Source organism: Suncus etruscus, chromosome 2 (assembly GCF_024139225.1).
Source record: "Suncus etruscus isolate mSunEtr1 chromosome 2, mSunEtr1.pri.cur, whole genome shotgun sequence".
Taxonomy (NCBI): Eukaryota; Metazoa; Chordata; class Mammalia; order Eulipotyphla; family Soricidae; genus Suncus; species Suncus etruscus.
The window spans coordinates 102,064,018-102,300,036 of NC_064849.1; the positions used below are offsets into that span (position 1 = coordinate 102,064,018).

At 37.9% G+C, this 236,019-nt stretch overlaps 2 protein-coding genes, 2 non-coding genes and 1 pseudogene across 4 annotated transcripts; 2 read left to right on the plus strand and 3 right to left on the minus strand.

The window, feature by feature from the left end:
• The first annotated feature begins 17,027 nt into the window (after positions 1-17,027).
• On the plus strand, positions 17,028-83,266 carry OSMR (oncostatin M receptor). The gene is made up of 21 exons (XM_049769047.1): positions 17,028-17,130; positions 35,785-35,870; positions 36,232-36,407; positions 47,825-47,984; positions 50,531-50,809; positions 50,971-51,120; positions 51,800-51,920; positions 53,656-53,807; positions 56,699-56,844; positions 57,772-57,922; positions 59,479-59,555; positions 62,347-62,566; positions 67,089-67,265; positions 68,069-68,173; positions 70,643-70,819; positions 73,750-73,814; positions 74,708-74,960; positions 77,224-77,385; positions 81,931-82,012; positions 82,299-82,371; positions 82,638-83,266. Exons 2-21 carry the CDS (start codon positions 35,798-35,800, stop codon positions 83,190-83,192), a joined length of 3,354 nt encoding a protein of 1,117 aa, XP_049625004.1. The 5' UTR covers positions 17,028-17,130; positions 35,785-35,797; the 3' UTR covers positions 83,193-83,266.
• Positions 83,267-93,012: 9,746 nt separating this feature from the next.
• On the minus strand, positions 93,013-224,407 carry RICTOR (RPTOR independent companion of MTOR complex 2). Its single transcript, XM_049767670.1, has 39 exons — positions 224,350-224,407; positions 224,071-224,118; positions 173,264-173,361; positions 162,896-162,960; positions 162,283-162,414; positions 154,140-154,203; positions 152,218-152,344; positions 147,998-148,167; positions 143,292-143,359; positions 139,298-139,365; positions 135,915-135,997; positions 134,253-134,340; positions 132,640-132,730; positions 132,458-132,524; positions 132,255-132,335; positions 128,078-128,178; positions 125,876-126,041; positions 125,495-125,596; positions 125,336-125,382; positions 123,913-124,048; positions 123,312-123,511; positions 122,965-123,091; positions 122,294-122,458; positions 122,078-122,154; positions 121,166-121,244; positions 117,465-117,574; positions 116,799-116,886; positions 115,398-115,490; positions 114,802-114,908; positions 113,534-113,763; positions 110,384-111,359; positions 110,032-110,103; positions 107,062-107,239; positions 105,003-105,087; positions 103,826-104,059; positions 97,053-97,208; positions 96,697-96,820; positions 94,534-94,672; positions 93,013-94,417 (listed from the first exon to the last, which is right to left on the minus strand). The coding sequence occupies exons 1-39, from the start codon at positions 224,396-224,398 to the stop codon at positions 94,343-94,345; spliced, it is 5,166 nt and encodes a 1,721-aa protein (XP_049623627.1). The 5' UTR covers positions 224,399-224,407; the 3' UTR covers positions 93,013-94,342.
• Positions 118,684-118,790, plus strand: LOC126003232 (U6 spliceosomal RNA). Its single transcript, XR_007493765.1, has one exon. It is a non-coding gene; the product is annotated as a U6 spliceosomal RNA (small nuclear RNA).
• Positions 157,588-157,766, minus strand: LOC126002848 (uncharacterized; annotated as a pseudogene).
• On the minus strand, positions 220,291-220,473 carry LOC126002941 (U2 spliceosomal RNA). The gene has a single exon (XR_007493521.1). It is a non-coding gene; the product is annotated as a U2 spliceosomal RNA (small nuclear RNA).
• Positions 224,408-236,019: the final 11,612 nt, after the last annotated feature.

A 236,019-nucleotide genomic window follows, 5' to 3' on the forward strand; every position in this document is an offset into this window, starting at 1 on the left:
TAAATTAGAGAAGAAAAGCTTGGAACCAAATGGTTTCTTTAGAACTCTACCAAGTTTCAAGAAGACATAAACCTATTCTTCTTGAAGTCTTTCTAAAAATAAAAGTCAAAAAATGAAAATGGGAGAAGATACTTCCAAACACATTTTATGAGTCAAACACTATCTTAATTTCAAAATCATACCAGAACTGTACACTAAAAGAACTCTAGATGTTTATTTCCAATGAGCATAGATGTAAATGTCTTCAACTTCCTGGCAAATTAAAGAAATATATTTAGAGAATCATTTGTTATCACCACATATAATTCATTCCAAGAATTAAGAGAAAGGTTTAATAGATGCAAATTAATTACTTTAATATATCATATCAAATAAAGCAAAAACAAAATCAGACAATCATACCAATAATGCTCTTAAAATCATTTGACAGGCCAGTGGGATAATACAGGCCTTGCACATACCAAGCCGGATTCTATTTCCTGTACCCTAATATAATCTACTAAACATTACCAGAAGAGATCCCTGAGTAAAAAGCCAGAAGTAATCTCTGATTTCTACAGAGTGTGGTTCACAAATAATAACAAAAACATTTGACAAACATAATACTCCATGGTAAGAACCTGTAAACTGCTCTTCAAACATGGGGATAAGACATGGATGTTCACTTTCAGCATGGCTGTTTAATATAGTTTGAAGTTTCTAGTCAAAGCAATTAAATAATAAAAAAAATTAAACCAAATTGAAAAATAAAAGTGATAAGCCTTTGGATGAAAAGATGAAAAGATAGCTCAAAGGACTGGAAACTAGGCATTTCAAAAGGAAGACTCAGGATTAATTCCCAGCACCACATGGTCCTTTAAGGAATGAGTTGGGAGCAACCCCCAAGCACGACCAGTAGTGTCCACACTGAAAAAAGAAAGTATTTTTAAAAAAATTACTATTTGTGGGTGACATGATTATATTAATATAAAACTACAAAAACTCCAAGAAAATTAACTGCTAGAAATAATATATGAATATAGAAAAGAAGGAAGACACAAAATCAAAAGAAAAAGTCAAGTACATTTTTATTAGAAAATGATTAAATAGAGAAAAGAAGGGAAAAAAGCAATTCAACTTACAACTACATCTAAAAAAAAATAAATTGCCAGGGACCAGAGCAATAGCACAGTGTGGAGGGCATTTGCCTTGCATGCATCCAACCCAGGTTCAATCTCCAGCATAATAAGGTTTTTGAACATTGCCAAGAGTGATTCCTGAATGCAGAACCAGGAGAATTCTGAACACTACCAATTATGACCCAAACAAAACAAAACAAAAAGAATAAATTGCCATGTCATACATTTAACAATGAAGAAGAAAGATCTATAAGCTGAAAACTAAAATACACCATTAAAATAAATAGAAGACATGCTCAGAGTTGACTCCTGGGGCTACACAAAGGGCTCAGAGGGGCATATTGGATGCCGGGAATCAAATCTGGGTTGGATGCATGTAAAGAAAATGCTTTTCCCACTGTACTATCTCTGGTTCCCAAGAAATATTATTTAAAACACTAGAAGACTATAAAGATAAAAAGAATACTTATTGGCAGAGGAAAATGATAAACAGCAGGAAGACTCTGGACTGTAGCCCACATCTTAAAAGAAGGGAAAGAGCATGGAAAAGGTTTTCCTTAAAACTAAACAAGTAATAAATCTAAAGATATATATATATATATATATATGATGAATATAAGTACTAAAATCCTCAACAAAATACTGGAATATTAAATACTATCAAGAAAAATCATTCACCATGACCAAGTAGGAATCATTTTAGGGATACATATTGCTCAACAAACACAAATTAATAAATGTAATACAGCATATAAAAAGGAAAAATAAAATCAGATAATCATTTATTCTAGAAAAGCATTTGAATTAAGTAATTAAACAATCATTATTTAAAAAGAAGACTCAAAGAAATGGAAAGATATCTCAAGTTCATGGATGCTTATATGTGAAGTGAAGATGTGAATGTGCTAGCAACTCCCGGACTAATTCCTCCAGGACTTATTCCTAAGTGCAAAGTATAGTCAGGTATGCACCCACCTCCAAAAGTAACCAAGTTAAAATGCAGAGACTTAAAAAAAGAAAGTGGATGGTACCAGGGGCCAACAGTCTCATGAACATTGAGTGGAAATAAAAAATGATCAGACATAAATACCAAATCCAAAGCCAACAACAATAGAATCAAGATACCCAATCTACAAAACCTATATACAAAGGGGACCTGTTACACTAGCAGTCCAGGAGACAAAGGGTGGAGGCATGAGATGCATGCTGGGAACACGGGTGGAAGGAGGACAGCACTGGTGGTGGGAATGGCCCTAATTATCTGTCACTATGTACCTTAAATATAATGGTGAAAGACTTGTAATTCGCATTGGTCACATTAAAATTCATTTTTAAATAAATGCATACTTTTAAAATAGCATTTTTTGTTTGGTTGGTTTGGGTGCCACATCTAGCAGTGATCAAGGCTTACTCTTGGTGAGGCTCAGGTTGGGGGAGCCATAGCAGAGATCAAACCTTAGGTTGTGTATGAGCAAGTAATTCATCTGCTATAATAAATCTGGGAGAACAGCAGTTTTTAAAAGTACTAACTACATACTATCTATGAGGTGTTATTTAATACAAATAAATGCAATAGCTTTATAGCAATAACAACTGTGACCATGTTATCTAAACAGTAATTAATTTAATGAATAAAATAGGATTTTGGGCTTATTTATTCAAGTTTAGACAACAGTTTTCAAAAGTCCCAAAATTTTCCATCTAACTTTCCCCAAGGTACTTTCCTTTTCACTATATTTATGTTCTATCCTTTGATTAGTTAATAAGACATCACTGATATTTATTAATTTTCTAAACAACAGTCCAAGGAAATAAAAACAAAAACATATTCAACATTCTTCCTAAAGTCTCTGGGGAAAAAAGTAAAAATTAGTCCTGTTATCTGATTTTTGGAATACAGCTAATCAAAATAACAATATTCAAAAGATAGAATGTGCAATATAATCGTTTATTAGCTGATTTTCAAATAATACAAAATGAATTCTTAGATATGTTAAGGTTAACGTTATCCTTCACTTAAATTCACTAAATAGGTAATGAGAAGAAAGTAATTACAGGGAATTCTATGAAATTATAAAATATGAAAGTGCCATCTGATTATATAATGCTCAGGATCTTCCTTCATTATCGCTGGCTTCTTTTAAGAGTATTTAAAAATGTTTAGTTAGAAGTGATAGTTCTGATTTGGGGGCGGGGGGAGGAAACAAAGCCACATCTATCAGTGCTCAGGGCTTACTCCTGGCTTTTCACTCAAGAATCACTCCCAGTGGGTTCCAGGAACCCTATGGAGGACCAAGGTCAGCCACAAGCAAGACAAGAGCCCCCCCCCCCAACACACACACACACACACACACACACACACACACACACACTATACTATCACTCCAATGCTTTTTTTTAAAATGTAAATTTCAAATTTTATTTAGGCTGAAATAAACTATACAAAATTGATTTTCTTCACCAAAAATAATAGCAATATTTTCATATTATCTCTGGAAACCCATCAAACAATCATTCTTATAGATTTTCCAAGTTTTGCTTATAAATCATGATGAGGCAGTAGATATAGTCATGGAAAATAGTCAAAAACAAATCAGCTGTTCGTATCCATGGCATCTAATCGTATCTTGACCATGAAACAGAGGTGTTAAATATATAACTGCTAAGAGCTTATGAAGGCTCAATAGAGAAATGTTAACAGCAACAGATATAGAACAACAATGCCAGATGTGTCCACTTAAACTGAAGTTTGTTCCTTTCAATTTCTTTGATAAAGAAAAATACACGCTGAAATCTTCCTTTGGCAAGCTCACCTTTCTCTGTCTGGTCATTTTCTTAACTATCCATTACAGATTTTTAACAGCAATATTTAGAACTTCTACCAGCAAATTTCACACAAAGTGTGATGTGACATTTTCAATGTTACTTTTTGGAAGAAAGTTAGGTCTTAAAGCACGAGCTTAAACGGAAACCATTTAAATAGGCAAATTCTTCTTTTTATTTATTTATTTTTTGCTTCTTGGGCCACACCCTGTGACACTCAGGGGTTACTCCTGGCTATGCACTCAGAAATATTTCCTGGTTCAAGGGACGCTGGGGATCAAACCAAGGTCCGTCCTGTCTCAGTCGTGTGCAAGGCAAATGCTGTGCTATTGCTCCGGCCCCTAAATAGGCAAATTTTTAATGAATATACTCAATGGAAGGTCTACTAGTTACGCTAGTCAGCAATAACATGGTCTACATATATCATAGCTTTTCTGTAATATTTTCAAACTTATTTAATTTTCAAATGGAAGAGAAAAAACCTACTTTTAGAAACCTACTCTTAAGTATTTTCAAAGGTTTCTGAACTATCTGTAGAAAGCTTGGACTTAATTGTATAAAGTTTAATAATACGTGTTCACAATTATATCCAAATCACGTTTTATATCAAAATTTTATATTAAACAAAGCCAAGTTACTCGACCTTTAGTCTGTCAAATGTTCCTCAGGGAAGCTTTGAGATCCTTCTGCCCATTTTCATAGTATTCATTTTCAACTTTCTTTTTTTCTGTTTTCTTTTGTTTTATGTTTTGGGCCACACCCTGTGATACTCAGTGGTTACTCCTGGCTATGCACTCAGAAATCACGCCTTAGCTTGGGGACCATATGGGACACTAGGGATCGAATCCAGGTTCATTCTGGGTCAGCTGAGTGCAAGGCAAATACCCTACCGCTGTGCTATGGCTCTAGACCCTCATTTTCAACTTTCATCAAAGGAAAAATACACAGGACCTTAAGTATTGCATAAACATTTGGAAAATTTGGGTTGTTGTTTTTTTTTTTTTTTTTTTTTTTTTTTTTTTTTTTTTTTTTTAAATTTTTATTTTTAATTATGAGAACAAGGGTGCAAAGTAAGAGGACAAGGTAAAGTTACAGTGGAAGGACAATCACCCATAACATAATTCTCAGAAGTCCCCTTGCTGATATATTAACTTTGAAATTTCAGCCAAAGAACATTAAGATAAATAAGACAGAATCCATGTACAATTACTTTGTCCCTCAAGTCCCCAGATTGTAACACATTATAATATTTCTTAACAGTACACAAGGCAATCTAAAGCCATAAAACTTACGTAACTCCTTAAACATTACAGGCATAGTATTTTCTTACATTTCCATATACATGCATATTAGCTTAAGTTAACCTCAAATTTTAAGTGAGTTCTTTTTAAGGATTAGAGTCAAAGGAGCACAGTAAGAATGGTGTTAGAGTGGCAATTGTTGTTTGCATAGGCCCATCAAAATATGAGGAACATGGAAAGAAATAACCTTGGCCTAAGTACAAAGAGACCAGACCCCTGAAGTTTCCTGGCACAAGACCAAGTCTAGGCTCCAAGCAAGCTAGATCGTCCAATCCAATACATTGTCTGTAGTGCCAACACACTTTTATTTTTCACACAGTCTCTGTTGTTGGTATCATGTTTCTGTATTAAAGATCCTGGAATCTGCATATCTTACATTGAAGTCAGGACGTGGAGCATCCTCTCCTTTCACCTCACAATCAAAGGGCAATGCAGGGAGCCCTGTCCTGTAAGCCGGTCGTTGTTGTTGTTAAGTCTTCTCAGTGTTAAGGGAAGTCTCTTTTGAGCAGGTCGAAGTCTGAGCAGTGTAGGTCTTCCATGTTAGAGGATTGCTTCCAGGTGATGTTATAGACCAGCCTGGATGTTTCGTGGATGGCTTTCCTGGTTCAGGGGAGAATGGAATATGCCCTTTCTTCTGAGGTCTGTGCCAGGTCGTTATGTCAATGTTCAGGGTGTAAGGTCCCTCTGCACTACAAGGTTTGTGTGTTCTAATCTCTATTAGATAGGATCTTATTTGTATTTATACTATTTTCCCATTTTAATGTGCCTATGCAAATAAGAAGCAATGCCACATGGTGTTATTGGCGCATATGGGAGCCATAAGAACAATTACAATGATTCCATTGACATGACTCAATCATAAGCATTAAACTGGGGGACTCTTCCACCAAAATTACTTGTTAAACAGCTTAAAAAGAGAAGATAAAAAGTGGTTAGAATCATCACTGTATAAGACAACATTTAGTAAGAATTATAGCTGTCAGAGAAGAAACACAAAATATTCTAAAGAAATACGTGTCCATTTTATGTATCTTGAAACAGTTTGGGGTTGTCATACACAATGCACAGCTTTGGACTGTGATTACGATTCTACACTACTGAAGTTAAAAAGAGAAAACTAGATTAGTGATGTTTGAGAAGGGGTTAGAGAGTTAAGGAGTGAAAAAGAGCTTTGTAGGGGTGTGGGAAAGGGGAGAATACAAAATAAACATTCTGTATACGGAAAACATAACATAAGAATAAGGGATATTCTGAATACATGAAATACATGAAGTACGCGCGGGGGCGTAAGCCCCCGCGCGGTTCTGTAGTTTTTGGATGCCTAGGGAGGAATCTCTCACCCCCTCCCCCCAAGGCCCGATTAACCAGGCGTGGCCCTGAAGACCCGCCTGGTGTGGGGGGAATCATGCTCTCCTGGACAAAGTGGTCAGCCCAGGGTCCTATGGCTAGCTGTCCTGCCCAGAGCCCCCATCATACCAGTCAAAAGCCCACGAAATCCTGGCATGTGGAGTGTTCTGGTCCCAGCCGAGCCTCTGTGGTTTTTGGATGCCTAGGAAGGATTTCTCACCCCCTCCCCCCAGGGCCCGATTAACCAGGCGTGGCCCTGAAGACCCGCCTGGTGTGGGGGAATCTTGTTCCCCTGGACTAAGTGGTCAGCCCAGGGGTCCTATGGCCAGCTGTCCTGCCCAGAGCCCCCAACATACCAGGCAAACACACCAAGAAATCCTGGCATTCGGAGTGTTCTGGGCCCAGCCAAGCCCCTGCAGTTTTTGGATGCCTAGGGAGGAATCTCTCACCCCCTCCCCCCAAGGCCCGATTAACCAGGCGTGGCCCTGAAGACCCGCCTGGTGTGGGGGGGAATCATGCTCTCCTGGGACAAAGTGGTCAGCCCAGGGTCCTATGGCTAGCTGTCCTGCCCAGAGCCCCCATCATACCAGTCAAAAGCCCACGAAATCCTGGCATGTGGAGTGTTCTGGTCCCAGCCGAGCCTCTGTGGTTTTTGGATGCCTAGGAAGGATTTCTCACCCCCTCCCCCCAGGGCCCGATTAACCAGGCGTGGCCCTGAAGACCCGCCTGGTGTGGGGGAATCTTGTTCCCCTGGACTAAGTGGTCAGCCCAGGGGTCCTATGGCCAGCTGTCCTGCCCAGAGCCCCCAACATACCAGGCAAACACACCAAGAAATCCTGGCATTCGGAGTGTTCTGGGCCCAGCCAAGCCCCTGCAGTTTTTGGATGCCTAGGGAGGAATCTCTCACCCCCTCCCCCCAAGGCCCGATTAACCAGGCGTGGCCCTGAAGACCCGCCTGGTGTGGGGGGAATCATGCTCTCCTGGACAAAGTGGTCAGCCCAGGGTCCTATGGCTAGCTGTCCTGCCCAGAGCCCCCATCATACCAGTCAAAAGCCCACGAAATCCTGGCATGTGGAGTGTTCTGGTCCCAGCCGAGCCTCTGTGGTTTTTGGATGCCTAGGAAGGATTTCTCACCCCCCTCCCCCCAGGGCCCGATTAACCAGGCGTGGCCCTGAAGACCCGCCTGGTGTGGGGGAATCTTGTTCCCCTGGACTAAGTGGTCAGCCCAGGGGTCCTATGGCCAGCTGTCCTGCCCAGAGCCCCCAACATACCAGGCAAACACACCAAGAAATCCTGGCATTCGGAGTGTTCTGGGCCCAGCCAAGCCCCTGCAGTTTTTGGATGCCTAGGGAGGAATCTCTCACCCCCTCCCCCCAAGGCCCGATTAACCAGGCATGGCCCTGAAGACCCGCCTGGTGTGGGGGGAATCATGCTCTCCTGGACAAAGTGGTCAGCCCAGGGTCCTATGGCTAGCTGTCCTGCCCAGAGCCCCCATCATACCAGTCAAAAGCCCACGAAATCCTGGCATGTGGAGTGTTCTGGTCCCAGCCGAGCCTCTGTGGTTTTTGGATGCCTAGGAAGGATTTCTCACCCCCTCCCCCCAGGGCCCGATTAACCAGGCGTGGCCCTGAAGACCCGCCTGGTGTGGGGGAATCTTGTTCCCCTGGACTAAGTGGTCAGCCCAGGGGTCCTATGGCCAGCTGTCCTGCCCAGAGCCCCCAACATACCAGGCAAACACACCAAGAAATCCTGGCATTCGGAGTGTTCTGGGCCCAGCCAAGCCCCTGCAGTTTTTGGATGCCTAGGGAGGAATCTCTCACCCCCTCCCCCCAAGGCCCGATTAACCAGGCGTGGCCCTGAAGACCCGCCTGGTGTGGGGGGAATCATGCTCTCCTGGACAAAGTGGTCAGCCCAGGGTCCTATGGCTAGCTGTCCTGCCCAGAGCCCCCATCATACCAGTCAAAAGCCCACGAAATCCTGGCATGTGGAGTGTTCTGGTCCCAGCCGAGCCTCTGTGGTTTTTGGATGCCTAGGAAGGATTTCTCACCCCCCTCCCCCCAGGGCCCGATTAACCAGGCGTGGCCCTGAAGACCCGCCTGGTGTGGGGGAATCTTGTTCCCCTGGACTAAGTGGTCAGCCCAGGGGTCCTATGGCCAGCTGTCCTGCCCAGAGCCCCCAACATACCAGGCAAACACACCAAGAAATCCTGGCATTCGGAGTGTTCTGGGCCCAGCCAAGCCCCTGCAGTTTTTGGATGCCTAGGGAGGAATCTCTCACCCCCTCCCCCCAAGGCCCGATTAACCAGGCATGGCCCTGAAGACCCGCCTGGTGTGGGGGGGAATCATGCTCTCCTGGACAAAGTGGTCAGCCCAGGGTCCTATGGCTAGCTGTCCTGCCCAGAGCCCCCATCATACCAGTCAAAAGCCCACGAAATCCTGGCATGTGGAGTGTTCTGGTCCCAGCCGAGCCTCTGTGGTTTTTGGATGCCTAGGAAGGATTTCTCACCCCCTCCCCCCAGGGCCCGATTAACCAGGCGTGGCCCTGAAGACCCGCCTGGTGTGGGGGAATCTTGTTCCCCTGGACTAAGTGGTCAGCCCAGGGGTCCTATGGCCAGCTGTCCTGCCCAGAGCCCCCAACATACCAGGCAAACACACCAAGAAATCCTGGCATTCGGAGTGTTCTGGGCCCAGCCAAGCCCCTGCAGTTTTTGGATGCCTAGGGAGGAATCTCTCACCCCCTCCCCCCAAGGCCCGATTAACCAGGCATGGCCCTGAAGACCCGCCTGGTGTGGGGGGAATCATGCTCTCCTGGACAAAGTGGTCAGCCCAGGGTCCTATGGCTAGCTGTCCTGCCCAGAGCCCCCATCATACCAGTCAAAAGCCCACGAAATCCTGGCATGTGGAGTGTTCTGGTCCCAGCCGAGCCTCTGTGGTTTTTGGATGCCTAGGAAGGATTTCTCACCCCCTCCCCCCAGGGCCCGATTAACCAGGCGTGGCCCTGAAGACCCGCCTGGTGTGGGGGAATCTTGTTCCCCTGGACTAAGTGGTCAGCCCAGGGGTCCTATGGCCAGCTGTCCTGCCCAGAGCCCCCAACATACCAGGCAAACACACCAAGAAATCCTGGCATTCGGAGTGTTCTGGGCCCAGCCAAGCCCCTGCAGTTTTTGGATGCCTAGGGAGGAATCTCTCTCCCCCTCCCCCCAAGGCCCGATTAACCAGGCGTGGCCCTGAAGACCCGCCTGGTGTGGGGGGAATCATGCTCTCCTGGACAAAGTGGTCAGCCCAGGGTCCTATGGCTAGCTGTCCTGCCCAGAGCCCCCATCATACCAGTCAAAAGCCCACGAAATCCTGGCATGTGGAGTGTTCTGGTCCCAGCCGAGCCTCTGTGGTTTTTGGATGCCTAGGAAGGATTTCTCACCCCCTCCCCCCAGGGCCCGATTAACCAGGCGTGGCCCTGAAGACCCGCCTGGTGTGGGGGAATCTTGTTCCCCTGGACTAAGTGGTCAGCCCAGGGGTCCTATGGCCAGCTGTCCTGCCCAGAGCCCCCAACATACCAGGCAAACACACCAAGAAATCCTGGCATTCGGAGTGTTCTGGGCCCAGCCAAGCCCCTGCAGTTTTTGGATGCCTAGGGAGGAATCTCTCACCCCCTCCCCCCAAGGCCCGATTAACCAGGCGTGGCCCTGAAGACCCGCCTGGTGTGGGGGGAATCATGCTCTCCTGGACAAAGTGGTCAGCCCAGGGTCCTATGGCTAGCTGTCCTGCCCAGAGCCCCCATCATACCAGTCAAAAGCCCACGAAATCCTGGCATGTGGAGTGTTCTGGTCCCAGCCGAGCCTCTGTGGTTTTTGGATGCCTAGGAAGGATTTCTCACCCCCTCCCCCCAGGGCCCGATTAACCAGGCGTGGCCCTGAAGACCCGCCTGGTGTGGGGGAATCTTGTTCCCCTGGACTAAGTGGTCAGCCCAGGGGTCCTATGGCCAGCTGTCCTGCCCAGAGCCCCCAACATACCAGGCAAACACACCAAGAAATCCTGGCATTCGGAGTGTTCTGGGCCCAGCCAAGCCCCTGCAGTTTTTGGATGCCTAGGGAGGAATCTCTCACCCCCTCCCCCCAAGGCCCGATTAACCAGGCGTGGCCCTGAAGACCCGCCTGGTGTGGGGGGAATCATGCTCTCCTGGACAAAGTGGTCAGCCCAGGGTCCTATGGCTAGCTGTCCTGCCCAGAGCCCCCCATCATACCAGTCAAAAGCCCACGAAATCCTGGCATGTGGAGTGTTCTGGTCCCAGCCGAGCCTCTGTGGTTTTTGGATGCCTAGGAAGGATTTCTCACCCCCTCCCCCCAGGGCCCGATTAACCAGGCGTGGCCCTGAAGACCCGCCTGGTGTGGGGGAATCTTGTTCCCCTGGACTAAGTGGTCAGCCCAGGGGTCCTATGGCCAGCTGTCCTGCCCAGAGCCCCCAACATACCAGGCAAACACACCAAGAAATCCTGGCATTCGGAGTGTTCTGGGCCCAGCCAAGCCCCTGCAGTTTTTGGATGCCTAGGGAGGAATCTCTCACCCCCTCCCCCCAAGGCCCGATTAACCAGGCGTGGCCCTGAAGACCCGCCTGGTGTGGGGGGAATCATGCTCTCCTGGACAAAGTGGTCAGCCCAGGGTCCTATGGCTAGCTGTCCTGCCCAGAGCCCCCATCATACCAGTCAAAAGCCCACGAAATCCTGGCATGTGGAGTGTTCTGGTCCCAGCCGAGCCTCTGTGGTTTTTGGATGCCTAGGAAGGATTTCTCACCCCCTCCCCCCAGGGCCCGATTAACCAGTCGTGGCCCTGAAGACCCGCCTGGTGTGGGGGAATCTTGTTCCCCTGGACTAAGTGGTCAGCCCAGGGGTCCTATGGCCAGCTGTCCTGCCCAGAGCCCCCAACATACCAGGCAAACACACCAAGAAATCCTGGCATTCGGAGTGTTCTGGGCCCAGCCAAGCCCCTGCAGTTTTTGGATGCCTAGGGAGGAATCTCTCACCCCCTCCCCCCAAGGCCCGATTAACCAGGCATGGCCCTGAAGACCCGCCTGGTGTGGGGGGAATCATGCTCTCCTGGACAAAGTGGTCAGCCCAGGGTCCTATGGCTAGCTGTCCTGCCCAGAGCCCCCATCATACCAGTCAAAAGCCCACGAAATCCTGGCATGTGGAGTGTTCTGGTCCCAGCCGAGCCTCTGTGGTTTTTGGATGCCTAGGAAGGATTTCTCACCCCCTCCCCCCAGGGCCCGATTAACCAGGCGTGGCCCTGAAGACCCGCCTGGTGTGGGGGAATCTTGTTCCCCTGGACTAAGTGGTCAGCCCAGGGGTCCTATGGCCAGCTGTCCTGCCCAGAGCCCCCAACATACCAGGCAAACACACCAAGAAATCCTGGCATTCGGAGTGTTCTGGGCCCAGCCAAGCCCCTGCAGTTTTTGGATGCCTAGGGAGGAATCTCTCACCCCCTCCCCCCAAGGCCCGATTAACCAGGCGTGGCCCTGAAGACCCGCCTGGTGTGGGGGGAATCATGCTCTCCTGGACAAAGTGGTCAGCCCAGGGTCCTATGGCTAGCTGTCCTGCCCAGAGCCCCCATCATACCAGTCAAAAGCCCACGAAATCCTGGCATGTGGAGTGTTCTGGTCCCAGCCGAGCCTCTCGGGTTGTTGTTTTTTATGTTTGTAGTTTGGATCATACCAAGAGGCACTCAAGGGTTACTCCTGACTCTGTGCTCAGAAATTGATCCTGGCAGTGTCGGGGGACCATATGGGATGCTGGGGATCCAACCCAGGTTGACAGCATGCAAGGCAAATGCCCTAGAAATGTGCTATCACTCCGACCTGTAGCACTTGGAAAAAAGTTTATGTCTGGTAAATGGAGGGCTTCATGGATGGTAGAAGGAAGTTCAAGGAAGTTCTCTGCCTTTCCTTCTGTGTTTCTACTTGATCACTCTAGTGCTTTATGATAAATTTTATATTAAAAATATTAAAGTCCTATTCGATTTTTCTAACACAAAATGCAATCACAAAATAACATTTTAATTTCCATTATTTTTTTCTGATACATAAGTATCATCACTGGTACTAAATACAGCAGCATGCCTTAAGACTTAAAAGTGAATTATTACGATGTCAAGTGTGACTGACAACAAAAAGTTCTGCAAGAGTATCTACAAGATGCTACAAGAGTATTTGTAAGTATCTACAAGAGATTTGTAAATCATTATCCACTACTTGTCTGATAAACCAATTCCTTCCCACAACTACCAATTTCTTCAATCTCCATCATTTTGGCTACCTAATTCTGCCCAACATATAGGTAGAGGTATTTACAATAGTTATGTCAAATCACAATTGGATTTTACAATGTACATAGCTTATCTCATGTATCAACCTCTATACTCATATTCATTCAGTCATCTCTAATATTTCTGACTATTCTGGAAATATTTTTCCTCTAACAATTTGGATGAGATGGGGTATTTGATAATTCATTTCCATTTTTAACTGGTATTTATTTTATGGATAGTATATTCCTGGGCTATAAATTCTTGCTTCTTCAATTTCTTCTGTGATATCTTTGTCTTCCATGCAATCTCCTCTTCAGGGTTAGGAACACTTTTTCTTTTGCAGAAAAGATCCTTTCCATGTGTCAGAGAGAACTCATGTCAGGGTGATTCAAACCATGATCCCTTTGGGTTCTAAGAACATTGTGGATGCTTTGTTCTCTGGATGTGCTCAGTGACCAAAGACTATATCCAGACTTATGTTCAGCATTATTCTCTGCATTTTGAAACATGTGCATGAAAAATGCAGCACTCTTTGTAGGCCACTGGCCAACTCGAGCCCCTCTGGGACCACCTACAGTCTCCACTACATTAACATGGAATGGCTTACAGTGCTTCTGGAGAGTGACAGCATCCAGATGTCTGTGGTTTTCAAGTTATGCATGTCTTTAATGACCTATAAAGTTTCCCATATGTTTTTCAGAGCCAAGTGAGGCTTGAACTTTATTTGCATAATTTTGTAGGGCTTTTCAGGTCAAGCAAATTGCAAACCAGTTTGAGAACACTTAGGGTAGATTATAGAGAAGAAAAAGTGTATTTCCGATGGAAAATGGAGGGAAAGTAGGATGAATTAGGGATCATTCCCTTTATCTCAAATTTAATAGCCAAATTAAAGATTGAGTCTTTAGGAGAAAGGCAGAGGAAAGTAGAGTTTGAAATTAAACATATTGATTTTGATGTACAGGTAAGTTGGTCTGGAGTGTACATGAATCAGATCAAGGAGTAGGAAGATTTGATGGCCACCTTTGCACAGATGACAACTGAATGTGACTTGGAACACTTGGGCCACAATGTGGATTCCAAGACTGTCACGCATAGAGCTTTAGGACCAAACCAGTATTTAGAATAAGCAGAGAGAAAGGACCCTGGAAGGTGATGGAAAAGAAAGTCAGGAAATGGTTTGGGGGAGGTAGATATGGAGAGAGCAATGCTACTAAAATCAAATGATGAGAACAAGGTAGGGGAGGTGTCAAACAAAGCAGAATAAATATGTGTCTTTAGATTGGGATTTTATCGATGCTAAACAAGGGAAGACATTTTAGTTCATTGTTAAATATGCTGTCATCATTTCAGCTATTTTCTGGACAAATATTAAAACTAATCTTTGGAATATAACTTTTATATCACTCTGTGAGGGCTTCCATAACATATCATACCAAATTGGGTGCCTTCAAACATGAAATCAAAATATTGGCAACTGAGTTCCTTCTGTGGAGCTCAGGGGAAGGATGTGCTCAGTCCTTTCACCCAGCATCAGCAGGTTGCCAGTAATCCTTGTCATTCCTTGTTATAAGGAATCATATCTGCCTCCATTAGCACTGGAATTCTCACTGAGTCTGTCCAAATTCTCTTCTCTTACAAGGACAACAGTTATTGGGTCAATTCAATATGCTCTTACTTTACCACAATAAAATTTTCAAGAATGTTTCCATGTAGGATCATTTTTCCGGGCCCTAACATCCTATGATAAGTGTATGATCACAAATTTACAGGCGCTCTAGCAAATGACCCTGGAAAAGGGGCTAATCCTAAGAAACTATAATAGAAACAAAATAGGTTAATTGTATGTTTACACCAATATTTTTATGCCTGTTTTCTTCCATAGTATAAAGTAAGTTAATCCTCAATCTGTAAAAATTCTTCATATTATAAGAGACACTCCTCTGAAGATTTTTTATAAAGAAAATAACTGGATTTTTTTTTTTTTTTGCTCATACACTGATATGCTTAGATCAGAAAGCCCTTCCAATCCTTTGGGACCCCACATGACTGGGTTTCCTTATATCTGAGAAAGGCTAAGTTAATGGACTCTGCAACTCTTAATGAGAGGTGAGGCGAAGGACCATAATTTACTTAGGCATAAATACCTTTTCCTAATAATCATAAAATATTTAGATGCATCATGAATCTGTGCTACCATCAGGTACTTAAATGTATTTGTCTTTTAAAAAGTTACTCTCCTGGAAAGACACTGAAAAGGAGAAAAATACAAAATAATAAAAATAAACAAACGTTACATGCCATTGTTTTGACAGCGAGTTATTTAATAGACTAAGAAGAGGTTGTGAAGACACCCTGCATGGGCAACACTCCCCTCCCCTCATTTTTGCTTCTGTTCCCCCACACTCCTTAGTCTGACCAGACCATCGACTATAGGAGTGTTTCCCCAGGTACCTAGACCTGAGCCAGTCTTGAACTCACGTCAACTCACCCAAGAATCCCAGAGACCATCTTAGCCTGAAGATAGCTTTGCAAGCATTCAGGATGTTTTTCATTGGGCTGAAAACTATAAAGATGGAGTAGCTATGTGTTGCAAAAGCCCCTATATTTGAAACACCTATTTCAAACACTGGGTGGCAATTTTGTTTGTTGGTTTTTGGACCACACCTATCTGAGCTCAGTGAGCAACCTTATAAACCTGGGTCCTCTTGCCTGCAAGGGAAGTTACTTAACCTCTAAACTATCTGTGCATCCTCTGGAAGGCATTTTTAAGGGGAAAGGTAAGTCAGAGAGTGGAGAAGCAGATCTTATGAGAAACACATGCTTTGGACACAGAGCTACAAAACTCCTAATGGGGACATTTCTAGGAAATAAGAACTGGGATCCAATGATTATGTTTACACAGGGTTTGTTTGTTTTAATTTGTAAAGCAAACGTTTTATTAATCAGAAACATAAAACTTTTCTTATTCCACTATCTCCACAGTCAGGCTTTAAGTAGATTTTTGCCTATTTCTATCAGACTTGTCACCAATTTATTGGGTTTCAGGAAATAAATTAAAATTTTTTATTTTGTTACACTGGTGATGGGGAGGTGTCATCTGATATGACTGAAACTCAACCACAATCATGTTGGTAACCAAGGTGTTTAAATAAAAAATATTAATTAAAAACTTTTTAATTTTAATTTAAATAATTTTAATTTCTGGCCCAGACCACAGAGCCAGAAGTAAACCCTGAGTACATCAGAGTATTAAAAAAAAAAAGTGGGAGGTTTGGATCAATAGAATAACAATAGTATAGGTTGCTTGCCTTGCATGCGGCTGACCCAGTTCAATCCACTGCACCATGAGAATTTTTCAGTACAGAGCCAGTAAAAAAGCCCTGAGCATTGCTGGGTGTGACACTAAACACCCCCCCCCCCAAAAAAAAAAACCCAAAACCAAAGCTTTATTATATGAAAACTATTTCTTGGGGGTTTTGTTTATATTTTTCATAGGGGGAGGATGCCATGGAACATTGTTCTTGGAGCGTGGAGTCAAGCAGCTCAATGGCCATTGGGCCAGCAGGGCCACAGGGATGATGCTCTGGGGGGTGGGGGGGGGGGCTCCAGGGCTGCAAAGTTATTGTTGGGGTGGAAGGGGCAGGCAGTTCTGCTGGGGATCCAACTCGGAGCCTTGCATCTATCTGCAAGACAGACGCACCACCGACGTCGGAGTTACAGCGTCAGGTTCAAGACTGATCGCTCGTCCCTTGCCAGGAGCTTTTCTGCCGGGGAGCCCCAGGCCGCAGCGTCGGGTGGGCACCCCCGTAGGTCCCGGCCTGAGACCCGGGACGCGCCAGAGTTTTCCGCTTCCACTTGGGCTCCCCCAGGCCGCTCCCACTTCCTCCCGGTCTTCGCCCAGCTGGATCCGGGGCCGCACCTTCCACCGCGGGGTCCCGTCCTCTTCCTGGGGGACCCCAAGGAGGCGGATTCCAGCGGGTCCCCCAAGGACCAAGAGTACACAGCCGGACGGGAAATTGCAAAAGTCTTCGCTCAGCCCCTGTGCCCTCCCCGGGATCTTCCCGGCAGCTCCCTTCCCCGCCCTCGCCCACAGCTGATTCATAGCCCGGGAGCGCGGGGGCCGCCTCGGCACGTCCAGCCGGGCCCTCTACTCGCGCGCGGGGCAGCCACGGCGCGTCCAGCCCGGCGGCCGTCTGCACCCGCTTGTGGCCTCCTTGTCGCCCAAGGATCGGCTCTGCCGCCCCGCGTGAGTATCCCCGGACCCCGCTCCCCTCAATGTCCCATCCGCGCCATCCGTCCCTCCTTCCTCGGGCGCTTTTCCGACGGACCCACTCGGGAAACGCCATCGCCCTTGGGCGCTTCCCGCGCAGATGGCCTCTCGTCCCCTCTAAGGCACCGTCCTGGGCCCCTAGATTCCTGGGGCTCCAGGCCCGATAGTCGGGGCCGGGTTAAGCAATGCGGGTCAGTTTTTCCTACCTGGCAAGGCAGAGATTGAAGCGTCCAGAGCAGATGCACCCCGCTTCTCCCTCTTCCCGCTTCTCCCCCCCCAGGAATAAATTAGGGGGTCCCTTCCCAGCACCCGCTGCGGGATTTTCTTGCACTTTTGTTTGGGACCGCATTCAGCATTGCTCACAGCACTTTCTCCCAACTCTGCACTCTGGCGAGCTCTATGGACCATATGGGATGCTGAGGGTCGAACTCAGGTCCGCCACATGCAAGACAAATGCCTTGCCCACTATACTATCACTTTGGCCCCGCAATCCTATATCTTAGTTCCCACCACGTTGGCTCTTGCTTTGGATTCGTCTCCCTTTAATCTTCCCTCTGCACCCTGTTGCAGGAGTGGAGTGGGGAGAGGGTCTTACAGGCCCTGCAAGGGATGGAGGACCTTGAAGGGAACCTTGCCTGCACCCACATTTACCCATTGCCCCGCGCGAGCTGGGTCTGGTATCGCTGTAGTGGAGCAGCCCAAGGAATCCTGTTTTGAGAGCCCCTTGACCTGTCCTTGATCCAGGAGTGTATCTGTCCATCCCCGGGCTTGAAGTTGGGGGTGGGTGGGTGGGTGGGGATTTAGGGAGAAAGGATAGAGGGCTTCTGAGAAAAGTCCACAGCAAGCAGGAAGACACTTGGGGACTGACTTATCTCCAACCCAGAAGGAGAGAATGAGGGTTAAAGGGAAAGAAAGCAGGGTATATAGATGAAGGCATCGTTATAGACTCAAATGTATTCTTTATTTTGAGCTGGGAAGAAAGAAGTTCTGGATCTTATTCCCACCTCAACAGACTGTGGAATTAGCTGTCATTAATTAAACTTATCTTGGCCAAGTGCTGTGTTGCCTCTTCGCCTCAGTTATCTCGACTGCAAAATAATAAGGCTTCTTTCTCACCATGGCCCCAGTACCATTCTAAATCACATGTCCTAGTTCTCTTAGCACAGGCGCTGCGGTTTGTGTACATTAAACCACATACCAGTGGTGATATGTACTGGACACTGATGTGTTAAATCTCAAAGAAGTGCTAGTTTTACTCATTCTCGTCTTATCAGTGAAGAAACTCAGGCCCAGAAAGGAAAAGTAAATTTTCAAGGTCACACAGTGAGGAAATGGGAGAGGGAGGTTTTGGAGTCCAGCTATAATCACTACACTGGGCCTCAAGCTCTTGGTCCTTTTTGAATGGCCCTGAGGGTGGGGCTAACTAATGTCCCTGCTTTGTCTCTCCTAGGCTGCTTAAAGCAGACCCTGGAAACTGAAGCCCCCCCCCCCATCATGTGACTAGAAGTTCCCATGTATAGCTGTGTTTTGAGTCATTCCTGAATTGCAGAGGAGTGCATTCTACCTCCAGCTACCTATCTGAATGGTTTAACTGTGTCCAGTTTGGCATCTCCCCTGGTGACCCTAATGTCCCCAGTGGCTGGGAGCTCACATCTGTCTGATCAGCCCCAGTTTGTGGTTGAAACGTGCGTCCTTGAGACTTACATATTGGTTTGCTACTGCTGCCCCAGCAAATCAATCTAAGCCTCTGGTCTCAGCGACCACCGAAAGGAAAGGGATCGTTTTAGGTGTCCAGTAGGACAGGAGCTGCAGAGGGGAGCACAGGTAACACTCCTCTTTTTTTTTTTTATCCTTTTTTTAATCCCTTTTTTACCCTCTTCTTGAGCTGAATGACCCATCAGGAATACCCACAGAGACTAGCTTGAGGGGTTCCAAAATATCTAACTTTTTTTTTTCATCTTTTTTGTTCTGAAACAAAGGAACCAAGTCCAGTTTTGTTGTATGTGTTTCATTTGGTTATTTTGTTGTGGTGGTTTGGTTTGGGGACCACTCCCAACCATACTTAGGACTTACTCTTGACTCTGTGCTCAGGGAAAAACTCCGGGTGGGATTCAGAGGACCATATAGGGTGCTAGGGATTGAACCGGGGTCAGCCTAATGTCGGTGCCCTACCCACTCACTGCACTGTTGATCTGGCCTCTGATTTCAGGTTTGAAAGAAGACCCAGGCAAGGTAGTAAGGTGATTTGACAAGGGGAAGGAGTCTTTTTCTTATGGGAGATTGACTGGGCATTGCTGGCCAGGGAGAAGGAAGTTTTTGTGAATGTTATTTTTTTTCACAGGATAAACCCTGGCACTCCTTTTCTTGAAATAAGTGGAACTTTCTCTGATTTTATGTGTGAAATGGGGGAGGCAGACAAGGGATGAAATAAATAAGAGATCCCGGGTTTATCAGACAAAATCTGTCCCTCTTGCAGACTTCCTTGAAGCTACATGAAGCAGGAATTTTTCTTCCAGTTATTGTCTTTGGCTTCAAAGAATTCCTTTCCCTATCTTAGAGTTCTTTCCAAATTGGTCCTTATCTCCTTTGCTAATGGCCGTCTGTGACTCCACAGTAGAAATGTAATGTATTCATCCATTTTAGAGGTATTGCTGGCAGGAAGGGCCACACCCCTAAAAGTACTCCCAGTTACTGTGCTCAGGGCTCATTTCTGGTGGGCCTCAGAGGACCATATATGGCACCAGAGATTAAACTTGGGTCCCATGTGCAAGGTAAGTGTTTTACCTGCTGTACTATCACTCCAGTCCGTATTCTTCTTTGGTGATAAACATTAGGTTGTTTGCAGTTATTCAGCATTAGCAATGATGCTTTAATGCATTTATCTGAGTATTTTGGTGGAATAGCTTGCTAAGAAAGGTCTCTTTGCATCCAAGTGCTTTTCCATTTCTCAGCTCCATCAATACAATTCTTCAAATTGTCCCCACCCCATGTACTAATATAAACTCAGAGCATGATAATCTTTTCCTCATTCTCCCTAACACCCACTGGTACCTTTTATTATTAAAATATTAAGTGTCTAAAATTCCAATCTGATATTGGTGAGATTCTGTCTAGAATTTTCATTTTCATTTTGCCAATTGCTACTGTGCTTCAATCTCTAAATATTTATGGATCATTTGTGTGGATCTCTGCATTATCTTCTCATATCCTTTGCTCCTTTTTCTGTTAAATTGCATTTTCTTATGTCTTTTGATTACAAAAGAGCTATATCTTTGTAGAATCTTAATCCTTTGTGATAGATGATGCATATATTTTTTTCTAGTGAGCTGCTTTTCCTCCCCACTCCTGTACCGTTTTGTGAAATTTATAAAAGGACATTTTATGAATATAAACTATTTTTAAGCTTACAGGCCAGCACTGTTAAGTCCATGTACATATGCCCAGTAGTCATCATTGCCACCCTCTTCCAGGACTCCTTGCACTTTTCAGTACTAGAATTTTGTACTCATTCAAAATAAATTCTCCATACTAGAGAGGTGGGGTTAAGGCACTTATCTGCTTTGCATATAGTCAATCCTGGTTCCAGCCCCCAATACACATGAGCACTGCCTGAAACAGGAAACAGGAGTAACTCTTGAACATCTCAGGGTGTGGACCAAATCTTTTTTCATTCAATAAAACTCCACAAATTCCTTCTTTCCCTAGATATCTCTATGCAATGAGGTATTTCTGATAATCTGACTATGCAAAAATTATAGTGCATAAAGTAAATAGAGGATCATTTAGTACCTGTCATTTTGTAACTAGCTTTGATTTAGTTTAGCATATTATAGCAAGTATCAGAATATCCTTTCATTTTTAGGCTAAATAATATTCCACTCTTTGTATGTAACACATTTTCCTTACCTAGTCATAATGCTAGTGACTTTAATATCTTCTGACTCAAAAAATTTTAGAATTGGGGCCAGAAACATAGCACAGTGGAGAGGGCATTTGCCTTGCATGGGACCAACCCTGGTTCTAACCTCAGCATCCCATATGGTCCCCCAAACCTGCTAGGAATAATTTCTGAATGTGGAGCCAGGGGCAACTCCTGAGCACCACTGGGTGTGGCCCAAAAATAAAAAAAAAATTTAGATTCATAATTTACTCTAAATTTTGTTTTTATAATTAAATAATTATTTTTGGCATATCTCATGCTGGTACTTTATACTTTAGCTTTAATAATACATATTTTCTTATCTAGTAATATACATTCATACTTAAAATATTTGGAGCCAGAGCAATAGTACAACAGTACTTGCCTTCATGTGGCCAACCCAGATTTAAGCCCCAGCACCCAGTCTGGTCTCCCAAGCCTGCAAGGGAGTGATCCCTGAACATAGAGCCGGAAGTAAGTTCTGAGCACCACCAGATGTGACCCCCCCAAAACAAAAACATTAATTTAAGAGTATACACTTGGGGGCCAGAGTGTCAGTGCAAGCGGTAGAGCATTTGCCTTGCATGTGCTAACCTAGGACAGACCACAGTTCAATGCTCTGATGCCCCATATGGTCCCCCAAGCCAGGAGCGATTTCTGAGCACATGACAGGAGTAACCTCTGAGCATCACCGAGTATGGGCACAAAAAAAAAAAAAAAAAAAGAAAGGAAGAAAGAAAGAAAGAAAAGAAAAGGAAAAAAAGAGTATATACTTGTATTTAATTTTTTTTGTTTGTTTGTTTTTGGGTCACACCTGGCAGCACTCAGGGGTTACTCCTGGCTCTATGCTCAGAAATAGCCCCTGGCAAGCACAGGGGACCATATGGGATGCCGGGATTCGAACCACCGTTCTTCTGCATGAAAGGCAGATGACCTACCTCCATGCTATCTCTCTGGCCCCATGCTTGTACTTAATTTTTAGTGGACATTTTAATTATTTAATTTTACAGTGTCAAAAATAAAACTCAGGGCCCCACTCATATAAGACAAGTGCTCTGCACCTGAGCTATATCCCTCACCTATATATATATATATAGGTATATATATACACATACATATATGTGTATATATACATATTGTGTACATATATATGTATATATGCATATATATGTATATTTGGTTTGGGGGCTGCACCCAGCAGTGCTCAGGGGTTACTCCTGGCTTTGCACTCAGAAATTGCTCCTGGCAGGCTTGGTAGAGCTATAGAATATGGAATGCTAGAATCGAACCCAAGTCCATCCCTGGGTTGATCATGTAGCTACAGCCTTACTGCTGTGCTATCTCTCCGGCTTCCAAAAAATATTTTTAAATAAATAATTCTGATTCATTTTCTCTTTCATAAAAACTTTGCAGAGTGCCTTTTTAGTTCAAGAAATCCTGTTGGATTTTTTTCTTAACATTTTCCTGGATTTGCCACTATTGGTAAATTTCTTTATGCCTCATGTCCATTCTGCAATGCAGACATACAGGAAACATGCTAGTTTGGAAAGGCCTGTTCTGGGGAGTGAGTGACTCATCTAGTTTCAAATTCTGGATTAACTTTATCAAACGTGAACAAGTTCTTTTTAACCTTTCTTCACCTTAATTTCCTCACTACAGATTAGGACCTATTTAAGGACCTCTTTCATAGGTTATTGTGAGGATTCAGTAAATAAATGAGTGAAAGTCAGTTGGCAAAGTCCAAGGTAGAGAATTTGTCTCTAAAAAGGGTTGCTTGTACCATGTCCGTTTTGACCACTATATTCCACTGGGAGCACTGCAAAATGCCTTCTTAGGAAAGGAGCTGGTGCCTCTTTCCCTTTCTGTGTGGAGAGTATATTTAGAATCATATAATCCATATTGAAATAGTAGTATCTCTCCAAACTGCTGTTCTTCTCAAAATAGTGTTTCTCAAGAAAATGTCTCTGAATCTCCCATTCTTATATATATGACAATTCCTATCCAATAGGCTTAAGATGCAACCTGAGATTTCATCAAATCAGTAGTACTGGTCCTTCATCCATACTCTGAGTCTAGAGGCCAGAGAGATAGCATGGAGGAAAGGCATTTGCCTTTCATGCAGAAGGTCATTGCCTCAAATCCCGGCATCCCATATGATCCACCGTGCCTGCCAGGAGCGATTTCTGAGCATGGAGCCAGGAATAACCCCTGAGCACTGCTTGGTGTGACCACCACCCCCCCCCCAAATACTCTGAGTCTAGATATTTTATTTATTTTTTTTTGAGTCTAGATATTTTAAGTCTACTGGTAGTGACAGTGTTTCCCATGGGAAAGGAGGTGACTGGCAGGACATATAAACTGTTTTGTTTTCAAATATGCTAAAGAAGTAAAGTATAGCTGTGTTGTTTTTTATTTCCTTTTTCTCTGTCTGTAAAATGATAGAGGATTAGTAAACACACTAACTATATTGTCAAATTCTATTTTAAGATATGAAATCACTAAAGCCATTAACTCCCTGAGTTATTTAAAACTGTTGACTTAGGAGGAAGATCATATCCATCCAGCCCAAGAATAAAATCTAAAGTCAGCTCAAAAAGTCACAATTGCAAGAGTCCTAGCAAAGAGGAAAATGTTAAAACACAAGAAACATTGGGGAAATGTAGGAGTACTCGGGTAGGCTGCTTGCCTAGTGCACAACCAGTGAATGCAGGTTCAGTCTGCAACACCCTATACAGTTCCCTGATTACTGAGTATAGAGCTGGGGTAAACTCTGCCTCCACAGTGAAAGAAAAACAAATGAAAAGAACTCTTCGTGCTCCTGTATGTGTTTCTGCAAAAAGCACCAGCCCTTGAGGAGAGGGTAATCATCAGTTAAGTCTACCCACTGAGTCATTTTTCTCGAACTCTGACTCCATGAGGCTGAGCTAGTGAACCTCATTAAACTAGTATCTGACATGATTGATATCTGAATCAACCAATAGTGTCAGCTTTTTTAGCCCTCTTGGGGCATAAGGTTCAAGTGTGGAAATAATGGAATCCCTGTGACCTGTACAGAACTGAATTAGGGGTGTGAGCACATCCAGACTAGAGGAAGCATTTCTCTCATCTCCCTCCTTCACCAGATCCAGGCCTATCTTTCTGTGTTAGAAGCTGATGTGTCTGATTGTCTGCACAATACAGCCAAGAAGACGCCATCGAACACAATCTCCAGGGCCCAAATCCGGTAAGGGCCCCACCCAATAAGGCAAGAGCCAGAGGAGCCAGAGGAGCATGGCTTTGTACATCTTCTAACCCATGAACCTCCTCACAGCACATAGTAAAAACCATTATACAAGTGTTGCAATGGGGAAACAATGCATGACAACACCTCACATAGAAAATGAAGATGACCTGAAAAGCCTCTCAGATAATGAGTTTAGAGTATTAATATGGAGGATGCTCAAAGAACTCAAAGCAAGCATAGATTCAACTGAACATACCACAGTGATAGAACTCAGAAAACTCTAAACTCAACAATAAATGTGCAAAACTCAGTAGATGAAATGAAAACCTCAGTGGAAAGCCTTTCCAAGGGAGTAACAGCAGCTGAGAATGAGGTCAGTGAACCAGAGGATGAGATGCAGAACAACTTCATACAGCAGAGGAGATTAGAAAAGAACCTTAAAAAGCAATTGATCAGACAATGAATAAACTACTCAAAAAATGTGAACAGATGAAAATAGAAATCTTTGATAAACTCAATAAAAAGAACATAGGAATCATTTGAGTCCCAGAGACTCAGGAAGAGAATATTAAGAAGAGTTGGAAGACATGTGAGAAGAGGAAGAGGAGGAAGAAGAAGAAGAAGAAGAGGAAGAAGAAGGGGAAGAAGAAGGGGAAGAAGAATAAAAAGAAAAAAGGAAGAAGAGGAATAAAAGAGGAGGAGGAAGAAGGAAAAGAAGAGAAGAAAAAGAAGACAAGAAAATTGAAAGAAGGGGAAGAAAGAAAATAAAGGAGAGGAGAAAGAAAAAAGAGAGGCAGAAATAGAAGAGGAGGAGGAAGAAAAGAAGGAAAAGAGGAAGAAGGGGAGAAGAGAAAAGAAAATGAAGGAGGAGAAAGAAAAATAAGAGGAAGAAGTAGAAAAGGAGGAGGAAGAAGAGGAGGAAGAAGAACAAGAGAAAGAAGAAAAAGACGAATAAAAAGGGGAAATGGACTGAAGATTTATTGATAAGCATCGTGATGATGAACATGCCTGTGGTTGGGTTAGTTAAAAAATAAAAAAAATTAAGGAAGGAAGGAAGGAAGGAAGGAAGGAAGGAAGGAAGGAAGGAAGGAAGGAAGGAAGGAAGGAAGGAAAAGAAAGAAGTTGATGTGTCTTTTATCCTTTCCTTCCTCTCCCTCCCCCTTTCTTTGTTGTCACAGCAGGGACTTTCGTGGCAGCACTCCCACAAAACTGTCCTCCCTGTCTCAGAGCTGGCCTTTTCTACTTGTGGAGTGGAGATCACCCTTGCTCTCCCTGGGACTGCACTAATGGGGGAAAATGTCAGAATTCAAAATCACAACCTCACACACTGCCAGGCAAGAGCTGTACTAAGCCCCTCCCAAGCCCTGGCTTAGTTTTAGGGGTCAATTTTGGATTCTGGAAGAAATCAACAATGCAGAAATACAAACAGGTTTCATTTGGGGACTGGAGAGGAAGCACAGAGGAATATCAGGGAAAGGGAGCTGAAGAGGCAGAGGGGGCCCATGAACACAGGATACAAGGAGAAAGGAAAGCTGGACACTGGGGTGCCCGCTGCCAAACAGTTCTAAGAACATTTTAGCACCTTATGTAACAGAAATGGCTCAGCTTGTTCTTCCAGTCAGAAACAACAACTGCACCATGAGCTTAGGTGTAAAGGGGCTGCAGATTCAATGGGCAACAGTGGGATTTGCCTGGGTACTTGTTCCCACATTGGTACACGTCACATTGTACCACACTCCTCCCCTGAGATGGTTTTATGCATACAAGATTTCTGGAACATTGTTCACTACTTTTTGGACATCAGCTCATTTTTGCAGTTGGCTCTGTTTTTATTCTTTTCAACTCTTTTCTTGGTAATTCTGTATAGAAATGTGCCCTGCTTGGGCCAGAGTGGGTAGGCACATAGCACAGTGGGTAGGGCATTTGCCTTGCACGCTTTCAACCTGAGTTTGATCTCTGGATTCAGATATGGTCTCTCGAGTCTGCCAGGAGTGATAAATTGCTGAGCACAGAGCCAGGAGAACAGCGGGGTGTGAGTCCCCCCCAAAAAAAATACAAAAAAAAAAAAGAAAGTGAAAGAAAGGAAGGAGGGAAGGCAAAAAAAAAAAGAAAGAAATGTGCCCTGCTTGACTTTCCTCATTTCTTTTGATGGATAGGCTGGGTTTTTTTTTCTTCTCTATAAACAATGCCATAATGAATATGACAAATTTCCTAGTATTATTGAATTCACAGTATGCATTTTGATATTTTAATAACTACTACTCTGCTCATTGACATGGACAAACTCCACCTTTTGATCACCAGTAATAATCCCTGTTTTTCCAACTGGTTATGAATTGATGTTACAGCCTTGCTAGGCATTTAGATTCATACAGAGGTAGATATACAGAGGCACACTGGGCATACACAGACGCTGTTTTCTTTAGAAGTGGTCACAACCAGTTTTTCTTCATTCTCTTTTGGTTAGTGTTATTTTCTTTCTGGCAAATGACACAGTTGTGTCTTCTGCCAGGTTTTCTGGAGCACTCCACTCCTTGTCTTTATCATTTTATTTTTGTTTTTGTTTTTGAACCACACCCAATAACCAAGGGTTACTCCTGGCTATTTGCTCAGAAATTGCTCTTGGATTGGGGGTCTATATGTGATGCCGGGGGGATTGAACCCTGGTCCGTCCTAGGCTAGTTCGGGCAAGGCAGACGCCTTAACACTAGCACCTCCACTCCAGCCCCTATCTTTTTTTTTCTGGTTTTTGTTGTTGTTATTGTTGTTGTTTTGTTGTTGTTGTTTTTTGGGGGGGTCACATCCAGAAGTTTCTCCTGGCTTGGCACTTAGAAATTACTCCTGGCTTTTGAGAAATATTCACATAGTTTTCCCAAAAGGCTGGGAAAATAGAAATTATTTTGTTGAGTGAAATGAGTCAGAGGAAGTGGAATAGATATAGAATAATCTCAGTCATCTGTGGGATATAAGAAAAATAAAAGATAATATCTTGTGTGTTTGTATCATTACCATTAGGATGGCAGTAATATCCAGAGAAAATAGAGATGAGGGACAGGAGGACCAGTCCATGGTAGGAAGCTTGCCACAAAGATAGTAAAGTGTAGTTAGATTTAAGAAGGGTCCACTATGACCATGATAGTTGAAACTGATTATAACTGGGACAATAACTGGGTGTTGAATGAAGACAAAGTCTTATGTATGGAACCCCTTCATTAACAATAGTGTAACCACAGTGTCTAAAATGGAAAAAAGGGAGAGGGGAGAGAGAGAGAGAGAGAGAGAGAGAGAGAGAGAGAGAGAGAGAGAGAGAGAGAGAGAGAGAGATAAAATACCTGTCTGAGAGACTGGGGGGGGGATAGAATGAAAACTGGGGCCATTGGTGGCAGGAAAAGTGCACTGATGAAGGTTAGTGTATATTCTATGATAAACTCAATGAACAAATTTTTAAATTAAGACAATTCTGTAGGACCGGAGAGAGATAGCATAGCAGTAGGGTGTTTCCCTTGCACGTGGTGGACGCAGGACAGACCTGAGTTCAATTCCCAGCATCTCATATGGTTCCCTGAGCCTTCCAGTAGCAATTTCTGAGCACAGGGCCAGGAGTAATCCCTGAGCACTGCCAGTGTGGCCCAAAAACCAATATATACTATTTTGTGCCTAAATAAAGTAATTTAAAAAAAAAAGAAATTACTCCTGATAGGCTCAAGGACTATATGAATATGCTGGGGATCAAACTCAAGTCAGTCATGTGCAAGGCAAATACCCTACCCGCTGTGCTATAACTCTGGTCCCTTGTCTTTTTCTTATTGGTTCCTAACAGCTCTTAACATGTGAGAAATAATAGTCTTTTGCTGTTGTATGTAGAAACAAATGATTCCACTTTGGTGGAATTTTAGTATTGTTTGTTTATTTGCTTTGGAGCCATACCTGGTGGTTTTCAGGGCTTACTCCTGGCTCTATACACAGGTGGGCTCAGGGGCCATATGGGATACTAAAGATTGAATCCAGTTCGGCCAAATGCAAGACAAGTGTCCTACCTATACCATTGCTCCAGATGGCAATTATAGTACTAAACCTCTTAGTAGAAAATGTAACCAGTGTATCAGTCTATCTTTGTTGCTTCTGGGTTTTATATTGGGTTCATCAAAAAGTATTTGAATGCATTTCAGTCTAGTAATTGTACTGGTCTTGTTTCATACAGTTTTGTCTTTATTTACCTGGAATTAATTTCACTGAAGGGAATGAAGCAAGAGCAACAGAGATGTAATCACTATGGCTTGGTATGACTTTGTGCATATTCTGATGATCTCATTTAGTCCTTGTGCCAGTACTTCTAGGATAGGCTCTTTATTATCACTTTACAGAAATGGATGAAAAAACTTGTCTGCTGCACTTCAGAGGTGATGAGGTGTAGCTGAGTACATTAAAATCATAAGCATTAATAATCACATGATCTTGTTTACCTAAACTAAATAATAAATAAAAGCACATTATCCAGGCTCACATCATTATGGTAGAGATTTGGTCCTAAGTGGGCTATCTCAGAGCTCATGTACTATTATCTCTGGGCTATTGTTCCAGGTCCACTTTGGAAAAGAATATAGTTTGTCAAGTGAATCAAAATGTTACCTTCAGTAATTATAAATTACATTTTTATATTATAATAATATAATTGTATCTATACTAATATTGAATTACTGTAAGTCTATAATATTATTGCATACAGGCCTCTCTTTTCTTTCTTTGGCTTCACTTATGATTTATGAGACAACTTTATTTCTTTCCTTTATTCTCTTATTTTTTGGCAAGAGAGGGCATTGCTGGGAATTAAACAAAAGGCCTCACATATGCCAAGCTGCCAAGCAAGGACTCTCCCTCTGTGCCACTTCCCTGCTTCAAGAGACTTGGTTTTAATTCTGTCATCACAAATTCCAGGACTCTTGTTGAACTTTGTTGTTGTTGTTGTTGTTTTTAAGGAAATGAATTATATGAGTGCCCATTTAGAACTTTAAAACAGGTCTGACCTTTAAAATATATATATACACACATACACACACATGTATATATATATATATATAAACTCTTGGCTTGCTCTTCACACCATTATCTCCCTTAAAGATACAGATCTCACTAGCTTATTTCTACATATCTTGGTTTGCTGTCTTCTCCACTTCAGAGAAGCCTATGTCCTCACTTCAACACGTACATCTTCTCTTTCTCCTTACATACTCGCTAAGTAAGTTTTCATAAAAACTATCTTGCTTCAGGGGTGCGGAGCAATAGCACAGTCGTAGGGCATTTGCCTTGCATGTGGCTGACCCAGGACGGACCTGGGTTCATTCCCTGGTGTCCCATATGGTCCCCCAAGCCAGGAGCATTTTTCTGAGCACATGGCCAGGAGTAACCTCTGAGCATCACCAGGTGTGGCCCCAAAACAAAACATAAAACCTATCTTGCTTCAAATAAATAAAAAGAATAAATATGTAGAAACTCTTTATCAGGAGGATTTAGGATCAGGGTAGAAGAACTGCACGTTGGGTAGCATGTTTCCAAGGCCTGAACATGCAACAACCCTATTTGCTATCTGGGTTTGAACCATAGCCCTGCATGGTTTCCCAGGTGGTAAGGTGCAACACTCCCCAAATAAAAACAACAACCTATGTATGCCCTAGTCATGTGACCCCTTTCAAAGGGGGCCTCAAGGACAACCAGAAATGCTCTTTTTATTACAGTATTATTATTATTATTTTGCTTTTGGGCCATGCCCAGTGGTGCTCAGGGGTTACTCCTGGCTCTATGCTCAGAAATCACACCCGACAGGCTTGGGGGACCATATGGGATACAGGGAATCGAACCTGGATTGACCACATCCAAGGCAAATGCCCTATCCGCTGTTCTATGGCTCCAGCCCCTCTTTTATTATTTTTCAGTACAAGAATTTTACTCAGGAAATAAAGGGGGAGAGAGAGAGACAGAGAGAGACAGAGACAGAGAGAGAGAGAGAGAGAGAGAGAGAGAGAGAGAGAGAGAGAAATGGGCTTGAGAGAAAAACAAATACATGGACTTCTGCAAAACGGAAAGTGCAAAGTCCCAACCATGTCTTGGCATTTCCTCATGAAATAAAGAAAAAAGTCAAATCTTGAGAGATGTAGGAAAGTGCTAGCAATGCTCTTAGCAAAGTAGAAAGGAGAGCCAAGGAGTTAGCATGATCTGGAGCCCATGACCAATATGCTCAAGGCCTCAATTTCAATCCTTGGGACCACTTCCTTCCTTCCCCCACAAAAGCCAGATGGGCTTTTGGAAGTCCCCAGCAACACTGCATGACTATTGGGCTGAGCCCTAAACCATCAAAGCTGCAGAGCAGGGCTAAATATTCATGAGAGTGAGTACGAAGCATTCTGGGAATTGGGGTAATTGGAATTAGATTGGGGGTCCCTCCCCACAGAAAGCTAGCTGAGAAAACTGAGTGTGAGGAGTGTGAGGCACCTCCAAGGAAATAGCACTGCCCCAGATAACTCTGCCAGATGCTCGCCCATGATGCTCCCTGGATGAGCAGCTTCTTCCTTTCAAAGGATATTTGCATATGACACACCCAGTGAGGGCTTAAAAGTGTTTGGCAACACACCCACTTTCTTGGGAAGCAAGTGACTGGTCATGGTGCTTTTCAAGGGATTATTTACCAGAAACTTCCTAAGAATAAATACTCTAGTTATGATAGGACAAGAAGTGCTGGCAAAGAAGGGCAGATGGACACGGTGCTTTGAGAGATTTGTTTTATGAGCACATGGTATTCATCCAGGGGAAAGGTCAAAGACATCTTGGTTTTGCAAAGAGCTAAGATTGAAATGGAGGGGGTTAGGTTTCCTTCCCTTCCCAACTTCCAAAGAAAAGCCAAGGAATTAGGCAATATTTTGGGTAATAGGAAAAGTTAAAAAGGCCTGGGGAAGAATCTATGTTAGTTAAACTTGAAAGCACTGAGGAACAAACACGAGACAGTTGATGCCTATATGTATGCACTATAACTCACAGGCAGCAGCTGGGTGCTGGGCTGTGATGGGCCTAGTAGCTCAAGTAGCTTGGAGTCTGGTTATGCTGGAAGAGGATCTGAAAAACTGAGAGAAAGGTTCTGGGGCAGGGCCCAGTAGTGTGGGGCAGGCGGTGAAGTGAGCTTTCCCATCAGAGTTCTGCTCCACCCTGGCTTCCTCCTGCTGCTGAGTTTGGCTTAGCAAAAAGGAAAGTCTGCTGAGGGGACAGGAAAGCCCTGTGACTTTTCCTGCTTCAGAGGCAGTGCTTAGAGGGAAATTCAGCCAGGAATTCTGCAGTCTGCAGAGCAGCTGGCTGTGCTAAAAGGCACCCTCAAGTCCATGGCCGAAACCCAGGCCCCTTCTCGCAGAGACTATGCAGCACAGCCTGCCCGGATCCTGAATCTGAAAGTGTTCTTCACACAGTGCTCAGACCGCTCTGTTCTTTCTATTTCTTCAAGCAATCACCGTCCGAGCCTCTGCCTGGACATTCCACACTAATGATGTCCCCAGGAGATTCAGGTTAACATTGGGAAATTTAAGGCATGTCTCTACCAGCTATGTGCTGCCTCCTCTTTGCTATCACATTAGCAGCATCTAAACTTTACACATTGCCTGGTGAGCCCTAGATACTGTTCACCACATCTGCTCTGCTTCTCCCTAGTCAATCCATTCTTTCCAATGCTCTGGCCCAAATTATTGGACTCATCCAGGATGTCCTCATGCCATTGCCCAACTTGCTGCCAGAACCATCTGAACCATCTCTGATGTTTCTCCTAAATTGCACTTCTCCTGTCAACTCCTGGGGCAAAGCTAGTGTTATTCCCTCAAATGACAATTACTCAGTGCTTTCTCCTCAGCTTCAGCCCTCATCTCTTCTCATCATGCTTCCTTCCTACTCTGCTTCCTTCCTATTCACACCACGTCCCTCCCAGTCTCCAGTGTCCAGAGGCTCCCATCTCACCGCAAGCAAGAACCGAAGGTGAAGAAAACTATGTACCTGCCTCTTTTCTCTCTTGCATACCCTTTCACTCCAGCTCTCAGCCTCACCTCCCAGTAGTGCCTCCTGATTATCTGGGAACAGGCCAATTGGGGGTGCTCACCATTTTGGGCAAGGTCCCACAGAGAAACAGCAGGACTGGAAATCTCAAGGAGAAGTTGCATGCAAAGCAGAGGCCAGGGGACTATTAGTGCCCACAGATTCCTGCCTCTTGGAGCAAGAGATGAAAATGGAAATGGCCAGACCCAAGCAGATTTACTAGGAACTAAAAAGAAAGCATCTACAATGGGGGGAGGTGATGGAGAGAGAGAGAGAGAGAGAGAGAGAGAGAGAGAGAGAGAGAGAGAGAGAGAGAGAGAGAGAGAGAGAGAGAGAGAGAGAGAGAGAGAGAGAGAGGGAGAGGGAGAGGGAGAGGGAGAGGGAGAGAGGGAGGAAGGGAGGGGAGGGGAGGGGAGGGGAGAGGAGAGGAGAGTCAGTCTTTCTGGAGAAAAAGAGCAGTTTTCAGAAATCTCATTAGACCTAAGGCCCCTCCAACCTGGGCATCAAGAGGAAGACAGGCAGAAGGGATGATGGCTCCTGTCTGGCGGTTTGTGACATTCCACACAGGGGATGGCACCAACTTCACATGCAGCCTTCAAATACCTGCCCTGGGCAGCCAGTATTCTTGTCTGTCCCACAGCCATCAGACCAGGTGTCTCTGGGGGGCAAATTTATTGCCTTGACCAGAATACTTTAAGATAGAAGTTATGACCTACCCTGCATCTGTAAACAGGCATGGGGGACTCTCAGGCCTGGAACAGAGGGACAGAGAGGGCCCAGCCCCACAAGAAAATCACTGCTTGGGTCACGCAGACAGGAACCTTACACAGTGCTCAGCTGAACAGTCTGCCTCCAATAGCAGCACAGATGGAAGAAAGGAACGGTCTATCTGTGGGATTCACCTCATATTCCCCACCTACGAGGGCTGAGAAAGTGAGGTGGGCAATGCTCTTAGCAGGACAGTTCTGAGATCAAACCATCCAATCACGTCTGTTCTAAATACTCTTATTTTTCACTCTGGTTATATGGTAGCTTTTCAGTCTTTAACTTTTGGCTTTCCTTCCTTAGTAAGTGGCTTCCAAGTTTCTTTGTAACTTTTTCTGGCCCCTCCCTTATTTACTTAATTTTTATAAATATTGGGTAAAATAGCACAGATAAAATATTTTACTTACTAGAAATTTAACTTTTAAAGAACTATTTAAATAACTCTTTTGTACAGAGAACAGAAGCAACACACCTTCCCCATTCCCATTTGTTAGGATTCAGGGTCTGAGTGTCTGGGGCTGATGGCACTGCCTTCCCTCTGTGATGAGTTCTCTGGAGGAGGAGGGCAGCACCTGCAGAAAGAAATCAGCTGTTCAGTATTGGGCACTTGCCATTTCCTTTTGCTACCTCTGGTTCTGACAGAGGCTAATTTCTCTTAAATTTGTTTTCTCAAATTATAAACTTCTCTGTGACTTGGCTATTCCTCTGTAAGAGGAGCATCTTCAGAGTTTTAAGTAGAGATTTTGAGGAGCTTTTGGCCAAAAACAGAAGGAAGAGCATGAAGCACCAAGAAGAATGCCCAGGCTGAGTTAGTGGGCTTTTATTGGCAGTTATCCTGGAATTAGTGTGTTCTACTTGCAGTTGTCCTTTCTAAGGAAGCAGATTAGATACCCTCGTGTTGTGTAATAGTAGGTTTTACCTTCTTCTTTTTTCACTGTTATTCTAATTTATTTACCAATTATATTTTAAAAAGTAAATACAGGATAGTGAGAACAGGGAGTGAGCATAGATAGTGTGATTCACTGAATGTCCAGTCTTGAGGGAACCCAAGTAGGCGAAACAGAATAGGATGGTTTCATTTTCTTTCTGGGATGAATCAAAGTAGAAAAGTGAAACTCATTGCTTCCTGTCATTTACATATTTATTGTTCAGTTAAGAACTTTGCCTTCTTGGGGACCAGAGAGATAGTACAGAGGTAGGGTGTTTACCTTGCACATAGCGATCCAGGCCAGACAATGCTTCGAATCCTGACATCCCATATAGTCCCTGAGCCTGCGGGGGCAATTTCTGAGCACAGAGCCAGGAGTAACCCCCAAGCACCTCCAGGTGTGACCCAAAAACCAAAATTTTTGATCTGTAGTTTATAATGCTATCCTAAGAAAAATACTGGAAATTAGTTTGGACAATGGAAAACAGTTTTCTAAGGTGGAATGGCCTTTTTTTTTCCTTCAGTACAATGTCTTAAATGTATTAATAATATTACGTTGGTTTCAGGTGTCCAGACTTAAAGTGAACATCTGTACTTCTATTTTGCTCACAATCAGGGTGTGGTTTCCATCCAGCACCAAGATGGGGATTATTTTCCCTTCAATTTTTATTTAGGCACTGGTGATTTATAATGCTGTTAATAATAAATTTTCTGGGAGACAGTGTGCTAACTCCCACCTATCACAAGTGTCAATGTCTCGAAGTCCCATACCACCCCCAGCTTCGCTCTCTTAGCAAGCTCAGTTCTGTAGTCTCTCAGGATGTGACCATTGGTTGTCTGGTTTCCTTCCTGTGATCCTTTATATTTCATATAAGATATTCTGTATTTTCCCCTTCCTTCTGAGTGACTTCACAAGATATTCTTTAGTCTTATCTGTGCATTGCATGAATTACATGAGTCATCTTTTTGTATAGCTGAGTAGTAGTCCATTGTGTGTGTCTTTCTGTGTGTATATACACTAATACCATCCAGCACGTAGGTAAAATTTTAACAAGAGGCAGGAAACAATGGAGAAGACTCTCTTTTGTAAATTCATGCGGGCATTGTTCTCCTCCCAAGCAGATTCTGTTTGTTTTTTTTTTGTATTTCACCTTAATTTCTCAGCTTAACCAGTTTTTCTTTACCAATTTTTACTTGTTGTGAAGAAATTCTGAATCAGTTGTCTGTAGTCTCAAAGCCTCAGTGATGCATGGCAGTAACCTTCTGGCTCCCATATCTGAGATCAATCCTTCTTGGTGAAGGCACAACCCAGCTGCTGGCTATTCTTGGCCAATTGGCTCCAGCTGCAGCAGCAGAGCTAGTGCTGTTTTCTCTCAGAGGGTTCATCAGAACATCCCAGGTACATCCATTCTTTCACACCAAAGGTGAAAACACTGAACAATAAACCGAAATGTATGCCACCCTGTTAAGCTCAGGCTGCACATTGGCATGCAGGCATCCTTGCCTCATTTTTGGCTAACATGAGACTTGCAGAAAGGCGAGTCAGACTTTTCTTTTTTTTGGTAACATGGAAGGAGGATTCTGAAATCATACAAGAAGGGGCATTGATACAGGGAAGAAAGAAGAATGGGGACCTTTAATGTCAATTTTCTATGAAAATTGGCTGAAAGAAATCTGTCAGAATGAAATTGAGAGTAAATTAAAACTTTGTTTCTGATTTTTTTTTTATTTCAGGAAACCAGAATCTATGGCTACCCTTGCCCTCTTTCATCCAACATTCCTCTTGGTATTTCTGTCCTTGAGACTTTATCAAAGTGAAGGTAAGAAATGGAAAGAGCTTTTAAATTTAATGCCAGAAATTCAGAATTTATAGCAAAATAGTACTTATTCTTGATTCAGACTTGTTATAAATTTCAAAACCAGTGAAATTGTCTAGTAGTTTAATAGTTTATTCATTTATTAACTTGCATTACATTATTGAACAAAGCTTTTCATTTATCCAGGTCTTTATTTTTTCACCTGCCAAATAATTTTCAAATTCCCTTTCAGCTTTTCATTCTAAGATTGTACAATGAACAAGTGAACCATATTTTCCAAAACTAAACAACAATGATATTTAATAGTGTAATTACAGTCATGTGTTTATTAAATGTCATCTCATATCTTGTTTTGGCCTTTCAGTCTTGTCTGAGCCTTTGTCACTGATTCCTGGATCCCTGCAAGTAACCACTAGTTCTCTCGAGCAGTCTTTGCATTTACAATGGAAAGTCCACGGTCTATCTAGTGATCAGGGAAATCAATCAATGACTTTTCAGATTGAGATCAGTAGATCTAATATATCCAATGTCATCAGGATGGTAAGTATTTTCTAATAAGTATTTTAAAATACTGTTCTGATGCAGTAATCTGTCTTTTATAACAAGAAAATTCCAATATGGAAAAAAATAGCAGCTTACTTTTCCCAAACAATTGTATTTCTATTTCAAAGCTAAGAGAAAAGATACAAGACAAAATAATGAGACATCTTTAGTTTGTAGATTGGATAGGATGTGTTAAGAAAATGTCCTGGTTCTGCTTTATCCACAAGAATACTATTGGGTTTATTCTTACTGGATTCCAAAAGGTGGTTGATCCATAAAGATCCATGAAATTCAGTTACTCATTCCTCTTCTTTCCCTTCCCAGTAGATATTTTCATAACTATTATAGATTGACATCATTTGGCACAGTTTCTTGACACTGAAACTTTCTAGTCAGTTTCTTTGCTTATACATATATTGAACTGAAATGCAGAAAACAAATGAATGCTATATGTTGTATGTCCTAGTCAACAGAAATACTTCATGGGCCAGCCATGTTGAAAAGTAGCTTCTGGTGCCTTTTATCTTGTCTTTTTTTTTTTTTTTTTTTGGTTTTTGGGCCACACCCCTTTGACGCTCAGGGGTTACTCCTGGCTATGTGCTCAGAAATCGCCCCTGGCTTGGGGGGACCATATGGGACGCCGGGGGATCGAACCGTGATCTGTTCCTTGGTAGAGCTTACAAGGCAGTCACCTTATCTCTAGCGCCATCTGGTGCCTTTTGTTAGCTTACATGTGACTCTTTCTACAGCAAATTCAATGAAGAATATTCTTAATGTCTTAATATCATTCTGTCTTTGCCTTTGAATTTTTGGGATCAGTTTTCTTGGTTCAAATTATAATTGTGTCCATTTTGCATAATACTTTCTCAACTAAAGCATTGAGACACTTTTCTGTTTTCTTTCAATTTTCATGTATGCCCTGAGCAACCTTAATAATAGACATAGACCCACATGTTCATTCACTATTTTAAGATGTTGAGAGGCAACATGTTTTCTCATTGAAGGAGGCTCTGCCTGGAGAAAAGGGAGTTCCAGAATGTGTCCTTGCCAGGGATGTCTCTCTTCCCAATGAGTAGTTCCTCTTTTCTCAAGTAGTGAAGGCCTGAGTGCAGGGATCCTAATAGATTCTGGATAAAAGCATAAAATCCATTAATTTGAAAGACTCCAATTATGTTTGTCTCCATTATTATATTTGAGATCTATGTGAGTGTCCCAACTATTTAGGATTGACAGCAGGTCTAAGTTCTACAAAGACTCATAATTCTGTCCATTTCCCACAAGGAGTGTCATTTAGTGTTATGACAGCAAACAGTGGCAAGAACCATGTGTGGTCTTCACTTCCATTATCAGTACCTTGTTCCACCAACCCATCTATTACTGTTTTGTTTTTTTTTTCAGGCATGCAATATTTTATTTTATTTTTTTAATAAAATTTTATTGTGATTGAAGTATATTACAAGTCTTTCACAGAATTATTTACGGTACAGTTTTTTGTTTTGTTTTGTTTTTGTTTTTGTTTTTTTTTTGTTTTGGGGCCACACCCATTTGACGCTCAGGGGTTACTCCTGGCTATGCACTCAGAAATTGCTCCTGGTTTGGGGGACCCATATGGGACGCCAGGGGATCGAACCGCGGTCCGTCCTACGCTAGCACTTGCAAGGCACTAGTGCCACCTCTCCGGCCCCTGTTTTGTATTTTTTTAAATGTGATTTTTTATTGTTGCTTTCTTAAAAAAAATGATTTTTATTGTGACCAATATGAATCACAAGTCTTTCACAGTAATATTTGAGGTACATAGTGATATTGAATCAGGGGTATTTCAACTACAAATGTTGTCCTCCCTCCATCCCAGTTCCCAGAATTCCTTTCCTTTGCCCCTTGGACTGCTAATATAACTGGTCCCCTCTGTGTATAGCTTGTTAAAGATTGGCTATTGATTCTTTAGTCATTGACTTTGGGTTTGGTGTTTAAGTCTGATTCTTTTTTATGTCTACTCGGTGTTCATATGACTGTTTGGTTGTGGTACCATCCATTTTTCCCCCTGAATTTATGAGGCAGAAAAGGTTGATTCAAGTTATGTGGTTCTGTTTGAAAAAAAAAAAGAAAAGAAATAAAAAAAAGAAGAAAAACAACAAACAAACAAACCTGGGAGGAGTCCATCTACAGGTTATAAATATCATTTTAAAAAGAAGAAAGGCAAAAAAGAAGAAAAATAACAAAATAAACAATAAAAATACAAAAACAGAAAAACCTACAACAAAAACAAAATAAACAAAACAAAAAAAGAAACAAAAATTAAACAAGGGGCCTGAGAAATAGCACGGAGGTAGGGCATTTGCCTTGCATGCAGAAGGACAGTGGTTCGAATTGCGGCATCCCATATGGTCCCCCAAGCCTGCCAAGAACAATTTCTGAGTGTAGAGCCAGGAGTAACCCCTGAGCGCTGCTGGATGTGACCCAAAAACCAAAAAAAAAAAAAAAAAAAAAAAAAACAAGAGACCAAAACCAGCAACTACAGTAAAAGCACCACAGCAACAGCAACAAATACAAAACCAAACAATAACCACAAAAACAAAAGAAAAAAGAAAAAGGAAAAGAAAAGAAAAAAGGAAGGAGGGCTGGTGTGGCAAAGTGTTTTTTTTTTAAGGTTTGTTTTTGTTTTTGTTTTTGCATAGGCACAGTAAATATTGGGAAAAATTAGAAAAGGAATTCTCTTAGGCCTAAAAGATACAGGGTTTCTTTGCCCTTGAAACATACTGTCATGGGAATAACTACAGGCTCCATACATGCTCCTTTTCACACTCCCAGGACTTTTTATGGTGCCAGGAAACTTTTTGCTCATTTGTGCATGATATAATCAAGCTTCTAACTAGAGATCTTGGTATTTGCACAAGCCATAGGATGAAGCCTAGGATAGCATCTTTCTTTACATTTCTATCAGTTCTGTTCCATCACTGTTGTTGTAATCAGTCTTCTGTAATTGGTCTTGGTTTTTGCAAAGATCCTAGGAAGAAGCCTAGGATAATCTTTTATTATGTTTCCAGAAGATCTGCTCTGTCGCAGTTGTCAAAGTGAGACCTCCGGAATTAGAGATCTTGGGTTATTGTACAAATCCTAGGGCAAAGCCTAGGTTAGGGTCTTTCTTTTTGGTCCCAGAATAAGTTCTGCCCAGTCATGGTTGTCAAAGTCAGTCTTCTGTAGTTAGCGATCGTGATTTTTGCACAGATTAAAGAATGATGTGTCTTCTGATTTCATCTTATCATTAGGTAATTAGGTAGAACAACCTGCTCTTAGATCAAGTTGTTGCCACTTCCTCATTATCAGGATGTCATATCAAAACTGGTTCAAGTTGGTACTAGAATGGTACTAGGAATTTCCCAGGGGTAGTTTGGTTCCTGGTGCTGTTGCAGGGAACTGTGTCTGTTCTATGTCTGGGCTCTAGGGCTCGGTATTGGATGATCACTGTCTGATCTCATGGAGTCTAAGTTGGGTCCACATGACACATGTTCAGAGTGGAGGCACCCCTGTATTATAAAATGTATGGGCCCTTATCCCTAGGAGATAAGAACTTGTTTCTGTACATAAAATTTCCCCTTTTTTAGTATGCCTTTGCAAAAAGGAATGGTGCCATGTTACATTGCTGGTGCATTTGGGGGTAAGAATATTAGGCTACACAATCTCTGTGTCCTGGTTTTGATCTGAGCTTTTATTCCAGGCAAGACTTTTTCTTGTAGGTTTTTAGTACCAAGCAGAACCCAAACAGGTGAAGTTAAAGAGAAAAAGCAATATATATACACATATATGTATATTTACTAGAAGAAATATATAAAAATAAAGTTTAAAAGAGTAATTGAAAAAATAAAGTGATGTAAGAAGCTGCCTTACATTTGGGTATAGACAGACTCAGATATATTATTGTAGAGGTATTAAACATATAAAGGAAATATAGGCTTCCCCATTGTCTTTTGAGATATTCTTCTGGGGAGTGAAATCCAGGGCACATTTTCATCACACACCCTGGTCTTGTTGAGTTTGATAAATGATTTGCAGCAGAAAGGGATCAGGTAGAGTCCTTGTGCTGAGGGTCCTTCTGGGGCTGAATCTGTTATCATGCAATAGTCCAAATTTGGGGGTGGGGTGAGAAAAAGGGCCACACAGAATGTCAGCAGAAATGTCGGTTGTAATTTCTTGATGGGGCATGATATGTGGGGCTGAGAGGGTATCCTTTCGCTTTGGGAGCTGGATGATGGCTTATTGGGGCAGGAGATAAGTTTCGGTACCTAAAGAGTTAAGAACTGAGGGTAAAGAAAGAGTTAAATAAGGAGGGATATCGGGTCATGATTGGGGGGGTTGAAAGGATAGATGGATTTATGAAGGGGGAGGATGGATAGTATATAGGAAGGACTACATACACTTTAGGCCTAGATGGTTTACAATTTAAATTTGGTACTCAGAGGGGAGTCCACTGTCTATAAACTCATACCCATATAAATACAGACATAGTATCTGTAGTGATACTATGCTTAAGAATTCTTAAGTTGTTGTTAGAAGCCTGACCCTCATAGGATGGGTCTGAGCTCTTAAGAAATAATTGAATTAAGTAAAGTTAAATAATTAGCTTAGATATAAATTAGAAGAAAGAGAAAGAAAGAACAAAAGATAAGAAGAATAGAAAAAATTAAGTAAATACAGTAGAAATAAGTTAAAAAAAATTGGCTGGTGCTTTGGAGTTGGAAGATTTTTCAATATCTAAGTCTTTCATCACTGATGAGAGTGGGCCTTGCTATATGAAGGTTTCAGGGTTAAATAGTGTCTGGAGCATTTTAGGATACACATAGTTTTCACATCTAGACTACTAAGCAATGTGGTATTGAGTGCTATAAGAGTAGTAGTATGTAGTAATGTCCACTGCATCTTAGGTATTATGGCTCCTTTCTTATAGAGAAACTGACATCGTGAGTTTTATTTAACCTAGATTGAGTTGATGAAGAATAAGAAGAAATGGGAGAAGGAAAGGAAAAAAAGAGAGAGGGAGAGAGTGAAAGGAAATGGTAATTTGCAAAATGTATTTGATAAGTAGGACCCAGTAACATAGTGGCAACCAAGCCAGTCAGAAATCTGTCCACAGGGCTCCTCCCTTCCATTACCTGGGCAAGGTGCAGGTCCCCTCTCTGTGCCTCAGCCCTTACACACAGGTAATCTGTTTTGTATTTTATTTATATTTTTGATTGTTCTGCTGGCTGTTATTATGGGTCCAGTAACACTGAACACAGGTTCTATTTAGACTGGAAAAAAAAATAACCTGAGAGAAGTGCTGAGGAATTTTTGGGACACTAGCACCATGCTAACTATAGACTAGGTGGCTAAGATTCTTCATTTTCCCACAAGACAGATTTTTGTTTACTATGAGAGGAAAATCATGGCAGTGTCAGACCGTGCAGGTCCCTGTTTGTTGTCTTCCTCATAGCAGTGTGTCCATAGCTGTTTTATCTGTTATCTTACTAGTTCTCTTTTCAAGATCAGAGAATATGTGGAAGCATCTTGTCTAACCCACAGAAGTTGGAGATCTTTAATAGTTTTGCCTTGGCTATTGTATGGTCCCAATGAATCTAGCTCACCAAGGCCTCAACGGAACAGAAAAGAAAATAAAGATCTAAGAACCTGATTGTGTTAGAGCTAGGGTAAATCCTTGCCTTTTCCCTCCCTGCTCAGACAGCAGTGACATTTTCTGGCCATACCATCAGGGCCATGTAACCCACACAGAGAATGCCTGAGTCTTTCTAGTGTGAAAACATCTTAGGCAGAAGTCAGGAGGAACATGAGATTCCCCAGTTCAGAAGCTGAGAGCCAGAGAGCAGAAAGAATGCCTCTTCTGTGGCCTCTAACTACCTTTTTGATAGTTTTCTGGAGTCCCTTCATTCATGGAGAAAGGCAGCTTCAAAGCTCCATGGCTCAGACTATTGTGCCTCTGGACAAAACCATAGGCATCTCATATCCCTGTGCTGCTGGCTGGACCCAGAATACAGAGCTGCCTTCTGTTAGTACTGGCCATCCAGCAGGGGCATGTTCTGCCTTTCCCTTCAGTGGACTAGTTTCTGAGTCCGTCAATGGTGGGAGGAGGAATCAGCATCAGTGCTCAAAACTTGGGCAGACGCCTGGCATGTGAGTCAGTAGCAGAGAAGCACATGCCTCAGGCACACATATGACCTCAGCTGGATCTGTGCATTATGTCCATGCCAGATTCTTCTGACTGATTCCCATCTTCTCTGGGAAAAATTAAACTCACTACCTGAATTATAGAAAATAGCCCCCAAACCAAATCAGCATTCAAAAAAATTACTGAATCAACACATTCAAGAAAAGTTCAGCTTCCTCATGACAAGGCTGTGAAAACCACAAAGCACAAATTGTGGTTACACAGAATGCTCACAGAACAGGGTCTGGGAAGAATAAAGCTGAATAATCCTGCCTATCCAGGAGCTTGTAGAATTATTCAGGAGGTCCAGGCATTATTCAAACCTGGGACTGTTAGCGCTGAGCAAGATGATAAACCTGCAAGGTAAATTTGCAGATAAATCTGCAAGGGTGGTTTCAAATTGCTGTTGAGGCATTGCAGGTGATGATGGTGGGGAGATGGGGTTAGGTCTGTTCTCCCAACAGTTTGGAGGAAGGTCTATTAGAGCCAAAATATGGAAGAGTATTAGAAGCTACAAGAGCAAGGGGAGTGGAAAGGAATGTTCCAAGAAGGTACAGCAGTTATGAGGCACACTGTAGAGGTGCTCTGGGAATCAGGCTTGAAAGGCTCATGCCATTGAGAGCAGGTGGGACACAGGGTCACCAGGGAAAGACCACAGGGGCTATGCTCAGATTCTGCTTTTTTATCCTGAGAGAAAGAATTGGGGTGATAAGATCTGATCAGAACATTTCCTGATTCAGCTCAGTTGCAAAGTGGAGAGAATTGGGGAGGAACAAGACGAGTCAGATTCACCGTGTCCAGAATGAAGTGGCTGTGCAGGCCAGGCCACAAGGGGTAAGACCAGTCTGTGACTTGTTGACATTATAGTAAGATCATTCATTATTGATGTTGTTCCTTTCTTTTTAATTTCCTTTTTTGACATATACTTTTTAAAATTCATTTTGGTCAATATGATTACAAAATCATTCATACACGAATTTCAACAGCATTTCCTTCACCAGTATCCATTTTCATCCACCAGTGTCCTCAGTTTCCCTCCCACATACCAGTCTGCCCCAATTACAGTCTCTTTTAATTTTTAATTTTGGGGGAGTTTGGGGACACATCTGGTAGAGCTCAAAGCTTACTACCGACTTTTGGGCTTAGGGGATAACTCCTGGAACAACTCAGGAATAGGAAATGTCAGGAATCAAATTTATGTTGGCTTCATGAAAGGCAAGCACCTGGCCCACTGCAATAGCTCTTTAGCACTTTCTATAAATAAATTTTGGCACTATTACACTATGGTTACTGTAGGGGTTCATGATACTGACTTCTAAAGAAAGTCTAAGTAAAATGTCCTTGAGATCACTCTCATTAAATAATGAAAGGTACATGGATCAGACCTTAAAGCTCATACTTACAGAATGTTGTTCTATAGTAGTAAAATAATGCAACAAAATGAAACACATCTTCATAAATTGGAGTTACCATATAGAGTGAAAAAGCACCTTGCAAGAATAGATGCTGCCCAGGCTTTGATATTCTCAAGTGAGAACTTGTATTGTCTGTCCAACACACTAGCTTTTTGTATCTGTCCTTTATCTGGGATGGGGGCTCCCCAAGTGTTTTATTTAAAATATAAAGTATAAGATCCACGTGATGGGTGAGGCTGCCTCCGGCATGGGTATGGAGCCTCTAGCCCCTTCAGATGATGGGTTCTGAAGATGTAGGGAAAATAGTGGAGAAATAATTCACAAGCAGTCAGCTAAAGGTTATTGGAGTAAGCGTGCTTTTTATCCCAAGGCCTTGTCTATGATATGCTTTGAACACATGACTTTTTGCTAAGCTTTCTGCTCCATTTTGCTCTCTGGCTCTTTACTATTCCCAAGCTGCTTCTACACACCACACACAACACACACACACACACACACACACACACACACACACACACACACACACACACACACACACACCCAGCACCTTTAACTAATTATTCAAAATTGCCACCCAGTCCCAGATGTGGGTGGATCTGACCATATCAAGTAGGATTAACATCTCAAGAGGAAAGCTTTAGGTAAAGAGGCTTTAGGGGGAGATATTACCTTACATCCCAGCAGTGCTTAGGTGGGCCACAAGGAGTATTATACCCAGTGGTACTGGGAGGATAGAGGGTGCTGGAAGATGGAGGGAAGTGAGCAGGGAAGTAAAGTGGAGGGATGCTCACAGGTTTTGCAGATTCTGAATGAAGTGAGGTGTATGTTGGCCCCATCCTTTGCCTGTAAGACTTGCCATTGAGCTTAAAAACACAAGGGTGGACCCAATTTTCCCAGGGAAATCAAAGCATTTGTTGTTTTCATCTTCCTTTTAGTAGGACTATTAGCATTTGTCCTGGGGGAGGGGGCACTAAAAGGCTGAGTGCTGGAGCTGGGGCTATATGAAAAAGAAGGAAGTACCTGCTTGCTCTCCTGGAGCCCCACTCAAGTCAGGGAAATGATCCCAGATGAAATGGCAGTAATTGAAGCCAGTGTACATGAGGCCCTCAGTAAAGGAGGAGATAGAGGGCATTAGAAGTAAGAGCAAGAGGGGCCACAGTAGTGCACAATGGTGGGCGCTTATCTTTGCATGCGATTGACCTAGGACAGACCTCAGTTCAATCCCCCAGCACCCCCATATGGTCCCCGAATCCAGGAATAATTTCTGAGCACATAGCCAGAAATAACCCAAGAGCATCACCGGGTGTGGCCCAAAAGCCAAATAAATAAATAAATAAATAAATAAATAAATAAATAAATAAATAAATAAATAAATAAATAAATAAAATAAAAAGAGCAAGAAAGAACATGAAGCCTCATCACTAATCATCAGGGAGATGCAAATCAAAACAACAATGGAGTACCATCTCACACCACAGAGACTGGCACACATCACAAAGAACAAGAACAATCAGTGCTGGCAGGAATGTGGAGAGAAAGGAGACTCTTAAATTCACTGCTGTAGGAATGCCATTTAGTCCAGCCTTTATGAAAACCAACATGGAGGATTCCTCAAAACACTGAAATTGAGCTCCCATATGATCCAGCTATACCGCTCTTAAGGATATACCTTAGGAAAACAAAAATACAATTCAAAAATTTCTTCCTTACACCTATATTCATTGCAGAGCTATTTACAATAGCCAGAATCTGGAAACAACCAAGATGCCCTTCAACAGAAAAAAAATAGCTAAAGAAACTGTGGTGTGTGTGTGTGTGTATATATATATATATATATATATATATATATATATATATATATATATATATACACCATGGAATATTATACAGCCATCAGAAGAAATGAAGTAAAGAAATTTTCCTATATGTGGATGTACATGGAATCTATTATGCTGAGTGAAATAAGTAAGAGGGAGAGAGCTAGACACAGAATAGTCTCATTCATTTATGGGTTTTAAGAAAAATTAAGGACATTATTGTAATAATGCCCAGATACAATAGAGATGAGGGCCGGAAGGGCCAGCTCACAATATGAAGCTCACCACAAAGAATGGTGAGTGAATGCAGTTAGGGAAATAACTACACTAAAAACTATCATGACAATCTTAATGAGTGAGATAAGTAAAATGCCTGTCTTGAATACAGGCAGGAGTTAGGAAGGGGGGCCATTGATCATGGGAATGTTGCACTGGTGAAGGGGGGTGGGTTCTGTTTATGACTGAAACCCAACTACAATCATGCTTGTAATCATAGTCTTAAAATAAAAAAAAAAAGACTATGAAGGAGATGGGGAACCGATTACCAGCCTTGAAGCACTGCATACATTCTCAAATAAGAAACTAGAAGAGTTAGGACTAATGAATGTAGACAGGACCTTTTATCCTCAAAAAGTGGAATACACATTCTTCTCAAGTGCACATGGAACTTTATCCAGGAAAGATCACACTTTAGGACATAAGTATAATCTACATAAAGTCACAAATATAAGAATTATACCAACCACCCTATCAGAACACAATGCCACAGAGATCAAAATTGACTAAAAAGGTATAGAGATAATCTACAATTAAACAATATGCTGCACAACAACAGCTGGATCAAAGAAAAGATAAAAGAAGAAATAAAGAGATTCCTTGAAACTAAATGATAATGAAGAAAAAAGTTGCCAAAGTCTATGGGACACAACAAAGAAGTAATTAGAAGGAAACTGAAGCAATACAGGCATTGTTAGAGGAAAGATGAGAAAGATAAAATCAACAACCTAAAGGGACACCTTAAAAATCTGGAAAGCCAACAACAACAAAAAAACCATACACAAGCAGAAGAAAAGAGATAATAAAAACCAGAGCAGAAATCAACAATATAGAAAGAAAGAAAACAATGCAAAGAATCAATGAGACCAAGAGTTGGTTTTTTGAAAAATTAAACAAGATGACAAACCACTGGCAAGACTCATAAGGAAAAAAAAGAGAAAGTACTCAAATAAATCAGACAAGATTGGGTGCGTTCAGGGTGGTATGGCTGTAGAAAATACTCAAATAAATCAGATAAGAAATGAAAGGGGAGAAATTACAACAGAGCCCCAAGAAGTCCAAGACTTCATGAGAGCTTATTATGAACAACTCTACTCAGTTAAGCTAGAGAACCTAAAATAAATGGACAGATTTCTAGAAAAATATCATTTCCCAACACTTTATGAGGAGGAAGTGGGAAGCCTAAACAGGCCAACTACAAGTAAGGAAATTGAAACAGTAATTAAGAAACTTCACAAGAATAAAAGTCGAGGACCAGATGGGTTTACAGCTGAATTTTATCAAGCATTCAGAGTCAGTTACTACCATTGATCAGCACATATACTACCATTGATCCTTAGACTCTTCCAAAACATCGAAAAGATGGCAACTGTCCATAATACCTTCCATGAAACTAATATCAAGCTCATTCCCAAAGCTGACAAAGATACCACCAAGAAAAAACACTACAGACCAATGTCATTAATGAACACAGATGCAAAAATCCTTAACAAATCTTAGCAAACTGAATCAACAACTCATAAAAAAGATTATAACTTGTTCTTGAGAAAATTTCTGTACATGGGGAGCTGACTGGTTAAGAGTGGACTTCACTTATGTACACTGTGGCATTGCAAGGGAATCTTAAGTGTGTATATTGGGATGAATCTAGTCAAGTCATTTTCCAGGAAAACATGGCTCTATTTTTCCCCAAACTCTCACTATTTCTAGGAGAATTATACCACTACTGTGAAACAGAATCAAACTTTGAAGTGGAGCTGGGTATCTGAGCTTCCATTGGAATGTACCTCACACTTTGTAAGAATAAGAAGTCTGATGGATGATGCCAAGTTGGTCTGGAATGAATGGAGTTCCTGGAAGGAAGGTAAGGGTAAGAAAGAAGAGATCAGAACAACGGAAGATGTTACATCTAGTATTTTTTGGGATCCACTGTCAAAATAGTGAAAATCTCCTCATGAGGAAGTTAGAGTAGATAGAGCTAGTATTTTCCTTTGGTTTATATTGGGATGAAAAAGCCTGGTTTAGAAACTTGCCAGAGAGATAGACATGAGGGTTTCATAATTTGTTCATTGAGATAATTATGCAGATTCAGATCATTTTGAGTTCATTTTCCAGATAAAGTGTATTATTAAGAATGCTGAAAGAGGGGCTGGTGAGGTGGCGCTAGAGGTAAGGTGTCTGCCTTGCAAGCACTAGCCAAGGAAGGACCGCGGTTCGATCCCCCGACGTCCCATATGGTCCCCCCCAAGCCAGGGGCGATTTCTGAGCGCTTAGCCAGGAGTAACCCCTGAGCATCGAACGGGTGTGGGCCCCCCCAAAAAAAAAACAAAGAAGCTGAAAGAGGGTTGGAGAGATAGCAGAGTGGGGATGGTGTTTTCCTTGCATGTGGCCAACCCAAGTTCCATCCCTGGCATCCCATATGGCCCCTTAAGCCTGCCAGGAGTGATTTCTGAGAACAGCCAGGAGTAACTGCTAAGGGCTATCAGGTGTGACCTTCCAAAAATGAATGCTAAGAGAGTCTTAAAATATGCAGACAATACAAAATGTACATGTATCTAGAGCAAAGGTAGGGAGCTTTTTCTGTAAAGAGTAAATGGGTACTATTTTAGACTAGGAGATTTGCTTTCCACTGAACTTGAGGGTTCATGCTGTGCCAGCAAGTGGACCCAGGCTTCCAACATGCAAGGCAGGTACTTAGCATTCTGATCATTCTTGCCAGCCCCAAAGCTTTTAGCTTAACATCCTTCTGCTGGCAGAGCAATGGCCTGAGAGAAAATGTAAAGGTCAAGGAAATGGTGAAAGGAAATTGGCCAGAGAGACAGTCAAATGGTAGAGGAAGACCAACAGATGGCCAACAGACACAGGAAAAAATAATCATCATTACTTATCATTAGGGAAATCCAAATCAAGACAATAATGACATATCATCTTACACCAGTGAGGATGGCACATTTCAAAATATATGACCAAGCTTGAGGGGGACTTTGACTGAGCACCATAGAGCTTACCCGTGGGTCCCCACACACTGAGCACAACCAAGAGTTTACTGAATATCATATTCTGTGAGCTTCAGAGAAAGTGGCTATGAGCCCCCTGAGCACTTCTAGTGTTCTTTTTTGTTTGTTTGTTTGTTTTGTTTTGTTTTTTGGCCACACCCGGTGATGCTCAGGGGTTACTCCTAGCTATGTGCTCAGAAATCGCTCCTGGTTTGGGGGTCCTGGTGGATCGAACCTTGGTCCGTCCTAAGCTAGTACGGCAAGGCCTTACTGCTTATGCCACCGCTCCGGCCCCTCTAGTGTTCTTTTTTATAAAAGGAGGAGAAGAAAGAGAAAGAAAGTTAAGAACAACATTATAAGCAACATGGCTAAAATGGACTTGAATTCTCAAAACTCTGATCTCCAAACTCTGATCTAAAAACAGAGAGAGAAATGGATTGATTTGAACCCAATGCACTGATACTCAGCCATGGTTGCATGCTGGGATTTTCTGGGGGTACACAATAAAATCCCACATTTAGGCTGTTCCATAACATGACATCAGTGACACTAGTTGTGACTAGGTCACAGCTTGCTGGGGTCTCAGGAGGGGGAGGAATCTACTGTGGGTCTGGGCAGCTCTCTCAGCAGGCCATAGTGGGGAACAAGTGCAGGGCAGGCAGGCGGTAGCTCAGGGAAGATGATGAGTTCGCTGAAAATGGGAGAAAGCTGAGCAGTTTCCTATCCTGGAGGGCCATGCAGAGGGGGAAACTGCCAAAGATGATATTTGAGATATTTTTGACAAGGTAGGAATTGCTGTTGTTTACAGCACCAGTTAGTGATTGTGAGGGAAACATGACTTTGGAATGGAACAGACCTAGTGCCTACAAATATGGCTTTGCCATTTTTGAATGAGCAAACCTGGATTCTAATTCCTGCCTAATTCCTTTATTGTTAGATGATAAAGTGACAACGGACAGTGTTCAGAGCCATTATACATAGTTTCCCCAGGACTGGAATCAAATACAACAGTCCCTCTGTCATAATAACCCAAGAAGCAAAATATCATTGGAGTGGCAATTACAATGACTTTTTTTTTTTTTGTAAAAATAGCAGAGGTTTTGGGGTTTGAGTTTTAGAGCCATAATTCAATGGGTAAGACATAGCCTTGCATGCAGTCAGTCTGCATGCAATCCCCAGCAGGCCATATAGTCCATCAAACACCTCCAGGAATATCTCCTGAGTGTAGAGCCAGGACTAACCTTTGAGTATTTAGACCAGGAGTAATGTCTGAGCCTTTGGGCTAGTTGTGGCTCAAAACCAACCATCCAAATAAAAAACAGCAGAGGTTTTGTATAATAAAGTTGAGATTGAGATTGAGATAGGAGGGAGCTGGTATGAGTTTGGAGATTCTAACTTCATGTCTCTTTTGTTTTTGCAGTGTTGCCTTCATCTGCACATAAACCATATTCTTTTTACCCTGAAGACAAGGTGGTGGAAGAAGGATCGAATGTCACCCTGTGCTACTTTGCTAGGAGGAATCAAGAGAGAAAATGTTATTTAAATAATGAGAAGCAGATCTATGGAGAACAGCTTGAGTTAAATGTTATTGTGTTTCGTTTGAATCATATTCCCTTTCATAGACAAACAGGGTCCAATGTCAATTGTAGAAGTCGTGATAAAGAAGAGTCATACCCTGGCACAGTTGTTTTTGTTGTTAGTAAGTATGTTCCTTCCTCTACTCCTGCTTTCCATTACTTATGGAATGAATGAAATCTCCTTTATCAAACGACACTAAATATTTCTGCACATGAACTCAGTTTTCCTTTGTTTCTATCCCTTCTAGTATAGATTTTGACAAAGTCTATTCTGTATGTACAGGATTTCCTGTTGCATTCTTGAGCTTCTTGACAGTTTTATTCCTAAAAGTCAAGACTATTGAAGGGGAGAAAGTTGAAGGCATGATCCGGGAAATAGCTTGCCTGGCCTTAGATTCATTGGAATTAGCACAAGACCCCAAAAGATGCCAAGGTTGAGCAAAGGAGATATGAATGGAAATCTTCCTGTAGCTAGCCAGGTGTGCTCAATTGGCCACAGGTCCTCAGAGTCTGTGAACCAGAGATAATGATTGTGGGGAATAATGAGCATAGACTCGGCCTGTCCCCAGCACAGTAGCTGCACACAGTGAGTCTTCAGATAATGAAACTCTTACTGTTCTTCATGGGGGTGAGAATTCCCAGGACTACTGTTGGTGGCCTGGGGGAGAAGGAGCATTTTTGTTTTTTTGTGAGTGCAATTCCAGGGGGCCAATGGGCTCCTGTGTATTTAGGCCTCCTCTCCCTTACTGATTTCATCCATTCATTCTTTTGCTGTCTTGATGTTCCAGTTAGCATTAAGTATCAGTGTTCTACAGCAGGCTTTAGATATGCAGCCTCCATCCTGCGGACACAGTGTCCACCATATGCAAAATACCCACTACCCAATCCTTACAGCATTGCAGAATAGCACAGGGAAAGATGGAGAAGGGCCAAGATAATGAGAGGTTGAAATGTGACTTTCTGGAGCTGTTAATATGTGGGATTCCATTTAAATGATCCTTTCTTTGCACAGAGTAACTGTGACCTCAGATCCCCAAGAGTGCTCTCCATTTATTTGTCTTTCCATTAAGGTTTTCACTAGCTCTTTCATCTGTTTTTCTTTGTATGGACAGAAAAAATTAAGGACTTTTCTTGTGAAACCCAGGACTTCAAGACTTTGACCTGTACTTGGGACGCAGGGCCTGAACCTGGTTTATTTGATTCAGAAACTGAAAGTTATTCTTTACTTGAATCGTAAGTTACCTCTGCTTGTATTCTTGAAAGATGTTTTTTTGTGATAGTGATATCACAAAACCATACGTAGTTGTTGTAGAAAACTTGAACATATATATATATATATATATATATATATATATATATATATATATATATATATATATATATATATTTGGTTTTTGGGCCACACCCGGCGGTGCTCAGGGGTTACTCCTGGCTGTCTGCTCAGAAATAGCTCCTGGCAGGCACGGGGGACCATATGGGACACCGGGATTCGAACCAACCACCTTTGGTCCAGGATTGGCTGTTTGCAAGGCAAACGCCGCTGTGCTATCTCTCCGGGCCCTTGAACATATATTTTATTTTTTATTTTTATTATTTATTTTGTTTTTTTGGGGCCACACCTTGTGATGCTCAGGGGTTACTCCTGGTTATGCTCAGAAATCGCTCCTGACTTGAGGGATCATATGGGACACCGAGGATTGAACCAAGGTCCACCCTGGGTCAGCTGCGTGCAAGGCAAAATGCCCTACCATTGTGCTATCGCTCTGGCCCTGAAACTTGGACATATTTTTTTGTTTTTTGGGCCACACCCGGTGGTGCTCAGGGGTTACTCCTGGCTGTCTGCTCAGAAATAGCTCCTGGCAGGCAGGGGGAACCATATGGGACACCAGGATTCGAACCAACCACCTTAGGTCCTGGATCAACTGCTTGCAAGGCAAACACTGCTGTGCTATCTCTCCGGGCCCTGAACATATATTTTAAAGCTACCCTGTCCAGGTCAGAAAGATGTAAAGGGATCACTGTATCTAATACTTTATATGTTAAATATAATACCATATTTATATAGTATATGTGTTATTATATATTCATGATATATTATATAAAGTTTCTATATAACACAATTACATTATATTAGATATTTATATTAAATATAATTTACTTATATGATTATATAAATCATATAAATTTAATAAACAATATAAATAAATATATTTATGATTATATATAATTTATATAATATGCATAATGTACTATAGAGCAATATATAACATATAAGAATATATTATATAATGAATACATAATATTATATATTACACAACAACATTATATAATATAATCATATGTTGTGATATATTACATTATTATATTATAAATAATATAGTATGACGTGTTAAATATAAATATAAACATACAATACTTTATATGTTAAAATGTAATCTAAAACTGATATGACAATTCATGGTATAAAAATACCTTCCAGCTGGTGATCTGAGCCTATCTAATTTCTCATGTTTTAAGACTATTATAAAGTGGTTCAGAAAGATAGTATAGGATGATGGTGTTTCAATCGCCAGCACCACATATGGTCCTCCAACACAGCAAGCACGATCCCTAAACAAAGCCAGGAAGTAACCTGTGAGCACAGCTAAGTGAGTTATTGATTGCTTTATTTTGAGGGACTCTCAAGTGGTACCCTGGAAGCCTGAGTGCCCCTCCCAGCAATTCTCAGCTATCTATGAACCAGGGCTGGTTACATGAGTGACAAGGATCTTAAGTTCTGTACTATCCCCCTGGCACATTGCCCAGTGCACCATTTTCATCAAATATGTTGAGGCAGCCTTTTTGTTATTGGTGTTTCTTGGTGACTTGTGGATTTGTACTGAGTATGCTCTGAAGAAAGCAGAATTGCACGTGTATATTGACTAAAGTATAAAACCTGATATTTCTGTGTTGTTGTTGTTGTTTTAAGAATTTCTGGGAATAAGATCCTTTGTCAACACAACCACTATTGCAATTGGCCAATAACTCAAGACTCACAAGAAATGTATAACTTCACACTTTTGGTGAAATACAGGAATGGCAAGAGAAGTGTCAATCTTGGTTTTAACCTGACGCATCGAGGTAGGTGGGACAGGAATGTGGTACTCCACTCTGGTTACTACCACCCCTTCTTCTGATACACTGTGTGCTCAAGTAAATGGGATGGAGAGTTTGCCAATATATATCCAAAGTATCGCCTTACTCCACACTTATCTTCATGGAAGGATCCATGGACCATGGTCCCTTATTTGCAGGTTTCATATCAACACACAAAGTACCAAAGATTCTATGGCTCAACTTCAAAACTAGAAGTCTGTTAATAATTTATTTCACCTTTGATTCTACTCTCACCCTGCTCCCTCCACCAAGATAATTGCCTATGTCTATGTAAACACTGTGTATTTTTCTATCCTAAAAAAGTCTGCTTTTCTTGTGTTTGCTTTTGATCAGACAGCAAGCTATCTGATAATAGAGTAACTTTTTTAATATAATAATGACTAAGACTTGTCCCTATTATTGAGTGCTGCTATTGTTCACTAGCAATGCACTAGACTATTTCATTGCATAAATATCTTACTATCCTTTGAATTTTTAGGTTGTCAAAGATTTTTACTCATTGCTACAATGTGAATATAAACATTTTTATGGATGCATGAATGAATATACATCTAACATGACTTTTTTGAATATAGACCTCAAGTACAATTGGTCCTCACATAGAAAGTGTGAATGATCAATTTGTTTTTTGTTTGTTTTGGTTTTGGTTTGGTTTGGGGCCATACCCGGTGATGCTCAGGAGTTATTCCTGGCTCTGCACTCAGAAATCGCTCCTGGCTTGGGGACCATATGGGATAAAAAAAAGTTCTAATCTAGGAACAAGATAGCCTCCCCCAAAAAAGTTCTAATCTAGGAACAAGATAGATAGTACAGGCTTGCACAGGGCCAATAGAGTTCAATCCCTAGTACCCTAAAAAGTCTCGCAAGCCCCATCAGGAGTGATCCCTGAGTACAAAGAGAAGAGTAAGCCCCGCCACCAACAAAAATCTTCTGACCTCCCTATCTTCTGCTGTAAAATGTTTAGGATTTGACACATGCCTATCTCTTTAATGTTTGACTTTCATCTGAGATAGTGTTTTTCTCTTCTTTGCTTTTCAAAATGTTTGCAGGGACACACCCGGCAGCAGCGTCTCTCAAGGGTTACTCCTGGTTCTGCACTCAGAAATCTCTCCTGGCAGGCTCGGTACACCATATGAGATGCCGGAATCTAACCAGGGTCCGTCCTGGGTTGGCCACCGTGCAAGGCAAACATCCTCCCACTGTGCTATCGCTCTGGGCCAATTTTCTTTCCTTTTTTTTTTTTTTTTTTTTTTTTTTGGTTTTTGGGCCACACCCGGTGACGCTCAGGGGTTACTCCTGGCTATGCGCTCAGAAATCGCTCCTGGCTTGAGGGACCATATGGGAAGCCGGGGGATCGAACCGCGGTCCGTCCTAGGCTAGCGCAGGCAAGGCAGGCACCTTACCTCTAGCGCCACCGCTCGGCCCCAAGGGCCAATTTTCAATTTTTTTATAATGATATACTGGAGGTGGTTTTCTTGGAGTTCATCATTCTCTATACTTCCTAAGTATGTAACAACTTCCTAAGTATGTAGCCAATGTAGGGAATTTCTATTGCTTACTCACCTGTTTCTTCGTACTTACCTCTTCTTTTCTTTTGTTACTTTACATTTTATCTAAGGATTTTTATTGTTTATTGCTTTAAGAGCTCCTAAAGCCCCCTTCATCCTTGCATACATATTTTACCCTCTCTGCTCTTCAGATTGGATAATTAATTTTCATTAATGTGATCTTATTTATTAATCATCTGGGAAATATTTTGTTTTCATTGAATTTCAGGTTTTGTCTTGAAATTCTTGAAACATTTGGGAACATTTTAGCTGTTAGTTCTTAATATATCAATTTTTCTCCTTTTATTTTTTCATTTAGAATGTTAGAGCTCATCTCCCTGACATTTTTCTGTTTCTTTGCTGCAGTTTTGCATTTTTCATTTGTTTTGACAAAATTCATGTTTGTGTGTTGAAACACTTCTATAATTATTGTTTAATAGCCTTTGACAGATAATTTCAACAGTTGTGTTATCTTGGCATTTTAACTGATTTTTTCCCTTTTAAGTAGAGATTTTCCCGGTTCTTTTTTTATTTTGTGTCTATTTTTCCCCTGCATATTTTTGATATGCAACTCTAAATGTTTAGAGAGACTGAATATTAATTGTTTTCATAGACAGTTGATCTTGTTTGGTTTAAGCTCTAAGTTCAATCAGTCTTTCATGAATTATGGTTTCAGTGTCATTTGTAAGACTTTCTAAGATTTCTAAGATTTGGCTATGCTTTTCAACTCTATTCCATCTGAGGCTTCCTAGTAGCTAGTCTGGGAGCTGGGCAGTGGTCTTTTATTTTGTTCCTACAATTTTGGTATGCTAATAAAGGTTGCTTCCATGTACATACAACCGGGAGGTGAGCAAAAGAACCCATAAAGAATTTTATATGGTTACTTTCCTATGCCCCGTTTCAACAGATTCTCTCAGATAACTTTTAGTTTTCTGAAATTCTCTTGTTTTTCTGTTTTCCATCCTGCAAACTGGAAACTTTGATACCCACTCCACATTCATTCTTCTACTCTGCCAGAGTTAAGGGATAGAATTAGTCGGGGAGTAGTAGATTTTAGGACCATATCTGGGATGCTCAGGAGATAGTCCTATCCTGGGTATTTTATTTTTATAATTTTTTACAGCTTCTAATAAAATGTATGTGCATGGATGGAGGGACTTAATGTTAACTTACTGATGCAAGTCTGGTTTATGTGCCATTTTCTAAAGACAAAATACTGTATTAAGTAAATGAAGAAGTGAACTATTTATTTACCAAGATATTTTGATTTGTGCTCAATTTTTCACTCTTTTTTTCTTTCCTTGGCAGTCCACCCAAAGGCTCCCTATGATTTATACCCTAAAAATGTCACGGCCAGAAGTGCCACCATAACTTGGAAGGTATACTCCCTTGGGAAAGGGCATTCACTTTTGTGCCAGCTTGAACTTCTAGAAAATGGAAGCCTACTGATGCTAGTAAGAACACTATTTAATTTTCTTTGCCATGATTTACAAATTTATTCATACGAGAGTTTCAGGAGTACAGTGTTCAATACCTGACCCTCCACCAATGTAACCTTCCCTCCACCAATGTTCCCAGGTTGTTTCTTTATTGTAGTTTGGGGCCTCATGCTTACAGTGTTGTTGGCTCTATATTTTAGATGGAAACAGATACCACATCTCTTCACTTACCAGTGTGCCTGAGGCCTGTTACCTGTTGTCTGCTTTCTAGCTCAATTTCTTTCCTTTCCTGCTCTTTTCATCTCTATAATCTGGGGTTAAAGATAATCCAGGTATCTTTCATGATACCTTGCATTCCTTTGTTCCATTATTCAACATACCACAGAGAAGTAAGACCACTTGGATTTTTTCTTCTGACATTTCATTTAACATGTTACTCTCCAGTTTCATTCAAGTTACAGTGGATTGCATGATTTCATAATTTCTTGTAGCTGCATAGTGTGTGTATGTGTATGTGTGTGTGTCTATTACCTGCACACCACACCTTCATTATCACTCTCATCTGTTGTTGGTCACTTGGGTTGATTCCACAACCTAGCTATTGTGCTTAAGCACTGCAATGAACAATGGTGTGTGTGTGTCCTTTTGACTAAATATTTTTGTGTTTTGAAAGAATTTTCTATTTTAAAAAAAGTCCTTGTTGCTGAACAGAGAGACTCTTTAATTCTTATTTTCATGTGAGTTTCAATGATGTATGTCACCTGTGAAGTTTATACTACATGAAGTTAGTCATAGACTTTAAGATTTGAAAAAAATGCCTTAACTATTTTTCCCAAATAACTCTTCAGAATACAAATCATTATTTACAATATGTATGCACTCCAATATTTCTTTATTTTTCCCCTCCTAATCTTTTTCTTTTTTTTTTTTAAATTCACAAAGCACAATGTTTCTGTTGAAGAGAATGGTTATTACTTCTGGCAAGATCTAAAACCTGACACATATTATGTGTTCACGGTAAAATGTGCTTATTTAAACCACTTCTGGAAATGGAGTCGACCAGTTACAACGGCTTTCAACACACTTGAAGATGGTAAGTTTGTTCTCTCACATTTAACCCAAGGACTTAAACTGACTTCTAGGAGAAGATGATTTTGGTTTTATCTATAATTAAGAAGAAAATAATTTGTCCAGGTGAACTCTATAGGGGTTATCAGGCTTTCCCCTAATGGGAATATGCTTTGGGAGGAGGGCAGGCCGTTGCAGTACTGGTTTATGTTGGGACAGTCACTGAAAATTGTTTCTCCTTGGTCTCCATTTCAAAAACTACGCGGGGGCTAGTGCCCCCACATGTACAATATATATTGATAGTATTATATGCATATAGTTTATATATACATAATATCCATCTTCTATTGTGACCTTGATGCTGCCCTACAAAGCTCATTTTTAATCTTGTACTGCCTCAGTCCCAACCATTATTTCCCACTATTTACCCATGTAGGTGCAGTTCATGACATGAAGCTCACCACATAGAGTGATGAGTGCAGTTAGAGATATAACTACACTGAAAACTAGCATAACATTCTGAATGAATGAGGCAAATAGAAAGCCTGTCTTGAGTACAGGTGTGGGTTGGGTGGGAAAGAGGGAGATCTGGGAAATTGGTGTTGGGAATCTTGCACTGGTGAAGGGGGGTGTTCTTTACATGACTGTAATCATACAACTACAATCATATTTGTAATCACAGTGTTTAAATAAAGATAATTTAAAAAAAGGGAAGAAAATAATTCTACCAGTGGCTGGACACCATCTTTTAAAACCACTGGATTAAATGCGCAATGATATGTGAGTGGGAAACAGTCAGCCCAAACAATTGCCTTCGGTATTATTTTTGTTGTATATTTTTCTCTGATCTTTGATATTGCCAAAATGGTTTATTAGCTATTGTTATTGCTGAATTTATGTTGGGCCTGGCACTCAGACTCTTAATTCAGAACTGAGGAAAATAGTAGTGTTTGTGCCAAGTAAAGCACTGATCTCATCACAATCAGTTCAGGTTATTTAGAAATTTGACAGTATTTGACTCCTTTATTTTGCCCTTTATAGTGGACTGCTGCTCCTAGAACTTCAAACACTGAAAACTGACTCAACTACTCTCCTAGCATCAGACTAACAAATGATTCCAAAATTCTCCAGAGGCCTCTAGAAACTTTGAGTCTTAGCATTCATAAGGGTTTTCATTTTCTATCCTGATCAAATGCTTTTTATAAAGCATCTAGCATATGTGTCTGGTGAAGTGTGTAGAGTGGTATTGATCAAGGGGGTAGAAGTTAGAGAGTAGGGGCCAGCGAGAAAGCATGGAGGTAGGGTGTTTGCCTTGAATGCAGAAGGATGGTGATTCAAATTCCGGCATCCCATATGGTCCCCCAAACCTGCCAGGAGTGATATCTGAGTGTAGAGTCAGGAGTAACCCCTGAGAGCTATCAGATGTGACCCAAAAACCAAACAAACAAAAAAAAGGAGTTAGAGAGTAAAAATAAAAATATGAAGAAAAGTTGTACAGGACAATGGCACTTTGTAGACTGAGCTACAAACGGATCAGTGCACCTCTTCTTGTGACTCAAGGTCTTCTCTTTGTTTTTGAAGTACCCTCAAAGGCCCTTGATGTCTGGAGAATGGTTGAATCCACACAGGGACAATATAATGTGACTTTATTCTGGAAGGTAAGATGCACAGATGCAAAACGAGACACTTACTTATCATCATGTGGGATAATGTGGGTCTAGACTTTATTGCAGTCACCAGCTGGAAGGCCAACTTTCACTAGGGGTGGAATCCCAGCTCCATGTGCCTGGATCGGGATTCCCACATTTTGGCAATCCATGGCATGGATGACCATGACCCTTTGTGATTGCTGGAATCTATATCTCACTCACCTCTCTTTCAAATGTTTGCCACTGTAGAGAATTACATACTATCTTTACAAGTCATGCATAGTTGACTTTTTCTTTATTTCAAAAAGTTATGCCCGACTAAAAAAAAAATATGGTACTGTTTTTCTGTTCTTCTACTTTAACTGCCATGTCTTCATCACAAGCTGCAAGGCCAAGTTTAGATTAAGAAATCTGAATCCTAAATGAAGTCAGATTTTCTTTTCCCTGATTAAAAAATCAATCTGAGTCCTGGGCATTTCATACTCACACCTGGCTATAGTAGGAGGCTTCCTTTTCTTTCCACATCTGCATAAGCCCTGTGCCCACATATAAGTGCTTGCCAGTCTTCATGCATCTCCACCAGGCAAGCAGCCACATACATATCCTGCTGTCAGATCTTGGTCTGGCATGCAAGGGCACCCACTGTCCTTGGAGAAGAGGACTAGGGACATGTCCTAAAGTGGGTTGGAGACTCAGGGGCAGGAAATTACCTGCAGCTGGGAGGTTGGCAAGGGTGGATTGTGAAATTGTGGAAGATTTCCCCTCATGCTGTGAAGAAGTATTTATTTGAAAATACCTCCCCAAGTTTATTTGTGTTGATTTTGTTATTTTACATTATAGGATGTAAGAGGGATAGCACTGCCTCTTTATACGTCTATCAGATTCACTCTACCTGCTACCAAAGTTCCAGGTGACAGTGCTACCCAACTACCATACTTTTGTTTGTGCCAGTTTACTAGTTTGCTTCTGCTGTTTATAGTTCACATCTGAGTTGAAAGCCGTTCAGTGACTGTCTTCCACTTCCTTATTTCACTGGCAGAATCACCTCAAGGTCCATCCTTGAAATATTTCATCGTTTGAGTGACAGTATAATGTTCCTTCAAGCAGACCACAGTTTCTTTATTCAGTCTCCTGAAATGAGCATTTAAATTTAGTCCATGCTTTGGCCAGTGTAAATAATTACGTGGTAATTCATCTCTAAACAAGAGGATTCAAATTTTGAATTATTATTATTTTGTCTTGCAGAAAAATGCCTTTGAGTTGTATAGCTGGGTCACAGAGTATTCCCCACCTTTTCCCAAAGGAATTGCCATACCATTTTCTACAGCATCTTCAGCAATTTATATTCCCACCAACAATATATATTAAAATCCCCTTCTTTACTACATCCCTGCCAACACTTATAGATTCTGATCTTTATCTTTCTATTCTCACTTGTGTGAAATGATCTCTTTGCGGTTTTGATTTGAATTTCCCTGATGCTGAGCTTTTTTTTTTTTCACATGTTTTTGGAGAATTGTGTGTTTAGAGCTTTTGTCCATTTTTAAAAATTTGTATTTCTTTTTAGTTGTGAAGTTTGTATGTGGCTTGTATGTGGGTTCTTTATCTATTTTGGATAGCAACACCTTATCAGACATTTGATGTGCAGATAGCTTCTTCCAATTGCTAATCTATCTTTTGATCTCTCTAGGTGTTGATTTCACTATAGAATCTTTTTATTCACTGTAATCCCATTTGTTTGGATTCTCCAAATACATCCTTAAAAGTTGAAGTCAGAGGCTGTAGCACCTACAGTTACTTCTATGGCATTTATCATTTGAGGTCTAATTTATTTTTTCTTAGTTTAGGTTATGATATTAAGTAGTATTTGATTCTTTTTGTTTGATCATTTTGCTTTCTGCATATGACAGTTCAGTTTCTCCATCACCAACTACTGAAACAGGCTTTCTTTTCTTCAATGTATAGCCTCAGTTTCTTTGTGATAAATTAGATGTGCACATAAGTGTAAATTAATTTCTGGACTCTGTGCTAATAACAGGTCTGTACACTTTCTTTTGTGCCAGTAATGTTTTAATTGCTATTACTTTGTAATATTTTTCAAATTCAATGAGTGTGTTGTTATTTTAAAATGGAGCTAGAGAGGGCCGGAATGCTAGCACAGTGGCAGGGCATTTGTTTCGCAAGCAGACGACCTGGAAAGGACCCAGATTTGGTTCCCAGCATCCCATATGGTCCCCAAGCCTGCCAGAAGCCATTTCTAAGTGCAGAGCCAGGAGCAACCCCTGAGTGCCACCAGGTGTAGTCCAAAAACCAAAACAAGATTTTTTTTTTTTTAGCTAAAGAGGGTCCAGAGCAATGGCACAATGAGTAGGGCATTTGCCTTGCACACTGCTGATCCAGATTTAATCACCAGCATCCCATAGGGTCTCCTGAGCATGTTAGGAGTAACTTCTGAGCTCAAAGCCAGGAGTAACCTCTGAGCACCACCAGGTGTGGCCCCAAAACAAAACACACAAAAACTGAGCTAAAGAGTTCCTCCCTTTCAATTCTTCAGTTATCTGCTCTGAACACGTGGTCTTAAGGAAATTATTCTTAAATAATACTCTACTCTTGCTAGAGTGCCTGCGTGGAAGAGCTGGGTTAGAGGGTTATTTTATTAAACTATCTTGATTTGCTGCTACTCTCTCTCTTTCATATGTGTAGCAAGAAGGATTGAAAACTTATACAAATTATTCTAAGAAAAGCTTATACAAATTATTCAAGAACATTTTTTCTTGAAACAAATTTCTTTTTTTTCCAGCCTCTATCAAGATTACATGCCAATGGGAACATTTTCTCTTATAACCTAACTGTACAAAATCTAGACAAACCTTCCATGTCATACTCTGAGCGTATTTTTACGACCCATAGCAAGGAATTAACCCTCAACCACTCTTCTTACAAAATCCTCATCACAGCAGTTAATGGTGCCGGCTCTTCTCCTGCTTCAGTCATTGGCATCTCTGCAGAGCCTGAAAACAGTGAGTCTTGTTTGTTTGCTTTTGATCTCAAGGTGAACGTGGATGGCGTCATTGAGTTGTGTGGTTAGCGAGATGGTTACCTGGGGAAAAAATGCATATTGTTGTCAAACTCCACTACTCTGTTTCCCTTTAATCCAGGAATGACAACAGGTGTCCTAGAATGGTGCTCCTCAGTGTGGGAAGAATGAAATTTCAACCTTAGCTCATGAAGTTGCTTCAACCATCTTGGAAATTACTTACTATTTACTCAAGTTAATGCAGTACCATGAGTTTGGGTCGGTAGTTATGTTCTCTGTGGCTCATGCAATGAGTTGCATTTATGACATAGTATAGTGTCAGTTCTCACCCAACTTTAAGAGGCCATACATGATTCCAGAGGTCATAAGGAGAAATGACATCATCTTTCAAGTCACACTTTGCTTACATTGTAAAATCAAACATGACACCAGGCTCACCTGGGAAGACCCAGAGGATGGTATGACCTTCTGGTCAAAATCACTCAGGGTATTAATTTTCTATTTGCAAAACATTGAAAGAAGGTTGCAGGCACAACCCTATCCCACCCTGTCCCATGCAATGAGCTACGTACATATGGACATAATGAATTTGACATTCTAAGATCAATCATGCCATTGCAGACTGTGAGTTTATGCATGCATGAAATATGGGTTTGATTCCCAGTACTAAAAAGCTAAATAGACAAATGAATGTAAGAATTTCAGACATTGCTCATGTGTTTATTATAACAGGTTTATTACACCTAGCATTTAGGTTAAATTAAATTTGGCTTAAATTTTGGCTAAATGGGTTAGATTAAAGGCTGTTATTTTTCCATATATATATACTTATATACATATAAGTATATATTATACATATAATTTAAAGAACCCTCTATAGTGTCAACTTAGAAAAAAAGAAGTTAAAATTGTGAAACAGAAGAAAACTAAAGAGTTATTTAACATAATATTTGCTAGTCAAAAACTTATAAACTATGAGCTGCAGTATAGTAAAGCAGGTAGTGTGTTTGTCTTGCACTTGGTCTACCCAGGTTTGATCCCTAGCATCTCATATAGTCCCCTGAGCCTGCCAGGATTGATTCCTAAGTGCAGAGCCAAGACTAATTCCTGAGCTCTGCCAAGTATGCCCCCAAACCAAAAATATAAATAACCAAACTTGAGAAATATTCATGGCATAGAAGAAAATGAATAGTCATATTTTTTCTCCACTAGGACCAAAACAAAATAAGGACAATTCTTTCACCCTGGAGGAGATGGTCTCAAAGAAATACAGCCTCACATAAGCTCCTCCAAAAATGTTGCTGAATACTGTTATCTATTTGGGGGTCTTCCCTATCTGACCAGATCATACTTCTCTGTGCTCTGCCCTAACTCATTCCCCTTTTAAGGAATGGTTCTAGAGATCATTTCTTACGGGTTCACATTCTTAAATCACTAGACAGTGATCAGATTATGGATGTACTATGAGACAAACTAATAAGTATGAGCCAATTCGTACTAAAGTGTGAAAGGATTCCCTGTGGGCTGGAGAGATAGTAGAGAGATTAAAGTGCTTGCCATATAAGCAACTGGCCCCAGTTTGAATCTGGCACCATATATGTATCCCTGAGAATATAAAGCGTTAGTCCTAAGCACAAAGCTAGGAGTAGACCCTAAGCATTACCAAAAGTTAATTTTTTTCTTTCCTCCACTCTTCTCCATTCATCATAATATATATGTTATTGTAAAGAAGCAGCTTGATAGGAGTTATGACTTCAATGTGGGGTGACATTTTAGTCTGTATGAAATAAAAAAACGTTAATCTTTAATGTAGAAAAGGTGTGATTCTGGCCTGGAAATCCAGGGAAGTCATGCAGAGAGGAGATACCATGGACTTCTGGGGGAATCCTCTGTCTTACACATAGCATTATGCATTCCTTTGGGTGCTCCCAGGCTCGGGAATACTTTGGAACCCTAGAAAATGCGATAGCACTGTGTTTTCATATTAGTGCTCATCTATTATGGGTTGTCATTTAAAATACAGGATACCCATTTCAATTAGATTTTTCTTACAAACACAAGTGCTTTGTTAGTTAAAGCACGATCCCTGAAATATTCGTGCTACACAGATCATTGTTTTTCAGAAAAGCAGACCTACTCCTTGATCAGGGTTACTGTCACTGTAGTTTAAGACCATCAAGTTAGCCCCCAGAAATAGAAGAAGAAATTCTCCTTTTTCAGGTGGAATTATTTTTTGGCCTCTCTTGAACTTAGTGAATTGAGACAGTGAAGCCATTTTTCCAATGTTTCAAACTCTCCTTTTTTCTCTTTCTGGTAGGCACTGTGATTTGCAATACTTTTAATCAGGGGTGGCAAACAAGTTCGACACAAAGAGCCAAAATTTTAAACTGTGAGAGTCAGAGAGCCACACCACTGCAGTGACCTGCCAAAACAGACAAACACACAAAAGCATCTAATTTTAACAATAATATATGAAACACATATTGACTTTTGCCATTTTGAGTGAGGGTCAAAATCCTGCAGTGATGGTGAGGGTGTGCTGCGTCCTCCACACTAAGAACTAACGTTAGGCAAGATGTGACCCAATATGTGCCACACCGGTCCCCTGGCTCGCTGGCCTGTGCTGTTGTTTCCGAGGGATGGGAGACAGGAGGACGCAGCCTGGGGGCGGGACTCTGCGCTCGGAGATCTCTCCTCAGAGGTCCCTCCTCAGAAGCAGCAGAACAAAATCCAAACTTGGCAAAGAGCCGCAGTATACAAAATAATGATAAGAAGCCTAGAGCCGCATTCATTTTGACTGGGAGCCGCATGCGGCTCGAGAGCCGCGTGTTCGCCACCCCTGCTTTTAATGATAAGGTTTCATGCATATACCTGGTAAACACCAGGGCCAGAGCCATAGCACAGCGGTAGGGTGTTTGCCTTGCACGCAGCTGACCTAGGACGAACCTGGGTTTGATCCCCAGCATCCCATATGGTCCCCCCACCCAGGAGTGATTTCTAAGCACATAACCAGAACTGCTGAGTGTCAACATGTGTGGCCCAAAACCAAAACAAACAAACAAACACAAACCCTCCACCAGAGTGTATGCTTCCCTCTGCCACTGTCTTACATGATAACCTCTAGGTCCCAACTACATTCTATCCCCTTCCTTGCTAAGCTTATCTTAGTCTTTGACTATTTATTAGTCCCTTTCTGTTTCCAAGTATGAGGGGATCATTATGTTTCTATCCCTCTCCTTTGGATTCATTTCACTCTGCATGATACTCTCTAGATCCATCCATGTAGCAACACACTATATGAGTTTCTCATTTCTTACAACCAAGTTGTATTTCACTGTGTATGGAACTGTCCTTGGGATACTTGGGTTGTTTCCATATCTTGGCTATTGTAACTAGTGCTGCAACAAACATAGGAGCATCAATATCTTTTTGGAACAGAGTTTTTGGGCCATTTGAGTCAAATCCAAAGAAAACTATCTTGCTGTATAAAGTAAAATATGAGTTGGCGGGGCCGGGGAGATAGCATGGAGGTAGGGCGTTTGCCTTTTGTGCAGAGGGACGGTGGTTCAAGTCCCGGGGTCCCATGTGGTTCCCTGTGCCTGCAAGGGACGATTTCTGAGTGTGAAGCCAAGAGTGACCCTGAGCGCTGCTAGGTGTGACCCCAAAAAAATAAAATAAAAATAAAAAATAATTTAAAAAAATGAGATGGCAGTCCTGGTCATAAGTCACCACAAAGACTGGGCACATCCTGGTGTCACTGGAGAATACATCTGAAAATCATTATTTTCTCTTTCGTCCTCAGTTCCTACCTGATATCTCAGGTGCCATAATTAGTTCAGGGGTGGCTAGTAATATGTGATGGGAACAAAGCTGAATTATTGATCCATTCTGCAGTTATTTCTTGAAAGACCATCAACTAGACATGGTTCTAATCCACAGATTAGCAACATTTAACCATGATAGTAAATAGTTTAGGCTTAACAGTTCTGTATTTTTTATTGCTTTCTTTTCTGTTTTTACAACTCTTTAGATATCTTAACACCCAATCTTAACACCTTAAAAGTCTTACAAATAAAATTCTTAGAGACTGGATCTGTCTGCTAGTGATAGTTGGCTAGGTTCTGTTTTAGGTGCTGAAGTTTGTTTGGGTGTGAGATAGTCCAGATAAGAGCATCAGACTGCTATAAAGTTAGAGGCAGGAAACACTATGAAATACTGACTGGAGCTCTGGGAGCCAATGAAGTGGTACAACTCTGCCCTATTATATATACTCCAGACTCAAGCACTTCTTTAGACACTTTTTAAAACTGCACTGTTAGGAACAAAGAGATAGCACAGCCAGTAAGGCACTTGCCTTAAACCACAGCCCCAAGACCCAAGAGGAGGACAGATAATCAGGCAGGAGTTTTCCCTGAGCACTGCCAGGAATGGTCCCACAATCAAGTAAATAAATTTAAATGCACAGTGAATTAAATCTAAACCATTACTCTGTCTATAATGTACAGATGTTAAAGAAGAAAGAGTTAATGCCACAAAGGGGGGAGTCTTTTTGTCTTGGAAACCCCAGTCAGAAGATGTCGTCAGCTATGTGGTGGATTGGTGTGGCAATCCCCAAAGCCAGACCTGTGATCTCCAGTGGAAGAAGTTGGATCGCAATACTACAAGTACGGTCATCAGCTCAGGTAAGACACATCATCCTTAAAACCATCTTCCTTGAGAGCAAGAGAAACAGTAGAGAGATTACAGAGCTTCCCCTGCACATGCCTGGCACTGTGTGTGGCCCCCAGGGTACTGAGAGGAGTAAGAACTGAGTACCACTAGGTATAACCCCAAAACAAACAAACAAAAACAAAAGTGCAGGTTTCTGGACTGACGCATCAATATCTGGTGCCAAAGCAAAGTTTGGAAATTACAAACCTAGCATGCTTTCTAGGAGCTCACACTTTACAATGATGTGACCTAAGATTTGACCTATATCTATAAAGAATAGATGGAACTCAGCCTGGGTTTTCATTATTGTTTATTTCCCCTCCAAATTGTGGTCTTAAAGATAAGGCATAAAGCTATTGTAGCAGCAGTCTTGGAGTTCTCAAAAATTGGGAGATATTTAGGGCGTAGAGTTGATATGAGTCAATCAATACATCAATAGAACATCTAGAACTTGAACAGTTTCCTTAAACACTGGATCTGTCGTGTCAAGATTGCTGGAAATAAATCTGGTTTGAGCATAAATGTTCGTGGCGCCATCTGCTGGGTATTTGTGTGAATTGCAGAAATTCAAGTGGGGAAAGAGGCAGCAGAGTGATTTGTGTTTCCTGGACAGAGAAGTGGGTGCGTGTTGGAGTCCAGAGGGAAGAAAGTGGAGATACAGGACATAAACTCTTGCAGATTTATGAAGGGGAACCCAGTTTCTTCTGTTTTTTTCATGTTCACAAATAAAGACAATTTCACTATTATTTAAAAATATCTTTGACTTCTTCTCCAGATGTTTTGAAAAGTGGGATCCGATATAACTTCAGAATTTATGGAATTTCTACCCAAAATTTTGCGTATTTATTAGCGAAAAAAATAGGCTACAGTGAGGAATTGGGTAAGTCTGAAATATTTCATGTGTCTGTAGGCAGAGTTGGTTCAGAAGAATCTGAAGATTATTTTAATTTTTTAATTTTCAGTGTCCCATTGATTCTGGTGTTTGAAAGATTGAGTTAAAATAGTTTTGTTTCTGGGGTCGGAGTGATAGCGCAGCAGTAGGGCATTTGCCTTGCATGCAGCTGACCCAGGACAGACCTTGGTTCAATCCCCGGCATCCCATGTGGTCCCCCAAGGCAGGATTTCTGAATACATAGCCAGGAGTAACCCCTGAGCATCACCGGTGTGACCCAAAAAAAATAAATAAATAAAAATTTAAAAAAAGTCTTGTTTCTGTTTTTAATCCATACCTGGCTATTTAGGGTCTGCAGATGGGTCTGGGTCAGCTGTATGCAAGGAAAGAGCCAGCCCTTAAATTATATACAAACATAAAGAATTTTCATTAAAGACAATAAATCCTTGCCTGAGAAGACAAAAATCATTGCTGTTTTACCACCTCAAACAAATATCCAGATTGCACATTTTATGTATTTCATTTTCTGTATACTCTACATTTAAATAAAACCAGATATGCTCTTAGTTAATGGATCAATTGGCACTGTTTTACTTATGCCACTAAGTATCCTTTAAGTACATCATTTTTATTATTTCAAAGTTCCTTGTTGTTTGCATGTCAGATCATTGGACATTTAGGCTGATTACAATGTTTTTCAACAATATATAAATTCTCCCTTCAGGTATCTTCCAGTCTCTTCCCTATTCCCTTCCCTATAATTTTTTTTTCTCTCAATCTCACCCTTTTCTTTGATCCTCTCTTGCACTCTATCTAAATCTCATTTTAGCTAAGTACTTTTTTCCGTGGTGCTTTTATTTTATTGCAGCAATTTTAGATTCCAAGACCAATATTTTAGGAGTGCAATGTCAGCACATACACTAAGCACCAAGGGCCAGTATTCTACCAGATTCTAGAGCACCGTGTTCCTTTTCAACAGCTTCCTCTCCTTTGGTAATCTCAGTTCTATAATTAAAGCCTAAGGGCTTCTTTCATTTGGTGTATTTACTTCCTGTTTTTTTCTTTATATTCCACATATGTGTGAAATCAACCCATATTTGCTTTTCTCCTTCTAACTTCTCCTAGCATGACCCTTTCCAGTTTCATCTGTGTTGTAACAAAAGGCAAGACTTCATCTTTTTTCTATCAATGACTAAGAACCTGTTGTATGTATGTGTGGATGATTTTTATCTACTCTTCTCTGATTGGACACGGGATATTTCCAGATCTTAGCTATTGTATAGTGCACCTCAACGAACATAGGTCTACACATATTTCTTCATTTCGTTTTGTGTTCTTTGCAGGAATGGATTGCTAGATCATACACTAGATCAAATTTTAATATTTTGAGAAGCATCCTTATTATTTACTATTGCAACAGACAAGTCTACATCCTCACCAACAGTGAAGGAGGATTCTTTTTACTCTACACCACCAACACTTTGTTTCTTATCTATTTAAGTGTATACCTTGATACTGGTTTTTAAATAAATCCTAATGGTAGTTAACTCTAGCCAACACATTATAACTTCTTTTCTTTTCTTTTTTTTTTTTTTTTCGCTTTTTTGTCTTTTGGGGGCCATGCCCCATGACACTCATGGGTTACTCCTGGCTATGCACTCAGAAACCGCTCCTGGCTTGGGGACCATATGAAATGCGGGGGATAGAACCACGGTCTGCCCTAGGCTAGCACCAGCAAGGCAGACACCTTACTGCTCCTGGCACCGCTCTGGCCCCATATTATAACTTTTTTTAATATTTTTTATTTTCCTTTATGGTTCTTAAGATATTTCATACATACTATGATCCTAGCTCCCAGGGATATCACCAGAACTTCACTAGCCATATCAAGGAATTTTAAATCTCATGTGTGGTGATTAATTCACCTTCTTTGGCTTCCAGTCTCACACTCACTTTAAATGGGTAGCTGGGCCTTTGTACTAATCAGAGGGTGGGAGTGGGGGGGTCTTCACTGAGTGGGAGCTGCCCAAACAGGCAGGGTGTGTGTATTGTTGAGTGTGTGGTGGTAAGCAGAGATGGGGGGAAGGGTCAGAGTATATGGACAAATAGGCTCAGGAAAACCCTTGAGATAAACACCTCTGGATTTTCCTTGGGTACTTGGATAAGTTTGTATCATCAAACCTGGAAACTCATTCATTTACCTTAAATACTTCCTTCTGCTCCCCATTTTCCCCACTTCAGCCCTTCTATTTTTAATTGGGATCATCTCTCAAACACTGTTTAGAATTCATGAACAGAATTAGATCTAAGGAAGTATGTGCAAGGTCCGGAGACTCCTTGAGGAAAAGAGAAAATGCCTTGCTTTCCCACAGCTCTCGAAGTTGGCTGGTGGTTCTCCTTAATATTCTGAGATAGTTCCAACTTGAGGCTCTTGTCTTATCCAACTTCCTTTTCCAGCTCCCACAACCGAACCTCAAGTGCTCGTGACTGAATTGACACACCACTACTTCACTCTGAACTGGTCAAAATATTCTCATGATGATGCTTCCCAGAAGGGCTTCATCCAAGGGTACAATGTCTATCTGAAATCCAAGGAGAACTGCCCCAGAGAATTTAAAAAGGTGGTTTGTAAAGGTAATATTTTTTTTATTTGCTTGTTCCAGATCTCATTTGAAAATCAAAAAGGTTTCCATCTCTGAGTCTTTTTACATGCTTAAATGATCAGAGTTTAGTTTGGTTTGGAAGGGGGTAGAAGTAGGGAGCAGATCACACTCAATGGTTCTCAGGAGTTACTCTTGGCCTTTGCATTCAGGGATCAGTCTTGACAGTTTCCATTTTACCCTTTGTGGTGCTAGGGATGGCTATGGGCAAGGCAAGCATCCTACCTGCTGTACTCTTTCTCCAGCTCAGGGCCTTGAAACAAATTAATTGAGGGCAAGAAGGTGGAAGAAAGTATTTCAACTAACTGTTGCAAGAATGTGGCTTGAGGGCCCGGAGAGATAGCACAGCGGCATTTGTCTTGCAAGCAGCTGATCCAGGACCAAAGGTGGTTGGTTCGAATCCCAGTGTCCCATATGGTCCCCCGTGCCTGCCAGGAGCTATTTCTGAGCAGACAGCCAGGAGTAACCCCTGAGCACCGCTGGGTGTGGCCCAAAAACCAAAAAAAGAAAAAAAGAATGTGGCTTGATAGTTTTAGAAGCACTCTCGATATCATGCCTCAAAAAGGCATGCCAGACTAAAATTAAAAACAAAAACAAAAAATATATACAAAACAAGTAGCATTTCTATGTGCACATAATTAACTAGAAGACTAAGAAACTAAGAAAATAGTCCTATTTATAACTGTCCCCCAAGAAAATCAAGTACGTAGCAATCAACTTAACAAATGAGATAAAGGCTTATCCATTACAAAACTGTACATTATTGCTGAACAACATAAAAGACAAATGGAAAGTATTCCAAGTTCATTGTACTGGGAAAATTAATGTTGTTAAAGTTATCATTCTCAGCTGGGGAGATGGCTTATGTGTAGAGCACATGCTTACCATATGTAGGATTCTGGGTTTGAGTCCTGGCAACACACACTTCCCCCATGCAGCATCCGCTTGGGGGTGTAGCCTTGGTAGTCCCAGAACCACCAGCCTGAGTAGCATAGGACAAGCTCTGTTAGGAAAGGCCACTATAAATAATAAAAATCTTTTCAAATGACCACCCATCCTGAAGCATTACAGAGAGTCAATCTAATGCAGTCTCTATCAAAATTCCAGTGGCATTTGTCAAAATCATAGAACAAGAACTACTAAAATGTGTGTATGGCAAAAATAAAATAAAATAAAATAAAATAAAACAAAATACCTGCCAAATAGCTAAAGAAATCCTGGCTTTATTAGATTTTGAGGGACTCAGCTTTCTGAGTGCTTTGTATATTCTAGATATCAGCCCTTTATCTGACATGTTGAGTGCAAAAATTTTTTCCCATTCCATTAACTGTCTTCTAGTATTAAGTAGGGTTTCTTTCGCCATGCAAAAACTTTTTAGTTTGATATAGTCCCATTTTGTTTGGGTTTGATGCTAAAGTTCTTGCCATTGGCGTTCTATCCTCAAAGATTTTTTTGATATAAAGGTCTTTGAGTGTTCTGCCTATTTTTTCCTCAATAAACTTTATAGATTTGGGTCCGATTTCAAGGTCTTTAATCCATTTTGAGTTGGCTTTTGTATAAGGTACAGATCAATTTTCAACTTCTTACAGGTGGTTTTCCAGTTGTACCAACACCATTTGCTGAAGAGACTTTCTTCGTTCCATTTCAAGTTCTTGGCTCTTTTGTCAAATATTAGTTGACTGTATATTTGGGGGTTTATCTCTGGAAATTCTGTTCTAACTCACTGGTCTGAGGCTCTGTCTTTATTCCAGTACTATGCTGTTTTGTAGTATGGCTTTATAGTATAGCTTCAGGTTAGGTAAAGAGGTGCCACCCAGCTTCTTGTTTTTCAGTATGTATATGGCTATCCTGGGTCTTTTGTGGTTCCAGATGAATTTTATGATTGATTGTTCTAAGTCTTTAAAAATGATGTCTGAATTTGGATAGGGATTGCATTAAATCTATATAGAAGTTAAGGTAAGGGCCCAAAGAGACAGCACAGCAGCATTTGCCTTGCAAGCAGCTGATCCAGGACCAAAGGTGGTTGGTTCGAATCCCAGTATCCCATATGGTCCACCTTGCCTGCCAGGAGCTATTTCTGAGCAGACAGCCAGGAGTAACCCCTGAGCACCACCAGGTGTGGCCCAAAATTAAAAAAAAAAAAAAAAAGAAGTAGTTTAGGTAAGATAGTCATTTTGACTATATTGATTCTACCTACCCATGAGCATGGGATGTTCTTCTATTTCCTTAGATCTTCTTCATTTTCTTTCTGAAGTATTTTGAAGTTTTCATGGTATAGGTCCTTCACTTCCCTTGTAAGGTTGATTCCTAGGTACTTGATTTTTTTGATACTATTTTAAATGGGATTGTCTCCTTAATCTCTTTCTCCTCTATTTTATTACCATATTTATTTGAGTATAACGTAACCCATGTATAATGTGCACCCCTAATTTTTGATTAAAAATAGGTATAAAATTTTGTTTCACACCAAGCATTGTAATTGACAAAAAAAAAATAAAAAACATTGTTGAACATGTGCAGCCATGATAAAAATCATTTATTGACAACATAAACTGGTATAAACACAGTACCGAAATAAGATTACCGGTAACAATATTTATTTACATGCTTATAAGTCAGATTCATCTTCAGATACACTACAGAGTTGTTCCCATTCTTCTCGAGTTAATTTTTCATCAGTGTCCCAGTTAGCAGGAACATCAGTTTCTCCAGTTCCTTCGCTTTCTTCTGAGTCTGAATTCCACAGTCTTCTGTGCCGTCCATTTGATTGCTGTTGCCTGTCTTCAAAAAACTCTTGATGATCATTTCTTTTGGTATGTCTTCCCATGATGTTTGAACCCAGGATGTCACTAGAGATAGGCCAGGTTTCTTGATTTTTTTTTTTTCCTTCGCCCTCGCTTACAGTGTGCGGCAGCAGCCCGGAAAAGGCGCAGTGTGAACTCACAGCTCGCCTGCGCCCTCATTGGACCGTCTGCCACTGCCACCCCACCCCAGCCCTCGTTTATAACGCGCACCCAAACTTTGATTTCTTTTTTTTGGTAGAGAATTTTGTGCGTTATACTCGAAAAAATACAGTATTTGTATAGAGGAACGCTACTGTCTTTTGTGTATTGACTTTGTAACCGGCCACTTTGCTGTATTGGTTAATTGTTTCTAGTAGTTTTACTGTATACTCTTTAGGGTTTTTGATGTATATCATCATATCATCTGCAAAAAGAGATAGTTTGAGTTCCTCTTTCCCTATTTGGATTCCTTTGATTTCCTTCTATTGTCTGATTGCTATTGCAAGGACTTCTAAGATTATATTGAATAAGAGTGGAGAGAGTGGACAACCTTGCCTAGTTCCTGACCTTAGTGGAAATGCTTTTAGTTTTTCGCCATTAAGGTTAATGTTGGCTGTGGGCTCTTCATAGATAGCTGTAACTATCTTGAGGAAGGTTCCTTCCAGTCCTATTTAGCTTAGTGTTTTCAGCATGAATGGGTGTTGGATTTTGTCAAATGCCTTCTCTGCATCGATTGATATAATGTGGTTTGTCTTTTTTATTGTTGATGTGGTGTATGATGTTGATTGATTTGCATATGTTGAACCATCCTTGCATCCCTGAGATGAAACCCACTTGGCCATGTTGTATAATCTTTTTGATGTAGTGCTGTATTCAGTTTGCTAAGATTTTGTTGAGTATTTTTGCATCTATGTTCATTAGTGAGATTGGTCTGTAGTTTTCTTTCTTGGCGGTGTCTTTGCCATCTTTGGGAATGAGAGTGATATTAGCTCATAAAAGGAATTGGTCGCTGGAGGTCAGAGTGGAAGTTTACAATCACTCCTTCAACCACTCAAGTGGTTGGCATCTTGAAAATTCAGGTTCATTATTATGAAGATGGTAATGTTCAACTAGTGAGTCATAAAGATATACAAGATTCTCTAACAGTGCCTAATGAAGTGCAAACAGCGAAAGAATTTATAAAGATTGTAGAAGCTGCAGAAAATGAATATCAGACTGCCATCAGTGAGAATTACCAGACCATATTGGACACTACATTCAAAGCCTTACGTCGACAGTTGCCAGTAACATGCACCAAGATTGATTGGAACAAGATTCTTAGCTACAAGATTGGCAAAGAGATGCAGAATGCATAAGAGGAACATTGCATGATCAGATCATTTTATTGTTTTTGCGTTTAAAAAAAATCATTGCAAAAGTATTCAGAACTGTCAAGCTACCCAGTCAGATGGGCTGTTGCCATTTTTAAAAAATCACTGTAATTAGTTTGGTTAGAGCACAAAGCTTAGCTAATCAACCTTTTTTTTCTCATTTTTTTTGTTCAGAAAATTGAAATAATTTTACTTTATATTTTACTTTCTTTTATGCCTTTCTTACAATGAAAAGATGATTTCTCTAGTTTAATGTTTAAAGTTTTGAAGTATTTCCAAAACATTTTACTTACTGTAACCCTAAAATTACTTCTTTTGGCTTATGAAGTGGGCAACTTTTGATACTTGCTCGGCTTTTTTTTTTTTATGGACTTGATAATGGACATTGTACTTCTAGGTGGTTGATGAATTTAGCCATATATGCTGCTAAAGAAATTGTCTACCTTTCCCCCCCACACACACCTCTTTTATTCATGTAGGATTGAGATTAGAGGGAAAGCATTTTATATCAATTATGTTTAAGCCTTTCAAGAAGGTTATTTAGATAGCTTAGTGTTTAACTAAACTTTTTTTTTTAAACAAGACCAAGGTCTAATGCTATTTTTGGTTCTGAAATTAAATGAAATACTTATTTCAGAAATGCATTAATGCTTTTTTTTCTCTTGTGACAGTTGCGCAAATTAGCTTGGATTTCATATGTCCCTGAGTTATTTTTATCATAAAGCCACAAATGTATTATAACAAGGCAAATTGTAATATATATAATCCTGAACTCATGACCATGTCTCGGTTTACTTTTTTTTTCTTGAATTAAAAAATACTGAAATGAAAAAAAAAAAAAAAGGAATTGGGAAGGATTCCTGTCTTTTCAATGGTTTGGGAGAGTCTAGGGATCAGTGGTAGTAATTCTTTTCGGAATATTTGATCAAATTCACCTGTAAAACCATCTGTACCTGGACTTTTGTTCTTGGGGAGTTTCTTAGTTACTGCTTCAATTTCCTCCAAACTGATTGGCCTGTTTAGGTTTTCTACATCCTCCTTTTCCAGTCTTGGAAGATGGTATTTTTCCAAGAATCTGTTGATTTCTTCTGGATTCTCTAGCCTAACTGAGTATAGTTGTTCATAAGAAGTCCTCATGATGTGTTGAATTTCTTGGATTTCTGTTGTAATCTTTCCCCTTTCATTTGTGATCCTACTTATTTGGCGGTTTTCCCTCCTTTTTTTTTTTTTCTTCTTCTTTTTTTTTTTTTTTGGTGAGTCTTGCCAGTGGTTTGTCTATCTTGTTTATTCTTTCAAAAAAACCAACTCCTGGTCTCATTGATTTTCTGTATTATTTTCTTAGTTTCTATATTGTTTATTTCTGCTCTGGTTTTTATTATTTCTTGTCTTCTTGTTGTGGTTGGGTTTCTATGCTGCTGTTCCAGCTCCTTAAGATGTCCCTTTAAACTGCTAATTTTTGTCATTTTTCCTCTTTCTTGATATAGGCCTGTATTGCTGAGTTTCCTTCTAATTACTGCTTTTGCTGTGTCCCACAGATTTTGACAAGTTGAAATGTTGACATTTTGCTACAAACATGAATGGAAGTGGTGCGTGGAGATCAGTTTATACAAAATAAGTTTGAAGATAAGACCAAATACCAGACAAACTCATAAATGGCAAATAAAGAAATAGAGCAAGGAAAGAGTGATCAGAACCAATCCTTCCCATGACCCCTAGGATTGAGGTTACGTAGAAGCAGGGGAGATTGTCTGAAAGTGTTGATAAACTGTGACAGGGATCTCAGCACTTTGACTCTTGGCATGGTATGGTAATCTGATAGCCTGAACTTTAGCAGTGTTCACATCTCTGTTAACAAATGTCACCTCGCTTAAAAAAATAATTTAAAAACATCTTTCATTTATGAAACTTCGTTGCTAACCCCCTTTAATTTTTGCTTTGGCTTTTTTAAAGATCACTAGAATAGATTTTAAAGTTTCTCACAAACTATCTCAGATTTGTCATCAATATTCCTTATTGTTTCTTTTTCCTTTTCTTGCCTTATCCTGAAAACTGGATGAAAGTAATAGAATTATGATTCCTTCTGGTTGTTTACAAATGTGTCCTATGCCAAATCAACATAGTTGATACCCAAACTCTCTTATAAAACCCCTGTTGTACTCCTTTTTATTTTCTAACATATCTTTTTAGCTCAATATAGAATATATATATACATTTTTTAACCACAGGTGATTCAGCATGTTGCAAGTACAAAATTGACAATCCACAAAAAAAGATATTTACACTGGAAAACCTTCAGCCAGGCTACTATGAATACACCGTCACTTCATACAACAGTGTCGGCGAAAGCATCCCTTCCTTCAAAGAGGTCGAAATCCCAAAGGAAAACTGTAAGTTTTTTCCCCATGGCATTCCTGATTCTCCCTATCCATCCCTTTTCCTCTCCCCACCCTCCCCTAAACTTTTCTTCTCTACCTGATTCTGACTCTACAGCAAACTGTTTCACACACCAAAAAAGTTACCTGAAAGAGATAAGCAAAGAGTTTTCCTGACAGGTCCTGGAAACTTCCTCCTGTCTCGACTCAGCAGCTCATGAGATAATTCTCAAATCACAGGACCAGAGTATTTTGAAAATTATTGATAGTATATCTCAGTGTTGACTTTGAGAAAAGTAACCTAACTGTTCTCAGCAGCACCAATCTTCTGTGAGGAAGAGGACGGGGGAGAGACTGTATAAGTGCTCTTTTGGGAGGGGATCCTTACTGAGAGTCAGATGTAGGGGCTGGATCAGAAGTGTACCGGGGAGGGGAATGGGGGGAGGGAAGAGGTGATTTGTGTTTGGCTTAGTGATGGAGGAAGACTAGGAAAGAAGAAAAGGACAGGGAATTGTTTAGTGGTAAATTGAGATTGTCATGGTAAACTCTGACCCCACAGAGGGAGATAAAAAGAAACTTTTTTTTTTTAAAAAGATTTTTCATGAAGATAGTATAGACAGTTCATAATGGCAAGGAATTCTGAAGAGTTCCTCAAGCCAACACAGAACTTAGAATCCAATTAAAATTTCTGTCAACCAACCATGTGACTTAAGCTCTCTTGCCATTAGGGAGATAATTTTAATTTCAAGCTACTTTTCTTCCAGCTTTGGCATTTACTTAACTGATGAAGACAAGTCAAGTCAAAAACTACACTGCATGCACATGTAATTTACCTTTACCTCAAGTACATTTACTAGGCTACATTTTTTGTTGTTGTTTTTGTGTTGTGGGGCCACTCCTGTGGCACTCAGGGATCACTCTGGTGGTGCCAAGATCAAACGGATTGATCATGTGCTTGAGGCAAGTGCTTTAGGTTCTATAGCATCTCTCTGGCCACTGGTTCCTTTATTCATGTTCAACCTTATTATCTTGGCTATGATTATATAAATCTATTAAAATTACCATAAAGATTTTGTCTGGTGATGATTACAATATCTTACTCCTCTAAAAATGTAAAGATATTCAGTGATCAGTATCTAATTTACTATACCTCAGAACTTGTGAAATAGTAATAGGAACAAGTAATAAAAGCATTTGCCAAAAAAGTTAAGATTATGAAACAATAAAAATGCAATTGCTGTAGAAGTGAAGCTTCAAGTCGTCCATAAATATTAATTCTATTTAAAACAGCTTCTTATTGGGGCTGGAGTGATGGTACAGTGGTAGGGTGTTTGTCTTGAATGTGGCTGATCCAGGACGAACCTGGGTTCGATCCCCGGTGTCCCATATGGTCTTCCAAGCCAGGAGCAATTTCTGAGTATATAGCCAGGAGTAACCCCTGAACGTCACCAGGTGTGGCCCAAAATCAAATCAAATCAAATCAATAAATAAATAAAATAGCTCCTTCTCTTTATATATTGGCAGGTTCTAGATTTTTCTCTGAATTTCAATCTCTGGGAGAATGAAAACAGATGAGGCAGGGTCAGAGTGGTAGCACAAGTGGTAAGGCATCTGTCTTGCCCGTATTAGCCAAGAATGGACCAAGGTTCGATCCCCCGGTGTCCCCAAGCCAGGAGCAATATCTGAGCACATAGCCAGGAGTATGAGCGTCACCGGGTATGGCCGAAAACAACAACAACAACAACAACAAAAATACCAAAAAACAAAACAAAAAAAAACAACAAACGAAACAAAACCACGGATGAGACAGAGACAGAGGAAAATCAAAAATCTTTAAAAGCCAGGTATATACTTAACTCTAAAGTAGGGATGAGGAACCTTCCGATGTTTAGAACATCATTTAGGGATTGGAGTGATAGCACAACGGGTAGGGCATTTGCCTTGAATGTGATTGTCATAAGTTCTATCCCTGGCATCCCATATAGTCTCTTCAAGCCTGCCAGGAGTAATTTCTGAGCACAGAGCTGGGAGTAACACTTGGCACAGCCGGGTGTGGTCCAAAAACCTAAATAAAAAAAGAGAACATATTTCACACAGTACAGCAGATGCACTATGGGCAGCTGACAAGACACACAGGTGTCTGTCAAGTACCAAAGCCAGACCACAGGATTTTACAGGTCATATAGGGATGTTTCCCACTCCTGCCCTAAAGAAATGCCAATAAAGACATGCTAGAATGGCAACAGCAACCCAGTAACAAGTAGAAAGTTTCAACTGATATGATGTACTCACAGAGCTGTAGGTGACTGGAATAGTTCACCCAAATGATGCACATCTCCTGAGATTCCCCAAATGATTACAAATGGGAGACTGAGAAAGAAAGAGCAAGAGATACAGGGAGTGCCATTGCTGTTCTTTGCTTTGCTGTTCTTCCTGGACATTAGAACTTGTCAAATTTGTCTTAAGCATCTGAATAACATGGATACCAGGGTCCCACCAATGGATGGCCAACAGTCTGTACCTGAGATTCACTTCATCTTCTTGGCACAGGAACTGGTCCCACCAGAGTTCTCTGCAAAGTGTATCTTCAAATTGGAGTGAGGAATTGCTCTTTGCAGTAAAGTTAATCATGACCTCTGCCTGGGTTCCCATTGCTTTCTATTATCTACCCTTAAAGAAAAAAAAACTCGCAAGCAAGCAATGAAGTAATATAGTCTTACTTAAGGAAACTAAGGACAGGTTGGAAAGAAGAGACACAGAGAATGAGAATAAACATATGTGAGAGAAAATGCAGACTTCTTTAGAGGGGAACTGAGGATGTAGAGTAGAGATGTAGGATGTAGAGTAGAGTAGAGATTAAGTTGACCCCAGGATGGGTATGTAACCCTTTACCTTCATAACATTGTTTTTATAGGTTTTTTCCAAACTGTTCTGCTTGGGTTGAGGAAACTGCTTAGGGTATTGTCAAGGGGAAAAGCTTAGAAACTTTGATGATCTTACAGTTCTTATTACAGCCATTTGTTTCTGTCCAAGTTTCTCCTCCCACCTTCTCCTGTTGACCCTGGCAACTGTTATGAGTCTTATTGGCGTTGGGTCTTGGTTCCTGTCCCCACAAAGGGGGACCAGCCTTCATGTTTTTTAAGCTTGTTTAGGGCAGGTAATAGGGTAACTTTAATTCACTTGCTGATCTTATTACTTCTCAAGAAACTTATTGCCAGCTTCACTCACCCCAGCCAAATCTGCTTGCATATTTCAGAGTGCAATAAAATACAGCAAGAATGATATTCTACTGTGGAATTATATTTAAGGATGAATATCACAAATGCAATTCTGAGTGAAAGAGCCAAACTGACTCCTTTGTAATTCTGGGTATAAAGAGGCAAATGCCATTTATGTTGTTGAAAGGCAAGATATTGGTTATCTTGAGCAAAAATCTGGATTGGGTAGGGACTGAAAAGAAAAAAAGCTGGTAACATTCTTTTACTTCATCTGGGTACATGTTACATTCAGTTTGGTTACTAGAAACATTCAATTTGCATAAATTCATTGACATTTTCACTTGGTGGTACAAAGATGTTTCAGAAGTTTCCCTTTATCTATGCACTTGATTTCCATGGTTTCAATCGCTCCACTAACTGCTGTCCTATACAATATATTAAGATCAGACACCACATTCGTCTTTGATTGTCAAACTGTTCTATTTATTACTGTTAATCTTTTGCATTGCTTAATTTATAAATTAAACTATCATAGGCATGTACAAAAGTACTCTGCATTTGCAGACAGGCATCCTGTAGAATACCTGTTAGAACTTATTTCCCAGGGTTAAGAAGAGAAAATGACTGCAAACCAGTAAAATGTCTATTCAGCAAAGCTCTTTGAAAATATGGTTAGGCCCATGTATTTGTTCTTAAATACATTTCAAATCCATAATTTGATGAAATTGTAACATTGGCCATCATAATCAATGAAATCCCTGAAATCCTCAAGAATATAAGAACAAAGTTTTGGGGTAATTTTTTATTTTTGCTTTTGAGTTGTCTGATTTAGGTGGGACTTGGCTAGACACCTATATATTTCAGTCAAGTTTAATTTGTTCCACATCATTTCTCATAAGGCAAAGGCTAAGGAGGAGTGTAATTGGGATAAATGTTCCTCGGAATGGGTCACAGCAGCACCATCAGGAAGCCAACTGTGGAAGGTCATTTTACATAGCTGGTAATATTACAACTACTAACATGCCATTGGCAAAACCAAACTTTTAAGCTGAGATCTATAGGGCAAAGAAGGACCCCTCCAGCTATCATGAGGATTTGACAAGTTAAAGAGTACAATCCGACTACAGGGAGGAATGAGGAACTAGGAATAATGATCAGTAAGTCATAAGAGGCACACTGGAATCCTAGTATGTGGGTTGGCTTGTTGATTGGGCTGGCAGAACTTTTCCTGATGCTTGCTCTCACATAAACATTTGCAGCATTAAAGAGAGTAAAATTACTCACAATCTTGTCTTTGAGAGAGTGCTCATTAAAAAAAATCCCTTTCTTTTTTCTTCTACAGCCCATTTGCTGATATCTATATTAATCCCCATGATTTTCATTGTTCTAATCATGATGATTGTCTGCTGCTTTAAAAGTGATTGGTAAGTATGTGAGGAATATTTTAATCAATGAGTCAGAAAAATGCAGAAAGGAACAAAATGATTTAAAAAAACATACTGAAAAATATGAAAAATGTGCTGGAAAGAGAAAGGAAGCCTAGAATATGAAATTCCACTATTTTTCTTTCTTACAAAACAATAATTTAAAATAAAAATACTGAAAAACGTATAAGAATAGCTAAGATTAACACTCTTTTTATTTTAATTCCTGTTTTTAACTTTTCTGTTAGCACTGCAAAAGTCAGTCTAATTTCCATTGTTTTTCTAGGATGAAAGAAAAATGTTTTCCTGATATTCCTGATCCTTACAAGAGCAGTGTCCTCTCATTAATAAAATACAAGGTAAACTCTAGTTCACTGAAAGTCTACCCCAGGACTACAGCTAGAATTGTCCTTCCTTAGCCATTTCTCCATAGCCACAAGGTGATAAAAGCAGTTTCAAATTCTCGTTGTTCTATCAAGGGAAAGCATTTGGTTTACACATCGCCTCCAGGTAACTTGTGACCATGATGCAATATGAACAGAAAGTATTCGGAGTGCATTTAAGTATTTTATATGCTCAATATATACATCCTCAGACATCATAATTACATTTGTTTCTATTCCAGAATCCTCACCCAACAATAATGAATGTCAAGGACTGTATACCAGATGCTATTGAAGTCATAAAAAAGCCAGAAGGGAATAAGATACAGTGCTTAAGCAGTAGAAAGTCACTCATAGAAACTGAACCTCAGCCTGCCTATCTTCATATCCTCCCAACAGAGAACTGTTCCAACCCTGGATCTTGCATCTGTTTTGAGAATTTGACCTATACTCAGACAGCTTCTGGTTCTAGTTGTTGTGACCATGTTCTAGTACCTCCTAAAGTCCCACCAAATCACCTGGAATTACTGACTTCACCTGAAAAGTTACAAACGGCACTAAAAAAAGATTATGTGAATTCCCTGGGAGAAACCCAAGCTGGAGAAACTACTTTGAATTATGTGTCCCAGTTGGCCTCACCCATTTCTAGAGATAAGGATAGTGTACCAACAAATTGTCCACTTCCAGAACTTTGTTCTGAGTATAAAATGCAAGTAGCTATATCTGCCTCCACCCAGAGTGAGAATAACAGTGCCCCCTCCAATATCCTTCTAGACCTAGGTGAACACTTCTGCTAACACATCCAGCGTTATTATTTCATACCTTTATGCTATGAAGAAAGGCAGAACTAGCACCATTCCATCACCAGATGCTTAAGTGCATGATCCTAGTAAACTATCAGTATTAAGGTCTGGTTTATGGACAACCTCTACAATCTTGCCAGATTTTCAAAGGTCAAACAATAAGACAGTCAACATTTCTTGTATGGAAGCTTGCTGTAGAAGTGGCGGATGCATGGGAACAGACTTACCTTGCTGTTATCGTTCCAAGTTCACCTCTGTAACAGTAGACCTGCGCTTTGACTATGGCAAACAATTCTGTCTACTCAGTTCTGGACACAGTGGCTGTCATCCTAGAAGTTTGGATTTTAATAAACTTTTAATTTTAAGATCATGTTTAATACAGTCAGGGTACAGCAAGTAAATTTAAGCTTAACGGAGGCACAGTTCTATCACTAAAACATCACCTATCTATGTTAATTTATCACTATTTATTCTAATTTTCATGAACAAGACACAAATATTTGAGAATGAAACAGATTTTAACTTTGCCTGGGAGTGACTAGAACTTAATTGTTCATTTGTAGAACGAAATGAATTCTCCTGAAGCACAGGTTTCTTCCGATAGGTCAGACATATGAATAAATACAGAAGATTAATGCCACTCTAACATCCCACTCTAACTTCTAACATAGGAGAGGAGGATCAGCCAGAAAATCCAGACTTAATATCAAGATAACAAACCTCCTCCTTAGTATATATACAGTCTTGTACCATACTTTTTGATGACTAGTTCAGAATAAAGGACAATATATCACTAAATAATTCATTCACATTTAGTTTATTTTCCCCAAAACAATAAGGTCTTCATTTATCATCCTTTATACTCCACAAGCTTGTCTGGTCAATATAATACTTATAGTCCTATTATGATAATATCCTATTATGATAATATAATAAATGAAACTATACACTATTAAATACAACTTAGGCAGAACTGTAAAAGCCATAAACAGTGAGAATTTTTTTATTGACTTAACACTGTCTCCTTGAATGAATATACACAAAGTACCTGCTACATACCATTTTTTCTTAGTTTTAAAAAAAAGTGTCAAATCACTGTGATTACAAAACTCATTGTATGAGTTTTAGACACGCAATGTTACAGAACCAGTCCCATCACCAGTGTCAAACTCCCTCCATTAATGTTCCCAGAATCCTTCCCTTTACCATCATCATCCCCAGCCTGCTGTTTCAAGAGGCACAATTTTAAGATCAGTTGTTAACTCTGTTATTTGAATATTTAGTTCTATCATTACACACCACCACTGATGTACCTGAATCCTCTTAACCCCTGACTCCGTTGCTTCTAGTTTGTCTTTTCTTCCCCACCCCTTCACTTTATTTCCTTTTCCTTCCTATACTCTGGACCAGTGGTGATCTTGGCATCTCCCCTTTAAACCATGCATTCCCTCATCCAATTATTTTAAATACTATATAAGTGATATTCTGCATCTTTCCTTCATTTAACATATCTTCCAGTTCCATTTATTTTGCAGTGAATTGCATGGTTTCATCATTTCTTATAGTCATGTTGTATTTAATTTTGTATACTATAATACATCTTCATGATCTGTCATTGAACATCTAAGTTGATTACAAATCCTAGCTATTGGATTGAATGCTGCAATGAATAATAGTGTGTGTACAACACTGTGAGTGAATGTTGTTTTGTTTTGTCTTGGGGATGGATACCCAAAAGTGGAATTTCTGGATCATACAGTAGCTCAATTCTGTGTTTACTGAAAACCCTCATTACTGCTTTCCACAGAAGTAGGACCAGATAACATTCCTATTAGTATATGAGAGTTCCTTCTTCATCACATCCCCATCACCAACACATATTTCCCCAGTATTACTGATATTGTCATTTTCACTGGTATAAGAGGGTATTTCATTGTCATCTTGATTTGTATTTCCCTAATAAAAAGTCATGACAAGCATTTTTTTATGTGCCCACGTTATCTGTTGGTCTTCCTCAGAAAAGTGTTCATATAGTCTCCCCAATTTTTTGATGGGCTTTTAGTTCTTTTTTGTTATTGATCTTTGTGAGTACTTATAAAGTACTGGATAGCAAATCATTGATGTGTTAAATACAAATATTTTCTCCCACTCAGTTATCTTTTAGTTTTATCCAGTGTTTCTTTTGCCATGCAGAAACTTATTTTGATATAGTTCCACTTGTTTAGTTTTGATTCTTGTAGCTTGTGCCAATGGTATCATATCATTGAAGACACTTTTGAGGTCTAGGTCTTGAAGTTTTTGGCCTATTCTTTCCTTAATAAACTTTATAAAGATTCAGGTCTGATCTTAAGGTCTTTGATCTGTTTTGAATTTGTGTAAAATGTGAGATATAGATCCAGTTTTAATTTCTTACATGTAGTTAACCAATTCTCCTAACACCATTGTTGAAGAGGGATCATTATTCCATTTCATGCTTTTAGCTCCTTGTTAAAATAAACTAACCAGTCAGGGTCTGTTTATTCCACTAGCATGCTGTTTGGATAGCTTTGTAATTTAGCTTCAAGTTAGGTCATGTGATTTCTCCCGGTTTCTTGTTTTTCAGTATGTTTTTGTCTATCTGGGGCCTTTTATTCCCACACCTTTATAACTAACTGCTCTACATCCCTGAAGAATGTTGTCTGAATTTGGGTTTGCAGTGAGTCTATATTGTAGTTTAGATAGAATGGTCATTTTGACATTGATTCTTTCAATCCAAGATCATAGAATGTTTTTCTTAATGTGTTTTGAAGTTTTAGTGGTACAAGTTTCTCACCCCTTTTGCTGATTCCTTTAGCTGATTTTGATGTTTTGGGGTACTATTTTAAATGGGCTAATTTACATTTGAAGACAGTTTTGAATTAAGAGTAGAGACAAGGGGCCGGGAAGGTGGCGCTAGGGTAGGGTGTCTGCCTTGCAAGTGCTAGCTTAGGACGAACCGCGTTTCGATCCCCCGGTGTCCCATATGGTCCCCCCAAGCCAGGGGCGATTTCTGAGCGCATAGCCAGGAGTAACCCCTGAGCATCAAACGAGTGTAACCCAAAAACCAAAAAAAAAAAAAAAAAAAAAAAAAAAGAGTAGAGACAAGCCTTTTTTGTACCTAATTTGAGGATGCTTTAGTTTTTCACCAGAGTAATATCAGCTATAAGCTTTTTTTTAATTGATAATTACTATTTTGAAGGTTTCTTCCACCGCTATTTTATTGAGGGTTGTTTTTTTTTTTTTTTTAAATCATGAATGGGTGTTGGATTTTGTCAAATGTTTCCTCTGCATCATTTGGTCATATTATTTTTATCTTTCCTTTTACTGATGTACATTCTATTAATTTGCAAATAGTGGGCTATCTTTGCATCCCGGGAATGAATCCCACTTGATAATACTGTGTGATTCTTTTGATGTGCTATTGGATTTGATTAGCTAAGATTTTGTTGAGGACTTTATTATCAATGAGACTTGTCTAAAATTGGGGGGGTGGTTAGTATCTATCAGCTTTGGTTATCAGTGCAATGTTAGCTTTGCAAAAGGCGTTGGGACATTGGTGATGGGAATGCTGTACTGGCAAAGGAGGGTGTTTTTTACATAACTGAATCCCAATCACAATCATGTTTGTAATCAAGGTGTTTAAATTAAAAAATATACATATATAAAGAAAAAAATCCTTTTCAATATTTTGGAAGAGCTCAAGGATCAATAATAGTAACTCTTCTCTAAAGATTTGATAAAATTCAGCCATAAATCCATCTGGACCAGGACTAATACTTAGGGATAATGTGACTGGTCTATTCAGATGTTTTTTACTTCCTCCTCTTTGTTTTGAGAGATTACACATTTCTAGGAAGCTTTCCATTTCTTCTAGGTTCTCCAGTTTAACAGAGCAGTTGTTTGTAATGAGCTCTCATTCCTTGGATTTCTGGAAGTGCTGTTTTAATTTTTCCCTTTTAATTTTTGATCCAATTTAAGTATGTGTGCTTGTGTGTGTGTGTGTGTGTGTGTGTGTGTGTGTGTATAAATGGTTTGTCTACCTTTATTTCAAAGAACCAGCTGTTCTAATTTTTCCCTTTTAATTTGGGGGGGGTCACACCCATCAGTGCTCAGGGCTCACTCCTGACTCTACACTCCTGGCAGGCAAAGGGGACCATATGGGATGTCGGGATTCGAACCACCAACCTCCTGTGTGTAAGACAAACACCCTACCTCCATGCTATCTCTCTGGCCCCACCCCTTTTCATTTCTAATCCAATTCATTTTGAGTACGCATGCACGTGCACAGGTGGTTTGTCTACCTTTATTTCAAAGAAGCAGCTCCTAGATTCATGTATTCTTTGTTATTTTCTTGGCTTTTATGTCACTGATTTCTGATTTTTACTATTTTCTTCAAGTATTTGGATTCGTTTTTGGTTCTTCATTAAGTGTATGTGCCGCCAAAGTGAACACAAGCTCTCAGACATTTCAGGTGTGCATTTAGGTTGTTGATTTTTTTTTTTTTTTACTTAGATAGGAATGTATTGCCAAGTTTCCCCATAAGTACTGCTTTGTCATGTCCTAGAGATTTTTGGAGACATCAGAGCTCTCTTCATCTGTCTACCTGTGATTCTGAACACAGGCAAAGCCCTTTGATTCCCCTGCTTTCCAATGCCACTTTCTGTCTGGGCCCCAGAGATTTTGGTAACTTGTTTCTTCATTATCATTAGTGTCAAGTATCATTGTTTCTTCCTTGATTTCCTCTTTGATCCAGCTGTTATTTAACAGCATCTTGTTCAGTCTCCAGATAATTTATCTACATTTTTTTTTAGTAGTTAATTTCTGTCTCTCTGGCATTGTGGTCGCTTAGTAAGATTCTTTTGTGGATTTGCTAGCCTTGTGTCCTAAAATGTGATTTACCTTGGAGAATGCTTTGTGTACATTAGACAATGTGCATTCAGCTGTTTGAGGACGGAAGACTGTATAAATCCATTAGTTCTAACTTTTCTAGTATCTTATTTAATACACATGTCTGTCAGTAGTGACAGTGGCATATTGAATTCTCCCACTATTCTTTTTATCCATGTGTTTCTCTGCACGAAAGGGTATTGAGCAAAAGCCTTATAAACTATGCTGACCCAACATCTGATATGTATGTGTTGATGAGTTCTATCCCTGTCTCTAATTACTTTTAGATTGAATGCACTTGGTCTAATAGAAGTATGGCTGTTTCAGCCCTTTTATTATTGTTTTCCATTATCTTGCATAATAGTTTTACATCCCGAGCCTGTATTATTCTGTGATTTTAGATGTTTGCTGTTAGCAACAAATGACCTAGAGTCCGTTTCTTCCGCCAATTTCTCAACAGGATCTGGAAAGGGGTCCTCACTAGACTATGCACTAGTTCAGCACGAAACATTTAGAAATAAACTTTTGTTGTCCCTAACATGTCTGGGGTATTTTTTAAAAGCAGTTCAAATGGATTAAAGCAGCACTCTTGGGAGGGAGGGAGGCACACCCAGGTGGTACTCAGGATACTCTTGGTTTTGTGCTCAGGGATCACTGCTGGCAGTGTTCTGGGGACATGTGGTGCTGAGGATAGCAAGCTGTGTACAAGGCAAGCTTATTACCTTAGCTTCTATATTTTCTCTGGCCACTTTATTACAATTTTTATTACGCTAATTTTTAATGAAACAAAGTTGCTTAAGTTCTTCAAGTACCGATTGTGCCAAGTATCATCTGTGTGATGACTATGCTTTTTAATTTTGAGGTTAACTGTATATTTACCGAAACATCCTACTTATAGTAAAAGGAAATGGGAAAATGTTATACAGAAATGTACTGTGAAAGTGGAACTCCAAATAAACATATATCTTGTGATACATGACTTTGCTAAATTTAATCAATTATACTCCACTGAATTTTACTGTCCACACTTGGCAATTTCCCTTACAACATTTTCTCTAAGAAATGATGAGCTAGCCTATTTAGTTAACTGGGCCAGTTTCTATTGGATAAAGTGAATACTTTCTACAGAAAAAGCATATTACGTATAGGCTCCTCGAAATATTTTTTTTTTTGGGGCCACACCTGATGACATTCAGGAGTTTCTCCTGGCTGTGCTCAGAAATCGCTCCTGGCAGGGTCAGGGGACAATATGGAATGGCAGAATTGATTGCTCTAGCTCCCTTCCAAATATTATTTAAGAACAGTCTATCCCCCATCCAAGTATACTGTATGACTGAAACTCATTCATAAACAACTTTGTAACTGTATCTCAGTGATTTAATTAGATAATTTAAAAAGAGATTAAATATATAGTATAGCAGTAGGGCACATGCAGCTAACCCAGGTTTGATCCCCTGACATTTTGGTTCCCTGAGCCTGCAGGAGTGATCCTGAGTGCAGAGCCAGGAGTAACCACTGAGTATTGCCAGGTATGGCCCCAAATAAGTAAACATTTTAAATACAATTTGTATTTGTTAGCTGTGTAAAACAGCACATTGTTCAGTCTGCTGATTCTATTATTTGTAAATTTAGGTCTATTAAAAAATTGTTCTAAGATATATGCAATTTTCCAAGTACCTTATAGTGACTTGAGATTAAGAAATAAAAACATCTGATTATGAAGAATATTTAATAAAGTACAAGTTATTTTAAATCACTAATGTTTAGCTAGGTTGTTATCCTTGGAACCTAAAAGCCATAGTCCTGGGAGTCGGACCATCAGTCTCAATGGTACATTATTCACACCAACAGACTGTTTCAAATACCACAACACAAGTTTAAGAATTTTAAGTACATTTTATTAACAATGTATCCCTTTGATAAGATTATGTTTCAGGAGGCTTTTTAATGCCCTTGACATAAACTGCACACATTATACAAAAACAAGAAAACCACAAAAAAAAAATAATGGTGAGCAAAACATTTACAATAAACCTTATTTAAATTATACACAACTCAATGAAATATTCTTACGGAAAATATATAAATATTTTTTCTTTCTATGTTACAGTATACAATATAAATCAGATTTCAATGTTTGTTCAGTGACCTACAAACACCAGAACCTCCAAATATGTAGCAGCGTATTACTAAAAAAACAAACAAACAAACAAACAAAAAACTCATGTGGTTAGGGAGAATTAAGTCACTTTTTTTTCACGATCCCTTACCACTTTCAAAACTAATTTACATTTTCTTTTACAATGCAGCTTTAGGGTTTCTGACAGGTCATAAATGGAATATTTTTCAACTATTAGCTATGAATTTTTGTCCCCCTCCCCCAAGACTTTGCATTTTGTGCTAAATCAATGTATTTAGTGGCAAAAGTACAAGATATACTTTTTGGCATAAATTATATTTTTCAAATTAAACATTTTACAAAGAAATTCAAACAAAATGTGCAATTTATGCATGCTGTGGCATAACTGTCCACCTACATTACAAAAATACTCCAGGGGGGCACATTTTGCATGAGTCTTTTAAACTTAATATTAATGAAAAATACCCTGGAAACCTGGAACTAAACGAAAAAGAGTGCCTTTAGAAAGACCCCCACAGATTTCAGTATTTTTTACAGCACTGATGTTAACTCCACCAGTATGCTTTTATAATGAAAATCTCACTGTAGTGATAATAACTCTGAAAATGAAGTTGAAAAATAAGGTATTTTCTAAATGTAAAAACAAAGATGCTTTCCCAACTTCTATTTTAGAAAATCGGAAATGTTCTTTTATTTCAGCAGTTGTTCTCATCAAACTCGATTAATTCTAGCCTTATTTTATATCCATGTTTAAATGGACTGTGAATATGTGACTAAACTGGAAGTATATGACAAAGAAAGGGGGGAGAAGCCTTATTTCCAAAGGACATTTCCCCCAGGTAGTTACAAATGTCATCTCACACAAAATTGGCACCTCATTCTTACCATGCAAAAATAATTATTGTTATAATTTGGATGAGATAATTTTACTAGTTTTTATTGCTTAATGATCTGTGCTTTAATGTAGAGATAAAAGGCATCCTCTGAATGGAATGAAAACATTTTGAAAATATAAATAGCAGTAGACAAATCTATAAAGAAGCATCGGCATCTGTTGAACACGATGGCATTGTAACATGCACTGACGGACTCAGCTGTAATGATCTCAACTCTGAGTAAGAGCTAGATACCACTCAAGTCATCATTTCAAGACAACTTGTACATATTACAATGTTAGAGAAATGACGATGTGTGTGTTTCTCTAGACTAGAGATTTAAAGTCACTGTCTTACAGAATGTCTTTATGATATCAATCTTCATTATAAATTTTTTGATTAGGGATAACAGACTACTCACTGCAAATCTATATAAGCCTAAACAGAAAATTGAAATATGAGAAATTTGAGATACAAATACTACTTAACTTCCTAATTTATCAGTATTGACTTAGTATGTGAAGCTGAAATGTGATCTTAAAAATTTTTCCATTAAAAATGACAATTCACTTTACAATTAGAAATTCACAGTTTACAACCAGCACAACTGCCCAAATTCCTCCAAATTATTCAATAATTACTAATAATATAAATTTCAACTGTCTAGGAGTAATTCTAAAATCTTGGAAAAGAGCTACACCATATTGAATTTTTGGTGTTCTATAGTGTGGTAATAGCTACTACTTATATTATTTTCTCAATCATTTCTATTACCACTGACACGATTCCTAACCTTTCTGCTATAATTTAATGTCCTTAAACACATAAGTTAGTCACTTGGCACTGCATGTGAGCTTTTTTCATCATAAAAGTCTACTTTTATATAAACAAGTACTTAAACAAAAAAGCATTAAACCTGTCAGTGAGACATGAATATACCAAATAGCAGTACAAATTTAAGTTTTGATTTTTTTTTCTTAGTTTACTAGTCTCCCCAATGTAAGTGCTATAGGCAAGAATTATGATGTACATACATATGTCTTGTCTTTTTAAGTAATAATGACTGAAAAAACTGGTTCATTTCAGAATGGATAAGTGAGGTGGGGGGATGGGATTGCAGTGGGAAACCCCCTGCCCCTATTAACTTTTGAGAGGTTAAACCACAGATTTTATATTCTACATAAACTGAGGTAGTATTTAAAACAAATGTCTAAAATATGTTAACCCCATTATGCTTATGATCATTAATAACCTCCTTTGGAGTTTTTAACCACTATTTGATCTAGTATCTCTGACATTTGGTTCTCTGGAAGGCATATTAAACATCCAAAACCAAAGACCAAGGCGACAGGCAATGCTCTTAAAAGTACTGTTGACATTTAAATAAACGCATTCAATAATAAATTAAAAGTTTAAAAAGAACGTCTTATCAATTGGATTTTATGAGAGAAAATCTGAAGAACTACTTTTTAACACAGCAGCAGCTTATAGCCCTTATCTGCTTTGTTAGAAATTGCTACACAGTGCACATAAGAACAATTCACTGAAGTGCAGTCAAGAGGTGTTATGAAGTGAGATGAAAGGCTTCATCCCAATTGGAACTTTCAGTGCCAGCAAATTAAAAACAGAAACAGGAAAAAAAAAACCAAAAACAAAAACAAAAACAAGTATCTCTGAGTTTTGTTTTCTAGTTCACAGGGTTCTTTACAGAGATCTCAAAGAACAAGCCCATTATTCAAAGAATCTGTAGCATGGGAAAATATGAATCAATGCATCCTCACTGTGTCAAAGCTGATGTATAATTATAAAAATGGTCTACATAAATCAATTAAAAAGGGTCCTACTCAGTCCAGCTGGATTTTTTTTTTCATATCTACTTAGACCTCAGAAAAGATCATTCATCTACACGCATTCTAGTGATGGCCATGCTGTTTTTATATACAATTTGCATACGTTTAATTCCTATAAAGATTTCCAAAAACTGAACAAAACCTTGCCCTACCGATTAACTTCACAATATGATGAAGGCAATTACTGTACTCATAACCTACCAAGGCATTTAGTCTGTGCAAAACAAGAACACTGATATGAAAATTAAATTACTGCTGCTTTAAAATTGGTACTTAAGGCTTTTCACTACAATTTCCAGTTGTAATATCAATTTATAGTAATTTTTTAAAGGAAATATGGCTCTTCTTTTCCCATGGAATGTAAATATCATAGAAAGACTTATCTTTTCAGGAGAGTCAAAGTATTACTTAATGCTTCTTTTGCTTAGGGTAAAGATTGCTTATTCAAGTGTTTGCATTTCCTTCTTGTTTTGTTTGTGGTGCCAGGGATCAAACCAAGTGCCTTACACATGCAGGGTAAATGTGCTATGTCAAACTACATCCTTTAGTTATTGTTTAAACACTGATGTGGGAAGTTGATGAAAACAGGTTCACTGAAAATACATGTGCTCTATCAATGAGAAATACTTTTGAGTTATAAAAGATTTTTAATTTTAATCAGGAACTGTAGTGAAAAACCTTAAGCAATTCAAAGAGACTATAACAACACTTTGCAACAAAACTGAAGAGATGGAAAACAAACATTATGCAAATCTAGCAACATAAAATAATTTTTAAGTCCCGGGCTGTTGAGGCTCTTCTTTCGCTTTGAGGTTACAAACCTCTGAAGTAGTGTTTCAAATATTTAAAAAAAAAGTGGAAGGGCTTAAGTTCCCCCTCTTAATACCAGCAGCTATAGCACACCCCACTGTGGTTGGTACAGGATGCACCTCAGAGACACTGACTCCTGGTTTCCATGAATTAGTTAACAAACAAGGCATCTTTATATCACCCTAAATTTTTTTCAGAACTTTGTAAAGGGTGCTTCTGCATATTCTATTATTGTCCCACTGTTATTATGCTCTTAAAATAAAAAAATCAGAAAATCTGTTCAGGTATTCAGTACTTGGCTCCTGCATACAATGGTAACTAGAACTCTTTAAACTGGTAATGAACACTGAACCCCACCAAGAGTTCAATGAATGTGAGAGGAAGTTGTTTTGGTTAGAGAATTCTGCAGCTCCAGCTGTGTTCATGTACCAGAAACTACTGGAACAGTGTACAGAACCTACTCCTGTTTTTGATGTTCAGTCTGTCAGCACTTTCTGAAGCTTTTATGAAACCCACAATAATTAATATATATAGCATGTATCTATCAACTTTAGAAATACGTGGTCAGGATTCAGCAGATGTATCAATGATAGGTTGCTTTGGTAGTGTTGCCAACACAGCCTCTGCTTCTTCATGCATCTAAAGAGTAAATGGTAACCATTAATGAGTTTCAGTGCAGAAATAAGTTTTCTCCCTTAATTAAAACACAGAATTACTTTAAAAGATGAAATTTCAAAACTAAAAATCCTACTTACTTGTAAAAACTGTACATCTTGAAATAATTCTTGTATGAACCTCCGACATGGAAGTCTAAATGTGCAGTGTGACAGCAAATGAGAAACCTCAGAGTAAAGGCAAATGTCATCAAATGTCTGAGGATACTTTTCCTTAATTCTAAAATGAAAGAAAAACCTGTGTATACTAAAAATGTAATAACTTAGCTATTTTTCCTCCAATATGTCAGGTTTTAAGTAATTTCCCCCACTCTGGGTTAAACATATTTAGGGTGATGGTTTAAGAATACAAAGTATTAAATATTTCTACCTCATACAGACTATGTGTTTTCAATTTTGAATTATCCTTAATATGATCAAAATTATTTTTTCTTGAAAAATAAGATGCCCTTTCCCTTAGTATAATTGAAAAATTTATCAGTCTAGAAATGATTCAAACATTTTCAAAATGAATACATTTAAAAATTTTAAATACATATTTTTCAAAATGTGTGCTACAGTGATCAAATACCCAGGATTGGGCTCTTTGTCTTTAAACCTTTATATGGTAGCTTTTATTTATTTTTTTTATAATTTATGGAATCACTGCAAATGATAAAGTGACAAAATTATTCATGATTGAGTTCCTACGGAAGGTACAATGTTTCATCACCACTCTCTTCACCAGTGCCCACTTCCCTACACTAATGTCCCCAGTTTCTATCCTGCACCCAGAAAGCACTTCAACCCCTGCTTTTTAAGTGCCTTAGTTTACAATACTGTTACTGATAGGGTATTATGCATATGACTATACCTCCTTTCAAATCCCAGTCTTTGTCCAGAGTATTCACGTCCCTGTATCACTGTCTTGGTGGTTCTTTTCATGATCTATCCGTCATCCTCCTCATAGTGGCAAACTTCCTACTAAGGACCCATTCTCCTGCTCCAGTTTTCTATTATCTCTGTACATTAACTACTCCTCTACTATGCTTTTAGCATATATACTAAAGACTTTTTCCCAGTGCTCTAGCAAAGGCATACAATGAGATCCTGACATCTATGTTAAGGTCCTATTTAATTAACCTGGTAAGATAACCTGAGGTATATTTCTTTTGGTATCACTGCTTTAGTGCAAATGAAAGATATTTGAGGTTCATCTGAAACTTCTTCGATCATGATGCCATAATTTAGGGGGGTAAAAAAAACCCTAAACCTTACACTCAAAGAAGGAAAAATAGGAAAAAATTAAATGAATAAAACATTAGTTGTTTTATGGTATCAAGATCCTCTCAAAAAGGACCTCAAAAAAAATTTTTTAAAAAAAAGGACCTCAAGAATTATACGGGGTGGGCTGTAGGCATCAATAACTATTAAAAATTAACATTTCAAAATCCTTATTGATACATTAAAAATAAAATTAATTTTACTTTTAAATCCTGGAAGTTGGCCCTTATCTCCCTCCACCTGAAGCATATTCCTTTCTTTTTCTTTATGGTACATTCTCCACGTTGGAGACAGGAACCATACTAATCTGAGATTGTATTCTAGGGTTTCTTTCCTTCTGAAAAAGTATTTTTTTCTAAGCATGTAACTCTCTCTCCCCTCATATTTCTCCAAATTAATTTTCAAATAAAATTTTTACTTCATTAAATTTATTCTATTTTACTGAAAATTATTCCTAAAATTAAAAAAGTAGGAAGAGTGATGCTGTGTTACAATACCACTCTCACAGTTTTGCAGGTCACTTTAAAGTCTACCTTTATAAAAGACAGCTAGAATCATGTAACTGCTTTTATGTTTAATCTGTTACCACACTACTTTAGCTGAAATATTATAAAAAAACATCTAGCCATCTAACATCTAAATGTGCTATATTTATACTATTATAATATATAATATATACTACATGTTATACTTTATGTATTTTGGAGAGGGTCACACCCGACTGTGCTAAGGGGTTACTCCTGGCTCTGTATTCAGAAATCGCTCCTGGCAGGCTTGGGGGACCATATGGGATGCCAAATTTGAAACGGTGTCTGTCCTGGGCAACCACATGCAAGGCAAATTCCCTGCCACTGTGCTATCGCTCCCGTCCCTACACTTTATATTTTTATAATAATAAATATATAATTTAACTATATAATTAATTGAATGTTCTAAGTATTTCAATATGAAAAATAGAATAAATAATATTAGTTTACTTACGTTAAAAGCCCAGTTTCATGACATTTAGTTGAAACGGAACTACTCAAGTTAACGACTAGTCTTAGAACTTCTTTGCGAAGGAGTATACGGCACATTGGCGTATCATCAGGAATTGTTTTAACACCTGCAAAGCAGATCAAAATATCTACGTAACAATAGAAAATGATGAAACCTGTGGAATCTTTTCTTAAACTTTACTAAAAGATCTAAAACTGAGATAAAGTGTATACATAAGCTAACATTGTGGGAGCAAAACTTGAATAAGAAGCAGAGATTTAAGTGATTGTGTATCATCTACAATAGAATTAAAACTAGTTTTATCAACAGCTTGGATTTATTTCAATGTGAAAACTTACCTAATAATAATTCTGTGCTTTTTGTACTACTGGCTGAGCCTTCTTGAGATACTCCATCACTGCATCCTGAAATCCCCGAAAACTTAGAGGGAACCACTTCTAAAGGATTATGGATAGTCTGCTCACACCAATCAGAATATGGAATGTCTTGAAGGTCTAAAGAAAACATTTAATTACAGTGCCATAATGACCATTTTAAATATCAGCATTTATAGTATAGTGGAGATAATCCCTGGAGTACCATATGGCCCCCGGAGTCCACCCGGAGTAATTCCTGAGTGCAGAGCCAGGAGTAATTACTAAGCACAGCTGGGTGTGCAACCCCCCTCCCCCCCAAATCTAACAGAGGGGCTGAAGATACAGTACGGAAGTTAAAACCAAAGCAACATAACCCAGGTAAAAGTAGGAAAGGCAGCAGATAAGGGAACTTGGGGGTTAATTCTGAATCTAGATTCTACCTTTCTTTCAAGGTTAATCTTCTGTCCCCTTTCCTCTCCTTTCTAAGACATAGTCACACAGGTTGCTTCTATATTCCACTTCACACTCACTGCTGTCACAGGACTTCTTTATGCTGTTCCATGTTAACACTTTCTATATAGTTAACTTATTACTTTTTTTCATTCTGTTTTGTTTTTGTTTTTTGGGGGGCCACATGCTGTGACACTCCGGGGTTATTCCTGGCTATGTGCTCAGAAATCACTCCTGGCTTGGGGGACCATATGGGACGCTGGGGGATCGATCCATCCTAGGTCAGCCGCGTGCAAGGCAAACGTTCTACCACTGTGCCACCACTCCGGCCCCAACTTCAATTGATTTCTTATACCATAAATCAGTAAGAACTACTTCACATCTCTTTCACTTGTTTAGTTCTTTTATTCCTTAGCTAATACCATATACCTACCCTGATAGTACTCACTACACATAGTTTGTATAATCAATTTTTAACATATAAACCATGTATAATAAAGTCATAAATCAGTTTCATTCCCCACAGACCAAATAAAACTTTAAGCAAACAAGAACAATCTCTTCCTCACTGACCCCTCCACAACTGTTTTCTCAGCATCTAGTTTAAAGCCTTATCAGTTAGCTTTTAAAAATTAGTCTCTCTATCTGCACATCTCTGAGATAGGTACTGATCATCAACTATTGGAATATTATTCCCAATACAGAGTCATTTCCAACTAATGCTCTTCAATCTAACATTAGAAATAAGTAGTCTTTGGGCCAGAACCACCATCATCCAGTTTTTTCCAGTAAACCACAGTCATGACCAACACAAAGGGAAGAGGAGGAGCACCTGCTACATGTTTTCTAGACCCTTTAGAAAACATGGAGTTGTTCCTTTGGCCACATACATGCGGATTTATAAGAAAGGTGATATTGTAGACCTAAAAGGAATGGGCACTGTTCAAAAAGGAATGCCCACAAATGTTACCATGGAAAAACTGGAAGAGTCTACAATGTTACCCAGGATGCTGTTGGCATTGTTGTAAATAAACAAGTCAAAGGCAAGATTCTTGCCAAGAGAATAAATGTTCGTATTGAGCATATTAAGCACTCTAAAAGTCGAGACAGCTTCCTGAAGTGAGTGAAGAAAAATGATCAGAGAAAGAAGGAAGCCAAAGAGAAAGGAACTTGGGTTCAGTTGACGTACTAGCCTGCTCCACCCAGAGAAGCACACTTTGTGAAAACCAATGGAAAGGAGCCTGAGCTGCTGGAACCCATTCCTTATGAATTCATGGCATGAGAGGCAGTTTTTTTAAAACATAAAAGACTCTGAACTATTAAAAAAAAGAAGTAGAAAACAGTACAAAGGCTACATAGGTTTTTGTTAAGTTCTTACTGAATGACAACAGAAGTAAAATTTGCAGGAACTAAGATTCATAAAAAGAAGTCAGCACCAGTTTCTCCAAAGTTGATCCCCAAGTATACACTCACCCCCACCAGAGAGGAGAGGAAAAGAGAGGCCCACCAAATACAGAGCTTCAGCTCCCTGAACCCTGGCTCCACCTTCAGTTTCCTGAAGTAGCAGCCACATAGTGGCTGCAAGATCATTTCCCTCCCTTAATAGAGCTCCTCCTAATTTTCCTGGCAATGAGGGAGACACGGAAAGAGAAATGGAAAACAACCCCCCACACTCAGAGAATACAGGGTAAAGCAATGTGTAACCCCACCATGGATAATGGGCAAAGATTGTAATCTTGAAGACTTTACCAGTAACAGCATACTGCTTTCAAAAAAAAAAAAAAAAGGAAGAGAGTTAGTGTATGTTATATGTTTGTGTGTGTGAATAAATAAGCAATGTATCTCTCATTTACATATATGTGTGTAGATACACTTATACACACACCTCCCAAAAGCTAAGTACACATTCTTCTCCAATGTACATGGGACACTCTCCAAGATAGAGGACATTCTGGAAAACAAAAATGCCTCCATAAAGTCAAGAGTACAGAAACTGTATCAATTATCTTCTCAGACTATGATGCACTGAAAACAGAAGTTAATCACAAACAGAAACAGAAACAACTCTAACACTTGAAAATTAAATGGCTCAATATTGAATGATCATCAGTGGGTCAAACAGAAATCAAAAGATTTCTGGAAAGAAAAAGAGAACATGACCTACCAGAACTTATAGGACACAACAAAAGCAGTGTTAAGAGGAGAGTTCATAGCTATGCAAGTGGAAGGAAGGGTGGGTACACCTATTTTTTTTAAAGTCGAAAATTATCAACAAAAAGAGCCTAAAGTAGGCAGAAGTAACAGTACTCTCCATGACACTGAAGCTTAAGGCATCTTCAAGGGTGCAGTGGTAAGATGTTTGCCTTGCATGCATCTGATCTAGGACGAACGAACCTTTGGCATCCCATATGGTCCCCCAAGCCAGGAGCGATCTCTGAGCGCATAGCCAGAGTGTCACTGGGCATGGCCCAAAATATAAAAAACAAAAGACAAAAAACAAAACGCCACTGACCAAGCAAGTAGAAACAAAAATAAACAAATGGGTGGGGGAGGGAGAAAAATTAATAAAATAAAATAAACAAATGGGATGACATTAAGAAGCTTCTGCACCTCAAAGGAAATGAAGACCAGGACACACAAAGACAGCCCATGGTTTAAGAGAAATTACTTACCCACCAATCAAAAATATATAAGGAATTGGTAGAATTTTATAAGAATATCCAACCCCATCAAAAAATGAGAAGAGAGATGAAAGAACCCTTCCTCCAAGACAAAAAAGTGGCCAAAAGGTACAAGAAATAATGCTCTGCATCTCTAATAATCAGGAAGATACAATTAACAGCAACAATTCTCATTCACTGTTGGTGGGAACTGGCCCCACCTTTCTGGAAAACAATATGAACATTCCATATACCTAAAAATAATCTAGGAATAAAGCTTCCATATGACCAATCAAATCTACTCCTTGGAATATATGCCATGGGCTCAAAACAAAATGGAAAAAAGGCATTTGTACCCCTATGTTCCTTGCAGCACTACCCATAATAGCCAAAATCTGGAAATCACCCAAGTGTACAGAATAAATGATTGGAGGGCCGGAGCAATGACACAGAGGTAGGGTGTTTGCTTTGCACACATCTGACCTAGGACAGATGCGGTTCAATCCCCTGGCATCCCGTATGGGCCCCCAAGCCAGGAGCGATTTCTGAGCGAATAGCCAAGGTGTAACCAAGTGTGGCCCAACCCCCACCCCAAAAAAGAATATATGATTGGATACAAAAACTATGATACATATATATAAGGACTATTACTTAGACATAAGAAAAGATAAAGTCATGCAATTTGTTGCTATATGGAGGGACCTAAAGAATATCCTGCTAATTGAAGCAAGACAAAGAAAGGTAGTAAAGACCAAAACAGAATGATCTCTCATAAGTAGGATATAAAGACACATAACAGTAGAATAATAAATATCAAAAGATGATGAAAATGAAAAACATGAGAATTGGTCTTCAGTAGGAAACAAGTCACTTAAGGGTAGTAGGGATAGGATATGGAGAAAGCAACATCTACTGAGGGAAGTATTCAACGGGGAGGAGGAGGTAGTGCTGAAAGGTGGAAAAGTATTATGAATGAAACCCTATTTGCAATAGTACTGTGAACCACAATGGAAAAACTAAACAAACAAATAACAAACCAAAGTGCCTCTAATAGAAGCAGACTAGTGGTGGAAGGCAAATAGGGGTTGGTGGGGGCCATTGATGAAAGAAAGTATATATTGGCAAATGAATTAGTTGAAACACTATAAACCTGAAACTCAATCATGAATAATTTCATGTTGACTAAATTAAAAAATATATGTATTTCAATGTAGTTAACATGAAATCATTCAAAATAGCACCTGAGTAATACTTCCAAATATTCTTTTGGAATACTTCAGATACTCCAAATATATTCTAATACTTTCACTTATAGGAAATAAAAATAATTCTAAAGATCCTAGAACCTGGGCAAGACTAATCAGTGGGCATAGTCTAGTCCAGACTTGTCAAACCCAAGTCTTAGTGGGGTATGAAACCAGTGAAGAGATTAATACTCCAATGGACTAAAATTCTATTTATGGCATCATTAACATGCTACAACCCAATCAAACAGGAAGTATACTGAATTAGAATTCTAAGTAAAAAGTTAGAAAAGTAATCCAGAGAATTTGGTCTTTTTTTTTTAAGTGGTTGAAAAGGTATTCATGGTTCCACTTTAGGCATATATATGAATCTGAAATTGCTGTTAAACATCAATTGTTGTTCTTCGCTGGATCTCAGATGCCAGCACCCTTCTGCCTCTCTACTCTGTTGTCCTGCATTTTCGGTCTGATTTCACCCTTGGTGCGGCTCATCAGCCAGCCTGCTTTCCTGTGAGCTTTCCGGGGAGTCTGCCTTCCCGTGAGCCTTCCTTGGAGGTGAGCCGACACGCCCAGAAAGGGAGGAGCCACTGAACTTCGCTGGATCTCAGATGCCAGCACCCTTCTGCCTCTCTACTCTGCTGTCCTGCATTTTCGGCCTGATTTCACCCTTGGTGCGGCTCATCAGCCAGCCTGCCTTCCTGTGAACTTTCTGGGGAGTCTGCCTTCCCGTGAGCCTTCCGTGGAGGTGAGTCGACACGCCCAGAAAGGGAGGAGCCACTGAACTTCGCTGGATCTCAGATGCCAGCACCCTTCTGCCTCTCTACTCTGCTGTCCTGCATTTTTGGCCTGATTTCATCCTGGGTGCGGCCCATCTGCCAGCCTGCCTTCCTGTGAGCCTTCCGTGGAGGTGAGTCGACACGCCCAGAAAGGGAGAAGCCAGAGGAGCACGGTTGCTCCGCTCCCCTTCGCGACGGTGCACAGCATTTAGCCAATGAATACAATCACAACGTAGAAAAACACGCAGTACTAGTGTGACAATGGGGAAACAACATGGGCCAGTGCCAGACATAGAGAATGAAGATGGCAACTCTGATGACTTGAACATGATCAACCACCTAGTCAGTCTCTCAGATAAGGAGTTTAGAGTTGCAATATGGAACATGTTCAAAGAACTCAAACAAAGTATAGAAGAGAAAACTAAAAAGAATCAGGAGAATATGAAGATAGAAATGAGAAAACTCCAAACGGAAATTTCAGATCAAATAACAGGTCTGAGAAACTCAGTAGATGAATTGAAGAAAAACATGTTTGAGATTTCCCACAGGTTAACAGCAGCTGAGGATAGAATCAGTACACTGGAAGATGAGATACATAACAATTACATACAGCAGAAGAAATTGGAAAAAAGCCTCAAAGCAAATGATCAAACAATGGAAAAATTACTCAAAGAATGGGAACAGATGAAAATAGAAGTCTATGATAAGCTCAACAGAAACAACTTAAGAATCATTGGAGTCCCAGAGACTCAGGAAGAAAATCTCCGGGAAGAATCAACAGTCAAGAACATCATTAAACATCAATTGTTAAATCATAGATAAAAGCTGAATCTGGGCACACTTTATATAATTAATCACAAAATACAAACTGTGTACCTAACTATGCATAGCATTGAACAACTAGTGGATAATCAAAGAATTATTTTTAAGAGAGATCTACACATGGAGGGGAACAAAAGGAGAGTGGAAAGAGTAAACATCTAATATCATATCAAAAGAAGCGTCATAAAATACTCCATGAAGAAGTCAGACCTGCTGAATAAGACAATTCTGTCTTTGTGTGAGCTTGCATGTATGTAAAATATAAGGATTAGGAGGGAAAAGCAGGTGATGCCTAAAATAACAAAAATGCAGTTTAAAAAAAAAAATTAAGCCAGGGCCAGAGCAATAGTACAGCAGGTAGGAAGCTTGCATGTGACTGACTTGGGTTTGATCCCTGGCATCCCGTATCATCCCTGAACACACCAGGAGTAATTCCTGAATGTAGAGCCATTAATAACCCCTACGCACCGCTGGATGTGACCCTAATCTAAACAACAATTAAGAAAATTGAAGCCAGTAATGGGATGTATATCACAAGAGGAGTAGAAGAAAATCAGACAAATGACAGTCTTGATTACTGGACATAAAAAGGCTTTGAAAACAGATCAATCCCAAGCAAAAGTATAGATAAATTGAAAGAAGCTAAAGTGAAGACTGAAATACTAGCATTCCAAGAGGGAAATGATAGGTAAATGAATTAATTAAGGCCAAGGTTGTAAGATGGATTAAAGAGAGCTGGAAGAAGATTTGCAACTAGAACATACCCAAATTCAAATGGATTTATCATGGACTTAATTACTCACCCGAATGACTACATATTGCACTTAGTTGATTACTAGGCTGGAATCCCAGAATTTCAATACAGACACAATAAAGGCAATTATCATCTGTATGCTCCTGTAGTCCAGTGTCTTCTGTACTTTCTAAAAACAGAGAAGCATCTGAATGGATTGAGTTCATTATTTCTGTAAGACTCATCTGCTGTCGTAGCAAGTGAAAAGAGTTTTTTACAAGACCTCCAGTTCCAGATGGAAGACCTGTACAAAAGTAAATATAAAACATAAATCTGATAAAGATCAATAACACCACTTTTAAGGTATCTTAAACAATGTGAAATTTTTGAGTTAAGAAAATTTTTTGAGTCTTTATATGATGCAAAATCTAACTGGGACAAAAAAGGGGCAATTTATTTTATTTTATTTATTTTGGTTTTTGGACTAGGGGTTATTCCTGGCTATGTGCTCAGAAATCGCTCCTGGCTTGGGGAACCATATGGGATCAACCGCAGTTGGTCCTTGGTCAGACACATGCAAGGCAAACACGCCTTACTGCTGCACCACCGTTCCGGCCCCAATTTATTTTACATTTTGAAAATAAAATCAACAGGTTTATATAACTTAAGATGCAATTTAAACACAAATCAGAAATTGAAGATTACATAATTAAGACATTGTTTCCATTACCAGCAATATTTACGCATAGTAGTAATTCTGAGTCGAAAGAAGTCCTTGCCCTTTTCCCCCCACCAAATCAGGAAGACAAAGAGATAGAATAGCAAGTATATATGATATTGGCATTGTACACAAGTCAAACCTGAGCATGGCGCCAAAGTTTAGCCCCACACATAGCTGGTTGTTGCTCAAAGCCAAACCAAACCAAAAGAGCAAGTATTATGACACTATGTGGCTGATATTTCCTAAAATACTAGCTAATAAAAAGAAGCCATAAAATAATCAAGTACATCATTTCAGTATTTCTATTCCCCCATAGCCCAAAGTTTTTTCCTCAGAGAGTTGTTTAATGCCATTAAATAATATTGGAATAAAAAAAATTGTGCCTTGTTTATATTAGCTTAAAGAATTATTTTGGTTTAATTTTTAAGCTGACCCAAATTAAATATACTTGCAATTTTAGTGCTTTCTACTCAAAACTTTAATAAAAATATATATGAGTCAAATGAGAACAAAAATAATACATTACCTCCTGCATCATGAGTAAACACTTTTGTATTTCGATCATCATGTGGAGGTATGTTTTTTGCTTGAAAATATGGAATATCCTTTACCTAAAGTGATATAAATCATGGTAAGTCTTTCTATAAAAAGGAAGTCCACCTTATAAATAGTACCGTATTTTTTGGCATATAAGACGGCTTTTGAAACAAAAAAAGTCAACTGAAAATCGGGGGTCATCTTATACGCTGAGTATATCCTGAAAAACGTTTCGATATGCCGCTAAACGAAAATTGTCTGGATATTGCCACAAAACGAATTTTCCAACTCGATCCTGTACCAATCACTGCAAGGCTGCTCGGACCGCCTCTCTAACTCAGCCAATCCAAGCAGGCTTTTTATGCATGCAAATTAGACAATGTTCTGGACCCGAATCTACACTGTCAAAAGCCAGCTCAGATTGGCCAAAGTCAGAGAGGAAGGCTATTACAGTATAACCTTTGAACCTTTGCTTGTTGTGATTGGCTCACTGTGGTACATACAGCTGCAGCACGGGAACGTTCTGTCTTAAACAGCAAATATAGGCCTAAACCTATGTTTTAACTGCAAAATTTTAACTGTAAAATCCGGTCGTTTTATACGCCGAAAAATACGGTAACAAAATTAAAAGAAATGCAATTTAAGCAGAAGTATTATATGATTATATTTAATAAGCAGAATGAGTATTCCTTCCTCCCTTCCACCCTACTAAGCCAGCTAGCTGTCTGGCCAAGTCAGAGCCAACTAACTGAATTCACTTTTCATTTTACATATGAGACTCTGTATGCATATTATACATAATTTCACTTCATGTGAGTGAGTTTATAAAAAAAGAAGAAATGACTTCATTAAGATCTGAAACAAGGAACAGAGCAACATTGCTTCTACATAAGAAATGTGCTAGTGTCGAGGCATTTATCTCAGTGTGATCCATTTAGAGAGGTAGAATGCAAGTCACACTTTTTAAAGGGCATTAGAATGACCTAATGATCTTATTACATAATAAGCAGAATGAACAAAATGTTTAATAAGCACATGCTTAATAGGCATAACAAAGTTTACTGGAGGTTAAATTACTCTGCTTTTGGAGACTTAAATGTATATTGAAATATCACAGCATTTATCTAAATTTTGCTTAGACTTCTGAGTAAATGCATTATTTTAAAATACTTTCTATACTGCTGAGGGTGGGAGAAGGGGGAAGGTTTGGAACACACAGCAGTACGTACTTAGGGCTCACTCTTGGCCTTGTGTTTAAGGACCATTCCTAGAAGTGTTTGGATGACCAAATGCAGCAAGGTAGAACAAAAAATCCAGGTCAGCTGCTAGCAAGGCAACAACCTTACCACCCCTTTTATCTTTTCTCTCTCTGGCCCCAAATAATATTTTAGTTTTCTTTTGGGGACAAACTTGTAATCAGAGATTATTTTTGGTATTCTGTGCTCATGATCACCCCTGTAAGGCTTGGGGGACCGTATGCAATGCCAGGATCGAAATGGGATCTGTCAAGTACAAGACAAGTGCGCCTTAACACCTTTATTATCCAAATCTTTGCCTATTTTATGCAAATATGTGATTATCTCATGAATGAAGGTCATTTTACATGAGTGGGAACAACACTACACACAGTAAGATCAAGTATTAAAGAAAATCAGGAATACATTGTATACTTCAAACATATGTTTTATATATCATATATATAGTAGATGCTACATAAACTACATATGCTATAGACTAAAATAAAATACAACTAAAACCGTTAAAAATCCACTAAACTTCTACAGAGAAAATACTGATGGAAAAAAAAAAACCAAACAAGAAGCTGATAGAGGATCATTGCAGAGTATAGGAAGGGAGAAAGGATAATGTCCTTAGGACTTGATGAGTCTAGTTGAGTAGGTAAAATAAAAAATTTCATTATAAAATTTCTTTAAACTGTCTTAAAAATCATTTTTACCCAGAATATATATTTACTCTAAATTATAGAAAGTCATTCTGTAATATAGATAAAAGGGAAATTTTATTCATAAGAAGAAAATTTATGATACCTGAAATATGTCATTGATGTCTACTGGAAGAGCAAGGCCAATATAGTCATCTGAGCAACCGTATGTTGCACTGGATACCATGGACCTCACTGAGGATGATCGCTGCAGAGTGTTTTGATTAATAGGACTTAATAAATCTTCTTTATCTAATGAAGCATAACTTAAAGCTTTCATGAACCTATAATGTCATAAAAAACCCACATGTATCAGTTTCTTGATCTGAAATATTAGTAATACAAATTTATTTTTTCATATTTTCACATGTCATGTACTATTAGAAATTAATGAAAGCTCACAAAACCTTGAAAATACAAAAGATCATCATAATGCTGACAGTTATTCAAATAATTGCTATCATTCCCAGGTAAAGATAAAAAGACAAATAAGGTCTCACATTAATTAATAATTTCAGCACATACAAGCAAAAGAAGAAACCACTTCATGTCAGAGGTATGATCTAAAGACTACCTTTTCAAAACCATCTGAATTTAACATAAAGGGGCATTTTACCTTTTTATTCCTTTATAATAAATATTGTCATACCTGTACAGCTATTTCTTTATCAACATAAGATTTATGTGGTATAAAGGATAAATGGTAAACACATTATTTGTAAACAGTATCAAAGAAAGCCTTTTATATGATGACTGGTATTTTCTTTACAGACTTTTCATAATTCCATGACAAATAATGGCATCCTGATTGTTTCTATATTGAAGTATCCTTTTCATATGGATTCTTATTCGTAGCAATAAACAAGCTAAAACATTTCATAAGAAATCTTCTCAGAATGTATAAGGCACTTATCAAGATTCCATTGCTAAAGTTCACTATACTGTTATTTGGAAAGTCATTTTCAAATGTACTAATAAAAAATAGCAAAGAATAATTTATAAAAAAAAAAGTAAGATAAATGCCTTATAAGTTACACAGAGTGCACCATTTTTATCTATTCTACATACTGGGTTTCCACAAACATAGTTCTGTGAGAAATGGGTTCCTATACTTAAAAAGTTTTTTTAAACATTATTATTAACACCATTTGTCAAACCCAATCTCCACTATATATAAGATAACCACAACTTAAACCTTTGAAAAACTGTAAACTTTAAACATTTTTTGTTGTTGTTTAGGGGCAACACACACACACACACAAAAAAAAAACATCAGTCTGGATTCCAAACAATTAAAATAAATTTACCATTATTTTCTATCACTGTCATCTTTTCTGAACTAGCCAAAGCATATAGTAGCAGGAAGACAAATATTAATGAGTTTTCTGTTCTGTTTTGGAGCCACACCTGGTGGTAGTCAGGGCTTAATCCTGGCACAACACTCAGGGACAAAAGCATGATGGGCTCAGAGGACCATATGAGGTACTAGGGATCAAATCCAGGTGAGCTGCTTGCAAGGCAAGCATCCTGCCCATTGTACTATATCTTTAGCCCCTAACACCAACATTTTTTTTTCCTCAAAGCACCTTTTACACATTAATAGTAAATAAAACTTAAAAGAATTTAAGACCCAAAATGAAATTGCTTCTGCACAGGAAGTCCTATTTTGCCTGTTTTTATTTTTACTCCTCTCAAGTAAGTAAAAAACACCCTTATACCTATACTATACCCTTATAATGTTAATAATGTGGCACTTACAAATATTCTTCTAATCTAACACAGAATAAAGAAAATAAAATTCTTAGAACCCAGCTTTGACTAGGGAATAAGAGATTGAGGGTAACTGATTTTTCCAGTTTATTCTTACTACTTACAATTAAGCACATGTAGCATTTTATCTTATCTTTCAAGAAACTTTAATGAAAAAGACTGTCATTAAGATTTAATAAACCGAAATGAATGGTTCATGAGTTAACAATGCTTTGGTTAATATAGTTAAATGCACTTATTTTTATTCTTGTGTCATACCTAGAGTTGCTGAGGGCTCTGAGCTCAGGGATCACTCCTGACAGTGCTATGGGAACTAGGTATCAAAACTAGATCAGTTGCATGCAATCCAAATGCCTTTCCTACTGTATTATCTATCCAGCCCAAACCACTTATTTTACTTCAGATTAATGCTTACACTGCTTTTGAGTTCTCACTTTATTGTATTAAAAATCTCCTTTGCTACCTTTTATAAACTGTCCTATCTATTATGATATTCCTATCAGTAAAAATTTCTAGTCGTTTCCATAGGCCTGAAATTGATATCAATTTAGTTATGATTTTTTAGAATATCAACAAACAATAAATGTGAAAAAGCTACCAACACTGAATAAAATGTATTAATTTTATTATACAGATGTATAGTGGTAAGCAATAAATAAGTTTGCGTGGCTTTTTCCTAAATTACCAGATTGCCAATGAAATACATTCCACATGAATTACTACATACAAAAGAATTCTAAAAGAGGAGTATAATGTACTGCTACCAGGCATTATTGAAACACTGCATAATATATAATTCTATTAATAAAATTTTTATACAACAACCAAATGGATTAAAGACCTAATTATTAATAATGATGATGAGACATTAGGTATACTAACTTTATTGAGTATACCTAATATGTCAGGTACTTTTTGAGGTACTTCACAAAAACTAATCTATCTGTATAAACATGAATAAATAGTCTAAAACTAAGGATGTTTTCTAAGTATCTGGCCCAAAAACAATAAAAATAGATACAGAACCTTTTCAATAATAAAATTTATCACTACATATTTTTTTAAAGCTGAGATCTAAATTTAATTAGCTTATTCAGGCAGCTTATGTAATCTTTTATTATGGCATAGAATGCCCCTAAATGTTCTTGAGTATAAGCAAACTGCTACTGCTGAATCACAAGCTCCAAGTAATTTATTATTTATTAGGTTTCAATCTAATAGTCATAGCTACTTTAAGCAAACTGAAAAGAATTTCAGTTATCTTTAAAAAAAAAAAGCCAACTTTTGGAGCCTTAAATTGACCTACCTGAAAAGGTTGTTTGTTATTGTAGGTCTTAAGCTCCTGATTCCCCCGACATGCTTCTTTTTAAAATCGATCCTTGCAGAAGCGAGAAATAAATGAAAAAAAGCTTGTAACTTGTATATCCTTGTAAAACATATGTCTTTATTTTTAGGGCCTAAGGAGTTTCTTTCCCCCCTCGCAGCTGCAAGAATCCATTTAAAATCATATCGGGTAACTAGGAGCTTCTAGCCTACCATAGTAAATAATTTTAAAAGGCCAGTCTGTAGCCTATGAGATGTAAACCCTGGCTAACGCATTATATTTAAATCTGTTAAAGCAACCATAACTGTTGATTATTAAGGGGTTATTTGCTCACCTGCTTGGTGTTAACCTGGACTCAAAGCTGTTTGCCTTCATGGTGATAGTATCAGTAAACAGTACATCTTTTGCAGGAGATGCCAAAGCTTCAGAATGAGATAAGGATGGATGCATTCTTTGTTGCTGCAATCTTTTCAGAGTAGCATATCCAAAGGCATCCCGAGAACTTGTGTAGCTAAAGTTGCAATCTGCTAAACTTTTAATTGTAGCAATAGAGGGTGCTTTAAGTGACTGTGCTCTTCTAGGAAGTGTATGGGAAGAACCTGGAGGCACCAGGGATACTGAGTTTGACTTGGAGAGAGAGAGATGGTTAGACTGTGGTGTCAAATAGTGGCTTGTTTTAACTGTTTTAGTACTTACCACAGTACTCATACTTCCACAGTCTGTGTCCATAGTTGTAGCATCTACACCTACTGTCTCTCGTGAAGGACTTGAGCTCATTGAACTTATGCCACTTGTTGTAGTATCTGTATTAAAACTCTGGCTGCGTATCTTCATATGTGAGTTGGTTGAACTTTCTACAACTAATCGCTCTCGACTTGTGTTTTCTCTGTGATTCTCTGTACCAATACTTGGAGTACTACCAGTGTCTTCAATGTGCTTATTTCCAACAAATGAAGTTTCTAATTGCAATGTTTTCTGCACTGTGGACATGGGAGTGAAATCATCACTAGGATTAATATCAACACTAGGTTCCGTAAGAGTTCGGATTCGCCTGTTGCTGCTCTTATTTTCAGATGATGATTTTCCTCCTTTTGGATCACTAATACTACGATGTTTTTTATTGGGCAATGTAAGAGAATTTAAGATCCGATTCTTCACAAGTTTACTAGAAGCAAAGAAAGGAAATGAGTTTTTATCCTTTATAGGTCCTGGCCGATCATAAAATGCTGGTTCTGTATCTTCATTGATGTCAAGGAAGAATGTACTTGTAGAGCTGCTACCAAATCGGTCATCCTCCATTGCAAACATACCTATATTGGAAGATTAATAAAAGATCATCTGAAAAAATAATAAGACCAAGGACAGGCGAGACTGTACACTGTAAAGCACTTGTCTCGAATGTGGCTGATCCAACTGGGATCCCCAACACTACATATAGTCCTTTGAACCTTGGCTGGAGTGATTCCCTTAGCACAACTGGTTGTGGAGCCCAAAGACCACATCATGGTAACTAGGTCATTCCCCAGGTGCTAGGGGGCTTCCAGGGCCATATCCACCAGTGTTGGGGTGTCAAGATCTCTAGAGCCACACCCAATAATTCTTGGGAGGGATCATGTCAACCACATGCAAGACTTGTGACTTAACCCTTATACTGTCTCTCTAGTTCTCCCAAATGGGTCTTATATGCATAAACTGTGCTACGTCATTAAGAGAACATTCTGTAATTTCCAAAGTAAAACTATAGGATTACTAATGGCAGTTATTACATGAAATACCTTTTTTTGATTATTCTAGTCTTCAAAACCTCCTAATATTCCAAATAAAAATAAAAGCAAAAAGGAATTTCTATGAATGCTGACTGAGTTGTAACAGATTTCTGATGGTTTTCTCCAAATCTTAATAGGTAAGATAATAGAGTTTTAAAAAATAAAAATAAAGGATATTTTTTATTTTTGGGTCACACTGACCTGCACTTAAGAGTTATTATTCCTGGCTTTGTGCTCAGAAATTACTCCTGGCAGGTTCGGGGGACCATTAAGGATTCTGGGGATGAAACACAGGTTGGCTGCATGCAAGGTAAACACCCTACCCACTGTGCTATGGCTCCAGTTCCAGTAATCAATTCTTTTTTTTTTTTTTTTTTTTGGTTTTTGGGCCACACCCGGTAACGCTCAGGGGTTACTCCTGGCTATGCGCTCAGAAATCGCTCCTGGCTTGGGGGGACCATATGGGACACCGGGGGATCGAACCGCGGTCCGTCCTACGCTAGCGCTTGCAAGGCAGACACCTTACCTCTAGCGCCACCTTCCCGGCCCCTAATAATCAATTCTTAATTTAAAAAGTACAAAGAATCAAGTCAAGTTTAATTAATTTATTTGGAGAGAGGGTTGAGTCCACCTGAGGTGGTCAGGGCTGTTCTGTGATCTACAGTCACCCTCAGTAGTGCTTTGAGGACCAGGAGTGCTGAGAAAAAGTCACATTTTAAAAAGGTTTTAAACCAATTATCTTTTTCATTTTTGCCTTAAGTACTGAAAGAAACATCTATATTCAAAGTCTGATTCCATAGAAGAGTCAATTTAAGATGTATATTCTCCACACTGAATTATATTTAAAATTAGGAATATAGTCTGCAAACAAAGATAAATTTAATCTTTGCTAGTTTAATAAGCAAAATTTCTTTCTTTTTAAAAATGATTTATATACCTAAGAACAGTCAGCACAAGGCTAAAATAATCTTAACTACTTTTGGGGGGAGTGGATGGGGCAATCCTTAGTGATTACTCCTGACTCTACCCTCAAAAAAGTATTCTTTGTAGGCTCAGGGACCATATGTGATGCTGAGGGTGATATCACCATATGTAATTCTAGTTCAGCTGTGTGCAAGGCAAATACCGTATCTGCTGTGCTATTCCTCTGGCCCCTCAAACCACTTTAATCTGGTTTTTATACTATTTTAAGCATTCCATTACTTAACCTAAATATTTACTGCTTCTATCCAATGTGAACATAAAATTATCTTGAAAAATACATTCTATTTCAATAATTTGAAGAGTTTATATATATTTCAATCAAATGAAAGGGGAGTCAAATATACATACTGAAATTTCTTTTCTAACAAGCAAAAAATAAAATGGAAATGAATCTTCGACACATGTCTTAGTATGTGTGTATATATATATATATATATATATATATATATATAACTCAGTTAAGTCTAAGAAGGCTTTTTCCAAAGGCTGTTTAAATTTAGAAAGCAAGTGAAGAGAACTGTACAAATTGATTGCTATACTCTCTGTGGGGAAAGATACAGTATTCTTCAAAAGTAACTGCTATTAAGTAATTATCCTACACCAGGTGAGATATGACACAGTATTTTACATCTTAACTATAATTTCACTGAGTTACATAATTTTAACATATTTAAATTATTCTAATATAAGTATTGATTGTGAATAACTTTATGTGATGTTTTCATGATACTCACTTGACGGTGCAGATTCACTTTCACTATTATGTCTAGAGCTGGTTGACTCTGAGTTCAAACTTAGGGTACTTGGGATAGAGGAGAGTTCATTACAGAGCTGTTCCACATCATCGGGCACCACTGGCCATAGATGTTTGCGACTATGCCTTACAGAATCCCAGTTGTGACATTTTAGAATATCACAGCCTTGCTTGGTTTTGGCTATGAGTCCAAGCACATATACACAGGTCCTGTATATAAAAGATAATAATGACAATAGTATATTAGTTTTGTTGTATATACTTTTGCATTTTCTTTAAAGCACTTAAAGAAAACCACTTTGATTACTAGTTAGGAATATATTAGAAGCAATAAAAAAAAGAAAAAATCTTCCCAACAAAGGTATTTATTTCAAGTAAGTACCATATTTTTCACTCTATAAGACACACCTGACTATACGACGCACATAGTTTTTAGACAAGGAAAAGAAAAAAAATTCTAAAGCAAATGGTATACTAAAATATTTAAAATACTCAATGTGACATACCCTCAGGAGATGGCAGGTGGGAACAACCAGCCTGCAAGGCAGAAGTATATCTACAACAGACTGGTCCACAACTAGTTAAACACATATACCTAACTCTTTATTTTACATCAGAAAATATAAAAACATTTTTAAATACTTTTTCATTAATATAAAAAAAAAGTCGCAGCAGCAATCAAATAGTCTTAAATGAAAGCTCTACATGTGATGGTGACAGTGCATTAACCTGATTGCTCATACTATGCGGTATTTCTGCACTATTGAGGGCATGACACTGCGGATGTCAAGTAGTTAGTATATACTCTCCACACCTGCACGCAGGTTTCAGCTCCAGGCAGCATTCGCTCCATAAGATGCACAGAAATTTCCCCCCATCTTTTGTGAGGGAAAAAAAGTCTGTCTTATGGTACAAAAATAAGGTAATTTTAAGAAAATAAGATAGCATTAGGAAAAAAGGAGATATATAATTTTTCCTGAGGTAAATTTGAAATAAGTGAGCTATGTGGACTACTGGAATATCTAAGACACTACATTGTCACTAAACTTCAACACTATAATAATAAAACAATAGCTTTAAACAAAAGGTTTCTTAGGATGTTCAACATAATACATTTAAATTTATTTTGTGATCAGAACTTTCACTGAATATTTCTAATGGGCTGACTACAGGAATTTCAATTTACTTTGCCTACATATATTTATAAATATGATATGAAATGGAAAGATTTCTAAGGTAATGACATACCCTCTAATTGAAAGAACCTCACATTGTTTTGCAAGTTTTAGAATATCAGGAATCACATTTTCTTCCTGTAGCAAATTGAGACCCCAATTTGATGAGCCAATATTTCCCTGGAAAAAAAATTAAATACATTTAGAAAAGTACTCTTTTTAAGATACGTAAAACATTCAGGTAAAACAATGAAAATACAAAAACCAAATAAACTCAAATTAGTAGAGAATCTTTAAACAAAAAGACAAAAGATTACAATTATGTAAGTTCCATTTGTCTTAACAAGAAAGCTAACAGTCAATTATTTTCCAGCATAAAAAATTTATGTAAATGATTAAAAATAATCTGGTTTCAAATAAAATAATCTCGTTTAATATTAATGAGAAACTTAGAAAAACCTAAAAAGTACATTACAGAATCTAGAAAATACAGTGGGCAGGCACTTGCCTTGCATGGCCAATCCAGGTTTGATCCTGTCATCCCAGTATGGTCCCTAAGCCCACTTGCAGTGATTGCCAAATGCCAAGTCTGGAACAAGCACTGAGCAATACCCGGGATTCTCTCCCACCCAAAGTTAATAAAACAAACCAAGGAAGTTTATTACAAACCAAGGCCCAGAGAGATGCTTTTAATTTTTTAATTTCTTCCCATATATCCAAATCTGGTGTGCGAACACTGTGACAGAGCTCTGCAATGATATTCTGGAGAAAGGAAAAATATACCATAAGAATAACTGTTTTAATGCATAGTCCTACTGCATTAAAAATATTCTGAAAGTTTCTTAAGTAACTTTTATGTATTTAAAATTCTAAAAATGTCATGTAAATTTTTTGGTAGATAAGAGGAAAATAATAGAGTATGAGACCTAAGGAGCTAACTCTGTGGATTAGCACTTATGTAACTAGGTAGCCTTACATAAATTAACCATAAATATCCCTTTTCCTGCTTTAATTTCCTGATCTCTAAAATGAGTTATCTGTTCGAAGGTTTGATAACTCAATGAATATTTACATATAAGTGCTTAACAAAGCCCTCTGTACCCTGTATTACAATGTTAGTTGTAGTTCTTTGGGCCATAGTTCTTTTAAATAAAAAACTAATAAATTAATGCCTTGATTTCATCACATGATATTGGTAATGTCAATGAGAAAGGCATTTAAAATTTTAGTAAAATAAAAATAATTCATTTACAAAACATAAGAATACAGAAACCTAAAGATATAGTTGTGTAATACAATAGTATTCTTGAGATACTTATAAGAAATAGGTACTAAACTACTAGATGACTACTGTTCCGATAAATAATTCACAGCCATTATTTGGCAGACATACTAGAATTAAAGGACAACTACTTACCCAAGCCTGTTGAGGTACCTAAGAAGCACAAACTTAATAGTTTCTTATATGTATTTTATCAAACATTATAAATAAGACATCTGGTTTCAGATTTTTTTTTTTTTTTTTGGATCACACACGGTGATGCTTAGGGGTTACTCCTGGTTATGCACTCAGAAATCGCTCCTGGCTTGGGGGACCCTAAGGGATGCCAGGAGAATGAACTGCAGTCATCCTAGGTTAGTGCGTGCAAGGCAAATGCCCTACTGCATGCGCTATAGCTCTGGCTCTGGTTTCAGGTTTAATTTAACTTTCTAACAAGAAGAAACTCAGTTCTTCAGTATGTTTTTTTCAGTGTTAATAATATGTAATATTATATATGTATGATACGGAGTTATCTCCACATCTTCACTGGGTTACTTTCTTTACATAGTAAGTAAACTAGCAAAGCAAAAAGTCACACATACATAAGAAAAACACATGAAACCCAGTAATATTTTTAAATACGAAATATAGAATGGCTAAATTAATTCTAAGAGAAATGACTTTAAGGCAATTATGCCACTAATTTTAAGGTTTCCAAGTTTTTAAATAAACTATATAAAACATTACTTTAGCACCACAAAGATATTTCTTTCTATTATAGCTATTACTATAAGTGAACTTTGTCTTACCCGGTCTTCCAACAACTGGCAGCCTGTTTTGTGGTGTACAAGTTGTCCATAAAGGTGTACAGGTAAGTAGACATGAGGACGCTGTAATCTAGCATAATAAAATAATTGACAAACTGATGTATTTAAAATATGCTAATAATTACTTACTAAATAAATTAAATCATGTAATCCCCTAGAATAAATAAAAATATTTAAATAGAAAGTTAGATTAGCTAATGTCAGAATGATGACCTAAAAGCTGAAACTAGCAGACTTAAAAGTATATGTGTATGGGGCTGGAGCAATAGCACAGCAGGAGCACATTGCCTTGGACATGGCCAACCCGGGTTCAATTCCCAGCATCCCTTATGGTCCCCTGAGCCTGCCAGGAGTAATTTCTGAGTGCAGAGCCAAGAGTAACTCCTGAGTGCTACCAGGTGTGGCCCAAAAACAAACAAACAAATAAAAAAGTGTATGAGTAATTGAGTATTGTGTCATCATCTGTACTGAGCATGTCAATGGAATTTCTAAGTAATGAATGCTGTACTTTTAAGATTCAGGTTATGTCAGCAAAAATACAGAATTAAAGTATTTAGAAAATTTAAAAAATCTTGGATTAATACAAACTGTGGCTTAAAATGTTTTATCTGCGGATCAGCATAAATTATTCCACCAAATGGACTGTACCTTTGGTTACTCCGACGAACATAGTTGTCACCATCAACTGGCTTACGATAAGTAGTAAGTGCTTCATTAAGTTGTTCCTCAATCAAGTCAACGTATTTTGAATTATATTCCTACAAAATAATATTAATTGAATATCACAAAGCCATCACCAAATTTATAAAGTTAGCTACTTAGCAAATCCTAAAGGCATAAATAGGGGAAAAATACAATAGTTTAGAAATGTTAAACTTCTCTGACATGGATAAAAGGCATATGAATGCAAATGTTCTATAAAATGTTAAAGCTTATACAGTTTTCCCGTTTTCAGTTAATTCTTTTTTGAAGTCCAAAGAATAAAGTTAAATAAGATCTTGCTTATTTAAATTCTTTACAGTAAAACTCAATCACACTGCCATCTTTGCTCCACTTTTTTGGGGTTTTGGCGGGGGGTTGGTTTTTGGGTCACACCCAGCAGCGCTCAGGGGATACTCCTGGCTCTACACTCAGAAATCTCCCCTGGCAGGCTTGGGGACAATATGGGATGCCGGGATTCAAACTGCCGTCTTTCCGCATGCAAGGCAAACTATGCCTTACCTCCATGCTATCTCTCCAGCCCCTTTGCTCCACTTTTAATTTTTTGTTGTTGTTGCTATACCTTTCGGTGCTTGGAACTAACTCCTGACTGTGCTCAGGGGACCATATGTGCTACCAGGATCCGAACCCAGATGGCTACATGCAAAGCAGCTCTCCTTGCTGCATCATCACTCCAGCCACTCTCTCCTCCCTAAACTTCTAAAGAAAAGTTGATGAAACAAATTCAGTGGAAAATAATTTTTGAAAGGATTGACTGAAACTTAAATTTGTATACTTTGGATTCAGTTAATTTCAATAAATTTAATTAGAAATGTTTGCACAAGTATGTTAAAAAACAAAAGAGGTATTCCCAGCAATAGGGGCTAAATAGATAGTAAATAGGTAGGCTCTTTTGCCTTGCATGCAACAAAACTGGTTTCAATGCCTGATATCCCAAATGGTCTTCTGAATACTTCTAGGAGACTCCTGAATGTAGAACCAGGACTAAGACCTAAACATTGCCAGGTTATTACTCCAAAACAAAAACAAAAAGAATATCCAATAAACACTAAAAACTGAAAATAATAAAAATATTATAAATTTATAATAATAAATTTAAATATAAATAAATGTAAGTGTGTAGTCTAAAAATGAAAAAGGTGGATCTGTGCTCGCTTCGGCAGCACATATACTAAAACTGGAACAATACAGAGAAGATTAGCACGGCCCCTGCACAAGAATGACATGCAAATTTGTGAAGCATTCCAATTTAAAAAGAAAAAAAGAAAAAGGTAGATCTAATGTACAGCTCCAAAAATTTTCAGATTGCTAAATGGAAAAAGCTGTTCCGTTTATACTTGTAAATAAAATTTATCTAGTTTTTACATAAATAATAGATAGTTCTAGGTACACAGGCCATTTTTAATGCATAAAAATATCAGTAACAAATATTACCTTTAGAAAAGAACAGAATAAAGAGACTGGGAAGTATCTTTCATTCCAGACAACCTGAATTTGTGGTTTACCTTTGATCTCTAGGCTCTGTATTTCAGGTTCCAACTATCACGAGACATTAGTAATTCCCAAAGTGTCACTTTCAACACATATCTGAACCACTTGACTCATGGTTTTCTGGTCATCCCACAGGCAATACCAGATAACTTCATTATCCTTATCCAGGAAAATCTTTTTTGTAATCATAATTTCTTAATGATGATACATGTTTATATTCAATCATTCCAATCAGAAACCTTGTAATCAAGTTGTATCTCATTTATTGTAACCAGCTGACAAATTCTGCTCATTTTAATAAAAACTTCCCAAACCAATGAGTCCCTACCTATATACCACCTCACAATCACTGAAGTTGATGTTCAATTCTTGCTTCTAAACCGATCTTAATATTCCTTGATTTTTAACTTTGACTGTCAAACAGCAACAGCTACCTATCATGATTCTAAGGCACAGCTCTGATTATTCTTTAAATACTTGTCTTAATTTCTCTACTTCCAGTAATTCTGAACTCATTTAGTAGACATGAGCATTATAAGGCTCTTAATCTAGTTCTACTTTACTACCATTTCAGCTTCATTTTGCCACTGACCAGTTAGTTATCTGAGATCTTAGACCCAACTAAAGTGGAGTACAGCTTTTATAATAATACAGTAAAAGTTTGGGCCAGAGAGAGAGTACAGCAATCGGGGTGCTTGTCTTCTACATGAAGACTTAGATTTGATCCCAGACCATCCATATAGTTCCCAAAGCCCTGCCAAAAAATGATCCCTGAGCGCAGAGCTAGGAATAAGCCTGACCACTATCAAGTGTGGCCCAAAAACAAAAAACAAAAAACAAAAAACAAAAAACAAAAAAGAAGATAGTAAGTTCTAATAACCCAGAGATTTCTTTTCCTGCTTCATATTCCTTGAATATCCTCTCTTGAAAAACATTTGTCTACCTACTCAATACCATTTCAAATATCACATCCTTTCCTGAGCCTAAACTTCTGATACTAATTACAAAAGCAGAAACACTCATTAATCCATCTTTTATTATAGCAGTTATATACCACGCTATTTAACTGTTCTAGATAAGTAATTTTCTAATCCTGTGATTTGTATAACTAGGTGATAAATTATATTATGGTAACTGGTTTAAATATCTCCTATACAGAAAATAAAATTATCACATCTTATCTTAGTTCTCAAAATTATTACAAGGTTTCATATTTCATGTTATATGTATGCTTCATTAGTCTAACAGAAACAAGAAAGCTTTTAATAAAAACTATTCAATATAGATAACATAAAATCTAAAAATCATTTGATTGTTTCATAAATTTCTAAGATGCTTTGACAATTTATAAAGGTTTAATTTTTCATTTATTTTGAGGGGTCTCTCAAACAAGCAGTGTTTGGGGTTAGAGTACACGTGTCAGTCCCAGCAATAACTGGTATGCCTGTACATATCTGATAGTTCAGTGTTTGTGTCTGTGATTTGTGGCTGAAAAGGCCTGGTAGTGGCCATCAAATTCATACATTGCAGTCATCAGAGGTCACCAGGGTTACATCTGTGGTGTTAGTATATGGTGGAAGAGCTCAAATTCAGAGCTAAGTACATACAAGGACTCCATACATAAAAGGTCTCCAGTCCTTTTACGCTATTTTCCATAGTCAATTAATAAAGTTATAAGAATGTTCACAAACATTGCAAACTATTCCCTATTTCTTACATTTTTCCTTTCATCTACAACAGTAACAATTATGTTCCCAGATTTACATAAAGTTAACGTTCTAAGAAAGTTTAAACAGTTTTATAGTGGAGCCAATTTTCAATCCTCCTTTTACTTAGGAAAAGTAAGTTAGTTTTAGCTTAAAAGAGCTCACACAAAGTTATAGGCCGTCTAAGAAACTCAAGAACAAAAGGAGTTGACAAATTACCCAAGTAAATTACATCAATTAATACAAAACAAAATTTCATAGAATGCACATAAATTAGTCAGGCTACTATAGTTAAAAACCCAGAATATTAAATACTAATAAATAGAACTTCAAATAAATATGTAAATATTTAATTACAAATTTTAATTTACAAATCTAATTTTCAAGATAAAAATAAACTTCAATTTTAAAATCTCATTTATAAGACGTTACCTTGTTCCACTTTTCCAATTGTTTTGCTACATAACCCCTTTCATTCAAATAGGAAAACCCTTTTGGAATGGAGAGAAATCTGTAATTAAAGCAAACCATATTTTAATATTTTAAATAAAAATGCTTAATGAGCTAAAAGACTTTAGGAATCACTCTTTTCCAAAACTAAAAGGTCCACTCATTTTCAATAGTAGTCATTATGTTTGCAAAGTGAAGATTTGAATCCCAGTAATGATGCAGAAAGCAAAAAGTGACAAAAATGTAGAAACACCTCTTAGAAACCATCCCTGAGAGGCCAGAGAGATAGCATAGAGGTAAGGCGTTTGCCTTGCGTGATGAAGGAAGGTGGTTTGAGTCCCAGCATCCCATATGGTCCTCCGAGCCTGACAGGAGCGATTTCTGAGCTTAGAGCCAAGAGTAAACCCTGAGGGCTGATGGGTGTGACCCAAAAATGAAAACAAAAGAAGAAAAAGAAATTATCCCCGCCCCCAAAAAAAGAATCATTAAAAAAAAAATGAAAAAACAAACAAAAAAAACCCCTTTCAGCAATAAAGAATATACAGACAATTCTAAAGCAGAACTTCCCCCCCCCCCCGCCCCCTAGAAGCCAATAGATAAGATAGTACTTCAGTACAAAACTGAATTCAGGAGGCTGAAAAATAGTACAGTAAGGATCTTGCCTTGCACAGACAACCTGGGTTAAATCCTAGACAATATTTATGGTCCCCTGAATCCTGTCAGGAATGATCCCTGAGCACAAAGACGGGGTAAGCTCTGAGCACAAGGTGTGTTGGGTGTGACCCAAAAATGAAAACAAGAAAAAACAGTAACAAATAAACTAAATTAGGCCTTAAAATACAAATCCAGAATATAACAAAAATCTAACTATAAGAGAAATTTATTTAAATTTACCTTAAGAGGAGAAGCAAGCCCTTATCCCCAAGATGAGATAAAGCTGGCTTCATCTGAATAAGAGCATGAAGATTGGCCTAAAATATATGATTAGAGAGTATATTAACAGCTGCACAGATATTTCCAAAGTGATTTTTAATAAAATTTCAGGTAAATTATGTACAGAAATATATGACTAACTCATATGAATTTAATTATAAAATAAAAACTCTTCACCTTGTCTTCACAAGCTTCATCAAGGATATCTAGAGCTTCAGAAGAAATTGTTTTGTTTTTATCATGTAGTTGGGTTACAAGTAATTCAATTCCCCAATTATTAAAGAATTCAACATTAGCTCTTAGTAACACTCTTAAATGTTTTGTTGCATACAGCCGGCAGGCCTATAAAGGTAAAAAGAAAATGTTAAAAAAAAAAAAATGAATTGCTAGTTTGATTGTTTTGGAGACAGTTTCTCTAGAAAAGAGCATATAATTTGAAAATCTAACCCAAAGATTCCCACTTATATGGCCTACTACCTTTTCAGAAAAATAATTATAAGAGTTTCCCTACAAGTATGCTTATTTTTAGAAAGTGGACAAACGGAACATACCTCTCAATTGTACCGAAAGTTACAACACCCCTCACTAAACATGCCAGCCTCCCTATGGGAACACTATTGTCTGCTTTGGCAAGCAATGGTCTCAACCTTGCTGAGACAGTGCTAGTAAAATAAAATACTTCAACTTATATATAAAATGAATTCCCTTTTAGATAAAAATATAGGTAATATATTCTTTGAGAGATTTTAATATAAATTCAGTGCATCCATATTCATAAAATTTGTTTTATTTGGCTAAAATATAGAGAGCATGAAAAGTATTGTTTTATTACCTATGGTTATACTTACATCAGTGGCTGCAGTTAAGATTTTGGAAAGGATGACTCTAGCCAATCCATCTCTGCTATAGTCTAAGCTAGAAACGGTCAGTTTTAGCAAGTGATCTTGATTTTTCAAGGAGCAAAGATTAAGGAGACTTTAACAAAATAAAAAGAAAAGAAAATTACTTGGCATTGCTGAGTCATTCAAGAATTATTTTAAAATACCCATAAGTATCAAAGTATCCAGTCCATTCAAATTGTTTATTGTCTTCAAACAGTTTAAAAAACAAACAGATTAGATTATTATCAATACTATTTATGGTTATATTAAAGGTGACGTTTAGGTATATATTAACGGAATTTAGAGATGCTCACCATTGAAAAACACTACATTTTTCTAGCATTTTAACTCCATGAGGGTGGCAAGAAAGTGTTCCAATGAATAAAAAGTAGTGTTGACTAAGGGTAGTCAATAAACCATTATTTTGAAGACTTCTTTCCGGTTTCATTCCAGATGAAGCATTGAGCCACTGAACAATATCCTTTACTAAATCTTCTAGGTATCCTTGACCATCCTAGAAGTAAATACATACATGTGACTGTGGTTTTTACTTTGAAAAAGTATATAATAATGTTTACTATTAGAAAGACAACTCTAATCAAGTATTTTTAAAAAGGATAATGTTGCTACTAACAAAGATATCAATCACCAATTGGCCACTTATTTTCAACTCCTTTCAATGCCATAATATATAGAAAACAGTGTGATTTTTACTTTACAAAGAAAATGAGCCTTTAAGAAGAAAAAGAATTCACTGAAAGTAATATAAATAGTTAATAACTAAGTCTGGATTCAAATCTGAGTCTGAGCTCGTTCCTTATATTTTAAAATATAGCTATTGCATATTCATAAGTGATAAGAAGGAAAATTCAATTTAAAATATTTTCTCTAGAAAATATTCAAGGTGCATGTTACCTCTTCAGACTCAAGAAGAAATTCTGTAAACTGGCAACCCACAACTGTAAGCTGCTTGGATCTGGCAAAATCCAGATCCAGGTTGGCATATAATTTACTGCTGGGTTTGTAAAAATAAAGTAATCTTCGTACAAACCTAAGATCAAAATAAAATTAGAAACAAGATAAGAAATCAAACAATTTTTTTGAAATGTTTTGCACAGCTGATAATATAAAAGGCTTTTTAATGTATTTTGGATCTAATTACTTCTTCTTGGGTAAATGACAAGAAGTTTAATAAACACAATACATTTTGTATATAAACCAAAACTAAAAACATCCAGAATTCTAGAAGAAATAAAGATTTTAACACAGTTACGTGTTAACACTGAGTTAACGCACGTTTATATACTTCTATGACTGTGGGTTTTCAAAATTAGGGCAAAAGTAAAGCAAAAATACTCCAAGCTAACTAGAGAATAGAATTTATGAAGCAATGAATTTGAAAATGATATTCAAATCTTACAATTTTAAGCAAAATTTTCTAGGTTACCATGCAATTTAGCTCATTTTCATTTCATGTACTACAGTCCAATACAGGAGCCAAATAAAAGAGTTTGAAAAACAAAGCAGAATGAGACATCTTTGTTCATAAAGATAAGCAGTTAGTGTTCTAACTCTTTATTCTAATATAACTTATATGTTCTATGTAGTTTTCAAAGCTAAATATTATCTACATATTAAGCTAAATATCATAAATAAATCAATCAGCCAAATAATGTTAATGTCACAATTTATCAAACATGAAGACCACCTTAATGAGACCAGTATTTGTTGCTGGTTAATAAAAAATCAAAAGGAATGAAAGCATATGAATGCATGAGAAAACAGCACAGTAGCTTAAAGTGCTCCTATGTCTACAAACATACACACATTTGTATGTTTTACAAAAGATATAAAACATTAATCTGTTATTGAAAAATGTAAGGAGAAAAAAGGGATAATCTAAATCTCAATACAAAGGGAAATAAAATATTGAAAGGGCCATTATTTTGCAAAATAAAAAATCTACCATTATTGTATCATCCTCTTATGTTAAACCTACAGTGATCATATGACTAATATTACACAATTTAAAAATTTTTTATCAAGTACTTCATTTGTTCTAATACTAAAGACAAGGTATAAGTAACAAGAAAAATAAATAATCTGTTCTTTTGAGGTAGTTTTCAATGACTAATAATCATGCATTGCCTACAATACTGACACTGCAAAGCTTAGCTGATGGTTTTCCTTTATAAAAAAAATGATACTATGAAATAGTATGGTTGTGTCCATTGAACGTAATTATTAAAATGCATGTATGTAACATTAAATTCCAATGCATTAGATATAATTAAAGTCAAAGTTCTTTACATTTAAATGCAAAACAGTTCTTACATACCGGTGTAGTTGTTCATCTTTATAGTTTCTTAAATTTACATTTGGCCACTAAAACAAAAACATAATATGTTATGTGTTTATCAATTCCCAAACAATTATTATTATTATAATGAATTAATAAAATGAAGATGATCCATTACCAGAAATTGTCTTATCATACCTTAAGAATGGTCCCTACAAGATTCCAATTCCATTCAAGATTCTCTTTATGTTGAAGGACTTGGCTATCTCTTAGGTTCATTAGGAGAGCTTCCTCTGTATCCTAAAATTAAGTCAAATTGCCCATAGATCAGAAAACTAAAATGTTAAATTCAAAAAACTATTCTTAAGGGTAGATTACCAACTTTTGTTTTTTTTTTTTAACTGAAAACATTATAAAAAGCAAGTATTTCAGCTACCTAGTTAACATACAAGTTTGGAGCTATCAAAATAGCCATATGCATAGGAAAAAAACCCACCAATATAAATAACTGTACTATACTAAAACTCAGAGGATAAGAATTAAGAAAAAAATTTTTTAATCCCAATTTTATGTCAGTACCTTAAGAACAAATATATCTTTTTGAACACGAAGATACTGATCCCGTTTCTGATGTGTTGCAATTGCTTTCTGAATAATATGATCTAAATGAAGGCTATGAGGCTTAGGTCCTCTTTTCTTCATTTCATGAAAGCGCTTTAAACAGTTCAAGGCTGCACTAGCTCGCCTAAAAAGAAAAGAAAGCACAACTTTAAAGAGGACACGTCAGTATAGTATAAAAATTCATATTAATAACAGGCTAGATATATTGCTACTGAAAAGAAAACTATTCCAATTTGGAATCACAAAGGAAAGAAATCAAGAACATTGCTTGTTTGTATAAAAAAAAATCTGAATTTTTTTGTTTGTTTTTTGGACCACATCCATCTGACTCTGCACTCAGAAGTTATTCCTGGTGGGTTCAGGGGAATCATAGAATGCCAGAAAAAGATCCTGGGTCAGCTGTATTGTATTGGAACCCCCCCAAATGTGAATTCTCTAGATTAACTAAGCATATGCTTACTAATAATCCTTCTTGGAAAGTAGTTGGCATACAATTTTTAGGAACTGCTTCTACAAGTTCAGAAATCTAACTTTCAATACAGTTTTAAAATTTAGCACTTTATAGGTAAGTTCCTAATTCACCTGCAACTGAATTTTATGTTACAGAATTGGATGATAATTTTTCTTGTAAATAATCAAAGACCCCAGATCCCAGTTCAATTTTTCTATTGCTGGTAATATAAAAATGTATCCTACTAAAATTTTTTTCACTTTGTGTGCATGAAATATAAGTCCATTTTTCAAGAATATGGTAGCAAACAATTTCAATTTTTTAGTTCAGAATTTGAACATAAATCAAAGTTGAACTTAAACCTAATCTACAAATTGGATTAAAAGATTTTTAAGTAAAAAAAAAAAAAAAAAAAAAAAGATTTTAAGTCTTGAAATGTCAGACTGCCAAATTATTTACTCAGTCTGCTGATCTGAAAAGCAAGTCCACAAACAATATATTCTAAAAAATCTATTATAACTGACATTTTAAAGTATAATTTGATTTCTTAAATGAACAATAAAAATTAGTCATATGGTGATTCATATAGTGTAGAGCTATCATGAGTTAGGCCTTGCACACAGCCAACTTAGGTTCGATCCACTGTAACCCATATGCTCCATCCCTTACCCCCGAGTGCATCAGGAATAATTCCTGAGTGCAGAGTTAGGAATGAACCCTGAGTATCACCACAAGGCCAGGTGTGAGTCACCTGTCCCCAAAATACAACTATCATGCTTTAAGGAAAGTACATTTTTTCTAAGTAAATGATGTTAATAAAAACTAAAAGCTACTATTACTAATATAAGTCCACAAAGAACTGAGGTGGTCTCTAATGCTCTCAGCTTATACAAATTCTGTCTGCCAAATATTATTTTCATTGATAGGACTAAGTCATAATTTTTTCTTAAAGTTAATGAGCTACATTTTACCAACATTAATTTTTAAAAGAGGGATAAATACACAGATTTTTTTTCTCTGAACATAAAATGGGAAAGGACAATATTAACCAAATTTAAAAGATTGTTACATCGGGCTGGAGTGATAGTACAGAAAGTATGGTCTTTGCCTTATATCCAGCCAATTCAGGTTCAATTTCTGTCACTGCATATAGTACCCAGACCCATCGAGTAGAATCCTTAAGCAAAAAACCAGAAGTAAACCCTGAGCAATGAAGAATGTTATCTCCAAATGACTCCTACTAGCCTTCCTAATCAAACTCTTCATTTTACTTTCCAAATATATTTATCTTTAATATTTTAGTACCAGCACACTAAAATTCCAGTAAAACTACAGATGCATTTTCATGCTTTTTCAAATAAGTTTTCAAGTTTAGCCCACTTCCTTCAAATACTATGGGTTAAGGAATTAAAACTTGCAAACACACATATAAAACAAATTAAGTTGTTATACTGTATGTTTTACTAAAATAATTTAAGACATTAAAAGTCTAAATTGCTCAAATCAGTCTTTCAAGTCTAAAATGCAAATTATCAAGTATTTGAGAATGATTAAACTTTCTCTAATCTGTAATTTCCCTCAAATTTGTAGTATTTCTAACCCCTCAAGAATCTGCACGCATAAACCATATATTTTAAAAGTAGAGAAGGTCATCTAAGTGGGTACTAAATATACAAGCACAAGACTTGCTAGAGCTTCATGGTACTCACAGTCTCTTTTCCTTGGGGATATCAAAAGATGCAGCCATATTCATTAGGGTTGGCAGGCAGTGTAAATGATGGCTATGTGAATGAGGAAGAATTGTGTTTGCCTAAAATAAAACATAACATTTTATAAAAACTAAAAAATAGAAATATTTCTATGAATTACCCATATATAAAACTCCCTTTATATAATAAAACCACTAAATTTAACAAATTTAACTTATGCCACTGAATTTGAATTTTAAATAGTACCATAAAATTCAATTTTTAAATCATCTAAAAGAAGTAAAAAACAAAGTTCTTATTTTGCACTATTTATTACATTTAATAAAACACTTAAATGACATGATTCATACTTAAAAAGCCCTAAGAACTCTACAAAAAAAGTTCTTCAAAACAGTAAATTTGTACAGTAAAAGTGACAGGCTAAAAAAATCAATTTTCTAAAATCTAGGACATTTCTATATGCAAACAAAAGAGAAAATTAATACAATCTCATCACAATTGTACCTCAGAAAATAAAAAGTGTGGAAATCAAGTTAAACAAAAAACATTACAGACTTACAGGGAACAACTTACAAAAAAAACTATAAATCACTACTAAAAGAAAGAAAAGACATAAGGAAATTAAAATACATCCTTTGTTCACAGATTAGAAGAATTTATATTGTCAAAATAACTCTCCTACCCACTACACAGATTCAATGCTATCCCTTAAAAATAGCATGCCATTTTTTTAGACATAGATCAAATTTGAAATTTATATAGGGCAAGAGATTCACTGAAACTTTTATGAGATAATAAAACTCCCAAAACTGCCAGAACTATCCAAGGAAAAAAGAAGGCTTCTTTTTCCCCAACATCAAATTGTACTGTAAATCTGTAATAATCACAACAGTGTAGTATTGGAAAAGAACACAACAGACTCTCAGTCCAATGAAACAGAGAGCTCAGAGACAGATTCACAGATGTATGGGACAACTAATCTTTGATAAAGCAGCAGAATATGAAGTGGAGAACGGATGAACAGTGCTGGTAAAACCAGCCAGTCACATGTGAAAAATAAACTCAGACTACTCTCCTTCCTCTTCCCAAGCACAAAAGTCAATTCGATACAGACCTCAATACTAGACCTGAATCTATAAATTATATTGAGAAAAAAACACAAAACAATTTATGACACTGAATCAAAAGACTCCCACAATGACTCAATCAAACAGAAACAAATGGGACAGAGCTACATCAAATGAAAAAGTTCTGTATTGCAAAAGAAATGATGACCAAAATAAAGACACATTTCAAACTGGGAGAAAATATTTGCCCATTACTCATCTGACAAATGTTTAAAATCCAAGACATATAAAATAGTGGTAGAACTTTACAAGAAAAAAAAAAAAACGAGGGGCCGGGCGGTGGCGCTGGAGGTAAGGTGCCTGCCTTACCTGCGCTAGCCTAGGAGACGGACCGCGGTTCGATCCCCCGGCGTACCATATGGTCCCCCAAGCCAGGAGCGACTTCTGAGCGCATAGCCAGGAGTAACCCCTGAGCGTTACCGGGTGTGGCCCAAAAACCAAAAAAAAAAAAAAAAAAGAAAAAAAAGAAAAAAAAAACGAACAGTTCCTTCCAAAACTGGAGAAAAGAAATGAATACAGCCTCCTCAAACACATAGAGATGGGTCAACAGGTACATAAAAAATGCTCTGCATAAATTCATCAGGAAAATGTAAATCAAAACAATGAGATATCATCTCAACCAGTGATAATGGCACACATCACAAGAAACAAATATAATCAATGCGGTGGTAAATGTGGGTAGAAAAATGTGGATAAAAAAGAACCTTCAAGGAGCTGGAGCAATAGCACACCAGTAGGCATTTGCCTTGCACATGGCTAACCCAGGATGGACCTGCGTTCTATCCCAGTGTCCCATATGGTCCCCCAAATCAGGAGCGATTTCTGAGTGCATAGCCAGGAGTAACCTGAATGGCAACAGGTGTGGCCCACCCCACTCTCCAAAAAAAGAACTTCAGACACTGCTGGTGGTACTGTCAACTGGTTCAACCTGTTTGAAAAACAGTATGTCCCTTCTCAAAAAATTAGGAGTTGAGCTTCCATAACTCAGAAATTCCATTTCTTGACAACTACCGAAAGGGCCCAAATAACCTATTCAGAAATGATATTTACAGACTAATGTTCACTGCAGCACTATGCACTATTCATAACCAAAATCTAGATACAAACCAAGTGTTCAAAAATAAATAAAGAAAAATGGTTCATTGTAGACAGTAGAATACTACTCAGCTTTATGAAAAAGACAAAACCATACTATTTGCTGCTACATGGGAGGATCTGGAGAGTATCATGCTGATTTGTTAGTCATATGGAAAGGGACAGGAATACAATGATCTCTTTCATATATAGAATATAAAGAAACAGTAAATTATAAGAAATGCCCAGTGGCATCCAAACTGAGCACTGGTCTTCAGTAGAAAGCTTATCAAGATGGAAATAGTGGGAAACAGGACTAGATGGGGTTGGAAGAACACTGGATAATGGTGGAAAGCAGATACTCTGTGGTGCTGGAATGAAACCCTACCATTAACAGTGCTATAAATCAAAGTGCCTAAAGTAAAATTTTAAAATAACATTTGAAATCTTAGGTGTCATAGCATAGCTTATGACTTCAAACTTACTTTACTTTTTATCAATATTCAACAATAACATAATTGAATGTAAAAACTAGAAGATTTAAAGTACTAAACAAAGAACACTGATATAAAAGTAAGCATCACTTATAATTCAAAAGAAACATTTTCAGTTAAATGGGGCAAAGGGAACGAATTTAAAACAAACATGAAAATAGATGTTTTAGAATGACATTTTCATTAAAAGAATAATCAGAATTAAGAAGGTACAATATCAGTTCTTTCTGTCACAAATGGACTAAAGAAAGAATGAAGCAAGTAGCTAAACAGTTTGCTGATATACAGGACAGTATTATGTTAATTAACAGTAATTAAACTATTTTTATTTCACTCACATGGCCCAGCTGTGGAGGAAAATTAATTGTGGCAGAGAACTGAAACAACAACAAAAACAAAAGCTACTCTACCAATAATACACAAGTTAAAATTTTTTTTCATGCGGCTATTTCTAAATTAGCCCTACCTATTTTGTACTTTACTAATAGGTAATATAGGAATATGAATTCTATATTGCAAATGACTGAAGTCACCCCACACTTTACTTGCAGGGAGTAGAGGACAAACAGATCACTTTCATAACACTCCTTTCCAAACTTACTGGTACCATAAAATCATGGCTCCAAAATGTTCCCATTTTTTGACCCTCAAACTACATATTTATAGAGAAGAGTGGTTCAAAAAAACATGTTTTAATTTCATTAATTAAAAAAATATTTGTTATAATGGGCCACACCTGATGATGCTTGGTCCTAACAGTGGATGTAGGCCTCTGGTAACACTGGCAGTACTGAGGGGAACACCAGGCTCTCTAGTAGTTCTGGATGGGAGGAGGGCAGGAGAGAGGATGTGGTGTCAGGGTCTTACACACGTACGGCTGTACTTGACCACTTTATTAATCACTGGCCTTATTTAGTGTGTACCAAGTTTTCTAAACTCCATGCAGTCCGATATAGGCTGATTCTATTCCTAGTTGACTAAAGTAACAATTATAATTTTCTGACTGCTTGATTTTTTAGATGAAAAATTTTCAAAGAAACAAAAATTTTACAGGACTCAAAAACAAAGATATAAAAAAAGTGAATGCAGAACATCAATATTCAGAGCCCTTTATTTTCTGCACTTTCCTACTTATAAAACTAGCAGATGTGTATGAAAATATAAGATATTAAGAATGTTTTGCAATACTTAAAAAACATTCATAAAAACGCAAATTAAACTTTTTAAGTGTCGCAAAGCAACATTTAACCTGTTTCAGAAGGTCAGAAAGATATAACAGTTGGTAAGGCACCTTATACAAAGCTGATCCATAGCAAGGTATAGTATCCTCCAAGATCACTCCACAAGGAGTGATCCCAGAACATAGAGCCAGAAGTAATTCTGGAGCACAGTCAGGTGTGGCAAATTAATTAATTAAAATCCTGTTTCATAAGTTAAAACATTAAAGGTATAAAATATATCATCCAAATTTGTTCAACTTACCATATGTAAAAGCTCTCCTAAAAGGATGGTAGCTCTAACTGAGATATGGTCATCACTGTTTGTTATGACTTCAACCAAACCCTTTGAAAATAAAAAGGTCACTAATAAAACAGTATACTAATAAAATAGCATATGTGAACAAACTTATGAATCATATTTTCTCTGATAATATTGTTAAAATAGAATAGGTTTGTAAATCTTACTTCTAAAAGTCCATTACGAATAAAGGCAGAGAGTACCAGTGCCAAATAATTATCCATGAGGTCTGGCCTAGAAATAAACATAACAAAGATACAATTTAAATAATGTTCATGAATGTGAATGAAAGAATTAAAGATGCAAAAAATAATGAACTAAATAAGAGCCTTTCATATCTAAATCCCACCTGGATCTGGCACGATGAGGAAGAATAGTTTTTGCCTCAGCTGCTACAAAGCCATCTGAGAGCCTCCAACTATCTTGGAATCTACCAGGATCTAAAAGAGTGAAAACAGACATTAAGGAGGAAATTAAACATCACGAAAAATGACATAGAACTACCAGCTGACTAAGACTGAAAGAATTTTTATATTAGTTTAAAACTCTTTTTGAGGGGCCAGAGCAATGGTGCAGTGGTAGGGTGTTTGCCTTGCACGCAGCTAACCCAGAATGAACTGATCATCCCCGGCGTCCCATATGGTCCAAGCCAGGAGTGATTTCTGAGCACAAACCCAGAGTAACCCAGGGGCTGAAAAAATAGCACAGTGGTGTTTGCCTTCCAAGCAACTGATTCAGGACCTAAGGTGGTTGGTTCGAATCCTGGCATCCCATGTGGTCCCCGGTGCCTGCCAGGAGCTACTTCTGAGCAGATAGCCAGGAGTAACCCCTGAGCATTGCCGGGTGTGGCCCCAAAAATCAAAAAAAAAAAAAAAAAAAAGCCAGAGTAACCCCGGAGCGTAACCAGGTGTGGCCCCAAAACAAAACAAACAAAAAACTCTTATTGAAATAGGCTCAAAAAGATATACAGGGAGAAAAATATAAATATATAAATATAACTTTCTTGATTTGGGCACTTAAAGGAATCATTTAGTAAAAATGAGAATTAGATTCTCTAATCTCATAATCTCACACTCCTATTATCTCATTCATTTTTCACTCCCAATGCTCATTTATAAGAGTAAGAAAAGGGGCCCGGAGAGATAGCACAGTGGCGTTTGCCTTGCAAGCAGCCGATCCAGGACCCAAGGTGGTTGGTTCGAATCCCGGTGTTCCATATGGTCCCCTGTGCCTGCCAGGAGCTATTTCTGAGCAGACAGCCAGGAGTAACCCCTGAGCAATGCTGGGTGTGGCCCAAAAACCAAAAAAAAAACAAAAACAAAAAAAGAGTAAGAAAAGAAATTAAATTTTTCTAATTTGAGAAATAATGTTTTATTTACATTAATTCATGCCAAATCATGAAAGGTAAGTATTATTCAATAGCTTAGTATTTTTCTTTTGAGGAATCTCTCTTCAATAGATAAATCGCTTTAAATTTAGACATATTAAAAATTCATATAACATACTTTTTTAAAAAAGTGATTTACAAAGTTACTGAAAGTTTTAGTCATACATGTCAACATCAGTTCACCACCAGTGTCAAATCCATCACCAGGCTCCCATACTCCATCATCCCCCACTCTCCACTCTGACTAGCCTCTATTCTCTGCATTCCAAATATCTTGACAAGGATATTACATAGCTTAGATCATGTTTCAGTGTTGTTTAGTCTGTGCTTTGAATGTATAACCGTAACTTCCACATCACCAGTATAACTGAAGCCCCAACCCCTGTTCCCTCTTAACTTCCCTCTCTCATCTTCTTTCTGGCCCTGATTTCTTTTCCTCTGTCCTTCTCCATAAGCTCTGGGGTTAAAGAGTGATTTAGGAATCCCTCTTAACTACATTGTATTTTCTTAGCCAGTTATCCTATATACCACAGATAAGATCATCTTGTGGTCACAAACACACTTTTGACACTTACCTACACTGAGCAGTGCTTCTATAAACTCCTCAGTGACAACAGGCAGAGGAAGACGAAATATATCATAAAGAACTTCAAGCAAACCTCGCTGCAAGAATAAGTAATAGTTCATTTATTTTCCTTCTGGAATAAATCTTTCTCAAAGTTTTTAAGGTATAATGTCTAGAACTCGAAAACTCGATTTAAAAATAACTGCTTTGTGAAAGCTACCACACCAGGTCAAGATTACAGACAGAAAATTATTGGATGATCACTACACAAAAATTAATCCTTTTTATTAATCTTTATAACCATGTAAAAATCAAGAAACAGATAAAATCTAAAAGTAATTTGTCCGTATTCTTGTCAATAATAAAACTGTAAGTCAAATGTCAGTGACCCTAATTTCAAAGAACCTGGTTTTTCTACCTGTAGAGTAAAAAGCCAACTGAACTATCCCAACTTTTAATTCTCAGCTTAAATTTTCATCTATAATCATAGTATTCCATTTTCAATTGTCTGAATCCTTTTTAAGTTCATGGTTAAAGCCAGTCTTGGTTCATGTAAAGAAAAAGAAATACTTCAAGCAAATTTAAATAAGAATATTAAGGGAAAGGCCAGAGTGATAAGCACTGTGGAAGGGCATTTGCCTTGCCCTGAGATGGACCCTGTTTATCCTGGCATCTCCTAAGGTCCACCAAGCCTGCTAGGAGTAATTTCTTAGTGCAGAGCCAGGAGTAACCCCTGAGCGCCGCCGGGCTGGGTGTGGCCCATAAAACAAAGACAAAAGAAAAAGAATATGTAAGGGGAAAAAAGATCACTTGAACTGTTCATGTAATTTAATTTCAATTAAATTAAAGCAAATTTAATGTACTTTAAATTTAATTCAAGGACCTATGATTTAGTAATTTAGGATTTGATCATCAATTAATGCTACCAATCCATTAACATAAAAACCAACACTCATACTATTAATATCTAAGTCAGATGTGTTGATATATATGTATGTATATATGTAATACTGACTTACTCCTAGATACTTTTCTGTATTATTTGAGCCTTTTATAAGAACCTTATCTAGTATCTGTATTTTCAATGAGTAAAACATAATTAATCTCATGTTAATTTGCTTAACATAGCCATCACTCCTAACAGTTTTCAAATGATTGACATTACAATTAGGATTCAAATAAAATGTTTTAAGTTTTTTGGTTTGTCTTTTTTTTTTTTTTTTTACCCCAGCAGCACTCAGGGGTTACTCCTGGCTCAATGCTCGAAATTGCTCCTGGCAAGCTCGGGGGACCATATGGGATGCCAGGATTCGAACCACCATCCTGAGGGCAAGGCAAACAGCCTACCTCCATGCTATCTCTCCAGCTCTGTTTTAAGTATTTTTTAAAATGTTTAATAATACAAATGATTCGTGAGGAATTAGTATCACCTGAAATCACTTTCTTTTTGTTTTTTTGTTTTTGGGTAACATCCAGCAGTGCTCAGGGGTTACTACTGGCATTACGCTCAGAAATCGCTCATGGCAGACTCAGGGGACCATATGGGATGCTAGAATTCGAACCACCGACCTTCTGCATGCCTTACCTTCATGCTATCTCTCCGGCCCCAACTTTCTAACAACTAACCTTCCATTAAAGATCCAGAAAATAAAAAAGAATAACCATTACTCACCCTTATTTCCATATTTGGAATACATAGTACTCCAATTAAAGACTGAATCCCAGAGTTTCCAGGTTTACATAAATTAATGATACCTAAAATGTATTGAAGAAAAAAAAATCACTAACTTGAATTTAAAAAAATCTAAAATATACTATAGATGTAAATAAAATTTGCAAACATATTCCCAACTAAATTATACCATATTATTTTGTTACCAATGAGTGATAGGATATTTCAAACATTTCTCAGCATTTCCAAATTGGTTAGAAATAATGAGTTTATCACTTATAGTATATATTCGAGTATAAGCCAAGTTTTGGGGCTCAAAATTTGTGCCAGAAAAACCTGAACTTGGCTTATACTCAGGTCATACAGGTCATGGTCTCCAGTCATCTTCTGCAGTCTGCTGAAGGGGGCAGTGCTTCAGCTCAGTCCACAAGTCCCAGCTGAGCTGAAGAGGTAGGCAGCTGAACTAAACTGTATGCGACTGAATTATTTAACCCACAATATTCTGTGCTTTGTATGAAACCGACAGCAATGATGATAATGTCTATGCTAATACCCTCACATCAGATATAGCTGAAGCTCTGTTTGGACATAGAGATGATGATGAGAAATCCAATTTTGAAGAATTTTAACCTTTGTGATTTACCTGTTAAACTACAGTTTTCTGCATTTAAAGTTTTAAAGTTATTGTTCCTAGTTTACAATTTTTCTTTAACAATAAATATTGAAAAACATTTAGCCTACTGATTCCTCAATTATTGTAATTGTTTTGTTTGTATGTTTTTATTTTTAAAATTTACCAGTGGCTGCTGCATTTTCCACCTCAGCTTATACTTAATCAAGTCACTAAGTTTTCCCAGTTTTTAGGGTACAATTGGGGGTGTGTGACTTATACTCAAGTATATATGGTAATTTATTTCTTTATTTTATACTTAAAAATTTCATGAATCTGATTGCCCACTGCTCTCATTTAATGGTGAAAAATTCTTGGGAAGTAAAGATATTAGTGAGAATAAGACAATATTGTGTCTTCCTTATACTTTCTCCTTAGCCTATTACAAAATTTTGCTTAGCATTTGTCTTTAATATTTATTCCTGAAATTTATTAACTACACAGAACATATAGCTAACAGATTTTTTTTTCTGGTTTTTGGGTTACACTCCTGGCTCTATGCTCAGAAATCGCTCCTGGCAGGCTCGGGGGACCATATGGGATGCCGGGATTCGAACCTCCATCCTTCTGCATGCAAGGCAAGCACTTTACCTCTATGCTATCTCTCTGGCCCCTAACAGATTTTTAAATAAATTATATGGATCAAAAAACGTTAAGAAGCAAAACATAGGGGCCGGGCGGTGGCGCTAAAGGTAAGGTGCCTGCCTTGCCTGCGCTTGCCTTGGACGGACCGCGGTTCGATCCCCCGGTGTCCCATATGGTCCCCCGAGCCAGGAGCAACTTCTGAGCACATAGCCAGGAGTAACCCCTGAGCATCACCGGGTGTGGCCCAAAAACAAAAAACAAAAAACAAAAAAAAAGAAGCAAAACATAGACAAAAAATTTTAAACATATTAAAATCATCGCACGAAAAAGAAAATGCAAAAGGCCAATAAAACATACTAAGTTCTTAATGTAATCAGTTGTTATAGTAACTGCCTAACTGCAACTAATATATTAAATAGAGGGTATCACTTAAGGGAAATAAGTCAGAGGGAGAAGGACAAATACCAGATGTTCCCACAAATCTGTGGTACAGAGAAAGACAAAACAAAGGAATAACAGTATGGAATGATGACAAACCTTTGGCACTGGATTACAAATAGTGAAGGGAAATGTGTGAGGAAGGAGGGAATAAAGGCCTGGACTAAGGGGTAGCATAAGGATAGTTCTGAAGGATCTTGAGCACCTTGTGCGTGGTGGATGACATAAATATGTCATAAATACTATTAATAATATTAATTTATTACATTAATTGCATTACTTTTATTAATATTATAACATATTTTATAATGGCACAATCTTAATGTCACTAGTATAATGACATAAATACTGTTGTAATGATACTGCCCAAACTATAATAAAGTTATTTATTTTTAAAAAAGGAATTAAGAAAAATCATTCATACTCTCACATATCAACTGCATTACTTTATAAGATTTGTATTACTTTATAAGATTAGTCACCAAGGAAATAAAAACTGTTACAAGATAACATCATCTTTCCCAACCTAGTTAAAATTAGACTGAAAGGACCCAAATGCTGACAAGGATGAAAAGTGGGGCTATCACATACAACAGAAATATAAAACTGTATTTCAAGAAAGTCTAGTAGCAGTTTCTTATAAAAATAAAGATCTCTGCTCTGCAATCTTAACAATTTCATTCAAGTTTCCACCCAAGAGAAAAGTCTACAAATTGTACAAGACTGCTAATGAAAGTTTCACTTAGAATTGTCAAAAGTAGTAATCAGTAGTGTTCACTTGTAGAAAAGCTAAAAATAGGCTAGATTCACTCAATATAATGACTATATTATACATTATGTTATGATAGTACAGTCACTTGTATAGAAAAGCAGTAAGTTTAGTAGGTACACATACCCCCCAAAAAATCTCTTATTTAGTTTACTTTTCTGCTACAGCCTTTCTAGCAATCCCTTAGTCTACAAAGATGATGACCAGTAACAGGAAGTATATTAGGCGGCAGCATTATTTTTTGTTTGTTTGCTTAAGGCCACACCCAGCTATGCTCAGGGCTTACTACTGGCTCTGTGTACAAAGATTCATAATGGGGTACCAGGTCAAACACAGGTCGGCTGCATGCCCTACTGCTGTGCTATTGTTCCAGCCCCTGTAAAGTTTTTTAATTGGGGGAGGGGGGGAACCATACCCAGCAGCTCTAAGGGGTTACTTCTGGCTCTGCGATCAGAAATTGCTCCTGGCAGGCTCTGGGACCATATGGGATACCAAGAATCAAACCCCGTCTGTCCCAGGCTGGCAAAAGCCTTGGAGCTGTACTATCTCTCCAGCCCTTTAATACAATTTTTAATTACATATATCAAAAACTCCTGAGTGACTTTGTTTCTTATAGATTACATTTTTTTAAACAGCAGACCCAAATAATCACTAGCACAGTAATTTTAAGTACTCAATAAATATGCATATATATATATATATATATATATACATACACACATTATCAGCTATTTTCTTTTGGTGTGACAATTTTACAGTATTTTAATGCTTTTGTACAAAGTCCTTTGGTTCTAACAATTACCTAAACTGAGTTAACATATAAATTATTAGTTGTAATAATTTATGTTGTAAATTTCTAATTGACATCAATTTCTTAGAAGTCCTTTTCTAACTGTATGTTATAAAGCAGTAGTAACTTACCTGCCCATGACCGGAATGTAGCTATGATTCCCATTTTACTGGCTAGAAACCTTGCTTCTCTGTCTTCTCTGTTTGACAGGGTAGGAAGAGGTTGGGTAGATAAGAATATATGAAATAGAGAAAAATAAAAAATAAAATGTCAAAAGATGAAGTCCATTTTTTCCAGCTTTTTTTTTTATAAGAATAAGAGCTATAACAGGCTAATATTTAAATATTTAAGAAATATGTAAAAAACTAAATTACATACTGACCCAAATTTAAAATTCATAAAGGTATTAAGTTGTAATGGTGTTTTTACAATCAGCTCTACATTTAATCTACTTTCTAAAATTATTCTTGGATAGTTCTTTAATATCTTTAATTGAGCATAAGAGAGAGCACTACCTCCATTGTAAGGCCATCTTCTTTGCAAATAAAATTACAAAATAACACCTACATATATACATTATAATTAAATTGTCTATACAATATAATTATAATGTATAAGCATATAATATATATATTATAATTAACATATACATTCTCTTCAAAATTCTATCTCTAAATTTAGGTATTCCCAACAAGTGAACTCAACAATTCATATATTCACTGAAATTTCTTAAAAAATATGAACTACTAGATACTATTATCAGTTATTTCTTTTTAATAACAATTATTCAACCAGCTCACTTTTTCTATGCAATATCTATAACAATTAGGAAGAGAACAACAATGGATTGTTTATGTCTAGTTTTAATACTTTTTTCTATTTTCTGGTTTGGGGCCACACCCAGCGGCTCTCTGGGGGTAACTCCAGGCTCTGTGTTCAGAAATTCCTTTTGGCAGGCTCAGGGAACCATATATGATGTCAGGGATCGAATCTGGGTCCATCCCGGGTTGGCCACATGTAAAGCAAATACCCTACCGCTGTGCTATCACTCAGGCCGGCCCCCAAGTTTAAATACTTGATAAAAATCTTGTATTATCTATTTGTGCTAACTCCTCAACCATTTTAGTTGTCCATTTTTGGGTACTATTTCTTCCACCCTTTTCCCAATAAAATCTTTAACATTTGTGAGATTACTGTGTGTGTATATGTGTGAAAGTGGGGGGTGGCAAGAATTAAAGAGCAACTAATAACCAGTTAAGTCTATGGAAGAGGAAAGAAACATAAAACCAGACTAAATTCAATCAAATGAAAATTTAACAGAGTAAAATACAAGTGGTGGATTAAAGTAAAAATAAGACAACTGTATGACTAAGTTTTTAGCACACCTCTTAAAATGTTAGTAAAAGGGGCCAGAGAGATAGTATTAAGCGGAGGGTGGCACCCTAGATGGCCCTCAAGCTCTGCAGAAGTGATCCCAGAGAAAGGAGCCAGGAGTAAGCCCGGATTACTACCAGGTATGGCCCCAAAAGCCCAAACCAACAACCCTCAAAGTAGTGTAACTGTTAGTGTGTTCCCCAACCTACTACATATATTTGTACTATTTTAAATAAATAGTTTGCTTTCTTGTTCCCTGACTCTAACAACCATTTTTCAAAAACAGACCATATTCCGGAAATCTAATAAAAGTACAAAATCAAATAGGAAAGGAGAGGACTTTGTTGGAATGTAACAACCCCTCCCCCTCTATCCAGGTTCATGTTTTACTCACTCTAGTGGGCAGAAGTATAAAAATAACCACCCTATCAAATCTCCAAGTTCCCATACCCTACTCTCTGGGATCTTGTGATTTAAGATATCATGCTATGACTGTGATCATGTTAAATTTATTTAAATAACAAGAGAATTTAAGATAGGCAAAAGCCTGATCTAATTGGAGTTTCGTAGCTGGTGGCAGAAGAGGAAATCACTGAGATTCAAAGAATTTGAGGAATTCTTGCTGTGTTTGAAGAAGGAGGAGGGAACTATGTACTAAGGGAAACGGGTGGCCTCTAAATGTTCAGAGAAGGCTTAGCTGACTCAGTAAGGAAACAGAGATTCAGTTGTACAAAAAGGAAGTTAATTCTGCCAAAAATCTGAATAAGCTTGGAAATGGATTGTTCACCAGAGCCGCCAGATAAGAGCTATGTCAGACTTTTGACCTACTGAACTATGAGCTAATAAACCAATGTTATTTTAAACTGTTACATTTGTAGTAATTTGTAGTACAACAATAGAATACATAATTATCCAGTAATAAAAACAATGTTTTAAGTGACATAAAAGTCAGGAAAGAAGCAAAAGCATCTCTGTTCATACTTGTTACCTGAAATAAGACTTAGGAAGTCCTAAAAGATACGTATTTGGAGGGGCAACAATAGTAAAACAGGTAGAGTGTTTGCCTTATATGGCTGGCCATGTTTGATCCTTGGTCCCTTGAGTACTGCCAGGAGTAATTCCTAAATGCAGAGTCAAGACTAATCTCTAAGTATCACCAGGAATGGCCCCAAAACACAACAAAGCAATACAAAAACACAGTATCTATTTTGATTTCTTACATTAGCTAGGGCTAAGATATATGCATATATAACTTCCTAAGCTAGTGCAGGATATATACATAGTGGTGGACCTGATTAAAAAGGCAAAAATCGGGGTCGGAGAGATAGCATGGAGGTAAGGTGTTTGGCTTCCATGCAGAAGGACGGTGGTTCGAATACCGAATCGGCATCCCATATGGTCCCCCATGCCTGCCAGGGGCGATTTCTGAGCTTACAGCCAGAAGCAACCTCTGAGGACTCCCGGGTATGACCCAAAAGCCACAAAAAAAAAAAAAAAAGGCAAAAATCAATAAATTTTGCTTAGAAGAAAAATTGAAAACAAGTATCACATGTTCTAAATCTTAGGTATTTTATAATTTATAACTAAAATACTAGTGAAGATTTTAAAATATATACTATCTATAAAAACAAGCAAATGTTTACATTACAATCCAATAATTCCCCCCAAAATACACCTAACATATTTACTAAAATCATGCCATTTGCCAAAACTTCAGAATTACTTGATTCCTGAAAAAATGTAATTAAGATATTATCCTGTATACCTAGTGAATATGTACTTTCTTCTCTGAAAAAACTGAAAATTATTCTATCTCCTTTCTAGAAAAAAATGTTTATTCTCCCTTTATTTCCCTACTAACTTAGTCTCAAATTTCTACACAGTATACCTTTCAAGTTACTCAATTTGGTAAGGCTTACTTTATTTCACTCATGTTTACATTCTATTTTTTGTTTTGTTTTGGTTTTTTGGGGGGAGGGGGGCGTTGGTCACACCCAGCAGCACTTGGGTCACTCCTGGCTCTAAGCTCAGAAATCGCCCTGGCAGGCTCGAGAACCATATGGAATGCTGGATTTCGAACCACCCTCCTTCCGATTGCAAGGCAAATGCTCCTGGCCGTGCTATCTCTCTGGCCCCATGTTTTACATTCTTAATGTAACTACTGTATGTTTATGATATATACTATTCAAAACATGTAGGTTGTTGACATGATTTTAAATCTTACATTTTAAGAAAGAAATTTTAGGGATTAAATGGTAAAACACATGTCTTGCATGTGTGAGGTCTAAGTTGAATTCCCAATAACACAATGTTTCCTGTCCCTACCACCTCCAAGCATTCTATGGCCCTGGTGAACCCCAACACTGCTGGGAGTGGCTTACAGGCCCTGACTTACTGTCAGGAGTGGCTTCCATGACAAAAAAGGAGAACATTTTTTAACTAAATTCATTGCTAGGGCTAGAGCAGTAACAACAGGTAAACTGCCTACAGACCTGATTTCAATCCTCAACATCCCCACCTTGTTTTCCAAGCTCTGCAAAGAGTTATCCCTGAGCACAGAAACACAAATAAGGCCTGAGCCCACTGGGTATAACCCCAAAACACACACACACACACACACACACACACAAGCACATATACATAATTCCATGCAATAAAAAATTTCTTGAAAAATTTCTGGTAATATAGGAAAGCAACTATAATATCAAATAGCATTCCATATTATGAATTATTATGAACATATGTACTTACTTGAGTTGTCCTTCAGCTGTATCTGGACTATGCCTGTAGTGAAAATCAGTATAGGGTGCTAAAATTCTCTAAAAAAAGATTATTATAAAATATATTATTAGAAAAATTAAAAGTAATTCCACCACTTTGCTCTTAATTTGACATACTTATTAACACACGTATTTCCTCAAATATGATACTGAAAATTACATTGAGTTCTACTTATTTTGAACATTAAATAGAGAATAATTTCCTCAAACTAAGCAAAATCATGTAACTAGTATCAGATGAAGATGAAGAAAATGTCATTGTAAACTGTAGGTCCTCAAGCCTCATAGATCAGGTAAAATAGAATCCACTTTAATTTGATAGGGTCATGCAACTTTTTAAATATTTATAAAATACAACTAATCTCTTATCAATAAATGTTTGTGATTTGTATATCCATTTTATATAACTACATACTTGGGGGAGTCTAAGTTTTTCAGGTGAAAAAAATGTTTGAATAAAAAAAGTTTAAGAAATAATTCTAGTTCGTATCCGAGTAATGGCACCCAAAAAAAAAAAAATGATTCTAAACACTTATTTAAATGTTGCCTCTTTTAAACATTTAATAGGCTTATTTTAAAAACTATTCTCCTTTTGTCTTAATATTAAAAAAAAAAAAAACAAGTTCTTTCTGTTTATATTCCTTATATTACAGTACCTTAATAAACTCACTATTTTGGAACCTTAGAACCAACATATCTCATTTACCAAAATCTCATGCCTCACTTTGACTATTTATATGGTATTTAGAATTAGACTAAATGATCCCCCGGCATCTCATATGATCCCCCCAACCCAGGGGCAATTTCTGAGTGCTTAGCCAGGAGTAACCCCTGAGCATCAAAAGGGTGTGGCCCGAAAAACCAAAAAATATATATATAATGTTTTTATTTTTAATTAAGATACATATTTATAGATATTAAAATATGGATTTCCCTGAGCCAGGAAAATAATTCAGGAGCTACTAGCTGAACTCAGTTTGATTCCCAGCATCATTCTTTGAACACAAAGCTACAGGTAATCTCTGAGCACTACTTAAAGCAGCTCACCACCACTCCACTCCTCCAAAGCAAGGAAGATTCTTTTATGTTTTGAATTTCAGCAATCTTACCATGACTTGGTGTCTATAAACTAGTTTCTTTTTATAACCTTATTTGAAGTTCTCTAATTTTTTGGACATAAAGTTGAACAATTTTTTGGCCACTGTCTCTTTGACCACTGCTTCTGTCCTTTTTCTCTCCAAAATAATAAAACCATCTCTTTTCCCTTTTGTTCTACTTTGTTTTCTGGTCTTGGGTTACATGAGGTTTACCAGGTTATACCCGGTGGTGCTCAGATAGAACCCAGGTCAGCTGTATGCAAAGTAAACACCTTAACCTATGGTACTGTACCTTTTTTTTTCTTTTGTGGTTTTTGGGTCACACCCGGCAGCACTCAGGTTCCTCCTGGCTCTCAGAAATCATTCCTGGCTGAGTAGGGGACCTTATGGGATGCCGGGATTTGAACCACCGTCTGTCCTGGATCAGCTGGGTGCAAGGCAAACGCCCTACTGCTGTGCTAGCTCTCCAGCTCCTGGTAATCTTATCTTTTAATCCCAGTTGTATTTTATTAAAGTTTTTGATTTATTACTCTTCTTCAGAAAATGAGGAAGAATTAAGCCAAAAATGAGAGGGCTGGAGCACAACGGGAAGGGCGCCTTGCATGTGGCTGACCCAGGTTCATTCCCTTGCATACCATACAGTCCCTTCAAGTTTGCCAGGGGTGATTTCTGAGCACAAAGCCAGGAGAGTCTTTGGTGTCACTAAGCGGCTCTGAGTATGAGCAAAAAAATAAATAAATAAATAAATAAATCTAGTAATAACAATGATAAAATAATAGAATGATTAGTAATGATGATTTAAAGTCCTTTGCTTTGTTCTATTCACTTCCTTTTTATATTCTTTCCCTCAGAAATATTCCTCACATTTAATTGAACGTTCCTTTTTTTTTATTTATTTTAAAAAATAGACTTTTCTTTTTTGAGTTTATGTGAACAAGTGAAATTTTTTTCTTTTATTGAATTTAGAATTCCAGGCATATTTTAATTATAGAATTTCCTCCTATTAGGCACATTTCATAAATGCCAATTATATGGTAAAATATTTGCTTATTTAATCTACCCCCCCCCCATTTTCTTGAACAAATCAACAATGGCTGGCATGTTTTAATCTTCTTTTACTACAATATCTGGATCAAAAATTCTTAAATCTTTTCTACTTGTTACTAGGAAATTATATGCAACCACTGATAAACTGGTATATAAAAGATGTCAAACATCTGCTAATAATAAATCATAAAAAATATAAGGGGCCAGAAAAGTGGTGTAAGTGGTAGGGAATTTGCTATATATGTGTATATATGTGTGTGTATATATGTTATCTATCTATCTATCTATCAGAACAATTTTTTCTTTCTTTTTTGTTTTGTTTTTTGGGGTCAAACCCAGCGGCGCTCAGGGGTTACTGCTGGCTCTGCGCTCAGAAATTGCTCCTGGCAAGCATGATCATTCTTCTCTTCCTTTGGAAGGGATGCAGGGGTCTCAAACTCGCGGCCCGCGGGCCATTTGCGGCCCTCCATACAACATTTTGTGGGCCTGCTCTAGAGGAATCTTTTTTTGCTTTGTTTTGTTTTAGTTGTTTGGGTCACACCCCACAATGTTCAAGGCTTACTACTGACTTTGCACTCAAGGATCACCCCGACTTTGCCTCCTGCGGCCCCCAGGTAAATGAGTTTGAGAAGTCTAAGGACTTCTCACATTCCTAACTTTGCCACTATATATGCCTATAACTGTAAAGAATAGATTATCTGTCTCTAGCAGTGCTCAAAATCTGCATGTACTCTCAAGGACATAAACAGGTGGCAACTAGAAAGTAACTCTTGAATTTTCTCTAGATGTCACTCTCATTAGTACTCCTGGCTTTCATAGTCAGTTTCTACAGCTTTCCACAACTTATGCTATGAAATATCCTATTCTACTCTAAAAAGTTTTCAAAATATTGCTCATGATGCAGGTCAAAGGGCTTGAGTGCATGCATGCGGAAGGCCAGATTTGATCCCTAGCACCTCATGTTTCCCCAGTTATTTCTGAAAGTCACCCCCAAGGCTAAAATGGGAGTAGCCACTGAGCACCAGAGCCTTCACCAAAAAGAGAGCTGTTATTTTAATCTGCAATTTTGAAATACAATGAATTTGCAGACTATTATAATATTTAAAGTTCTCAAATATTTCCCCTCTGAATTATAAGTATGACATGTAGGAAAAATTAAAATCATTGTAAAAATTAGGACTTTTAACAAGAAATATTTGAGCTCAGTAATGAGAAGCAGTAGCACTGAAAATTGCTGTATTTTATATAGAATTTTAAAATCAATTTAGGAAAATAACTGACAAAATATAAAGACAGTAATTTTCTTAATGATCCCAAAATAAGATTAAGTAGAAAATTATTATTTAAGTAACCAGCATTCAACACTATGAGATAGTAAATAAATATGCATAAATATTCTATTTACTAATTTATGGAATATTACTTATGTCAGCTATTGCTATTATTATTCCTAATGCTACTAATACTAATAAATAAAGACATGATCTCTATTTTATCCTGGAAAAATTGGGGCCAGAAAGCTAATAATTTGCCCAATGTCATAATGTTAGCAGGTCACAGGTTTTGATAATCTGCTATATAATTACACAAGGATTAACAAAATAGAAATGATACAGGTTTTCTGAAGTTACAGTCAACTGCTCCAACTTGTTTCTCAATTTGATTAAAACAAACTTAAAGAAATATATCCTGTAAAATATTTTTAAATGACAATTTACAGCCATTGAATTCCCACTAATAATGTAGTTTTAAGACATATATTAAAAAAACATTTCACTTAAATGTGTTGATAGGCTATGGTCAAATCTTATTATAAACCTAATAAAATCAGAACTATAAAATCTAAAATAAGTGTCAAAAATAATTTAGAAAATACACTAAGAAAATGTCATATGATATATAATATCATACACAAATACAAGCAAACACTTAGCTTAATCCTTCTCTGAGTATCTGCATCAGATAACAATGTAGTGTATTTATATTAGTAAATGGTTAGAATTCAGTTTGTGGTCACTCTTTTCTGAACTTTACTTTTAAGAGTACATTCTCTATACAAATCACTTTAGATGGAAAACTTGTAAATTAGTAAAAAAAATTTAAACCATACAGAATGGAACAAGAGAGGTATATTTTTTTCTCTTTCAAGTTTATATACTCATTAGTTGCTAACAGTATGTTTCCATCTTCAAAGAATATTTGCGTGAAGAATATATAGGTAACTGGTGCTATTCACAATGAACATCCCGAAGTCCTTCAGAACAGTTTCCTTCAGTAAATAAAACCTTACCTGTGCTTTAATTTACTTAACACGCTTTTCAGATAACTTCAGGTTTTTCAGATAATTTCAAATTTTACTGCAATATTCATGACGTACTCAACAATATTTTTAATTCAGGCCAAAACAAAATGAGAAACAAAATATTGCTAGGAATGTCCGTTTTGGTTAATTCAGGGTTGATAATGAGAACTATGCTGTATTATAAAATATATTTAAATTCATAGCTGAAAACTAGGAAAAAAAAATTCCTACCTCTAATTCTACATCAGCTCTCACATACTGTCGGGTCTTTGGATGATTAAGTAGGTGTAAAATTGTAGTAATGAGAGCCTCATTTATTCGACTTAATTGGCAATCAATAACATTTTTCAAGATGGTATTTAATCCACCTCGAAGAGCCACCACCTCTGGATTTTGAAGTGCTAAAAGAAAAAAGAAAAACTTAACATATTATACCTGGAAAAAATTAAAAGAAAGCTGAAATAACATGTTTATATTTACTTCTAACATAAAAACAACATTCTAGTCAATAGCATTAGAAATGTGGGTAAGTGTATGTCATATGAACTACTAAATACACTTTACCAGATCCTAAATTTTGTAATGTGACAATTCTTCTTTTTTATTAAATGCAAGGTATTAATGTAGAACAGGAATATTAACACCTTATCTGCTTTAATCATTCAACTGATTTGTATTGTAATTTCACTTTATAAGAATATACTTCAAACTCAAACTCCTCTACTCTGAAAACATATATTTGCACTGCAAATTCATTTACATATTTTAAATACATTCATGTTAACATTATAATTTTCAATCCGTTAGGAAACTGGATTTGACTAAAATGTTTTTCAAAGTTTACTTACCATATTTTCCGGTGTATAAAACGACATCCTAATTTTACAGTTAAAACATAGGTTTAGGCCTATATTTGCTGTATAAGACGGAATGTTCCTGTGCTGCAACTGTATCTTTCACAGTGAGCCAATCACAACAAGCAAAGGTCCAAAGGTTATACTGCAATAGATTTCCTCTCTGACTCTGGCCAATCTGAGCAGGCTTTTGACAGTGTAGATTCGGGTACAGAACACTGTATAATTTGCATGCATAAAAAGCCTGCTTGGATTGGCTGAGTTAGAGAGGTGGTCCGAGCAGCCTTGCAGTGATTGGTGCAGGATTGAGTTGGAAAATTCGTTCTGTGGCAATATTCAGACAATTTTCATTTAGCGGCATATTGAAACATTTTTCGGGATATACTCGCTGTATAAGACGACCCCCGATTTTCAGTTGACTCTTTTTTGTTTCAAAAGTCGTCTTATACGCCAGAAAATATGGTAAGTATTCTTAGAATGTACCTCAAACTTTACTTTTTACTTTAGATACATAAAAAATTTTCTATATAGATTTTTGTAGCTCTTTTCCTCTTTTTCTATTATTTGGGGGGGAGGTGTTTTTAGGCCACATTTGACAGTATTCAGGGTTACTCCTGGCTCTGAACTTAGAAATCACTCCTGGCAGGCTCAGGGGACCATAATAGTTGCCAGGAATTGAACCCAGATCAGCTCCAAACAAGGCAAGCACACTACCTGCTGTAGTATCTCTCTGGCTATAGTATCTCCTATTTCTCGGTAACTGGCTGAATACTTCATTTTTAAAAATATGAGAAAAAACCCTCACCTTTACCTCATATTTATTTTTCAGAAATGTTTTCATGTTTGTTCCTTTCCTTTATATTCATCTTGCTAAATTTTAGAATAAAGAATTTTTTCAATAGATCTTAATGGTGCATATAGCTAGCTCAACCAACATCCCAAACTAGATATAAAATTTTAATCATCTTATAAAATTCCTTCTCACAACTTTTCAATACAATTCTCTCTTGTATCTATATAAACTAGCTATGTCTTCTTGATAACAATTACAATATATTTAAGATTATCTTTTATGTATGCTACAATTCATATTTACTGTGTCACACTTTTCTACTTTAGAAAAAGATTCACTTTGTAGGTATATGTACGTTACTGCTAAAACAGAATTTGTTTATTGGTAAATATATATCAATATATATTGATAAACAAAATATATTCACATTTCCACTATAGGAATACTAATTTGCTTTCTAGATGATTGTAATCTAGATACAATCTATAGACAGTGTCCTCTTTCCAATATACAAACTTCACCTGTAATATTATCTTATAGTATATTTAAAAGATTTTAAATAGAGATTAAACCTGAATTGCTACATGCAAAGCAAGTACCCTTCTGTTATACGATACTTCCGGCCCCCTTTTATGACTTCTGATTTAGAGTATTTCCTACTATGTTAGTGACCTGGAAATTAAAATTTAAAAAACTCTTCATTTCAGTAAGCGTCTTATATGTATATATCTTAGTTAAAACTGTTTCATTTATATGTTAATACTTTCCATTCCTAACCTGCATTTGAAAAAAAAAAACATTTTTAGGGCCGGAGAGATAGCACAATGGTAGGGTATTTGCCTTGCATGCAGCCCATCCAGGATGGATGGTAGTTCGAATCCCAGCATGCCATGTGGTCCCCCGTGCCAGCCAGTAGCGATTTCTAAGCACAGAACCCCTGAGCACTGCAAGGTGTGACCCAAAGACCAAAAAACAAAAACAAACAAACAAAAAACATTTTTATAATATTTGTATTTTTTTTCCTTCTATTTTAACACAGGTTAAATGATGTGATGCACTTTTTTTTGGGGATCTAATTTCACTGTCACTTTCCTCCTGATAACCTTCAACTTTCTTCCTCCCTCGATTTATAGGGCATACTCATTTTCATTATATTTTGCTTAACTGCATAAACACAGCAATCAATGGCTAACTTTGAGAATAGATATTGCCAAGCATCAGATCATTAATAGGCACTCAATTTTTTGTCACTTTCAAAATTTTCTTCATCGTATTTCTGGCTGTCTGCAAACCAAATATTAAAGACAGTATTTTTATATCCTCAATGGCAATTTGGTTCTCCTTTTATTTCTTATAACCTTTATTAAGTTATTAGATGAAAAGTGAATGCAACCAACACTCTAGTTTGGACAGAAACTAATGTATGTATTTTTCCATCCTTTAAAAGTATATTTATAGAGGCGGCACTAGCGGTAAGGCGTCTGCCTTGCGAGCGCTAACCTAGGACAGACTGTGGTTACTTCTGTATAGTCCCCCCCAAGCCAGGAGCGATTTCTGAGCACATAGCCAGGAGTAACCCCTGAGCATCACCGAGTGTGGCCCAAAAAGAAAAACAAAAGAAGTATGTTTATGGGCTAGACAATATAGGGGATTAATGCACTTGCCTTGATGACAATTTGGTTAGATCTCTAGGACTGCATAAAGCCATAATGCATACAGGCTTCACTCCTGAGCACATAACCAGAACAGACCCTGTACATTACTGAGTATGGCACTGGACCCCACAAGGAAAAAAAAACAAAACAAAACAAAACAAAATTGCAGTTCCTTAGTAGTGAAATTTTTTTATTTTTTTGGTTTTCAGGCCACACCCGGTGATGCAGGTAACCCTGGCTCTGCAATCAGAAATCACTCCCAGCTTGGGGAACCATATGGGACGCGCAGATGGAATCCAGGTCCTTTCTGGGTCAACCGCATGCAAGGCAAACACCCCACAGCTGTGCTATTGCTCCAGCCCCTGTAGTGAGAAAAAAAAATTTTTTTAACTTTATTTGATTGATTTCTGGGTCATACCCAGTGGCGCTCGTGGGGTCACTCCTGTCTCTGCACTCAGAAGTTGACCCTGGCAGGGTAAAACCATATGGGATGCCTGGGATTGAACTAGGTCCCTCCTCAGTCGGCCACATGCAAGGCAAATGCCCTGCCACTATGTTATCTCTCCAGCCCCTTGAAAAACTTGTAACTGTGTGGATTAATCATAAATTTCATTGAGGTATATTCCTATTTATCTCATATAAATAAGCATTTACCTACTACCTTTGTTACACTTATTCTTCCTTTGTTATGGCACTAGGTATTTCTCATCCCTTACAGAATCTTTATTTGTAAAAATATATATTGATTTATTTCAACAATATAAATTTCCTTACAATAATCAGTATGATTCAAGCTGTTTCATCATTTTCTTATTGAACACTTTTGCCATCAGAATTCATTTTTAAGGGACAAGAGTGATAGTACAACACAGAGTGCTTGCCTTGCATGCAGTCAGCCCATTTGCATTTTGGACTAAGATTCTGGTCAATTTCAACATACAATAAACTTCATGATGAATATAGCCGTAAGATGTACTAAATATTAATAAATATTAGTATCATTTTACATATTTAAAAACAAGTCGTTTACTTTGCTATTAAGCATGTCTTTCAGTCATCTCTTCTTACAAATAAAAAATTACATTCCAGGTATTAAGAAATGTCATATATTTTTCCTAAAATGTTTATTACTTTTAAGAAAAATCTAACCTAATTCACAGATAATAGCAATGCATGCTCGGACCATTCTGTCTCTTTCTTGAAGTCCATCATTTCCAACTGCTATTAAGGAGTTGGCCACAGAGCTAGGAAATAAGGAAGCATTCACAGTAATCATCTGTAACAGAGATAAAGTCAAAAATAGGAGTTATTTATATTTCACAGAATATAAATAGTAACTGCTGTAAATATATTTCAATTACTGTCATGAAATATACTGACTACAATATAAATGCTTTACTCTTAAATTAATGAATATTCAAAAAGAAAAAAGTAACTTTATAAAGAAGAGTGTAAATGAAAAACGGTAAGAAATGATAGTAATTAACAACAGTTGTATCCAGTAATTTGTCTATACACATGTTATAATGAGATAAATCACTACTGGTGACCTCAAAGTAGGTTCATATCAAAGTAAATAAGGAAGTATTTAACACCAAAAGTAATTATAAAAATATATTATTAAGTTAGGTGTTTAATAAAAATAACCTTGAAATATTAAAGAATAGCTAACTATTAGAAATAGTTAACTACTAGGCAATTAACTATAAGAGAAATTATATATATAATAATCATAAAAACAAAAATTAAGAAAGAATACAGATTGGACAGAATTTTTAAAACTCTACATACACAGAAAAAAAAAGGAAAACAAACGAAAATCATCCAGGGGCTGGATAATATAGCAGGAAAGGCATTGGCCTTACATATGGCCAACCCGGATTTGGTTCTAGGCATGGCATACCATTAGTAACTGTAGTGCCAAAAGTAATAGAGTAATTTACTAAGTATAGCCCCATTCCCCTCCTAATAAAGAAGCTCCATGGCACTCCATATGGTTCCCCTAAGCACAAAGCCATTAAGTTCTAAGCACTGCCAACTGTGGCCCCAAAACAGAAACAAAAAGAAAAAATCAAACTAAAAATTACATTTATATATACTTCTTGTAGGATATTTGTTTGTTTTGGGGACTATACCCAAATGTTAAAATATTAATCTCTGCTTGTGCTTCAGGTAGTGCTGAGGATTGGATCCAAGCCTCTTGCATGTACAAAACAAGAGTCCTTTGAGTTATCTGCCTGGTAGCACTTCTAGGAATATTCTTTTACAGTAAAAAATTTATTTTAAAAGTTATAAACCCAATCATATAGAGTAAGTATATATGGCAATCATGTTCACTTGGAAGTTAAATAGGCCTTTATTAACTAACATATAACTAATAAAATTAAAATCACAGGAATTAAGAAGTTAGCTTTTAAATGCTATTATTTTGCAATTCCAAAGAACAGCAAGCCCAGCATAAGTATGGCAAGTGCTCTATCACTGAGCAATTTATTATTTCTGGTCCCTTTATCTTTAAATTATAATTTAAAAAATTTCACAGGAGGGGCCGGAGAGATAGCATGGAGGTAAGGGTGAGTAATGTTATTCTTTTTTATTTTCTGGATCTTTAATGGAAGGTTAGTTGTAAGAAAGTTGGGGCCGGAGAGATAGCATGAAGGTAAGGCATTGCCTTTCATGCAGATGGTTCGAATCCCGGCATCCCATATGGTCCCCTGAGCCTGCCAGGAGCGATTTCTGAGCCTAGAGCCAGGAGTAACCCCTGAGCACTGCTGGGTATGACCCAAAAAAAAAAAAAATTCACAGGAGGGGCCAAAGCGGTGATCCAGCAGTAGGGCATTTGCCTTGCACGAAGATGACCTAGAACAGACCTTGGTTCAATCCCCCACTTCCCATATGATCTCCCAAGCAAGAAGCAATTTCTGAGTGCAGAGCCAGGAGTGAACCCTAAGTGTCCATTTGCGGCCCAAAAAACCAAAAAGAAAAAAATTCCACAGGACTAAAAATCTAAATCCATAAACAATTAACATGAAATGAGTAAGTTATATTTTAATCTTAGATGATTAGCATACCTTTCTGACTAATCGAAGTGCTTGTGTCCGCTCTACCTCGTTGCTCTGCTGTATGTCAATGCATCTAAACAACAGATAAAATATGTAATTATTGGTAAAAATCTTCTAACAAATATATTTTGTATACCATCAGTGCTAAGTGAGGTCCATCTTTGTAATGTAAGTTTCATACCTAAGTACTTTACTACATATGAATTTCCAGCATTACATGTTATTTCCAGCTATCCCTAGTGATTTTTGCTATAATAAAATATTTCTCATTTTATTTAAAATTACAGGCAGAATATAGTAGGTTTACAGAACTATCTCTCACCACTTCCGCCCCTTTTTTAAACATAGAACACTTGTAAAATTTTGTGTGTAATCCTTGTGCTGATACCACACTAACTTTATCTATATCATATAAAATTTATATATAAATATATGTTGTCGGAGCAGGCACAAAGAATACAGAACATACTATACAGATATTTACAAAAGAATATATTCACCAGTGTTCATAAATAATACTCTTAAGATGTTACATAAAATACTTCATGGAAAATATTCTGACTGTTTTAATTTTAATGTGGCCTAAGTTTCATACCACAATTAGGTTAAAAGTCATGTGATGTAGCATCTACAACTTTACTAAAGTATAATTTCAAGTAAAAATTCACTGTATAAATTAAAGCTTAAATATTACTTAGTTGAAATTTGCACAACTTAGAAAATTATTTCTAACGCACTTGTTTATGAAGCAAATTTAAAGTAGTTCATCGTATGAGTACTTAAATATGTGTGTATCTAGAACAGTAGGCATTCAATATTATATAGTTGGTATAACTGAGGATAGGGCAAAATCTAAGAAAAATCCTACAAAGCAGTAAGATAAAACATTTATCTTACAAACAGCAAAAAAGCAAAGCAAAAGGAGACTACACTTTATTTTAGTAGATATAAAAAATATTCAAGACAGTAACTTATTGAGATCTCTGAAAAATAAAGCGGGAAAGGCAGGGACAAGACGGTGGAAAAACAAGCTTAATGAAAAAAGCTCCCAGGTCCACTAACAAAAGGTCTCAAACACAGCATTTTTTGAAGGACCTTTTCCAATAGACTAATCAGAGTGGCCAGTAACCTGTTACAAGAGATCTCTACATCAGAGGAAGAAGTGGTACAGAAACTGAAAACCCAAATGAAGAAATGCTGCCGACCACTGTAAGAGAAAAAAAGACTGCAAGGGAGCATGCACAGGTGCCTACAGAGTGTGAGAACTGAGGCATGACGATGTGAAAGCAGGACAGCCACTGAACAGTAAGTGCAGCTCCAACTCCTTCAGTGGTTTCTTGAGGGGGAAATATGGCATCCGAAGGGCTCACTTGAAACTCAGGAGAAACAGAAAATAAAGTACCTAGGCCACCTTGATTTGAGAAAAACCTGGGTGCTCCTTCCAAGCAGATGCCTCAGTAAGTACAAAACACACAGTAATCAAAATGGTAAGAACAGAAAACAGAGTCCTTAAGGCAGCAAAAGAGAAGTAGGGTTCTCATACATTGAGAAAAACACTGGATTCACATCAGACTCCTCAATGCAACTTGGTAAGAAAGACTGATATATTCAAAATACTGAATAAAAATCACCAACTAAAATCCTTTACCATGCAAAGTTATCATTCAGATTTGAAGTGATAAAAACATTTTGCACAAACAGCTGAAGGCATTTGTCACATCTAAATCACTGAAAGAGATATTAAGTGTCCTCAAATAAAAAGCAAAGGTCAAAAGGCAAAAGTAGAGAGCTGGAGAGATAGCACAGTGGTAGAGCATTTGCCCTGCACACAGCCGACCCAGGACGAACCTGGGTTTGATTCTCAGCATCCCATATTGCAACCTCCCGTGGGAGACCCCCGACCCGCGAGGGTGTGGAAATGAAGGTTGCTAGTTATTAGTGGGTTCACCCGAGCAGAACCGACCTGTAAAGAACTAGAGAAATTAGTAAGAGAAGCCTTCAAGACAAGGCATGCTGTTCAAAAAGGGAAGTTTATTGTTGGGGGATCAGCTTTTAAGGGCTGAGATACGTCAGAAGGTGTTACAAGTTTTCCACCAATCACAGTTACAAGCATTCATTAGCATAAACTGGGGCAGGTAATAGGGAGGGGCAAAGAGGTAGACCTGAGCACGTTTTACTAAAAGGCATAAGATTCAAACAGAGTTCCATAAATTATACTCAACAAGTATAAATAGAACCTCAGCTATAATCTTAATAACGTTTTGCTAACACAAAGGCAAGTTGCTCTATATCTTTCTTTCTGGCTGGATGTATTGGGCTGCTCTGAATTACTTTATTTGTCTATTTCCTTTGTTCTCAAGGCATGGGCGCCTTTGGTCACGTGGGTGACCAGATTAGGAATTACTGAGGTGTCTTTATGTTCTAGGTTTATCAGCTAGGCTCCCCACACCATATGGTTCCTGAACCTGTCAGGAGTTATTTCTGAGCACAAAGCCATGAGTAACCTCTGAATGCCACTGGGTGTGGCCCAAAAACAAACGAACAAAAAGGGCAAAAGTTATCAGATTCCTCAAAAAAAAAATAACAAATTCCTTCAAAATAATCTCTAAATGTTAATGGATTAAGCATTCCCATTAAGAGAGATACATTCCTTCATTTAATCTAGACACAAAACCCAATTTTCTGCTGTTTACAAAAGACACACCTGAACACCTGTACTAACTCTCTCTCTCTCTCTCTCTCTCTCTCTCTCTCTCTCTCTCTCTCTCTCTCTCTCTCTCACACACACACACACACACACACACACACAAACACACAGAAAAAAAACAGTAACAATGAAATGCTGAGAAACAATAACAGATTAATGGTAAAGTAAAAAAAAAAAAAAAAAAAGGCAGTAAAAATATAGTTGTATCTGACTAAATCATGCAGTGGTCCTCAAACTATGGCCCGCGGGCCACATATTGTATTTGTATCTGTTTTGTTTCTTCATTGCAAAATAAGATATATGCAGTGTACATAAGAATTCGTTCATAAGTTTTGTTTTTACTATAGTCAGACCCTTCAATGGTCTAAGGGACAGTGAACTGGCCCCCTGTTTAAAAAGTTTGAGGACCCCTGGAAGGGTCTAAAGAAAAAAGCAAAAGAGGGGCCAAAGGGATAACGTGGTAAGTAGGTAGAGTGTTTGCCTTGCACAGAACTGACCCAGGTTATATCCATGGCATCCCTATGGTCCCTTGAGTCTGGCAGGCATAATTTTTTGAGTGCAGAGCCATGAGTACAGCCTGGTGTGGCCCAAAAACAAAACCAAAATAAAACAGTCAAAAAAAAATCAATAAATAGACCAAGAGAACTTACATCATCAGTACATATGCACCAAATAAATTTTATATATATATATATATATCTCAATGGCAACAGTAGTGGGAAACTTTTAACATGTTTTTTTTTGCAGGGTAGAGCAGGAATGCAGTTGTTCTCCCTCCCCCCCCCCCCCCGCCCACTACCACAAATTATGCAGTCGAGTTTCCCACATTTGGGGAAATCGCAGGAGTCAGAACAGAAAGTGCAATGGATAAGCCTCACCCTGGAGAAACCACCTTCATAATCATGGTCTCTCCCCAGCCAGGTAAGTATAAATTTTAACACTTTTAAACAAGAATGTTAAACCTTTGGCTAGAGACTCAGAAGCAGAGAAGAAATCCAAATAAATAAGATCAGAAATTAAAGGGGGGAAATTAGAAAATTATAAAATATCAGAGAAATACAAAGACCATAAAAATTACTATAAAGAACTACATACCACTAAACTACAGGGAACCTCAAAAATGGATATTTTTAGAAGCATATCACCTGAAACTAAATCAGGAGGAAGTAGAAAATCTGAACAGACCAACAGTAAGGAAACTTAACGGCAATTTAAATCTCCTTAAGACACTGGTTAGAGGGATGCTGACACAGGTTGTGATTTGAATCTGAACCGCTGCAAGCATGAAACTCTATTATTAATAACTATAAATCACAATACCTAAATAAGGGAAAAAAATGTAACTGCCCAAAACAAACGGCCAAATCCAGATGGGTTCCCAGGAAGTCTTGCCAAACCTTCAATAAGACTAATTACCTATATTACTCATGCTCTTCCAAAAGATTGAATGGGAATCTTTTCTAAAAGCTCTATAAAATGATAATTACACTAATCCTGAAGGTAGAGATAATACTAAAAAAGAAAATTACAAGTAAAATATCTTAACAAACCAAATATAAGCAATATATTAAAAGTTTCAGACCCATGTTCAAGAGGGATACATCTTAGTACTTGAAAATGATTCAAGACACACAAAGCAATGAAAATATAACATATAACATATCAAATAGAACATATCAACGAGAGAAAGATAACAATCATACAACTCTATCAAATAATCACAGAAAGCTATTGACAATATTCAATATCCATGCATGATTAAAAAAAAAAAGCAACATACCTCAAAATAGTAATAGACATTTATTAACAAACCCACATATAACAAAATACTGGATGATGAAAAAATAAAAATCTTCCCACTGAGTTTGGGCACCAAGTAATAATGTCTACTTATTTCAGTGTTACTCAATATTGTTTTTTAAGTTCTTCCTTCAAAACACAGAAATCAGGCAAGAAAAAGCATAAACATCCAAATTGGAAATCATTACTCGCATGACATGACAATATAAACAGAAAATCTTAAAGACTCTGCTAAGAAATTCTTATAAATAATAAACCAGAGCTGGATAGAGAATACAAGGGTAAGGGGTTTGCCTAGCATGTGACAGTCCCAGTTTGATTTCTAACAATGTATCTGATCTCCGAACACCACTAGGACTAAGCCCAGAGGACAGAATTAGTAATCAGCCTGAGCACCTCTGGGTATGGCACGCCTCCTAACAAAAAAAAGGAAAAAAATAAACAAATATAACAAAGGAGCAAGTTACAAGATATAAAAGAAAACAGACCATTACATTTAAAATAATCTCCAAAACCATTAAGTTCCCAGGAATCAACAAAGAAAGTAACACACTAATACAATGAAAATGATCAGTCACAAAAGATATAGAAGAGGTCACCAGAAAACAGAAAAGTACCGTATTTTTCTGTGTATAAGACGACCCCAATTTTACAGTTAAAACATAGGTTTAGGCCTATATTCGCTATATAAGACAGAACTTTCCTGCGCTGCAACTGTATGTACCACAGTGAGCCAATCACAACAAGCAAAGGTCCAAAGGTTATACTGTAATAAACATCCTCTCTGACTGACCAATCTGAGCAGGCTTTTGACAGTGTAGATTCGGGTACAGAACATTGTCTAATTTGCATGCATAAAAAGCCTGCTTGGACTGGCTGAGTTAGAGAGGCGGTCCGAGCAGCCTTGCAGTGATTGGTGCAGGATTGAGTTGGAAAATTCGTTTCATGGCAATATCCAGACGATTTTCATTTAGCGGCGAATCTTAGCGGCGAATCGTATAAGACAACCCCCAATCGGTTGACTTGCTTTTGTTTCAAAAGTCGTCTTATACGTCTGAAAATATAGTACTCCACATACATTGACTGGACGAATCAACATCATCAAAATGATCATCTTACCCTAAGCACTCATGCAATATCTATCAAAATGACATATAGTCACAAAGGCTACTAAAATTGGCATGGAATCTTAATACTACTTAAAAGCCAAAGTAATCAGAAAAAAAAAAGATGGGGTACAACATTCATTACAGATCCTTACTTCACATTACAAATTTAAAGTAATCAAGGCTGTATAGTGTATAAAGGGATTCTCAAGCCAAAGGAGGGGGGAAAAAAACCCCTCAGACTCCATAATTCTCAGCTCTATAAAATAGTTAATATAGGCAAAGTAGCTGAATACTTAAGTAGATAAAGCAATGCCTCTTCAAATAATGTTGGTAAAGGACCTTCTGCATCTACTCTGCCACTTCAGGTGATGCTGACTCAATAGGCCTACTCTGGAATGAAAGTTAGAACCCCTCCCAATTGGCTAGATCCAAACAACCTCCACTGTGCCACATTAAGGGCCCACACCACGGCTCTTGAAGCATGTGGCTGCCTGTGGCCAAGAATAAGATCTATTCAACAAATTACACACTGCTAATAATTATGCTTCCTGTTATTTGGTGAGGAGGAACAGAGAAAAAAGAGAGCAACCCTACCATAGGATCCCCCATAATTTTTGATTGGGCCTAACTACAAAGACTCATCCCAGCAGAGCAAGAAACCAATGGGAAAAACACATAGAAGACCAAGTCAAGGAGCAAAAATAAGACATAAAGCACTCATAAAGCTCAACAACAAAAAAACAATAGTCTCATCCAAAAACTGGGGAGAAACAGATTCTTTTCCAAAGAGGCCATAGAGACAGTCAAAGAAAAATAAAAAATAGAGTAAGATTTCAGTTCACACCAATAAGATGGCAACAGACAACCAGTGTTGACCAGGACATGGTTAAAAAGGAACCTGCATTCACAGTTGGTGAGAATGACACTGGATTCAGAATTCATGGAAAAGAGTATGGAGAAGTCTCAACAAAGCCAAAAGAGCAGAGCTTCTATATGACTCACCAATTTCAGTTCTTGGCATCTTCCCCAAGAACACAAAAACATTATTTTGAAAAGATACATGCACACCTATGATTTACATTGTGGCCCTAAATAAGACAGCCAAGAAACAGAACAACCCAAATGTCCAATAACAGATAAATGAGTAAGTTGTGGTCTATGGACAGAATTAGAATACTACTCGACTAAAAGAATGAAGTCTTGCAATTTCCTGCAACTTGGATGGAACATGCTTCATGTTAAAATAAATACTAGATGATCCCATTTATCTGTAGTTATATATAGGGGGAAATAAAAAGAAAAACAAAGTACTATTAAATGAGAACAAAGCCTTGGCCTTTGACATAACTATATTTAAGTTATCTTTTTTACAACAAAGAAGATCATTATCTAATAGTCAATAATTGGTATTGGATATCCATAAAATATAACTGCAGGGGCCGGAGAGGTGGCGCTAAAGGTAAGGTGTCTGCCTTGCAAGCGCTAGCCAAGGAAGGACCCCTGTTCGATCCCCCGGCATCCCATATGGTCCCCCCAAGCCAGGGGCAATTTCTGAGCGCTTAGCCAGGAGTAAACCCTGAGCATCAAACGAGTGTGGCCCCCAAAAAAAATATAACTGCAGATATCTTGTAAACATAAACAGATATACATCTTTGGAAGAAATAAATAGTAACTTTTAAAAAGAACAAAAATACTAACTATGAGACTACTTTATTTAATTTTACTAAGAAGATTTAAAAGGTAAGGCAGACTAATTTAAAAAGATATTCCCAATATGCAAACGTGAAAGAAATCAAATCTAGAGTTCCAAGAATTCCTATATAACAAAATCCATTTACAAAAGAGTAAAAAACAAGAAGGATAGATAGTGCAAGTTACTTAACATCATTAATTAGGGAAATATTAATTAACATCAGAATAACTCACAATGAAAATTACAGCAGAAAGGCAGTTCATAAAAAGAGCAAGTGCTCATGAATATGTGAAGTTTATTGCAAGTAAGGAGTAAATTGGTAAAAAATCATTTTAGAAAAACATTTGACAGTATCTGCTAAAACGAAATATGCATAAGCTTTAAGACCATACAATTCTACTCCTACACAATAAGAAAATGAGTACATAAGTCGACCAAGAGACTTATACAAGAATATTCATAACAGTTTTATCCAGAACAATCAAGACTGAAACTCAGAAATTTATCAACAGAATGAAAGAGATCTATTCAGAACATAAAATACTAAAAGTTTTTAAAAATCAAGACACAAATTCACAGGTTGAGAAAAATTCTATGTATTTTCAATACATAATAGTCAGAAAAGCTAGTCTACAGTGATAGTCATAATAATGTTCTCTACTAGTTAAAAACAAGAAATTTGAGTAAGATGCTAAAAATATTGTTTCTTATTCAGTATAACTGTGCACTAGCTTCGCAAATATCTGTAAAAAGTATAAGGTTTTATAGTAAAAATTTAAAACTATGATTCTAATCTAAAACAAATATTTTAAATATGTAAAAAATAAGCTTTAGGAAAATTACCTAGCTATTAAATAGTCCACTTTTAATTTTAGCACCTTCTGCAAAATACTGGAGTCTTGGATGAGATATCGAAGAGCTCGTAGCCCTGCTGCCCGCACTTCTTTTGCTTCATTCAATAAAGCTAATCGCAAACTGCATAAAAACAAAAATGTTTGCCACATGAGCTTCCAATAGTTATATAGCATATTTCCTGCAGTTGTAGGCTGCAAAACATTTAAGTCACTTGACCTATGTATGTGCACTTGATGTAACTAACATCATTTAAAACATCCTTTGGTACATACTCACCAATTTAAGAATAAAACTGCAATTATTTTTATAGACTATAATGTATTTCATATCAGCAAAGTGAAGTCAAATATGCCTTTTTCAATCAGTAATACACATGCTTTTATCATTTCTTGTTTTCACACCTGCTTCCATTCCACTCAAAGAATTGCTGATTTAAACCAATAAATAATACCTTACGACGATAGTATAAACTCTAACTTTATTAAGTTCACTTTAATGTTATAGGTTCTTATTTTTTGAATAAAAAGAGTTTTATAAAATTAAGTTTTAAAAATTTGGAAGTTTAGATGGGGTAAGAGAGGAAACTGAACTATATACTTACCAAATGATAATATCCTCATAATTAAAACCCAACTTTTCTTCGCTATGGCCAGTGTCACAAAGAAGCTGTCAGAAAAACAAAACAAGTATGTGTATATGTATTTGTCTAGTAATATACGTTATTATTAAACAAAAAAGTATGTGTACACATTTCTATTAATATACATTATTTTAGACAGAAAAAAGGTTTTCTTCAATAAAATTTTGAAAACCGAATAATCAAATGTTCCAATGTATCATTACTTTTAGCTCTTGTTTTGTTTTGTTTCATTTGAATCAGTAGCCCCAAAATTTATTTAGCAGCCTTTTCATTTAAAAAGTTGCTTAGTAGCCCCTTAAAAATCTATCTTCTTTAATTGAACAAATACAAAGCATCTCCAATTGCACCTAGGATTACTACCAATCTCCATGGACCATTCTCCCACCCATAGAAATGACTAGCTTTAGTTAACAAATCATTTTATAATTACTTAATTCCCTCTTAATTTTGTCTGAAAAGCAATTCATTTAGAAGTTATTTCTCTAACTGCACTCATCACTCTGTGGTGAGCTTCACTACATTGAGAACTATCATAACAAAGTGAATGAATGAGGGAAGTAGAAAGCCTGTCTAGAGTACAGGTGGAGGAGAGGTGGGGAGGAGGGAGATTTGGGACATTGGTGATGGGAATATTGCACTGGTGAAAGGGGTGTTCTTTACATGACTGAAACCCAAGTACAATCATATTTGTAATCAAGATGTTTAAATAAAGATATTAATAAAAAAAAAAGAAAAGCTCTGGAGAGAGACACAGAATAGTCTCACTCTTCTATGGGTTTAAAAAAATAAAACAAGTTAGCATTGAAATTATAGCATGCACTGTCAGCTTAGTAGAATCTAGATAGAATATTTTTGAAAATATGGTAACGTTTTCATCTATTTTCAACACTAGTAATTTATTTCCAATGTTTTTACTTTTTCTTTTTTTCTTTTTTTGATTTTTGGGCTACACCCAGTGACACTCAGGGGTTACTCCTGGCTATGCACTCAGAAATCACTCCTGGCTTGGGGGACCATATGGGACACCGGGGGATCGAACCACGCTTTGTCCTAGGTCAGCCATGTGCAAGGCAAACGCCCTACTGCTGCACCACCACTTCGGCCCCTTTATATTTTATCTTTTTAAACATTAAGATTGTGCTGTTATTTCTGTTCAGTTAACGTAATCAGATCAATTTATCTTTATTCACATACTCATCTTTTCTTTATTACATCAATCAAACATTATGTGAAGAATTATTTACTGTTAATTTGTTTTATTGCTATTTTCATAAACTTTTAACATTATTTTGTGACAATTTTTATTTTCAGCTTTTAGAGACATTATTCCACTACATTTATACTTTTAAGTTAGCTATTCTTTTTTAGCCTTCAGTGGCTTCCACTGTTTCTGTTTTTAATTATGCCAAAACTTCTAGTGGTTTGTTACTTTGGGAGAATGGAATATTGTGCATAGAAGTATGTGAAAAGACTTGTTTTTTTGTTTGTTTGTTTGTTTTTTAAATTTTGTGGGTCACACCCTGTGGTGCTCAGGGCTTACTCCTGGCTCTGTGCTCAGAAATCACTCCTAGCAGACTTGAGGGACCATATGGTATGACGGGGATCGAAACCAGGTTAGTCCTGGGTCAACCATGTGCAGGGAAAACTCCTTACTATCTCTCTGGCCCCACAAGACTTCATTTTTTACCACATGTTCTGTACCTTAATTGTTTATATTTAGCTTGCATTATTTTCACATTTTGAGAAACAAAATCAAGATTCCTTTTGGGAGGAGTGGAGCACAAGTGTTTATTAATTCTAACTTTCTAATTGGAGCTATTGTCAGCATGAATAATGACATCCTGAAACTAAATAAAATTTGTTACTTTAGCTCAAAAGTTTGGGAGACAGATGGTACCAAGGCCAGACAGTTGAATGTTCATTTGGTGGAAATAAAAACTGATCAGACATGAATACCAAATCTAAAGTCAACAATAACAGAATCGATACCCAATCTACAACAAGCTGTACGGGGGGGGGGGGGGGGACGAGGACGGGGGGGAGGGGGGACGGGGACAGTTGCACAAGCATTACGGGGGTAAAAGAGGGAGATGTGGGATGTATGTTGTGAACAGGGGTGGAGGGAGGGAGGACAACACTGTTGGTGGGAATGTCTCTCACTTATTGTCACTATGTGCCTCAAATATTACTGTGAGAGAATTGTAATTCACTTCGACCACAATAAAATTAGAAAAAAAAAATGAGCTCAAAACCCCGAAAAAAATTAAAAAGTCTGGAAGAGTATATTTTTCTGTCTATTGGATTTACAAATAAATGTCACTGAATAGTCATGCTTCATTTAAATTTTTTTTCTTTTGGAAGTTTCAATATAAATAGATGAATTAAATATAGAAGATACTTTTATAATGTAATAGCTACAAATTTTAAATCTTTAAAAAGCAGCTCATTAGATTATGAGCATGTTGTGTTAAAAATAGAATACTAAAATAGTAATCAGCAGCAGCCTGCTATACACATAGTACTCTATCTAATGAAATGAGGTCAGAAAACAAGAATGGGTATGTAACATTCACATGGTTATCAAAACAACAATATCTTCCCTGCATATGTTAAAAGGAGGTTTGATCCTAGAACTGACGTTTACCCTAAACAACAATTTAGCCCTACAGTCTACCGTATTTGCCGGCGTGTAAGATGATAAGACGACGCCCTAATTTTGCAATTAAAACATAGGTTTAGGCCTATATTCGCTGTATCAGACAGAACATTCCTGTGCTGCATGTGTTCCTGTGCTCATGTACCACAGTGAGCCAATCACAACAAGCAAAGGTTCAAAGGTTATACTGTAATAAGACTTCCTCTCTGACTCTGGCCAATCTGAGCAGGCTTTTGACAGTGTAGATTTGGGTCCAGAACATTGTCTAATTTGCATGCAAAAAAAGCCTGCTTGGACTGGCTGAGTTAGAGAGGTCCAAGCAGCCTTGCAGTGATTGGTGCAGGATCAAGTTGGAAAATTCGTTCTGTGGCAATATTCAGACAATTTTCATTTAGCGGCATATTGAAACATTTTTCAGGATATACTCAGCATATAAGACGACCCCTGATTTTCGGTTGACTTTTTTTGTTTCAAAAGTCGTCTTATACGCTGGAAAATATGGTACATGTCAACTTAAGCCTAACAGAAAAACTACAATAAAAAAATATACTAAATGTAACAGAACACCATTAATTAAACACCATGTCCCAGTGGTAGATAAGAGATACAAAGCTGAAAAACATAGCTTTCATTTGCTTAAGAAACTCAGGTTTAAGGACTGGAGTGATAGCACAGTAGTAGGGATTTTGCCTTGCACGCGGCCAAACCAGTATGACCCAAGTTGTATTCCCAGCATCCCAGATAGTCCCCTGAGCCTGCCAAGAGCAATTTCTGAGTGAAGAGCCAGGAGTAACCTCTGAATGTTGCTGGGTGTGGTCAAAAACAAAAACAAAAAAACGCTTGGCGGGGGCAAGAACAATAGCACATAGGGAGGGCATTTATTTGCCTTTCACATAGCTCACACAGGTTCAATCCTTGGTATTCCATAAGGTCCCCCAAGCCTACTGGGAGTAGTTTCTGCGTAGAAAGCAGAGTAATCCAAGTGCTGTCGGGTGTGGCCCCAAAATCAAAATAATAATAAAAACAAATCTCAAAGTTTAATGAGCAGTAGTCAACAACAGAAATTAAAAGTATAACTAAAAATTCATATAACGTGTTATGATACCAGAATGACCAACTAATTACTTCTAGCACAGTAATTATTTTTCTTATTCTATATGTCATTCTTAGAATATATAAATATCTAAATTTCATTTTATTTATTTATTTATTTATTTATTTATTTTGGGGGGGGGTTGGCCACACCCATTTGATGCTCAGGGGTTACTCCTGGCTAAGCGCTCAGAAATTGCCCCTGGCTTGAGGGGACCAAATGGGACGCTGGGGGATCAAACCGCGGTCCTTCCTTGTCTAGCGCTTGCAAGGCAGACACCTTACCTCTAGCGCCACCTCACCGGCCCCTATATGTCACATTTTAAAAGATACTAGCTTTCTAAAAAAATGCATTTACAAACACATTATGATTCAATTAAGTGTTTATAATACGTATCTGAGGTAAGTATAATAAAATCTATAGAAGATAGTACAATGTTAAGGTATATGTCAAGCCCTACCTATGTTCAATTTCTTGCACCATATGTTCTACCAGAACATTGCCAGGTGTGGCTCTGGAGGCACACAGCACTGCAGAAGAGGCTCAGAATCCCCAGTGGAAACCCCAACCTACTGAGCACCACCTTGGGAGTTTCCCTCACCCAAACTCTGTACCTCAAAATTGGCACTTACTTATATCCCTTTAGCCAGGGATGATTCTATCCTCCAGTTAACAGCTGACAATGTATAGATATTTGCTCATCATAACTGGTGGAGGTGTGCTACTAACATAGTAGTAGGAAAAAGGTCAAGGCCTTTGCTATGTCCACAATAAAAAAAAAGAGTCTCCCAAAAGCAAATAACCACCTATTTAAGTTGAAAAACTGTATTAGTTAGGTTGCCAACACTCAACTCAAACACAGAAGGTTCACCATCTTAAGCCAAAAAAAAAGGAAGGGAGTGTGAGGAATACCCCTAGGAAAATGATGGAGGCCAAAGAAAAAATTCAGGGGGCAAAGCCTTGATAATCAAGGCACCTAATTTTGCCTTGCTTATATCCCCTGAACAGAAACAGGAACAACCTCTGCACACTGTCAGATGTGCTCCAAACACCTGCCCTCCCTGACAAAAAGGGTAAGTGATAAAGATCACAAAAATAAGGTTAAAAATGCACTATCTGTAGGGCATAAATTATGGGACAGGCATTGTGCTGGAACTCCACTTCTAGTAACAGCAACTTTATTAAGAGTACAAAGAAATCGGCCTAAGAAAGTCTTACAAGGGTCAAAACTGAGTATCCATTTATCTGATCTAAAGCTTTTCTGATTATTTTACCAAGAGCTAAAACAGATGTTTATGAGTTCAACCTTCAATGTTTATGAGTTCAACCTTCAAGACTTTACTGATGGGGCAGGTTTAGATCTACTCAAGGTTTAGGTTTAGAACCTTATATCCTAACCAAGACTGCTAATTCTAATTGTTCAGTTTTTAAAAGCATAAATAAGTTATGGTGCTTGCCATGAATGTAGCATACTTTATTTCAATTACTAGCAATGTATATTGTCTCCCAATAATGAACTAAGCCAGGAATAAGCCTTAAGTACAAATGTGGCCCCAAAATCTAAAAATAAATAAAATGACATGGTAATTCAGAAAGGTAATTCAGAAATGAGATAACACAGAACAAAAAATAAGCGTGTAACAGAAAAAAAAGGCTTGCTTTTCAAGCCCTATTCTCTTTTAAACAGTATTCCTTTCTTTCTCTCCCTTTATACATCTTTCTTTTTTAAGGTTTTTGGGCCATACCTAGCAATGTTCAGGGTTTACTTCTGGCTCAGTACTCAGGAATTACTTCTAGTGAGCTTGAGGGATCATATACGATGCCACAGATTGAACTGGGTCAGACGCACGCAAGACAAACACCCTATCCACTTTAATATCTCTTTAGCCTAACTATCCTTAAAACCAAGTAAATTTCTTTCAATAAAAACAATCTTGCTTCATTATTTCATCTCCTCCTGAAATTCCTGGGAAGTCAGTTGGGACCAACTTTCTTTTTCTGCAAAGTGCAATTCCTCACTCCATCCTCAGTCTATAGCCACCAGAGAAGTCAAGTGATTAGAGCACATTCCTGTGCCAACCAGAACAAGTGACCTGCAGGTGCAGCTCAATAGTTATCTAGTAGGATTAGCAGAATGTGAGCATCCCTGCCATGTAGGTGCTAGAATGTAAATGCTAAGTAGTTCCTCAAAGAACTGTCAGGAATCACTCCTTAGCACTTCAAACTAGAAAACAACTGAAGACTCTTTGAAGGACTGACAGGATTTTGTAGACTTTGGATCTATCCCTCACCAAAATCTGCTGGACCTTACCAAAAATCTAGAAAACTGGATCCCATTCCAATCAACTTCCATTTACTGCCAAGATGAAGGGATGGAAGAGACCGTACCAGGTTATGGTAAGCAGTCCCAATGCAGAAAAGAATAAATGAACTAAGTTGGGTTCATCTCCCCAAGATAAAACCAATTCTATCTGGTTTAGTGACCAACCACCAAAAGAACAAATCAAACTACTACTGTGAACCCATTGAATACCTAGGATGTCTCTCTCATTTTTTTTAGAGTGAAGATTGTTTTTATCCAGATTTAATTTACTGAGAAAGATGTGAGGGGAAAAAAAAGAAATGTGTGCTTAACAGAGAAGAGCTTCTCCAGAGTGAAAATAGGAGTGAAAGGGAGAAAGGAGGAGTGAAAGGGAGGTGGGGAGAGAATGGGTTAGAGAGGGAAGGAGGAAGAGAGAGAGAGAGCACTTGAAACATCTCTTCAAGAAAACCTAAAACTTAAAAAATAAGTTATGTGTTAACTTCATAAATTTTTTTTACAGGTGACTAGTAAAAGCAGAAACTAACACTTTAGGGCTGGATAGATAGCATAGCTGTAAGGCGTTTGCCTTGCATGAGGCCAACTTGGGATGGACCTGGGTTTGATTCCCACCATCCCTTTAAGTCCCCAGAGCCTAGCATTCCTATATGGTCCTGAGCCTGCCAGGAGCGATTCTGAGTGCAAAACTAGGAGTAACCCCTGAGCACTGCCGTGTGGCCCACCCCACCCCCCAAAATAAACTAGCACTTTATTTAATCAAAATAAAGAAACAAAAAAAAGTTGATGCTACTGCTGGATTAGGGAAAGCTTTTCTCCTCCAGGATTTAATATTGGGGTTTGTTTTTTTAAGTTCTTTAGTGAGACTAGATGTTAAATTGTATCAAATGATTCTAATTTCTGTACTTAATAAGTTAAAAACATATAGCTATCAATCATCATAAATTAACTTTTTTTTTTTGAGTCACACCTGGCAATACTCAGGATTACTTCTGACTCTGTATTCAACAATCACTCCTAGCAATGCTCAAACAACAAGAGAGGCTGGGGATTGAACCCAGGTCAACCACATGCAAAGCAAACACCATACCTGCTGTAATAATGCTCCAGCCCTGGCTTCTACTTATTTTCTGTTAATTCCATTTGAGATTCCTTTAAATTGGAGCAAACAATATGAAATAAATTTGTTACATGCCTGCCAAAGGGGCAGGCTGGGGAGTAGAAGGGAGCTTGAGGACATTTATGGAGAAAAATTTGGGCACTCCGGTGGTGGGATTGGTGTTTAGAACATTCATTGCATGCCTGAAACAACAATTATAAATAGTTTTGTAAATTATGGCATCATAAAAATATTTTTTTTAAAAGTCTAAGCTATCTGATTTCTCTTTCAGACTGATAACTCAAAAAACCCAACAAGCCACTGCCTGGGTCCCATTAGTCTTTCCTCTGAGATCTCACTCACTTTGTCCTTTAGTCAACATGAAAAAAAAAGTACTGTGGGTAAAACTACACCTATATATCCCTTAAAGATTTAAGGGGGTAAAGCCTGCAAGGGGTGGGGGGATGTTACAGGCAGCTAGGGTGATTGCTGGTCATGAGGTTTTGGGAAATAATGAAACTTAAGAAATTGTCCAGCTCTGGAGGGAGGTGCCCAGGCCCAAAGGCCACAAGTCTTTCCAAACTAAGAAACTGAAACCTCACCCAGAGAAGAGTGGACTCTCAGAAAAGGAGGAGCTACAGAAGAAGCATGATGAGATTATGAAAGGCAATCAACAATACAAGGCTTTCCCTTTGACAAAGCCCAGATAAATTTAACTCCAGACCAAGATCGAATTGTAAATAACCTCCCTAGCATGGAGGTCGGGCGTTTGCCTTCCATGCAGAAGGATGGTGGTTCAAATCCCGGCATCCCATATGGTCCCCTGACCCTGCCAGGAGTGATTTCTGAGTGTAGAGCCAGGAGTAACCTGAGTGCTGCTGGGTGTGACCCCAAAACAAAACAAACAAACAAATAATAGAGACTTGCTTGCTTTTCAAGCCCATGTTCTCTCTTGAAATCTGAGTTTTCTCCTTTTCTTTGTTCTACTCTGAAAAAAAGCTCATGTTCTTTCTTCACCATGTATGCCTCTCTTTCTCTCCCCTCCTATCTTCTAAGTTAATTTCTTTCAATAACAACTACCTTGCTTCACAAAAAAGGGAAAAGAAATGGGGCTGGAGCAATAGCAGAGGAGGTAGGGCATTTGCTTGTGTGCAGCAGACCTGGGTTCAACCCCCCACATCCTATATGGTCTTTCAAGTCTACCAGGAGTAATTACTGAGCACAGAGCCAGGAATAATCCCTGGGCACTGAAAAGAAGAGAGGAATAGAAGGAGGGAGGGAGGGAAGGAGGGGAAAGGTAAGGACCTTGGCCCCAGTACTATCTCTCTGGCCCTGCTCTAGGTTTTTACTGTTGCTAGAAGATAAGTCTAATTCCTCAATAATATAATCCAAAATAATGCCATTCTTACAATCACCCCCAACTTTAAGAATCCTAGCTGGCAAGAATTGTATAACTACTAATTTAGTTTTCAACCTAATTGTGACCAAGAGGACTGTGAATTCAAATCACTACATAGGGCTCTATTAAATTATTTCTAATAATAAAATCTAGTACAACTTTTCAGAGCTAGGAATTTAAAACAAGATGCAATAATGCAGTTTTGGAATAACATAGCCTGACAGTATCTAACTAAAACATTTTAGTGTATCTTTATTTATATTCATAAAACAAAAACAAAGGTATTTTTGAAAAAAATTTCTTAAGCACCAAATTCAATGTTTTGTAAGTTAACTTTAAAATAACCTTATCCTTCACATAAAGTAATTTCTCATCTAGTATATAAAAATAAAATCTAAAGCGCCTCAAACCTTTTTAAGAAAAATAAATACATATTTACTTGCTTTTCTCTAGGGAAAACACCTATTTTATATTCATTACACAACTTTATATTTAAAAAATCAATTGTTTATACATTTATATACTTGTCTCCTTGTCTCTCTTCTATGAAATAAAAACAAATACAAAGTTCTACTGTGAGTGGTTAAGAATCAAACATTTTTGAAGGATTCAGTCACCCAATGTTTAATGTACCCATGAATTCATTTAAGAATCTATAAAAATTCTCCCTCAGTAGGCCAGGGTTGGAGAATAAAACTGCCATTTCAAATATGCACCAAGAAGATGACATTACTACTAACTGAACTTACTAGAATAGTGAGAGATTAAAACATAAAATTATTCCACATAAAAACTGTTCAGGGTCTGGAGCCTTGTATTCGGCCAATACAGGATGGACCCTGGTTCAAATTCCAGCATCCCATATGGTCCCCTGTGCCTGCCAGGAGGAACTTCGGAACACAGAGCCAGGAGTTACTCCTGAGCACCACCAGGTATGACCCAAAAAACAACAACAAAAAACTAACAAACAAACAAAACTGTTCAGGATATACTAAGCTACATTTTAGGACTGAAAAGATAGCACAGCAGTAGGTCCCATGCCTAGCACTTAGCCAACCTTTTTCTATCTCTCTATCCCCATGACCAAGTCCTGCCAGGAGTGATCCCTGAACAGAGTCAAATAGTAAGCCCCGAGTAAGCTTGATGTAGCCTAGCCCCTCTCCCTTCTAGACATTTTAGGTTTCCTTAGGTTTCCACATGCTGACAGCTCATTACTGCTAAGGGACCAAAATATAAAAATTCACCAAGAGACAATAATTTTTGGCTATTAATAGAGACCAAATTAACATTTATTTGAGACAACTGCCTCTAGTTTATCTTGGACTGTAACTAAGATTCCTATAATATGAAGACCATCAAAGATGAGTTCTAGTGTTTCTTTGGGAATCATGGTTATGTCTGGGAAATAATCTGAATACTATTATTGATATATAAATATACATTTAAACATTAGCCTATGAAAGTGGCTATAAAAAGCCTAAACAAATTTATCATTGGGTAAATAAATGTGAAAACCAGATTACAGATATCACTGTGATTCTTTCCCTTTATTCTTTTCTAAAACTATAACAAGAATATACTACTACAATATTAAAATATACTTAAATTTCAGACATATGGCAAAATCCATGAAACTCAGCAGAGGAAAGTTCTAATGTTGATTTATGTACTCAAGATTTCTTTACTGATGATTACACTAAGCAGCATTTATTAAGTATAATAAATTAGCAGAATTTCAGATTATAATAAGAAAAAAGTAACTTACCTTAGTAAAATTATTCAAATGGCCTAGCTTTCTCATATTTGAAACTCCTTGCAATTTGGCCACATTTTGAAGAATCTCCCTTAAGTTATCAGATGGTTCTAAAATTAAAAAATATATATGGGTTATCATTAAGATACTTTCCTAACCAAAAACAAAAATTATGAAATATTAAAACAATCACAATTGGCTCTTGTCCATTTTCTGTCTAGTCAAGTTTGTTCTTGTCAAGTTTTACTATCCACTTTAAAGCCAACTACTTAAAAGACTTCAAAGTCCACATGGATGACTCATCAGTCTACTCATATCTATGGTCATAGTCTGTATACACTCCAACTTTCACTTCTGGCTACAAGGCACCAAAGAATGCCTTATTTGCTTAGGGAGGGAAGAAAAGAGGGAGGGAGAGAGGGAGAGGAGGAGGAAGGGAACGCAAGGGAAGGACAAAAGAGAGGGAAGGGAAGGAAGGAGAGAAAGAAAGAGGGAAGGAGAAGGGAAAAAAGGAAGAAAGAAGAGGGAGAGAAGGAAGCATCAGGAAGTAAAGAAAAACAATCCCTAAGAGATGAAAGACAAATATACTCTACAATCATTAGTTTAGTTAAAAATTTCAAGGTCATAGTGCTGAGAAGAGACCCATGCAAAATACTTCAATTGAAGAGATAAAGTTCAAATCCAAGGAACCTTAAGAAATGGGTAAGTGTGCAGTAGCAGACAGTATACTGGGTAGGGCATTTGCCTTGTCCCAAGCCAAACCAGGTTTGATCCCAGGTACCCCATATGATTTATGGGATCCCTAAGCCCTCCAGAAATGATCCCTGAGTGTGGAGACAGGAGTAAACCCAGAGCAAATTTGGGTGTGACACCGAAACACAACTAAACAGAAATGAAGGAGAGAACAATGAAGAGAGAATTCTAGCTTTGCAAAGGGACCCCTCAGTAGAGCAATGACAATAGCATAGCTGAAAGGCCAGAGAAACAGTACTATGGGTTGAGCATTTCCCTTGTACATAGCCATGGCCAAACCAGGTTTCATCCCCAACACCACATATAATCTCTCGGAATCACATACCCTTTGAGCAAAGCCAGTAGTATTCCCCTAGATTTCCCAAGTAAGGAGCCAATAGTCCCTAAATACCAACAGGTATACCCAAAAAGACAGAAACAACGTTTCTAACTATAATACAGCGTCTAACTGCAGGCTACTTTGCAAAAGCTTATGGAACATCAGATGTAGCATATGCACAGACCAAATTTTTACAATATAAGTACAATATATCAGATGAAAATATACTGTACTACTGAAAATTTTTTCTCTAAGATTTTGGCTTTACCACTGAGTTACATCATAGTTCCCATATTAATTTTTGTAGGTGGTTAAAATTATAAAGTTAATGGGGCCGGAGCGATAGCACAACAGCAAGGCAAATACAGGATGGACCCCAGTTTGAATCCCAGCATCTCAAATGGTCCCCCAAGCCTGCCAGGAGTGACTTCTGAGCCCAGAGCCAGGAGTAAGCCCTGAGGCACTGTCAGGTGTGATCCAAAAACCAATATATATATTGTTAAAGGTAAAGGTATATAAGTTAAAGGTAAAACAATAAAAACTATCCAAAATCTACCAAGAAATAAACTTAAGAGCATCCATTAACTGAGATAACACAATAAATGTACTTAAAATTTTCAAAGAAAAGGAAATGGGAAAAAATTTTTTTCAAGGAATAATTAAAAGCTTAAAGTTTTGGGGCCAGAGAGATAGCACAACAGTAAGGCATTTGCCTTAGATGGTGGTTCAAATCCCGGCATCCAATATGGTCCCTCGAGCCTGCCAGGAGCGATTTCTGAGCATAGAGCCAGGAGTAACCCCTGAACACTGCAGATGTGACCCAAAAACCAAAAACCAAAAAAAAAAAAAGAACGTACCATTTTTAAAATACTAAGGAAAAAAATGCTTTAAAGGACCAGAGATAAAGTGTATCAGAAAAGGAACTTGCCTAGCACACTGCCTACCTACCTGGGCTCAATTCCCGGTACCACATATGGTGCCCCCGAGCAAGGACTCATTGTCAGTAATAATTCACCAAAATACAGTGTCAGTTTCCATAGGTTGCTACAGGTTAATTTTCTAGATTACATTTGACAGTCTGTTTTAAGAAAGCAAAGATCAAGAGAAAGTGGGGCATGATAGTATAACATTGCTGTTGTTTTAAAAACCACTTAATAAATTCCTTTGGGTTTTTTTGTTTCTTTTTTGTTTTGGCCACACCTAATAGCTCTCAGTAATTTATTCCTGGCTCTATGCTCAGAACTCCTGTCAGGCTTCAAGGAACATATAAAATACAGGAATTGAACCTGGGTCAGCCACCAGCAAGACAAACGCCCTATCAACTGTGCTCCAGCCCCTTCCCTTTGGTATTTTTATTAACACAAAACCATTTGTTTTGAATGAGTGTTTTCCTCAGTAAATGAAATTGCTTGCATCATCCGTTTACAATTACCTATTATCTATCTACCTACTTTCACAATTATTATTGGGCATAACACACAAAGTGGCTAATGTTAAACCATTAAAGCTACTACATATCCCAGGAATTTCCAATTACTATGAAATTACATCATAATGAAATAATTATTTCTTTTTTAGAGCTCTTTAAATGATAAATTTTGCATGTCTTTAAATAACTGAAAATCTATCTAGCTTTAAGTGGTTTGTGATGTCTTGAAAATGAGTAGCTACAGTTCTCTTACAATTGGAATGAAAATGTCACAAGAAAGGATCAGATTTAATTAAACAGACAAAAACAAATAAAATACTATCAGTATTTTTATTTTAGTCATCATAATTTATAATTTTACTGTATTATCAGTGATAGGTTACTACTAATTGTACTTAGAAAAACATTTTGTTATTACAAATGGTATCTGATGGGAGACTAAGAAAACTTATCAAGCCAACATATCAACATAATTTAACTATACTTAGACCTTCATCAAAGTTTTAAGCCATTGCTGAAGATAACTTAGAATGTATAAAAATTTGCAGTTAAAATTCACATGAAACTATATTACCAAATCATTTTACATTAAATTACAATTAAGTTGTTTCTTTTCATCTTTATTTAAACATCATGGTTACAAGAATGATTGTAGCTGGGTTTCAGTCATAAACAAAACACCCCCCTTCATGAGTGCAATATTCCCACCACCAATGGACCCCCTTCCGAATCCTTGCCTGTATTTGAGACAGGCATTCTACTTCTCTCACTCATTAAGACTGTCATGATAGTTGTTAGTGTCGTTATTTCCCCAACTGCACTCACTACTCTGTGGTTAGCTTCATATTGTGAGCCAGTCCTTCTGGCCCTCATCTCTATTGTCTCTGGGCATTATTCCAATAAAACCCTTATTTTTTTCTTAAAAGCCCTAGATGAGTGAGACTAATCTGTATCTATCTTCCTCTGATTTATTTCACTCAGCATAATAGATTCCATGTACATCCATGTATAGGAAAATTTCATGACTTCATCTCTCCTGACAGCTGCATAATATTCCACTGTGTATATGTGCCAATTTCTTTAGCCATTCATCTGTTGAAGGGCTTCTTGGTTGTTTCCAGAATCTGGCTATTGTAAATTGCGCTGCAATGAATATAGGTGTGAGGAAGGAATTTTTGAATTAGATTTTTTTTTTTTTTTTGGTTTTGGTTTTGGTTTTTGGGTCGCACCTGTCAGCGCTCAGGGGTTACTCCTGGCTCTGGGCTCAGAAATCACCCCTGGCAGGCACAGGGGACCATAGGGAAATGCCAGGATTCAAACCACCATCCTTCTGGGTGTAAGGCAAACGCCCTACCTCCATGCTATCTTCTCTCCGGCCCCTTGAATTGGATTTTTGTGTTCCTAAGGTATATCCTTGGAGAGGTATAGTTGGATCATATGGGAGCTCAATTTCCAGTTTTTTGAAGAATCTCCATATTGTTTTCCATTAAGGCTAGACTAGGCTGCATTTCCAGCAGCAGTGAACGAGAGTTCCTTTCTCTCCACATTCCCACCAGCACTGATAGTTCTTGGTGTTTGTTTTTTTTTTGTTTGTTTGTTTTTTTATTTTTTTGGGCCACACCCGGTGACGCTCAGGGGTTACTCCTGGCTATGCGCTCAGAAGTTGCTCCTGGCTTGGGGGACCATATGGGACGCCGGGGGATCGAACCGTGGTCTGTCCAAGGCTAGCGCAGGCAAGGCAGGCACCTTACCTCTAGCGCCACCGCCCGGCCCCAGTTCTTGGTCTTTGTGATGTGTGCCAGTCTCTGTGGTGTGAGATGGTACCTTATCGTTGTTTTGATTTGCATCTCCCTAATGATTAGTGATGTGGAGCATTTTTTCATGTGCCTTTTGGCCATTTTTATTTCTTCTTTGAGGAAGTGTCTTTACATTTTTTTCTCCCCATTTTTTGATGGGGTTAGATGATTTTTCTTCTTAAGTTCTGTTAGTACCTTGTATATTTTCGATATTAGCCCTTATCTGATGGGTACTGGGTGAATAGTTTCTTCCATTCTGTGGGTGGCTTTTGAATCCTAGGCACTGTTTCCTTTGAGGTGCAGAGGCTTCGCAGCTTAATATAGTCCCATCTGTTTATCTCTGCTTCCACTTGTTTGGAGAGTGTGGTTTCCTCCTTGAAGATGCCTTTAGTCTCAATGTCAAGTAGTGTTTTACTTAAGTGTTATTCTATTATCCTTATGGTTTCAGATCTGATATCAAGGTCTTTAATCCATTTAGATTTGACCTTTGTGCACGGTGTTAGCTGGGGATCTGAGTTCGCTTTTTTGCAAGTGGTTGAGCAGTTGTGCCAACACCACTTGCTGCAGAGGTTTTTCTAGCTCCATTTTTAATTTCTTGCCCCTTTATCAAAGATTAATTGACTGTATATCCGGGGAGCATTCTCTGAATACTCAAATGTATTCCACTGACCTGAGGATCTGTCTTTATTCTAATACCATGCTATTTTAATAACTATTGTTTTGTAATACGATTTAAAACTAAGGAAAGTAATGCCTCCCATATTCCTTTTCGTAAGGATTGCTTTAGATATTTGTGGGTGTTGATTGTTCCAAATGAATTTCAGGAGAGTTTGATTTACTTCTTTGAAGAATGTCATGGGTATCCTTAGAGGGATTGCATTAAATCTGTACAATGCTTTGGAGAGTATTGCCATTTGAATTTTATTAATCCTGCCAATCCATGAGCAGGATAAATGTCTCCATTTCCATGTGTCTACTCTTATTTCTTGAAGCAGGCTTTTGTAGTTTTCTTTGTAGAGGTCCTTCACCTCTATAAGCTGACTCCAAGATATTTGAGTTTGTGTGGCACTAATGTGAATGGGATTTTTTTTTCTTTCTTTTTTTTTTGCTGGAGCATGAGTTTTTGTTTTTGTTTTTGTTTTTAAACACCACTGATTACAAACAGAACTGTACTTGGGCTTCAGTGACCAAAAGAACAGCCCCTTTCACCAATAAAACATTCCCACCACCAATGCCCCCCATTTCCCTTCTCCCACAACCCCTGCCTGTATTCGAAACAGGCATTCTACTTCTCTCATTCATTAACATTGCCAGGTAGTTTTTAGTGTATTATTTCTCTAACTGCACTCACCACCCTTTGAGGTGAGCTTCATATCATGAGCCAGTCCTTTCGGCCCTCATCTCTGGGCATTATCACAATGTTTTTTATTTTTCTTAAAACCCATTGATAAGCGAAACTATTCTGTCTCTCTCTCTCCCTCTGACTATTTCACTCAGCATAATAGTTTGCATGTTCATCCATGTATAGGAAAATTTCACGGCTTCATCTTTCCTGACAGCTGCATAATATTCCATTGTGTATATGTACCAGTTTCTTTAGCCATTCATCTGTTAAATGGCATCTTGGTTGTTTCCAGTCTGGCTATTGTAAATAGTACTGCGATGAATAAAGGTGTAGGAAGGGATTTTTGAATTGGATTTTTGTGTTCCTAGGATATATCCCCTAGGAGTGGTATAGCTGGGTCAAATGGGAGCTCAATTTCCAGTTTTTTGAGGAATCTCATATTGTTTTCCATAAGGGCTGGACTAGATGGCATTCCTACCAGCAATGAATAAGAATTCCCTCCCCCCCCAACCACACCAGCACTTATTGTTCTTTATGATGTGTGCTAGTCTCTGTGGCATGAGATGGCACCTCATAATTGTTTTGATTTGCTGATAATCAGTAATGTGGAACATTGTTTGATGTGCCTTTTGGCCACTTGTATTTCTTCTTTGAGAAATTGTTCATTTCTTCTCCCCATTTGTTGATGAGGCTATTTTTTTTTCCTTGTTAAATCCTGTCAGTAACATAGATCTTAGCCCCTTGTCTGACAGTTATTAACCCCTTGTCTGACAGTTATTAACCCCTTGTCTGACAGGTATTGGGTGAATAGTTTCTCCCATTCTGTGGGTGGCTTTGTATCCTAGGCACTATTTCCTCTGATGTGCAGCAGCTTCACATCTTAATATAGTCCCATCTGTTTATCTGTTTCCAATTATAAGGAGAGTACTGTTTCGGCCTTGAAGATGCCTTTAATCCCAATATCATGGAGTGTTTTACCTACATGTTGTTCAATATACCTTGTGGTTTCAGATCTGATATCAAGATCCTTAATCCATTTGGATTTTACCTTTGTGCATGGTGTTAGATGGGAGGTCTGAGTTCACTTTTTTGCAAGCAGCTGACCAGTTGCCCCAACACCACTTGTTGAAGAGGCTTTCCTTGTTCCATTTTGCATTTACTGCCCCTTTATCAAAGAGTAACTGTATGTCTGGAGAACATTTTCTGAATACTTAAGTCTATTCCACTGACCTTAGGATCTGTCTTTATTCCAATACCATGCTGTTTTAATGACTCTAGCTTTGTAATACATTTAAAGTTGGGAAAGGTAATGCCTCCCATACTCCTTTTCCCAAGGGTTGCTCTAGCTATTTGTGGGTGTTTATTGTTCCAAATGAATTTCAGGAGTGTTTTAACCACTTCTTTGAAGGATGTCATGGGTATTTTTAGAGGGATTGCATTAAATCTGTACAATGCTTTGGGGAATATTACACATTTTAATGATATTAATCCTGTCAATCCATGAGCAGGGTATGTGTTTTCATTTCCATGTATCCCCTCTTATTTCTTGAAGCAGGCTTGTGTATTTTTCTTTGTAGAGGTCCTTCACCTCTTTAGTTAAGTTGACTACAAGATATCTGAGTTTGTGTGGCACCAATGTGAATGGGATTGTTTTTTTAATGTCCATTTCTTCTCTATCATCATTAATGCATAAGAAGGCCATAGACTTTTGTGTGTTAATTTTGTAACCTGCCACTTTGCTATAAGAATCTACTGTTTCTAGAAGCTTTTTGGCAGAGTCTTTAGAGTTTTCTAAATATAGTATCATGTCATCTGCAACAGTGAGAACTTGACTTCTTTCTTTCCTATCAGGATGTTCTTGATATCTTTTTCTTGCCTAATTCGTAGGGAAGTACTTCAAGTACTATGTTGAATAGGAGTGGTGATAGGGAGCAGCTTTGTCTTGTACCGGATTTTAGAGGGAAGGCTTTTAGTTTATCTTCCTTGAGAATAATATTTGCCATTGGCTTGTGGTTAATGACCTTGACTATATTGAGAAAAGTTCCTTTCATTCCCATAGTGTTGAGAGTTTTTATCGCAAATCTGTGTGGGACCTGACCAAATGTTTTCTCTGTGTCTACTGATATGATCATATGATTTTTATTTTTATTTTTGTTGATATGGTGTATTATGTTGATTGATATGTATTTATGGATGTTAAACCATCCTTGCATTCCTGGGATGAAACCTACTTACTTGCTCGTGATGAATGACCTTCTTGACGAGACATTGGATTCTATTTGCCAGGATTTTGTTGACGATTTTTGCATCTGTGTTCATCAGGGATATTGACAATTAAGTTGTTACAGTATCCAACAAGTCGTTCAGAAAAATGAGCAAAAAAAGATCATCATTACTATGTAATGATCTAACATGATTAATAGCTAAGATTAATTTACACAAATAGATTCTTCATAATGGCTTGCAAATTTCTAATTATTTTCTAGGTGTAAATTTGATTGCAGATATTTTTGAAAAATAGTAATATAATTCATATATTTATACAAGTAGTAACTGAACACCTATAATGGTCCAGTACTGTTTGAGAACAGGAAATACACTAAGTAATAAAATGACTCCTCCAATGAAGGACAGAAGAATGAAAGATGAAAAGAAAAGACATCCTCTGCACACAATTTGAAAAATGAAGCTGATAAACCTATGTTGCAGTCAATGATTTAGCCAATAAATAAATATAAAATGAGCCTAAGAAATGCAAGTAGTTATGCAACTGATTATCATTGTCAATGCCAGTCCAATGAGCCAGTCTTTCCCTTTTTGTGAGGGATTAGGTTTTGGGGTCACACCTGGTGGTGCTCAGGGGTTATTCCTGGCTCTGTGCTCAGAAACTGCTCCTGGAAGGCAAGGGGGACCATCTGGGATGCTGGGATTCGAACCACGTCTGTCCTGGATTGGTTGTGTGCAAGATACACACCCTACCACTGTGTTATCTCTATCCCCAATGAGCCAATCTTTCTTAACTTCTTTTCTTTCCTCCCCCTCACCACCTTTTCTTTTCTATATTATTGGGCCCCCAAACATTAAAAGTTTTCAAAGTTTGTTCACCAGACAATTGCTGGAAGACACACCATACTTCCATAAACTATAATATTTCCCAGAACAATTAAAAATAGTAACAATAAGGTCTTTTACTCTTGTCAAAATACACAATTCAATGCACAAATGCTATAATGTCCTAAAAAAAGACTCTGATTTAATACAGCAAGTTAAATTAAATGAGAAATGGGCCCGAAGAGATAGCACAGCGGCGTTTGCCTTGCAAGCAGCCGATCCAGGACCAAAGGTGGTGGTTGGTTCGAATCCCGGTGTCCCATATGGTCCCCCGTGCCTGCCAGGAGCTATTTCTGAGCAGACAGCCAGGAGTAACTCCTGAGCACCGCTGGGTGTGGCCCAAAAACAAAACAAAACAAAACAAAAATTAAATGAGAAATCCTGGTTTCTTATCTTTTGGATCAGGAACTGACAAACTTTTTCTATAAAGGTACAAACAGTATTTTAGGTATGATGAACTAAGGTCTAAGTTTTCTGTTATAGCTATACTCTGCACCAAGAAAGCTACAGTATAAAATACTTGAATGAATGAATGAATGAATGAATGTAACAGTGTCTTCATAACCTAGCACATGAGTAAGCCTTAGTCTATTCCTGTAACACTAAAAATTTACACCTAAAGGAATAATGAGCAAAAAATAATCATGCAATATGTATGAGAGGATGGATGATGGGGGTTGGAGGAATAGAAAGAAACTTACTCCTTTGTTTTTTTTTGTTGTTGTTGTTTTTTTTTTGGTTTTTGGGCCACACCCTGTGACGCTCAGGGGTTACTCCTGGCTATGAGCTCAGAAGTTGCTCCTGGCTTCTTGGGGGACCATATGGGACACCAGGGGATCGAACCGCGGTCAGTCCTAGGCTAGCGCAGGCAAGGCAGGCACCTTACCTCCAGTGCCACCGCCCGGCCCCATGCTCTTAATGTTTTCTACTTATCTTCTTTAAAATTCTATTCACAATAGTATGAAAAATATGATGGATTAATAAAATTATTAAGATGTTTTCTAAAACCTGTAATTTCAGAAATGAACAGCTACATTAAGGAAAAAGAAAAAAATATGTGGCTAGTTGATGACCATTCAAAAGCAAGGAAACAAAACACAAAATAATTACTTGAATTACAGCAGATCTTTTCCTCTTATTGTGCAACTTGTATGTATTTTCATGATGAATCTCTCTGAAGGTAATGAACAGCCAACTTTAATAGATAATAATTTTACATAATTTAATATTATGTAAACTTATACACAAGTATGTCGAAATACAAATGTAAATAAGAGTTGGAGAGTTTGTCTTTCTCATGATTGACCTGACATTCCATATGGTCCCCAGAGCACTCTAGAAGTGACTCCTAAATACAGAGCCAGCCTAAACCTGATGGGGGTGACAAATATAGATAGAAATATTAGATAGGTAAATAGATAAAGATAGACAAATACATAAATAATCTAGATAGACAAATACATAAATACATAAATAATCTGTATAATTAAGTACATACAGGTACAAAGGTTATTCATATAATACAGATTATGTAGTGAATATAACCTCTTTCTGGCTTTGTTCTCTATGATATTTAAACACACATGTAAACATGTCCATACATAAAAGTGTGAAAGTAAATAGTTATTATTTTAGAAGCATATTCATTATACACTGCCTTTTATCTTGTTGCAACAATTTTCACATACTAGTAAGTATAAAAAACCGATTTTTAATAATTTTTTTATTATATTTAGTAAATACATAGCCAAAATCTACACTGGCAAACAACTATTTGAAAGTAACAAGTACGGCCAGCACCGTTCTGCCTCTCTACTCTGCTGTCCTGCATTTTTGGCCTGATTTCATCCTGGGTGCGGCCCATCTGCCAGCCTGCCTTCCTGTGAGCCTTCCATGGAGGTGAGTCGACACGCCCAGAAAGGGAGAAGCCAGAGGAGCACGGTTGCTCCGCTCCCCTTCGCGACGGTGCACAGCATTTAGCCAATGAATACAATCACAACCCGTAGAAAAACACGCAGTACTAGTGTGACAATGGGGAAACAACATGGGCCAGTGCCAGACATAGAGAATGAAGATGGCAACTCTGATGACTTGAACATGATCAACCACCTAGTCAGTCTCTCAGATAAGGAGTTTAGAGTTGCAATATGGAACATGTTCAAAGAACTCAAACAAAGTATAGAAGAGAAAACTAAAAAGAATCAGGAGAATATGAAGATAGAAATGAGAAAACGCCAAACAGAAATTTCAGATCAAATAACAGGTCTGAGAAACTCAGTAGATGAATTGAAGAAAAACATGTTTGAGATTTCCCACAGGTTAACAGCAGCTGAGGATAGAATCAGTACACTGGAAGATGAGATACATAACAATTACATAGAGCAGAAGAAATTGGAAAAAAGCCTCAAAGCAAATGATCAAACAATGGAAAAATTACTCAAAGAATGGGAACAGATGAAAATAGAAGTCTATGATAAGCTCACAGAAACAACTTAAGAATCATTGGAGTCCCAGAGACTCAGGAAGAAAATCTCCGGGAAGAATCAACAGTCAAGAACATCATAAAAGGAAACTACCAGAGATAATGAATACATGTGATCAAATCCTGCATGCCCGAAGAGTGCCAACTAAAAGAGACCCCAGAAAAAACACCCCAAGACACATCCTAGTCACAATGACGAATCCCATAGATAGACAGAATTCTGAAAGCAGCAAGATCGAAAAGAGAAATTACATTTAAGGGAACATCCTTGAGATTTACTGCAGACCTGTCACCAGAAACACTCAAGGCCAGAAGGCAGTGGTGGGACATAATGACAAAACTCAATGAAATAAATGCTTCGCCTAGAATACTGCACCCAGCAAAACTCACTTTTAGGTTTGAAGGAACAATACATAGTTTCACAGACAAACAACAGCTCAAAAACTTCACAGACTCAAAACCATTCTTAAAAGAAAAACTGAACGGCATACTTTAAGACAAGGCTTACCAACAGACACACCAAACTTTAATATAAAGATGGCACTAACTCCCAGGACAATTCTTTCTCTCAATGTCAATGGACTAAATGCACCAGTTAAGAGACACAGAGTGGCTAAATGGATCAAAAAACTCAATCCAACCTTCTGCTGCCTACAAGAAAAGCACCTGAATAGTCAGAACAAACATAGACTCAAAATAAAAGGCTGGAGGAAAATCATCCAAGCAAACAACACCCAAAAAAAAGCAGGAGTGGCCATATTAATATCAGATGATGCAAACTTTATACTTAGGAAAGTAGTAAGGGACAAAGATGGACATTTTGTATTAATCAAGGGATATGTACAGCAGGAAGAAATCACCCAACTAAACATATATGCACCGAATGAGGGGCCAGCAAAATATTTAATACAACTGTTGACAAATCTGAAAAATAATATCAATAACAACACAATAATTGTGGGAGACCTCAACACGGCATTGTCAACACTAGACAGGTCAACCAGACTGAAACCCAACAAGAATATACTAGACCTGAGGAGAGAAATGGAAGTAAGAGGCCTAGTAGATATATACAGGACACTCCACCCCCAGAGGCCTGGATATACATTTTTCTCTAATGTACATGGGACATTCTCTAGGATAGACTACATGTTAGCACACAAAACATATCTCCATAATATCAAGAGGATAGAAATTTTGCAGGCTGCCTTTGCTGACCACAAAGCCCTGAAATTATATATAAACTACAAAGGGACACAGAAGAAAAATTTTAACACCTGGAAGTTAAATAGCCTCATACTGAATAATCAGTGGGTCCAAGATGAAATCAAAGAGGAAATCAAAACCTTCCTGAAAACAAATGACAATGGAGACACAATTTATCAGAACCTATGGGACACAGCAAAAGCAGTACTGAGAGGAAAATTTATAGCTTTGCAAGCACACATCAGGAAAGAAGAAGGGGCATACCTGAATAGCTTAATGACGCAGCTCATAGAATTAGAAAGTGCTCAACAAAAGGATCCAAAAATAGGGAGGCAGAAGGAAATAACAAAGCTGAGAGCAGAAATCAATGAAGTGGAAACCAGAAAAACCATCCAAAAGATCAATGAAAGCAGAAGTTGGTTCTTTGAAAAAATAAACAAGCTTGATAGACCACTGGCAAAACTAACAAAGAAAGAAAGAGAGAGAAACTTGATAACTCGTATTAGGAATGAAAAAGGAGAGATCACTACTGATATGGTAGAGATTCAAAGGGTAATCAGAAACTACTTTGAGAAACTCTATGCCACTAAAAATGAAAACCTGGAAGAAATGGATAAATTTTTGGAATCTTATAATCTTCCACGATTGAATGAAGAGGATGTAGCATATCTAAACACACCCATTACTATTGAGGAAATTAAGAACGTAATCAAATGTCTGCCCAAAAACAAAAGCCCAGGCCCAGATGGATTTACTAATGAATTCTTTCAAACCTTTCAAGAGGAACTACTACCAATCCTGGCAAGACTCTTTCATGAAATTGAAAAAACAGGAAAACTTCCAAATAGCTTTTATGAAGCCAACATTACCTTGATACCTAAACCAGACAGAGATGCTACGAAAAAAGAAAATTACAGACCAATATCGCTGATGAATGCAGATGCAAAGATCTTCAACAAAATCCTGGCAAATAGGATTCAATGCCTCATTAAGAAGATCATCCACTACGATCAAGTAGGTTTCATTCCAGGAATGCAAGGCTGGTTTAACATCCGTAAATCTATCAACATAATACACAACATCAACAGCAAGAAAAATAAAAATCACATGATCATATCAATCGACGCAGAGAAAGCATTTGACAAGGTCCAACACCCATTCTTGATCAAAACTCTCAGCAAGATGGGAATGGAGGGAACCTTTCTCAATATAGTTAAGGCCATCTACCACAAGCCAGAGGCAAATATTGTCCTCAATGGAGAAAAACTGAAAGCCTTTCCTCTAAATTCTGGCACAAGACAAGGCTGTCCTCTCTCACCACTCCTATTCAACATAGCACTGGAAGTACTCGCTATAGCGATTAGGCAAGAAAAGGATATCAAGGGAATCCAGATAGGAAAGGAAGAAGTCAAGCTCTCACTGTTTGCAGATGACATGATACTCTACTTAGAAAACCCCAAAGACTATCAAAAAGCTTCTAGAAACAATAGACTCATATAGCAAGGTGGCAGGCTACAAAATTAACACACAAAAATCAATGGCCTTCCTATACACCAATACTAATAAGGAAGAAATGGACATTAAGAAAACAACTCCATTCATTATAGTGTCACACAAACTCAAATATCTTGGAATCAACTTGACTAAAAATGTGAAGGACCTATACAAGGAAAACTATAAAACTCTGCTCCAAGAAATAAGAGAGGACACGCGGAAATGGAAGCATATACCCTGCTCATGGATTGGCAGGATTAACATCATTAAAATGGCAATACTCCCCAAAGCACTGTACAGATTTAATGCGATCCCCCTAAAGATACCCATGACATTCTTCAAAGAAGTGGACCAGGCACTTTTGAAATTTATTTGGAACAATAAACACCCTCGAATAGCTAAAGCAATCATTGGGAAAAAGAATATGGGAGGAATTACTTTCCCCAACTTTAAACTTTACTACAAAGCAATAGTTATCAAAACAGCATGGTATTGGAATAAAGACAGGCCCTCAGATCAGTGGAATAAGCTTGAATACTCAGAGAATGTTCCCCAGACATACAATCATCTAATTTTTGATAAAGGAGCAAAAAATCCTAAATGGAACAAAGAAAGCCTCTTCAACAAGTGGTGTTGGCAAAACTGGGTAGCCACTTGCAAAAAATTGAACTTAGACCCCCAGCTAACATCATGTACGAAGGTAAAATCCAAATGGATTAAAGACCTCGATATCAGCCCCAAAACCATAAGATATATAGAACAATACGTAGGTAAAACACTCCAGGACATTGAGGCTAAAGGCATCTTCAAGGAAGAAACTGCACTCTCCAAGCAAGTGAAAGCAGAAATTAACAGATGGGAATATATTAAGCTAAGAAGCTTCTGCACCTCAAAGGAAATAGTGCCCAAGATACAAGAGCCACCCACTGAGTGGGAGAAACTATTCACCCAATACCCTTCAGATAAGGGGCTAATCTCCAAAATATACAAGGCACTGACAGAACTTTACAAGAAAAAAACATCTAATCCCATCAAAAAATGGGGAGAAGAAATGAACAGACACTTTGACAAAGAAGAAATACACATGGCCAAAAGACACATGAAAAAGTGCTCCACATCACTAATCATCAGGGAGATGCAAATCAAAACAACGATGAGATACCACCTCACACCACAGAGAATGGCACACATCACAAAGAATGAGAATAAACAGTGTTGGCGGGGATGTGGGGAGAAAGGAACTCTTATCCACTGCTGGTGGGAATGCCGTCTAGTTCAACCTTTATGGAAAGCGATATGGAGATTCCTCCAAAAACTGGAAATCGAGCTCCCATACGATCCAGCTATACCACTCCTAGGAATATACCCTAGGAACACAAAAATACAATACAAAAACCCCTTCCTTACACCTATATTCATTGCAGCACTATTTACCATAGCAAGACTCTGGAAACAACCAAGATGCCCTTCAACAGACGAATGGCTAAAGAAACTGTGGTACATATACACAATGGAATATTATGCAGCTGTCAGGAGAGATGAAGTCATGAAATTTTCCTATACATGGATGTACACGGAATCTATTATGCTGAGTGAAATAAGTCAGAGAGAGAGAGAAAAACGCAGAATGGTCTCACACATTTATGGGTTTTAAGAAAAATGAAAGACATTCTTGCAATAATAACTTTCAGAAACAAAAGAGAAAAGAGCTGGAAGTTCCAGCTCACCTCAGGAAGCTCATCACAAAGAGTGATGAGTTTAGTTGGATAAATAACTACATTTTGAACTGTCCTAATAATGAGAATGTATGAGGGAAATTGAGAACCTGTTTAGAGTACAGGCGGGGGTCGGGTGAAGAGGAGGGAGACTTGGGACATTGGTGATGGGAATGTTGCACTGGTGATGGGTGGTGTTAAAAAAAAAAAGAAAAAGAAAAAGTATAAAAGATACACTACAATTTAGGAAAAAAAAAAGAAAGTAACAAGTACAACTTAGGAATGAAAAAGAATTTTTCGTTTGTTATGGGGCCACACCCAGCAGCGCTCAGGGGTTGCTCCTGGCTCTGAGCTCAGAATCATTCCTGGAAGGCTCAGGGGATCATATGGGATGCCAGGTATTGAACCTGGGGCTGTCCCAGGTTGGCAGTATGCAAGGCAAAAAAATGCCCTACTGCTTGATATTGCTCCTGGTCGGACAAAGAATTTGGGGGAGGTGAGGCAGTGGCACAGGCAATAAGGCATTTGCCTGGCACGCACCTAGGACAAACAACAGTTCGATCCCCTGGAGTCTCATATGGTAGGTCATTCAAGCCAGGAGCGATTTCTGAATGCATAGCCAGGAGTAACCCCTGAGCTTCTCCGGGTGTGCCCCCTATCACTCCGGAAAAAAAAATTATTTTTTACATTTTACTTTTTTGTTTCTATAACTTTTTAAATAAAATATTTAAGCACCATGATTACAAGCATGATTGTAGTTGGGTTTCAGTCATAAAAAGAACACCATCATTCACCAGTGCAACATTCACACCACCAATGAACCCCTCCCTTCTTCCCAACCCCTGCCTGTACTAGAGACAGGCATTCTACTTCTCTCACTCATTAAGACTGTCATGATAGTTGTTAGTGTAGTTATTTTCCTAACTGCACTCACCACTCTTTGTGATATTGTATGCCAGTCCTTCTGGCCCTCATCTCTATTGTCTCTGGGCATTATTATAATAATGTCCTTAATTTTTCTTAAAACCCCTAGATGAGTGAGACTATTCTGTATCTATCTCTCTTCCTCTGATTTATTTCACTCAGCATAATAAATTCCATGTACATCACATACAGAAAAATTTCATGACTTCATCTCTCCTGAAAGATAATATCCCATTGTTTATATGTACCACAGTTTCTTTAGCCATTCATCTATTGAAGGGCATCTAGGTTGTTCCCAAAGTCTGGCTATTGTAAATTGCGCTGCAATGAATATGGGTGTGAGAAATGGATTTTTGAATTGGAGTTTTGTGTTCCTAAGTTATATCCCTAGGAGAGGTATAACTGATTCATACGGGAATTCAATTTCCAGTTTTTTGAGGAATCTCTATATTGTTTTCCATAAAGGCTGGACTGGACCATATCCTCAGCTGAACGAGAGTTCCTTTCCACATTCCTGCCAGAATTGATTGTTCTTGGTCTTTGTGATGTGTGCCAGCCTCTGTGGTGTGAGATGGTAGGTACCTCATCATTGTTTTGATTTGCATGATGTTTTGATTTGATTTGATGTGAAGCATTTTTTTCATGTGCCTTTTGGCCATTTGTATTTCTTCTTTAAGGAAGTGCCTTTACATTTACTCTTACATTACTCTTCTCCCTACTTTTTGATGGGGTTACTTCTGGCTATGTGCTCAGAAGTTGCTCCTGGCTTGGGGGACCATATGGGACACTGGGGGATCGAACCGCGGTCTGTCCAAGGCTAGTGCAGGCAAGGCAGGCACCTTACCTTTAGCGCCACCGCCCGGCCCCTTGAGGTTTCATTTTTATAATAAATTTTAATCTTTGCCTTCTTGAAAGTTTCTCCTTTTTTTTTTTTTTTTTTTTTTTTTTTTTTTTTTTTTTTTTTGAGTCATACCCGGCAGTGTTCCAGAGTTTACTCCTGGCTAGAAGTCGCTTCTAGCAGGCACAGGAGACCCTAAGAGATGCAGGATTCAAACCACCATCTGTTCGAATCAGCTGCTTGCGAGACAAATTCCCTACCATTTTGCTATCTCTTTGGCCCCATGCATTCTTAAAAATTTCAAAGAGAAATAAGATGTAGAAGAGCTGAACATATTTTTTCTTATATATTTGTGAGTACATATGAGTAAATGCTAATGTATAAATAGTCACAAGTTGAGCAGATAAGGATTTTGCATTATTATTGTTATGCACAATTAAATATTACAGGCGGGGGTCGGGTGGGGAGGAGGGAGATTTGGGACATTGGTGAGGGGAATGTTGCACTGGTGATGGGTGGTGTTCTTTACATGACTGAAACCCAAACACAATCAAGTATGTAATCAAGGTGTTTAAATAAAATAAAAAAATAGATTTCAGTCAATTGATCAAATCATTCATTGCAGTACCCAACTGAGTGATTAAATAACTATAACCTAGCCAAGTGGTTATGTAAAACGGACCATTAGAGTAATGTACTTGAAATATTTAGTTATCCTTGGCAGCTATTAAAATAAATAAATAAATATTACAATAAACTTGATACATAATTACTTGGAAAAGAGAGCAACTTTTGAGTTACAACCTCTGTTGCTCAGGGATCAGTGTGCAGAGGGATCATTCCTGGTGACATTGGAGAACAAATATGATGCCAGGGATTGAATCAGAGTCAGAAACACCCATGCAAGCCCAGCACTTTAACTACTATATGATTGTTCTGACTACTAAACTTTACTTAAATAGCATTGGTCTACAATAGTTCATAAATGTTATATACTTTAGGATACAATGTCATTCATGATACCAAACACTAGTCCTTTCGTCAAGTCCACTGGTTCCTTTTAGTTCAACCACCACCACCCACCACTACCACCACCACCACCACAACCTAAGGTCTTAAACTATAATGTTGGCATCATATAATGGCAACAAGGTTCTCCTCACTAGATTGTATTTAACTGTTGTATATGTATGTAATAAAAAGTACAACTATAAAAAATAATAATTATATTATGATAGTTTTATCTATCAGGGTAGTTATTGTTTAGATTTATTTTTGTTTCCAATATATGCCATAATTCTCTAAATGAAGAAATTGGGGTTAGAGGGGGCCCACACCTGGAGGTGCTCAGTGGTTACTCCTGACTCTGCACTCAGATAGGGAAAAAATGCACATCACACGAAGGGCTAATATAATATCCAAGATATTTAAAGTACTCACAAAGTTCAACCATAAGAAAAGCAAAAAAAAAGGGGGGGATTGGGGACTTGAGGGGAATGAGAAGACACAACCCTAAAGAGGACATACAAATTGTTTGTAGGCCTATGAAAATGTTACTTATTTACCAGAAAAAGCAAATCAAACAATGAGCTCTCTCATACAATAAGAATGGAATCCTATCATAAAGGAATGAAAATAAATATTGACAGGAATTTGTTTGTTACTTCAACTTGACTTTCCCCATTACAACCAAAAGAGGTTGCCGAGTTGGAACTTCTGTGTGAATCCTAGTATATTAAAATATTATGCTATATAAATTATACTATATAATATATAAGAATTTATAATAAAATACATATCTTTGTGATTATCACAACGACGACAGTGTAGATGTATATGCAGAAAAAAAAAAGGAAGGAGCAGCCAAAAGATCACACTGCTTTAAAATATAACTATACAGGCTGGAGTGATAGTACAGTGGATAAAGCTCTTTCTTGCCCTGAATGGCCCAAGTTTCAATTTAATATGGTTCTCTGAGCACTGCCAGGAGTTATTTCTAAATCCTAAGTCCAGAGCCTAGTTCCCTTGAACATTGTCGGGTATGTCTCCCCCAAAAATGTATGTATGCATGAAACCCTATCATTAAAAGCACTGGGAATCACAGTGCCTAAAATTATAAAAATAAAAAGGTACCTACTTGTAAACAGCATTGCAGTATCAAAACCCTCTATTGCTTTGAAAGGGAATCTGCAGCCAAAAGATCACACTGCTTTAAAATATAACTACACAGGCTGGAGTGATAGTACAGTGGATAAAGCTCTTTCTTGCCCTGAATGGCCCAAGTTTCATTTAATATGGTTCTCTGAGCACTGCCAGGAGTTATTTCTAAATCCTAAGTCCAGAGCCTAGTTCCCTTGAACATTGTCGGGTATGTCTCCCCCAAAAATGTATGTATGCATGAAACCCTATCATTAAAAGCACTGGGAATCACAGTGCCTAAAATTATAAAAATAAAAAGGTACCTACTTGTAAACAGCATTGCAGTATCAAAACCCTCTATTGCTTTGAAAGGGAATCTCACTAAGAACAAATCAACTTAAAGTCATTAAAATGTGACTGGTTTGATCCGCTAGAAAGTTACCAAACATAAATTTCAAATAACATCTATAAAACCAAACAGAATATAAATATAAAACCAAACAGAAATTTAAACCTGCTTTCAATCCTCAGAAAATTACTCTCTGAATTGAACCTTTTTAAATCACCTTTACCCACCTATTCCTTGCAAAGCACTGGATTAATCTACTCATGTGCTAGAAATAATAGACCCAGAATTCATTACATTAAAAAAAAAAAAAAAAAAAAACCCTAGGGGCCAGAGAGAGAGCACAGCAGGAGGGCATTTGCAGCCAATCAAGGATGGACTGTGGTTTGAATCCCAGTGTCCCATATAGTTAGTTCCCTGATCCTGCCAGGAACGATTTCTGAGTGCAGAGCCAGGATTTTAAACTCTGAGAGCCACCCAATGTGGCCCAAAAACAAAAAACAAAAATAAACAAACAAACAAAAAAACCCTAAAACCTAATGATTTGTACTACCCAATAGTCTTGTAATTCTATAAATGTGTATTTTTACACTGTAAGTAATCTATTCAATTATAAAGATTTTTGTGATGAAGATGACACTGAGGTTGAAAATAGTAGCAAATGACTAAGAGCTATTTGATGGGGGAAGAAGTTATGAAGTGCTTTCTTTTACAGTTCATCTTTCCCTTTTAAACAATAAAGTTAGAAATCTTAACACTTTTTATGGTAACATGTGAGAGACAACTGTAATAAGCTTAACAAAGCACTTTTACTTTGTAACTAAGTACAAAGAATATACAAGTGTAAACAAAAATATACAAAGAGCATTTATCCAGCCACAGAATGGCTGTCATTCAAAAAAGGCTTTGTTGTGACACTTCACATTTTTTCCCTCTAAAAAAACAATATAAAAGAGTGCAACTAGAACAGTTTCTAAAACAGTAAAAATAACTCAGAGCAACCACTACATAAAGATTATAATCACTAGATGTTCTGTTAAAATTTGACTTAATCTATTATATCTTACAAAGCTATTTGTAAAATCACTAGGTTTCCACAGTTCCCTAATTAGGAATCTTCTATTATAAGAAAAAATTGTTTGAAACAATTCACTATGCAAATGAACCCTAGAAAATAATAGAACAGCTGTTCCCAAAGACTCAGACAGTTGTGATATATACTCAGTCTATTCAAATTATTCAGAAACTAGTTTGCTAGTTGTACTTTGTACAGCTACTTTTCAGTTTCTTTTTTTTCTATATAACATGACTGTAATTCAGATCACCTGGATGTATGTCACCTCAGACAGGTGACATATATAGTTTCTCACTTAAGAGCAAAGAATATATTCTTCATCCACAGAAAAGTCCATTTGAGTATAAACTTAAAAATCTAAAACTAAAAAATTGTATTAAAATGTTACTTTTAAAATCTTACCCTTAATTTAAAATCTGTACCCCATCTAATAGCTCTTAGCCATTTGCTACTATTTTCAATCTCAGCATCATCTTTACCACAAAAATCTTTATAATTAAATAAATTACTTACAGTGTAAAAAAAATACACATTTATAGAATTTTAAGACTATTAGATAGTATAGATCATTAGGTTTTAGGTATTTTTTTAATGTAATGAAACCTGGGCGTATTATTTCTAGCACATGAGTAGATTAATACTTAAATGTACTTTTAAAATTTGTACCCCTTAATCCTATTTAAAGAAAAAGAAATTAAGCTTTACGCTTTTTCATAAACTCTTGTCAATAAAAGTCCTGTTATTCTGAAAATTTTAAGTGAGTGCATATAAATTATTATATTTAACTACAAAACATAAATAATGCTAAATATGGAAATACCTCTAAAGTACTGGTTCAGAATTTAGTAGTATATGAAAGTACTTAAGATACCTATACAAAAAAAAAAAAAAAAAGATATGATTCCCAGCATCCCATATGGTCTTCCGAGCCTGCCAGGGGCTATTTCTAAACTCAGTGCCAGGAGTAATTCCTGAGCACCACCAGGTGTGACCCAAAAACAAACAAAAAAATTGTTTTTCCTTCCACTGTTCCCAGTTTTTTTTAAGTGACACTACTTGTTTGTAAAATCATTTGTCTTACATCTTCCATTTTCTAAAAGCCATCAAAGGCATATGGAAACACCAAAGTTGTTCACCAGTTTATTTTTATTTTTCTCAGCCTTTCTAATTTAATGCTGACACTGTAGTACTGGCCAATGCTAATCAAATCCACTTCCTTATCTTTGGCTTCTGTCATTAAACTGTCTTGGTTCTGTTCTACCTATTCAGACCTATTTCTTGGTGTTCATTAAGTGTCTTCCTTAAAGGTTTGTATTCCCTCCTCCAGATTCTTAATCTTTAATATTACCTACAGTTCTATCTTTTGCTCTTAGGTTTCTCTACTCATAGTCTCTTTCAACTCAAAATAATACCTCAAAATTTACATATTTTCAATTAGAACAATACTAGTATATGATGCCTGTCAGTCTACCTTAAATTCAGTTTCTCCTGTAACCTCATCAATTCATAATTTTTTTAAAAAGTTTCTTAAAGTTCCTTCTTCAGGCAATAGTCCTACTACTGTCTAAACTAGAAAAGGATATCCAGAGAGTCACCAAATGCAATTTTTTGGGGGGATACCCTGCAGTACTCAGGAGTTACTCCTGACTCTGAACTCAGGGCAGGGCTCAGGGGACCATATGGGATGCCAGGGATCGAACCCAGGTCGGTAGCATGCAAGACAAAGGTTCTACCCTCTGTGCAATAAGCTCTGGCCCTGAAATGCAACTTTTTTTCAGAGTGCTAAGCTAAGGTTTTATACAAGTAGGACAAGTCTTTTACCATTGAGCTACATTTTATTTGTACAGGTATCTTAAGTACTTTTCATATACTAAATTCTGAACCAGTACTTCAAAGTTATTTCCATATTTAGCATTATTTGTTTTGTGGTTAAATATAATAATTTGTATATACTTACTTAAAATTTTCAAAATAACAGGACTACTATTGAATTCCTAAACTTTTGGGACCAGAGAAATAGCACAGTGGTAGGGAGTTTGCCTTGCATGCGGCTGGCCCGGGACAGACCTGGGTTCAATACCCAGCATCTCATATGGTCCCCCAAGCCTATCAGGAATGTATGTGTGTATTTAAATTTCAATAACCTTTTAACTTCAAACAACTCCTATGTAATGCAATATGTATAAGCAACAATTCATTTGACTATCAAGATCTATGTACAAGATTATAAAAAAATCACTATTTATGAATGCCCATAATGAAAATAAAGAATAACTATCATTTTACACATTTAAAACTACACTTCGGAGGTACAGTGCTTGCTTTGCAAGCAGCCAACCCAAGTTCAATCTCTGGTACCCCAAAAGATCCCAAACTCTACCAAGAGTGGTCCCTAAGCACAACCAGATATGACCCAAAATCCAGGGGAAAAAATATTTCCTTTTTGGCAGAACATTCCAAAACCTAAAACTCAAAGGAATTTTCAACAATATGAAGCCAACAGCAAAGGATACAAAAATCAAAACTGAACAACTGGGACTAAATTAAACTAAAAAGTTTTGGTATGGCAAAAGAAACACAGGCTAAAAACTAAAAGACAGCTGAGTGAGAGAAAATATTTTCACTCAACACATCAGATAAAGAGTTGATATTTAGGATATACAGAATAATCACAAAGATTACCCCCCCAAAAAAAAACCTAAAAACCCCAACAAAAATGGGGAAAGGAAATAAACAGATACTTTGCCAAGGATGATCAACAGATGGCCAACTAGACCCATGAAAAATTGCTCATCATCACAATTGCACATCATCACATCATGAGGGAAATCAAAAGATGAAAAAATGTAAAGGGGAAAGGTGACAAAAAAATTTCAGGTATATCAGTGGTGTTAGGGAAGGAAGAGTTAAATATCCAAACCACAGAGTCAACAACACTGAAATCACAAGACCCTTGGGGTCAGAGAGATAGCACAGCAGCGTTTGTCATGCAAGCAGCCAATCCAATCCAAGACCTAAGGTGGTTGGTTCAAATCCCAGCGTCCCATATGGTCCCCGGTGCCTGCCAGGAGCTATTTCTGAGCACAGCGGAGTGTGGCCCAAAACCAAAAAAGAAAAAGGAGAGAAGAGGAGAGGGGAGGGGAGGGGAGGGGAGGGGAGGGGAGAGCAGGGGAGGGGAGAGCGGAGGGGAGAGGAAAAGGGAGGGGAGGGGACGGGCGGGGAGGGGAGTGGGAGGGGAGGGGCGGGGAGGGGAAAGAAAAAAGAAAAGAAATCACAAGACCCAATCTTTAACAACCAAACTAAAAGATGTCTATTATGATGGTAGGCTGGAAGGGAACCTGGAAACAAGAGTGGAGGGAAGCTGACACTGGTAGTGGGACTTATACTGGAACATGATATGTCTAAAACTCAATCATGAATAACTCTGTAAGTCACAGTAATTTGTTTCTTAACTTGCCCTTTGTACTTATCTTGCACAAAGCACACCTGAGTTAAATTCCAGCATCCCATATGGTCCCATAAACCCACCAGGAGTGATAGGATATTAAGCACAGAGCCAAAAGTAACCACTGAGAACGCCAGGTGTGGCTCCAAAAAAGAATGCCCTTTGGGTTTTCATCTAAGCATTTTCCAAACACAAGATACATATTATTATATCCTTTCTACAAGAAAACTTAGGCTGAAGATATTTATACACAACGTCATATATTACCTACAAATTCTGTGGCAAAAATTTGAATCTAGATCTTCTCTATTACAAACTTGGTTTAAATTTCACAGATATAATTAAAATGTGTGTTCAAAAAGAAAATATGCTCATTTTTAAACCAAATGGCCTAAAATATAATAAAATATATTTACAATATTATAAAAATAAACCATAGCTAATCCAGGTGTGCATGAATTATTAATGTCTAAAACATTTTCCACATATTTATGTGTGGAAATATATTCCTATGTGTATAAACAACAGTAAAACCAACAGGAAGATAACAGAGGTAAACATGTTAATATTGTTATTAAGTCTCATCAAAGTACAGTAAGAGCTGACTTTCTATTAGTACAAAAAGAAGTCCCTTTAAAGAAAACAAAACTAAAATTAAACTTGGACATTGTTATCTCTTAAAGCAAGGGTGGAGAATCTTTCTTTTGCCAAGGACCACTTGAATATTTTACAGCATTCATGGGCCATACACTACAGGCAAAAGGCTCAGGCAGCCAATGAGAAGCATATGTCCAGTCATGTACTAGAGCCAGACTACAAGATTTTGCAGATCGGACAGATTTATGTCCTGCAGATTGGACATTCCAGACCTCCAATCTAATTAAAGTTTCTGCAAACTCTAAACTCTAAGCATTTATTCTGCTTCAGCTTTAAGGTTCTACACTAGTAATCTTCAACTATGCTATTTCATAATCCATGAAGAATTGTTAGGGGGTGGGACTCCATACTCAATGATGCTCAGAGGTCCCCATAAAGAACTTTTTTAGTGTAAAACTTTATTTAAAGAATGCTCAGCTTAGTGGCTAGGATAGGATGTCTGCCTTGCAAACAGCCAACCTAGGTTCAATTCCCAGCACCCCATATTATCCTCCAAGCATGATCACTAAGCACAGAGCCAGAAGTAACCTCAGAGCATCGCTGGGTGTGGCCTAAAAACAAAATTAAATTAAAATAAGGAACACTCTACTCAGGTCAAGAAATAAGTATCAAACAAATAACAGTATTAGTCAGAATCACATGCATACTACTTAAACTTATATTTATACAATATGCAAGTGTTCAACTGAATCCAACTAGATTACATGCAATACTTTCATCTATCAATTATCTTTTTTTTTTTTTTTTTTGGTTTTTGGGCCACACCCGTTTGACGCTCAGGGGTTACTCCTGGCTATGTGCTCAGAAATCGCCCCTGGCTTGGGGGGACCATATGGGACGCCGGGGGATCGAACCGCGGTCCTTCCTTGGCTAGCGCTTGCAAGGCAGACACCTTACCTCCAGCGCCACCTACCCGGCCCCTCAATTATCTTTTTAAAAGGCAAATCACTTGTCAATATTATCCATCATCTCTCTTTTATTTAACTCTTTTTGCTAACAGTACAATACATCTTTCCACCAACAAACCAAAATCCAAACATTATATAATTTTTTATAGCCAAAGAGGTTTCAACACTAATGCCAATTCTAACGTCATCATCAGAAAACCCATATTGAGAATTAGGAAATTTTAACTGCTTAGAGGAAAAGTGGCATGACTGCTGAATGACTTTTGCTACAGCACACACAGAATATTTATGAACCCTGAAGTTTAATTTTATTAAAAATACAAACATACTTATGCTATGATTTCTTTAAAAATTATTCAGAATCTGGGGCCAGAGCAGTAGGGCATTTGCCTTGCACGCAGCTGGCCTAGAACGGACTGAGGTTTGGTCCCCCAGCATCCCATAAGGTCCCCTGAGCCAGGAGGGATTTCCTGAGCCAGGAGTAACACCTGAGTGTCACTGGGTGTGGACCAAAAGCCAAAAAAAAAAAAAAATTCAGAACCTAGAGGCCGAAGTGGTAGCACAGTGGTAAGGCATTTGCCTTACATGCAGCTGACTTAGGAGAGATCCAGATTTGGTCCCCAGCATCCCATATGGTCCCCAAGGAGCAATTTCTGAGTGCAGAGCCAGAAGTAACCCCTGAGAGCTGCCAGGTGTGGCCCAAAAAACAAACAAAAAATTAAAATAAAAATAAAACAGAACCGAGACACTGCCTGGAACACAAAAATAAATATACTCATTTAAAAATTTAAAAAGTAAAATTAGAGGGCCAGAAAGAAAAATATAGGGTTAAAAATACATACCATGAGTGAAACTGCCTACGGCAGCTGCATGCAAGGCAAGTACTCTTTACCTGCTGTACAATCTCTCCCGTCCCTCTGTGATATTTCTGTCTCATTTAAGTTAAAAGAAATATTTCCTAAATACACAAATAGGTAAGCATAACAAATAAGTGCAACATACAAATAAAACTGCCAAAAATGCAGTTATATACAAAGAGTACACACAAAATTTTGAATAAAGTAACTTCTAGAATAATGTTTAAAAGAAGTAATTACTGGGCCAGAGCTATAGCATAGCGGTAGGGCATTTGCTTTGTAAGCAGACAACCTAGGACAGACCCAGGTTCAATCCCCAGCATCCCATATGGTCCCCCAAGTCTGCCAGGAGTGATTTTTGAGTGCAGAGTCAGGAGTAACTCTCGAGCCCCAACGAGTATGGCCCAAAAACAAAACAAAACAAAAAAATTTACTCTATCAATCTCTATGATATATACACACATATATATGCATGTATATACATATACTTTTTTTTCGTTTTTGATTTTTGGGTCATACCCGGTGGTGCTCAGAGGGTTTCTCCTGGCTCTGTGCTTAGAAATCACTCCTGACAGATTTAGGGAACCATATGGGATGCCAGAAATTGAACCAGGTCCATTGTGAATCAGCCACAAGCAAGGCAAATACCCTAGAGCTGTGCTATCTCTCCAGCCCTGATCCATAACTTTTTGAGTCACTTGTTTATATTAGATTATTTTGCATGTCTTTGGATACAAAATTGTGTATAATGGTGACAACTTTAATTCTGTCTCTGCACTTTTTTCCTTTTTCTTAAATTACTTTATTGAGTAATACTTTATTATACTAATTGTTTTTCTGATAGTTGCTTTATATTATATTGAAGATGATTAGTTCTTCCTAAATTGTTCTTTCTATCCTAAATGGATATTGATTTTGTTGAAGATTCTTTTTTGTTTGTTTTTGAGTCACACCCGGCAGCACTCAGGGCTGCTCCTGACTCTATGCTCAGAAATCACTCCTGGCAGGCTCAGGGGACCATATGGAATGCCAGGATTCAAACCACCATCTTTCTGCATGCAAGGCAAATGCCTTACCTACATGCTATCTCTCCAACCCCTGTTGAAGGTTCTTTTTGCATATAATCAAATGAATGAAAAATTGTTCTACCACTGATGATCTATGTGGACAGATCCTTCATTCTGGTATGGTAAGATTCACTTTTTCTTATAGAGAAATAGGTTTGAAGTGTAAGTTTAAAATTTTTATTCTAGGAGCCAGAGAGATAGCACAGTGGTAGGGCATCTGCCTTGCCCTACCCAGCCGACCCAGGAGAGACCCAGTTCAATTCCCAGCACCCAGATGGACCCCAGCCTGCCAGGGGCAATTTCTGAGTGCAAAGCCAGGAGTAAATCCTGAGCACCACTGGGTGTGGTCCAACAACCAATCAAGCAATTAATCAATCAATAAATAAAGTTTTAGAAGCCAGAGAGATAGCACAGGAATAGGGCATTTGCCTTGTATGTGGCAGACCCTGGAGGGACCCCATTAGATTTCCAGCATCCCATACAGTTCCCAGCCTGCCATGGGTCATTTCTGAGTGCAGAGCCAGGAATTATCCCTGAGCATCACTGGGTGTGACCCCAAAACAGAACTGTATAGAAGAAATGGGAAGGGGAAGGAAAGGAAAATAGAGGGGAGGGGAGGGGAGGGGCGGGGAGGGAAGGAGAGGGGAGGGGCGGGGAGGGAAGGAGAGGGGAAGGGAGGGGAGGAGAGTCAGGGAAGGGCAGGGGAGGACAGGGGAGGGGAGGGGAGGGGAGAGGAAGAGAGAAAGAAAAAGAGGAAGGAAGGAAGGAAAGAAGGAAGGAAGGAAGGAAGGAAGGAAGGAAGGAAGGAAGGAAGGAAGGAAGGAAGGAAGGAAGGAAGGAAGGGAGGGAGGGAGGGAGGGAGGGAGGGAGGGGGGGGGGGGAGGGAGGGGGAGGGAGGGAGGGAGGGAGGGAGGGGAGGGGAGGGAGGGAGGGGGGGAGGGAGGGAGGGAAGGAGGGAGGGAGGGAGGAAGGAAGGAAGGAAGGAAGGAAGGAAGGAAGGAAGGAAGGAAGGAAGGAAGGAAGGAAGGAAGGAAGGAAGGAAGGAAGGAAGGAAGGAAGGAAGGAAGGAAGGGAGAGAAGAAAGATCTCCAAAATATACAAGGCACTGACAGAACTTTACAAGAAAAAAACATCTAATCCCATCAAAAAATGGGGAAAAGAAATGGACAGACACTTTGACAAAGAAATACAAATGGCCAAGACACATGAAAAAATGTTCCACATCACTAACCATCAGGGAGATGCAAATCAAAATAATTATGAGGTACCACCTCACACCCCAGAGAATGGCACACATCACAAAGAATGAGAACAAGCAGTGTTGGTGGGGGGGATGTGGAGAGAAAGGAACTCTTAACCACTGCTGGTGGGAATACTGTCTAGTTCAACCTTCATGGAAAGCAATATGGAGATTTCTCCAAAAACTGGAAATTGAGCTCCCATACAATCCAGCTATACCACTCCTAGGAATATATCCTAGGAACACAAAAATACAATACAAAAATCCCTTCCTTACACCTATATTCATTGCAGCACTATTTACCATAGCAAGACTCTGGAAACAACCAGGATACCCTTCAACAGACGAATGGCTAAAGAAACTGTGGTACATATACACAATGGAATATTTACACAGCTGTCAGGAGAGATGAAGTCATGAAATTTTCCTATACATGGATGTACATGGAATCTATTATGCTGAGTGAAATAAGTCAGAGAGAAAAACGCAGAATGGTCTCACTCATCTATGGGTTTTAAGAAAAATGAGACATTCTTGCAATAATAATTTTCAGACACAAAAGAGAGAAGGGCTGGAAGTTACAGCTCACCTCATGAAGCTCACCACAAACGGGGATGAGTTTTGTTAGAGAAATAACTACATTTTGAACTATTCTAATAATAAGAATGTATGAAGGAAATAGAAAGCCTGACTAGAGTACAGGCGGGGGTTGGGTGGAGAGCAGGGAGACTTGGGACATTGGTGATGGGAATGTTGCACTGGTGATGGGTGGTGTTCTTTACATGACTGAAACCCAAACAACACAATCATGTATGTAATCAAGGTGTTTAAATAAAAAACATATTAAAAAAAAAGAAGGAAGGAAGGAAGGAGCATAAAAATTTAAAATAAAATAAAATATTTATTTTATATTGATATCAAAATTAAATGTCACAAAACTTTTTTTTCCCCTAATTTTTGGGCTGCACCATATTGCACTCAGGGGTTATTCCTGGCTCTATGCTCAGGAATCAGTCCATGTGGCTCAGGTAATATATGGAATGTCAGGGACAAACCCAGGTCTGCCACTTGCCAAGGCAAAAGATCTACCCAATGTGCTATCACTCCAGCCTGTCACAAAACCTTTTTATAAGTAAAAAAAATAAAAAGAAAAATAAAAGAAAAAAGAAAAAAAAAGAAATTCCTTATAATAGCTATCTGTAGTCTTTTTCTTTAAAGTTTTGGACAGTGATGTCACCACTGAAACAAATATAGAATACTGCATGGACTTTATAGAATGCTAGCATACTGGTAGAGTATGTAGTCACTTTGGTGTTAATGAGGTTGGTAACATCAAGATCATAAATGTATCACTGTAAACATGTGAAATGATAATAATTATACTATGCATTTGTATGACTAGACTGAAATAATTTAAGAATAGACCAATACTGGATGAGAGGGCAATCTGGCTGCGACATCTGTCACCCCATTGATCACCAGGGTTGATTCGGCTGATCTGGCTGGCTAGGCGGGTGTCCCCTTCCTCCCTCACCGCTCCATGTGCGTCCCTCCCGAAGCTGCGCGCTCGGTCGAAGAGGACGGCCTTCCCCGAATAGGGACAGACCATTCTTCCGTCCAGGGTATACGAGTAGCTGTGCTCCCCTGCTAGAACTTCCAAACAAGCTTTCAAGAATAGACCAATACTTCTATAAAGCTAGAAAGATCACACAAAAAATTAGAGCACATACTTTGTATATGGTATATATAGTTTCTAGGCTGCTTACTTAAACGTATTTGATAACTATACACATTCATAATTTTAATAAACTATCCTTTCAGACTAAATTCTGAAGTTGTATAATTCTGACCATACAACTTGAGCATATATATAAACCACATTTTTAAAGAGCTGAAAAAAGATAAAATAACATTCAATACATACAAGGCAATAATGCTAATCCTGGAAAATATTGTCAAAATTCTATAATTCCTAACAGAATCAAACAAGCAGAAACTCCGAATGTACTACTATGAAAAAGTATTCTTGGATTGGAGAGACAGATCAAAGACCTAAGAGCTAAACTCTGCATGCCAAAGGCCCAAGTTCTTTACCCAGCACTACAAGGTCCCTCTGGGCACCACTGGCAGTGACCCAGGAGCACCTTCAAGTGCTCTCTCCCAGAAAATGAGAAGTATTCTTTTGGTAGTTTATAATCCATACAGAATTTAAACCTATTAAGTGAATTAAGTAGTCAAGACTCAAAATAAGCACAATTCTTCCAAGGTAAGTGATTTTACTTTCAAGAAATTCCATACTCCCTGCTCTTCAGACTTCAGTCTTTGAATATGTAAAAAGAAATAAAGGCTCTGAATATCTACATAGTTTTTAATAACTTATCTATATCTGAAAAATTTACCAAAACGCTTAATTATGTATATCTTTACTGCTATTCTTCACTGAAACGGTTCCTATATATACTCATGGTCTATCATTCTTAATCTAACCACATCCTACTTGTCGAAATCAAAACAATGCACCACATTGTTTCATTTTATTCTGTTCTCACTTCTCCCTCCCTTTTCTCATCTTCTACTTTAACTGACCACATTAAAAAATAGTATTATCTAAGTGCAAAACTGTAATAAGTTACAAACATTTAGTTTATCTCTCAAATGTTATCAATAAGATGTTATCAACAATAAGAAAAACATGTTAAGAAAAAGCCACCTGACAAAAGTCCAAAACTCCTAGGCAACAAAGCAACATTCAGTTGCAGGTGCGTCTAACTCAGGAACTCAGCTACAGTGTCAGATCATCTACTAAACAATTAGCTCATCATTATATGTTTTTATCATATTAGTTATATGCTTATTATCTCAGTTATATAATGCTAATATTCACATCATATATATACAGAATACCAATCTATTAAGTCATAACTCACCTACACCAACCAAGATGCAATAGTAAGCACTCAAATAAGCAGCAACAGAAAAGCCAAATTGATTCATTATGTGTTAGGTATACTCTTGATAGTAAGGACCTTTCATTACTCACAACTACACTCTTTTTCCTCATTCTCATTGTGTAACAAGACTAGTTAAATAATTTCCATTTTACACTATAGTAAAAGTAAAAAATAAACAACAAAAAAGAACAATGAAGCTGTACATTAGATTTAATAGGGCAGTTCAACATTACTCCACATAGTAATATGTTGCCTCCCAGCCCAACAGAATAATCAATTTTCACGTTGACCTTAACCAAGGAGAAAAATTACAATTGATGTTTATATAAACTAGTTATCTATACTGTATAAAAGTAGAAGGTATTTTTAAAGTTGATATAAAAACTAAAGCTATTTAAGAAAAGCAGAAAAATACCCATCTGTTCTCAGGAACCACATCTAGGTGATGGTTAGAGGACACAGGCAACACGAGGGCTTAAACCAGGTTAAACCACTTGGCAGACAAGCAATTATTCCCATACTATTTGGCGCCTATTCTTGAAATAAGTTTATCCAAAGAGTTGGGGCCAGAGCGATAGCACAGCAGGTAGGGTATTTGCAGCATTGCAGGCAACTGACCCATATTCAATCTCAGGCATCCTAAAGGTTCCCCGAGCCTGCCAGGAGTAATTTCTGAGCACAGAACCAGGAGTAACCCCTGTGCACCACAGAGTATGACCCCTCTCAAAGAATAAAAGTTAAGATGTATAGAGATGTGTATTTCAGATCTCAGCCAATACCTTGTTTCCTAAAGATTCCAAATGTACCCTATGACATATAAAATTATAGCATATAACATAAAAAATTATCTGTTAAATTATTCCAGCAGTATCATTTACCTTCTATTGTAGTAGTGTTAGGAAGACTGTAAAGGGCTAAATGCTTGGGTTTTAAAATCTTAATGGAGGGCCGGAGCAATGGTGGTGCAGCGATAGGGTGTTTGCCTTGGACACGCATGCTGACCTAGGAAGGACGTAGGTCCGATCCTCTGGCATCCCATATGGTCCCCCAAGCCAAAAGCAATTTCTGAGAGCATAGCCAGGAGCAAACCCTGAGTGTCACCGGGTGTAGCCCAAAAACCAAAATAAAATAAAATATTTTTTTTCTTTATCTTTATTTAAACACCGTGATTACAAACATGATTATAGTTGTATGACTACAGTCATGTAAAGAGCACCCCCCTTCACCGGTGCAACATTCCAACCACCAATTTCCCAGATCTCCCTCCTCCCCACCCCCCTACACCTGTACTCGAGACAGGCTTTCCACTTCCCTCATTCATTCACATTGTTATGATAGTTTTCAGTGTAGTCATCTCTGCAACTGCACTCATCACTCTATGTGATGAGCTGCATGTCCTGAGCCGCACCTACCAGCTCTCATCTCTCGTCTCTGAGATACTGTTAAAAATGTCCTTCGTTTTTCTTAAAGCCCATAGATGAGTGAAACCATTCTGCGTCTTTCTCTCTCCCTCTGACTTACTTCACTCAGCATAATAGATTCCATGTACATCCATGTATAGGAAAATTTCATGACTTCATCTCTCCTGATGGCTGCATAGTATTCCATTGTGTATATGTACCACAGTTTCTTCAGCCACTCATCTGTTGAAGGGCATCTTGGTTGTTTCCAAAGTCTGGCTATTGTAAATAGCGCTGCAATGAATATAGGAGTAAGGAATGGATTTTTGTATTGTATTTTTGTGTTTCTTGGGTATATTCCTAGGATTGGTATAGCTGGATCGTATGGAAGCTCAATTTCCAGTTTGTGAAGGAATCTTCATATCACTTTCCATAAAGGTTGTACTAGACGGCATTCCCACCAGCAGTGAAAAAGAGTTCCTTTCTCTCCACATCCCCGCCAGCACTGCTTGTTTTCCTTTTTTGTGATGTGTGCCAATCTCAGTGGCGTGAGGTGGTACCTCATAGTAGTTTTGATTTGCATCTCCCTGACGATTAGTGATGTTGAACATCTTTTCATGTGCCTTTTGGCCATTTGCCTTTCTTCTTTTTCAAAGTGTCTGTTCATTTCTTCTCCCCATTTTTTGATGGGGTTAGTTGTTTTTTTCTTGTATAGTTCTGTCAGTACCTTGTAAATTTTGGATATTAGCCCTTTATCTGATGAGTATTGGGTGAATAATTTCTCCCACTCAGTGGGTGGCCTTTGTATTCTGGGCACTATTTCCTTTGAGATGCAGAAGCTTCTCAGCTTAATATAGTCCCATCTGTTTATCTCTGCTTCCACTTGCTTGGAAAGTACTGTCTCCTCCTTAAAGATGCCTTTAGTCTCAATGTCCTGGAGTGTTTCACCTACATGTTGTTCTATATACCTTATAGTTTCAGTTCTGATATCAAGGTCTTTAATCCATTTGGATTTTACCTTTGTACATGGTGTTAGCTGTGGGTCTGAGTTCGCTTTTTTGCAAGTGGCTAACCAGTTGTGCCAACACCACTTGTTGAATAGGCTTTCCATGCTCCATTTAGGATTTCTTGCTCCTTTATCAAAAACAAGGTGGTTATATGTCTGAGGAACCTTCTCTGAGTACTCAAGCCTATTCCACTGATCTGAGGGTCTGTCTTTATTCCAATACCATGCTGTTTTTATAACTGTTGCTTTGTAATACAACTTAAAATTGGGGAAAGTAATGCCTCCCATATTCCTTTTCCCAAGGAGTGCTTTAGCTATTCGAGGTTGTTTGTTGTTCCAGATGAATTTCAGAAGTATTTGATCCACTTCTTTGAAGAATGTCATGGGTATCTTCAGAGGAATTGCGTTAAATCTGTACAATGCTTTTGGAAGTATTGCCATTTTTTTTTTTTTTTTGGTTTTTGGGCCACACCCGTTTGACGCTCAGGGGTTACTCCTGGCTATGTGCTCAGAAATCGCCCCTGGCTTGGGGGGACCATATGGGACGCCGGGGGATCGAACCGTGGTCCTTCCTTGGCTAGCGCTTGTAAGGCAGACACCTTACCTCTAGCGCCACCTTCCCGGCCCCAAGTATTGCCATTTTAATGATGTTGATCCTGCCAATCCATGAGCATGGTATGTGTTTCCATTTCCGCGTGTCCTCTCTTATTTCTTGGAGCAGTGTTTTGTAGTTTTCTTTGTATAGATCCTTCACATCTTTAGTCAGGTTGACTCCAAGATATTTGAGTTTGTGTGGCACTAATGTGAATGGGATTGTTCTCTTAATGTCCATTTCTTCCCTATCATTAAAAATCTTAATGCTATTTTATTATTACTACTAGTTAGGAAAATTCTATGTCCTATTTTTTAAATACAGGAATATAGGGGTAAGGCTATTAATATATAGTGTCATAGAAAAATTAATGTTTATAACACTGTTATTAAAATAAAAGTTTAAGGTAAGTTGATGATGATGATGCTATTTGGGGGGGGGGTCATACCCGGTGACACTCAGGGTTTACTCCTGGCTTTTTGCACTCAGAAATCGCTCATGGCTTGGGAGAACCATAAAGGACACTGGGGGGTTAAACCGCAGTCTATCCTAGGTTAGTTGTATGCAAGGCAAACATTTGTGCCCCCACTCCAGCCCCAATGTTATTATTTTTATAATTAAAGACCATGTCTTTTTTATAGCAATCACAAGTCAACAACTTGGTAAATGGACTAAGGGAGTTAGCTATTAGCTATTTCTTTTTTGTTGTTATTGGTTTTCTTTTGGGGCCACACTTAGCAATTCTCAGGGCTAACTCATGGTTCAGCACTCAGGTTCTGCAAGTATGGTGGTGGAGATTTAAAGGACCATGTGGAGTGGTAAGGATCAAATCTGTGTGTAAAACAAGTACCCTGTATATATATATAAACCCTGTATATATATATATATATATATATATATATATATATATATATATATATATATACACACACACACTAAAAAGTCAAGCACCCTACCCACTGTTCTATCACTCTGGCTCCAAGGTAAAAATCTCTCATAGCATATAAATATATAACAGTAACCAACCAGATTATTGCTTTTTATTTGTAAAAATTTATGAGAACAAAAGAATGAAAATACTGTTTTCCAAAAATTACAATTTTTAGCTACTCTAATACAATAATTTCATTAGCAAGCATAGGTATTTTACATAGAGCAAATAACTCTGAAAGATACTTATCAGTGAAAGGTTTGAGTGGTGATGGATGACAACTGTAAAATAAGCTACAGAAGACTATTTGTTTTTTTTAGTTTGGGGACCACACCCCAGTAATGCTTCTGGCTCTGCCTTCACAGGTCATTCTTGGAGGCTTGGGGACCATTTGTGGTCTGGGATTACCAGGTAAGGTAAGCACTTTACTCACTGTACTATCTACCCAGCCCAGAACTATATCCGATGTAGAAAACGTAAAGTATTTTCTAGAGTCCAACTATGTTTAAAATACTTATTTACAGACACCAAATTCATAATAAACATTTAACATTAGCATATTTCATTTTTAAATAATTACTTTTTACAGATACTTGTATAACATAAAAATAATTACTGACATCAGTGAACATTTTCATAGGATTTAAAACTAAAGTCTAAATTTTGAAATAAAATATTCATAAAACAGCAACATAGTAAAAGGCATTGTGACAATTTATCCAAATCTCTTTACTTCTCTTTGGCACCATTTGAATTCTTCCTATTTAGCTAGGTAAATTTTAAGTACGTACACAAAAACTTAGGAGCTAAAAAATGAACTTACCACCAAATCCTACCATGGCAAAATAGAAAACAGCAACTTTAAAGTTCTTATTAAAATAATTTGATTTAAACATTTTAAAGTAATACAACTATATATATTATATACTACTATATATATTTATCTATAATAACTCACATAGGTTATATCTTAAGAACTATTCTTATTCTTATTTAATCCTTATTCTTAAATCTTAAAATATAAAAATTAATCTGGGCTTATATTTTGCCAGGCTATGCCTTTCAAAAACACTAGAATTTAGTCTATAGTACTAAAATAATCCAAAGCCATTTAAAATAAGAAAGAACTTTTTTATTCAAATATTTCATTATCATTGTTTTATATTAATACATTGTAGTGGATATGACTAACTTATCTACAACAGGAGAAAATAAAACATTTCACCATCATTTTACTTGTCACCTGATCATACACAGAAACTGCTACAGAGCTAAATATTAAAGTTCAGAGCTCACCTACCTCCAACTACTGGAGTTTTCTCTCTAACTTTATCCCTCTATTTTCTTTTGCTTTTTCTCCCAAGGAAGGGGACTAGTAATGATGGTATTGTAGTTAAAGGTTAGGGAATGCATCACACAAAATTATGGGTGGTGAGGAGAGATGAAAAGTTTTAGAATATGAAAGAACACAACATAACTAGGAATACTATTGATTTACTTGAATATAAAATAAGTAAAAAATATGTACGAGAATATATCAAAAAGCAGTTCTATGTAGAAGCTGTTCCTTCGTAGCAGCTAGCATACATTACTTGGCAATCTTCCTTGTTTACAGCTTATATTTCTTCAATCTTAATTTATAAGGAAAAAAGACACAGAAATTAACTGGATTCTGAACAAGATTATTTAAATCCTACAAGTGACAAGCCCAGATTCATTTCATGTATTTATTAAAGTAAAAGTTTTCCCAAGTATTGTTTATCATGTAACCAAACACTAGAGGGCTTGGCATCTGGAAAGGAAACAGTCTCATTTTTTTAGGATAATCTTGATTTCAAATATTCTTACTCTAAGATAGCATTGTTCAAATTTTGAGATTATAAAACAGGTCATACAATTCAGTGTAAAAAAATAATAAAAACACTATCAACCCCAGTTACAATGTCTTCCCAAATTGAACACATCTAGAAAAAGGCTGGTTAACAAATTGCAGTCTCTAAACATGCAATATTAATGAAAAAACACAAACGAAACATAACAGAAAAATATTATTTATGCTCAGGTTTAAAATGCAACCTAGCCATGTATATACTTAGTCACAAGCAGACAAAAACTTCACAATAAACCTAAAATTTAAGCCCAATTCAGCATACTCTTCAGAAGGCATAAAGCCCTACCTTGAAATGTAACCCAACTTCAAAGTTAAGGGATTCATTCATAGAGAATTCATCTACTTTGTCTCAACATTAACTTCAAATATTGAGTAATATTCCAGGAACACATCAGTTCACACAAAAAATAAAATAAAAATAAAAGTTTTGCAAGCACTCATCAACAGTTCCAAGTGTTATCTTTTTACACATAAGTCCAACAGTTGTCAACATTTCTATGAGATCTTTTTGTCATTCCATATTTACCACTCCTTTAAAAATATTTTTCTGGGGCTAGAGCCATAGAACAGCGGTAGGGAGTTTTCCTTGCACTCAGCCAACCCCGGAGAGCACTGCCTGGTGTGTGACCCAAAAACCAAAAAATAAATACATAAATAAATAAAATATTTTCTTTGGTTCTTCATTTCTTTTATAAACATATGTTGTAGGAACTTCAAATATTTCTATTTTATACTGTGCAATGATAGACATGTTCCAACTGTAATAAAAATTCCCTAAAGCCAGGAATTATACCCCCCAGAACAGAGAGTAAAGTGGGTAGGGTGCTTGCCTACACAAGGCCAACCTGGGTTCATTCCTTGACACCACATGTGTGGTCCATGAGCATCACCAGAAGTGAATGCATGTACAGAGAACCAGAAGAAAGCCCTGAAGAGAACCACCCCTAAAAAAAATTATGGCCTTTCATGTATTTCACAGTAACATTACTAATCTGATTGTTGTAAATTTATCAAAAATATGTTGGTCAACACTGAACAACTACAAACATAAATTTCGCAACATATTAAGGTTTAAAAATTACCAGGCAAAGTAAAAGGATCAGGTTCTTTATAATATAAATCAAAGTTTTTTTTCTGTATTTCTTACTAAGCTTACTGATTCCTTAAACAAATGACTCAGATACATTTAATGCCTCTGCATTTTCCAATTTTATTGTTTTTATTTTCTTTTTGGGGGGTTGGGACACACCCGGTGGTGTTCAGGGGTTACTCCTGGCTCTGCGCTCAGAAATCGCTCCTGGCAGGCATGGGGGGACACCATATGGGATGCCAGGATTCTGTCCTGGATCGGCTGCTTGCAAGGCAAACACGCTACTGTTGTGCTATCTCTCCGGCCCCTTTTTTTGTATTTTAAATAAATTTCATTATTGCCACATACAGTGCTCAGTTTGCAGAATCTGGCTAGACAATTCCAAGAGGAAATTTTAAGAAGGTTTAGGTTCTCTTCCAATCCTGACAATATTGACAGTAACACTTATATTTAGCAATGTTTACATAATTATTTTCAACTTAGTTGGGTATCTGTATAATTTATAACTACATTTGTCATAAAACTATAATTTTGAACTTTAACCTAATTTAATTTTAACCTAATCACACTAAAAAGCATAGATAATACAAAACATGATGATCAAAAAAAAAACAGTAACAGTCAACTCTCAATTATTCAAATGTGAATGGTCCAATAGTTTAGCCTGTTAACTTCCTTATGTTATTCTAATAGTGTTTAATTAGGATATAAGAATTTATGCTAATAAATTCAAATATAATGTAAAAGAAAAGATCTTTTGGGGATGGGGTAGAAAAAAAGAATATAAAAATCTTCCCAGATCACATACAAATAGTGACTTTCATATTGTGTCACTGACAATCTTCCACCCCATTATTCACCTTTCAAAGAGTAAATAAGTGAGAGTGGACTGCATTTAACTTCGTGATAGTCAGAGATACAGATACACTGGCATGCAAACCATTCACTCACCACACAGTGCTTTTCACAGCCCTATTTTCAGTAGCCTGAGACCTAGGAGGGGAGGAGGACCAAGTCACTGTAGATTATCATATAAAAGGAAATTGAGAGTTGACTATAATTTACATTTAAAGTGCAATGAAATACAATTACTCCTACAGGTATTTATAATGTTTATGAAACTACTTCAGTGATTTAACATGACCACAAATGCTTTCTCTTTAACTTCTCAATATTCCAGGGAAATGGTGCTATCTAAAAGCTACAAAGATAGATGAAAAGTGAAAATTGTTACAAAGAATATACTATGATTATTCTCAGATTAAAGAAAAGAACAGTTTTCCAGAACTCATCTTTAATGCTAGTTTCTCTAATCCCTTCAACCCAAAACACTCTTACTGTATTCAGGTCATAATATCACTAATTTTCTCTTCAATTAGTTTCTTTCTTCTTATTGGTTCTTGCCTTATGACATATATCCAGCTAATCCTCTTCACACTCTAATCTTCATTGCTTTCTCCAATTACATTCTTCTCTTAATACCCTATGCAGAGAACAACCAAATTGCGAATTCAGAACTCCTACAATTTCCATTCCAGCACTTGATGCTACCTCACATCTCAGAGTCAATCACTGGAATTCAAAGTGCAAAGTCTAACTCACTATCCCATTGGAAATGATTTCTCCATTTCATGGTCATCACTTTGATGATTTCTCAGGACTGCAGATTTAAAATGTTCTTACTTCTACTCTCAATGTTATTCTACACCCTCCCTCCCCACTCCTGGTTTCTCTATTCTTCCATTCAATAAAACTTAAGTTACTATTTCATAATAGATAATAGGAAAGTAACTTATATTTCATAACAGGTAAAAGTAGCTTAGTATCTAATGAGAAGGAAAAACTATACAAACTTAAATAGGGCAATAGTAATATTGTAAATACTATTTAGAAAGAAATAAAGAGGTCAAAGAAATAGTTCAAATAGCAGGAGCAAAATAGCTCAAAAAGCAGAATACAAAGATCTCCAGCACATCATGGCCCCTTGAGCACTACCAGGTGTGGCACTGGTAGTCACCAGCACCACTAGGTTCCAAGCAGCATAGCAATATGTCACCAGTCCACACACAGCGGGCCAAGAATTATATGAATGGTCCCAGGGCTCCTGGAAACTGCTTGGAAGTCCCTTTCCCAAATAAAGAAAAAGAAGAAACTAAAAAAAAAAAAAAAAAAATAGACAATGGAGGTCAGAGACAAGAATACATCGGGTAATTCCCATGCCTTACACATGGTCAATCCTGGTATGACCCCCAGCACCATATAGTCAGTCTTCCAGCCACTGCCAGGTATAATCCCTGAGCTCAAAGATAGGAGAAAGCCCTGATCACATCAAAGTATGGCCTAAATTCCCTACCCTAATACAATTATTAGGATTCAATACAGAATGGTAGAACTGAAATTCCAAGTTGAGGAAATAACATAAAACATCAAGTAAATAGAAATTGTGTGCTACCTACCAAGAGTAACAGTCATCTTTAACTAACAAGAGTTAGGAGCATCTAATACAATCTCCACAGGGGGAAGGGGCATTTGAGAATTGTCAAGTGGAAAGGGAGATGCTAAGTTGGTCAATTTTGTAGTGTCAGATATATTTAGAATAGTATACTTAAGATATTATTCTTAAGATAATCACAAAAGTCATTCAACGAATTTGGAATTTTTTTCTGTAACAAAAATGAGCTTGTGAACTGACTGAAGCTAAGAGTTTCTCAAAGAAAGAAACAGGAGGCGCTAGAGGTGTCTGCCTTGCCAGCGCTAGCCTAGGACGGACCGTGGTTCTATCCTCTGGCATCCCATATGGTCCCCCAAGCCAGGAGCGACTTCTGAGCGCATAGCCAAGAGTAACCCCTGAGCGTCACCGGGTGTGGCCCAAAAAAGAAAGAAATAGGCAACTGGCAAACAGGACAGAGAGATATTATTTATTCTAATCAAAAGAGGTAATTAGGATATGAAATAAACTAAGGACAATGGTGAAAGGAAAGGAATGGAACGAATAGGAAAGACTGGATTAAGCACATATTTCTTAAAACATGCTGGAGGAATGTGTTACCTTGAACAAAGAGAATGAGAAGTAGGTCTCTATCTTGAATAATAAATAATAATTAAAAAAAAAAAAGAAAAGTATTCCTTGGGAGATAGCCCTATTAGGAAAGTTGGAAAGAAGAAAAATAAAAGAGAAGATAGTATAATTTTAAGGCTCACTTGCTTACTGAGCAGGAAAAATCATGCACTTTTAATATCAGTATTATTTTTAAAAATCTGGAGAAATGACAAGAGTTAGGAAGAGAACTAGGAAAATATTTCACCAAAGTGATGGAAGTTGCAAACATAGAAATAGTAAGGCTGGAGTGGTAGCACAGTGATAGAACGTTTGCCTTGCACGCTACTGACCCAGGATGGACCTGGGTTCGATCCCTGGGGTCCCATATGGTCCCCCTCGCCAGGAGCGATTTCTGAGCACAGAGCCAGTAGTAACTCTTGAGCTCTTCCAGGTGTGACCCAAAACAAAACACACACAAAAAAAGTGGCTTACAAGTGTCTGATCGTTAGAAAGTTACTCACTAACCCTGTGACTCTGACTGGTACTTACCTACGGTATTTTCCGGCATATAAGACAACTGAGCGTATAAGACGACGCCCTAATTTTGCAGTTAAAACAAGAGGTGGCTCCTGTGTGGGTTCCGGATTCTCAGGCTCCAAATTGCATGAAATGTGAAGCCAGGTTTACATTCACCAAAAGGAGGCATCATTGTAGAGCATGTGGGAAGGTAAGTTGTATGAATCAGGCACAGAATCCAGGCCCATCCTGTAATGCTCTTCAATTAAAATTCAGTCAGGACAACATCAAGTGAATGTACTTCTGCTTGAGATGACATTATAAATTACTTTAAAAAACTCATATCTGGGGCCGGAGAAATAGCACAGCGGTAGGGTGTTTACCATACACGCAGCTAACCCAGGACACACGGTGGTTCGAATCCTGGCATCTCATATGGTCCCTCGAGCCTGCCAAGAGCTATTTCTGAGTGCAAAGTCAGGAGTAACCCCTGAGCATCGCCAGGTGTGACCCAAAACAAGACCAAAAAGCAAAAAAAACAAAACAAAACAAAAAAACAGAAAACCCACATCTAGAAAATTTCTTTTTTTTTTTTTTGATTTTTGGGCCACACCCGGTGACGCTCAGGGGTTACTCCTGGCTATGCGCTCAGAGGTCACTCCTGGCTTGGGGGACCATATGGGACGCCGGGGGATCGAACCGCGGTCCGTCCTAGGCTAGCACAGGCAAGGCAGGCACCTTACCTCCAGCGCCACCGACTGGAGCGATAGCTCAGCGGGTAGGGTGTTTGCCTTGCACTCCGTCAACTTGGGGCCAATCTGGGTTTGATCCCCAGCATCCCATATGGTCCCCTGAGCCTGCCAGGAACGATTCCTGAGCGCCGCCAGGTGTGACCCAAAAATGGAAAAAGAAAAGAAAATTTCTAAATATAAAACAACCTTGCTGAAAAAAAAAAACAAAAAACAAACAAACAAAAAAAAACATAGGTTTAGGCCTATATTCGCTGTATCAGACAGAACGTTCCTGTGCTGCAACTGTATCTTCCACAGTGAGCCAATCACAACAAGCAAAGGTTCAAAGGTTATACTGTAATAGACTTCCTCTCTGGCTCTGGCCAATCTGAGCAGGCTTGTTACAGTGTAGATTGGGTCCAAAACATTGTCTAATTTGCATGCATAAAAAGCCTGCTTGGATTGGCTGAGTTAGAGAGGCGGTCCGAGCAGCCTTGCAGTGATTGGTCCCTTATCATAGGCACCTTTTCTGGCAATTCTCTGGTGGCCAGTTAATCTCCCCCACTACATGAACCAAATAACACCCTATCCTCGGACCCTAGCACTGAACCACCAACACGGTTAGCTGGGTTTTGCCAGAAATGACCCCCAGAAAGAGATCTGGAAACTCTGGGGCCTGATATTTTTTGTTTGTTTCGTTTAGCGGCATATCGAAACATTTTTCAGGATATACTTGGCGTATAAGACAACCCCCGATTTTCGGTTGACTTTTTTTGTTTCAAAAGTCGTCTTATACGCGGGAAAATACAGTAAGTTTTAATTCCTTAGAATTTCAAAGCCTAAACCCTCAAATTATACAATAGTTGAAATTCTCAGAGCTGTTAAAAATTTTTTTAAATATATTTTGGTGACAAAACAAAATTTTAACACAGCAAAAAATAATAATGACAGAACAGAAAAATGCCAATGATTTTTGCATAATGTTATTAAAAGTCATTTCTTCAAAGATTTTCAGATGCCAGAGAGACTGTACTTGCTTGGCATACAAAACAGCCCACCTAGATTCATTCCTCCATACCTCATATGGTTCCCTGAGCACCATCAGAAGCCCAGAGCACATTGCCAAAAGTGAGCCTTGAGTACAGCTGGGTATAGCCCAAAAGCACATAAAAAGGAAACCATTTTCAGTACAGCGGGAGAACTACACTTAAAAGACTAAAAGTTAAAGACAGCTGTCGAATGAGGATAAATTTTTGTCTGTAAAATATTTAGAAAAATACCATAGATTTTAGTCTTTGTCTTTTATATCTCCTACACTCATCTTATTCCAAGTCTAATACCTGGCCCACATACAGATAAAGCAAATATATGCTGAACGTGAGAAAAGCACAGTAAAAAGAAAGGAAAGTAGGAAGGGAAGATTTCAGATCAATAAAGAATCTTAAAGACTAACAAGTACGAACATGAAAATTCAAATTAGCCTTAGAAAAGAATGAAAACAAATGCTTTATTCTTTGACAGAAAACAAATGTCAAAATGAGTGAGACATAAAAGAGATGAGATGGGAGGGTGATGAGAAGAGAGGGTGAGACATCCTCTCATCTTTAAGATGAAATAAATCACAAGAAACAACATCTACCTGTTGGTGTGTGTATGAGAGGTCACACACCTGTGGCTCTCTGGTCAGAGGCCACACTTGGCAGTAAGTACTAGGGGCACACATGAAGTGTCAGGATTTAAATCACTGTCACAGCCACCTACATCCAGGGCTAGTGCCTTGATCTCTCTCAAACCGAACATCTACCATCTTGATTAAAAAAAAAAAGTTCTAGCACAGAGGATTCCAAAGCAGCCAGAAATATAAGGAAAACAATTTTGTGGAATATGTTTCCAATATATATCCAGCTTTATTCGTGAAACAAGCACCGTCTCATATTTCATAAATTATTATCAAGGCAGCAGCCTCACTTGCAGCTCTTTCCTGTTACCTACGTGGAATATTCCTTTGAGAGCTACCGTTTCCTTCTACTATGTTCACCTCTATTTTAATTTCATAGTCAAATAGTCTATGAAGCTCTGTGATATTCTACATACCCACCAGGCAGTTATTCATTATCTCCTCTAGGCTACTTTTGTTCCTTGTCACCCTGATTACTTAATTAGCTGTTCCATATTGCAAAATATTATTTTTATTCCAGTAAAATCCTAAAAAGGGAATAATATCTTCCTCATTTTCATTTCTCCGGCACCTAGTATATGGGTTTTTAGTCATTTTGTTGTTATTCTTTGGTAGACCTGAAGTAAAGTGATTAAATAACATGAGCAATCTCTCTAAACTAAAAAAAAAAAAATTACAGAAAACAAAGTGTTCAAATCGGTATCACTTAAATAACTCTTCCCCAAGGCTGGAAAGAGAGGACAGGAAGGCACTTGCCTTGCATGTTGGCTGACCCAAGTTTGAATATCCAGCATCACATATGGTCCTCCAAAAACCACCAAAAACAATCCCATAGCATCTAGCCAGAAATAAATCGTGAATACTGCTGATTGTAGCCCCAAAGAACAAATAACCTTCTTTCCTTTCTAAATACCTTGCATGTGACTGAGCCAGGTTCAATTCCCACCATCCCATATGGTCCTCCTGATGCTCCAAGAGTGATCCCTGAGCACTGAGCCTGGAGTACCCTTGGAGCACCAATGAGCGGGACATTCACATACACACACAAAAAGACAGTCAACCTTTGATTATAAACAGGAAGAAGAGCTGGGTTTAAAAAAAAAAAAAAACAACTGTTTTAGGGGCCAGATAGCACAGTGGTAGAGTGTTTGCCTTACAAGCAGCAGATCCAGAATAGAAGGTGGTTTGAATCCCAGCATCCCATATGGTACCCCCAAGCCAGCCAGGGGTGATTTCTGAGCAAGAGTCAGGAGTAATCACTGAGCACGGCCAGGTGTGACCCAAAAACCAAAAAACAAAAAAAAAAAAAAAAACCTTTAAAATGAATTATAACCTAATAATTATACTGACTGATGTAAAAAACTAAATTGTGGGGCCAGAGAGATAGCATGAAGGTAAGGCATTTGCCTTTCATGCAGAAGGTCGGTGGTTCGAATCCTGGCATCCCATATGGGCCCCTGAGCCTGCCAGGAGCGATTTCTGAGCACAGAGCCAGGAGTGACCCTGAGCGCAGCCGGAGCCAGGAGTGACCCTGAGCGCAGCCGGGTGTGACCCCCCCCCCAAAAAAAAAAAACAAAACAAAACAACAACAACAACAAAGGCTAAATTGGTTGTACTGGACAAGTGAAAATTCATTGTGACCAACAAATTATACTATAAGAGCTTACATGCAAATAATCTGTCTTTTCATAAAGTTGTTCAGAATAAGAAAAAAAATGCCCCATTGGACTAATAAAAAAAATACACCAAATACTTCCACTATCACGCAGTCTAAGTGGCTTCAGGAAGCATTTTGATTTCAAAATAGGTTCTACTATGCAAAAACTATAGTGATATCAACAGCGTATTATCAATAGGTTTCACAAGTTAAGTACAGCAACTGCCTAAATCTGAAAGTATCATCACCAATAGCTCATTGTTGATTTCTAGTATGAAGTTTCGAAACTAGTTCAAAATCAGCAGCTTCTAATTGAAGCACATTATAAACCAGGGCACTACAACCAGTACTACAAGACTTTTGTATAGGGGTTAAGACACTAACCAGGCCATATACAACCAACAAAGCATAAAGTACCCTAAGCAAAGCCAGCAATGCCAGAGGCTCCATCAGTTAGGGCTCAAAAACAAATAGACAAAAACCTGTACCAAGACCAAAGAAACTTGAAAGGCTGCACATCCTCAAGAAGCTTGTAAGGCTAGCTTTCATGAACACTTCTACACTTGATCTTAGCCAAAAGGCCGAGAAGCGATCATGAACACTTCTAACGGTCTTTAAAACAAAAAGATTCTTTGATTAGAGTTAATGTACTGGCAATTTCACAGTTTATACTTTATAGTTATTATACTCAAAATTTTACTATAGACAGACAATATTCAATAATAGTAAATCTCCATAAAATGGAAGCCTCAAGTTTATAAACATAATTATTTGGGCTATTCTAACGTATTATAAATTCTGACTTCTCAATGTAGTTAAAACTGACTTTAGTTAACATCACTCAACTAGTATCAGATCCTGTGCTGAGTACTTTAATTATGCACTAGTTTATTTACTTCTCACGTCTTAATAACCCTTTGAAGTTTATCTCTTCTTTTAGAGATGAAGAAACTAAGAGTTAAGCGAGGTCAAATAACTAGCTCCAAATTACCCACTAAGGATCACAGCTGAGATTATAATCCAAAACTAACTGGCTCTACTCTTTTCCCCATACAGTAATGGCTCCTGCAGGAATTACAATGACCATGACCTGTATTCATAATGAGTAGACAGCTACACAATAAATTTCTTAAAGGTTACACAGAGACACTTAGAATGAGTGCAAACACTTAGTATTAAAAATATATTCGCTGAGGCCGGAGAGATAGCATAGAGGGAAGGCTTTTGTCTTCCATGCAGGACTGTGGTTCGAATCCCAGCATTCCATATGGTCCCCTGTGCCTGCCAGGAGCGATTTCTAAGCCTAGAGCCAGGAGTAATCCCTGAGCACTGCTGGCTGTGACCCCCCAAAAAAAGTTTTCTATCCAAATTTTATCTAAAACTTAATGTAATTCAAACCACAATCAGCTACCCTTCCCAGAAACTTTTCCAGTCAATAGTTTTCAAATTATTCTTAAATTTAATTCTTTATGAACTTTCATGTCAGATCCACAAACCTTTTATCAATGATGTTTATTCAGAACACCAGTTTCTTTTTTTTTTTTTTTTTTTTTGGTTTTTGGGTCACACCTGGCAGTGCTCAGGGGTTATTCCTGGCTCCAGGCTCAGAAATTGCTCCTGGCAGGCACAGGGGACCATATGGGGCGCCGGGATTCGAACCGATGACCTCCTGCATGAAAGGCAAACGCCTTACCTCCATGCTATCTCTCCGGCCCCAGAACACCAGTTTCTTAAACAACATCACTATATAATGAACATAACTTTTCCCCTTTTTTTTAAATTCTAAACTTACTTAGAATTCAGGAACCTCACATTGCCCCTCACTCTTTGAAATCAATTCAACAGGATGTGTGCATTTTAGTACAAAATGAAAAGCAGTTTGGGCTAAAATATTAGGGAAAGCAGAAATAGTTTTACTCCATTTTCAGTATTAACCCAAGAAATGTTCATGGCCAAAGGAATCTACTAAATGTTCAGAAAATTATAGCATTTAAAATAGTAAGCATACAATGTAAAATTTTGTAAACAAAAGTATTACACTTGTACATAAGTTCTTTACAACCAGATAGCAAACAAAAAATTACATATATAAAATTATATATAGCTGGGGCAGGTGAGGTGGTGCTAGAGGTAAGGTGTCTCTGCCTTGCAAGAGCTAGCCAAGGAAGGACCGTGGTTCAATCCCCCCCCCCCCCCCGTGTCCCATATGGTCCCCCCAAGCCTGGGGCAATTTCTGAGCGCTTAGCCAGAAGTAACCCCTGAGCATCAAAAGGGTGTGGCCCGAAAAACCAAAAAAAAAAAAAAAATATATATATATATATAGCTATACATTGATCAGCAAATGATACACAATTATAACTTATTTCCATTAAATCGGTTTTCCGTGCACAAACTAGACAAGATCTCATGAATATGTTACACTTTAGACTAAACCATGTGCTTATATAGAAATTAAATCACTAATAAGCAGCATGTCACATTTGCTAAATTTGAGCCCATTGAGAAGAACATTGATCAGAAAAACTTTTCTCAAGTTGGTGCTCTGGGGATTCCTCCCGGCTCTGTATTTAGGGATCATTCTGACAATGCTCAGGGGATAACAGGGATAATAGGCTGTGAGGGGATGGAACCGGGGGCCCACAGGGTGAGGGTATGTGTCCTACCCGCCGTACCATTTCTCCAGTCCCTTCCACATGTATGTTATAAATTGTCTCGCGTGTGCTATATATTAACACGTTTCCAAGCCATGATACCAGATATGGAATTCTTCCTACAGGTAACAGTCCCACCTAAATTGCTGAGGGAGGGGGAATGTAGTGCGTTTAGTGCATTAGAGATCAGTTAGGTGCATTAGGTCCCACATCTATCAAGTAGTATTAGATATTTTAGAACTCTTCCACAAAAACTAAGTCCCTGAACTTTCAGCATAAAATGTTCCCACCAAAAAAAAAAAATGCACTCTTGACGAATAAAACGAAACCAAATAAAAAATTTAAAAAAAGAACCTTTCTTTTCACAAAGGACGTCGTAACAGCAGGATGGGAAAAATAAAAACAAGGAAGAGAAGGCACGCGGCTTCCACCACAAAGCGTCTCAACAATGGGAACCACTGTGGCAGAGAAAGAAGACCAGAGGCGAGGAGAGGCTAGGCGAGGCGGATGATCCGTCTGGTCCCACCTAGGCGGATTTGTTTTGAACATTGTACACAGTCATGTTTTACGACTTTTTCTGTTTTTCCCTTTGCAACTTCCTAGCGCCATTGGGCAACGCTCGAAAAAGGAAAAAAAAAAAAAAAAACGGATTGTGTCCAGAACCAAGTGCATGCTGCGGAGCTACCACAAACAACCCGGGTGCTTAAGACGACTTGATAAGGAATCGGCGGAGCGGATCCTGTTTACGCGCGGAGAAAGGGGGTGAGGGGAGGAAATAAAACACACACGCCAAAAAGCAAAACAAAACACCCGCGTTTAACAACTGCTGCGTCTTCTAGCTCCAGCTCCCAAAGGGCAGGCAACTGGGGGGGGGGGGGCCCGAGCCAGCCAGCAGGCAGCGGGCTCAGCGCTAGAACCAACTTGGGCCGGGAGAGCTTGAGAAGAGGATGGAGGGAGCCCGAAGTCCAATCAGCCCCGCCGAGCAAAGCTAAGCTCAGCTCAGCTAAGCAATTCACGCACCCCGTTTCCGCGGCGTAAACAAACCCCCCTGCACGCCACTGCGGGAGGTAAACAATGAGCCGCCGTCGCCGGGGCCCAGCAAGGGAAGGGGGCGGTGTTGGCCAACTCGGGGATGGGGTGCGGTGGGGGGCCGGATTCTTCGGGACTGCGGGGTGGAAGGGGGCGCCGAGCGGGGGGAGGCTTCCCTGCACCCCGATTTGAGCCACGCCTTGAGGGGGATCAGGGGGGAAGGAGAGAGCGTCCCCGGGGCTGGGGGGACGGAAGGAAGCAGCACGAGGCCGAGCGAGGACGAGCCCGGCCGGAGGATGTGGTCGCCCCGCGACATCCTCCCGGCGTCTGTCTCCTCGGGGATCGGCTGCACCCCACTGCAGGCCGGCCACGGGGGTGGGCACGCGCGGTCCCCCGAGGTCGCAGAGCTCGAGGCGCCGCGGGCTGGGCCCGGGTTCGAGCGGGACCCGCCCCTAGTGTGTGTCTGTAGCAGCTCGCCCCGGCTCCTCCGCGCCGGCCCCTTCTCCTTACCTCGAGTCAGGTCCAGCGGCACGTTCTCCTCCCCGCTGTCATTCCGCCCTGCGCGACACAGACACGGAGCCCCGTTAGCGGGAGGGAAGGACGGAGTCCCAGCGAGCCCCGGGAAGGCTCGCGGCCGCCCCCCCCACCCCAAACACCCCCAGGAACCGAGCGGGGAGAGTGGGGAAGGGAAAGCGTAAACCCCCCCCCCCAGGGCTGCAGGACGCCCCCGGAGGCCGCGGGCTTCGGCTCCAGCTTCGGGGGCTGCTGCCGCCGCCGGCGGACTTTTACCTCGGATCCGGAGGTTCTTGAGCGAGCGGCCGCGGCCGATCGCCGCCATATTGACGGGTTTCAGTCACAACACCGGAAACCTCGCCCGATCGCGCGAGAACCCCTTCCCCTCCCCTCCCCTCCCGTCCCTCCCCGCCGCGCCTCGCCTCGCCTCGCCTTGCCCTCCCCTCGCCTCGCCTCCCCTCCCCTCCGCGCGCATCTCACCCCCGCCCCTCGGGCACGGCCGGCGCGGCGCGGAGCTCAGCGCGTCTGGCGGGAGGGGCCTCCCTCCCCGAGCCCACCCGGGGCAGCCCGGGGATGCGAGCGGCGGCAGCGGCAGCGGCCGGCGCAATCCCAGCCCGAGCACGAGCCGGCTTGCTTCCAGGCGGGCCCCGGGGATGCGGCCGAGGGACTGACTGGCTGATCGGCCGACCGACCACCTGCTGACTCACGCCTTCGGTCCTGCCCGGCTCTTGGGTGGGCTTTTTTTTTTTTAAGAGTCCCTTGGGATCTCAAGGATGCACACGGATGAAAATAAGGCTCGCGAGGGAATTTTGCACATCTTTTTTTTTTTTTTTTTTTCTCTTCCCTGAAATCGCTCTGCTCCAGCCTTGCGAACTGCAGAACAAAGTTTGGTCTGCACCCAGGCTTGAATCAGGCAGTCAATCCCTGCCTGCATTTGGGCTTCACAGCTAATGCTGGGACCCGGGAGGGGAGGAGGGGGTGCTGCTTTCTTTAGCTGGCTTGTTGGGTTGCAAGTTCTAGGGTTTTGTTGTTGTTGTTGTTTTTGTTTTGTTTTGGCTCTGAGCGCCAGGCAAGGATTAGTTAGCTCTAGTGCCCGGTGGTCTTCCCGGCGGCACGCCGTGGGTTCAGGGATTGGGCCCGAGCCCGCGGGAGCTAGCTAGAAGGGGAGACCCCAAAAAGGTTTTTTTTTTCCTCCCTATTGAGAACTTTGGGTCCGAATGATCGGGTCTTTGTTTTCTCCCAGAACTATCGACAGTGTTGATGTCTTGGATCAGTCTTTTTTTTTTTAATGCATGCACCAAACAATTACTAACTGGAGTTTCCCCCTTCTATAAACTGCTTTCGCCACTTGTTTGCATAATGCACACACCAACCTGCTCCTGACCCACAACTTACTATATTCAGTTATTAATAATAGAACATACACAAACACCTGACTCCTGACCCACAGCTTTCTCTTAACTAGAGATGAAAGGGAAACGTGATTATTTTGTTCCTCCAATGTCTCAACTTGTCCTTCTAGTCAGTCCATCAGACAAGAACAGCATCGGGGATCCTACTTCAACCACCTGTCTTTTTCCCAGCTCCCAGTTCAATGCTGTGTCCAGTGCAAATAAGTGATCTGTTGCATGAGGAAATGCCCTGAATTCCTTCTTTATTCGAATGCTTTAAATCACATTGAAAGTACTCTGCCGTTGCTAATACGACTGAACATTTGGAAACACTTAAAATGACCAAAAACAGGGATTACGTAAATTATTAAAATAGCAATATTTTATTATAAATCTTAAACGACTATGTAAAGATACTGCATTTATAGAAAATAATGCCCACGAAATTAAATCTAACACGAGATTACAAAACTCCCATTTTTATAAATCTTTGAAAAACATGGCAAATTAAAAAAGCATAAAAAATGTATAGAAAAGTACGTACACAAGAAAAAAAAGATTCACATCTGACTACTGAGTAATTTCCCTCCCCCAGCGGTGGAATTATACATATGGTTTTTGTTCTAGTTTGTCTGGACCTTCTAAATGTCCTATAATTAAACATATCAATTATAAAGTAAGTAAAACTCAAAAACAGACTAGCACCATCAGGAAAAAGTAGGGGACAGGGTGGGGAGGGAACACTTATTTATTTTACTATTTCACATCCTTTCCTTACTAGGTCTGAAATTGGAAATTCCTATTCCTGTTACTGCACTTGAATTCAAGGATGCAATACAGAATACTTTTTTCTTTAATGTTGCGTGGCATTCCTGGTAACAATAATAACACCAAATGCGTCTTGGTGTAAATTATTCTAGTACAATCTAAGGCAGAAATGGCAAAACTTTGAAGAAGTCTGTGTAGGATCTTAAAACTTGTTTATCTTCCATACTTCAACAATTTAAAGAAGTAAAAAGCTATTATTAGAAAGTCTCCCAGACTCTTACAATTGTATCAATTTTTAACCAGTCCTTTGCTATTCAGATTTTATCCCATCTATTCTAAATCAGTCCTTCCTAGTACAATTTAACTTCATTTTCTCTTTCATCCTGTTTACAGAACTCAGTGCCTTTGTTCCATTTTTAAATTATTTAAATTGAAATTACTTAAAACTACTCTGAACCCAAAAAACTTTCATCTATATACGGTAACTCATATTCCTGTTTAGAGTTCATTATTCAATTACTCCATCTCTGGGGTAGGGGTAGGAGGATACCTTGTTCCTTCCACTTTATAACGAAACTATTTCTCTGTTACTTGAGTAACTTTGGTCCATGTTTAAGTGACTATTGTCTACATTTGGTTCTCAAGGTGAACAGCAAATCTAGTAACAAGTTCTTAGTGTTTGCAAATGACATTGAACTAGGAAGCAGGAGTTTAGGTAAAGTTTGGAAAGGCATACATTTCACAACATTTGAGTTTGCTTTTTAAACAATACGTTATTGATCTTAATCAACTTGTTTTTGTAGAAATTCCCAAGTTCCTTTTTATTCTAGCCAATAGGTAACCATTTCTCTTTTGAAACTTGTTTTTCTTCCTTGTTTATTTTAGTCTACCCCATGTCATACTCATTCTGTTTTCTTCTTACTACTTCTCCAATTTTCCTGGTCATTTAGATTCTAATCTGGTCATTGAGAATGTGACTTCCTCTTCTCAGTTTTCATTTCCCATCTTGGTTTCATATGCTATGTGCATGATTTTTTTTTCTCTCATAGTATTAGTCATTGATTAAAAAAGAACGTTGTATGAGATTTGGTTCAGAGCCACAACTCTGAAAGATAACTGCTTGATTTAGAAGATGATGCCTCTATTGATAAGTCACTCTCTGAGTTCTTTCTCTGTTGTACACAGTAAATAACCCTAACAAACATCACATTTTATCAGTTTCCATTATAGTTTTAATGTTGAACAGAAACAAAGCCTTGCCAAAATTTTAGTTCCCTTTAACTATCTGCCCTATTTCATTGACTATATGAAAATAAAACTAGTAAATATCACAACGTTTGTCCAGTCTATTTTTCGGTAATTTCTCTTGACAAACAAGCCACATATTTAACATCTAGACAAAGTTATTTAAATGACAGGCAATAGGCTAATTAAATTAGTGTTCTAATCCCACACATGACTGAATGTGAAGATTTAAACTTGCTCAGGAACTGAAAGAGAAACTTTGTCTTTTTATTTATTGTAAATTTTAATTTGTCCCAAAACTTGAGTTAAAGAATTTCACTTGAAAATGAAGGCAAATATTTATCAAATAAAACTGGAAAGGGTTCACCAATGATTATCTCTGGATTTTAAGTAATTTCTATCTTTCTTTTCTTCATGGTAATTGTTCTAAAACAAGTTTTTACTTGTGTATTTATTTTTTAAAGCAAATAACTTTAGAGAAATGTTGAATGACACCACAGATAAATATTTGATTAAAAGTACTTAAATAACGGATCTATCAAAATTATTTATACATCTCATCATCATAAAAGAGCATTTATACAATGACCCAAACATGTATGTTTGCTTTTTTATTAAAATAAAGCAAAAATAAAATTATAAAAAATGTATTTTTCTTTATTAGTGGCACAAATAAAAGCAATGAAATTGGATATACTTCATTATTTAAAACTTCCTTGGGACCAACGCAATAACACAGAGGATAGGGGACAGCACAGAAAGTAGGGCACTTGCCTTGCATGCAAGCATGCGGGTTCAATAAACAGCACCCAATATGGTCTCCAGAGCACCCCCAGGATTAATTTCTTTTTTGGTTTTTGGGTCACACCCAGCAGCGATGAGAGGTTCCTCCTGTCTCTACACTCAGAAATCACTCCTGGTCCCTTATGGGGAACCATATGGGATGCCAGAATTCAAACCACCGTCCTTCTGCATGCAAGGCAAACACCCTACCTCCATGCTATCTCTCCAGCCTCCCCCCGGATTAATTTGACTATGGAACCAGGAGTAAGCCATGAACATTTCTGGGTGTGGCCTCAAAAAAATTTTTTAAACAGTCAGTACTTATTCTAAGAAGCTTTATTTTGATGTTATGTTTTAGTAGCTAGATCTAGCACAATACAAATAAAAAAAATGGAAGAACTATACTATTTGACTACAATTTCTAAATTTAGCATTTGTGTTTCTCAATTCTTTCCATCAGTTATACACGAGATTTTTTTAAAGAATACCCACTTTCTTTAATGTCAATCGATTTTCGTAGCCAACTAGAGGATATAACACTTAAACATTTTTAATGTTTTCAAATAGTTTCAAAACTTTATCTAAAAATTTTAAAGTTTAGAAAAGTCCATTTCCATGATAAATGAATGTATGAATATATTTCACATAAGTATGTGAAAGTTTTTATAGGTAATAAGTTAATATTTTTAATTCTTATGGAATGAAACATAAGTAACTTCAAAAAGTTATCTTCCTAAAATTATTATTTTTAAATTAATAAATTTTGTGGTTAATTTTTATCACATTTACTTTGAAGGAAAAGATTAAATTTAATGTTATTTTGAAACATCTGATAGGTAATAAGCTACTGGAAACTATAAGCCTATGGGGAAAATAAAAGAAAAAAAGAGGTTTGCAATGAAAAAAAATATCTAAGCAACACAATTTTTTCATAGTCATTCATTCCCTTTCTCATTTTAGTGTGCAAATATTTACATTTTAAAATTATAAAACTTTCACATATGGTTTTATCCCTACTCATTTACCAGCAAACACTGGGAAATGAAACGAGTATAAAGGTATCTAGACTTCCAACTACATGGCAATGTTTTAATAACACTATTTTTCAAAAATGTTTTCTTCAAATATCCAGTTTTTTCACCCTTAACTGTTATGGTTGACTAGTAGAACAACATTTTGGTTTCATCAACAAACTCTTTTCTTTGGGTTCTTTTTTTAAGTTGCTTTTTTAAAAAAAAGAAAAGGAAAAAGAAAACCAGAGCAGTAAATACAGCATATCCCCTGCTGATATATGTATTTTTGTTAGTTACTAAAAAGAAGTCTGTCTTTTTGCAAAGTAATGAACTCAATATATACTAATTCTAGCACCATTGAAAAAACATAAAGAAAAGTACATTTATACTCCAAATGTGTATTTTTAAGTTGTTAATCAAATTTCTACTATTATTTGCTAAAATTTCAAAGAACCACCACATATTTGGGTATTAGTAAAGATGAAGATATATAAATTAATTAACTCACATATTCTAATTTTAAAAAATTATATGATTTTATGATACCAACTATATAATAAGTTTCTTTTTCCCTGAAATAAAGTTGATATAGACCTAATATTAGGAGAAAAAATAACTAGTCTTCCATATAATAAATGCTTTTGTTTTCATTCTAAGTATTCCATACAGGTTTTGGTTTTCAGTTGTTATTTTTGCAAGATATTTTTAAAAGCCATATAATGCAGTTTAAACTGTATTAATTAAATGCATTTATCTGGACATAATATATGGCCAAATGATCAAGTGTAAAGCATTCTGTGGGGAGTGGATGATAGTTTTAAAACTCTTTTGAGTTGCTACTTTCCCATAAAGTAAGTACCTTGTATGTTTGTTTAATCTTCTGACCAAATGATAGAGCTCCATTGTTAATCTGTATAATACAAAGTTTAATTTCTCTTTCTCACTAAAAATGTATTCAAACTTCTCCAAAATCATAAAAATGAACTGCACTAAAATTAGATGAATAATGAGAAAACTGGAAAAGCAGAACTCTCTAGAAAACAAATGTTTCAAGCATATCTGAGATCTGAAGATGAAGCTGCTATCAGAGAGAGGGAAAAAAAGTGAACTTGAGACTTAAGTATTAATCCCAGAACCCTAGAAATGGACAAAACTAGACCCAGGTTGGTAGCACCCTTAACTTCTAGTAGTTGCAATTATAAATCCTTTCTGGAGAAAAGTGTGTAACCCCATCAGTATTTATAATTTTCACAAATTAAGATCAAACAAATAAGATCTTGTAGGAAAAATTTCACTATACATAATAAATAATAAAAATCAGCCACGACTTTTCCCCATGGGTTTCCATCCAATATTGATGACCAGAACAGAGTATCATTAAGGAAGCTGCATCAGAAAATATTTTCTTACATAAAGAATTCCATGAAAAGGATAAATATGGTACTTATAGTTTCACAAAAGAAATGTGTTGATCTAGACGAAATATATAAACAACTGGTTTGAGCCATTGATCAAGAGTGGAGCACTGAGACCTTGAGATAAAAGAAACAAAGGTAAATTACACATTTTCTCTGGCATTTTGCCTGGGCACACCTTTCAAAATACAACACAAAGCTAAGGAAACCAACAAGATAACAGCCCTCACAGGGGATGGAGGAAAGAAAGATTAAAGTTCAGAGATAATGAAGCAATTGAAATAGAAGAAACAAAACACCTGAGAGTAGGAAACTCTGTGGTTCAGGAATTCCAGAAAACTGTACATGGATTCAATGGATGACTTAGTTGAAATTTGAGCTGTGCAAGTATAGAATAAGACTCTGAAGCATGTTAGAGAATATCTCCAGAGTCTGAACCCTTAAAAGACTTTGGTGAACACTGATCATTTAGGTAAGACCTCCTAAAGACCACGTAGGTGAATGATAGTATTGAGACTCCTCAAAATGTCATAACACAGGAAAAAACTTCATTAGCTATAGAATAAGGACTACTATAAACATAGTCAAACAAAATCTAAAAACACGTCTCAGCAGGATCATGTAGACTTGGCATTAAACTACCTAATAAATTTTACCCCTCCTCCCAAAAAAAGTTTATTTAAAAAGAAACTAAGAGGGACTGGGATAGTTATGAGGTTCTATGTTCAATTACAGGAATCTCCTCCCATCTATTCCTCCAGACAAAAGAAAAAACTACCCCAATTCTCAAAACTTAATTACAAATGTCTAATGTACAATTAAAATGTGATTATACATGACAAATCAAAAAGTGCAACGTATCACCAGAATAAAAAATAATTGATTAAAAATAGAACCAAAGTCAATACAGATTTGCAATCAGCACAGTTTTATAAGTATAGTTGAAGAATTCTAAGAAAGGATATGTAAAGATTGAACTAACAGGAATTCTGAGTAAAAAAGTATAAAAAAAGTAAAGCATAAAAAATCATGTGAAAGTTCTAAAAATTAAAAAGCATTAGAAGTGTAAAAATTCATTAAATAATGACATACAGGATACAGAAAAAAGGATCCATTAATTTTAAGCAGCCATTAAAAAGTAAAGATAAAGATAAAGAAAAAATCTTAAAGACTACTGATGGTCTGATTCATATGTGTAATATGAATAAATAAACTGACAAATGAACTGGCAATAAAAAATTAAACTTTTAGACTCAGAACACACTGAAATGATTTCCAGAGGGGAAAGAGAGGACTAATAAGAAGAATGGGTACAGAGGTTTGTTTGGTGGCAGGATTAAACTGAAACTTTGAGTAGATGTACTGAGTACTGTATACAAATGGAGGCATACAGCTATGTCCTCCAATTTAATAATGCTATAAGCCAATGACAATTTAACAAAAATTGCATAAAATATCAAATGAATAGAAATATGTATCATTGGAGCCCCAAAAGAAGTGAAGAGAGAAAGTGGGGACAGAAAAAGTATTTGAAGAAATAATAGCAAAATGTTTGCTACAGACTCAAAAAACTAAGTGAATCATAAAGTAAAACAATTTGTTTTAATATTATTAACAAATCAGGCAAATATTGGAAAACTGACAAACCTAAAAGATAAAATCAGGGCAGGAAGATAGAATGAGTACATGGGTAAGCACTTGTTAGACCTGACCTTGATCTCTGTCCCCACGTAACTCCATGAACACCACCAGATACAGTCCTGTGACTCCCAAGTATCCCAGAAAGTTACCCAAATTAAAATATTGTTTTTTTAAAATGGAAATGTTAAAAGTAGTTAGAAAAAAGAGAATAAAAAATAAATCAGCTATGAGCAACGGTAAAGGAGATCTATCAAATGAGATTCAATAAGCCAAAAGAGAATAATGGAATATGGTAAGACAAGCAAACATACAAACAATGACAACTCAAAAAAATCAATAAGATAAATACCTCACCTAGAATATTCTGTCCAGCTAGATTAGCATTTAGAATTAAAGAAATGATATAAAGCTCCATGCATAGGCAACAACAACTCAGGGAAACCAGTCTTGAAACTAGCTTTGCAAGAAGCATTAAAGAAGCTTCTTTAAAAACCAGACAAACTTCTTAGCATTTTGCCTTTAAGTATAGCATTCACTCATGCTGTTTATTCCTAGCCTCCTAGAAGTTTTATACCCTTTCAATGTGTTAAATATTTCAATTGTAATGGATATCCTATCTATGTCTACTAGAATGATTTTTAAAATTATCCATAGTTTTAAAAATTAAAATATTTCACTTATTAATGCAGGTATTTAACCTTATTTATAGTACTATATAGTTTTGGCTACACACAGCTATGCTCAGGAGTTATTCCTGGCTCTTCACTCCTGGTTCTTCAGGAATCACTCCTACTGGTGCCCAGGGGACTGCATGAAATGATAGAGATTGAACCCAGATATCCATTTGCAAGAGAAGTGCCCTACTTACTGTACTATCACTCCAGCCCTTATAATATTATGCTTCCTAACATAAAACCAACATTTCTTTAATTTTTGGGTAAAACATACTTTTATAGTCTATACAGAGTCTCCTTTAAAATAAAATTTAAAAATAATCTCACTCTTACTGAGTTATTACTTATAAGATTTATTATATTTCATGCAATACAAAAGGAATATTCAGTTTAAAAAATTAACAATTTACCATGGATTTACAATTTTATGAAATGTCAAGGGTTTAGTTTTATGTATGTAAGTGGTGTCACCTCCACAAAAAACAAAACATGATTTCTCTCATATGTGCGGTATAAAGAAACATAATAGGAAACAACAAATGAACAAAGATATGGAATTGGAGTTTTTTTTCCCACATAACTGAACTTACCTAGGGATGGGGGACAGGATGGAGGGAAGCTGGCTCTCTGGGAGTGATGGATTCAAACATTAGAATGGTGTTTGTATAAAAAGTATAATTAATTGTATTTTAAATCATGGTATCTCAATTAAAAAAAAAAAGAAAGAAGAAAAGAAGAAAGTCAGGCAGTTCCAGTGATCCAACCTGCATCTTCTATACACAAAACACTCACTCAGCCTGTTGAACTATCTCTCTGACCTATTAGTGGGGATATTTTTTTTTTTTGGTTTTGGGGTCACACCCGGCAGTGCTCAGGGATTACTCCTTGCTCTAGGCTCAGAAAGTGCCCCTGGCAGGCACAGAGGACCATGTGGATGCTAGGATTCGAACCACCGTCCTTCAGCATGAAAGGCAAACGCCTTATCTCCATGCTATCTCTCCGGCCCCTTGTGATTACTTTTTGTTTGTATTAAATCTTCAAAAAAAATCACCTCGAAAGCTGAGGATGTAGCATTGTGATTAAGTACATGAGGTGAACCTGGATTTAATCCCTGGTGCCAGAAAAAAATATTTTTTGGAAAATAAAATAAAAAAATTAAATATTGGAATTATTGTACAAGCAATAAATACCAGTAGACAGAAGGAAATAAAACAATAGATAATAGCTGTCTACAAAAGTTTATTTTTAAAAACATTTTTAATTATTTTATTTAATTATTTTTATTACTAAATCACTGTGAAATCAGTTAGAAAGTAGTTGATAGTTGAATTTTGATCATATGATATTCTAACACCTACCCTTCACCACTGTTCATTTCCCTCAATTTCCCAATACCCTAATGTCACCCCACTTCTATCCTCCCTTTTATCATTTTAGGCACTATCTAATATTTGCAATATTGTTACTGAAGGAGTATTATGCATATCATTTACTTCTTTTCAATTAACAATTCTTATCCAGAATGCTACGAAATGTTACCTTTAAAAAACAAAATTGAAGGGCCAGAGCCACAGCAGAGTAGTAAGGTGTTTGCCTTGCACACGGCCAATCTGGACCCTGTTTCTATTCCAGGCATCCCATATGGTCCCCAGAGCCTGCCAGAAGCGATTTCTGAGTGAAGAGGCAGGAGTAACCCCTAAGAACCACTAAGAACCAACCAACCAAACAAACAACCAAAATTGAAAAATAAAGACAATTATAAAAAAAATAATAACCTAGCAGTGTTTACCATCCAAAAATTTGACTAGCAAAGCTTTTGTTATATGCATTTCTGTTTTTTGTTTTTTTGGAGTCATGCGTGGTGGTGTCGATAGCATACTCCTAGTTTCATGCTCAGGGGACCATATAGGGATTCAGGAATTGAAAGTTGAACCAGGGTTGGTCATAGGCAAAGCATTCTCACTACTTGCTCTACTACCTTTCCTGCCCCTCATTGACCCTCATTGTATGTATTCAAAGAACAAAATTATGCCAGGATAGTTGAGAGGTAAACAAAAATAGTCAATATTTCACATTCATATTTGGGGTCAGAATGATATAGAGCCCACCAAGAGGTTTGTTTTTTGGTTTTTTGTTTTGTTTTTCGGCCACACCCTGCTGCACTCAGGAGTTAGCGCTCAGAAATAGCTCTTGCCAGGCTACGAAGACCATATTGGATGCCGGGAACTGAACTTGAGTCCGTCCAAATCAGCTGTATGCCCTACTGCTGTGCATCGACTCCCCCCTGTCCCCACCCCCCCAGCCAAGAGTAATTTCTGAGTGCAGAGCCAGGACTAAGCCCTAAGCACAGCTAGTTGTGGTTAAGGGGAAAAAATGAATATTTTAACATCGGATTTCACAAAGGAAAAATATAAACAATGAAACAGTTGCTTCATATTTAGGAGTGGGAAAATGTTTAATTTTAATTGATTAAACTTTCTTTCTTTGGTTTTTGGGCTACACCTACTGGTGATGCTCAGGGGTTACTCCTGGCTCTGGGCTCAGAAATCACTTATGGCAGGCTGGGGGGACCATATGGGATGTCGGGGATTGAACCCAAATCCATTCTGGGTCAGCACATGCAAGGCAAACAAGCTACCGCTGTGCTATCACTCTAGCCCTGGTTAAACTTTCTTAAAGCATTGTTTGAAGGAGGAGCTAAATAACTGGTCAATTTTAGATTTTGAAAACTATACACAAAAAAGTACAAGGATGACCACCCCCATTCCCCTCAAAAAAAAAAAAAAAAAAAAAAAAAAACAGGAAAAAAGAATGAAACTTGAATTTGAAAAGGGGATAATGGAGGAAATAAAACACAATACAAAATACTGGGGCCAGAGAGATAGCACAGCAGTAAGGTATTTGCCTTGCAAGCAGCCAACATGGGATGGACCCAGTTAGAACCCCAGCATCCCATATGGTTTCCCAAACCTGACAGGAGCGATTTCTGATTGCAGAATGAGGAGTAACCCCTGTG

Excerpts from the sequence above, each read along its gene's own strand:
- OSMR (XM_049769047.1), top strand. The coding sequence starts at position 35,798 with ATGGCTACCCTTGCCCTCTTTCATCCAACATTCCTCTTGGTATTTCTG. Across the intron at positions 35,871-36,231 it reads GAGACTTTATCAAAGTGAAG|TCTTGTCTGAGCCTTTGTCA; the intron begins GTAAGAAATGGA and ends TTGGCCTTTCAG. Across the intron at positions 82,013-82,298 it reads TGCTGCTTTAAAAGTGATTG|GATGAAAGAAAAATGTTTTC; the intron begins GTAAGTATGTGA and ends TTGTTTTTCTAG.
- RICTOR (XM_049767670.1), bottom strand. The coding sequence starts at position 224,398 with ATGGCGGCGATCGGCCGCGGCCGCTCGCTCAAGAACCTCCGGATCCGA. Across the intron at positions 139,366-143,291 it reads ACAGCTGAAGGACAACTCAA|AGAAGACAGAGAAGCAAGGT; the intron begins GTAAGTACATAT and ends CCTGTCAAACAG. Across the intron at positions 104,060-105,002 it reads GTTTACTCATGATGCAGGAG|GTCTTCCATCTGGAACTGGA; the intron begins GTAATGTATTAT and ends ACTTTTGTACAG.